The sequence below is a fragment of the Ictidomys tridecemlineatus genome, unplaced genomic scaffold, assembly GCF_052094955.1.
Source record: "Ictidomys tridecemlineatus isolate mIctTri1 unplaced genomic scaffold, mIctTri1.hap1 Scaffold_102, whole genome shotgun sequence".
Classification (NCBI taxonomy): domain Eukaryota; kingdom Metazoa; phylum Chordata; class Mammalia; order Rodentia; family Sciuridae; genus Ictidomys; species Ictidomys tridecemlineatus.
Window position 1 is genome coordinate 335829 of NW_027520983.1, and position 288358 is coordinate 624186.

A 288358-nucleotide genomic window follows, 5' to 3' on the forward strand; every position below is an offset into this window, starting at 1 on the left:
TGCTGAGTTCCTAATTGGGTTTCCCCTGTATGTAATCTGATTCCTTTCTCTTGTGGCTTTTAAAGTTCTCTCTTTATTCTGTATGCTAAGCATTTGCAATATAATATGCCTTGGTATAGATCTGTTGTGATTTTTCACATTTGGCATCCTATAAGCCTCTTGTATTTGATTTTCCAATTCATTCTTCATGTTTAGAAAATTGTTATCATTTCATTAAATAGATTGTTCATTGTTTTGTAACTCTATTAACTCTAGCCCTCCTCTTTCCCAATAATTCTTAAATTTGATCTTTTTTATGTTATCCCATAATTCTTGAATGTTCTGTTTTTGACTACTTATGATTTTCACTGTGTGGTCAACTTTGCTTTCAAGATTATATATTTTGTCTTCCTTGTCTGAGGTTCTGTCTTCCAAGTCATCTAATCTGTGGGTGGTATTTTCTATTGAGTTGTCAATTTGGTTTATTGTTTCTTTCATTTCAAGGATTTCTTTTTTTTTCAGAACCTTTATTTCCTTATTGAAGTAATCTTTTGCATATTTGTAAATTACATACAAACTAAACCATGAAACCAATAACATTCACTTTTAATTTAATTTGATGAGTGTTTTTTTTCCCTGAACCTAAATTGCCTACAATGGACTTAGAAATGGGCTTATGGTTTCCTCTTGTCAGACTGTTATACAACTTTCCTGAGGATGGCCTGTCACCTGAGTAACTGTCACAGTGAAATACCCACTACATGTGGATAAAATTGTTGATGTTAAAGCCTGAGGTGGCCACATGGGCTTACATGGCCCTGTGTGTTACTCTGCTTCTCTGTCTCCCGCTCTCCTAATCTGTAAAATAAGGATAAAATGCTAGCACTTGCCTTTGAGGGTTGGAGTAAGAATTAGAGGATGTGACACATTTACAGAAATTAGTGAGGTGTTTTAGAAGGATGCCCTGCACATAGCATGATGTAGCATAAGTGTCCTTCCAGTTTTAGTTATGAGTTTAAATGTTCCTTTCTAATTATGACTTTATTTGAAATCTGTGATGAATTATTTTGATGAATCAATTAATGCAAAAGTGGTTCCCAAATCTAATGGCAAAGCATAAAAATAGCATCTAATGAAAAATGTCATCATTGAATCTTTTCTGCTGTGCTCACTTCCAATGAACTGCTGCAGGTGTGGACCTGAGCTGCTTACCTTGCAGCCTGAGCCAGGGGCTCTTTCCTGCTGTGCAGGTGTTGAGTAGGCTTGCTCATGCTCCACAGTACTGGGTGATGACTCAGTTCTCCCACCTCATCTCTCTGCTTGGAGGACTATGACATCTCTGTGAGATCTTCTGCAAAGGAATTTGGACTACACCTCTCACAAACACAAAAACAAGGGAAGAGCAAGTGCCTTAATCTGTTGGGGGCTATTATAGCCAAATCACATGGACCCTGTGACTTAGTGGCAACAGAAATGTGTTTCCCATAGTTCTGGGGGGCTGGGAGCCTATAAGATCAAGCTGCTAGCATCTGGTGAATTTAGCATCAGGTCAAGGCTCTCTTCCTGGTCCACACATGGGGCCTCTCCCTGTGTCCTTACATGATGGAGGATGCAAACTGTCTCTCTGGGTCTCCAAGAAAAAAGCATGTTATGGTTTGGACCTGAAGTGTTCCCCCAAATCTCCTATTACTGCAGAAATATTCAGTGGTAAATTGTTCAGATAATGAAAACTGTATCTTAATCAGTCCATTCTACTTTGAGTGGACTGACTTGGTGGTAACTGTAGGCAGGTAGGGCATGACTGGAGTAGGAGGGTCACTGGGGAATGTTCTGGAAGGGTACATCTTCCCCTCTCTCTTTTGCTTTGATTCCTGTCTCTGCCATGATCTGAGCAGCTCTCCTCTGGGACATTCTCCTGTTATGTTCTGCCTCATTTTGGGCCCAGAGCTATGGAGTCAACCATCTATGGATTGAGACCTCTGAAACCATGAACCCAAATAAACTGTCACTCTAAGTATTTTTTTTGGTGGGGTGGTTTGAACTCAGGGGCACATGACCACTGAGCCACATCCCCAGCCTTATTATATATTTTATTAAGAGACAGAGTCTTACTGAGTTTCTTAGTGCTTTGCTTTTGCTGAGGCTGGCTTTGAATTCGCAATCCTCCTGCCTCAGCATCCCGAGCTGTTGGGATTAAAGGAAAGCACCACTGCACCCGGCCTTTAAGTTGTTTTGCTGTTTTTTTTTTTTTTTGTCATAGCAATCCAAAACCTAAGTAAAATAAAGATCCTAATTCTGTCCTGAGAATTTTTCCCTCATGACCTAAGCATCTTTGGAAGGCCCTACCTCCTAATACCACCACCTTGGTGTTAGGATCTCAGCATATGAGTTTTGGGGGAACATAAACTTCTATAGCACATGGCCTAAGAAATCATAGTCCTACATGATTGCCATGATCCAGATGATGACAATATTACATTAAGGAAAATATGAACAGAATTCTTGTTAAGCCTGGGAGCTGTTGAGATATATTATTTCAGGAATTTGGAAAGGTCATTGTTTTAGATAACTCCTTAAGGCCTTTAAAATATTACCTAGGAACCATTCAACATGCCAGGCATCATGACAAGCCCTTTGTAAATGACATCTTGATTAATCCTTAGAACCTTCCTATGGTGGAGACATGTTTATGATAAGAAGTCAGAAGTTTAGGGATTGACTTGCTGAGCGTTTTTGAAGCAAATGAAAAAAGTATGAAGAAGTAAATGAAATGAAGCAGATTCTCTGAGCTATTGGCCTGCAAGACCCTGCTCCCACCCATTATTCTCCTGTTTCCTTGGGAAGGACTAGAGAGAAAAATCACACTCAGTGGAACCTGAAAGGTCCTGGTCTCAGACATTGCAGCAAACCGGTTGCAGCCTGCCATATTCCACATTTACCTAAATAGGTAAGTTATGGAGTGATCGCACAGCGTGGGCAGATAAAAGCCACACTCTCAAATCTGAGCTAAGACAAACTGGGGGTGAGGAGAGGCTGTTTTCTTAATGCAGTTATGAGCACCTCTTCTATCATTCCAGGTTTGAAGAGCCTCACAATTAGAAATACGCACAGAGAAATGATACCCAGCTCCAGTTACATGAGGCTTGGGCCTTATTATCATTTCTTAGAATACTTGAAACAATCCAATGAGGATTTTTAGTGAATATTGACTGGGAATGTCTAGAAAAATGGACACTGCCATAATAACTACTGTTAATAAATGCTGTGCTGAATCAGTTGTAAATCTATGAAAGGCAAGTTTAAAAAAGTTAAAAGTCATTTTCAACAATATTTTTTTTCTGTTATGGAAAAGAAAGTCATTGTTCTGAATGTTCTATAGACTGACCCTGACCCTGATATTATAACTGAAATATTGGATTTCTTTACTCCTTTGCCTAAAACTGTTCTAACCAACAATCTTAGTTGACTTCTTCTGTCCACCTTGTAGCAATAGCCTATGAACATTGAGAAAGAAGTACAAGGATTGTTATGGTGGTCTTTTAAGATTCGGATGCTGAGAAATTCCTTTTGCTTTGTCCTTCTCTCCCCCAGATCTCTCTTTTGGTTTTGCTTTCTTGTTAAGAAGAATATCTTGTCACTGTAATGTTCTGACTGGCTGAAAAGGAACCACCAGACATGTAGAAATTGCCATAGTTTAGACAAGAGATTGGCAATTTTCCCCAATCTGCTATCTTTCATTTGGGTAATAACAAGAGGAAAGACTGAGGGAGATGATTTTATTTTACTTGGAAAAAAAGTTTGAATGTAGGAAAAAAAAAACCCAAACAGTTCCCACAGATAAAACACTCATGGTGAAATATGTCTCCAGTCTCCAAAAGAATAATTTTATCTGCTGCAAGAGAAATATGTAGGACTATGATGCTGTAACTGTGGGGACTGTAAAACTATGCTGTGTTAGGATTTCATTTCTAAAGATCTAAAGAAAATCCTACGATGGAAAAAATTAAGAAAGTAATCAAAAAAGACCCTGTACCTCCATCTGAAAACTGTTGCCTTCCTTAGGGAATTGTCATATCTTCTTGATAAATCCTAGACTCTTCCTTCAAATCAGGAAGAATGAGGCTCTCCTTTTTCTTTCCTGATTTCAGTTAACCCTGTAACCTACAGAGAAGGGCACATGTGAGAAAACTGCCCAATCCCACCCACATTGAACACAGAAGAATGTCATCATTACAACATCAGAGATAAAACACTGGTATTTTAAAAAATAATGTGCAAATGTGAGGCTGCAAGAATGGAAGCGTGGTTTAAAATGAGAAAATATAATAGAGTATACTCTTTTAAAAGATTGAAAGAGGAAAAGTCATTTGATTGTCTTTATATATTAAAATATGAGAATATGTAACATATATACCAGGCCAATCATTTATTTTTAAATTTTTATTTGTTTTAATTAGTTATGCATGACAGTAGAATGCATTTATAATTTCTTACTTTTCTGAGTGTACATGTTGCAGAATCATATTGGTCATGTAGTCACATATATACATACAGTAATGATGTCTGTTTCATTGTATTCTCCTTCTTATCCCCATATTCCCCTATCTTACCCTCCATTCACTTCCCTCTACTTAATCTAAGGTAACGCTATTGTTCTCTAGTGCCTCCCACCTTATTGTGAATTTATTTCCACATATTAGAGAAAATATTTGGCATTTTTGAGGGGATTGGCTTATTTTGCTTAGCATGATATTCTCCAACTTCACCCTTTTACTAGTAAATACCATAATTTCATTTTTATTTAAAGCTGAGTAATATTTCATTGAATATATAAACCACATTTTCCTTATCCATTCATCTATTGAAGGATACCTAGTTTGGTTCCATAGTTTAGCTATTGTGAGTTGAACTGCTATAAACATTGATGTGGCTGCATTAATGTAATATGCTGATTTTAAGTCCTTTGGGTATAAATAAAGGAAAGAAAACTTCATACCAATATCATGATAAACATAGATGCAATAATTCTTCATAAAATTCAGGCAAATCACATAAAAAACATTTAAAAGATAGTGCACCACGATCAAGTGGGATTCATCCCAGGGATGCAGGGTTTGTTCAACATACAGAAATCAATAAATGTAATTCATCATATAAAGAGATTTAAAAACAAGAATCATATGATAATCTCAATAGATGCAGAAAAAGCATTTGACACAATACAGCACACCTTTATGTTCAAAACACTAGAAAAACTAGGGATAGTAGGAACATACCTCAATATTGGAAAAGCTATATATGCTCAACCCAAGGCCAGCATCATTCTAAATGGAAAAAAAAATTGAAAGCATTCTTGCTAACGACTGGAACAAGACAAGGATGTCCTCTTTTACCACTTCTATTCAACATCATCCTTGAAACTCTAGGAATTGGACAAAAAAAAAAGGAAATTAAACACATACAAATAGGTAAAGATGAATTCAAACTAATACTATTTGCTAATGACATGATTATATATCATCACAGCTTTCTGACAGCTGAGAAAGGTCTCCTTCATACTGCTAAATTAGATCCTGTATTAAATGCACAATCTTGACTTGAGACAGTTTTATTACGCTACCCAAAATGCCAGCAGTAAGCTTATAATTAAGCAGTAATATTAAGAGACAGTGAGCTTGGGCATGTATTCCAATAATGTGCAATGATTTGAAAAGAGCCAAATGTTGAGTGACAGGATTTTCCATTTATTAGTGTTTGGAGTGATAGTTCATCCTCGCAAGCTCCTACAGGTGCATTTCTATTCTCCATAACTTTTTCTAGCATCACCAGAATTCAGCCCAAAATAAATATTGGGTTTGTTCAGCTAATTTGTTTTTCAATGTTAGAAATTTTTTAAAGTACCTCTGAAAAATAATAGCCCTGAGAACATTAAAGCTTGCTATTATTGAGCTAGGAAGTCCAGGGAGTAGAGATTAGACCACAGTCAGACACAATTCAACAAGCACTTCTTAAAGAGTTATCCTAGTACTTCTTAGAGAGTTATCCTGAGCTCACACTTCACCTTCTGGCAAACTCCTATTCATCCTCCAAAGAAGTTCAGGGTTCTTTTCCAGGAAGCCCTCCCTTCAGCTCAGAGTGGAACAGGCATGGGCTTGCCTCTGGTGCCAGCCCAAAGCACCCTGAGCACATCTGGATCACTGCATTTAACCCATTTTGTTGTCACATTTTTAAGATTTAGTGTTACTCATTTTACCCGAGGTACCAAGCATTCAGCTTAGAACATGGTGGGTGCTCTCGGAGATTCTGCCACAGTGCAGTGTGTGAATGGTCTTCATGAATTTTAATGTAACTAGAAGAGAAAACAAGCTGGGGTAAATAATGGGAGAAACTCCAGCCACAGAGGAAAGGAGGGGCAGGGAACAGGGGGCCAGGGTGTGAAGAGCTGCTGGGTATCTACAGGGCAGAGGGGATACAAGGAGAGTAGGCGGGGCAGCACAACAGAGAGCAGGGGGCTTTGCCAAAATGAACAGTGCAAGGCCCAGAGAGCAAGATTTTCTTATTTCTAAACTAGGCCCACCTTCCAACTTGGCAGGATTGGGCGGTCCCTAGTTTGAAGCCTCTGAGGAGTTTCAGTACCCAGTCCTGGTTTCCAAGTATAACCTTTTCCCCTCTTACCTGCTGACAACAAAGGAACCGATAACTCATAACCCTGTAAGCCAGAGAGAAGGCCTTCTTCTTTGGAATTAAGAAAAAGAGTAAGGACTTCTAGAAAAATAGTTTAGCAAAGATAAACTAAAGCAGCAAACTTACCATCCAGTTTTAAAAGTCTGGAGAAGTAGGCAGAACATGTGGAATTGTGGTTTATAGAAGTTGAACAGGTAGCCCTGGACTGAGAAGGGAAACAAGGAGAGCCCTCTGGTTGCATCTGCTCACTGCAGGGAGCAGATTCCAGACCCCAGAATAGGGAGAGGGAACCCAAGCAGAGTCTGATGGTCTCACAGAAATGAACAAGGAGAAACTCAAGTGTGTGGAGCCCAAGGCAGCTAGGATGTGGGTATCACCCTCTCAGGATCAAAGGAGCTGCACAGAAAGGCAGCTCCAGAAATCTGCAAGGAGACAGCTTCAGAAATCTGCAGGAGGGTCACCTCCGGTCTCAGGAACTCTGATATGCCTGTATTACTAGACACTATCGGCCACTTCCCAACGATGAAGAAGAGCCACTCAGGCGAAAAAGGGACCATCCCCACAGGTGACACAGGACAAAGCAGAATGTGTGTTCCCAGAAACCAGAGAGAAAAGACTCCATGAACAAGGAGTAGGTGTTGGGAAGAATCTTCAAATGTATATCCCATTAGTAGTGAAACCAAATTAGCACTAGACCAATGGACGCTCTGATCCTGACTTAACAGAGCCTAAAAGCAAGTCTCAGAAGGAGTCAACTGATTACAAGTAACTTAACAGCATTCCATAATAAAATCCAATGCTATTTAAAGGAATATAATCAAATCAATTCCAGCAACATAAAATTCACAATGTCCAGCATCCAAAAAATAATTATAAGGCAAGAAAGAAAGCAAAAAAAAAAAAATAATGCCCCAGAAGATTAAAAATACCAATCAATATAAGTAGAATCAGAAGTGAGAGATAATGAAACAAGTAACAAATGGAGTGAAAGCAGCTATTATAAATATGTTCCATACGTAAAGGAAGGTGTGACCTCAGTGCACGTGCAATGATTTGAAAAGAGCCAAATGTTGAGTGACAGGATTTTCCATTTATTAGTGTTTGGAGTGATAGTTCATCCTCGCAAGCTCCTACAGGTGCATTTCTATTCTCCGTAACTTTTTCTAGCATCACCAGAATTCAGCCCAAAATAAATATTGGGTTTGTTCAGCTAATTTGTTTTTCAATGTCAGGAATTTTTTAAAGTACCTCTGAAAAATAATAGTCCTGAGAACATTAAAGCTTGTTATTATTGTATGTTTTTACAAATACAATACATAATACAAATTATAATATCTGAAACTAAATGTACATTTAGTGGAATTCAGGGTCCAAAGAATGCAGATATGAGCACAGAACAACAGAAACATCTCAAAGTCAGTGGCTGAAACTGGGTAGCTGGAAACAACAAACATCTCAAGTTCTAGAGGTTGAAAGTCTAAGATTACAGTATTAGGAGAGTCTGCTTCTTGGTGAGGAACCTCAACATGAGAATTTGGAAGGGGAAAACAATATTTGATTAATTGCAAAAAGGAATTTCTTCAACTTTATAAAAGACAACTGTGAAACACTTATAAACAGCATCAGAATGTAATGTTGAAAGACTAAATATTTATTCTTAGTAACAGGAAAAAGAAAGGAATTCTCTCAGTATTCCTAGCCAAGGTCACACTAAAGGTTCTTTTCATCTTGATATAATCAAAAAAAAAAAAAAAAAGAAAGAAAGAAAGAAAGAAATGTGTGTGGGTTTTAAAGGAAGAAGTAAAACAGTATTGACTCAGAACACGGTACGAATCCTAAGGAATCTCCAAATAATAGCTGATAGAACTAACATTTGAATTTAGAAACTAAATGGTTTCAGGAGTCAAGGTCATTATACAAAAAACCATTTATATTTAAGTGCATTAGTGCTGAATGATTGAAAATTTAAAATTTTAAAGTTAAAATAGCATTAAAAATATGAAAAATTGGTAATAAATTTAGAAAATATGAATAATATCTATACACTAAAATGTTGTGAGAGAAATTAAAGTGAGCATAAATAAATGAAGAATATACCATGCTCATGGATAGGAAGGCTAGCTATTTTAAGATGTCAATTATTTACATATTCACCTACACATTCAATGCATTCTAATCACATCTATAGCATGGATTTTAATTTAAAAAAGAACAAACTGATTCTAAAATACATCTAGAGACTGGGGATGTAGCTCAGTGGTAGAGTGTTTGCCTTACATAATTAGGCACTGAGTTCAAATGTCAATGCTGAAAAAAGGAGCAACTAGAATTCTCATACAGTTTTAGTGAAACAGCAAAATATTAGTCCCCTTGGTAAACAAGCTTGACAATTTCTCATAAAGATATTTTCCATATGATCCAGTGATCTCTAGGTAATCCTAAGGTAAAGGAAAACATAATCACATAGAGAAGTGCACCCAAATGTTTATGGCAGCTTTATTCATAATAACTACAAATTGAAGCAACTCAAATGTACATCAACCAGTGGAGGGATAAACAAATTGCACACTATCCATTCAACAGAATAATTACTCAGAAATTTGAAGAAATAATGATTCATACACCCACCAATGCACATTGAGTTTCAAAAACATCATGCTAAGATGAAAGCAGCCCTTACAAAGGACTTCACACTGTATGATCTCATTTGTAAGGAATTCTGGAAAAGGCAAACTATAATGATGGAAATCACATCAGAGATTTCCTTGAGTTGCGAATAAAATACTTTCAATGGGGTAAAGGGTGATGTGGGTGACAGAATTGTTACATATGGTGAGGACCTCACAGCTCAGAGCATTTGCAATCTCACTACTCACTATTAACAATTTTAATGTGTCTCCTTTCAATCTTGTTTTTTTCTTAAATTTCCTGGAACTCATCCCAAAGAAATAATCAGAATGTCTCCAAATATTAAGAAGCAAAGGAATTAATTTTAAAAACTGGAAACAATCAAAATATCAATCCAGAGCCAGACAAATGATGGTACATCCCTTTAAGGAAATATTATGGATGTAGCAAATAAAAGTCATATTTTCATGCATGGAATTATTCATGACAACATAAAATTCACGAGCAGCAGAGAATACTTCATATTCATATAATCTTAACTTTGTATAAACAATGTATGTATGAATATATGCATAGAGTTATGTGATTTCCCTGTTCTGTCACAGGGCAATGGTGCCCCACCAATGTAAAAATGCCAAAGAACTTCCCAGAACTGACATTTGAAAGGAAGTCACCATCTGAAACAAGGTCATGCAAGGTTAGCTTGATAACCCAGCTCTTCCAGGAAGTGGGGAGCCTTGCTTCTCAATAGACTGGTTGTCAGAACTTCATGAAGAGCCACACCCACAGTATCCCCTGGCCCCAGACTTTTATGCACTGCACCAAACTTGACAACAAGCAAAGACTATACAAAATGCAAATATTCCACAATAAACTTGAAGGCAGGTTTTAGAAGTTTGAGGTACTTCAAAACACAAGTGATTTTCCTGCTCAGAGGCAGTGCGTTTGCATAAAGGAGCATGATTTATAGCCCTTTGAGCAAGTCACTTCATCTGAATTCAGCCTCCTCTTCTACAAAATAGGGAGCAATGCACTCTCTATCCTCCCTGCCTCACAGGGTTATGGCAAAAATCAAATGAGGCAGCATATGTAAAATGAATTTTCAATTTACAAGTCACAAGTTCAAAGTGAGGTAGCTTCTTCATTCCATGTCTCTGGGATCACAAACAATTAGCAGCAACTTGATGGCTTTCAGGCCCCTGTCTCAAAACATGACCCTTCCCTGGTATGGCACATAGAAAACCACTGTTCTGGAAGCTGTTCAGGTAAGTCTAGTTTCATCAGCTATGAGCACACATGATGCACTAATTTCATGGAGGCCAAGATGTATCCATTGTGGAATAAGGGCTGTTAAGACCTCCACCCAGGGTGGTTGTGGGGAATAAACAAAGCAGAATATGTTGCATCCTTCACAGAGGCCACTGCACACAGTAGGCACCTCATGCAGGCTACTTTCCCTGCCTTGTTTTAGGGTTTCACAAATTTTTCTACTTAATGACACTCAGTGACAGTCCTTGACACATGGAGGAATGAGCGTAAAACTAGGGTGGGTAAAGAGGGTGGCACATACCCCGAAATGTCAAAAAGTAATCTATGAGTTAGGAAAGAGAAGAGCTTCCAAAAAGTAAATGAGACACATCTAATCGTGAAGTGTGTCATGATTCTGTTTATTCCAAACTTCTGTTTTATCAATAGAAATGAAGAAAACAAGATAAGGGAAAAGACCAATAGAAACTTCCTGCGGTTATGGGCTGTCTAAGGCTTACTAGTGTCTTCAGTTCAAAGCATTCTTTTGAAAATTCAAAGCATGTCCCCTGGCAGGGGAGGGTGGTATTCAGAACCAAGGACAGGGGAACCTTTCAGTCCAGTACACCAAGGTCAGTGCCAACAGGACCTTGGAGAGGAGGGAATGATGCTCCACCCGCCTTCCTCATGCCAACACTAGGCACCAAAACACTTCCCAATGCCTTCCCATCATGGAGGTGGGTGAGATAGGTAATGTAGACATCTCACTGAACAAGGGGAGAAAAATAAGTCCTGGGGAAAGACAGAGAGCTAGCAAAATAATGGTACAGTAAACTAAAACCAGGCCCAGACCTTGGTATTTATAGGGTTACAAGGGCAACACTCTGAGCTCAGAGTCTGATAGTACACTTGATTATATATGAAATATATGCATTTTTCCATATATTTTAGAGATTTTATTTTTAAAGATAAATAATGCTGATGAACATTATTTTAGTTCTTTTTAGTTACACAAATTATTAAGACTTATCTTGACATAATTATAAAAGCATGATAATTTCTACTAATTCAGTCCTTCTTACTTCCCTTTTCCTTGAGGTCCTTCCACAGATGAATGGATAAAGAAAATGTGGCATATATACACAATGGAGTATTACTCAGCCATAAAGAAGATTGAAATTATGGTATTTGCCAGTAAATGAATGGAAGTACAGACTATCATGTTCAGTGAAATAAGGCAGACCCAGAAAGTCAAAGGTACAATGTTTTCTCTGATTTGCAGAAGCTAATTCAAAATAAGGAGGAACAAAAGGAGAGACAAGTGTGGGGGGGAGGGGGATTTCATCAAAACATAAGAAAGATCAGCGAAGTAGAGGAAGGGGATTGAGTGGCAGTGGGGAGGGATAGGGTAAGGGAAGAACAGTGGAATTAATCTCACCTGACTTTCCTATGTATATGTACAAATATACCACAGGGAATCTCATCATCAGGTATATCCACAAGGCACTAATTTTAAAAATCTTATAAGTAAACAGAAAAATCAATAGAGTAGAGGGAATGGGCCTGGGGAGGGAGGAGGGGAGATGAGCATTATTTTTAATGATTACTATTTAAAGTGCCTTCCTCCAAATTGGCCAGAATAAATATTGCAAAGAAAACAGCCTAATATCGATATTCTTAAGGTGGTTTGCATGGCAAAACAGAAGAAAATGAAATCCTTCCACAGGAGTGCCAATCCATGAACCCTCTTGCTGGACTTTCCAGAACTTGCATCTAAATGCCTCCTCCCACTTTCCTGCAGAGTTCTCTGAGGGCAGGAGGAGGCACAGGAAGCACTTCTCTGAGGCTCCTACCCAAGCACCCCGAGGCTTCCGTGAACGGGAACCCTGACCTTCTGACACCGAGGAGCAGCGTCAGGTTCCCCTGGTCCTCAGAAAACTAGGGCTAATCCTTCTGTGCAAAAGATTTTGTTCAACAAGGGCACAAATCAAGGTGAAGTTCTCCGCCTTTCCTGGAAGCAGAGATAACTACAAATAGAATGCAGTAATAATAGGCAGGTGGGACCATTGTGTTCTTTTAAAAATTGGGAACAGCAGGAAGTCAATAGCTCCTAGGTAAATGTGACAAGAACAGGCAATAGAATCTAAATCCATCCAACTGCCACACTCAGGAACATCCTGACAAAACTAGTTCTTTTTTTTTTTTTAATAAAGGAATACATTTTTCCACCATCTCGTCTCCGCTCCTGGCTTCCTCCTCTGCACACTTCCAGAAGCTTCCTCATTGATTGCCACTGATTTGGATTTTAGTGATTCCAAAGGCTGCAGCAGGCCCCACCCACGAGGGCCATTCTAAAGCGATGTGTTTCAGCAAGATGTGGTGTTCATGTAGATAGAGAGTTCTTAATAGAATCTGGGAAGATGTTCTTTGGCAGAAAATGATTTCATAGACATTTTTCATTATGATAGATGTGGTATTACAGCCGTTATAAAAAATTTCAAGCTGTGTTGCGGCTTTGTCACCAATACTATAAATCACTCACTTTTATATTAAAGTCTGTGGAAAGCAACTGGAGGGAGGAAAAGACCCTCTTCTCCTATTTACAGGCTAGGTGTAATTCGGTATTATTCTTCAAGGTTCAAGGCAGCTTAGAGAATCTGTATTCAGGACTTCCACCAGGATCAGGAGATCACGTTCCATTACCGCTGAGGCGGGAAGGAAGCCTCCGTGTAGGGTGACCATTTTCTGCCACGCATTCCTACGTGAAGGGACAGAAAGGCTGTGCTTCTGGAAGATGGAGGACAGAGGAGCTGCCGCACATTTGCAAAACCAGCTAGGATGGAAACTAAGAACTAGCAAGTTATGCACACGAGCAATGGTGTACCCAGGCCACTGGGTTTCCTGGTACACAGGGAGTGTGTGTGGACCTTGCTGTTTCTCTCTGCCTCTGCAGCCACCTGAACATGTGGCTTCATCTGGGCTGAGAAGGCCCTGACTCAGGTGCTCCCAATGGAGGGAGGACCGTCTGCCTCTGGACAGACTGGAATTTGAACAATCTAAACACAATGGAAGGGCAGGAGAGGTAAGACCCTTCACAGAACTGCACTCGCCTTTTTCTCTATCAAAAGCTGATCTATTTGACTGTGATGCGTGTGCTTTTAACCCCCCTCACAAAAGGGGGACCATTTAGGGTCAGGACGATCTGCCATCCAGTTTCTCATCAGCAGAGGTGGGCTGGGGGTGAAAACTGAAGGGACGTAGCAGGGTTTTGCCTCCCAGGGAATGCCGGCAATATCTGAAGGCATCTTTTTTGTGATCAGAACTAGAGAAGGTGCCACTGGCATCCAGTGTGCAGGCCACGGAGGCTGGCAAACCTCCCACAGGGCACAGAATGGCCCAGCGACCGAACACCCTCCATGCCAACAGTGCCGAGATTGAAACCCTGGTCTAGTTACCCAGGCAGACCCCAGATAGTCTGATCTATCTATCTATCTCTCTCTCTCTCTCTCTTTCTCTCTCTCTCTCTCTCTCTCTCTCTCTCTCTCTTCCTTTAAAGAGAGTGGTCCTGAGCCAGGGTAAACTGTGATTCCAGCCTCATTTTCATCTCTTGGACATGGTTGCATTATTTACAGAGACATAAGAACTTTATGTTTCTAAACAAAAGGTCCCAGAAGAATGTCGGCATTCCTCCTTTTCCTTGGTGGGACTTTGTACCCTACAGTGCAGTGGTAAGCACTTAAGAACATCCCCATCTATTGGAAGGATGTGCCTTCTGCTCCCTGGGATGCTCCCTGAGAGGGAGAATCATTAGACCATGGTGCCAGGTTCAGGCTGGCCTGTCAATCAACACCCCAGAGAACGCCCCCAACCCTGTCACACACAATGACTGAAGGGACCAGCATGGGAAGGGAGTGCAGGCCAAGGAGAGGTGGTGACCACTGAAACTTTCATCTCAGCTACTTCTCACAACCTTGAAATTGGTGAGTGTTTTGTATAGTTTGTTCCAAGGAAAACATGAGGCCCAACTCTATTAGGTAACTAGGCCCGTCCTACTCCTAGTACATAGAAGAGCTGGAATTTGGACCCAGTAGATCTGACTATATCTTTTTCATCTTTTTAGGGTTCTCAAGACATGGAATCCCACATTAGAGATTCATTCCTGTGCTTAAATCACCCTTGATTGTAGGAGATGGCATGTGACAGTAGTGGCAGACTGGCCTTGCTGCTTTGAAAGGCAAATTTGGTAAGATTCAATCATGGTTATGAAATCCAAAGGGACTTGATTAATGAGCAAATCTTCATTAATTGTAGATTGTACCTGAATGAAAGCACCTGAATGTGCACATGGCAAACACTGGTGATAAGAATGCAAAGTCGAAGAGGGAAACCACTCTGCCAGCCTTCCACAGAGGTTCCATTTGGCACTGGTGTGTGTGTGTGTGTGTGTGTGTGTGTGTGTGTGTGTGTGATTTCATCCCAAACAAGGCTTCTCTGGTTTTTCTGTACTTCCTGTTCCATTTTCTGGCTAGATTTAGAAGACACCGCATGCGCCTCCCCTACGTATTTAAATCACAGTCCTACCAATGGTTTCTCATCCAGTATTTGACCCATTACACCAATCAGTGGTTCTCAACCCTGAGTGTGCATCACCTCTGACAAAATAGGTAATGCTTCTTTTTAAAAAATATACAATAATCTTCAAAGACGCCTCACATGCTCCAAAAGAGCAAAGCCTATTATTCAGACCCATCACTATGCAACCCCGGGCCGCACACGCACCCCCACCGCAGAGCTAATTGCTGCTATGTGCCCCGAGAAGCCCAGAGAAGGTCTCAGAGTCGGTCTCTCCTCTGCTCCATTTTCTGGCTTCTCAAAACAGACCTTTCCCTCTAATAGCAGTTATGTCAGGAACCAAGACAAAGGACAGATGCATTCTGGGGCACCCCGCAAGACCTGGTGCAGAGACGGGAAACTCAGCCTCACTCTACAAAGGGAGGATAACCTGAGTCCTCTGGCTCCCACTTTCCCAGCTTCTCATTTAAGTAGTTACTGATGGCCACAAGATAGTCCCATCCCACCGCAACTGCCTGGCTGGGTTTCAGCCACTCGCACGCTTGAATTTTCTGCTTTAATAACTGAAACACAGAAATCTTAGTTAAGTTCAGACCGGAGCCGTGCATAAAATGAATCATTTAATCATGAAGAAAATTCCCCAGCTGAGGTAAACAGCAGGTTTTAAACAGTTCTATCTATACACCCAAGGTTCCAGTGATATTCTCCAAGGAGACGTGTATAGAAATTATAAATATCTAAAATAATCCTGCGTCTTTGGAGCTTAGAGAGTCTCAACTCCAGTGAATGAAAGTAAAGTGCAAAAGTAAATGAGGCTTAATTGCATTAGAACACCTGCATAATTGATCATTTCAACACCAGCAAGGTCCAGTCTGAGGCTGTTGAACTGCATTGTGGGACATAAAAGGTAAGGCCTTATTAGGGCCTTATTAGGCGCCACCCGGCCCCCAGACGTTTCCTGTTGGTTTCTGGCTGGCCAGTTGCTCTGCCAGTCTGCTGGGTTTCTGTCTTCTTCATTTACCATGAACCTGTGTGTTTAACAGAGCTTCAAGGTGGGTTGAGGGTAGCTGGGAACTTCTGCTTGGTGGTAATAGAAGAGGAGGGGCCCCGAATGAGGCCTCTTGTGATAAGAACAGAGAGTCTTCCCCAAGGCAGATTTTGAATCAGGAGCCGAGAGAGCGACTGTGCTTTCTAATCCGTGCCATCTCTCAGTTAGTTTCACGCTACTTAGGATTCCCTTGGCTTTAAAAGCTGTAAGCCAGAGATCAAAACCCTTTTGTAAACTGCCTCTGAATAATGGAGCAAATGGCATCTTGAAGCTGAGGCTGGATCATTACAGTAAGAAGAAGCAATATTAAAGTTAGAAACTTTTTTTTTCAGAGAAAGGCTCATTTCCCAGAGAATCTTTACAATTTGCATCGGGCTCTTTAATAGCATCTAATTGATGGGTTTCAATTACAAAGGAACAAAACAGTAAGTGTGGCTGCCACTTGCAGGCTGGGATCATTCACATACTCTGGAAATCTTCTTATCATTAGAGGGTCCAACCTTTGGCCCATGTGAGGAATTGTACTTGTCTACCCAGATGATGATTAAAAAGAAACCCGGAATGTAATGAGAGAATTTCTGCCAGAACCAGCACACACAAAGTTGGTTTTAAATAAAGCATGAATTATTCTCAACTACAGAGACCCTATTCGGAGGACATAGAAAGCAGAGCGGATGGTACAGAGGAATTAAAAACCTCCACCTGAAGCTCCCACGTTCTCTTTGAGCCCCAACCCTTGCACTGTAAGAGGTCATCAATATTTAATTTCCTTGTTTCTCTTATTATTTCATCCCCAAATCTTGTACTCTGTTCATCTGAATAAGTGCTGTGTGTCTAGATGTCAATGAGAACTGGGAGGTGCACACTTTTAGTGACCAGTATTACTCTTGTTCAGTGAAATAAGCATTCATTGAGTGCCTGCTGTGTGCTAGGCTCTGAGATCATGAAGATCAGGAGGAACAGCTCGGTGCCATGTCTAGGAATCAACTCCCCAGCCAGATAGATAGTCAAGATCTTGCTTGTAAAATATGCATGGTAACAACACTCCCTGTGAGAGAGTGGGATAACCCAGCCAGTTATCTATGTAGAAGACTTAGAATAGTGGTTGGCAGGTACATCCAGTGCTATAAAATGTTAGCTTTTATAGCTATTATTTTTCTAGGATGCCTCAGATCAGAGGGGGTTAAAAAAAAAAAGCAAGAACAATCATTCCAACCTGGTGTGATGAACACTGTACTGATTAGCCAGAAGCTTTGAAAGTGCAGAGGATGGTCTGAATGGAGGCAAGTTGGGCTGGAATAATAAAAAACAACAACAACAACAACAAATAAAATGTTGTTAAAAGTTGTTTAAAAAGAAAAAAACTAGCCTGTCACCAACCCCGATTCTACAAATTTCCACTTCCGGTTTAAAAGTAGGGTTTTTCTCTACAGCTCCATCCTTTTCCCCAGTCTGAAGCTTAGAATCACATTTACAGTGATACAGATGTCCCTTTGGCTTCATGCACAGCTAGGTAAGAGGAAACTGATCCCCAAGGGCTAGGGTTACAGCCACTGCTGGCTCTGGGACCTTAGACAAGGTTCTTAGTCTTGTGTTGACTCGGTTTCCTCCTAGGTAAAATGGGGACCATGGCAGGGTTTGCCTCTGTGGATGACCATTAAATTTATTAATACATGTGGGACAGAACTGCGGCTGCACAACACAAACTCCAGATGAACAGTGATAAGGATTATGGCTATATATTTTAGTAAACATCTTCCCGGAATTGGAAGTGACTGTGCTGGTCACTGACAATCTGTTAGCCCTGGCAACAATCATAAGTGTGATCATTGACAAGCCAGAAGTTGCAAATATTTAAAGTTATAGAAGTTGACAATTTTGATCTATGCATATCTGTGCAACTATCACCACAGATGAGGTAACATTTCCTTTGTAAAAATCACAGCCACTCTCTTTATCTTCCTCCATCCCCAGGCAAAACACCTATCTGCTCTGTCATGGGAGATTAGTTGGCAGTTTGTTTTAATTTTATATAAATGGCATCATCGAGCACATACCCTTTCTTAATGTGGCTCCTTTTGCTCAGCATAACTATTTTGAAATTCATCTGTGTTCTACCATCTATTCCTGGTTCATTACTTGCCATCGATGAATAGTATTTCATTACGTGGGTAAAACAGACTGTTTATCTGTTTACCTGTAGTTAAAGACATTGGAGTTGTTTCCAGTTCGGAGCTATTATAAATAAAGCCACTTCAGACCCTCATGGGTAAATCTCTGTATGAACACCACCTTTCATTTCTCCTGGGAAAATGGATGAAAAAGGCTGGATCTTATAGAACATATATGTTGCACTTTTAAGAAATCCACAGACTCTTCTGGAAGCTGTCCCATCGAGCAGTCCCTGGGGGAAATGTACGAGAGCTTCAGTTTCTCTGCAGCTTCGCCAGCTTTGCTTGGTCTGTCTTTGTCATTTTATCTCTTCTGGCCAGCGTGCAGAGGTGTCTTGATGAGATCTTAATTTCCATTTCCTTACTGACCATGATGCTGAGTGTCATTTCATGTGGTTATCATTCACACATACATCTTCTTTGGTGAGACATTTTTTTTGAATATTTTGCCCAGTTTGTGGATGGGTGGCTTGATCTCTCAGTAGTGAGTTTTGAGGGTTCTTGATTTAATTGAGACAAAAAGTCTTATCAGGTATATTATTTGCAAATATTTTCTCCCAGTGTGTTGTGGTTTTTTAATCTCTTAACACTGTCTTTTAAAGAAGAGATCTTTTTAAATTTGATGAGTTTCAATTTATCATTTGGTTTTTCTTATGGCTCATGCTTTTGCTCTTGAGTCAATGAAATCTTTGCCCAACCTAAGTCCTATAGGGTTTCTCTCTTTTTTTTCCTAGAATTTTTTGTAAAGTTTTAGGTTTTACACTTAGATCTATGATCCTGTTTGAGTTAATCCTTACACATGGTGAGAGATGTGGACCAAAGTTCACTTACTTGCATTTGGATAACCAATTGCTATAGGACCATTTGTTGAAAAGGTTTTACACCTTCAGCCAAAAATCAGTCATCCATATATATGTGGGCCTTTTCTGAACTGTGCTGTGTTCCATGATGTACTTACCTATTTTGACATCAGCACCACACTGTCTCAATTGCTGTAGGTCTGTAATAAGCCTTAAAGTCAAATGATGTTTGTCTGCCAACATTGTCCTTTCCCAACGTGGTGTTGGCTATTCTGGGTCCTTTGTATTTCTCTGTGAATTTTAGAATCAACTCACTGATTTATATCAAAACACCTGCTGGGATTTGACTGAGATTGGATCAGGTAAATAGATTAATCCTGGAGAATTCACATCTTGACAAAAAAAAAGTTTCAACCCATGAAAATGGTATATTTCTACATCATTTAGACCTTCTTTAATTTCTTTAAGAAATGTGCTCTTTAATTTCTTTCAGAAATGTAGTTTTCATACCTTGGTCTTTTATTCATGTCATTTCAATTCATATGTCAGACACATTTTTGTCAGATTTGTCCCCTAAGTATTTCATATTTTTGATATTATTATAAATTATATTATTTTTAACCAAAATGTCTAATTGTAGTTTTATACAATATATAGTCTACATACACACACACACACACACACACACACACACATATATATATATAGATATATATATATGTATATATATACTTTTATACATAAAAAATATATATATATATATATAGTCAATTTGTATATGGCAAATTGATTTTTGTATATTGATCTTAAAACTGTAAACATGCTAAATTTACTTATTAGGTCTGCTTTACCTAGTTAGAGTCTATGATAAATTATCAGGCCATCTGCAAACAAACACTTGTACTTCTTCTTCTCTGAACTATATAGCTTTTTTCCTTTTTTTCTTGACTTATTCTCCCTGGCTAGAAGTTCTGAAGCAATGTTGAGTAAAAGAGTGATGGAAGCACACATCGTTTTCTTATTTCTAATCTGATACCCTTTCACCAGCAAGCGTATGTATTAGCTGTATGTTTTCTTGTAGATGTCCTTTATTAGGATGAAGCTGTTTTTTTCTATTCTGAGTTTGCTTAGAGTTTGAACCAGGAATGAATACTCAATTTTTTGAAGGTTTTTTTCTGCATCACTTGAGATGATCATATTTTGTTTTCTTTTCTTTAATATGGAAAATTGCATTGATTAGTATTTTTTATTTTGAGTTGTTGGGGATTGAATATAGGGCATCACGCATGCTAGGCAGGCATTCTACCACTGAGCTATATCACCAACCTACATTAAGTGTAAATGTTTGAACTGCTCTGCCTTCCTAAGATAGATCCCAGTCAATCATGTAGTATGAGAATGTGTGTGTGTGTGTGTGTGTGTGTGTGTGTGTGTGTGTGTGTGCGTGTGCGAATGCGCGCTTGTGTGGATATCAGTTGGACTCTACTTAGTACAATTTTATTTAGAATTTTCATATCTATTATTTGGGTCTATAATTTCATATGTTTTAAATATCTTGGCTGGGTTTTGCTTGTTGGGTTTTGCTCAGGTTGTATTCATCAAATGGGTCGGAACACAGTCCTCTCCTCAGTTTTCTAGAAGAGTTTGAACAGAATTGGTATCATTAACTCCTTAAGTGATAGATTTGACCAATAAAGCCATTTGGTCCTGAGGGAAAATTTTTAACCAGAAATTAAATTCTTTTACTAGCTATAGGTTTGCCTAGGCTATAAATATTTCTTCTTAAGTAAGTTTTGATGGTTCATGTTTTCCATGAAATTTGATAATTTTATCTACACTGTTATTTGCACAGTTGCTCATAGTAGCCCCTTATTATCATTTTAAAACCTGCATTATTTGTAATAACTATAACTGATATTGGTAATTTGTACCTTCTATCTTTATTTCCTGGTCAGTATTATGAGATGTGCATCAATTTTTTAATCTTCTCAAAGAAACACCTTTTGTTTCATTGATTTTTCTCTATTTCTTTTCTACTTCTATCTTATTGATTTCTGTTCTAATTTGTATTATTTACTTTTACTTCTCACTTTATGCTTAATTTGTTCTTAGTTTCTTAAGGGTGGAAATTGTGGTTATTAATTTGAGAACTTTCTTCTCTTCTAATATAGTCGGCACTATAAATTTCACCCTAAGTATTGTTTAATGACAATCATAAATTTAATATGTTGTGTTTTCATTTTCATTCTTTTCAAAATACAATCTAGCTTCCATTAATTTTCTTCTTTGACCTTTGGGTTGTTTAAAAGTATATTTTTGGTTTGAGGATTTTCCAGAATACTTCTTGTAATTGATTTCTAATTGCCTTCATGCTTGGGATTACTTAAATCTTTCCAAATTTACTGAGACTTGTTTTGTGGTCCCGCATATGGTCTATCTTTCTAGATGTTCAATGTATATTCTACTGTCAATCAGTGGAACATTCATAAAATTTAATTAGGTCAAGTGGGTTGTTCTAATATTTATATCCTTACTGATTTTTGTCTACTTATTCTAGTAATTATGAGGACCTATTTGATACATGCAATTATAGTATTTGTTTATGTTTTTGCAATTTTATTTGTAATTATTCCATGCACTTGAAGTTCTGTTATAAAGTAAATTATTATGTCCTCTTAGAGAACTAGCCCTTTTATTACCATGGAATTATCTTCTTTCTTTCAGGTATCATTTTTCAGCCTGGGATTTTCTTTCTTGTCATTACTGTAGCTATTCCAGCCTTCTCTTGACCACTGTTAGCATAGTACAGTAGATTCTCATCATTTATGCAGTTATGTCCTTTCAAGTCACTGTGAGCACTAAGTTAACAAATATGGAATCATTGCTCCTAAAGAAAACATAAGTGCACTTAAAATTATCATCTAAAATATTAAAAACTCATCCTGATAAATCATATTTTTTTATTTAGAAAAAAAAAGTCAAGAAGGTTTAAATGTGTTAAGGGACTTTCCTGAGGCTAACCAGCTACCAAATAACAGTGGGAATCAAATCCTACTGGCCCAAGAGCACCTTCTGTCTCTAAATGAGAGACTCTCTATTTGAAATGGATAACTTTCCTCTGTTTGAAAGTAGGTAACAGACCCCAGAACATTGCCTTAGTGGACCCCAGTTGGTAATGTTAACAAGGCAACTTAATGCTTTGCCATTTCTTTGTGTATCTACCCTGCAAAAGCACTGAAAGTACTGAGTCTACAGTTACAAATAAATCTTAGCAGGCAGGCTAATTTGTAAACACAGAACCCACAAAAAATGAATGAGGACTGTGTGTCTGTTTGTGACTTTTTATTGAGAGCACATGTTTGTATTCAGAATATAATTGGGTATTGCTATTTTATACAGTCTGACGGTCGGTGCCTTTTATTTGGGATATTTTAACCATTTCACTCAGAGTGATTATTGATATCATTATAGCTAAAACCTATCACCTTGCTGTTTGCTTTCTAGTTATCCCATCTGTTTTTGATTTCTTTTTTTCTGTTTTTTTCTGCCTTCTTTTGGATTAATTGACTAATTCATATAATTTATTTTATTTCCTTTATTGTTTTATTAGCTATAATTCTTTTGTTGTTGTTGTTATTTTAGTGGTTACTTTAGGACTTATAGTAGGCTTCCCTCTCAGTCTTCCTGAGAAGACCTTCTCATGTATGAACTTCCCAATAGTAAGCTCCATCCCTCCCCAACCAACCTTTGGGTTATTGTCATTATACATTGAGTGATGCAGTGTTGCAAAATCCTATGCTGCATTGTTGCTATTTTTGTTTAGCCAATTATCTTTTAAAATATTTAAATTGTAAAAAAAAATAATCTGATGTGATTGCTCATGAAGTTCAATTTCTGGTGGTCTTTATTCATTTGTGCACATCCACATTTCCACCTTCTACTACAGTCCTTCTGGCCAACAGATCTCCTTTTCCATCTCTGTAGTCTTCTGGGAACAGATTATCCCAGCTTTTGTATGCCTGAAAAACGTCTTCATTTTGCCTTTGCTCTTTTTTGAAAGGTGCCTTCTCTAGGTAGAGCATTCTAGATTGACAGATTCTCTCTTCAGGACTTTGATACTATTTCTGCCCTGTCTTCTCATTTGTGCCGTTCGACAAGAATCTGCTGTCATCCCTATATTTGTGCTGCTAGGCCTTATGTTCCCTTTTCTCTGACTGCTTTGAAGGGGTTTTTAACACTTGTTTTCAGCGACTGGATCATGATGCATCTTGCAGTTTTCTTCATGTCTCCTGTGTTTGGGGTTGTTGGCATTCTTGGATTAGTGGATTAATGGTTTTTGTCAATATCAGCCACCACAACTTCTCATGCTTTTCTTCCACCTTTTGGAACTCCAGTTCCATGCATTTTAGGCCACCTAAAATTGTCCCACAGCTCACTTATGCTCAGTTCAGTTTTACATTCTCTTTAAAGTATTTCATTTTATATAATGTATATGTCTTCAAGGTCACTAATTTCATATAACAGTATAATTATACTTCTGGAAGTTATACTTGAGTCTTTTATATCTTTGATGCCTCTATTTAACTTTTTGAACATATACATTACAGTTATAATAGCTATTTTAATATACTTTTCTGCTAATTCTAATATCTGTCAGTTCTTGGTGAATTTTGATTCATTTGATTTCATTCTGGGTCAGTTTATTGCTTCTTTGCATGCCTAGGAAATTTTTATTGGATGCAAATACTATACATTTTGCATTGTGGAATGATATATAGTAGTTCTTTCAGATACTCTCAGCCTTTGTCTTAGGATGTAATTAGTTACCTGGAAACAGCTTAGTTCTTTTGGGTCTGGCTTCTAAGATCTGTTAGATGAGCAGAGCACTGGGCAGTCTTGGGATGCTCAGACCTCATGACTGGGCAAGACCTACAATGAAATCCACCCGAAGTCCACTGAATCCGAGAGTCTCCAGGGCCACTGTTGAGAACAAGCACTATCCCTGGCTCTATATAAATGCCAGCTGCTGTTTTCTTTCTTTTCTCCTTCCTTCCTTCCTTCCTTTCTTTCATTCCTTACCTGGCCTTGGGTAGTGTTATCACTTCATGTGTCAATCAATCATGCACCAGCTGAATGTTAACAAAGGCCCTCTGCTGTTTTCTCTGTGAAGCTGCTATGATACAGATCTAGAATTTCCCCCAAAGACCTACATGTTAAAAGCTTGGCACTATTGGGAGGTGCTGGAACTTAAAGAGGTGGAGCCTGATAGGAGCTCCTTGCCCACTGGGAGCGAGCCCTGCAAGGGGGTGGGAGGCCTTGGTCCTTCCCTTGCGTTCTTGTTTCCTGGCCAGGAGGGGAACAGCTCTGCTTAGCACATGCTCCCACCATGATATGTTGCTTCACCACTGCCCACAGCAATGGAGCCAGCCAACCATGGGCTGGAACCTCTAAAACTATGAGACAAAAGAACCTCTCTCTCTTTATAATGCAGTTACCTCAGGTGTTTTGTTACAGTGATGGAGAGCTGACTAACACAGCAACTCTACTTCCCACTCACAACTGGCCTCCTACAATTTCTACCCGCCCCCGATTTCCCTGAATATTCTTTTCCATCCCCTCAGCTACAGCAGACCGCAGGTGTCCACCTGGCTCACTCTCTTAGCCACAGTCTGTAGACTCTCTAGATAGTAAACTGAGGCAAATATAGGGTTACCTTTTTCTGTTTCCCATCTGCCAGGGGTCACTGTCCTTCATTGTCTGGTGCTCAAGTTCTTAAAATAAATTGTTATTTATATATTCTGCCTCTTTTTTCATTTGTTTCAGGCAGGGGACAAATTTTTCACCTTGATTAAAAGTGAAGGTCCCCAGCTCAACCCTTACCTGTTCTACTTTTGTTTCTAATTGGGACCCCTTACTGTGTTCCCATCCACGGAACTCTGCTTTGGCCACACTCTTTTTTAGCACCTTCCATATCTCGGGACTGACTGCTTTGTTACTCTGATGGTCTTTGTCCTTCCTTATTCCTGGGGTCAGGAATACCTAGTTCAACTGCTGGCTGCTGCACTCACTGTGTTAGTTCATTTCCCCATTGAAGTAGCAAAGCTTACCGTGTGGAATGGCCACGGAGATCGGATGCCATCAGAGGCTGGTTGGTGGCGAGGCGTCCTTAAGAGGTGGAGTCATCTCTATCCCTGACTTCTTGCTCTGACTTATTCTCTCTCTTCTTCTTTCCTGCCTCCACTTTCCTTACTCCAGATGTATTCAATCCTAATGTTTCTTGACTGTGAGCTGCAGTGACAAATTACTCTTTAAAAATTAAGTCTTGGTCCGCATGATGCTGAGTCATTCCATCAAGGGCCTGTAGAGAGGGAATGAGTCCCAGCCTTGAAATACCAGGGTGTGTGGGTGGTTTCTGCAGGAATCGCTGATGAGCACCTGTTAATATTTTACATTTTCTCAAAGATGCTTCAGCCACTTACTTTTCAGGAGTCTTAAAGTCTTCCTACAATTAAAAAAAAAAAAAAAGACCAAATCAACCTGGCCCCCATGTGAGGCCCCAGCTGAGCAGAGAAAGCAAGTGAGCCTCGGATCCAGATGACTTTGCAGCATGGAGGCTGTTGGTAGGTCCTCAGAGCTATTTGCAAAGCACTTTCACATGAACAGTGTCCCATGACCCACCCCCTATACTTCTGTGAGTCTGATTTCTTGTGTGTGTGGCTCTGTGTTCGCTGATTTATCCAAAGTGTCTTGCTCTGTCACATCATGGTATGATTGCTTTTCTCTTCAGATGAGGTCACTGTGGTAGGCATTAAGATGCCCTTAGTCATCCCCACCTTCTGGTCTCCATGCCCTTGTGTAATTCCCTCTTTTTAGGCACTGGGACACAGCAAAGGCTGCCACTGCAGGATTAGGCTACAAAAGCTTCTTTCTTGCGAGCAGACTTTTGCCTCCATGGAAGGTGCACTCACAAGGCCAGCTGTGTGCTGGCAGGCTGCTGGGGCAAGTGTACAGGCCAGCTTTGTGTTGCCATAATGAAACACCTGGGGCAACTGACTAAAGAGAAAAGGTTTGCTGTGGCTCACAGTTCTGAAGGTTCCAGTCCAAGACCAGACAGCCCCATTGCTTTCGGCCCTGATGAGAGCAGCACATCAAAGCAGGGGCTTGTGGCAGAGCAAACCACTGAGCTCACCAGTCAGGAAGCAGAGAGGGGGCAAGAAGACCTCCCCTTGGAGGTCCCACTCCAGTGACTTAAGGAACTCCACACAGCCCCATCTCTAAGGCCCACTGTGCCAAAGACACCAAGCCTTTAACACGTGAACTTTGGGGACACTACCCACACTACCACAGCAGCAGGGAGCTCAGAGCCGCCTCTGGCGGGAGCCAGGGAGAAGGTGTGAGCCGCCTGTGCATTTGGAAGCTCTCCCTTCCCAGTGGAGCACCAAGTACCGCAGTGACTGCAGCCACACTGCCTGGGCGGCACCTGTTGGAGGTAGGGACTCGCCAAGTCTGGCCTGCACTCATGACCCACAGGAGCCGCCAGAGGACAAGGCTCTGCTGCACTCCTCTCAGGACTGTGGTCACCACTAGGCTCAGGAAGGGCGGGCGTGGGGCTCTCCCTTGACGCCTCGCATCCTGTCCCCACCACCCTCCACCCTGCACTTCCCCTGGGAGGTGAACTCTGTGGGCTGCGTCAACCAGCCCCAGGGCCTCTGGTGGGGCATCAGGTGACAGGCAGAGGGCAAGGGGAAGGAGGGGTCAGCCTCTATTTTCCTGGGCCCCCACAGAGTGCAGTCTGCGGCTGGCTGGGTCCTTCCACCATCGCCACAGCTAGGGAGTGGCCTTTTCCCCATAATTCTGCTTCTCCTTGTTCCTCCCCTATGGGCGTGCCACCTGCCTATGGCCAGTGTACCCATGGTGCCACCCTTCAGCTGGGAAGTGGCAGAGCTGGGACATTAAGTTCCGGAATCTTAAAATCACTTTTGAAGACACAGAAATCACATCTCCCTCAGGGCGCACGAGCACAGGCACAGGAGGCATGCGGGAGCCCAGCTCTGCTGCTCACAGCCACACACAGCCATCGCATCTCGACTTCTTCATCAACAAAATGGGGTCAATACCAGATGCTGCTTAAAATCGCCATGAGAATTAAGCACAGGTACTTATGTCATGAGGGACATGCTGGTCCCTCACCTCTTTCAGCAGAATGCCTCACTTTGCTATACCAACCAGACCACAAATGCTGCTTTACATGGTCAACAGCCCTGTGGTGACCACAGCTGTCGCTTCACCAGGACATCAGAAGAACCCAGAGAGACGTCCCCTCACTCATTTTCCATGCAGAATGGCTGTCCCAAGTGTCACTCACCAGCACTGTGGGTAGCTACGTGGTTCAAAACAACCACAGGCTCTTCGAGTGCCCACTGCCTGGCACCTCAGTGGTATTCCAAGAGCGGAACTGGATGTGGAGTCTCATCACATCAGATTGTCTCCTCCGGAGGTCACAGGTTGCCCAGACAGGTTTTTGAAAGTACAAAGGCAGGGAAAAAAGAAGATGGGAATGTGCACATGGTGACATTCCCAGAAACATGTTTTGACTTCAGATTTTAGTTCTTAGAAAGGGCAGCGCTGTATGCCACGCTTCAGGCTGTTCCAACTATGTTTTAATGAGTCCCTGAACACTGACAGGAGGGCCACTTAGACTTGAATAACTGGGTCACTGTGGTTTCCCAAAGACCCGGGGCAGGCTATGGGGTCTGAATTGTTGGCATGAAGCACCTGGGGGCCTGATTCAAAGTCACTGGAAGGCAATAGAGGACCAGGAGCCAGAACCTGCCCAGATTAGTGGCACAACCCAGACGAGTGTGGCCGGGCCTGGTGGGCCCCACCCTTGTTGGGCTGGAGCCCAACACCACCCCCACTTCTGCCACAAGCATCCTATGGGCTCTACCTTCCTGATTACTACATCAGCCACGATCTGCTCTTCTATCATTTATGGAATTTATTTAAGTCAATTCAATATCTTACTTAAATAAAAGTATACAGATTGAAATGTTGTATCACAACCAGTGGAAACCAGCACTGCTTGCCACCAATAGAAAACAATTAAAATAAACAATGAAAACCAGCACGTCACTGGATCCTGGCCTTTGCCTGTAGAGCCATCTGAGCCCACAACTCGCTGGCTCCTTGATGAATCAGGGCTGGCAAGTGTTCAAGCACCAGAAGAGACTTTTCCTTCTATAATCAGAAACATTAAAAGATAATTGAAAAGAGAATAACTTTCTGATTGTGTTATTCAATCTTGTTTTGTGCTAAAATCACCTGGTAATGCATCTGCGGATGTCTCGTTACGTAACCCTGAGCGAGCCATTGGGATACAGCTCGCTCCTCTATCCTGCTGACACCTGGCCCTGGGCTAGAACAGCCATCAATCATGGTTGAGGAGCAGAAGCACATTAAAAGAAATAACTATTGTAATGAGTCTCTTCCAAGCCCACTCAAACCATCTCATTTGCTCTCCAGGGCACAGATGTGTCCTTTTGGAAATGTTAGTATTCACCAGACAGAGTTGCAAATAGAAACCACTCTCAGGCCAGGCACAGTATCACCTTACCTGAAATCCCAACAACTTGGGAGGCTGGGACAGGAGGACCACAAGTTTGAGGCCAGTCTCAGCAACTTAGCAAGGCCCTAAGCAATTTAGCAAGACCCTGTCTCAAAATAAAAAATAAAAAAGGGCTGGAGATGTGACTAGTGGTTAACTACCCCAGGGTCCAATCCTTGGTACCAAAAAGAAAAAAGAAAGAAAGTAACCACTCTCTGTGTGTCCAGTGACCTGCAGCCAACAGGCCAGCACCATCTCTTCCTCGTGCTCTTTCTCAAACATCAAAGTCCTCCTATGGGGCCTGAGTGTGCCTCAAATGAGCTTCTGCAGATGTGGCTGAAGGATGGATGGTTCTGGTAGAGACCACAGTACTGGACTATAAGGGTGACCATCCTACTGACCTGGCAGAATTTGGCTAAGAATATCTGGAAGTAGAAGCTACAGTAATAATGAAGAGTGTTCCCTTTGGGACTGTGGAAATGATGACATTTAATATTTTTAATTTAGTCATTAAATTCAACTATCAATTACATGATGAATCCTTATTTCTAAATTGTACCACAAATATTAATTAAATAAACAGAACATAATTTCTTTTCACATACCAGCCTGAACAGGTATCTTTGATTATTATTATTATTTTCAACCTACTCCTTTGCAGCTTCCTAATTGATCATAACTCAATTAAGGGGCCAATTTTCCCTCTGGAACCCCAATTCCACTTCCCCCAGCCCAGAATTTCAGAGATCATACACAGAAGGGTCATATTATCCAGGTTCCACCAGTAAGAGGTTCCACATCTCAGACTGTGGCTTTGGACCAGTGGCTAAGCCTGAGTTTTAGTTTCCTCTGCCTGAAATAAGAACAAGAGTGATATTGACCTTACAGGTAATGGACAGCTTGAAGGTCATATCTATCAAGGATTCCAGTGTTTGCAGAGCAGAGACTCAAAACACACAACCACTTTTACCACTGATTTCTGTAATAGTCGTGGCAAGATTCCCATGCTGTATTAGGAATGACCAAGGAAACCCTACCTTCTCCCCAGCAGGTTGGAGTTGGGACAGATGCACCTCCCTGAAGTATGACAGCATAAATAAGGCTCTGATTAACTCTGCCAAAGAGATTTCTAATTGGAGCGGAGTGCTGGTAGACAGCTCAGCTTGTCAAGGGGAAGAGCACTGCTGCCAACCTTTTCAAACAAAGTTAATTGCTTGGGCTTTAAGGTTACACAGCTGAAATCTTTCCATATATTGATCTAGGGGTGCACATTTCCCTCATAATTTCTAATTTCCTCTGGAGGAGAAAGTAGGAATTTGCCTTCATGCTTCCCATCTTCTCTGGGAAGAACTTTAATATGCAAAAGCTTTCCGTTCCCAAGTCAACTTGATGGATCAGGCAGTGTTATTTCTCAAGCTATTACTTAGTCGTTCATCTATTCAATAAATCTCGTAGAGGCTTCCAGTGGGCCCGGCACCTGTGAGACCCAGCAGGTACAATAGTGAGCTGACCCCGCAATTCAGAGAGTGGGAGAAGGATCCATGAATCATATGATTAGATAAATTTACGTAAACTTCCTACGTGAGTGTTGGACATGACCCTGGAGAACAGGGTCAGGCAGGGAGAGCTCTCCACCAGGGACTGGCAGAAGGGAGGTCCTCTGTCAATGGTGGATTTGAATATAGTCACCTTTTGTTGGAAACCCTAAACATTTGTGGTGATAAAGTCTCCTCCTACCTGAGGAGGAACACTTTCTCCAACCCTGTCTAAGACATGCCAGGGAACAGAGTCATTTGAGTGAGGCTTTCCAGAGTACATGGGCTTCAGCCGGGAGGGATAGAGCAGGCAAGGTGAGGCTGGCTGTCCTGCCCAGAGAGCCCTGTGAGCAAGCCCTCTGCACCAGGGGATGGCCTGGAGCACAAAAGCTGAGCTAGCAGGTGACATGCGTGATGAACCTGGCAAGAGAGCACCTGTCCCCCAGAAAGGGAATAACTGCAGCTTATCCACTCTCAGGAGAAGACAAGATCCCAGACTTCCATGTGAAAGACGCCTGATATTTTTAAAATATTGACAACTATTTCAAAGCATAACCAGATGTGGTGGTGCATGCCTATAATTCCAGTGACTGGGGAGGCTGAGGCCCTAAGAAACTTAGAACTTGTCTGAAAATAAAAATTAAAAAGGCTGGTGGTGTGGCTCAGCAGTAAAGCACCCCTGGATTCTCCTCAGTTTCAAATAACAATGATACTATATAATGAAACATAGGACACAACAAAGAGCACAACAAAGCTCAGCTATTGGCCAAATAGAGTGTCTGAATTCTTCATCAGAGGATCAGAAGGCAGGTGGAGGCTGCTGGAGAAGTGAGTCCTGGAAAGAAGGGCCAAGATGAGAAAGAACCATCTCACAGTACCCAATCAACCATGCTGCCCGCCCACCTGCCATGCACATACCCTCCATTTGTTAAAAGCTACCATTTTTTTTGAGAGATCACTAAACACTCTTCTTAGAAGTGGTGCCATCTTGGTTTGGACACACTGCTGGGGTGCAGCCTCTGTTGAGCAGCTCCTTCTCCTGACAGCTAGTGTGCATGCCCTGTCCTTCCTGCTTACCCACAATGATGATGCCAAGAGGAGTGAAACTTGGTTCTTGCCTGTCACCTCTTCAATACCTGAGTCAAACCCAGGGGAAACAACCACAGGATAGAAAAGAAACAGTACCATCCAAACTTGTCCTAGCTCTTGCTCTTGTGAAGTGTTACAGTGAGATATGAGGTATCCCCTAAAACTCATGTGTGAAACAGAGCCAGGATCTTCCAAATCAGGGAGTGTTATGATTTACATAGGAGGTGTCTAAAAGTTCATATAAGAGAGACTAGAAATGAGTGATTGGGTTATGACAGCCTTAACACCCAATCAATATTAATCCCCTAATAAGAATTAACTAGGTACTAACTGTAGGCAGTTGGGGTATATCTATAGGGGGTAGGTCACTGGGGTGTGCCCTGGGGGTTTATATTTTTTCAGAGGGGAGCACTCGCTCTCATGTGCTCTCTTGTGTGTTCTCTCTCTCTCTCTCTCTCTCTCTCCCTCCCTCTCCCTCTCCCTCCCTCCCTCTCTCCCTCTCTCTCTCCTGCTTCCTGGTATGATGCCTAAGCAGCTTCCCTCTACCACACTCTTCCTCCATGGTGTTCAGCCTCACCCCAAGCCTCCAGACTCCTGAAACCATGAGCACCAAGTAAAATTTTCCTCCTTAACATTGTTCTTGTCAGGTCTTTTGGTCACAGTAGCCAAAAACAAAAAACAAAAAAAAAAAAGCTGACTTAAACACGCAATGCTTCCTATATTCTAAAGATTAAGACAATGGCCAAGATTGAGGGTGAAGGGAAAAAAGCAGATTGCAGAAATACATGTGTCACTATCACACGGAAGCACAGTAAAAATAATAATTAATGATATAAACTTTTATTTAAGTAAATATATGTCACTTAAATGCTTTCATGTGCCTGGGGAAGGATCTATGAAACTTTCCAAACAGCTAGCAATCTTGTGTTTTAGATTTTTTATTGTTGCTATTTTTATTCTTTTTAAATTATGCATGTTTATGGGATACAGTGTGATAATTTGACACACATATGCAATGTAAAATAATGAGGATAATTAGCATGTCCATGTTCTTAAACACTTACCATTTATTTCTTTATGTTGGGAACCTTCAAATTCCTCCCTTATCTATCTTTATGAAATACTTTGTACTTGGAACCATGGAGGGCTAGTGCTTTTCAGTTCCATATTATTGAAAATATTACTAAAAGCATATGTTACTTGCATTTAGAGAGAATGTGCTTACAACTTACATCTGGTTGATAACAATAATAGCAGCAACCACCAGTGTTATTTACTGAGCACTTCCTCTGTGATGGACACTCAGCTGAGACCTTTACACACCAACCCACTTAGTTCTCTCAAAGCCCTGTGAGGGAGCTTCCATCATTATCCTCTCCTGTTCAGATAAGGGACTGGGCTCACGTAGATTAAGCCACCTGTGCCACATCACACTGCTAACTGGCACACCCAGGAATCAAGCCAAAGCCAATGCTCGACCATCCAGCAGCTGACACTAGATCTTTAAATATACCAGGAGGAGTGGGTGCTGCTGTGCACCAGCCAGTCACCATCATCATCGTCATAGCTACCAGGTATGATGCTTAATGCTTTACACGAGACTCTGTGTCAACAACTTGGTCACCTTCATCCTTTGATAATATAGGCAGAATTAATCTAGTATTTATGACTAAAAAATCTAGAGAAGGCAAGAACCCAACAGCATGTCAAAAAACCATCCACCAACTTAGCATGGAGTTAGCGTTACCAGAACCCACTTACTGCTTGATTGTTCTTTAAGTGCATCCAAGATGACTCCAGCATACCCTGACTTGCCATTCCCTGTACCATCTTCAAACTTCCATGGCGACCCTGTCTCCCTCCCACTGTGATTAGCATGCATCAGGTTGTGTCGAGAGAGGGCTGCAACATTTGTACGACAGAAAAATGCCCTTGCTTTTCACAAGTGAGGGAAGAAATTCAAAACTTCCCTGAACATCTGCCATCCTGATTATATGAATAAAATGTCAGTGGAAACAACTTACTGTGAGATCTATAAATACAAAAGCAGGTTCTGCAACAGTGTCAGATGGATCAAATGTATCCAATGTCAAAAGCAGAGCTCTTGGGTAGAGCTAATAATTGCACACTGTTCCCTGTTCCCTCAATTAATCCCAAGAAATGATTTTGTCTGTAACTTAAAATTCCTTACATAATATAAAGTCATGATACTTTTAAGTGGGAAAGGACATCCAGTCTAACCCAGGCCCAGGCTGCCAGTGACTTTCTCATCACCCCATGGACTGCCTGGACCACAACATGACAGGAGTCTGAAGAGGTGCTGCAGGGGTACCTTGAAAGGGGAGACCACGTGACTACCCAGGACCCTCAGAGGAGCCCACTGCTCTAGTGGCTGTGCATCTGCACATATTGCTCTGTGACTGGAACTGTAGGTAAATTAGCTGCAGGTCAGGAGAGTGTAATGGGGGTGCTGCAAGATCTGTGTATCACCTGAAGTCACATAGTTGATGATCACATAAAAAGGTTACCTGCCCAAGAATCCCGGTTAATTTTAATGCTTCACACAAAAGAAGCAGAAAACTGTGAAATAAACCAAAAAGAAAGATAAAAGGATGGATGGAGGATAGATGGATGGAATTAACAGACAGATGGATGGTACGAATGGATGGATGGATGAGTGGGTGGATAGGATGGACAGGTGGATAGACAGATGGATGGACAGATGGAATGGATAGATGGACAGAAGGAAGGATGGATGGGTGGTTAGATAGACAAATGGATAAATGAATGATGATCTGGTTATAACCAGAAGCTCAAGTGATCTTGGCTGACAAGCTGTGTCCCTATCTATTAAAATGATAACCATAACAATAATATCTGCAGTACAACAAAACACATAACTGCTAAGAACTTGGTAAAACTCTGGACATGGCTCACATACATCTTAAAGCTCCTGCGTCCAGCACACCCCTCGTCCTCCACGTGGAATCACTCGCTCCTGCAGTCTCTCCCGGGAACGAGTCATTGCTCTTCCGCTTCCTCCCACTACTCTTTGCCCCAGGTTTTAGGTGTTTGTGAGGCCATCCCTGGGCTTCTCTGGCTGCTCCCACTCTGGTTTCCCTTCACCCATTATTCAGATTCTGCTTAATAAAGGAAAGCTGAGTTGATGCTCCAAGCAAGACCCATTTCCCTCCAGAGGACAAGGGCAAGAGGAGATAGAAAACCATCGTATGTTAATCGCTTTTCTCCCATCCACAGACAGATGTATGAGGATTTTCAAATCGTATTTCTGTATGTAGATTGGAAACCTTGGTATTGTTTTTTTTGATCACAGAAGCTTGTGAAAAAGCTGTCTATTTATATCCAACCAAATGCCAAGAGCTAGCATGGAAGTTCACAGCATCTTAGAACTGCATCTTGAAAACTGTGAGGAGGAAGTTACTGCAATCAAATAGGGAACCTCAGATCAGCCTCTCTGAGTCTAAGCAGGAGGAAAAAATTGTAAAGCAGGCCATGTAGTAGACACTCAATAAGTCCTTGCTGGATTCAGTGTGCAGGAGAAACATTGGTAAAAGAACCTCAGAATGCTGCTGGCTATTGGTTTTTGCCTGCTCGTGTGTTTGTATGTTTATATATTTGTTTTCACTTTTTTAAGAAAGAAGCAATTGTTGGGTTGTTTGGTGTTTGAGCTAATGGCAAAGGAGTTTAATTTCACGTTTTTGTTATGAAAGGCAATTTTGACTTCCTTTATTGAATGCGCATAAATATCCTTTCCTCCAGCGCTAACAACCAGCACACCCAGCAGTGGGTTCTCCTCTGCTGGTTTCTACTGACGGAGTTTTACGAATCGGCTCTAAATCCCTCACTCTTGGTCCTGAGCCCATGAGGTGGGAAGGCCTATTTAGAGGCAGTGGAAGAAGAACAGAAGAATAAATTATTCAGGTTGTTCATCTAATATTCAAAGTAACCAAATAGAAAAACAGTAGTCTCCTAAGCCTCGGAAACTCACTCTTCCTTGGACAACCGAGCATGGGACCTGTATTCTGTAGTCCTGGCACCCACAAAGCTCAACCTCACACCAGGCCCAAGCTCCACTATCACAAAATTTAATTTGGGAAAGAGGCAAACCCCCTCTAGATGTTAAAAATGGCATTTCTGTTTAAACTGATATGAAAGAAATCATTTTAAAAGCTCGTGGCTGCACTGCAATGCCTGCTGGGATGCCATGGAGGGTCTCCCCCACTGTTAAAATAGTATAAATAAATAAATAAAAGAGAGCAAAGAGGGAGTCCACTCAGGGCCCACAAAACACAGAGATGGAAATGACATCTATCTTGGTGGAAGATTAGAATCCAGGCATGCAAAGGCTCCACCGCCCGCGTAACTCCTTAGAACTGACTTCAGCAATGGCCCAGGATGGATGGCACCTGCTCTTGTGTTGCCCACAATTGATAAATGGGCACCCATTTTTCATTTTGAAGCATTATTTCCTTTTGCAATTTGCCAAGTGCCTCTTCACGCTCCATTTGAAGACTGTCCTGTGAGCAAAGCTCCTTCAGGGGAGACGAGTTAATGATCTGACTGCCACTCCAACTGTTGGCTGCTGGAAATAAAATTCTTCACTAGCTCCAACGGGGAAGTACCAACACCGCTGCTTGGCAGTGGTGTCAGATTCCCACAGGATGAATTTATGGACAAGCAGAGGACCAATAGCTAAGAACCCACAGGTGGAACGAGGTGGACCTAGGTTCCATCCTCCACTTGCTAGTGCCATAGCTTTGGGCGAGTTATGGAATCTCTGTAACCCTCAGTTTCCCCATCTGTAAAATGGAGATAATTTGAAGTTGTAAGATTACTGTAAAGATCAAGTAGCATGGTATGTACTAAATTTTTAGCACATAGCAGGGGCTGAATAGATGATTTGATTCTGAGAAACCATATCAAATGTACAATTGCCTTCTCCTTCCCTTTCCCAGAAGTTATGAGGGTTCATTCATGAAGCTTCCCTAGACAGTATTTCAGAACTATTTCCACACCAGAAATAATTTCTCACTCGACGTACATTTGGGAACGCAAATGTGTGAGTTCGGAAAGGTGCTGACAGGTGCTTTTCCTGAATCTGTCAAGATTCATGTGGACAACACACCTCTGCTGGTTGTGAGGCCTTTCTAGGGGGAGATTAATATTCCTAAGGGGACTTTCTTATTTCCTTAAGCACACATGTGTTACTTGTCCACACAACCTACAAGTATTTTCTTTTAAGTCATCTAATTATTAAGGTGCTAAATTGAAGGGGTCTGGGACACTGCCATTCCCCTGGTTAAAATAATTAGTTTACTATAAGGCTAGAGAAAGAAGAGGGCAGAAGAAACCCTTTGGTTTAGTATTTAAATATTCGAGCTGTGGGGTATTGTAATCTGAGCTTCAGAAGATGAAAATAAACAGTACAAGAGCCAAATATGTATTAGTTATGGCTTATTTATTTAGTGCCACTGATGTGTATCAAACTATGCAAAGGGTAAATTGAAGGGGGAATTGAAAGGGGAAAGTAAGTACCAGTTCAAGGGCGCTAACAGTCTCAGAATTCATCCACATCTGAATGCTTACGTCAAGATTGGCAACTGATTATATGAAAATGAACTTAACCTTCAGTGGAGACTTGTTAAAGACAAATGATACGGCTATCTAGGGTCCGTCAAGGGACATTTCCATTTCCACTACCTTCCAGCTCCCTGGGGTCCTTCATGAATCAAGTTAGACATGATTCCCGACACAAAGTGGTGTGGATCTCCCTGCTGCCTGGGTTACCACCAACTTCTGTCCATGCACAGAGCAGGCTCAGGATGCTTCTGGCAAGAACACTGCCCACGGGTGAGTTAACACAAAGAGATCAAAATTCTAACAGCAGTGGGTAACTGTGGATTCCAATGAATACAATTGCTAGAGTGTTGCCGCCCAAGAAATGCCTGCCTGCCAGGTAATTCTAGAATCCTGAATTCATAAGCTTGTGTGAATCATTCCATAAGAGCAGGAACCACATTTTTATCCTCTTTACTGAGGTTTAAGTTACAATACAATTAGGTCATTTTAAACGTATAATCGAATGAGTTCAGACAAATGTACATGGTCACAAGACCACCAGGAGAAATCATGATGAAATCCTCATCATCCCCAAAAGATTGCCCATGCTGAAAAAGGCACACTCATACACTGCTGGTGGGACTGCAAATGGGTGCAGCCAATATGGAAAGCAGTATGGAGATTCCTTGGAAAACTGGGAATGGAACTACCATTTGACCCAGCTTCCCACCCCGCTGTCTATACCCAAAGCACTTAAAAACAGCATACTACACGGACACAGCCACATCAATGTTTTTAGCAGAACAATTCACAATAGCTAAACTGTGGAACCAACCTGAGTGCCATTCAGTAGATGAATGGATAAAGAAAATGGGGTATATATACACAATGGAATATTACTCAGCAATAAAAGAGAATAAAATCATGGCATTTGCAGGTAAATGGATGGAGTTGGAGAATATAATTCTAAGTGAAGTTAGCCAATCCCAAAAAACCAAATGCCAGATGTTTTCTCTGATACAAGGAGGCTGATTCACAGTGGGGTTGGTCAGGGGGAGCAAGGGAGGATTAGATGAACTCTAGATAGAGCAAAGGGGAGGAAGGGGAAGGGAGGGAGTATGGGGATAGAAAGACGATGGAATGAGATGGACATCATTACCTTAAGTACATGCATGAAGACACTAATGGTGTGACTCTACTTTGGGTTCAAACAGAGAGATGACAAATTGTGCTCTATATGTATAACATGAATTGTAATGCATTCTGCTGTCATATATAACAAATTAGAATAAAATAATAATAAAAAAAGATTGCCCATGCCTTTTTACAATCCCTAGCCCTATCTTGGGCCCTTGCAGTTGCCAAACGAGTTTCTGTAAATACAATCTTACCTCTTTTAGAATCTCACACAAATGAAATAATGCAATACCGAGACTATTGTGTTTGGCTGACCTCACACAGAATAAAGGCTTTGAAGTCCATCCTGTTTGCAGTGTGCATTCACAGTTAGCCATTTTGATTACTAATAGTATTCCATTGTACAGATACACATCTTGTTTACCCATAAACATCTGGATGTTTCCAGTTTGGTGTTACTATGAACAAAGGGGCTCTGAAGATTCAAGTAAAAGTCTTGGTGTGAACACCTACGTTTCTGCTTCTTCTGAGAAAATTCCTAGAAATGAGATTATTTAGTCATGCGGTGGGTGTTGTTGACACTTCTAAGAAGCCAAAACATCTTCTAAAGAAGCCATCTCACCTTCCATTCCTGTCTTGTCAACTGCTGAGACTACTGGTCTTTTCAGTTCTAGTCATTCTAGTACATGAGGAAAAGAATCTGCATAGTTTTAATTAGCATTTCTCTAGAGACCAATGATGTCAAGGATATTTTCATGTACTTATTTGACATTTGTGTGTATTCTTTGGTGAAATGACTATTCAAGTCTTCTCCAATATTGGATGGAGTTATCCTTTTTTATTGAGTCATACGAATTCTTTATATACAAGTAATTCTATCAACTATTTGTTTTGTGCTTTTTTTCACTTGCCTATACCTTAACTTCTCATGCTCTGATAATTCCATGAGGGGAACAAGTTAATAATTTTGACAGAGTCCAATTTATCACTTATTTATCTTATGGTCCATCATTTTTGTGTGCATTCTAAAATGTCTTGGCCTAACCAAAGATCAAAACATTTTTTTTTCTCTTAATTTTCCTAAAAGTTGATTTTCATCAGATTTGACTCTTGGGTCTCTGATATATTCCACTTTAGTTTTTATGTTTGAAATGAGGCCAGGATTGAGGCTCCTGTTTCTCATGTGAGGAACCAGTTGTCCCAGCCCCATTTGCTGAGAAGATGGTCTCCCACCCTGAATTGTCTCCTTACAAAGCTGGTCAGGTCCTCCATTTAAAGTGACCATACAGCTGCAGCTGAAATGGGAGGTGGAGAGGTGAGGACTTTGAATTAATGATAGAATTGAAATACATAAACTATGGACTATTACCCTGCAGCCATTTTAAATGGTGACAAAGTTCTAAATTTATTGATGACAGAAAGAATGTTAAGTGATAAATACCCTATCACAAGACAGAATATATGAGGGGTTTTATGTTTCTCAATAGAGGAGGAGACAGAATAAGACACATAGATACAGACCAAAGATCTACTCCAAGAAGTTTATCATGATCATCTCTAGGTGATAAATTAAAGGTGATCTCTGTCTTTTGTAAAATTCTGAAGTTTTTCAATATGCATAAGAGAGATTTTCATAATAAAGCTATTTCTGTTTTGAAAAATTGCTGTGGGTGGAAAGAAACGGAAATGAGAGTGAGCAGTGAGTTATTATTCAAGCTTTGCAGAGCTAATTCATTCCATTTACTACTATGAAGTTTTAATAGTAAAACTATTAACACCACATAAATAGCACAAAGAGATCCTAATATAGTTCCAAACAAAGTACCTGTTACCTGTAAAATACATTCCGACATCTGCAATTCTTGTGTCTAAGAATGCTGAGGTTGAATGAATGGCAGCGAGAAGTCCTGGGAAACTTATAATTATATAAATTACTAATCAAGTTATTTCAAATTAATTTTCATTCAGATTCAGTTGTTTATGGCCATAAGGCAATTCCAAGCCACTTTCTAAAGAATCTTGTGTTGACTCCTAATTACCTATAATTTAATTTTCTGCTTTGCATATTATCTGCAATGGCTTGGGAATTATTACCCTCAGTCATCCCAGGCATCTCCAGCTGAGTGGAATCATGTAGCCCAATGCCTATCAAGAATAGAGCTTAAAACTGAGTCAAAGAAAAGAACAAGATAAAGGAATCAAGGATAGATTAACATAGAGAGAAGAAGCCTAAGGGATTTCTAAAATACTGCCTTCCAATTTTGAGTAGTAAAGTTATTAACCAGTTGGACAAGAAACAGAAGGGAGCAAATAAACTAAGTTAGAATTAGAAGGATTTCACTCTGGCCATAGGGTGTGTTTTCTTAATGATGTTCTTTCATTCATTTACCAAACATTCATGGAGCCTGAATGCTGGCTGGAGCACTGTCCGAGGTGCTGAAGTGATACAGTGGTAGCCAGTCAGGGTCTCAAGTCCTTAGGGGTTGCCATGTGACGCAGCTGGATTTCAAGGTTATATAACGCTGGAAAAGGTCACCAAAACCGATTAAGGAGTCTCCTTGCAATATCAGGCTTGATAACATTTGTTGCCCTTGAATTATTAGACATCTCTCTGCTGAAAAGAGGAACCAAACAATGTGTCCCTTCAGGTCACTCCTAGCCTTAGGGAGCCTTTATTTTTCGGGTCTTTATGCGTGTGCTGACGTTTACATTTCTGTATCAAGACTGGCTTTTAAGCTACCATTTTTGAACATTTATTCTGTGCCAGTCCCTGGGATAAACACCTTACAAATATTATCTATTCTACCTAATTCTTACTATTACCGGACCATAGACCTGTAGGTATTCTACAGGTAGGAAAAGTGAGGCAAAAATTGCTGAGGCTGGCTTCAAATCTTCAATCCGCCTCCCTTGGCCTCCTCAATGACTGGGATTATAGGTTATGTGCCACCACACCTGGCTTTCTTAAAGGCTCGTTATACATCTTGCAGAATTAGTCCCTGAAAATTTAAATCAGTTTAAATTCTCTTCAGCAAAGTATAAAAATGTTTGGTAATAATTTCAGCTGAACATATTCAGATTTTTCAAAAGTCATTTTACAAGTAAAAAATTACATTAGTGTTTTGGCTGTATTCTTTTACCCATTAATGTGGCTGATTTTTTTTTCATAATTTGTTTGTTTGGCACTGAGAATTAAACCCAGAAGTGCTTAAGCACTGAGCCACATCCCCAGTCCTTTTTATTTTAAAATCTGAGACAGGGTCTCATTAAGCTGCTCGGGGCCTCACTAAGTCACTGAAGCTGGTCTCAAACTGGTAATCCTGTGTTAGCCTCTCTAGTCATTGGGATTACAGGCGTGCACCACCACTTTTAACTAATGTGCCTTCTTTCCTTTGTTATTTTTTCTATTGGTTATTAATTCTCTTATAAGACTTCTTTATTGGTTAATAGAATAAACAGTTACATAGATATTATTATTAATTTTTCAGATACCTTTCAATGTAAGATGCTTTGATGTCTACATAGGCCAATATATCAGTCTATGTATATGTATATTTCCTCTGCATTATCTCTCACTGACTTATAGTTAGTCTTTTGCCATTCTGCCACAAAAAGGTCATCTGTATTTTCTTTGTTTTCTTATTTTAAATATTTTATATTACCATTTAAATTTATCTCGTGTCAATTTTAAATTATGATATAAGATGAAGGGCTGATGAGAATTTATTTCTCAAACAGTTAATTGGTACACCCATTTGAAGAATAATGGATGAATGATCTTTATTGTTTATTTTACTCTTATGAGGATACATGTGTCTTCTATAGAAATCTCTTCTGTTCTACTGTCCCATCCACTGATTCCTGGGCTACTAAACATTTTTAAATAATGTGGAATTTTTTTTATTAGGCAACATGACAAATCTTTCATTATTATTCTTTTTTTAGTTTTTCTACATTTTCTTTATATCCAAAAAAAAACTTGAGAGAAAAAGCCAAACACCAAAGAAAATGGACAAAAACATGACTAAGGATTTCCCTCCAAATAAGACACAAACATGAAAAATACTTATATTCATTAGGAAAATGAGAAGTAACAATTAAAACAACATGATAGGACATAGTAGCCATCATATAACAAAATTTGGAAACCAAATAATACCAAGTATTGGTCAGGATACGGAGAAACAAAGATCATCTTATGCTGCTGATGTGAGTGTAAATTCACTTGGCTACTTTGGAGAACAATTTGGTGATGTCTGATACAATGGAAGTTAATATATGCCATCAATTCCACTTATGGATATATACCCTAGAAAATTTCTCACAGAACACATGCAAAAGAAATCCATGATGTTTGCTAAAGCAACTTTTTTAATTGGGAGAAACTAGAAACAGCAAAAATATCCATTGACAGGAATGAATAATTGAACAAATAAATGTGATGTAAAGCTACATAGGAGTTAAGAATGAATGAAGGTTTTATTTATCTACATTAATAGAACCAAAACTTAATTACAGAGGGAAAAAAAGTAGAATGGGATATTATAACATTACTTATGTAAATTAAATAGTAAAAAATATATATATCATTCATGGTTACTTATCTCACTTTCTATATAATGCATATATATATAAACTAAGTATATTTGTTAAAATAATTGATGCATATTAACATAGAAAATATAATTTATAATAGGGAAATTTGTAGAATAAAATATATCAATACCAAGATTATGGTTCCATTTGTGATACATTGAAATAGTGACAGATACTTCAACTTCTTTCCAATTTTATATCAATTATACTAATACATGTCAATTCTGGATATATATTATATCCTTTTTTAAAACTTTCCAGTATGTATGAAAGTTCTAAGACAAAGATATTTAAAGTCAATAATTCAGACAGAGTTATTGAAATTTCAAATCCAAAAAAATGTGACTAATGCACCTCTCTGAGTTAATTCAATGTTATACAGCAATTTTCTGATACAATTACTTAAATAATTAATTAATTAGGGAACAGATAGATATCTGAACAGATCAATATTTTTAAAAATTCTGACAGGTTACCTGGTTGTGAATATTCCAGGATACATGCAAAAGTGCTACAAATTAGAGCTGTCCACTGTTTTTGAGTTTCCTCAGTTTTGGCCATTGAAAGTGTCACAATAATTTTAATGTCTTGAAAAGCTGCACTGATGGGTAGAGGAACCTGATTGTCTGCAGACTTTATTGCTTTATCTTTTAATATTCTTGTAATTAAGAACAGAATTGTGGGCAGGATTGTCATACATCCTAAAATAAAAACAAAGCAGATTACCTCATAATTACTCAATGCCACTGTAGAAGTTTCCATTCCTTATTTTTTTACAATTAATTATGTTTGTCTTTTTTCCCTCTTCTTTTAGACAGGGTCTCACTGCATTTCTCTGGCTGTCCCCATATCCCTAGGCTAAAGTTATCCTTCTGCCTCAGGCTTTGGAGTAGCTGGGACTAGAGTGCATGCCACCATGCCTGGCTGACTATGGTTTCATATTATTTATTTTCTTTGTTTTTATATAAAAATTGCTACATTACTTTTACTATAATTCAATGTTTGAAAAAGAACATAAGAAATTACCATGTTATTTTAGAGAAGAGAGAACTGATATTTCTTTTTTCCAACCCAGCCATTTTATTACTGCTAATATTTCACCTATTTAGTAGTCCTGCCCTTCATAATGAAAATGAGAAAGGAAGATAGAAAAACAGAAGGAGAATACTACCATATACTTTGAGAACCATCTAAGTTACCTGGTGAAACTTATTAGTAATTCTAAAACATATAATTAACCTTCAGTGTACCAAAGCCAGCCTAATCAAGCCAGGAAAATGAGAAGACTACTGAGGTAAGCAAAGAAGAAATTATAGGATCCCAGAATTTGTGGGTAAAAATTCAACCATAGTGGTGGGGGTGGGGGGCCTGGGGTTGTGGCTCAGTGGTTGAGCATGTGTGAGGTGCTGGGTTTCATCCTCAGCAGCACATAAAAATAAATGAAATAAAGGTATTGTGTCCAACTACAACCCAAAAAAAATAACAACCATCCACTTAACAAAAGAATCCCTTCACTATTCTTATAGGCAGCTTCCTACAAAACTCCAAGGAGAGAAAGTCATTCTTTTTACACATGTAGGGTAACTGTAAGAATAAAAAAATTGTCCCTTGGTTATACTGAAATTTACCAGTATGTTTACTAATAATTAGTTTTACTTTCTAGCAAAACAAGGAAAGTTTGCTTCCATACAACAGTTTTTCAATATCTATTATATTTACTAGTCATGATTTCTTTAGATACTCCTTAGAGTTGGCTATCACTCTCCTCTGAAATTCTTTAGCTTTTCAATGTTGCTCATGAATGTCAACCAGATTAGAAAATAATGAGCTTTGTAATTCTACCTTACTATCTTCCCCAGTCTGCAGTTCTGTCTTGTTTGAAACATATCTGAAAAGACAGCTTAGGTCTTTCATGTTTTGAATCTTTAATCTTTATAGGATCTTAAAAGTACATAAATCTTTTTAAAAGACTAACTTCTCATTCCACAATTGAGATTTAAGAGAAAAATAAATTATAAGTGTTTAAAATTTAAGGCAAGATCACTTTCACTACTGCATATAATGCATTTTGAAATACTGATCAATACTGTACCAGCAGGTGAACAAAGGGACGGTAAATCATAGAGAATGGTGACTGTGGCTGCCACCAGACAAGCACTTTCTTCTGACAGCTGGGATTTAGTGGCTATGTGACTTGGAGAGTCTGACATCAGATGTGGCATATGCCGAACTAAAATGAACATCAATAGCTCCATAGTTGCAAACACAAGAGATTTTCCAGGAATGAGGCCACCACTGTCACCTCCTTCTCCTAATACTGGACAGGACTTTTTTCCATGTCATCTTCATATTAGATAAAAAATAATTTTAGTAAAATTTTCAGCAGAAAATTGAAAATGGCATATAAAATATCACAATAAATACCTTTAAGAAATTCCTTCAAAAGGATTTACAAGTAAATGCCTAAATAATGCTACATGTCTTTCTTAGTATAATTCTCTGTCTTACTAGAATTTTGTGTATTAACTTCTCTAAACAGATGGATAGTTATTTTTTACTTAGAAAATTTTAGGTAATTATTTCCTAATAAAAATAACACATACGCTAGGTTGAACTATGTGAAGTTGACATTTTTGGAGGGGAAAAATGATCAGCTATCAGCAATTTCATTTGGTCCTTTCTAATGAAAACAAACTCAGTTTCAAATTTTCTAAATGTATGATCATTTTCTAAATTATAAACCTCCTGGCATTACTACTTCAAAAATTAGAGTGTAAATAAGGTTTACTTTAAGTTAGTGTGATTTACAGTGCTTACTTAGAGTATTTCTTTTTTCCTGCAAATAATCCTGAGCAGCTCTTACTATCTGTTTTACAACTCCAGTAACCAACAGCTGGATGGATGGTGGGTTCCAGGTCAAAAGGAGATGATGCAAAACACTCAGCAACTCAACACCAATCAGCTATTATAAATTGAATCAAATAAGTTGAATTAATTTTAATTTTAAAGAATAAATGTATATTATTAAAAACTGAGAAAACATACATATGAAAACTAAGTATTTTACAATTAATATCAACATAGAGGACTGTGAAACAAGTAAGAATATTAACAATCCTGGGAAATGGTCACATTTCATTCTAACAGATTTTTAAGCAACAGATGTCTTGAATATTTAAGTTGAATCATTCTCCCACAGGTTAAAAAAATACTTGAGTTAAACATTACTTTTAGAGTTTAGTGCCCTTAAACCAAATCTAAGCTGAGTACTTGAGAGTTGTGTGCCACAGACAACAGGGATTTTTAGAGAGTCCCTCCTCTATTCACCTCAGCAAGGATTACAAACTTTCAGCTTTCACAGGTAATCTGCCAAATGAGTCTGCCTTAAATTTCAAAGTCAGAGAAAGCTCAATAGCAAATAAAGTACCTTTACCTCTTCCCTTAATGTTTCCACTTTATCTAATGCCCAGCTTCTTTCCCAAGTTGATTCATCTTTCTTCATGTGATCCCACCGTTCCCATCCTAGTTGACTTCCCAGGGATTCTTTAAGGATTTCAATCATATCTCATATGTCTTCAACCTCCCTGTCTAGTTAGACTATTCTCCTCAATATAAAGAAAATGTTCAATTCTTTCTTATCCAAAGCTCCCAAAGTCTCTCAGACCCTTTTATCTACCCACATGCCTCCTCTGTCTTGCTCCTTCCTTTCCCAGCCTAGATGTTTCTACTTCATTTACTTTCTCATTCACCCCCCTGATCTTCTACAATCTAGCTTTTACCAACCCAAGAAAATCCTCTGCAGAAGGTCTCTAATAACCTCCTCTGGACCCTTTTCTTTCCTCATTTATGTACTGTTTCTTTAGATGATATAATCTGCATTCTTTTTTTCTTTTGGTACTGGGGATTGAACCCAGGGGTGCTTAACCACTGAACCACATCCCCAGCCTCCTTTTTTTGTTTTGTTTTGTTTTCACTTTGAGACAGGGTCTTACTAAGATGTGTAGGGCCTCACTTAATTTCTGAGGCTTGGTTTGAACTTGTGATCCTCCTACCTCAGCCTTCAGAGTCACTGGGATTACAGGCATTAGCCACCACTCCTGGCCTTATCTGCCTTTCTTGACATTTCTCCCTTATCTTTGATAAACTGTTTCTGTTTTGGGTTTTCTCTTACCACGCTAGAGATCTCCAATGCTGATTTATTTCCTTCCTCTCAACCCTTAAATGGTATTTATCCTCAAGGCTTCAATCTTGATCCTCTTTTCTTCCTCCTTTAATCAGTTTTCCTAGACTAGTATATTATTTCTCTGAAATTATAAAGAGTCACTTAATTGGTCTCCTGCCTCCGTTCTTGTCTCACAAACAACCTTCTACAAGATTGATAGCATGTTCCTTCTGAAAAAAAATCATTCATGTCATTCCTTTATTTAAATATTGTTAATTACTTCCCATCAATTTCAGGATACAGTCAAAATTCTCTTATATGCTAAAAAGAAATCTTCATGATTTGGTTTTTGCCCTGTTGTCCAGCCTCATCTAATAACCTCTACATTTTGCATTCACAGAAACCACACTAAATGACTACAGTGTCCCTGAACTTCTCCTGTTTTCTCATGCTTCCTTAGTTTTTATATTTGCTACTTTATTCTTAGAGGAAAACCCAATTCTTTACTTTGGCCTCAATAATTCCTCAGTAACTGAACGGATAAAGAAAATTCAATGTGGTATATATACACAATGGAATATTATTCAGCCACAAAGAAGAATGAAATTATTGCATTTGCTGAAAAAATGGATGGAACTGGAGAATATCATGCTAAGTGAAATAAGCCAGTCCCAAAGTCCTAAAGGCCAAATGTTCTCCCTGATATGTGGATGGTAATCCACTACAAGGGAGTGTATGGAGAGGAAGAACAGAAGTTCATTTGATTAGACAAAGGGAAAGGAGTGGGGATGGGAATAGGAAAGACAGTGAAAGTTATAAATTGGACATAACTTTCCTAGGTTCATAAATTAATACATGACCAGTATAATTCTACATCATGTAAAACCAAAAGAATGATATCCTAATTAGAATAATATTCCATGTATGTATAATATGTCATGTATGTCTAAAAATAACAACTAATAAATAAATAAGTATAATTCCTCTGTAAGATATGATTCAACTATTGTCTTTCCTGAGGAGATATCCTTCTCAGGACAGTTCCTATTCTAAGAACACCTTATATGTATGAACAAAGTACATATTACATGATAGTTATCACTTAATTTAGAGGCTGTAACATTATGTTTGATTATCTATAGTTTCAAACTGTGTCTGAGGCAGAACAGAAAAAGAGTGACAGCAGCTAGGTGAATAAATACAACATGAATCAGTGCACTCTGACAATGTTGAAATTATAGGACCCAATTTTTTTTTAAAAAGTCCATTTTTCCCACAGTATAGCAATACTTGAATAAAATATCATTAAATCCAAAAAATAGCTAGCTGTGTAATATACTATATTATAACCCAAATGCTCGAATTTAAATATAGTAGTCACTCTTCTTTCATAGATCAAATCTTATAGGTTTAACTATCTGAAAACGATTCTAATATTAATTGTAGTAACTTGTAGTTCAAATTGAAGCACAAATTGAGGCCACAGGGTTGGGGTTCAAACAAGAGTTAATCAGTTATTGAATCCTATACTCACACAGCATATGTTATGTTTTAGTTTTAGATAGAATAAAATGCAAAACTAATTTTGACATAAAAAATTGGTATCAGGTTGGTATTTTATCTTTTTGTGTTTTATAGGAAACTATCCAAGTGACACCATATTGTAGTGGTGATGTCAAGAGATGAACTTTATTATAAAGATATAGAATTTCTAGTTACAAGGAATAACAAATCCAGTGGCAGCTTGGTTTTGTAATATGAATTAAGTTCCCTAGATGTTACACACTGAAATTAGAAAAGGTGGTTCTTTAAATTGTGAATGAGCTATTGGCCACCTCCCAGATTTCATTAAATGAGAGAGAAAACTTTATCTAACATTCAAAAGTGGCATAATTTGGGGCAGGAGTTGTGTTTCAGTGGTACAATTCTTGCCTGGCATGTGTGAGGCCCTGGGTTCATTCCTCAGCACCACACATAAATAAATAAAATAAAAGATCCACTTACAACTAAAAAAATATATTTTTTAAAGTGGCATAATTTACTTAATGGCCTTGTAAGTTACTTTAGCCTTTTACTACTTCAATTATTTCCTAACTCTCAAGTTATTCCTTAAAGTTTTAGTTTTATTTGATTGATGATAAACAAAACAAAGAAGGTATAATGATATCTATAGTCTACTGCTTCCTGGTCATCCAAGATTAAGTACAGAGAAATCTTGAATACTTATTATATATTGTCTTTCACTAATTTAATATATACTACTGTTATTAATTAATACAATATATATTTACTATCTGATAACATTATACTAATATAAATATAATTAAAACAAAGTATATAAATAGTTATTCATTTTAGAAATACACTGTACTTGATCTTCTGTGATATGGAACCCTTCATTTTAGAAATACACTGTACCTGATCTTCTGCAATATGGATCCGGGCACAAGGAGAATCAGCAAGGTGTGCAAGGCCTGTAGACATGTAGTAACATGCTCCACAGGCTTCTCAGGTCTTGGGGAACAAAGAAACTGTATACTCACATCTGAAATACACAGAATAGAAATTGATAGAAGACACTTTATGTTGTATTGGCATCACGTTTTTCCTCTATTTTTCATATAGATTACTTTAACCTACATTTATTTGTTAAAGTATAGTTCAAAATGGTTTCTAAGCTAAGCATTCAAACTGAACATACAGTTGTAGCATTGCATTGATTAATATTCAAACTAACATTTCTATTTCTGGGACCTTTTAAAATTACAGTATAGTAAAAGTAACTTTATGAACATTATAACATTACACTTTTCATTTAATAGTTGCCAAGAAATTTTATATGCAAACCAAGTTTTCTTTTTTTTTCTTTTTTTTAATTTGTTGTTCAAAACCTTACAAAGCTCTTGACATATCATACTTCGAACAATAGTTTCAAGTGAGTTATGAACTCCCATTTTTACCCCAAATACAGATTGCAGAATCACATAGGTTACACATTCACATTTTTACATAATGCCATACTAGTGACTGATGTATTCTGCTACCTTTCCTATCCTCTACTATCCCCCTCCCCCCATCTTCTCTTTCTATCCCATCTACTGTAATTCATTTCTCTCCTTATTTTTTCTTCCAATTCCCCTCACAATCTCTTTTATGTAGTTTTAGAGGCCCAATAAATGTCATGGGTAAAAAGTGCTATTTATGTGTATGAGGTTAAGGTTTTGGAAATATTTCACATTTTTATTTATTGAATCTACTGATAAATTCTACAATTATACCTTTCAAATTGTGGTCCTTTTCTATCCCCAGAAAATAAGAAATCACTAAAATCTTCATTAGAATGTATAATTTTTTAAAGAGAGAGAGAGAGAGAGAGAGAGAGAGAGAGAGAATTTTTTAATATTTATTTTTTAGTTATTGGTGGACACAACATCGTTGTTTGTATGTGGTGCTGAGGATCCAACCTGGGCCTCACACACGCCAGACGAGCGCGCTACCGCTTGAGCCACATCCCCAGCCCAATAAATTTTTAAACACTAAAACATCATGTAGAAAGTAATTGTAAATTAGAATTCTTTAAATTTTTAAACTTTTTTTCTTTATGGGATGATGATTTGTTAAGTGCCAAGTATAAAGATAATCTGTTGTAGAATTTAAAAAATTAAGTTTTTTTTCTTGCAAATTATTTAGTATTGCTCTGTGAGTGAACATGACATCTACAATTTTTAAAGAGTAGTTTTAAATAATTTTTAGGTAAAAATTCAGCTAATTTATAAGATGAACTAAAAATCTTTTTATGATTCTTTCTTTGAATTGTGCTGTACAAAAGTTTCCCAAAGCATTAAAGTGAAAACTTGAATTTTCAAAAGTGATACATCTTGAAATATATTAATATGACACTCTACCTAAAATCAGATGTATTTGGTCTTTGTTAATTTCTGGCAAAGATTTAGCAGTGGCCATTGCTCCTGATGCCTGGTTTAAACTGATGGGTGCAGAACGTTTTTGTAAACCAGACACTGCTGCTTCTGTGAATTCTGCACACGTAAACCCTTATCTATTTAACCAAAGTGCCACCGCATGAAGAATTGGGGCCCAGGGATTCTGATAATGAAGTCTAGCTGTATCAATAGTCTCAGGAGTATAAAAAGCTCTACCTGTAAAACAATCAAATCAATTAAAAATATCACTTTCTATTACAAGTGTTCACTCATTTATAAATAACTAAACTTAAAAAACTACTTTTTTAAATTTTATTTTTTTAGTTTTAGATGGATAAAATATCTTTTTTAACCCAAAAGAGTCATCTGGCCAAAGAATTTCTCCTCTCCCAACTAACCACTCTCTATAGCAACTTTCCTAAAACATAATTTTAAAGATTCTCTTTTGCCCAGTGCCTGCCTCTCCCTCACTAATACCTGCTTTCCACCTTTTCCTGTCCCGGGCTGGCGCCATTCAGTAGCCATACCTTTTCCTATCCTGTCTTCATAGGATCCACCTCCTCACAGTCACCTCTCTTTCTACCATAACCAGGGAATGTGTTTTTTCTGTTTTTCTACTCTTTTTCTCCACCTTCTCCCACTACCAACACTGGGGATTTTCTCATCTCTCTTTGCCATAACAATGAATTCAGAAACAAAAACCACTGATACTAACTAACACTAACTAACAAAAATGTTTTGTTTCCTAACAGTTGGAAAATGTCACAGTGGCATAAACAGTAGAAATATGAAACTCCCGCTGGTATTGAATGGAAGGAGATGTCCATTATCTAACACAAACATTATCCCTCACTTTTGCAGAGGGATCCTGTGACTTTGGGTGGGATGTCTCCTACACTTTGATCTTTCCTTCATTGAGAAATGGATGCTTCAAATTAGTTTTTCCTTTGGGTAATGATGACACTGATTTGAAAAAAAATACAATAAAACGTCAGATTTCAAATACATGAGAATGAAATCTTTGGTGTTCCTCATCTGTAAGACAAGAGGCTGACACTGTAGATGTCTCCGAAGAACATAATCCAGCCAGGGTTTCTAAGAGCACTTCCTACTCAATTGGGTTCCCATGAGGCTGGACTCCTGCTCATTCAAGGAAGACCAACAAATGCTTACTGAATTAATGGAGCAACCAATCATGTTCTTTCAAATCACCAGGATTTCCTGACACTCTGGATTTTATGAGTACAGAATGAAGTGTGGAATACTTAATAAATAAGGAACAGTAAACTTGAGCCCCAGAGGTAATAAATGGATTTCAAAAGTCTTTAGAAGGACTCTAAAAAATATTATGTGCTGATCTGAGATCTTCAGTGGCTCCTGAAAGTGACTGTATTTGTGCAATTAAAATGATATATCAAGAATAAGGAGTGGATGCAGAACAGCATGAAAAAAAGGACAGGTAAAGAGAACAGCAGAATATGCTGCTGCTATTCTGTCCTTGCTGATGGCAGCAGCAGAAAATAAAGAACTGCAAGATACTTAACTGCAATTGATAGGTCTCACAAGGGTTATTGCACATGCTGAAAACAACCATGTGGCTAAAATTATAAATAGACAAAAAAAATATTTGGGCCATTTATTTCTTTCTGCCTCTTCATCCTTTTCTCTTTTTAATTTCTGTTTTCCTGTAGATAATCTACTTTTTAGAACCACTAACTTGACATTTAATAGAGGTTACTTTTTAGCAACTTTATTTATTTATTTATTTAGGAGTCAATATAGCTAACTGGTTTACCAGAAAGCTTTAAGATCCAAGCTAAACTATGTCCAAATCATGGCTCTTCTACAACTAGCTATGTGATCTCAGGAAAGTTTGTTGACATTACTGGGTCAGAGTTTCCTCAAGATTGTTATGAGTTGAGCAAGTTAACAGATATTGCAGGTAACTCAATGCCTGGCTAATCTTAAGTGCTCAGCAGAGGAGCTCTTGACAGGACTATCACCATTATAATTAAATACTAGAAAGAATCTAGGCTTAGAGTCAGAAACCTCAGAGTGTGTGTGTGTGTGTGTGTGTGTGTGTGTGTGTGTGTGTGTGTGCATCACTTATAACTCTTTTAAGATCCTCAGCAAGCCACCTAATTTCACAGGGCTTCATGAAATACCCAGATGTTAGGGCCTAAAGACACTTATTTTACAATATTGTTTTAGAGAATAAACAAGTTTGTAACCTTTAATATTGTACAGATATGTAATATATTTATATTAAAAATATTTAAAAATTCATATTTTTGTATGTTCATAGGTGTGTATGTATGCCTATGCGTACATACTTAGACAAATAAACAGGCATACACAGAACTTTAAGGCTGTCATACTTTCTACTTTTTACTTGATTTAATGCCTAACAAGATGTCCCAGAACACAGGTATCCCATCATTAATACTCACAATTATCGATAATGGTGAAGCTGATTATGAAAGGCAGACCCAAAAAGAGGTACACACATTTAGTATAGCATGCCACATGCAATCATCTTAATATTCCAAATATTCTACTCATGCATCAGTTCTCTTTAAGCTTCCATTACTTCATTAATTTCTTAAGAAGAAGCAGCCTTTTGAAAAGATGAACTGCACTCCACCTGGAGGTAAGGAAACTGCCTCATATAGGTAGTTCTGCCTGGAGATATTTCGCCAGCTTTCATTACATACAAAGGTGACATGTAACGGTAATGAGTACATCCCAAAGCACAGAAACACAGAAAGGCCTCCCAACATCTATACCTGCCCTGCTAGGGCTTTCCCTGGTTAGAAAAAGGCTTCCCAAGAGGCAATCAGGGCCTCTGAGAACTGCCTCGTTCTCTTCCCACGACTTTCTCTGAAGGTGTCTCCACCTTTCTAGATGGCTCCTTCAGCTCCAGCACAAACTTCCTAATCAGACTTGCAGCAGGACAAGTCCCTGAAAGGGCTCCGTGTTTCTATGCCTTCTTTGTGTCCTTTGTGTACCCACTGTGTAAACCCTGGTCCACCATGACTGCCAAGAGGGCACCCACAGACTATAAATATGTGAGCTGCAGCTGAGCAAAGGAACGTGTTTACTTTCCATCCTAAACTACAACTTGACTTGTAGCAAAAAAAAAAAAAATACTGCAATGTGTATTTTTTCACAGAAATGATAATTATAGTACTCCAAACATTTTTCAAACTTCAACTACCAAAATGGAAAAGTCATTTCAAAAAATAATTTATCAAATAGGCACTTATATTCTTGGTAGCCCTTACATGGAAATCATACTTTTTTTTTTCTCTTTGCAGCCATTAAAAACCTCGCTCCTGGTTCAAAGCTGTCCTCCAGGGTAAGGTGGGAGAAAGGAGTCCACCCTATTCACTATAGTATAGCACTTTTTCCACTCCAAAAATACCCACCATTTAAGAATCACAATTCCCACATGGAGTGTGAAGGAACTTATGCATATCTGGCTGATACAATATTCCTGAACCAGAAGATAAGGCTAGATATGCCCCTGGTATCAAACACAGAAGGAAACATTTCTAGACTCTTCTTAGGAGTACCACAAGAACCCCCACCTATTTAAACTCTTCTCTGAAGAGCATGCTTCCTCATTCATTCCTCACCTGGCCATTTTACCTCTAGCTGAAGTTTTTCTGCAGCCAGGACTTTCATCAAGATATTCTCCTTGTAAGTGCCACTATCAGGCTTTCCAACCCTCCTTGGATAATGGTTCCCAAACCGAGCCTCCTGGAGTGCTTTCTGAAGCAGACTGCTGAATCTCATGCCCAGAGTTACTGATGTGGTTGATCTGTGGTAAGGCCTGAGGAGGAGCATTTCTAACAAATTCACAGGTTCCTATGGTTGCTGTCCAGGTAGCATGTTTTGAAAGCAGCTGCTATAGACCTCAGCGGCTTGAAAACCTCAGTCTCTTATAAGCTGTGCCATTCTCTCTCCTTCTCCCAGGAAAACGTGTTGTCCTCTGTCCTGCCTGCCTATCTTTTCTATAGCTACAGAGCAGAGGTGGCTTTAAGTATAAGTGGATAGACAGCCACATGCTTAATAGACCTGAACAGCAGAGGCCCCACCCAAGCTCATCCTCTTCTGCAGGGAATGGAAGCACACATGGAGGCTGCCATTTTATCCTGAGATAGAATCCAAGGAGGAAGGTGCATAACAAGAGAGAAGGCAAACTATCAAGGGCTTCCAGGAGTGAGGTGAAGTCACAGCTGCTGCCAAAGTGGACACCATGTTCAGCATTGGTACTGCTCCCATGTTCTAGGATGGTCTTCCATTTTCAAAAATGTCAAAGGGCATCAAATTAATTTTAAAATTTGTGTTAAGCTGAAGCAGCAGTGACACGAAATTTAACTTTATGTAAGTTACGGAAACTGGGATCCAGTTAAGGATCTATGTTCTATCCATCCATATATCCATCCATCTACCCACCCACCCTCCTCAACCCTTAGTGTATTGCCTGGTCTGTACAGGATTCCAACCAGTGGGGAAAGTGGAGGGGAGGGCCTGACTCTACATGACAGGATGTGCACTGTTTATGCTGACTTCACAGAATGTTTTAGTCATGTGGTCATACCCACCTGGAAGGGAGTTTAGGAAGTGTGTTCTGGGTGGCCATCTCCATAGCTAAAATTGTATTTCTATGAAACAAGAGAAGAGTGGACACATAGGGGGAAAACTAGAAACCTTGGCAATAAGTTTCCTATGAACATGAACTGTCTGAACAATAGAAGTATTTTGCCCTTTGAAGAGTGAAATTAAATAAAACACTCTGAAGAAACCCTTGAGAAACACTCCTATAACCAATGTACATGTTTCTTTCCAAAGCCCTACATCTATTTGTTAAAAGTACCTGGAAGATTCTTATCTAGTCTTTAACTTCACAAATAGTCAATAATCAACTACTGTGCAAGAAACACCAAAATAAGTTGGATATTTTAAGAAAACCAATGACATACAGAAAACCTTTAGTCATCTCTGAACCTAGATTTTCCATACATTTGAACTTTCAGTGGAAATCTTAGACTTCTTTTGAAATGTTCTATAACTCAGAATTTTCAACAAATCAATCTAATCCTTTCCACAAGGGGGAATAAATATGGTTGTTCTTACATAAAAATGTGGGAATGATTCTGCCTATAGGACTTACTTGTCAACAGACAAGTAAAATATTCTCAGGGATTCTTACATGTGCATGAAGAGTGGCTCAGAAATGCCAGATGAATGACTAATGGGTCACCCAGCTAATGGCCAAAAGCCAGGTCTCCCAGGGAACTCTGCGGTGATTCTATCATGATACACAGTCACCATCTCAGCCTCCTCTTTCAGTCTGCCATCAGCATCTTTTCCTGATAGTTATTCAAACCTGTTTCATAATATTTAAAACTGATTAGAATCTAGCTTAAAAATGACTTGCTCATGAAGCTCCTTCATCGCAAAACCAGCTAAAAATACAAATGAACCCAAACAAAAATAACCTTTATGTAAGTGGAGTAGTGGCTAAAGAGGTCAGAAGAGTAACTTCTGGTCAGGGATGGCTGTGGTGCTGTCCACAAGCCAAGTGCTGACAGGATGCCCACCCACACAGGCAAGAGCCTGGGGCTGAGAGACATGGTGAATAAACATGCTAGGGACAGGATAGATGGCAGGCCCACAGGGATGGAACACAAAGGTAATCTGTTTGCACACCATGGGCTTTGGGACTGGGGCCCCAGAGGAGACAGCTCCTATCAGGAACATCCTGTGTCTCCATACCTCAGGGACATCTCTGTAACAGCCTAATCCTCAGGAAATTAAAATCTCTGGCAGTTTCCTCAGCCTCTTCATAACAAGAAGCCTAGGCAGGCTAAAATGGGAACACTAAGACCAGAGGCTCTGGTAAGACTAGATAGGATGCCTCAGCATTAATGATGGTATAATACCTTATTAAGGGAGGCAGGATCTCTGTCTCCAAAGCCTCAGCTTGGTGTAAATGCCACTCTGAAAGCCTGTCTGCAAAGCCCCATCAGGCTGCCATGGCTTCTCACAGCTTAAATGGTGCTGCTTTGTTCTTGTTCTGCTCCTGAAGTCTGTCAATATCTCCCGATGGCTGAGAGACTCTGTCCTGACACTGAATATGTGCTTTTACCTACTTGGTCTTGTAGAGACAGTGCAGATGTCTGGCCTAACAAATGAGGAAGACAGAGCCAGCCTTCCCTGTCTCCACTCCATTTCCCGCTTTTTCTTTTCTTATTGATTTTCTGTCTTCCAAGGCACAGCTCCTCTCACTCCTAAGAAAGCTACTCTTTAAAATTCAAGGTTGATGTCAAGGCTATCTTCTGTCCCTTTTATAACTAAGAATAGAAAAATTTTCCTTGAAAAGGAAAAGCTCCTAGGGCTTGGGTTGTGGCTCAGAGGTAGAGCATTTGCCTAGCATGCATGGGGAACTGGGTTCGATCCTCAGCACCACATAAAAATAAAACTAAAGATATTGTGTACACCTATAACCATGAAAAATAATATTAAAAAAAGAAAAGGAAAGGAAAAGCAGACATATAAAAAAGGAGCCTCATAAGGGGGCAGACATGCACATGTGGGAAGGAAATCCTACAGGGTTCTTCAGTGATACTCAAAGCTTAGTACACTGTGGATATGTGAATTTCCATTCTAAGTATCCTTCAACAACAGATTAAGAAGCCACCTTTTCTCCTTGACTTAATGCCCAGTGTCAGTTCCAGCATCTACACTGACTACTGACTACTGCTCCAATTCCTATGTAGAGATGGCCATTTTTTATTATCTTTCCTATTCAAGATGTTTCCTCCTAGGTGGCTAATAGAATCCCATCAGCCTGATACTCTTTTTTAAAAACATACACAATGTTTGTTACAAGCAACTACTGATACATACATAGTGGGAATTTTATCCCATCATAAAGCCCTAAACCAGAAATCTGAGACATCTCAACTGACCTTCAAGACAAATGGTTGAATGGTATTCAAATAGACTAATGGTGTAGAGTAATGTCTGTATTCAAAAAGGCTATTCAGTCAACATACCATTACTGAGCCAGGATCCTAGCAAAAAGCTATGATGATACAGCAGCTGGGGGAATCCCTCAAGACAGAAGTCCTGAGGTCTTTGCAAAGGCTCTAGTTGGTGCACCACAAAACAGGCTACCACTGACCCAGAAAGCACAATTTTACCCTGACCAGTGTATTCATTGAAGTATCTCCAGAATTGTTGTTCTTGGTTCCATATATGTATTTCAGTGACTCAACCTACTGCCAAATCCAAGGATGATGGGTTTTTTTTTCAATTTGCACCAGATTTCTGTTTTCTGGTTAAAAAATCACTTTCTAGCCCTTTGTTATTCCTCTTCACTCTCAGCACCAGCCTGAGAAGCTGGTGGTCATTTATGAAGTAATGATTTTTGACTAGTTTGGGATTCTTGCACATATGATAGTGAACTAAAGCATATGGGCAGTTGGCTTGTCATCAGGTAGGTGATTTGCTCCTGGGCAGGCACTTCAAAGCACATGTGATTCCAATTACAAATTACTACATGCCATGGATCTTCTGGGTCACTGTTCAATGAATAATTGCATTCTTGAATGTTGTTATAAATAATAAAAGTCTACTATGTTGGTATCTATAATAAATCATGTATAAGTCATGGTTATGGTTATTCACATTTAGCAGGAACCTAATACCTAACTCTTCTACCCAGTGCACACTTAAGAATGCAATCTGGAAGCTCCACCTTCTCTGAGCCTCTGAGGAGAGAGTAGTGAAAACAGTTTGTTACCAATAACCCTTCTTTTGAGTCAGAGAGGGACTTTCCAATTACCAATTACATGGGCACTGTGGAATCTAATTTCAATCCTTAATTATATCATTGTGGAAAAAGAAAACTATTGGGGAAATGATTTTTTAAAAAAATTTTGAAGTTGTAGATGGATGGAATGTCTTTATTTTGTTTATTTTTATGTGGTGCTGAGGATTGAACCCAATGCCTCACACATGCTAGGCAAACATTCTGCCACTGAGCTACAGCCCCAGCCCAAGGAAATGATCTTTTTACATTGGAAAATAACACATTAAACTTATAATCATGACTTATATAAGAAATCCAAGTTTAATGTACCAGAAATATTATTAAGCTGCTTGAGGTGGTCAAGTGCCTTGTAAGTAATGCATTCAACTTCCACGTTTCCTAGTACTCCTAATGAAAAGGTTTTAATAAGAAAATCCTGCCCAGCAGTTGCTCTTCTTATATTTCTGAGCAAACACATCTAACAGTGTGGTCGTATTCTTTATATGCTTAGACGCTGTTTTCCAAGCTTGGGCACCACATCATCTGTATGTGACTCAAAGCCACAGAGGTCTTCATTCTTTCACTTACAGATTTCCAAGCGGCTCCATGGCCCACAGTGAGCATGATACACAGCTTCCCACTTCCATACACTCACTAGAGTTCAGGAAAGGGAGAGGAACACTAGCTTACAGAAACCCACCAGGCCTGTCACATGATTTTGTACAATACTCATTACCATGGACCTCATCTCCTCCCTTATCAGGGTCAAGGTGAGCATATGAACTCTTAAGGTTCTCTGTACACCAAAAAGCAGAGTATGACATAAGAAAAGTTAAAATAATAACAGTGTGGTAATCAAAGGGGTTACCAGGGCAATATGTCATTAAGTATCAAGAATGGCAGAGAAACAAAGAACTGTGACTAGAGAGAAAGAAGAGATGAGATAAGTATGCATGGCAGTTGCAGACAGGAATTACCTCAGGTATAGTGAGAATGTTGGGAGTGCAGGCGATTTCTAGTAGGGGATTTGGTCTAAGTAAAAGGAGTTATGTGTGATGTAGCCACTGGTCACATTCCCATATGCCCCTGACCAATGCTATACCAAGGAAGAGAACATCACACTCTAATCAGCCTCTGAGCTTTCAATCAAGTACATCTATCCCCTATGATGCTCTTCTTCCATGCTCATCTAGCTGGCCAGAGTGCCACTGTCACCACCACCCCCCACAAAATTAGTGAGGACTTGAGATATTCTGGGTATTTTGCTAGGGATGCAGACTCTTCCAAGAGTTTTCTGGTCATCTTCAAGCAAAAGCCATTTCCTCTGTGCAGTATTCCTTTATCTCTGTCTGCCCAATAAGTCTGATTCCTTCCTTTAATCTTTTCTCACAGACTTTGCACGTATACCTATTTTATGAAATGCATACATTGCATCATTAATTATTTATATGTCTATCATGGCAATCCATGACCAAAGTAATTTCCATGGAGGCCTGGACTTGAATCTTATACATCTTTGTTTCTCTGCTGCCTAACTTAATATCTAGACAACGGATGAGTCTCCATCAGTCTCTTTCTCTGTTCTGTCTAGTTTGTTGCACCACTTACAGTGAGTGATCCTAAGTAACCTTTCCTAGCCTCAGTCTCCTCCCATGTAAGAGAATTAGAGAAACTTCCACTTCATGAGCTCCCTGACAAGTTTCACAGAGTAATACCTGGCATATGAGTGAGCCTCCATTGTTAACTATGATCATTGTTAGTTGCTGACTTGGAAGCAATGACAAAAAATTCTGGGATCATTCTATGTCATGGAACCAAATCAACAATATAAACTCTAAGAATCAAATGATACAAGGGCAAAGGTCTCAAATGATTATGTACAATAATCAGAAAGCACTAACTCAAAGTAGGCAAAAATGTACCAAGTTTACAAAAAGCCTTTGTCTCCTAGCCATACAATGATCACCAAAGGTGTGGGATCTTAACAACCATGCACTTATTTCTACTACCTTACTTCAATGTGTCTGCATGAAATGAACTGCACGTCACTATATACAGTACTTCAACCATGGTGATTTTGTTAACAAAGAAATATTGTAAAATTGACATAGGGCTTAAGCAGCAAAGGAGAAGGTATGTCTTAACGTGTAATTAACTTTATGGACTTTTCAAAGGTCTCCAGGTTCAGCGTGGTAATTATTTTAAATAGTTAAAAGCATGCTCTACGAAAGCCCTAAGTGGTCACGTGGTTCAAGGCGACCTGGCTGGCTCTGGCTTAAGGCCTCCAGTACAGAACTAATTCCCCAGGTGCAAAGAAAATCTTAAAATCAGTTCTGGAAACAAACTGCCTAAATTCATTTGTAACTTTTAAAGCACTATATAAAGCATGGAAATGAATCCTAAAGTACTAAGAATTTCTGATTTAGACATTGAGTAGATCCCACAAAGTTATAAAACACTCCAGAGTGGAAGCAATTTCTTTCTTCTCCAAGAGATCTACATATTGTTTCCATTTTTTTCTATTGCTTATATGCTTAAAAGCTAATTTGAAAGAAGTAAACAGGTCTAGGCTGAATGCAGTATTTACATATCGAGCCTTTGTTCTGACTTATGTAAGGAAACTGAGGAAGCACCAGACAAGACACAATGGACTAGAATAAAGAGGACCAATTTTAATCCAAGAACCAGTTCTGACTCAGCAGTAGCAGACCCCGATGAGAACCATTATTCCAAAGCATGACATTAAGCATTCCAGGATCTGTAGCTGAGCAGCACAGGAGTAAAATGGGCCTTGTTAAATTTCATAAATTCAATATATGATGCTGACCTGCCACATATTTAAAAATTTTTAATCTCAGGAAATCACATCACTGACAAACACTATGGTAACATAAATACCCTCAGGAGGAGTGTTCACTCCTTCAAGCCATGGTAAATCACTACCTAATGTAAAGGACAATCTAAGCAGGGAGAGGTAGCCAAATTAACAGAAAAAAGGTCAGTTACAGAGAGTAAAGCATCTCAGATGGCAGTTACCAACAGTCTTGGATTTAGCATCTCAAATGACCCTTAAAACCATTCAATTTTGCAGTGGAAAGGTTGGTTTATCATGCTTCCTTCCATTGGAACTAACTTTTGCAGATAACCAAATGTAATTAGTAATACACCAACTTTTGTTCAAATTAGAGACCAAGATCTATTAAAGTGTACTGAAGTTCTTTTTTAAATTGAAGACTATTAACAATATTTAGTGTATAAGATATAATAGCAAACTACAGGGACAAAGTCCCAAGAAGCAAAAAGAAAAAAAAAAGATTTTTACACTTAGATCTAAAGGAGTAAGCAGCTGAGGCAATGAAAGACTTTTGACCTGGCCGCGAGCCCCTGCACAAGTTCCTTCACCCCTTTTACTTCACAGGGTTCCTGTATTAAATTAAAATCTGTAGGAAAGTGCTTGATAGTGTCTGATACATGAGAAGCATGCTATAAATGTTAGTTATTGTTATATCATATTCCCAATCTCAGAATTAGGACATTTGTTTTTATTTATTTATGCATTTTTGTTTGTGGTGCTGGGGATCATGTCAGGGGTCTTGCACATATGAGGCAAGCAGTCTTCCACTGAACTACACCCCAGTTAGATATTTGCTTTTAACCATATGACTCGAACAAATATGAAGTTGGATAGTAGGCAAATCCACATATTAAACATGGAAAGAGAAGATGAGGGATGAAAAAAAAGTCAGGAAGTTGGAGAGAGAATAAATATATGTGAGTGAAGGGCCCAAAGAAAGACAGGAAACAATAAGGCTAACAGGAAATAAGAATCAGAAGTGATGAATGGTTAAAATGTACAGAGAAATGAATGGAATTTCCAAGTTGCAGGGTCAGTAGAATAACAACAAAAGCAATCATATTGTGGGGCTTTAATGCAATCAATCTGGTATAAATTAAAATTATTTGCAAATAGTTCTTCTTTCCTTAATCTTACCACTGAATATAAATACTGTATGTACCAACAACCCAGGTATTTTGGTTGTACTGCACAAATCACCCATGCAAAAATACATCCAAAGCCCCTCTTTGATTTATTTACTCATGGATTTCTCATTTTAAAATAATAACTGGCTCCAGATTAAGTAAAATGAAACTTTATGTTCAAACTCTAGCATAAACTTCAGAAATCAGAAAAGTAATATTAGAAGAGCTAGTCCCCCTGCATGATATCTTCTTAAAATCAGTGCAGTCCACTGAACATAATACATAAGGTAGGTATGCAAAAAATTTGGTACTTGAAGAACATGGAATTTGAATAATCTGCGTAAAGCCTTATCAAATTGCCAATATCAAAACAACCTATTCTGTGAAGGCAATGAATCTATTTAAAGGGACAATAAAAGATATCCTTGTCAATAATGCAAATAGGGGGCAATAATATTAATGTAATTACTACAAGGAGCTGCAGTTTATACTGAACCATGAGCTCATCCTGACATCAACTGCAGCTGTCCCAAGAGGTATGAGATACAAACAAAAAGGACAAAGTTATAGATGAAATTGAGTAAAGTATACACACATCTTAGTGGCATACAGAACCAACAGGTCCTCACTCCACAAAAGCACTATGCTGTCCTAAGAATAAAGAGAACTTCAGTTTCAAACTTTAGGATACCTTCACCTTGGACATGAAGCTTCTTTACTGAATCTTTAGAAATGTTCTTTAAACACGCTAGTGTTTAATTAGCAGATCCACTAACATTTATCACAGTGATAGTGTCTGAATAAATCTGGTTGATAATTACAACAGAAGAGAAGAAGGGAAGGGAAGCAGGCAGTGGGGGGAGGAGAAAGGAGGAGAGGGCCAAGAGGGGAAGGAGGAGCCCAAGTTTCAAACAACTTTAAGCAGGAGGGACGCAGTGGCCACGATCACCACCTCACTTTAACCTGTAAGACAAAGCTCCTAGAGGCAAAAGAATATGCCCAGGCTCACCAATTCACAGAGACGTTAGGACTGAGGCCCAATGGAAACAAAACTAAATCTAGACAATCATGCCTCCTTCTCTGAACCCTGCCTACAAAGTTGTAGAGATCTGCAGATATGATCTCCTATGGACCGCAGGCAGCTTGACCTCTCTGGGCTGATTGTTTCGTTTAGCAGTTTTATGCCATCTTTGCACTGCACAGAAAAAGGGGCCTGGAAGGCAGCACAAGAGTTCAATTGCCAAAAGCCTAAAGGAAAGTCTGCAGGGTTGCAGAAGTGGGCCCTCACACCCTGCTCTGTGCCCTGTGTTCCTCCCTCTCTGTGGGTTCTTTCCCCTCTGTCTGTGATCAGGCTCGAATTTCCAATATATAGAAAGTAAAAATACACTATTCCTTGAGTTCTCACTTTGCCTTCAGGCAACAATTCTGACCTGCACCAGATGCTCTCCTAGGACCTTTGTGAAAGCACACTTGGTGCACCCCACCCACTACTTAACTGCTATGGAACTGGGGAGGGTCTGCACTCCTCTGCATGAGTCTCCTCCTCCTCACCACCACCACCACCACCATCCCCTTGGCTCTGCAAGGCCCTCTGTTTTTCTTATCCATCTTTCAAGGTCCAAATAGAATGCCACCTTCTCCAGAAAGGATAAGCACCCCTGATTTCCCCAAAGCATGACTCCTTTCTCAGTGCTTTTTCCTGTGACTCTGAATTAAGAAAGTGCATTTTTCATTCTACTGAATGAGTTTTATGGCTGTCTTTCCCCAAAAACTAGAAATATCTTGGGTTAGACCCCTGTCTTACTTGCTGTTATACACTTTAGTTTTCATTGCATTTAAATCTCTGGTTAGAATTTATCTGTTGCCAATTTATCCTAGATCACTGTCATGGTATCTCAGATGCAGAGGAGATAGTTCTTTAGCTTTAAAGACCTCACGAGGATCTCAAATTCTAACCACCTAGATAAAAGGTCTCTGCAATAAAGCAGATGCATCTAGAATGAGAAAGAAAAGCTACAGGACAAATGTGACAGAAACTTATGATCTGCCATGATGAGATTTCATCATTTCAGCCTACCCTTGCTACCACAAACTCCATCAGCTTTACTACACGGGTAAATGTTAGGTTAGTAAAACGTGTGTTATTATTGCTGGAAACAGGCCAATATGTGAGGGTGTTTGGGTGTAAAGGTGAAAAGGGCAGTAGTGGAGGGGATGAAAGGCAAACAGAAATTAGAGGTATGGTGGAAGAGAGAGGTGAAGAGGGGATGACAGGGGGAAAAATATCACAGAGGAAATTACTCTCTACAGACACAGGAGCTGGATGACAGTCAAGAACAAAAGAAGAAGAACTGGGACATCCAGGCCCTAGAGAGGGGCAAGCTCCTGAGAGGACCCATGCCACTGTGGGCCAAAGGGCTCTGTGTGGAGGGTGCCCTGCGTCTGCTGTCGGTTGAGAGGTCCAAACTGATCTGGATGCTCTCTCCACAATTTGCTCCCATCCACCTCCTCTGAACATGCCAAGGATGGAATCAGAAACAGAGTCCTGGCAGTGGTTTCAGCTGTGAAGCTGGTCATTCTCTGAAGCCAGGACAGACTGGGCTCAGTAAAGAGGCTTTTTGACAACAGAACAGATTCTCCCATTAATCAGGAATGCTCCTGGGAGGAAGGATCGGAGCCAGTCAGCTCCTGGTCTGGATATGGCTAATAATTACTCTCTTAGGTTTCTGGAGGACCTCTGCCAGGGTTTCTTCTAACTGCATACAGCAAATATGATTTTCCCTTTGTATCTAAAAAGATGGCAAGTGATAATACTGAAAAGAAATGTGACCAAGGCCAAAAGGGTGAGCTTAAATAAAATGAGGCATAACTAAAACCAACTCCAGGTAAAAAAAAAATACCAAACCTGTTATGTTGTTTCCTTTTCAGAGGACAGCACGAGCTGATGTCCTGTTTTCTACTGACTGGAAATGTCCAGTCATTGCATACTTTTCTTCTTATTGGGTCAATGAAAATTACCATTCATGATCATAACCCTGAAATACTGTTAAATTCTGAACATGTTTTTATACTTCAGGATACTTTCTGAAAATCAGTCTGTTTATAGCAACTCCTTATTGACTGTTCTCCATTAAGGAAAAATAATATTTTATTCTTAACTCCACAAGCTCCCCCCTCTCCTTATAAGCCTGCAAGAGCACCTCCATTAAAGGCACAAGATAAAGTCTAATAGGTTTTAGCTTTATCTGAGTTATCTGGTATAAATTAGTTTTAATCCATTATTTTTTTAATTCACCATCTATTAATGATCTCCTGGGTGCCGGGCACTGATTCTGCCGGGGACACAGGCAGGCACACAGGAGAAGAGGGTCTGCATGTGCTCTATATCTGTATGAGATAGAGCACATATCCACTTGTGTTTCCTTCAGCTGGCCTGGATTCTCCTGGGATTCTAGTGTCAGAATAACCATGCCTGAAACACTAGATATGCATTGTCAAACTTACAGAAATAATCTGTGAATCATTTAAAAAGAAGCCGAGCAAATTAGGCTATGAGTTTTGCTGACATGGATGGGGTGTGGGGTGGGGAGTGACAAAAACATTCTCCAAAGGTCAGGAGAGAACCAGGGTCCATGAAAGATGCAGGGGTAATACACAAAATAGCAGAAGACAAAGCCAAGGAACCAGAACCAGGAGTTGATGAATTGAAATGTTCACAAGTTTGCTCATGGGCTTCAGGCAGGGAAATATTTAAATGACTTACTGTCAAATCATCATCCCCATATGAAGAAAAGGACTCAAAAATCACTTCTACCATGGTATACTCTGACTCATTTAAAATGGTCAATGTTCTAACTGACCTCCAATTCTACTCTAGCCTCCTTCTAATACCCATTTCCCACAGAACAGCCAGAGTTTATTTTGAAAAGTGCACACTTATCATCTTCATATGAACCTTAAAACTCCTTTGTGGACTCCTAGTCCTTTGGGCATGAAATACAAACTCTTAACCTTACTGTCTGTTTGAACTCTTTCCTGCCCCTTAGAATGTTTTCCAAGAACTCTGTATAGCTAATGCCTTCCTACTTTTCAGTCCAACTTAAATATCATCTCTTCAGAGAAAGGTCCTTTCAAACCATCCTGTCTCAGTCTCAACACCCTGGAAGTCACCAGCAATATTGTAATTTCATTTATGCCCCATAAGACTGAAAGCTTGGGAGGACCAGAACTCATGCATCTTGCTCAGACTGAATGTAGCACAATGGGGCAAAGCAAGTGCCCAATACATATGTGTTGAATGACTGAATAAACAAATCAGGGAAAAGTGTATAGGAAACATTCACTAAGGGCACATGATTATCCTTTTCAATTGAACTATACAGAATAAACACACAAACTTCAGACAAAGCAAGCTTTTAGAAAACAACTTTTGTGCCTACTTTTGAAACTGTTTTTAATTTTAAGTCAGTAAGTTCATTCATAATAGTGTTGTTTCCTAACTTTTTCAGGTTGGAAATTTACAAATGACCCACAAACACTGGTAAGAAGACAGTGATGGATAATTCCAAAGCAAGGGGTTTTGCAGTGATAAGAAAGGTGCATGGTACCAGACTGAACCACACCCACACCCGAAAAGTGCATCCCAGGGACACTGCTTCATATTATTAAAAGAAAAGCTCACAGATAATCTAGTGGATGTAAAAAGCTGGAAAAACATGAAGGTATAAAGATGTTTCCAGTTCACTGTTTTGAGTATTTTAATTAATGGAAAAATCAGATCTCACTATGTTGTTCTCTAGAGTTTAACTGACCCTTTCTAGGGTCAGTTAAAATATATTATAGGATAAATATATTCTAGGATAAATGAAAAATATGGCTGAAATACTAACAGAACTGAAATATAGGATTCCTGTCAATACACACACACACACACACACACACACACACACACACACACACACTTCATGAGTACTTTAATTAAACTAAGTTATTTTTTATTTACAGAAAAAATACTCTTGAAGAATCTTTAAAGAGCTGAAAGTCCAGATGAAGATCCAAAAATTACATGCAGATGAAGGAGCCTGACCACAGGGACAAAGGCTTAAAAACAACACCACATTCATTGCAGGAAGTTTTGAGTACATACAAATATATTTATGTCTGTTGCAGTAGATATCTAATTTTATACAGAATTTGTGTTTGTGTGGGATTCCATTTGTTTGCTTTTGGGACTCCCACTGAAACAACAAGCCATTCAATCAGGCCCTGCCACAGAGTACAAGAGCACAGGGCAGAAACATATCGCTTTTGGCTTCACGAATGTTCTTCCTCACTTGTGTGAAAAGCCTTTGTTGACTGTACTGTGAAAAAAAATTCAAGGAATGAAAAGTCCTACTGTTGTAACTGTGCCAAAAAAGTATAAAGAAACAAACCCAGATGCTAGAATTTGAGGCATTTCCTCTGCTATGTGACCATGTTCTTTAACTAAAGGTCAAAAGAACATTAAAGGGCTTAGATATTTTAAAGTTTTAAGAGCATATATTTGTGGTCCTCTCAGTTTGTGTATGCTAGTGACAAATACTTAATTGACATTTATCACAGAATTTGTTCAGCAGCATTTAAGGAAAATCCTGGTATTACTTTCAAACATGATTTATTTAGATTTCTATGCCTTATATTAATAGAGATTGGCTCACGTTCCTTACAGCCCAAGTCCCTCCAAAATGCCAGTGAGTGAATAAAGTCATTCTTAAGCCCATTTCACATTTACTACCTCCAAACCCCTTCCCATGTCTATGTGTTATAACTTTATAATCTCCCCCCTGGGACATTCATTTATTTTTGATGCTGCAGACAGAAGAAAGTAACATGAAATACAATAATTTTATTTATCTTTATAGGAGTTACTTCACACAAGATTTATAAAGACATGAAATGTTATTTTGGTAATAGAACACAGTACCTCCTCCCATAGGAAATATGACAGTCAATCATTATGTTAAGCAAAGCACTGTCAAATAGACCACCCATTTGGTGATAGGACTCATACTGAAATTTTTAAAACATATTTGAAACAAAAGAAAAGAAAATTTTTAAGAGATGGCAAAAGTCTTAATGGAGAGGTTAATATGATTTAGGAACATACAACAAAAACACATAAAGCATCAAAGTTTATATGTGATTTTGTTGAAAATCCTCTGGACAACAGTGTTACAACTATTAAGGTAGCAAAGACTTCACTTCAATACAAAGAGCTATAAAATACAGTGAAGAATTCCCATTTCAGACTTCTGGATGGCCAAATACAGAGGCCTCCCCAAACAAGATTTCACTTTGAGAGCCAGAATGGCTTCAAGTTGGTAATCTTGGAGACCCAGAGTCCTCTATTGTCTTTACCTCTGTCACCAGTATCTTCCTCCACATATAGAAAACTGAAGCCAACAGCTGATAAGTTAGCAACCATTCCCATCTTGTTTACTAAAACTGTGAGTTATTTGCAGGAATGGTTTAAATAATTGTGTTGGGAGTCATCGCGGTCACTAAAGGACATAGCATCTGATCAGGACCCTGTAGCAGCTCTTATCTATCTGGAGGAGATGAGCTTTCTGACTTGTTGCTCTAGAAATGTCAACAAAAGGAAGACAGTATTCAACTTCTTCTCTCATATTTCCTTTGCTACTCAACAGGGTCAGCTTCCCTGGCATGTGGGAAGCAGATAGACAACACAGTTTAATAGCAAGCTTGGGTGTGGTTGTTACAGTGATAAGAGAAATGAAAGTGGAAAGAGTTTAAATAATATTTATGTGAAGAGTCATAACTTATTCCCCATGAGCTGTTTACAAAGCACATAATATTACATCAATTCTTAAAAAGCACCACTGGAATGTAGGTATAGCCAGTGGCTAATGTCGATGACTAATGTGCACTGTCAAAGAAGAGCAAATATTTCAAGAAATTCTTAACCAAAAACTGTAATATCACTATGATCTCTGCCATATTTAATAGCACAAAGGTAAATGCAGAGATATACATATCGCGTAAGATAAAAATAAACACAACTGCATTTATTTCCAGGTACTACTTATTATGTTACCACATATGTGTGTGCTCACATAATCTAGCTATACATGGGCATATTTGCAATTTCTTTTGGCACAGAAAGTACACAAGTACACATGTGACATGCATCGTTTTTAAACACATTATTTCCTGTGCACATGAAGACTGACTTGTATAAATCCACATGGGATGCACTCTCCTGACTAATGAGATTTGAATAGTCCTTGAGATATTTAAAGGTCCCCCAGGGACAACATAAGAGTATTTTCAGATAGGCAGATATAGAGATACCAAGAGATATAAAAGAACATACAGATAACATTTTGGGGAGTTCCATGACACACTGAGATGTAACACTACAACATAATTTCATTTGAAAAATTCCTGATGGGACAGAAACAAGTTGGCTCTCCATCTGAAAGAATTGATTCAGATGGTTCCACTGTGTTTAGCAATTAGAATGCCAAAGGGCAGTGAGAACATGGAATAATACAATATTTTATAAACATTTCTTTAAATGTTATATCCAAGGTATTAGGCAGTTTAAAAATTCTAATTACCCAGATCTGGGTCAGACACAATAGAGACTTTGTTTCATGCATTAGAAAAGTGAGCAAGGTCCCCTGAGGTCATAGCAGAACCACCTGTGGACAGGATTCCAGTTCTGCTCTGCAGGGTTTCAGAGACACTTGCAGGATGATTTAATTATCCTCTGCCAAGAATATAAACTGCATCACAACACTGAAACAAGCACCCTTTCACATTTGCTGTTGCAAAAAACACATCTCTCATGTTTATAAAAGGTAGACTAGATATTTTTATTTTTTTGCCAAAAGAGGGGAACAATAAATAACAGTCTTTAATATAATATAAAGACATACACAAGATTGGAGTGTGTTTGATGACTTTAAAATATCTTTTTATTAAGGATCAACCAGTGTTCTTACCCATCTTCCAAATTTCCAGGACCTTATAACAGAACATGGAAACACAGTTTGAGGAGAATAACTTGATTTCATTTTCTAAACTGCATACAAGAGAGAGAAATCTGACAAAGTGTACAACACCATAGCAGCTCATTCTACTGACAAATCACTTTACTCTATGTCTACAAAACCTGAATTTTATCTGCAAATATATGGACATACTAAGAAACAGAAGTATCAATTTCTTAAATTCCTGTATTGTTCTTTTATTACTGGAACAGGAAAAGAAAGGCTACTGATAAGGAGAAAGCACTGTGGTTGCTTTTTGGGGAATTTAAAAAATTCCAGTAAAAGAGAAAAGAATAAAAAATTTTCTGACACTTGGGAAACTAGGAAGTTGTCAGCCAGAAACAAAGAATACGTCCTCAATTTGGAGAAACATTCCAGTCCCTTAAAAACTCACACAGACACTAATTCATCTTGTGTTGATCCCTTCCCTCTTCCAATGTTACAGGCACCACTTATTGCTGTCACTTCCTCCTGATGCTAAAAGCAGTTAGCAATAGAGGCCACAAATCAAAAGCAGGAAGGTACCCCATACAAGAGAATGTCCTGAGCTTCAGATGCATACCAATATGAGCCCATTCTTCCTATCTTAGTACCCACCACTCAAATAATAGCCTCAAAATACATTATTCAAATACCCCATAACAGTATGCTTAGAGAAGCTTACTATGCTTTTAGAACAATTCCAAAAATTTTTCAGAAGTCCAAGTATTTAATTTTAATGCCCACAAATACCTTTCTTGAGAAGGGTATACACTTCACAAAGAAGGCAGAGGCAGCAGTTCTAAACATTTTTAAAATCATAAGATTAAATTAGCTTCGATTAGATTTTTTAAAGATTATCTCCCAGGATGTCTACCTCTATACAACAAAATTCAGCCTTCCCATGGCTGTTCCATCCCTCTGGCCACTGTCTGTGTATCTATCTCATGGCCCCTCAAATGTTCTAGAACGAGTTCTTTTTCATATTCATTTCAAATGCTCCTGTGCAGTGGGCCAGCTGCAGGTCTGTCCTCACCAGGTAAGCAGGACACAGAAAGGGGCAGGTCTGAATACAGGGACTCCTTGCTCCATCCTAAAGAGCTCTCTCAATTAGAAAGGATTAAAATGTGAATGTTGGCTAAGGAAACCTTCTAAAATGCAATCAATCAATTAAATCAATCAATTTAATCAGTGACTAAAGACCAGCAATTTAAACCTTTTCTCATATTAAAGGGAAGAGTGATGAAGACAAAGATGAGTCTGGACTTTTGAAGTGGGACAAACAGAATAGGGTAATCATATAAGGAAAAAAAGAAAATGTGGCAATCTTCACAAGTTTTATACAAAGTTAGCTCTATTAACCTTCAACGGGAAGCAGAAGAAACTATAGCTTGGCCTACAGGTGCATTTTTGTGTGACCCCTACTTCCTTTAATAAAGATTTTAGCTTTTGCTTTCATTAAAAAACTTAAAACCCTCTGTATTCAGAAGAGCTTTTTTCCTCAGAGAATGTCTTCCTAAAGGTATTAGTAAATACATAATACTGGCAAGATTGGGAAATGGAACAAAAATATTACTAGAGAATTTTTATCTGTAGTAATAAAATAGGAAGAACACTGAAATACCACTTTGACTAAATGCAAATTCCTGCTGAACTCTTTCAGCCCCTCTCCCCCCGCCACGTTTTTCTCCTTGCAGTACTCGATTGAAATAATTGGCACTCTACCACTGAGATACAACCCCATCCCTTTATTGTGAGACAAGATCTCCCTAAGTTTTCCAGACTGTCCCAGAACCTGCAATCCCCCTGCTCCTCTTGCCTCAACCTCCAGAATCCCTGGGCTAATAGGTGCACTGCCCCACCTTGGCTGGCTCCCAAAGTCTTTCTGGATCTTCCTTCCACAGACTTCTTTTCCCTCAGCAGAACAAATAAAAAACAGTTTGTCTTGGAAGAGTTGTCCACAATCCCAGATAATGGTTTGGGAATACTAATTGCACCAATGAAGAAATTTCCAATGGCCCGAGATACCAACTAAGGACAGCTCAGGAGAGACAGTACACTCTTTAGGAACACAGTCTCTTTAGCCTGGCTGATGGAGACAAGTTGGCCTGGCAGAAGACCTCTGTTCTGCAGAGGTCTGGGGAGAACCCAGATACAGAAGGCAGCTCCAAGCCTCTGGGAGGAAGGCAGTCCCACCCTGGGGAGTGATCTCCACTCAGTTACCTTTTACAGTAGCTCAGAAGGGATAGGATTCCAGATTCTTTGCTAATGTCAGGAAAAACCTTTGCAGGGGCCAGGCCTTAGCTGGACCCAGCTGGTCCAGCAGCAACTCAGCAGCCTTGCATGAGAGCACTTACTGAACCCCAGGAATAACTGAGAGGTCACGTAAAGCCAAGTCAGGAACCACAAACACTGGAGGGGCTCCTCAGGGCTATCCAATGGTGGAAACCTTAAACTGTTCAAGTGGGTCATTAGAACAACATTTTGGTAAGTAACCCCAGAGATGGAAATTGAAAGGTTCCAGAAGAATATTATTTCTCTGAAAGTATCAGGTGGTTTTCTGGCCTTTCAACAATGACAAAAAAAAAAATCTTGTTAAAAATTCATATTAAGTACAGGATATTTAATCTTAAACTAAAGCATAGTTACGTAGCAAACAGTGCCCATCTACAACTGCTGGTACTTCTTTAACTAACCTGGAGTAGGTTTGGAAAGAGATCATACAGGTGTTTGGACTAGGCACAATTTAGGACAGAAAACATAGCTTGAAAAAGCTAGAGTTAAGAGTTAAAACAAAACACAAAGTTTAAAGCAGAGAAAAGGTGGGAAAATTGACACATAGTACAGAACATTATTACTTTATTTACCTGTAGAGTATATAGAAAGCATCTTTCTACATGCAACGTTGGAAATATGGTTTCTACACCCTTCATTTTCTGTAAGCTTGAAGTGGTTGAATAAAATGCTTTCCTGTACCCATCTACCCACACTTCTCTTGGCAAAAGGATATAAAACATTTAATCATCACTTTTCTTTCTTGATGGGCACAAGAATTTGCAACTACCAGAAGGTCATTCTATGATGTCCCACAGCTAAAATGCAGGTACAATTATCCAACTAACTGCTCCTCTCCAACTGGTCTTAGGCCAAGTCCCTTGAGTTTCCTGTTTTTATTTCCCAGATATTTGAAACTGGTTTCTGCCTTTGGGTAGCCCTTTTGATTTTCCTTTTACCAGTTATCAAGACATCAAAACAACAATGATTTAAAACATGTTTTTAACGGCAATTCTCCTAAAGATTTGTACCTTCAATATAAACACTTAAAATATTGATTCAACCAGTCTAAGAGTCTACTATTTATAAAAATAACTTTGTCTATAGTTTTTCCCCATGAAATACTTATATTTATATTTTAAAGTATATATATATATATATATATATATATATATATATATACACACACACACACTTGTGTCTTTGCATGCATATATGTAAGCATATATTCTCTTAAAAAAGACATACCGTATTATCAATTTGTCACTGTCTTTACAAAAAAAGTAGGTTAGCAATACAGACTTAAAATTGCTGCCTTAATTTAGAATATATTCACAAGCATAATTCATTACTGCTTTTAAGATGTAACTAGCCTAAGAGAAACAATTTATGCTAGAAATTTTAATGAAGTCCCTAACATAAAAATGAGCAGTCTAAAACCTAAAACAGAGAAAGCATGGTCACTGCAAAACTGACTGCCTGGCTTCTGAACAAAAAAGAAAGAATTTGAGAAGTTCTCTTTTTTTTTGGGGGGGTAATATGGTAAGTACACATATTCTCTTTTTCAAGGAGTACATTAACAAAAGTTTGGAAAGACCATGAGCTTTCCCTGAACTTCATAAACCTCATAAAATATACAGTAGCCACTCCATTTCCATTCTTGCTCCAACAGAATAATTACAGTCATGATAGGTTGTAAGAAGAGCCTCCTAACTTTAACTCTGGTACACCAGAGTCTCACCCTACTACATTAACTATATTGAAAGGAAATATATATAATTTAACTCTTAGTATTTCTGATCCTATGAATTAATAATTACACTCGATCATTTCTCCTATAGTCCATACTATATTAGAAAAGATTTGGAGATAATAATATTTAATGACAATCAGAAAATCAAGAACAGCACAGGTGTTTCCATAGCCTACAGACCAAAAAATCCCTTAGATATATTCAAAAAGTTTAGAAAACATCAAATGAGCAAACATAAAGGATCAACTCTTTTAAAAACAAATGAGGGGCTGGGATTGTGGCTCAATGGTAGAACGCTTGCACTAGCATGTGTGAGACATTGGATTCAATCCTCAGCACCACATAAAAGTAAATTAAAAAAAAAACAAAGGTATTGTGTCCTATAACTAAAAAAAGTTTTAAAAAAATGATTTTCAGCATCCAAGTTTTAGGATTGTTTATTACCTGGTGCTATGCATACAAGATAAAAGGTCCCCATTGTATTTTAACTTCTTTTAACATTTATTTGGGAAAAAAAATCTAATTTCATAGTGAACCCACTACTAGGTATTAATATTTGAAATAAAGAAATTTTAGCATGGGCTGGGGATGTGGCTCAAGTGGTAGCGCGCTTGCCTGGCATGCTTGCGGCCCGGGTTCGATCCTCAGCACCACATACCAACAAAGATGTTGTGTCCGCCGAGAACAAAAAAATAAATATTAAAAATATTCTCTCTCTCTCTCTCTCTCTCTCTCTCTCTCTCTCTCTCTCTCTCAAAAAAAAAAAAAAAGAGAAATTTTAGCATATGCTTTGTTCTAAAAAATGTTAAGTGGTAGTAGAAATCCACAGGGATTGAAGAGGTGCACAACAAACTGCTTATTTGTACAGGGAAGTGGACTCCCATGAACAACACTTTGCTCTCAATGTGTGGTGAGACTTGGGCAGGTGCACTTTCTCCTGGGGTTTCCTGGAATTGCAGATTTCCCAGCCCTCACCTCTACATGAGAAACCTAGGAGGCACTTTCCATGCATGACACTCAGACCTTCCATGGACCTTTGGCCCAGGTGCAACTGCGTGGGAGCAGGGCTGGGGGCATCTTCCTTCCCTGTACTTATGTTATAGAATGACATCAGGTCCCCTGCCATAGCTGAAAGCATCTATCTCCACCAGGCAGTTTCAGAGGCTAAAAGGGAATTCTGTTGCATTACTTCAAAGGTGGTATGAAAGCTAACAGTATGTCCAGCTCCATTCCATCACATTTTCTGTGAGACTTTCTGCCCTCCTCCCAACACACATTCACCTAAAAAGTGTATGTATGTATATATATATATATATATGAACATGTACACACACACAGTCTCAAACTTTTGACAAGAAAAGTTCTAAGAATAAAAGCATACAGTATATTATTCCTCTCTAAATACAAAATTTTTGTTTACTGACAAATATTATAGATAGTATCAAGAGAATATTTGATGAGGTCACACAGCACAGGTTGTTCCATAGGCTACAGACCAAAAAAAGATAACAACCAAGTATAAAATTCAGCACTTAAACTTCACTTGTGTGAAAAAATGTGAAAGAAAAATAATGAAAACACTAAACAAGGAATAAGAGACTCATTATAGCAACATTTCCTCAGGTAGAACTGAAATAGCAAAAATTAAAGCATGGAATAATTAAAAGTTAATGCTCTGAGGTGTTTATAATCTGGAAGGAAAACATCTATAAAATACAAACCATTTGTCTCTATGTCAAAACTAGTTTAGCTTAGAGAATATAGCCATCCAACATAAAATCCAACTATCTCTTTTATCTTAAGCAGTAGAAAAAAAAATACAGACATCAAACTTCATATGAACCAAGTATTTCTCATCTAACTCCCAATCCTTACTAGCTAGAGGAATATATCCTATGCAATAGACATTTCCAGAATAAGTAAATGATTAAAGTGTTATTTGAGGAATTTACAGCATATTTTTAAAAAATAAAAAATCAAAAGCAAGCTCCCACAGCACAACTAAAATGTGGCATAATTTTTGTACTTGGCACCATTATGGCCAGTAAGGTCCTTCAGTTAAAGGCAAACCAAAGTCAAACTGGCCAACTGGAGGTGTAGTGGCCCACGGCCTGTGCTCAAAACTTTCTTTCTGAATGAAGTCATGTTCTGAATGAATAAACAATGAAAGCAGCTCTGACATCAAGGGACTTATGAAGAATGCCAAGGAAAAGGTTCTGCTAGACTGAAAGAGTCTGTGACAATAATCTTATTTCTTTATCTTCCTATGCTATTTAATCATCTTAGTGCTCTCCTCTGAACTACTCTAATCCCAGGGATGGGTCTGAATTACTCTAACAAACACTTGTAAAGACATTTCTAAACAGGGACATGCAAATGGGTCAACCAAATAATAATCAATTAAATTATTACTTTATATTTCTAGTATCATGAGTGTCAACAACAGTGCTTTGGGTTCCCTTTCAGCTGGCTAACAGTACTAGCCCTTAGCCTCTCTTTGACTGTGTGGCAGACTATCAATGCTTCCTGCACCAGCCTCACTGCATGCACCCTTTTATCTCACTTTTTTTGTGTTAATGTTGCCAGCCACATTTTCCCTCCATTATACACATTACTGTCACATTAATCTTCCAAAAAAATGCTCCTACTCCTCATGTCACTAAGGTACTTGGAAGTCATTAAGGACACACATTCTCCCTGGCCTGAGCATGACTCACAAATCCTTATCTCCAGTTCAGATCTTTCTATGAGTTCCAGACACATAACTCTCATCTTCCCCTTGATTCTCCATAGATACTGCAAACATAACAAAACAAATGCAGTATGTACCTTATTCAAACTCTCATAAAGCTGCTCTCCTTGTATCCCACATTTAGCAAATGACACCAAGTACATCCTGGGCATTAGCTCCCCAAACACTGATCCTGACTATCACCACCCTAAGCACTTATTTTCACAATCATTCTCCTTCACCCCCCAAATATGGGAGTCTTTCCCATCCTTTCCCACAGAAGTCAAATCAGCCACCAAAACTCACTGACTTAATCACGTCCACTTTCTTCTACATGGGCCCTCTGCTCAAGATCTTTTCTATTTAAGGATGTTCTTACACCCTCCTTTCCCTTCTGTTGGACAAATCAACAAATTTCTCAAGAATTGGAATCAATTTCCAGTTTCTCCGCAAAACCTTTCTTGACTTACCATCTTACAAATGCCAAGTTGTTATTTGTCCACTCATGTATATGACAATGATATACAGTATCACAAGTCAATTTTTGACTCTCTATCTTTTCTCAATAACAGCAAAAATTATGCACCATTTAAGGTTATCTCTAGGTGCTTTTAACAAAAAGAAAGAAAGAAACGATTGCAAAAGGCCCAAGTGTCATACTCCTGTTTGCATAATATTCACTGTGCAGGTCCAAAACAGAAATAAATTTTACACAACCTATACCACTGTAGAAACCCACTTGATGTGTGATGCAGCAATGACTAAAATATTTCAGAACACATTTTATGGTTTCCACACAAATATCTTCTATTATTGATAAATCAATCTGGTGATAAATCAGTGTGAACTTGAGTTATTTTTGTTCTCTTCAATCTTCCAACTAGGGTTATTCCTCTTTGTAGACAGGTCTAACTTTCTCAGGGACGTACCCTTATAGTCCTCAGTATACTTAACATGAGAAACTCATTTATGAAGGCTAGTCTGTGAATTACATTAGCAATTACTTAAGTGACAAACAGCTCTATGTAGATGTCAAATTTAATTTGCCCAAAACAAAACTCTTGAGGCCTCCCTCAATCTTCTCCTCTCCCTACTAAAGGGAAAATATACATCCTTGATTTATCATTCCTTTCCCACCCACATCACCAGGTATTGTTACTTCCAAATGCTATCTCTATTACTTGCACAATCATACTACTATTTCAGGTTAGAAATCTTAGGATTATTTTTTGCTTTGCTACCCCTCCCTTATCCACTAACAGATACTGTCAGTTCTTTCATTGAAAGGCTGTTTGTTCATCGATGTTTTGCTGCCATCTCCCCTGCTACCACTCTAGCCCAGCCTCTGAAGGCACCATGTACAGGTAATGGAAACAGCTCTCCAACAGCCTCCTGAAGGTAGCATCTCCTTTTGCCATCCACTCTGCACCTGCCCCTGTCCCCATTCTACCTAACATTGATTTGACCACACTCTGCTTCTCTCTGCTCATAAAGCTGTAATGATTTATGATAGCTAATATTACTAGGCTTCAGGTCCCTGCACGATATTTAAGACATTTCATAATCTGGTTCCATTTGGCCTTCCCATCTTTATTTCCTATTAACCACCTATGGACATAAAACCTGGCTCTTTTAGAACAGTTCTATAAGTAGCTTACACATAAGTCATACATATCCTCTGTTCCACATTTTATTCTTTTATCAATGATGTTCTCATTTCTGAAATCCATCATTAACCAAACTGTTCATGATACCTTATCATATACAATTCTGGGTCATGCTTCTTGACCTTGAATGCCTATGGCATCACAAATGTCAAACTTTTATAATATTAATGATTTAATTATTTATAAGTATGATGTCATCAATAATTTTTTCATATATGATATGTATTTGAATATAAGTTAGAGCTTTTTCCTTCAAAGTTATTTCCCAGTAAAGGAAAACCTCCCTTAATCCCGATTTCTTATAAACTTCACATGCTACAAAGTGTTTTATGTTCAATAGCAAAGCATTTAAATTCAAATGATCTCAAACCAATTCTACTTTTGAAGTATACAGAAGTCATCTGACAATAAATTTAAAACTTTTTAAAAGTAAAGAAATTCAATTAGGTGTAAAGAAATTTACTTAGGTCTTTAAAAAAGCTTTTAAAATTACTTTTAAAAAATCAATGAAGTTAATCACTACCCTGCAAAGATCATAAAAATGCACCTAACTTATTACAAATGTACAGGTATTGTATTTGCAGACATAACTTCCTGTGATAGCATCATACTTAGACTTGCTGCATCTCAATCAACTTAGATGGCTGTGCAGAGGATGTGCAGGTTAATTAATGATCAGCAGGCTATTAAATGACTGGAAAGTGGCCCAAATAAAAACAAGGATAGCCATGTCACCATGAGGCACTGGAAACATTGGAATCAAATAGTTTTGTGAAATATAAAAATAGCAAAAAGCAATGGCTTTAATTGCTTTTATTTCATATAATATGATTTTAAATACGTTTATGTAACAAAATTAACTAGTGAAATAGACATGTAACTACATATAACTATCTGAGTTTCTGTACTGAAGTTGGCAAAACATTCATTTTGGTGGACGGGGCAGAGATGAGCAAAGGGCGATCAGGACAGATAACAGACTATACTGGCTCAGAGTCACGATGGGATCAGAAGGGTACACGGCATGGCTACTACTAGGCCTGCAACTCATCCACTATGTGAAACCTCTGTATAGTTCAGATTCAAAAATTGGATTAAAAGTTACATAAAAGTAACAACTGTTCTAAAATTTTATTTTCATTGTTTTCTGCTAAATTTTAATGATTTGGCAGCACTGGTAAATACAAAGAATAATGTTATTTTACAGGTTACTATAAATTTCTTGTTCTTTATTACCATTTAATAGAACTTGGAAATGTAACACATTTCCAAAACTTCAGTCCTTCCCTACTGTCCTATACGCTTGTCTTTTGGACGTTAAAAATCATTGGTATTCCAAACTGTACTATCAACCATTCCACCTCAGAATGACATAATTTCAGAGATAAAAGATACATTTTTAAATGTCCTATTAGCACTCATTTTCTCTATTTTTTCCCCAAGAGTAAACTAGGGCTAAAGAATAATCCAATGCTGGTCATAGACAGAGATGAGACACAAGCTTAGTTCTTCCCCATCATTATTATGGGTTGTGAGCCACAGTACCAACTTCTGGGTACTCCACTTGGTATTACTGTGGTTTAGGAATCATAATATTTTAAAATTCTCAATATTTTTTTCTAGATTTTATGCATGAATGTACAAATGTCATGGGTCATTTCAGTGTAGTTTTCTTGTTACTTTAATGTAACTTCTGACTTCTCTCGAGAGGTGAAGTGCCTCATGGTCTAGCCATACCTATGTGATTCCTGCTCCCTGGTAAAATCAACATCAGCCTTCAATCCTCAATGCACAATTCTCCCTTCTCTTCTATAGAGTTCCTCATTTTGACAGATGAGCTGCCTTTCTAATTAGCAGGCTCTCCTCATAAAGTACCATCTTACGGTCAATCAAGCAGAATGGACCTGATGACAACAGATGCTGATCTCAAGCACAACACTCACAAGATTATTCATTATGCAGGGGTGACCTAGGTTGGCTGGTACAAGCTACCCTGCTCATGGGACCACAGCATTTCCATTCCACCTCCTAGGGAATACATACACTCAACCTCACACCAGCACCTGGTACACTTAATGCATCTCATTCAGGATTCTAAAAGTGACCGAACTCTGTAAGCTTGTCTTTGCCTTTTCAAACTCAGATACTATCATGGCTCAGAGTTACACAATTCTATACCTTAGAGATGAGTGGTTAACAAAAAAATATGTCTTACCTTCAGTTCTCTTTAAAGCTGAAAGGCACATATCCTTCCTTAAAAACTCAAAGGGATTGTTGCAGGTCCGAATGGTGTCACATTCACATTTCCCATTGATAATATTGCAGCCAGAGATAAGGTTTTCAATGCATGGTTCAAAACTAAGCAGTTAGTCATCATCCCAATTCTCATCTGCAAGACAATTACCCAGATAATATTTTCTTGCTGCTTCATTCAAAGACCTGTTTAAGAGCAAGAATATACAGGGGTGTCAAGATGAACTTCCAATTCTGACACCTCAATTTGTGAAAGCCAATTTTAATTGGCTGAAATTGTACAAAAGAATGAAACTTGACCTCCTACCAATAATGGAGAAGACTAAAATATAGCCATATGGATAGATACATATAAAATGTTTGTGTTCAAATTCTACTACCTCCATGTTATAACAATAATTGAAATCCCTTTAGAATTTTTTATTTAAATAAGATTTCATTAAATAGATTTTCCTGGATTTTTCCATCATCAATAAAATTAAAGAAGTCAACATTTGTCAATTTACAAAATAATAATGATATTATTATTATTATTATTATTATTATTATTATTATTATTATTATACAGGGATTAAATTCAGGGGCACTAGACCACTGAGCCACATCCCCAGGCATATTTTATATTTTATTTAGAGACAGAGGTTCACTGAGTTGCTTAGCACCTCACCATTGTTAAGGCTGGCTTTGAACTCTGGATCCTCCTGCCTCAGCATCCCAAGCCTCTGGGATTACAGGCATGCACTACAAAATTGTTCTTAAAACTACATTTTTTTTCTCCATCAGTAGATGCTAGCCTCAGGTTTGAGACAGTTCTTCAACTTAATACATTAAGGCACTAATGAACATTAAAAAAAATCAGATACCATTAAGAGTCAAGAATGAGACACAATGGAGGAGATCCTCCTCTGCTGCACTTTGGAATTGACTGTTAGTGTCCAATACTGCCCAGAGCTGAAGCCAGCAATGCCCCCAACACTATGAGCTAAGGCCTAGTGAGAGACTGAGAACTTCTCATTCTAAAGCTGAGACCAATCTGAGTGAGGATCACGAAATAGAGTAGATGTTAATAAATACAAAAGATCTTAAAATAAGCTTTGCTGGGCCCAGCTCAGAAGAATCCAACGAACATGACAAAACCATAGTCAGGCTCAAATCCCGGTAGTTAAAGTAACTCTTGCAGGAAACCAGACTGTTTCTCTATGGGTCTCTGGGAAATTACATGGGTTTTTCTCCCTCTTAACATTATCTTTAAAAGATACTTTATCACACCTGAACTAAGGATTGACTGTTGAATAGTAAACATGTTTCTGATAACCATATCTGAAGAGAATTTTAAAAAGTGCTTGAGTTTGAGAAACCTTAAACCTGTTGCACACACTAAGGCAAGAATAAATGCCATCCTAAGAATGTGTGTTGGGCTGGGGGTGTGGCTCAATGGGAAAACACTTGCCTATCATGTGCAAAGCCCTGGGTTCAATCCTCAGCACTAGGGGAAAAAGAAAAAAAAAAAAACAAGGAATGTGTTTTCACAGAAGAGAGCATAAACAAACAGCTATGGATTTTATGGGACTAACATGTGCTTCTGGTGTTATTGCTCTATGCACAAACTAGACAAACATCCCTCAGTGAAATAATTTTATTGCCAAGATGTCTTTAGAAGAACATCATTTATGATACAAAGAGCTTCAGGGTGATTCTCTGAAAGAAAAAAAGGAGAAAATCTGCTGTGTTTTGATTTTAGGAGATCACTTTATGTGACCAGAGCCTCAGCTCTCAGTAAAATGATTATCTTTTGGCTTCAGAGTTTCAACCGAAACACAAATGATCTGTTTTAAAATGTTTTCCTCCTTAATCTGCATCTGATCCTAGAAGCATATAATGCATATAATATTTACAGAAAGGAACTTTTTATCTCCAAGTGGCAGTGCAACTGCTCAAGTACTCCAAAAGGAAAACTAGGAACAAATTCAATGTGGAAATGGTGATTTTTTTTGTCTTCAGTTTCAACAAAATGGTGCGTCTAAATGATATCTCTGTGTCTACCTGTCAACGTGTTATTAGTACCACTATCCTGACACACTTCAGTGAAATGTTCCATGAAGGACTTTCTGTGATTGAATGTGTCCATCTGTAATTAAAAAATCCTTCAAACTCAGAAGTTCAAGTAACATTTGAGCCACTGAAAGACTTCATATTCCTCAGAGGAAAGCCTTATTAGCATTTTGGTAAATATATGCAGTATCAATGAGATATTGCATATCTACCAAGAAATGTTTCCACAGTGAAAACCCCTTCCCTCCACTAAAATTGGAACTTCCTGCAGACATCACCCTCTTGGGCTACCACAAAATTCTCTAACCTGTCTCCCTGCCACTATTTTCCTGTCTCTCCACCTCATTTCTCACAGTTACCAGAATTGTCTTTCTCCATAAACAAAGTATTTCTTTCTTGCCAAGAAGAAAAAGTCCGAAGTTTTTATTGTTGAATACAAACCTTTTCAGGACTGACATGTGCCTGTTTCTACAGACTCCTCTTTGACCCGTCTCTGCCACAGCCTAATGTTCTAAGCACAAAATTCTCTCTACAAACTCATGGAAACAGCCTCCATGCTTTGTTCATGAAGTTAATCTACCCAGAACACCTCCTTCCCTTCTTTCTTTTATGACTTCTATTCAAACTTCAAGACCCAGTTTATCTGCTACCTCTCTGAAAAGTCATCTTCAACTGGCTCAAGAGAATGAGTTATTCCAGCCTCTCACTCCCTCCTGCAGCGGTTTTATTTAAGTCAAATTTCCTCAATATACAGAGTTCTCAGATGCAAGAGCTGGGGTCTTATCCAAACTTTGGGAAAACAGTAAATACGTACATAAACACATACATACATACATATATGTGTGTGTTTACTATTAAAAGAACATGTTTAAAAATACAAATATTATTTTAACTGTTAATCATCAAAGAACTGTATTAGACACACATTTTAAAGAAATGTTTAGACATGCTGGTGCATTTCTCACTAAGCATCATCTGTCATTATCCTCCTTCCCAGCTCAGCTCTAAGATTGCAACCTCTTATCCCAGGACTGGCATCAAGAATCCTTCCAAGAAGCCCCTCTCAGAGCCAAACTGTTTTCCCTTCCATATGCATTTCCTTGCCTTGCTGTAGGAAGACCACTTCCACTGAATGTGGAATCAGAACTAAATGACAACTGCCCTTGATCACTCCCTGGCTCCATACCATTTGCTTCTTTCTCAGCAACAACTGTCTGGTAGCAGCACTGGAAGAAGCATAGGTGAGTCTGACTTAGAAACATCACAGATCTGCCTGGAAAGGAAGCATCACTGATTTGGAAGTCACAAAATCTAAAACACTTTTTTTTGAGAGAAAACATTTCAATCCCCTGCCCCCCCACCTAATCAATACTTTTTTTCTTTTTGACAAATAGCTCCCTTCACAGCAACTGTTTTATGGGATCAAATACAATACACTTCTGAGACAAATGCTTTTATAGTTTTCTATTAAAGAACATTATACTTTAAAATAGTTTAACTGAAAATCAACGGGGATTGGGAGCAAAAGTATAATGAGAAATTTGATTCAATCACAGATTAAATGAAATCTGAGTGAATCTGAGCCCAAGACAAGTTGAGTATCCCTTATCTAAATGCTTGGTATTAAAAAAGTTTCAAATTTAGGAGCTTCTCAGGCTCTGAAATATTTCAGTAGACTTTACATTATATATTTCAGATTTCAGAACACTTCAGACTTCAGATAAGGGATGCTCAACTTGTTGTGTTGGACAGTACTTGGCAAATTCTCTGTTTTGAAATTGCTATACAGCAAAGGATCCTAGCTCTGCTTCTCCAATTTAGTTCCTGATTTCCCCCTGGACTTGTCAGGGAAAAAAGGGTTAAAAAACAGAGGTGTTGCTCTTTATTTAAAACAAATGATTTTTTCCCCTCATGCTCCACACATGACAGAATGTAGCCTCCTAGACTGAAAGGTGAAAATAACAGAGGTACCTCTGTAAATGTATTTTAAAGTTTGTTACAGTAACAAATCAGGACACTAAATAAATTATCTTCTCTAAGTACACAGAAAAGGAAAAATCAAATAATTTCAGGTATGAATTCAAATCCATACATTTAATTTGTCCACATATGTGAGTACTAGAACAAAGACACATATCTAACTGCTAAGCAAAATCTCCACTCAGAAGGCCACTGGCAATACAATGCCCTTCCTTGGCACAACCACTGTGGCTCAGGGTGTGGCAGAATTACTTCATGAATAACCACTTCATCCCACAAAACATCAGTGATGCAATCAAAGGCTGAAATTTAATGAGATTAATAACTTGTACTATATTCAATCAAAGGTATCCTTAAGGGAAACTGGCTTTTAAAAAACTTACTTATTATTATCACAGTGCATGGTGGCAAATATGAGGACACAAAGTACAATTAGGTGCCATGGCTTCAATTTTTCAGACTAAGATGCCAATAGTTTTACATACCACATTTTTACACTGTTGGCATAAAGAGGACAGAATATGGACAGATAAATATTATAATGGACATAGCTTGACCTCATGTACCATCTGAAAATGTGCCGGGGCTACCCAGGGGTTGGGAGCCCACAATTTGAGAATGCCGTTCTAAAGAGTATGATCGTAACCTGCTACTACACATTAGCCACCAGAGCACAGGATCCAGGTCTGAGGAACAGCAAAGGATACCGGGTACCTGTTTTCACTGAACCATAAAAATGCATGTTTCTGTAAGGTGACTTAGCTAATATACAATTGGTTAATAGAAAAATGGTGTCAATACATAAAGCAAAAGTTGCACTAGTTTCTACGTGGCATTTCCCAGGACAATGTTACAAAAAAAATCCAAAGGAGTTTCCCCTCTCCTCCATGATGAAAGAAAAAAATCTTAAAATATATGAAGACCTGAGGCTGCTAATTTTATTCAAATTCCTTTTTTAGTACAAAAATGTTTCATTTAAGCTCTAATAGCTGAAATTTCCACAATTAACTATCTAAGGAGCTTGCACATACAAACAAAAGAGGTACAGACATTTCCCCTTGTATTAAAAAAAAAAAAAGGAGGAGGAAAAAATGACTCCTGGATCTTGTGTTTAATTTTGATGAAATGGGTCTCCATTAAGAGTAACTGACTTCAAGGACCTGTGCTCTGACAGTAAGCAAAATGAGCTCTGAAGTATGTGCAGCTGGAAAAGATGGGTTGGCAGGGACACAGGTGCAAAATCCAGGGTGGCTTGCCTGTGTCAGTATTTTTACTTGGGGTTTTATGATTTACATTTATTCTCCAGGTACATAGTTCTACAGGTTTTAAGTGGCCTCCTGTAACTGTTGTTTCCAACAGCTCTTATTTTTAGTGTAATAAATTATTTTGCAGAATGTGCGTTTTTTCTTTGTTTAAGAGCAAACATTTGATGCCAAAGTAAAACCATTGTCCTTACAACAGCCACATCCAGTCTTGCCCTGGACTAAGTCTTTCTGTCACACAAAGCAGACGCCTTAAGTTTCTTCCTCCAACAATTTATATGGAAGATTTTAATGCAAAGGCTAGTAGGAAAACAAAATTCCAACCTAAGGGCAGGAAAGGGGCGACTAAGAAGGATGTGAAGGAAGGGGCCTCATTTATGTATGGAGCACATCAATTCCAGACCTGTGGAAAGCAGCTCTGGGGTGCATCCTCCACCACACACAACACACCAGGAGCTGTAGGGACCAGCTGTGCACATTCAAGCCTGACTGCTCCTGGAGTCAAACTCTTTGCCCATCAAAATATCTTTCCATCATGTTGCTCAAGTCTGAATTACTACCAACATGAAATAAAATGTTTCAGCTACAACTATACTTACAGGACAGAGGACTATGTGTTAACCTAAAATTTCTGCCTTTCTCAAGGTGGAAGGCATTTGTACACTCATAGCCTTACCTTTTCTACCTTGTACCTGCTTAGGTTAATGGAGTTTACTCCAAACCAAGAGATAGCTGCACCCCATTATGTAGGAATCCACTTACCAGAAATATGCTACAGGAGATATTAAAAACAAAAAACAAATTCACGGTACACACTAAGAAGCTCACAGTAATGGAATTCTGTTGGCAGCAGAGAGGCTTCTGGGAATATATATCAAATTAATTCTTCAGCTGTCCACATATCCCTGTGGCTACAGTAAGATGCAAATATTTAATACTGGTATCTCTTTCCATGCCAGCCTAGAAACTCCAGTGTAATGTAAAATTGCTGCTCTTAACTCCCCCGGATCCCAGCTGGCTGTTATGGGGTGTTCAGTTCAGCCCCAGGAGGACTCTAATGCACTGAGCTTTCATTCTCCCTGCTTTGGGCCTAAGGCTGATGTTCCAAAGCTGGTTCTTTCCTCTTCCTCTCTTTCTTGTATTGTAATCAATGCAAAGCAGGAAGGGCAAATTTATGGTTATCAGTAGAAATTACTTAAGTTCCAAAAAATCTGTTTTACAGGCATTTCTACAAAGTAAAACCATGTTAGGTATATGAAACTGTATTCCAAAGTGGAGAAAGCTAGAATCTCTAAAATAACGAAAATGCTAAAATGCACAAATATTTGTTAAAGACTTAAATAAATGCAAACTTCTAAACATAAAACAAATGACAGGAGTATCTGTCTCTACTATGTCTCAGTGAGGAATTCACTGGAAAACAAGCAGTACTGGCCCAATTTACTAAATCAGTTTACAACATAATGTTTATTAATGGTAAGCACATGTTCCAAAACTGTAGTTTTCATCAGATACCTTAATAATACAAGTAACAGGAGAACCAGAAATGCACTATAGAATGCATATCATTCATTAATTATTTCTTTCAATCATGTGCTCCTTAAACACATATTGTTATCTATTATGCATCAAAACCTTAGCAAGGTGCTAAGCAAAGAGGTTTACAGTATAAAGTTCCAGTATTCTAATCAAAATCACACCAAATATATTAATAAAATGTTCCTAAGACTGCTGAAATAGAGGAAAAGGTTAAGGTAAGGATAATTTCCTTTCTGACAGCAGGAAGCTAGTGGGGAACAAGGAGGAGGCATTTAAAATAAGATAACCTAAGTCTCTAGAAGTAAGAATTTTGTGAAATCAGAAAAGAGAACAGGAGAGACTGGGACTCCAGAACATGCTGTCCTCCTTCTTTATATTCTGCCTACACCAGGAACTCTCTTAAACCACATTACAAACAAATAGACAATCCAGAGATGGGGTGTGTAACAGACAGGGCCTTGGCCTGAAGACCACAATCTGGCCTTGGAAGACCCTGAACAAGATATGTAGCTCTCTATGCTATAATTTTTTAATTAAAAAGGAGAAGGAAAGGATAATTCATGAGGTCACGATAGACTTCATGTTTCTTTGATTCTGCCATCTTTATTGAAATTGAACAATGTTAACAATATATTGAGGGTAGTCACAGAGACTACCCTCAATATATGTCATAAATCATATATTTATGACAGTCATAATTTAAATTTAAAATACTTTCCCATTATTACACTATATCAAAAGTTTTGAAAAATCCAAATTACTACACATAGGTAAGACGAGCCAGGAGTGTTTTTTTGATATAATGGTAACTTTCAATGACCTTCCTAGCACCTCTGGTCTTAGAAAATTCATGAGCTAAGGTCTCAAAAAAATTTTCATTTAATAAAACAGGAATGGTCATGAATTGGCAATGTCGAAACACTCTGTTATTATACAATTATCTCCACTACTGTATATATTTGGACATATCTATGAAAGACTTTTTTTTTTAATGAGGGTAATTTCTAGGCAAATTTACAAATACTTAAAATGAAGAAAAATTGAAGCCCCACATGTCAATGCTGATGGGACTCAACCAAGAAAATGTTTAATGGGCAACTCAGGGAACATAAGAAAGGTGAATAAATGATTCAACGGAAGTAATTAGAGCAACAGAGGAAGTCCAAATAAATAAGAAGGATAGAAATAATGAAGGCCACAAAGGTGGTTAATAAAACAAAACAAAAAAATTAGTTCTTCAAAAAGATTAAGTAGCCTCATGAATGGCTTGTGATTAACAGTTTCAGAGAACACACTAGCTCATCTGGTTTATTTTGATATTTATAAATATGTTTTTCAATTAGTTTCTGGATAATAGTTTTTACCAGAAAGTTACTCAAAGTTAGTCATTAAATGGCTATATTTCTGATTTTTTAAACAATCAAAACAATTGTTTGAATGTCCATTTAAGTTTTGTCCAGCTACAACTAGTTTGATTGTACTCTGTGCCACAGAACTCAACCTTTCTTTCATATCTTTTGCTTTGACATTAGATCCCCATATTTTTAAAGGAAAACCTTGAGTCTCCTCCCCTGACCCACATCCGGGCAGTGCTGGACTGGTCAGACACATCCAGACACATTCATTCCACTGTTAAGCAACGTAGTTGTCTCTGTACTTGTTCCTTAAATCACATAACTCCATGTCAATCCAGCCTTGAAGAGTCTCAGTTACCAAATGATGCTTAAAAATTAACAAATCTTGGTTGAGGTGAAAATGATCTTGGGAGAAGCTTCTAGTTGTGTTCTATTTTTTTGTGTGTTCATCTCTTGTTCAAGATGCTCTAAAAGCCATCTTTAGCTACCCCTTCTATACCTGGTCCCCAGAGTTGGATCTTCCTACAGACCGGTTATAATGTACATAACACCAGCAAAGTGTGTTAAGAAAACAGCCCTATCAAACTTCTGAAGAACATAGTTTCAAAGCAATGTCTACAAAATAAAGCCCAATATCCATGGCACGGAACATGAGGTCTGTTTAGATGATCACAACCCACTTCTTCCACCTCTTGTCTTTCATAGCACATATCCTCCTTTCTCCAACAACACTAGGTGACCTGTGTTTCCTATGCCACCCATGTTGTTGCATGATACTGGTGGCTTTCCATGAACTGTTCTCCTGCCTACAAAGCTTCTTCTTTTCATTTGCTTTGAAAACCCCTCTCAGTCTTTTATACTTCTGTGGATATCATCCACCCTACAGGGTCTGAATTATGTATTATTTCCTCTGTAGGACTTCTATTATATATTCAAAATTTTTTACTTACAGCAGTATAATGAAATTTATCATCAATTTTCCTCTACCAGAAAGTGACTTCTTTGACAATAAGAATATAGTTTTACTCTTCATCATTGAGCCATCGTAAGACTCAATAGGTAATACCTTAACAAAATAAAAATCTACATGAAGAATGAACAGGAACGGGGAGGAAGACAAAAGGGCTTGAATTTAAGCAAAGCAATATGAGTCTTTAAAGGCCAAACCTTTTCTGGAAAGTAAGTTTGGTGATGGGGAAAAAAAGTTGATTATTTAGAAATAACTGAGGATTATCTTTAGATCTCAGTCTTCCTACTTGTAAAATATTAATATGAACGCAAGTTTTCTTTTGACTTCAACATTACATTGTACAAACCCTTGCACTTATCAATACTTATGACATTCTAAGTGAGTGAATGAATATAATACACCTTACCATGTCAGACAAATACTAACTTAAATGACAAACTCTCCTATCTTCCTTTCTGCCACTTCTGTATGTCACAACATGAGATAATATGACACAAGTTAATACTTCTTGTCAGAAAGGTACTTGAGGACATGAATAATTTATAGTACCATTTTATAAATATTAATGTATGTTCTGACCTAAAATCTGTTAGTCAACTAACCAAGAGCAAACCAGCAGAGTAGGTATGGGGATTGCACTCATCCAAAAGTATAAACTACTACAGTGAAAAGAAATGTGATTAGAACTTCAAACAACAACAACAACAACAACAAAAATACAGTCCTCTGAAAATACGCACTTTGAAAGATCTAAATTTTTTCATCATTGCAACTGAGCAGTTAACAAGATTAATGAAGCACACTGCACCCCAGAGACAAAGCTTCTGGTAACAGCTAGCACTCCGTGAGCATGAGCCAGGTGCCAGAGAGTGGAGTCAGTGCTTCCCAGGGGTTAAACAGCTTGCTTAAGGACAGAAGCTGAAGGAGGCAGGGCTGAATTCCACAGCGCTATCATCAGGCAGGCAATTCGAGGAAGTGGGAAGTGAGGCGGCCAAGGGCTGGGCAAAGTTCCAAGTTCCAGTGAATGCACAAGACCTGAGCATCGGGACAAAAAGGGGCAGGGACACCATTGACATTCACTCTAGCCAAGTCCATTTCCAGGGAACATGGCCTCCAGGCCCACATTGGATGGTCCCCAGACTGTGGGGACAGGCAGACAGATCCTGCAGCCAAGAAATGAAGCTGCAGGCTCACCTTTGGAACCATCCAAAGAAGAGAAAACCGAACAACATAAACATGATCTCAACTCTTCTGTCCTCCAGGAAAACAGGATTTTTTTTGTTAAGACAAACAATGCCTTCATATACAGCCAGACTTCTGAGGAGCAAATAATGATTTTTAAATGGGTAATAGTCTGTAAGTAGGATTAAGGAATCTTTTCAGGGTAATAACTTTGTTAAATCAGTTAGCAATTGTTTTGTAAGGAATGTTTTTACAAATAGACTTGAACACTTCTGTGAACTTTACCTTAATAATTTATCTAAATTCTTTAAAATAAACCAAGTGGAAGATAATATAAGTAAAAGAGTAATATTCCAACAATTATCTCTCTAACTGATCCTTACTACTGCTCTACAAAGAAATACCCTCCCAAAATATCTTACCTAAAAACCTAAATCTTTAAAGCTGGGAGCAGAGCTAAGTGGTAAGCACATGTCTGGCATGGAGGCCTTGAGTTCAAATCCAGTATTGCAAAATAATACAACAAAACCCTCACAAGAAACCCCAAACCTCTGATTTAAAAGACTTTTGTGTTTTTGTGTTTTTATATAAAGTAAATTTATCTCTGTTTGATCTCATGTGTGCCTACATACTCAAGGAATCTCTTCCTAACTAGTCCTGCCAACAAAGCACAATTTGCCAAAAATATTCAACAAATACTGTTTTGTGCACAGCATACAATTTCCTGTTATCCATTTTTATAATAATTGAAAGTTTGATGTATATGTCTAGAAATTTATTCTTAAAACGCCATTAAATTTATTCTTAAAACACTCTGCTATAATCTGTTAATGAAGGCTACAGATTTTTAAAATCAAAGGAGAACCAGAGAAACAACTTTAGCCTATTAAGAAAACTCAGCTACACAGAGCCTGCCTGATACCTTAACTTGAAAGGCATCAAGTCCCTAAAATTCATCTGCAATTCTCCAGAAAGCAGCAAATGTAAATTAGAGGACAATGAAAAGCAGGATTCATGCCCAAGGGTATGTCAAGAAAGGAACATTAGTAATTTGGTTGAACCTTGATTCACACAGCATTAATTTAGCCCCAAAATGCATGTGAAATAAACCATACAAATAAATATAACAATACAGAATTTTTTTTGAAAATCTTAAAACATGCTTGAAAATGTATTTGCACATTTCTCACAAAATTGGAGTTTCCTTTGTGTAGTACTATAACCTCTAAACCTAACAGACCCAGCTCCAAGTCAATGGGTACTTAGTTTGGAGATCTCAGTGGTGACAGACAAACCAAACCTAAAACCCTATGCTGGCTCTCTCCTGCCTATGAAGTCCCGTCCAACTCCTCACACTGGTAAAAGTGGCCCAGGCCCAGCCCCAGCTGACCTCCAGTTGTTTTCTACTGTGTAGCCAGCACCACATCTTCCCAGATCACAGCATCCTCAGGGGCTTGGCGCTTATATTTCCTCCCCCAGGTGTGTGGAGGGTTCACACTTTCATTCCTTCACATCTAGGATCAGCTTCAACTTCACAAAGAGACTTCCCTGACCACTATAATCCCTGCCCCTTTCTCGGTTTATTTTCCTTCCTAACACTGATCTCCTTTGGCATGTGGTATGCTTTAATAACTTGGTTTGTTTTCTGTACATAAAACTCTAGGTTGGTGGAGATTCATGGTTCAATCTTCTGCACCTGGAACAGGACTCAGTACACAGTAGGTCCTCCAGAAATCAATTCCCTGAGTACCAGTGAGTTCACTGGTATATACTTGCACACAAAGAAATATTCGTGTTTGCTTTGAAATTAAAATCTAACTTGTGTCCTGTGCTTTATCTGGCAACCCTAGCACTCTAATACCTTAACCCAGCTGAAAATATTTCATCTCCCTTATGAACTTTCACCTCCTTCCTCTCTTAAGGCATTGTGGTCCCATGATTACATAGGGGCAATGGTATCATCCCTCCTCTACTGAAGCACACTGAAATCAAACCTCACTTGATGCTTTATCTCCACAAGCTGCTGAGAACTTGTATCTGGTAGGTGTGCTGGTGTGCCCATATTTGTTTGTTGGATTCACAGGGCCTTTGAGCTGAGAACATTCACTCAATAGGCAGGTTCTACATGGTTACAGCCTTTTGTCTGAGAGTAAAATTATCTGCCACCTAAGGTTTGAGTTTCACAAAATATGAATTAGACTCCTAAGCACTCCAACCATCTTTTCTAACATTTTCTCTTCTTGGATGATGGGCTACGCTTACAAGGTGTTTAGGCTGCTCTTGCTCAAAGTGTACATGAGCACTGTTGTGCACTGACTAATCTACATCTATCTGGAAGATTCCTCCCGGCCCCTACCACTGATGCTTTGCAGTTAGTCTGAATTATTAGGCTGGATCTCTGAAGGTTTTGATCTGGTTGGAATGACAGAGCTCTTTTTGTGCAAGCTTCACCAGATTTTCAAGGTTTCCCTCTCTTCTGTCTCGCCCAACTATTTGTCAGCCAGCAGGGGCTGAACATTTCTAGCAATGTGAACCATTTGACTTTCCCTCTATTCCTTATGGCTTTCAGCTTTTTCCCACACTCCCTCATTTTTGCCTCCCAAAAGTGTCAAGGAAGTTTCGGAGGGAGCTGCTGGGAAGCTGTCAGGTTTCTATCCTAGTCCCTATTGTGCCAGTTCCTGGAGCAGATTCCTCTCTCTGTGGCATCGATCGCAGCTGTATCTGTTCTCTGAATCACAGAGACCTGTTATTATCTATCATCCTCTGATGGCTCCCATCCTCCAGTTTCTTGCTGTAGGTTCATACATTTTTTAGCTTTCAGCATTTTTAAAGGGTTCCCCAGAGGGAGAGGAATAAAGCATGAAGGTAATTTTGCTGTCTTGCAAGAGTCCTCGATGCAATCTAAAGTGTTCTGTGAGACCTCTTTTGCCCTAAAATATTCCTTTTTCTTTCTCTTTTTTCCTCCATGCAGCACTGAAGATTGAACCCAGGTCTCATACGTGGTAGGAAAGCACTCTCCCATGGAGCTACATCCCAGACATTAAAAAAAATATATTTCAAGACAGAGTCTCATTAAGTTACTCAGGCTGACCTTGAAATTGCCATTCTCCTGCCTTAGCTGCCCAAGCAGCTAGAATTACAGGTGTCTCCCACCAGAGTGGCTAAATATTTCTTTCTTTTTTTTAAGTTGAATGTGTGTTTTTTTGTTTGTTTGTTTGTTTTTTGAATGTGTGTTTTTTTAATATTTATTTTTTAGTTGTAGTTGGACACAATACATTGATTGATTGATTGATTGTGCTGAGGATCAAACCCAGGGCCTCCCACCTTCTAGGCAAGGGCACTGACTAATATACATCTCTCTGGAAGATAGTTCTAGGCAAGTGCTGTGCTGCTGAGTCACAACCCCAGCCCATGGCTAAATATCTTAAACCAACTAAATCTAGTCATAAAATTTTCACTCCCAAGGAGTAATGACACTTTCTTTAAGAAACTGTTATAAACCATACAATGTTCAGAATATTTGTATGAATCTGTGAATGCTGGTCCTGTACATCTCTTCCCAACTCTGCAACTCTAGATGGTTGACATTGGCAATGATGGTGGTATTTATACCATGGAAACTGGCCAGTGCTTTAAATTGTGCTCCCTCTCACCAATAGAGCCAGTTTACCTGCAGACCTTTAAATATATTGGGAAGGAGATTAAGGTGGGATTAAGCCCTTTTCTGGTTACAGTTAGGACTCATACCTCAGCAAAATTACATTATCAGCCTGGTTGAGGATCCCCTTGGAAGTCAGGGAGTAGAATCTGAGATAATGTGGTAAGATTCAGGACAGAATGATTTCAGTTGAAGAAAATCAGGTCAGAAAGGCCCAGAGCACAGCAACTTCTAAGGGAGCTGTCTGCAAAGAACAATGATAAGAAAGTATTACTAATGGGAGCAGGAGAAGGGCCAAATCCAACTTCAAAGTTAGCTGAGGAGTTTAGAGGGTAAGCTAGGCTGCTGCTTGATGCAGAGATAGAAAGTTTGCTTTCTCTTCCTGGGAGGAATTGACCTTGCTGGAGTTGGGGAGGACCACTTGTTTCACTCTCTTTCTCCTCCCAACAGGGGCCTGACACATATGCTCAACTACCAGGAACAGCAGCAAGTGCAAACACCTGCTGGCCCTACTAATTACCAAAGGCCCCTTCAGGAAGAGGGCTTTAGTTTAACACCTGGGCAGAGGTAGCTGACACTGTTAGAACTACAGAATTTTGGCTTTGCAGTTATTGCAGATTCCTGGATCATTAATCAGAGAAACAGTGCTTAGTACCTGGGAAGAAGGGCCAGAGAGAGAATATTTTCCTTTTGATTAGTGGGTATTTGTTACAAAAAAGAACATAAATAGATTTTCTTAGCTCTCTTGTAAGCAGAGTACGTTGACACTTTAGAAGAGCCTAATGTGAATTCATTTGTATTTAGTGAAAATTTGTTGCCCGAAGTATTAATGAAAGTGCCCTCTTTATAAATGATGACTACACTTTCATTAATATGAAAGACGACCAACTGACTAGGCTTCAAAGATACACTTTTATAAACTTATCATGATTTTCTCTTCCAAAAGTCATGGCCTATGTTATCATTGTTTTTAAGTTATTTGCTTTATTTATTTCTTCATATGATTGTTTTGCCTAGTGTTTCTCATAAACTTATTTGCTGAAATCTTCCAGGAAACCTTTCCTCTAATAAAAGCTCCTGTAAGTCTAACTGCTATGCCCATTGCTGTATTAGGTATATTATCTATTAATTATAGCCAGGGATCTCTCTCTGCTGTAGCAGTTTTGGTTTTGTGGGGAGGGAGGGTCGGAATGCAAGAGAGTTAGGCAAGGGAGATAAGGTGGTGTCAGTGGTAATATAGTGGTGAGACCCTTCTAATTGTGAAAATTTGGTATTGGTGACTTCCTGGTTGGTAACTTCTTTGTTTATGTCTTCCAGTTGCCATGACCAGAGAGGCACAAGAATCAACAGGCATGAGTAAAGAAAAAAAAAATTGAGCGAAGGGAACATTGCAGATCAGCGAGCCTTTCTGTGTCCAATTTGCTCTTGTACTTGGCTTGAGGAACTTGAGAATACCTGTCGGAGTATACTTTTAAAACTGCTTTGATATTTTTAATTTCAATGGACAATTGCAATTATTAATTGGCTGTCCCCTTTGCAGATGCCTGCTATTGGTTACTAGTGTGGTGAGGCAAGTCTCCCTCTCTGTGGTCAGTGATCAAGACCTCACTTCTGTGTTTTTTGTTTCCATGAAGAATTCTACATAAGCTATGAATGTTCTTACAGATCACCTCTGCAAAAGTGAAATAAACATTTTCTAGCTCAATTATTCTGTGAATTGTTTTGATAAAATTGACTCCTATTTTTTATCTTAAGTGTTTTGCATATCTAGCACATAGATCTAGTCTTTCCCCAATTCTGAAAGGCCTATTTCTACTGTGTCCTGTGTTGTTGCATCTTGTCTCCTTTACCTCAATTAATTGCTGATGTCATCTCTTGGCTATTTTCAAAAGGGTGTCTGAGTTGCTTCACTTACTTTATTACATACTAATCCTTATGAAGTCACTATAGACAGACCTACCATTATCACACTATATATGCTGTATATACTGAGGTCTATCATCTATGTTACCTCATGTGAGTCTTCTCTCAAGGCTTCAAGATAGATATTCATTTTACTCCCCATAAGAGGTTCTGAAGCTCAGAGTTTGGACCTAGTATGTTTAAACTTAAATATCTAGTGAATGATAGATACATATTCAAAACCCCTTCAGGTCAACTTCAAAGTCTACATTCCTTCACTAGGTTTTGGTAACTGAGAATTTGCCTTTGGAGGGCTGGATCACAACACTGCTTTCATGCTATTTGGCTATTTGTTCTACTTTCTATTCTCCCTTTCAATTCTAGCATTGTTCAGCCTCTACAAAAATCAAGATTCCTTTTTCTGTATTTCAAATATATAATATTGAGTCAAACTATTTTTATCACTGTGCAAGGCACTGTATGGGATACAAAAATAAATGCATCTGTGGATAACCTTGGGAACTTCTATTTTAATCGTTACAACATGAGCTGGAATAACCTGCATACAGTTGTCTACAGTAGGAGACAGAATAAAAGTATCATTATTGAGCCCATGATAGAAACTTACAAGAAGAAGAAAGCAACCCCAGAAACCTCTCCTCTTTGGATCTTGGTTGATTTGTTTTGTTTGCCATAGTGTTTACAGGGATGGGGAGCAGAGGAAAGGTGATTTTATTGGTTCACTCTCATTGCTATTTTTTTTTAATAATTAGCCTAAGTTTTGGTGAGAAACAAGATTGCAAAAGAGGATCTAGGCAGGGATGGGGCATGCAGATAGTTATTGTATTTTGCTAATACTTTCTCCTTGTAGTGATAGTGGAGAGGGAGAGGGAGGGAGGGAGGAAAGGAAGGAGGGAGGGAGGGAGGGAGGGAGAGAGAGAGAGAGAGAGATCGATCTTACCCTGGTTAAATTTAATCTGACAACCCAAAATCCATTCACTCAATGTAATGGTGAATACATTAAATTATGGAGTTGGGATATACAATGATGAACTGAGATATATATACACACACACTATGGAGAAATAGGCTATCAACATAAATATTCTATGGCAGGAAGTGATAGAAAGGGATAGAAAGGATTTGATTATACAATATAAGAGAAGAAAGAGGCTATTTCCTCCTAGAAGCATCAGTGAAAAGTATAAGAAGATAGGGAAATTTAGTAGGAATAGCCAATCTCCATTAATTGCTAACCATATTCCAAGCTTGTGTTGTCATAAGCCTAAATTGATTCTTGCAAAACTCTGTGAGATAGCTTCTATCATTCTCTCCCCTTCCCTCCTCCTATTTGACCATTAAGAAAAACCACTGCATAGAGAAGTTAAATAACTTGCCAGTAAACAGTTTGCAGTTCAGCTCTAGAGTCTGGCCATTTAACCACACAGTGATAACCCTCAGTGGCTGTGTCCTGGAGGATGAGGGGTGTGGATTTTGCACATGAGAACTAGCAGAGCAAGTAGAGATATAGGAAAAGATGAAAGGAACATGGGGTGTCAGATCACACAATTTAGAAAGAGAGATATACGAAGAGAAGACATTGTAAATAAGAAAATTTTTAACATAAAACTAGGCTAGAATCAGGTCATAAAGGAAATCAAGTCACTTTCTAAAGGGTGAATCTTGACTTTTTATACTTGGCGGGTTTTGAAAGGTCTCATCTTATGACATACGTGGTTTGTAGAAAGACTAATCTGACAGTCACATGCGAGATGAATATGACACTTGCATAGAGGGTAGCAAGACCAGTTAAGGAGATTATAATCAATAACAGAGAACATAACTTGGAGTGAAAGAAGTGACAATGACAATGAGAAATTGCCAAAGAGGCTGTGAGGAATTACAAATGGAAGTGCAACACTGAGAGTTTAGTGATTGAGAAAGAGGAGTCAGAAGAAAAATGTGAGACTTGAGCTTGGGTAATTGTAAGGGTAGGGGTGTTAGCCACCCAGCTCTGAAACAGGAGACCTCAAGGGCTGTGTAACAAATGAAGAAGTTAATTTTGCACATGGAGCTATGTAGACTGAGCTGTTGGCTGGCTGATCTTCTGATAGTAAATATGATAATTAGTTCTGATAGTGTTTGAATGCATTCTATAGGGTATAGCTTTTTAAAAACTGAATCAAAGTCAGGGCCTGAGAGGAAGAGTATACCCCAGGGTTTATGATGAGAACTTTGAACTGGCAGATTTTCTTGAAACTTCTGGGTCTTCCCCTTTATTGGAAGATAGGATCCCTCAATCCCTTTACTCAAAGATATGTAGAAGCCTCAAATAAAATAAATGTTTTATAAAACTATGCTGTTTTTCTCAGGACTTTTCCCAACTTTTCTCCTGGTTGCTGGAGCAATTACCAGGGATCTATCTCAGCAAGACCCAACTGGGAAATTATTGGGACTGTTAAAGGACCTGGATCATCTGTATCAGTGGAGGGTATGTTCAAGAATGGCTCCTGAGAGTTCTGGGTTGATGGGTCAGAATATAAAGCTGGATAATAAAGAACTGTCATTATGGGGGCATTCTCTCATAATACAGCATTTAATCCCTGGAAAGGGTGCACTCTCTCTTTTTCTTCAACGTTCAGGGACACTTTACTACTGAGCTACATCCTTTTTTCTCTCTATTTTTTTTAATTATTGAGATAGTGTCTCAGTTAGTTGAGGAGGCTGGCCTCAAACTTGCCTTAGCATCCTGAGTAACTGGGATCATTGGTATGTGACACTATGACCAGCCCCAGGGTATGATTTATTTTATGTTGCTGGGGTAGATATCCAGAAGCTTGGAAGAAGTGATGGTCCTCATGAAATGAAGTAGAAATGTCAAAACAGACTGTAGAAGAAGGGTTCAAGCAGACACAGAGAAGTAGTCATGCTAAGGTCTCTTTAAAATGAAAGAACAGTGAACTCACAGGATGACTGTATTCTTTGGGAGGCCCAGGGGATATTCTGTTGAGGTGATAAGAGATGCACTGTGAGGGGGACCTTGGCATTATTAAGAAGCTTAGTAGCCACTTCTTTCTGCAGGCTGAGCTAACAGCAGGAGTTGCTGCTACAGAACTGAACTACCGAGTAGTGTTGGTAAACAAAACATCTGGGATTCTTGTTTAAAAAACAGAAAAAAAAAACATTTTTTTCCTTCCACAATTCTTTGACTTGCTCTTTGTTTTATTTGCTATTTAAATATCTTCCAAGGGTGTGTGCTTCCAGGAGTGCAAGATATTTCCAGGGTAAGAGTATACCCTTGAATTAGGAAGACTTCTCAAGAGAAATAGAATCAATAATATTGATTGATTGATTGGAATTGGCTGAGGTGATTATGGGGGCTAAGTCTCACAGTTTGCACGAAGCTGGAGATTCAGGAGGCCTGTTGTGTAGTTCCAATCTGAGTCCATGTTCAAAGGCATAAGATGACTGGTCTTTTAGCTAGAAGACACCAGATACAGAGAGTGAAGGCTCCATTACTCAGTCTTTCTATTGAATTCACTCCTTTAGTGAAATGAAAGAGGACCACTCACTTTGGGGAGGAAAATCAGTTTACTGATTTAAAAGTTGATCTCATCAGGAAGCACCCTCACAGGCACACCCAGGATAATTTTAAATCAAATATCTGTGCACCCTGTGGCCTGATCAAGTTGACACATTAAAATTAACCATCAAAGAGCTATAGATAGCAAGTACTCTGGAAATTTTAGTAAGATACTTGTGTTGCAGAGAGTGGAAGGCATAACATAATACATTCAGGGCCCACCAAATGAATAAGAAAATAGGATAATACTTAGTAAGCCTCTTCAGGTTTTGGAGTTAGCACATTCTGCACTTTAGATACTGCTGCAACCATATTGCAGGTGATGTGAAAGATAGCTAAATTTGTGTGGGGCTAAGAGCAAAAAAGTATTCCATTGCACATTGAGGCTGTAGCACAGGTGAACCTGCTGTTTGACCAAATGATCAGGCAGACTTCACAGTATTAGAGATGTCTGTGGGTGGGGCTAAAGAAGGCTGCACTGAAGCCTGGGCCAAGCCCCAGATAGGAGAGTTTAGAATAGATCCCTAGGATCCTTGAAAAAACACGTTCCTTCTGCAGCAGATAAATATGTATCACTTGGAAAAAAACCCGATACTGTTTTGCTAACCCCCTAGCAGAGGACATTAAACGATTGGTCAGAACTGGCTATTATAAGGTAAGTGCTATCAGAATCACCAAATTGGGCTTCTCAGTAATCCATGTGAATGGAAGTAGTTCATCTGCTATTAGTCTTGAATAGGTTAGAGGGTGGGTTTCACATATATGTTGGATACAGTCCTTTGCCAGATATGTGTTTTGTAAATGTGTTTTCCCAGTCTGTGGCTAGCCTTTTCCTCTTGACAGTGTGTTTTACAGAGCAACTTTTAACTTTTTAAAATTATAATTTTAACTACGTCAGCTTATTGATTTCTTTGTATCTAAGAAATCATCACAGCACCCAAATTTGTCTAGGGTTTTGTCTATGTCATCTTCTACGAGTTTTGTGTTTTGTACCTAGGTCTATATGATCCATTTTGAGTTACTGTTTTGTAAAGAGCCTGTCCTTTTCAATTTTTATTTTGGCTTATACTTTATTTCTCTTTTATGCTGCTGTAAAGAATTAGGAGACTTATTTTGTTAACATAAATCTATACATATTTGCAACTAGCCTTTGCCTTCCAGTTTTAATCAACCAGGTAATTAGAGGAGCCCCCTAAGTTGCTTAAAGATACCACTTAGAGTGAAAGTTTGCTTACTGAACAATTAACAATTAAACCACAGATGGTTAATATAGTTTCCAATGTGCCAAACACTTATTAATGATAATGATGGATTTATATTTTTAAAGCTTTTCTTTTAAATTTATAATACACTCTACACATCTCAGTTTTTTTTTTTTTTTTTTTTTGCCCCTAATAGACTAAGCCCAAGAATAAAAATTTGTGTGCATTTGGTGGAAGGAATAATGAGATTTTTCTCCCTGTGGTGTGGATGAAATAAATCATGTCTACAATGCTTTGTGGAGTTCATGGTTGATGCTAGATGACTCTTGGTCTGTGTTCAGTATGTGTAGATGCTCAAAAAAAAAAAAGAAAAAAGGCAATAAAATAAAAAATAATCACAATACAGAAACAAGAAAAATTGGCAACACATTTTTAATGGAAAAATAATTTGATACTAAGCTAAGGAACGAAACAATGCTGTGCACAGAGTGATGGTTAATTCAATGCATTAATTTGTTGGGTTACGAGATTGCCAGATTTGTTCAAACATTATTTTGGGGGTTTCTGTGAAAGTATTTTTGGTTAAGATTAGCATTTAAATTTATAGACTGTGTAAAGATTATTGCCCTGCCTAATGTGGGTGGTCTTCATCTAATCAATTGAAGGCCTGATTAGGACAAAAAGGTTCAGCCTTCAACTAGTGGAAAACACTTTTTTTCTGTCTGACTACTTCAAACTGGGATGTTAATTTTTTTTCTACTTTCAGACTCAAACGGAAATATGAATTCTTCTTGGATCTTGAGCCTGCTGTTTTTGGTAACTGTACTATCGCTGGCTTTCCTGGTCGTAGGCTTTCAGGTTCAGGCTATAATCCCACTATCAGCTCTCCTGGGTCTCCAGCTTGCTGACTCACCCTGCAGCTCTTGAACTTTCCAGTCTGCATAATCTCATGAACGCTTCCTTAAAAATCAATTCCTCTGTATATATCCTGTTCTGTTTCTCTAGAGAATCCTGGTGAATACACATGGGTTTGTTTGCTAGTCTTTCAACAAAAATGGCTATATTTACTTTGAAATGTATGAAATTTGCCAATTGATAATTAAAGAAAGCTCATTACCAGGCAAATACAAAAAAATCATTTCCCTTTGAAAGATAATATTTACATTATAGAAACACTGAAAAAGAATCTAGTAAACTAATAAAAACAAAAATGCAAATTACTTGCAGCTAATTGGTTGTGTCTTCAAATACATTCTAAATTATTAATTTACTAAAGAGTAAATATCTCTCTTTAAATATAATGTTACTATGGTTAACATAAAAATTATAATGTTTTATTTTTCTTTAGTGTAATTGTATTAAAAGTTTGTTGAGGGGGAAATAGAAGAAAAGCCAAAGAATTCAAATTTTCTCTGAACTTCTAAACTTTTTTTGAACCATTAACTACTTGTTCAATTCCCAATCTCTGTATGCAGTTAAATAACCAAGTTGAAGGTGTTCATATTAGACTGTAAATTCCAACATATTATCACTTGTGCTTTATTCGCTGTGGCATTTCAAGTACTTTATTTTTTTTTAAAAAAACTTTAAGGCATAATATTATTTAGAGAAGATCTAGATTCACAACAAACCTAAGAGGAAGATATGGAGATTTCTCATAACATCCTTTGCCTTTCTCTGTCTTCCCTGTTAAACAATATCCCCCACCAAAACTGATGAAGCTATTAAAACTGATGAAGCTACATCGCTACATCATTATCACCTGAAGTCCACCATTTATATGAGGGATAACTCTTGGTGCTATATATTTTATGGGTTTGGACAAATTTAAAATAACGTTGTATTATCATAGAGTGGTGATGGGCCCTAAATCCTGGGCTTCACCTGTTGATTTTCCCTCTCTCTAATCCCCAGCAACCAGTGACTATTTTTTTTACTGTCTCCATAGTTTTCCCAATTTTTAAATAAATTTCTGGCACAGGGATATTAAAAAAGTACTTATCAAGGTAACTGACAGTTTCCAGTTTGATAATTAATGATAAGAACCCATTTTACACCATAACTGGCACAGTTGACCAATCTTTTTCCTTTCTGAAATGCTTCTTTTTTGGTTTAACATTATTTTCTTTCTTGTTTACTGGGTGTTTCTTCCCAATGTTCTGGATTCTTGACCTCATTGTAATACTCTGAAGGCCTCCATACTTGGTCCTCCATTTTCCCCTTGGATAATGACTAATCCCATTGTTTGAAATACTATCCAGATGTTGAGACTCCAGATTTTTTTCTCTAGATCTTAACTTTATCCTGAGGCCCAGACTTATATTCTTTTCCAGCTTTACTCAAGTATGATTGACAAATGAAAATCGTATGTATTTGAACATCTCCCATTTCCCCCAGCACCAGCCCCTGTTACCACCATTTTGTTCTCCTTTTGTATGATTTTTTCTCCAGATGGCATATTGTAGTGAGGGCACACAGTATTTGTGTTTCTGTACATAGCTTATTTCACTTAGGATAAACTTCTCCAGGTTCATCTATATTGTCATCAATGGCAGGATATCCTTCTCTTTGAAGGATGAATAATATTTTATATCTACATCATGGTATGGTTTAGATAGTAGGTGTCCCCAAAAGCACAGGTGTGAGACAATGCAAGAATATTCACAGGTGAAATGATTGGTTTAGGAGAGCCTTAACCCAATCAGTGAATTAACTCCTTAACAGGGATTAATGGAGTGTTAACTGTAGGCTGGTAAGGTGTAGCTGGAAGACATGTGTTCCTGGGTTTCAAGTCTTTGGGGTCTATATTTGGTGAGCTGAATTTAGTCTATCAGTGCTTCCTGATCATCATGTGAGATGATTGCCTTCACCACACACTTCTGCCATAATGTTCTGCCTTACCTCAATCCTGGAGGAATGGAGCTGGCTATCTGTGGACTGAGACCTCTGAATGAGCCCCCAAATAAACGTTTTCTCCTCTAAAATTGCTCTTATCAGGTCTTTTAGTCACAGCAGTGAAAAAGCTGACTAAAACACTTCACCATTTATTTATTGATCCACTGATGTTTACTTAGTTTGATTCCATTTCTTGGCTATTCTGAATGATACTGCAGTGAGCAAGAAAGCACAGCTGTCTCCTCAACACACTGACCTCATTTCCTTTGGATATACCCAGAAGCAGGATTTCTGGATCATGTGATGGTTCAATTTTTAACTTTTTGAGGAGCTTCCATACAATTTCCCAATAGCCACACCAATTTACATCCCCACCAAAAAGGCTTTCTCTCTTCCATATCATTCCAATGCTTGTTATCTTATGCAATAAGATGAATGAAAGTATTATGTTAAAGAGGCCAGAAGGTGACACATTGTATACTTACATGAGGCAATTTATTTGGTAGCCTTTTTGATTCCATTTATATGGCAAATTGTAGTGATTTCTAGTGGCTTGTGCAGGGGAAGACACTGACTGCAAAAATGGCATGAGGCAACTTTTTGGAGTGATGGAAATATTTTATATCTTAATTGTGGCAGTGGAGTGGTGTTTACAAGATTATATACATTTGACAAAATTCATCACATCACATCCATACAGTGTGTGATAATTTTTTCATGTGTGCAAATTATTCTTCAATAAACTTGAATTAAAATCCTCCTCAGGGGCTGGGATTGTGGCTCAGTGGCAGAATGCTTGCCTAGCACGTGTAAAGCACTGGGTTCAATCCACTGTGTGTATAATATATATTACACATAAATTTTAAAAATTATATATTTTTATAATTTTTAAAATATATATAATTTTAAAAAATCCTTTCTCAGATGTCTTCTCATTGCAATTAGATAGATTCAAAATACTTTTTCTTCTATTTGCCCTAACTCTTTGGTGTGCCTGAAAAATTCTTTCTCTAGGTATTTGAATGGCTGACTACATTTAGTTCAGAAGTCAATCTGTCAGAATCTTTTCCTCTAAGGAAAGTTTAAAGGTTCTTTCCTCTCCTTCAAGTCGAACTCTATCCCATTCATTGTCTTACACAGTTAGCACTTTTGTGTCTAAAATCGTTCTTCCCTCTCCTTCAAGTCCTACTCTATCCTATTTTCCTGTTTTATGTACTTAACACTACTCAAATGGTCTTACAGGTGCATTTATTTTCGTCTCCCTGCCCCCTGTCCTCATTCATCTGCAAAGGACAGTAGGGGAATGGAAACTGTCAATTGGATTCACTGCTGATTCTCCCAAAGGCATATTGTAGGCGCTGAATGAACAAATGAATAGCAGGTGACTGGATGACTGACTAACTGAAATTTAAACCAGAATTGTAAAACACTGGCACTTCTGTTTAATTGAAGCATTATGGTGCTAAGAATGTGGATCGATGATCATAATGGAGTATCTACTTAAAACATACACATCCATCATAGGCATTTGTTAAGGTCTTTCCATGTGAATGGCACTGAGTTATATGTGGAGGTCAATTATTTTGAAGGAAACAGTCTGTCAATCATTTTCACCCAATTTTTCGAACTTTCTTTGAAGAATTTCAGGGAAAAAGTCTCTTAGTTCTAACATCTGTGAGAAGCTTGTGGAGAGTGTGAGAGTAAGTCATATTTTTCCATTTGTTAGGAGTGTTTATAGATTCTTTGATAGATTTAAGAAATTTTGAAAACATGTATTATTTTCTGTAACAAATCACAATTAACATAGTAAAAACATATGTTGCTTTTGTAGGTGTATTTTAAAAAATAATAATATCCCCAACTCTATTTTTAGAAACATGAAGGGTGGCACTGCATTGGATATCTAAAAGTATGAGTAACTGGGCAGAAAACAATCACTTCACTGATGTTTAACCTGGTGACCATTTTGAGAAATGCTTATTAAAATGTTACAAATGTGTGGTATATAGTGGTTTGATATGAAGTGTCCTCTAAAAGTTTATGTGTGTGACAATGCAAGGATGTTCAGAGGTGAAATGATTAGATCATGAGAACTATAACCTAATCAGTGGATTAATCCACTGATATGGATTGACTGCATGGTAACAGTAAGCACCCTCTTCTTTTAGAATGCACCCCCTTCTTTTTGATTGCTTTCCTCCTCCATGCCCTTCCACCGTGATGTTCTGCCTTACCTTAGGCCCAGCTGTCTACGGACTGAGACCTCTGAAACTATAAGCCAAAATGCACTTTTCATTCTCTCATTATTCTTGCCAGATCTCTGGTCATAAGAATGGAAAAGCTAACTAAAATTATATACACATATATATAGAATGTGGGGTGTGTTTGTGTATTTATATCTGGTTTAGTTTTTTTTTTGAGAGGCTGCGAATCAAACCTAGGTCCTTGCACATGCTAAACATGTGCTTTGCCACTGAGCCACATCTCCATCTCTGAGCTTGTAGATTTTCATATGTAAAGAAATCTGAACCCAGACTACCTATGGGAACATAAGAGCAGTTAATAAGAAACACATACACACACACACAGCAACACAGAACTGTTCTTTATGGTGGCTATGATCTAGAACTTATTCTAGTATTTTATATTATTTTTTTGTCTTTTTATATTTTATTTTTGAAGAGCTTATCAGACCAAAAAAAATCAAGGAGGAAAAACCCTCTTCATGGATTCAGCATTGTGCTTCAGGGGCCCAAATGATTCACTGCAGTGACACCTCTCCCTTCTGGACAGTAATAGTGAGGTGGAAGCAGGGGATGCAGATGTGGATGTGACAGCAGTTTACGATGCTGTTTGTCACCTCTGCTTCAGACCCTCTCATTCCCCTTCTTCTCAGAAGTGAATAACATATTCTTAGTATATACTTAGTGACAGTGAAAATCAAACATTCCTGCGAATTATGTTTTATTTAAGTAGCACCAGATCAAGTGAAGTTACAGTAATTCTGCTGCTTCACTTATTAAATGGCATAAGTTTATTAAAATGTTCAAAGTGTCAAGTCCCAATCTTGGGACTAGGGTGTAGCTCAGTGGAAAAAATGTTAGTATAGCATGCCTGAGACCCAGGTTTGATCCCTAGAAGCTAAAAAATAATCCTAATCTTAAATATTTTGCTATAATTTCTATTTCCCTGTTAGCTAGAATGTCTGGAATTTAGCTGTATTTAGTGTCACTAGGAGACCAGTACATGGTTTCATTTAATAAGTAAAATTATTATTTTGTAACTGGTAGACATAATTTTCATTTCTTTCATTGTGAATGATAAAACAGTATGTACTTACTTTGTACTTCCTTTTTCATTTCCTATTTTATTTGATTTTCAATTCCACATATACTCGATATAATAAATCTAGAGTGCCACTATATACTTTATATTGAACCCTTTCTAAGGGATGTTTTAAACATCCTGTTGTCTAGTATTCTTTGATATAGAAATTATAGTAAAAGTAATACTTTTGTGACCCACTTCAAACAATTATCTCCTTTTTCCTGAACTCTTTTAAGTACTAAACATTTTATTCTTAGCACCCCCCAAAATACCTTGGTTTGTTAGGCCACCTCTCTGGAGTAGGCATTGCTTACTTACTTTTGCTTCTTGACTTTGACCAGAGGAGTTCTTTAAACTCTGCGGTTAGGAAGAAAACATAAAGGTTATTTGAACATGACACAGCAGAATGAAAACCATATACAGTATCTTACTCGTTCATCTCAAAGGAGTAACTAGGGCAACAAGAGAATGAGGAACATAAGAAAAATAGGTCTTACTTGCTGTCCATTTGCAACCTGGTGGGTACCAGAGTAGAGGCTTTCAAATAAAGTAAAGTAAGTCCCACTGTGAGACACACAATAGCTAGTTTCCTGTTCTCAGGTTCAATAGTTAGAAAATGCCAAAGCTGGTATCTGAGCCAACTCTGCTCAGACTAGTGCACTACAATACCTCCACTTCAGGAGATGTCTGTATGATGTACAATCACATCTTTGTACTAATATTTTTGTATATTTTCTGGTTGGGCTAGGATTTGTGTCTTTGTTTAAATGACTCTGGTCTAGGGTTATGTTCAGTGTGTCTTAAACCATTCTTGTCTGGTGCTGTCTAATATGGGGCTGATCTGTTCTCTATATCAGGGTCTTTATAATTAATTGCAAAAAATCATCAGTCTATTTATTGGTCTACAGTAACTAGAAATCCAGGTTATAAATATGCTGCTGACAGTCTTGTTGAAAGGATGCAGCCCTCCTGAACTTTCTTCCTGTAACCTAAAGGCCTCCAGGTATTTAGCACTCTGGGAGTAATGTAACTGAGGGCTTTCAGGTCCTGAATTTCTGTTTCTGGGCTCTTTGCTTGCTGCCTTCGTGGTCAACATTCTCTTGCTTGAGGGGCTGGGGAGATTTTTTGAAGAAACAGGCACTCCTGAACACTGGGTCAGAGCTGAAAACAAATAGTTGTCATACTTCTTAGGAAGTATCACGGGAAGTATGCAGTTAAATCCCTTGTCTGGGTAATAACAGTTCTGGTTTCTATGCTTGAATCATTTTATGTCCAAGAATCATGTCAATGTTGGTTTTAAAATATGCATGACATCCAAACTGGTTGTCTAAAATTTTTCCATTGAAAGTGTTTTTCTTAACTAAATATTTCAGCATTTCCCCTCACATAGACAACAAAAAATGAGAAACTGAAGCTTATTATGAAAATAAACATTTAGACATCATCTGAAAAATCAAGATTAAATTCAAACCGATACAGTGAATAATACTTTGCTTTTTTGACAGACCTCCAAAAATTCATTTTTGACACATTCTGTCCGTATATTCCAATTTACTAATTATAACTCAATTTAAAAATTTTTTAAAGACTGCCTGCTATCTGCTTTGTCCATGAGAGTATTCCCTAACCCTCTAACCCTAACCCCCAACCCTAACCCTGAATCCTAAACCCTAACCCTAACCCCTAAACCCTATCCCCTAAACCCTAACCCCGACCTCTGACCCCTGACCCTAACCCCTAACCCTAAACCTAACAATAACCCTAACCCTAAAACCCTAACCCTAACCATAAAATCCTAACCCAAAAACCCTAACCCTAACCCTAAAACCCTAACCCCAAAACCCTAACCCTAACCCAAAAACCCTAACCCAAAACCCTAACCCTAACCCTAAAACCCTAACCCCAAAACCCTAACCCTAACCCAAAAACCCTAACCCAAAACCCTAACCCTAACCCTAAAACCCTAACCCCAAAACTCTAACCCTAAAACCCTCACCCTCATCCGAACCCTCACCCCTAACCCCTACACCCTCAATCTAAACCTTAAAGCTAAATCTAACCCCAAACCCTCACCCTCACCCTAAACCCTAACCCCAACCCCATCCCTAACCAACCCTAAGCCTTAGCCCTTGTCCCAGCCCCTAACCCCTAGCCCTAGCCCCAACCCCAACCCTAACCCATAACCTTAGCCCTAGCCCCAGCCCCTAACCGATAACCCCTAACCCTAACCCCAATCCCAACCCTACCCCTACCCCTAACCCTAAACCCTAACAACCCTAACCCTAAACCTTAAACCCTAACCCTAAACCCTAACAACCCTAACACTAACACTAACCTGAAACCCTAACCTCTAACCCCAAACCCTAACCCCTAACCCTAAACCCAAACCCTAACCCCAAACCCAAACCCATAACCCCCAACCCAACCCCAACCCCTAAACCCTAACCCTAAAACCTAATCCCACCCCTCATCCTCACCCTCACCCTCAACTTAACCCTAACCAACCCTAACCCTAACACTAAACCCTAAACCTAACTCTAAACCTAACCCTAACCACCAAAACCACCCTAACCCTAAAATCCCTAACCCTAAACCCCTAACCCAACCCCAACCCTAACCCCGAACCCTAACACTAACCCTAAACACGACCCCTGACCCTAACGCCTAACACTAACCCTAACAATAACCCTAACCCTAAAACCCTAACCCTAACCCTAAAACCCTCACCCTCATTTCTCAACCCAAAACCCTAACCCCTACACCTTCACCCTAAACCCTAAACCTAACCCTAACCCCAAACCCTCACCCCACTCCTCACCCTAAACCCTAAACCCAACCCCAACCCTAAGCCCTAGCCCTAGCCACAGCCCCTAACCCCTAGCCCTAACCTCAACCCCAACCCTAACCCCTAACCCTAACCCTAGCCCCAACCCCTAACTCTAACCCTCTAACCCTAATACCCTAACCCTAACCTTAACCCTAAACCTAACCCCAACCCTAAACCTACCCCTACCCCTAAACCCTAACAACCCTAACCCTAAACCCTAACAACCCTAACCCTAACCCTAACAACCCTAAACCCTAACCCCACCCCTCACCCTAATCCTAACCAACCCTAACCCTAAACCCTAACCCCCTAACCCTAACCCCCTAACCCTAACCCCCTAACCCTAACCCTAACCCCCAACCCTAACCCTAACCACCCTAACCCTAACACCCTAACCCCCACCCCCTAACCCTTAACCCTTAACCCTAACAATTTTCTCCATTAAATTTCCTCCTGATCAATAAAGATAATTAGAAATGCAATCTCGCATAGGCTTAAGACAAAAATAAAACCAATACAATTTTATGAAAAGTCTAATTACCTCTACATAACTCTTCACAACAGGGTCCCAAACTCCAGGAGTTTTAATCAATCCACAAATATTTACAGATGTCTTTCAGCTGTCACTGAGCATACTTTGAGTTGCTGAACTGTATGCATAATCATTTTCATCTGCCCGAAGAGAAAATATTTTTTAAAGTCATTTGGTGAAGGCCAAGAGTTCAATACCCAGCATCACAAAAAAACAAAAAAGAGAGAGAAAAGTCGTTTAGTATTGAGAACTTCTGTTAAGACAATAGTAAACTGAGCTATTGTTAAAAGAATAATACATCATGCTCAAGTGGGATCTACTCTAGGAATGCAAGGTTGGCTTAACAACTGAAAATCTATTAATGTAAATAAAGATCTACTGATCTAAACCAAATCAGCAGACCAAAGAACAAAAACTACATGATCATCTTGTGACCATGGACAATCTAGGAACTTTCCACAATCTGATTAAACAGTATCTATGAAAAACCCACAGTAAACATGAAATTTAATAGTGATAGATTGGATGCTTTTTTCCCTAAAATCAAGAACAAGATAAGAATGTCCCCTCTCACTATTTCTATTCATTATACTGGAGGTTTTAGCAAAGGCTTTCAGCAAATTATAGAAAAAAACGTCTAGACTGAAAAGGAAAACTATATTTTCTGTCTAGAAAATTCTAAAATTCCATTAAAATTTATTAGAATTAATAAATGAATTCATCAATGTTGCCAGGTACAAGATAAATACAAAAAAATTAAATTTACAATGAAGAAGCAAACAATGAAATTAGGAAAACAATGCCATTTGTAAAAGCATCAAAAACTAAAAATAAAAGATGTAAGTTTTATGAAAGAGATGAAAAGTTCCATCTGAAAAGTAATATTGTTGAAACAAATTTCAAAAGACCCAAATAAATATAAAGACACCTCAGATACACAGGTTGGAAGACCACTATTGTTAAACTAGTCTACAGAGTCCTATAATTCCTATCAAAACCACAGGTAATCTTTTTGTATAAATGGACAAGCTAACTATAATTTATATGAAAATCCCAGGGACTGAGAATAGAATACAAAAATTTTTAAAAGAACAAAGTTGGAAGATTTATTTATTACAAAGCTACAGTAAGCAAGACAGTATGATATAGGTGTAAGGAGGAAAATACATAGATCAATGACAGAAAATTGAGTGTAGAGAAACAACACCTTCATGTTTATGGTATCTGATTTTCAAGAAGGGTACCAAGACAATTCAGTAAGAAAATACTTGTTTTCAACAACTATGTTGGCACAACTGGACATTCACATGCATAATAATTTAGTTAGATTGTTTCCTAACTCATATCACACACAAGAGTTAACTCAAAATAGATTAAAGACCTAAATGCTAGAGTTAAAATTATAAAACTCTTGTAAGTGAAAATCTTTGTGTCTTTGAAGTGGGCAATGGTTTCTTGGATATGCCATCAAAACCATAAGCAACAAAAGCAAAAGCACATAATTGGACTTCATCAAAATAAAAAAAAATTGTGTGTTTCAAAGGACATCAGCAAGCAAGTAAAAAGGCAAACTACAGAATAGGAGAAAATATCTCCTATTAAGAGACTTCTGTCTAGAACATATAAAGAACTCATGACCCAATAACTAAAAATTAATGGTTTAATCAAAGTGTATGCAAAGATAAAAATTATTCCAAAGGCATACAAATGGCTCACAGGCACATAAAAAGAGCTCAACATAATTAGTCCCTATAGAAATGCAAATTAAAATCACAGATACCATGGACTTTAGTACCCTTCCATTGATAATGGTGGTAATTTAAAATAGTGCAGCTATTTTGGAAAACAATCTAGTGCTCCTTCCAAAGGTTAAACATAGTTATATAATCCAGAAATCTCAGTCTTAGGAACATATTCAAGAAAAATAAAACTGTACATAAATATTCACAGCAATATTATTCAAAAAGTAGAAACCACCCAAATGTCTATCAATTGATAAACGTGGAATGATTAAATGTGGTATCTCTATACAATGGCATGTTATTTAACAACAAAAAGGAATGAAATACAGTTACTTGCAACCTTAAAATCATTATGCTAAGTGAGCACATATTGTACAAATGGTTCCACTTGCATGAGATTCCCAGAATAAATAAATCTCTAAAGATATAAAGTAGATTAGTGGTTGCCTAGAAGCTTACGAAGAAATGGAGAGTTCAGGGTTTCTTTCTGAGGTGATGAAAATGTTCCAAATTTAATTGTGGTAAAGATTACTGGGCAACTCTATAAATATATTAAAAACTATATGCTTTAAGTGGGTATGTTTATGTGGCATATAAACTATATTCTCAATTTTCAATAAAGCTATTATTTTTTTTAAATATGATACCACTATACCCAATAAACTAACAGATATAAAAAAATTCTGAAATTAACAAATGTTAAGGAACATATTGACAAAAGAAAACCCTAATCAGATTACCAGTGGAATATAAATTGGCACTACTTTGGAAAGAGTTTAGCATATTATATATTGCCATGGTTTTTGTTGCCCAAAGACACACTATGATTACTGGCTTGGGCCTCAGTGTGGTACTATGGGAGATGAAAACAGTGGGGGATGGAGCTTTGTGGGAGGTCCTCAGGTCCTCAGGCTAATTCTCATGTAGCCTCCTGTGTTCTAACAAGAGGATTGTTAGAACAGAAACAGCCTGGCTCCACCCTCCTTTTCTGTGGCACTCATATTCAAGATGTGACCACTTGCTTCTACCTACTGTAGAGCCACCCAATCTTGGACACTGAATCTCCAAAACTATGAACTTAAATAAACCTTTTCTCTTTGTAAAGTTAGCTTCCTAAGGTATTTCATACATTGACAAAGATGCATATACTTTATGACAATTCTACTCCTAGCAATGCATGCTTATGAAGGGTTAATTTCAAAGGAGCATTAAACTATAATACACTAAAGGCCATCAATAACAGAAAGAATAATTAGTGCGATAACATACATTTTTTAGCAGTAAAAATAAACTAGAGTTATATTCAACAATACAATTGTCTTAAACCAATGTTGAATAAAATATGCAAGGCCCCAAAAATAAACACAGTAAAAAAATTATATATAGCCAAGAAATTCACATATAAGCAAAACCAATTTTGTTTACCATTTAAAGAAAAGCAAGAGAATGAAAACCCTAAAAGACCTTACAATGATTTTCGTGATACAGAATGGGATGAAGTATGATCAGGAAAGCATACATAGAAAACTTTTACATTAAGGTGACAGCAATGCTGTGTTCCTTAATCTGGATAGTAGTTAGAGGAATGCAACTTTAAATTTATGCATTACAGCACTCATTTATTTCATATGTTTTTCTTGTCTACATTATATTCCATAACATTAAGGTTTAAACAGCAACAACTAGTAGAAGCATAACATAATACCACAATAAAAACAGGTGTTGATATTCTTTTCTAAGTGAACCAATATGGACTCCATATTGCTTTATACAGTATCTCACCTTCATCTCTTATAGCCAGAGAACAAAATGTCAGTTGCATAAAAGTACTGAATCTAGTCATGAGAGTGACAGTCTAAATGTCATATTACAATTGCTTTAGTCAAATATTTGCTCAAGATTTTTCTAACCATGTGTAATAAAAAAAGTAAATAATGATTGTAAAACTCACCTAATAAATTAATATCAACAAGCCTTTTTAAAAGGAAAATTTATACCAGAAATGACAGCAAGGTTAAAATAGAGGAAAAAAGAAAATTATATCAGAAATGATAGCAAAGTTAAAAGAAATAGAAGACAAACACGTGACATCAAAAGATGGCTTAATCTAAATAAGAAGATACAGCATAAAATATACCTGAAAAAACTTAGAACAATTAAAAAGCAAGAGATGAAAAGCCAAATGACATAGGCTGAACAGGCAGCTGATATAGAAGGTTTAAAGTATTATGAATCAGGTGCCAGGGCAGGTTTTGAAGAATCTTAAAGGACAGAGGGTATGATAGATGAAGAAACTGCAAAAATGTCACAAGATTAACATTAGGGCCTTCGAGAAGAATCTTGGGAGACAAGAAGAGGTAACACAAGAAGGAGGATGGGAACCGAGATTGGTGAAATCTACATGCCTAGGGACAAAAGAAATATTACTTACTACATAAGGATAATAAGGAAATAGTGTTTATCACCTATAAGGTGATAAATACCAGGGCTAAAATTGGGATGAAGGATGTGAAAATAGAAAATACTTAATTCTAGAGAAGCTATGGAGGAAAACTACACAAGGGAAAGAAAAGTGCAGAGAATCATGTAGCTTCAAAGAATGTATACCTGGGAGTAGGAGAGGATGATATCACCGAAGAAGGTTAAGAGAAGGGGAACTCAGCCTGAGAACTGAGTGCTCAATTTTTGGTATGGCCAGTAAATCAAAAAAATTGCATTTTAACCTTTGTACAGAAATTACTTTTTATCTTGCCGTATTCTTTAAACGTTATTCTGGGGAACAATAATATGGAACACACTAAACTCTACTCTAAACACACAAGAAGAAGAGTTTATTACATGCAATAATGGCTGCTAAAGAAAATTTATAACCTTTCTCATAAATTCAAAGACTCTCTCCTAGATCAAACTCCAACCAGCTCCTCTAAGCCTAGTCCCTCTTTGGACTATGCCCCAATCCTGGCCTACCTATAAAGACTTTAAGAAACACTATTTCTTCTTTTTTAAAAAATATTTTTTAGTTATAGATGGATGCAATATCTTTATTTCATTTTATTTATTTTTATGTGGTGCTGAGGATTGAACCCAGTGTCTCACATGTGTGAGGCAAGTGCTCTGCCACTGAGCCACAACCCCAGCCCCAAGAAACACTAAGATAATTTCTAATGCGAGGCTATATCCCTAGGATAACCTTAGGGCTCCTTAAATGGTATACTCAAGGCTGCCTAAAGAATTTAGTTTGTTCTAGCCAACACTTCTAAAGATAGGGCTCCTGACTCTCTGTGGGAGAGTATATGCCTCACTTGCATAAACCCAGTTAGTAAATCCAGATGGGTTTCACATGGACTGCCCTTCTTTAGAATTTTTCACTTTTCTTACTCTACTCAAGGCACTGTCATCCCCCCAACTTTTCTATTTAAGACACTGAATCACCTCTATACAAACTGCAATGGAGCTTAGCTCCTAACCTACTGAATGTGTTTTGACCACTGAGGTCCAGCTGTTTACCTGTGACCAAAATTTTAAAAATCATTAAAATGGTCATGAATTTAGCAATAAATCATCTCATTTATGACCTAGAAGTTTTATGATATATCAGAAATATCATAAAGGATGATCAAGAATTTATCTGAATGAAGTCAGTAGATAGATTACTAGATTACTCCTTAAGATCCCTTCTGCTCTTCAGTCTCTTCACCATAAGAAAATAATTTATTCATATTCACTCATCAAGCTTTGACAATTCAGCTTTCTTTTTGGACCATGTATAATACTGCAAAAGCCCTTTGTAGGCCTGAACAAGGTTGATTAATATTTCCTGGGAAGACGATTTTTCACCATATCTCCATGTCTCTGCCTGACTTAGATTTCTGTTTGCATCCTCAAGCATTCCATGATGCATAAGGTACAATGCATGTTGTAAGGAGATCTGCACCAGTAATAAGAAAAAGCACACTGTCACTGAAGTCATTAAGATAACCATTACTCAAAAAACACAGTAAATATATGATGGACTAAGTCCTTGATTGGATATGAAAGATAAGACACTGTCCCTGTCATCAACAATTTCAACCTAACAAAGAAGACAGACAGATGAAATGACACTATGTAAATGAAAGCTATGTAAACTTACAAACAGAAGACAGTACAATAGTGAAAAAACAACAATAAAAAACAGGGGTTTTGAAGACAGTGACCTGGCTCATATGCCAATTAAATGCTAAATAAATCTGAATAACTAATTCGTCCTTTTGTCTGACCTGTTTTATGAGGCAATTCTTAATCCTTCAGAAGGGTGTTGTTAGGATTAAATGAGATTTAATATTAATTTAAAAAATTAAATGAGATTTAACTTTTGCATACTACTAATTCCTAGTTTGGGCTACAGTAGACAACCAATAATATAACTATTTTAAATATATTAAATCAGCTCAAAAGAAAACACCTTAACAGGGAGTGTTGGAGAATGATGTCAATTCCAATGGAAAGGAAAGTGCATGCTTCCACTTATCTAAAACATCTAGAATGGGCATATTCATAAAAACAGAAAAGATATTAGAGACTGTCAGTAGCATGGGGAGGAGGAGAAAATGGGAAACTATTGCTTAATAAATATAAAGATTCTATTTGGAGTGATGGAAATGTTTTAGAAATAGTGGTGATAGTTTACAACATAGTGAATATAGTTAATACCACAGAACTGTATACTTAAAATGGTTAAGATAGCATGGTCCATTATATACAACCACAATTTAAAATTCCAGAAAACAGGAAAAGTAAAAACAAAACAAAATTTAAAACTAGCTACAAAGTAAATATTTTAGGCTTTGCATGGCACATGACTTCTTCATAATTACTCATTTTCATTAAAAAACAGCTATTGACAATATGGAAATGAATGTGTGTGGCTGTATTCCAGTAAAACCTTATGGCCTTGAAAAATAATTAAAAGCAAATTATAAAATTTTATTGAAAAGTGTTCTGTTAGTTAAAGAGAGAGAGAAAGAGAGAGAGAGAGAGATAATCTTGAAAATGTCTCAGCCCTTTTGGTAATACTTTTAATAAAACATTAACTTGGAGACAAGGTTCAATGCAAATAGGAATTAAAATGTTTTTACACATTCAAATTCCCCACTTGTTTCGCTTTTTCCAAAAATACCAACTCAGCACAAATAACTTGGGCAAACAGTAGAAGCACAACTTCAACATCTGATGGACTGGTTTTGGCAACCAGAGATAAACAAAGAGGAGGTATTTCCCATCAGACAACATGGAAGGTGATCAGAAACTAAGGAATGGCTGGCACAACACTGCTTTCTTTCTTATTTATCCCAGTATCTTACCCTTTCTTCATTATTGTTTAATTTACACTGATACAAACAATTCAGAAAACAATATGAACACTGGAAATATAAGTTCACAAAGTCTATATTCTTACCTTTACATAATTCAGGACACCAATATTTTTCATCCGGTCAGCAAAGGTATTGAAAGTCTCCACATTGCTTTTGGGATGATAAAAGAGAATTTCACTTCCAAGTCTCCAAGTAACCTGTCAAAGCAGAAATTATTACCCAATGTAAAGTCCAACCCTGCTTTTATTCTATTTTTCCTGTAAGTTTTGTTTTTCTGGTTACATATAAAAACAACCTAAAATTCCTTTCCCTAGATATCATAATTGTCTATGTTATCGTACTTTACCCAGTAAAAATAAAGTTAGATCTCGCATAACAAAATCTTTTCAATACTAGTTTTTAAATTCTAGGTAAGTATAACAGTGCCATTATTAGATTAGCAGTCTAAAAGAGGAAGAGGCAGTTAAGATATTATTAAGTATAAAAATTAATTAGTATAGGAAGAATAAGTCAGAAACTAGGTTTTGGTAATATTGGCTTCTTAACTGGTCTCAACCTCATCTTTATTCTCAGCAAAATGAGTGCAACAGACTAGTTTCTTAAGATCTTATCAATATTGAGTATATTTATTCCAATATTTACAACACAAATTTAAGAACTGTCATCAAATATAAACAAATTTTAATAAAAAATATTTTCTCTTCAGATCACCAATCCTGGTGAAAGAACTTGGGAGTTCTTTTTTCATGGAAGCAAATGTCCATTTCTCTTACCCCCATTTAAAGTACTTCAACCATACCAACTTTAAAGTGAACTTCAAAGTCAATTAGTTCTAGAAGGCACACATTGGTTGTTTGGTACAATAACTTCATATTTCCAATTAAAAAAAAAACAACACAAGGGCTGGGGATGTGGCTCAAGCGGTAGTGCGCTCGCCTGGCATGCGTGCGGCCCGGGTTCAATCCTCAGCACCACATACCAACAAAGATGTTGTGTCTGCCAAGAACTAAAAAATAAATATTAAAAAAATTCTCCCTCTCTCTCTCTCTCTCTCTCTCTCTCTCTCTCTCTCTCTCTCTCTCTCTCTCCCTCTCCTCTCTTAAAAAAAAATAATAAAAATAAATTTAAAAAAAACAACACAACAGGGCTGGGGCTACAGCTCAGTGGTAGAGCGCTTGCCTTCCATGCATGATGCACAGGGTTCAATCTTCAGCACCACATAAAAAATAAACAAATAAAGGCATTCTGTCCATCTGCAACTACAAAAAAAAAAAAAAGATCACGACTTTATTGTAGAATATCAAAAGTAGCATTGAGGAGCTTAAAGAAACTTATAAAGGGCTGGGGAGTAGCACAGTGGTAAAAGCATGCCTAGCAAGGCAGGTACTAGGTTTCATCCCCAGCACCACCAAAACAAAAACTTAAAGATTATCCATTATCTATAGTTATCTACAGTTGTTCTTAAACCCAGTCATAAGAATTACCTGGGGCACCTATTAAAAATAAATATTCTAAGCCACCATGCCCGTAATCCTAGCAGCTTGGGATGCTGAGGCAGGAGATCATGAGTTCAAAGCCAGCCTCAGCCATTCGGCAAGGTCCTAAGCAACTTAGTGAGACCTTGTCTCAAAATAAAACATAAAAATGGCTAAGCCAGTGGTTAAAAGCCCCAGGAGTACAGTACCAAAAATAAATATACATGCGTACATATGTATGTATATGTGTGTGTGTGTGTGTGTGTGTGTATAGAGAGAGAGAGAGAGAGCACGCGCGCGCGCATGCAATAGATAGACAGGGTTTCACTAAGTTGCTGAGGTTGGTCTTGAACTTGCAATCCTCCTGTCTCAGCCTCGAGCTGCTTGGGATTTCAGCTGTACTCCACAGTGACTGATGGAATCTGTATTTTTCAATACATGCCCTAGGTAGTTCAAAAGGATTCAAACAAGTATCTGGAAGCCACTCATTTAATTTCTTCATTTTATAAAACAAAATCTGGACAAAAGAGAGGTATATAATGTCTCTCTGTAGGGGCTGGGGATTTGGCTCAAGTGGTAGCGAGCTTGCCTGGCATGCGTGTGGCCCAGGTTCGATCCTCAGCACCACATACCAACAAAGATGTTGTGTCCGCCGAGAACTAAAAAATAAATATTAAAAATTCTCTCTCTCTCTCCTCTCTCACTCTCTCTTTAAAAAAAAAAGTCTCTCTGTAATGTAAATCATTACTAATGATTTACAGATATATGTAACTTTAGTCCCTAAATTAAAATTTGTCAATAATTATATTTTCTTTTTACACACACACACACACACACACACACACACACACACACACACCAAGTAGCATGTATGTACTATTTGGTATTTTTGGTTTTGGCTCCATTAGATTGATGCACTGGTTACTATATTAGTAAAAGCACCTGAAATAGTCAAGTAAAGTTATTTGTGGAGAAACTGCTTTTTACTAAACAAATTTAGCAGTATATGCCAGGCAACCTTTCAGGCACTGTTTTACCCCTTCCCTCAGAAATGTACATTTGATATGGAGAGACACACAAGACACAAGAAAAATAATTATATTGACAAATATTACTGGAAAAGCGTGAGAAGGACATGGAGTTCAAGAGTGCCAGTACAAAGTAGGAATAAGAAAGCAAGAAATGCAGTTGTAATTTTAAATAATCAAGGTAGACCTCACAGAAGTCAAAGAAAAGTGGTCATACAGAAGGGCAGACATGATGATAGCTGAAGAAAGATCTTTCCAAGTAAAATAAATAAATAAATAAGGTAAAGATTGAGGCAGAATATGCCTGGCTTATTCTAATAAGAGCAAGGCTAGTAAGACTGGAAAAGAAAATACAGGTGAGCAAGTAACAGGAAATGAGATTAAGAAAACAAAAGGTCAAATGGGAATGGGTGAGCACATCACACAGGAACCCTGATTACAGTGTTTTCAGCAGAGGAGTGAATGAGGTCTTAAAGTTTTAAAAGGTTCACTCTACATCATTAGACATTAGGAAAACAAAAATCATTTTAAAACCATGATAAGATATCACTTTAAAACCACCAGGATGACTAAAATTAAAGAGAAACAACAAGGCACAGGTGTAGAGAAGCTGGAACTTTCAAATATTACTGATGGAAATATAAAATGGTGGAGTCACTTTTGAAAATAGTCTGGTAGTTTCTTGAGAAGTTAAATACAATTACCACATGATCTAAATTTCTACTCTAGGAATATACCCAAGAAAAGTCAAAACAAACATCCACAAACACTTGTGCATGAATATTTATAGAAGCATTATTCACAATAACCAAAAAGTATAATCAACCCAAATGTCTAACAAACTGATGAATGGATATATAAAATGTGGTATGTCCATATAAAATATTTGCCAATAAAAAGGAAAAAGCACGAATATTTTTACTACAACATAAATGAACCTTGAAAACATTTTACAGAGTAAAAGAAATCATTCACAAATGACCATTACATTATAAGATTCCATTTATATAAAATGTCCACCATAGAAAATAGTAGATTAGTAGCTTCCAGGGGCTATGAGTCAGTAGAGAAGCAATGAGGAAAGACTGCAAATAGGTATAGGTTTTCTTTTTGTAGAAAAGGAAACTATCCTAAATTTAAATTGTGGCTAATGTTTGCACAACTCTGTGAAAATATTTAAAATATTAAATTGTACAAGTCAGTGAATTGTATGGTTTGCTAATGTCTCCATAAAGCTATTTTTAAAAAAGACAAAAAGAACACTCTGGTTGGAGAAAAAAACTTTCAAGTTTTGTTGAACGAGAGTACAAAACAGGTGCACAACCTGTGGAGTAAGTGAAAATTAAAATGATTTCTAATAAAAAAAAAAAAGAATTAACACCTTTGTAGATGAAAGGTGTTGAGGGTTCCAGCTTCTCTACACCCTTGCCTTATTGTCTCTTTTTGATTTTAGTCATCCTGGTGGTTTTAAAGTGATATCTTATCGTGGTTTTAAAATTTTTGTTTTCCTAATGTCTAATGATGTAGAGTGAACCTTTTAAAACCTTAAGTCCTCATTCACTCCTCTGCTAAAAAACACTGTAATCAGGGTTCCTGTGTGATGTGCTCACCCATTCCCATTTGATCTTTTCTTAACCTCATCTACAAAGGTGTTAATTTTACCCTATACCGAGGGTAAAATAATACAAGGTAAGAAGGAATTATTATTGGAATGAATGAATACTGGGAAATTTGAGAATGCACAACTCAAGACTATTTTTAGTCTTGATATAATTTCTACATCCAACATTACTTTTAGCAGCTTTTAGTAAATTCAGTTTGAAATCCCCCTAAAGCTTTGTGAATGGAGCTAGAGGCAAAATCTTTCAGAAATCTGCTGTTTCTTTCAGCAGACTCACACTTTGTTTACCTCTGGTGCAGCATGCTTTTTGTAGGTGTCTGAATCTTTCAAGATCTGCAAACAGCTGTTCATATACTCTGCAGCTTGCTGCCACTCGTGCTTCAGAAGGGCTTCTTGGATAAAATTTAAACAAGCACTTGTTGTCTGAGCAAAATCTTTCTTCTTTTTCCCTCCAGTCACTGTAAAGATGAAGGATAAGGGTCACCCAGTGACTCCAATTCAACTATTACAAAAACTTAAGTTCTGATAAATAGAACAGTAGGTATTACTTGACCCAGTCCATCCCCAAGTATCAAAGTCAACTTCATTTGAAACAAACTCTTACACACATACTGTTTTTTAGCAAATTTCTAAAAATCTAAATTACATTCTTGGGCTACTACAATCACCAGATCCTTCAAATCTCATTCAATAATCTTTTTGTCTTGGCATTAAGCAATTTTTTGAACAAAAGAGTAGAAAACAAGTACACAACCCATGGAGGAAATGAGGAGAATCTCTCAATAAGATCCCCCAAAGCACAAGCCCTGGTAATTAGAATAGGTAAAAATCACCAGTCACCCTATGCAAGCACAGTCTTTATTATCCACCAATATTCTGAAAATTCCAAATAAACTTGTTTATTTTTACAGTACTAGGGATTGAACCAGGAGTATTCTACCACTGCTGAGCAGTTATAGTCTTTCCTTCTTTCTTTCTTTTTTTTTTTTGTTAGACAGGTCTTGCTAATTTACTTGCCTAGGCTGAATCTCAAACTTGCCCTCCTCTTGCCTCAGCTCCTAACTATCTGAGAATACAGGCATGTGCCACCTCACCTAGCTAGGCTTTTATATTTTAAGTACCAATTTCCCAGTAACACAATGATATTAAATGCACACGAAATTAAAACAGCTATAGACATTAGCATTTGTATCCCTTAAGTATTAGCAATTCCCTTAAGGATATCTGGACTTAGTTAACAACCTCATTATATAAGTGACTGGTTACTATGCTTTCCTTCCTATACAACTACCAGATCCCTCTAGGCTAGCAGTCTTCTAGCTGGGTACCCTTAGCCCTGCAAATACAATAGACCAATAGGTCCTCTTAAAGCAAAGATCCTCTTAAAGCAATCAATCTGCAGATTCTACCTCCTTGTATATTGTTTCCTGAAATTAATCTCCTAGAGTGCTATGCCCATAATCAAGGTCTCACAATCAAAATCATTACATATTACCTGAAGGTATTTTCAACACATGATGAAAACTGAATGATTCTAATATTTACTTTTGCAAGTCAAGTGATTCCCAATTCTTTTATCAAAACTGTAGAATGTTCTAATAATTTTAAATAGAACATGTAATTTTTTGTGAGTAACTCATGAGTCGAAGATCTGATACTTGCTTAACTAAACTCCATTCTACTTCCCTATGTGACTAAAGTTTCTCAGAGTTTACATTCATTAAAATATAGAATTAATGCCAGATGTTTTCTCATTCTAAAGTTAACATTCTTAATGATACATGAAGTAACTGGGCTAAGATTAAAAAATTAAAATTTACTTGAATACTTAAAACACATATCTCAACCCACAAGAAATTTTAAAACTTAAAAAATTTATAGGACGTTAAAATTAAGTGCAAATACAGACATACTTTTACTGTAAAATGTACTACAAAAACAGGAACAATACAAAATTTCCATTTATAAAAAGTTTTTTCATTGAATGTTTTAAGGTTGGCAATGGAAGGACATTACATCTCTGCTATTTAGATTCTACCAGATCTACTTTTTAAAGTAATTTAATTTAATGTAATTAAAACACCATCATGTGCTGGAAATTTATCTCTTGCAACTGATAAACTTTTTAGAAGACAAATTTTTAAATTTTTTAAATTGTGCAAAGTAGGACACAGATTAAAAAAAAGAAATATTACAGTGGAAAAGGTCAAAGACTATATTGATCTAGGTACATATAAATCACTAATAAGGTACATATAAATCACCTTGGGATCTTGAGCCTGGCTACTGTATGTGGTTCTGAAACTAGCAACATTAGAATCACCTAGAAGCTAATTAGAAATGCAGACTAATATGCCCCATCCAGATCTCCAAATCAGAGACTTCATTTAACAACATCTATACTCAAGCTGTTCAATCAGCAACAATCCCTGGCAACTAGCCCAGAAAACTAACAAAACACACTTTCCTTGAAATATTCTTTGTTCATCTAAAAGAATATTAGACTCAGGTTAAGTTCCCTTCATCTCAGTGGTTAGAAGTGAATGCTCTAAAATCAGATACACATGATTCCTAATAGCAATACTTAAGAGTATAAGTTTGAGAAACTCAGTTTCTTCATACTAAAATGCCTAGCACATAAATTTACTGAGGATTAACTGAGATCATCAAATAAAAAGAGTAAAATTTTTTTTAATGGGAGCTAAACTTTAGGATTCTTCATTGAAATAACTCATACCTATTCTAAACTGAGAATATTAGTTACTTTTTATCTTAATCTAAAAATTTCTGGATTGTACAGAAAAACAGCCACCTTTTCATCTGATTAATATCACTTGACCAGCAAGATTCATTGCAGTGATATGTCGGGTGGCAAACTAAACAAGAAAGACAAATGCCAAAGTGAATTTGGAATTAATCCTAGGATCCAAGGAATCACTGTCAAAGGGGAAAGAAGGCTGGGATAAGAAAGACATTTTGATGCAATAAAGAAAGTGTTGATTCAAACGTATTCCTGGGGCTATACCACCCAACATGGCAATGTACAAATAACTGATTCTTGTATATATCTTTAAGAAATGTATCCTATAGAAAATTTTGCTTGTATTTACATTAGATAAAAATAAGGAAAAATATTATTTTTTTGAAAGCTATGTGCTTCTCAAAAGAAGAGACTATATCTTTTTCATGTATAAGTCCCCAATATTTTAGACTTATATATTAGATATTAGTGCTCAGAAAGCACTGCTGAAAAAAATGTGGCTGCAACATAATATAGACTGTATATTAATTCAAAAGAAAAGGATTCCAGAACAAAAAAGAGTATTTCTTATGATTCCCTTTCTGCTTATAGTCAGAACAAGAAAACAACTTATATATTCTTAAAAACTAAACCAGCATGGTTCATTTTGTATACATATTGAATCTACTACTTCCTTGCACTAAAGTTAAAATGGTTCTGTTATTTTACTTACCTACAGTTTCTAAATGCTTCTGAAGCCAAGGAAAATACATTCCTGTACCAGTGAGCACAGATGTTTCCACCTGGTCATCCTCTGAAATGGTCTTTGTCAATTCTTCACTGAAATCACTCATACTTATTACAAACTGAGAATATCAGTTACTTTTGGTATATCTTAATCCACAAGGTTCTGAATTGTACAGAAAAACAGCCAATAATAAATATGACTTGAGCAGCAAGATCCATTGCATTGTAGGTTTTTTAAAATTATATATATATTTTAGTTGTAGATGGACACAATACCTTTATTAATTTATTTATTTTTATGTGATGCTAAGGATTGAACCCAGTGCCTCACACATGCTAAGCAAGCACTCTACCCATTTAACAACTCCAACCTGCAACTGGCAGTTCTTTTAAAGTAAAGAATAAATTTGCCAAGGCCTGTAATCTGTTCAGCTCAGTAGGCTAAAGCCAGGTGGATCACAGTTCAGAGCTAACCTCAGCAACTTAGCAGGGCCCTACGCAACTCAGTAAGACCCTGTCTCTAAATAAAATACAAAATAAGGCTGGGGGAAGTGGCTCAGTGGTTAAGTGCCCCTGGGTTCAACACCTGGTACCCCCCACACACACCCAAAAAGCATTTAATTATGTCAGAAGCAGCCAAAATAAATAATCCATTACTCAACTTTTACTATGTTTCAAGCACATAAAGATATTTCCCCTTAATTTTAAAAAATTCAAGCCTAGAGAAAGAAACAACAAAATGCAAATAACAAATACAGAACAAATAGTAGTAGCTAATATTTATTGGATCTTTACTACATACCTGGTCTATTATTTAATTTGGGGCTAGGGATGTAACTCAGTGGTAAAGTGCCTGACTAGTATGCATGAGGCCCTGGGTTCTATCCCTCCCACACAGCATCACACACACTCACACTACATACTAATTGATTTCTTCCACATTATTTTGAAAAAAACTAAGGGAGTGAAATTATGAAACTTGTCCAAGGTCACATACACACACACAAAATGAGGACAAGAAAATTCAGAGAACATAAAACTACTAGGCATGACTAGAACTAGGACAAGTGATAGGTAGGAGGCAATGATATTGCAGGTGGCAAACGAAACTAGAAATACAAATGCAAAAGCGAGTTTGGAATTAATCCTCAAGAGGCTTAGTGTCTCTCTCCCTCATTTCCCACATCGACCCAAGCATTAAAGCTTCTGATCCTACCACCTAGAATTTCTACAATATTTCCTCTTCTCTGGAATTCTACAACACCCTGAAATTGTGTTAATCACTGCATTAGCTTTCTAACTAGTTACCCTGCCTAAAATACTGCTTTTCCACATTACTACCAGAATTAAATCCTTTAAAGTCAATTTCCGGGGTTAAACACCTAAGTTTGAAATAATATGTGACTCTGAATGCGACCCAGAATGTACTTTGAGGAGTTATAACACAAATTCTCTTTTCAAATCCTCAAAAACCAGAATCAGTAACACATGGTTGCCACAGTAACCAAAGCTTCTCCAGCTGGCTCTCATTTCCCAGAACCCAAGGTTTTAGAGCATAAGGGGAAAAAACTCGGAAGGAAAACACGGGTAAATCCAAGCACACCCTTTTTGTCTTCTAAACAAGTAAGCTCGCAATTATACTCGCAGCACTCACCCACCTACCGCGGGGCTCTGCAGGAAACCGCCTCCACTCCAGAAGAAAGCTCTCACCGGAAATTGTTAGCGTGCGCTTGCTCTGAGCATGCCCCAAAAACCTGCCTTGGGAGCATGCGCAAAACCTAGCCCCGCCCCAACTCCTCCTTTGAAGGTTGGAACGAAGTTGCCCGCCCCTTGAGCTGGTACTGGCTAATGGAAGTGAACCAAGAACTGACTATAGGCTGCTGCCTTCCCATTTGTTTGGCCAGAGATTTGCATCATTCTGTCTCATCCAGAAGGTGTAAGATTGCCATTGCAAATAGAGATTGTGGAGAGGGGACGGCAGCTGGACTAGGGGAGTAAGATGTCACTTTACCTAGTGGTCCTTTGGATTTTGCTTCGCTTTCCGACGGGAGTGGTGGTGCACACCTGTAATTCCAGTAGCTCAGGAGGCTGAGGTAGGAGGATTTTGTCAGTTCTACCTTTGGTTAAACAATCCCTGCGAAAGGAAACCACATAAGCAGTAATAAATACCTAGAGCAAAGGACTCATCAGGTTATGTAAAGCCAAATCATAGAATAAGGAAAAAATAACAAAGAATTTTTATTTTAAACCATTAAGTTTATTACACAGTTAACTAAAACACACAGTGCATCTGTTTCTACCTGATGGATCATCTCCTTTTATCCTGAAGAGGTTCTTTTAGCATTGTTAATAGTAGAGACTTATTGGTATTGAATTTTCTTACTTTTTATTTATTTTAAAATGTCTATTCTGCTTTCAGTTTTGAAGAGATATATCCTGGATTAGCAGTTTTTGTCTTCTAGCACCTTAAACCTTTCCATTAACTTTAACCTCTCATTTCTGATAAGAAGCCAGCTATCATTTTAGTCATTTTTACCAATGCATAACACACCACTTTTTTCTAATTGCCTTCAAGACCTTTTTCCTTCTAATTGATCATTTACAGTTGACTCTGATGCATCTAGATGTGATTTGCTTTGTAACTAACCTTAGTATTCACTGTTTCCTAAATCTCTTGACATCTTTTTTGTTAATTTGTGATAATTTTAGTCATCATTGTCTTAAATATTTTTTTCTGTACAATTTATGCCTCTATTCTTCTAGAAATGTAATTATATGTATGTTAGGTCACTTTGTACTGATAGTAACCAAGTCTCTATTTTTTTCTTTCTAATTTTTAGACCAGATAATTTTTATTGGTCTATCTCCAAGTTAACTTTTTGCTGTTTTTGCACTATACAATCTGATGATAGATTTGTTTCATGAATTTTTCGTTTCCAATACCGTACTTTTTATTTCTTTTAAAAGAAATTTTTCATTTATATGTTGACACCCATATCTACATATTCATTATGATTAAGCTTTTCTTTAACTCCTTGAAATTAGTTATAAAAACTATTTAAATTTTTTCTGCTAATCCTAACTTCTGGGTCAGCTCACGGAACTTTTTTTATATGTGATATTTTCTCTTGTGGTTCTCATTTTTCTATCTTCTTTGCATTCTGGCAAAATTTAATGATATTCTACATGCCTATAATCCCAGCGACTCAGGAGGCTAAGGCAGGAGGATCAAGAGTTCAAAATTAGCCTCCGCAACTAAGGGATGCACTTAGCAACTCAATGAGACCCTGTATCTAAATAAAATGCAAAAAAGGGCGGAGGTTGTGGCTCAATGGTTAAGCACCCCTGGGTTAAATCCCTGGTACCAAAAAATTTTTTTTAATTATATTATGGTCATTTATACATGATACATCATAGGAAGTCTGGATTATGTTTTCTTCCTATAAAGGATATTCTGTTTTATGTGTCATGCAGGCTAATTACTGGTGAATTGTTTTGATCATATTAGATTTGGTATTATTATTATTATTATTATTATTTGGTTCCAGAGATTGAACTCAGGGTACTCAATTACTGAGCCACATCCCCAGACCTATTTTGCATTTTATTGAGAGACAGGGTATTGCTGAGCTGCTTTAGCACCTCTATTTACTAAGGCTGGCTTTGAGCTCGTGATCCTCTTGCTTCATCCACCTGAGTCACTGGGATTATAAGCATATTCCGTGCCTCACTAGGTTTGGTATTTTTCTTTATTTCCATATTTCATGGTGCATTATACTTGTACATAATGGTGGGATTTGTTGTTATGTTTTCATACATATGTACAATATAGTGATAAAACTTAGCCAATATCATTCTTGAGTATTTCTCTTTTACCTGCTTTCCTTTCTCCCCTGATCCCTTTCCTCTATTCTACTGATCTCCCTTTGATTGCCCTCAGATTCCTTTCACACACACACACCTTTCTTTTCCTTTTTCCTTTCTGGCTGCCTCATACATTTTCAGCATGAATCAATTTTGGTTTCAAATTTAGGTCTACCATTTTCCCTTTACTCTTTTTTGTGTGGTTCTTTTTGCTAAGGCTTATTTATGAACTCTTAATTAAGTACCTGATATATTAGTGAAGCTGCTGCAACCTGACTCTGCTGAAAACCTAATTTCTTCCAACATTGCCATTTAGCATCATCTTCAGTCTCCTTTATAGCAGTCAAACTCTGCTAAGCCTTAAAGAGTCTCATCTGGTACATTCATATCAAAAATAAATTTCCTCCAGGCTTTTAGTATTCTCTCTCTCTAACACACACACATAATCACATTGCACCCACCATAAATAGCTCAGACATTCTTGTCCACAAAATTCCAACCACTATGATAATCTTGCACTTTGATAATTTTCTCCTTAACTCAGTATGACCACCATCTTACTTGAGCTTTATCTCTCTGAAATTAATACCTGAAAATGTTTAGTTTTTCTAGTTTTATACTCTTTTGTGTCAGGAAAACAAATCCCGTACAGTAGAACTATAACAGTTTCAAGTAAAAGTACTAAATTAGTTATATCCTTGCCCATCAATAGTGGTAGAAGCACTTAGGTGAACTTACATAGAAACTGCAACATCTTACATACTCAACAACAATTTCATTGCCCATGGAACCCAAAATTAATTGAAAGAGTAAACCCCAAAATGGATATCTGAAAAATAAACTGGTCAAAATTAGTAAGGCAATCAGAGTTAAATAATCATATATTTTACCAATAGCACTAGCTTAAAAGTATGGGTCTACAATAAGTAGAAAAATACAAGTTAATGGCTAGAGTCATAAAAGTTTCTATTATGATAGGCAGTCTCTTATGATGCTTTAATATTATATGATAGTTGTGAAATGATTACAAACTAATAATGAACATAATCTATTTGCAGATTAAAATGTTCTTCCCTGTATTATCTACAAATTTTAGATACACCTCAAAATGCCCTGGAAAAGAAATTTCTTAAGTCTCATCAAAATGAACTACCAGGTTTTTTCCTACATTTGACATGACACAGTGCCAAGATTTCTAGTCCTGAATACACACTTTCTATAGGGAAGAGACATATATCTTGGCAATTAATAGATCATTTATCTCATTTCCTACAGCCAATTTTAGTCGTAAGAAAAGAAATGTTTATGTATTCATTCTGCTGACTTTAGTCTATAATCTAATCATGGATCAACAAACTTTTTCTGAAAAGAGACTGATAATAAACGTATTAGACTTTGTAGGCAAGTCTTAATTGCCACTCAAATGCCAGTGTAGCACAAAAACAGCCTAGACTATGGGTAAATAATATAAGCTTCTGTGTTCTAATAAAACTTTGTTTACAAAAGCAAGTGTCATTGTTGGACACCGTGGTGTGCTCCAACAGTCACAACTACTCAGAATGCTGAGGCAGGAAGATTACTTGAGCCTAGGAGTTCAGGCCAGCCTGGGAAATAAGAAAGAAAGAAAGAGAGAGAGAGAGAGAGAGAGAGAGAGAGAGAGAGAGAGAGAGGGAGAGGGAGAGGGAGGGAGGGAGGGAAGGAGGGAAGGGAGAGAGAGAGGAATGAATGAAAGAAAGAAAGAAAGAAAGAAAGAAAGAAAGAAAGAAAAAAGGAATAAAGGGAACAATTTAAAAAAACAGTGTCAGGCTTACAGCTATGATTTGCTCAACACTGTTCCAGAGTATTAATGTTATGCTCACAATAGATGTTTGGCTAGGCTGTATACATACATACATGCATACATACATACATATATACATGAAAGCAAGTTTGTTCTTTTGTTTGCTTTCTTTTATTTTTTCCATTTTTTTGTTGATACATTATAGTCGTAAATCATGGCAGTATTTGTCATTACATATTTCCACATGCACAATATAACACTACAGTTTGGCCAATATCATTCCCCAGTATTTTCCCTTCACTCCTCCCTCTCCTGGTCTCTTTCCTACACTCTACTGATCTCCATTTGATTTTCACTTTTTTTTTTCCTTTTTCCTCTCTTGCTTCCACATCCGAGAGAAAACATAGGCTCCCTTGATCTTATGAGTTTATCTTATTTTGTGTAACAGAATGTTCTCAAGTTTCATCCATTTTCCAGCAAATGACATAATTCACCTTTATGGCTGAATAAAGCTCCATTGTGTGTATATGCCACATTTTCTTTATTTATTCATCCTTGATAAGCACCTAGTTTGGTTCCATAGTTTGGCAACTGTGAATTGTGCTGCTATAAACATGGGTATGCATCTACTACTCTAGTATTATGACTTTAATTCATTAGGATATACATTGAGTAGTTGTATAGCTGGGTTATATGGTGGTTTCCTGCCTAGTCTTTTGAGGAACCTCCATACTGATTTCAATAGTGGTTATACTCATTTATAATCCTATCATCAGAGAAAAAAGTGTCCCTTCTTCTCCACATTCTCTCTAGCATTTATTATTGTGCATATTCTTTTTTTTAAGTAGTTGGACACAATACCTTTATTTTTATTTATTTATTTTTAATGTGGTGCTGAGGATCGAACCCAGGGCCTTGCATGTGCTAGACAAGCAATGTGCTGTTGAGCCACAACCCCAGCCCCATATCGTTCATATTCTTGATGGCTGCTATTCTGACTAAAGTGAGATGAAAGCTCACTGTAGTTTTGATTTGCATTTCCCTAATTGCTAATGATGTTGAACATTTTTATAGATTTGTTGTCCATTTTTATTTCTTCTTTTGAGAAGTATCTGTTTAATTCATTTGCCCAATTAAGCTAGGTTATTTGAGGTTTTGGTGTTAAGTTTTTAAAAGTTTCTTATATAGTTTGGATATTAATCCTGGGTCAAAGAGTAGTTAGCAGGGCTGGGGATGTGGCTCAAGCGGTAGCACGCTCGCCTGGCATGCATGCAGTCCAGGTTCAATCCTCAGCATCACATACAAACAAAGATGTTGTGTCCGCCAAAAACTAAAAAATAAATATTAAAAAATTCTCTCTCACTCTCTTAAAAAAAAAAGAGTAGTTAGCAAATATATTTTCTCCAATTCCTTAGGTTCTTTCTTCATGTTACTAATTGTTTCCTTTGCTGTGCAGAAGCTTTTTAATTTGATGCCATTCTGTTTATTAACTTTTGTCATTATTTTCTGAGCTTTAGGAGTTCTAATAAGAAAGTCATTGCCTGTACCTATATGCTGGAGTCTCAAATGTATATTTTCTTCCAAGGATTTGCATAGTTTCTGGTCTAATTCCTGGGCTTTTGATCTCTTTCAAGTTTGTACAGGGTCTAATCTTATTTGTCTACATATGGATAACCAATTTTCCTGGCACCACTTGTTTAAAGCCTGTCTTTCTCCCAATATGTTTTTGGCATCTTTGTCAAGAATCAGATGAGTGTTAACTGTGTTGGATCTTTTTCTGTGTCTTCTCTTCTTTCCCATTGGTCTATGTATCTGGTTTTATGACAGAGCCATGCAGTGGTTATTTCCATAGCTTTGTAGTACAATTGGAAGTCAGGTATTGTGATGATGCCTCCAGCTTGCTTTATTGACTTAGAATTGTTTTGGCTATTCTGAATATTTTATTCTTCCAAATGGATTTCAGGACTGTTTGTTCTAGTTCTGGAAAAATGACATTTATTATTATTATTATTATTTTAAATTTATATATGACAACAGAATGCTTTACAATTTATATTACATATATAAGCACAATTTTTCATATCTCTCATTGTATACTAAGTATATTCACACCAATTCATGGGTATTTTGATGGGAATTGCATCAAATCTGTATGTTGCTCCTAAAACCAATTTCAAACATATACAATCATATTAGTAGTGATTTTAGTGTCCAAAAAGAGATCTACTAAACAATAATTACTGGGCTGGTTTGGTGACTTGTAGTCCTAACTACTCAGAAGGCCAAGCCAGGAGGATTGCTTGAGTCCAGGTGTTGGACAGGTTAGGCAACATAGCAAGACCCCCATCTTAAAAATAATAATAATTACTGATGTCAAAACACATCTCAATCATTATGCTAGTCACCAACTCTTCATTGTTTTCCTCGAAACTCTAATATACAATTATGAATGTCAATTTAGGACTAATTGTGCTGTTTTATAGAGGAGAAAGCTGATTATAATAGTAAGTGAAATCATCTGTCATGAACTGATTTGTGTTTATTTAATCACAATTATCATGCTGATGACTCTACATATTAAGTCTCCACCTATAGTCCCCTAGGTGCTAATTTTAAAAAACGTGAGTTTTCATTAAAAATAAGAAAAGAAACCCCTCCATATGCATTTCAATAATTCAAATTGTATCATAATTTGACTATTAACACAAGGGAAAATCAATGCAACTAATTCAGATTTAAATTCAAGATTACACAGTGCAAAAGAGGGAATAGTCTTGGAAAGGGAAGTAGAAAAATGTAAGATCCCTCTTAGAGGTCAGAAAAAATAAAATAAAATTTCCTTCAGAATAACAACTGGACATAAAGCTTTCAAGAAATGTTAGCTACTAGCTTTCTTCTCTGACAATCGGTTTTGTCAGTTGGTTCCCACTAAGTTGTGGACTTTTTCCGACCAGGACCAGATATCTTGTCTTTTGATTTTCATCCACTCCCACACCATGCTAGGGCTTTGGTAGCACAAAATGAGAATTAAAAATATGCTTTTGAATTAAATAATTTCTTCCCTTACGGATAAAGATAAGAATCTCAAGATCTTAGCCTGAAGACTAATGTCCATCTCTCTGCCCCCACCTGTCCCCGCCTTAAAAAAAAAGCAGGCCACTGTCTCCAGTTTACACCCTCACTCACAGTTCCATTCACCTTCCCCTTTCCTAATCAGAGGGATCTTGGGGTGGGGCTTCAAGGAACCTCAAGGAGATTGAAGGGGAGGGAGCCTGGAACCATAGACTAGCTGTGACAAGTCATGGGTGGGATTTGGTAGTTCAGAAAAGGAGGTACCAGACCAGGAATGGGGGATGGGAGTGATGGTGAAGTGGAGTGGGCTAGTTTAGGATGGACCAGAAATGAGACATTAAGGAAAGCCAGAAAGGACCCGTTGGCGGAGTGGGGGGGGGGATGGGTGGGTGATGACTAGAATCATGTGGAGGGTCGCTTGTGAGGGCACAGAAGCAAAGGCAGGTGATTGGATGAGAAGGAGAGTCCTAGTTGCCAAGGCAGCGACTAGAGGAGAAGGTCTTCAGTCCATGAGAAGGTCTTGACTAGAGAAGGACAGAGCTCCAGCTCCGTGCGTTCTCCAGTAGAGTCTGTGGATCGACCCCTAGATATCCCTGCTGAGGTGTCACCCGGGAAAGGCTTAAGCCTTCCCGGGCGCCACCCCTCTGTGCTTTGCTACCCACCCCACCCGCCCCCCTGAGCCCCGCCTCCACCCCCTGACTCCCGCCACAGCCTACTCCACCCCGTCACCGACTCCCCAAGGTGACCACAACATGGCTGCAGCGCCAGTGCTGCTCTTCTTGCTGTTCGTGCTGTGGCTGACCTGGCGAGTGCCGGGCCAACTGGACCCGAGCACCGGCTGGCCCTTGTGGAAGCACAAACTCTGTGCAGACGAGGAATGCAGCAGTGAGTTCGCAGGTGGGCGGGCAGCCCGGGTCTCCGTGGTGGCTCTTTGGGGCCGCATGGGGCTCCGATCCCCTGCCCCGTGGGCTGGGCTAGGGGGTCGTAGGATGACGGGTGGGGCGCAGGAGTGACAGAGCCTCAGGACCCTGCATGTGTCCCCTCCGGCTCTGCCGGCGCCTCAGCCAGCCCGCTCAGGTTGCTGAGATGCTGAGCCAATGGTGCAGACTTCACCAGCAGTCAAATTCATAGACCAATAGTGAATGGAGGGCCTGGGGTTGTAGCTCAGTGGTAGAGCGCTTGTCTAACATGTGAGGCACTGGGTTTGATTCTCAGCACTGCATACAGATAAATAAAATAAAGGTCCATCAAAAACTAAACTAAAAAAAATTAGGCAAAAGCTTAAAAAAATAGTAGTGAATGGGAATCTCAGGGTTGAGAAAGACCTTAGAAGCAACTGGTCCAACTTCTTAATAACTGCATGTTGGACTCCTGCTGTTTAATCAAACGTACCCCAGGTTGTAACTCATACTGAAATTCCACCCCTACAAGCTCTCAGTTCTTACTGGAATTCTACCTCATTCACAGAGCCTCAATGCAGGTCTGTATCCAATTCCCTTTAGTCTCTCTTGATATTACTGTGTTCTTTTTAAATAGCTGTCATCTGTCCATTCAATAAATAATTGTTGAGTATCTCTGCCAGGTGCCAGATACTGTGTTAAGCCTTGGCTTATTCCACCTGCAAATCTGCAAACCAAGACTCCCTCTCTTTCAGCTTTCCTAAAATTTTAAACACAAGGTTTCACCAGCACTAAATCCATGTTTGTTGAATGTGACCCTGGTCTATATATCTCTGGTTTTAAATTTTCCCTTGAGTAAATATTGTTCTGGTAGCAGTTGTATGGCCATGGAAGTAGTGGAGAGTAGACTGGAGATTGTTCATTTTATAACTGAAGGGTCTAATAGCTCTAATTAGGATTTTGAAGTTTTCTTCTCTGTGTTATTTGTCTTTAGGAGAGCCAAATATTCCAGGCACTGTGACTCATATATTTAGTGAAACACTCGATGAATATTGAAACTGAAGAGAGACAATTGTTATTCTATAGCATAAAATAAAATAGCCATTTCCCCTTTCAATTTTAGAGCTACTTATAACAGAAGGTACTCCTGTTGATGCTGCTGATACAGAAAACCAACTAGAGATAAAGGTGGAAGAGCCAGAAGATGCCACCACCATACTTTTCTTGTTACATTCATTCTTGCTTTATTTGTCTAAGATGGTAAGTTTGACATAGTTTCTTCAATTAGAATGTTGATTATTTATTAGTTTTTAAGTGGCTTCTGGTCATGAAGTGAAGAACTTAAAATGTCTTTATGAAAATTACTCCTGATCCTTTGAGTAGATAGCTCCTGAAACAAAAGCCATAGGGGTGTGGCTTTAATGGCTACTTGGTTTAGCACATGAGGAAGATTTGCTGTCTACCAAGGCTGGACATTTGCACACCTATAAAAACTTGGTTCTTCCCCTCAGAACCTTTCATTCTGGCAGGGAGATAACAGCATTCACTTGAAACACAGTAAGATAATGGCAGAAAGAGAGGTATTTATTCGATGGTAGAACATTATTGTCCATAAATGCATTTATTATGGTTGGAAGGGTGATCAATAAGGTCAGAAAGTGGTTGAGATGTGTTTGAAGCACAGGCAAAGGGCAAACAGGAGTCTGACATGTGGTTTGTTGTTGATTAGACAGGATGGGGTGGTGGGGGAAGCTGGCAGTCAGAAGAAATGTGTTCAGAGAAATGGAAACATGAAGAAAGGATATTTGGGGAGGGCAGGAGAATGTGAATAGTTGGTGTTGTAAAGTGTGAAGTTGGAGGGGGATGGGCCTGTTGGAGAGGCCAGCAAATCTTAACTGAAGTCATGAGCCAAAGTAGCATTAGACCATTAATAGTGGGGATCCTTAGAAAGTTTTAAGAATGCAAAGGAATTAGGTTAGATCTGTTTCTTAGAAAGAGTCACTTAAGGCTGATCTTTCTAAAGAAAATCATGATTCAAACAAGACATTTAATCTGTCTAGAAGCTTATCTAAGCATTTTAGGACTTACCTCCCCCCCATTGGTATTTGTTGATATTGGACTTTTAGAATTTAATTATAGGAATGAGAAAGCTTTTAGAGGTTGGAGGTCCTAGGGCCTTTGTGACAGTAATCCTCCTCAACTGAAGTTGTTTCCTGTAGATTGTGTTATTTCAAGGCTTGTGTAAGAAAGATGATGTTGTTGTTTTCCTTGTAAAATGTATAGATTTTGAAGCCAGGTAGATGTGGTTTCAAATCCCAAGGTTATCATTTAGAAGTTTGGGCAAATAACTAAACTTTTGAAAAAAGTTTTCCTCATCTGAAAAATGTAGATAATGCTTACTCCAATCATAAGAATTAAATGATTTGACAAGGTAAAATGTCTGGTGAGGTGTCTGGCATTTTGAAGGGTTTTACCCCTATGCACCCCCTAATTCTCATGTAGGCAGTCAGAAGGTGGTATAAATCAATGAATACCTGGGGAGGAAAGACAACCAGGGTGGAAAAGATGTGGTGGGGAGAAACAAATCATTTTTCAGTTGGCTCCATGTTTGTTCATGATGGTGGCAGCCACCTGGGTAAGGGGTATGTACAAGCCAGGCAGTTAGAATAATGATATTTCCAGTGATTAAAGCAGTCTTCCACAGTCATAATTTGATTATCAGAATGAATCAGCATCACTTGGAAAGTTAACAGCCTCACGATATGGAAAGGATTTCTTTATTCATATTTTTAGGTATGCACAGAGCCCTCCTCTAGGTCTAGGTCGGGGGACACGAATGTGGTGCAGGTGTGTCAGTGATTGTACGGTGATAGGTAAGACATAGACGTGAGTGGCAAAGAAGAGGCACAATGTTAAAAGACTGATTTGAAAGGAGATTTCAAAAAGGCATTTTGATGGCCCAGTATGTACAGGACATTGTGTGAGGACTAAAAGAGTCTAACAGGTGTAAGGCATGATTGTGATTTTTGAAAGCCTTAAGAAAAGGACTTAACAAATATATGCAAAAATTATGAACAAATCAATGTAAAATCTTAAACAAGTAGTATGATATCTGATAGGACTGGAGAGTAATAGGCTCTGATGTGTTTGGGAGATGTGCACCAATCGGGTTCATTGATCAATGGAATCTTAGTAGAATCTTAGTGTTAGAAGAAACCTTGGAAGGCTGTTAGTCTAGTTTCTCACTCATTGCTGTTATTTTCTTTACTGTGGCCCTGACGAGTAGTTATGAGGCCTGTACACCAGTATTTCCTAGCATGAGTCACTCTCTTACAAGGCTATATGTTCTTCTGTTGTCTAGTTCATCCTTGTATTGACTCCAAATTTTCCTCCACATGATTTCCTCTATAAAACTGAATTCTTTTCTACATAGAAATCCTTTAAATATTTGAAGTTATATCTTAATTTAAAAATTATTTTTAGTATTTTTATCATGGAAACTTTCAAATAAGAGCAGAGAGAATAGTAGGGGACTATAGGTAACCATAACATACTGTACATTTTAGAATACTAGAAGAAAAGGTTGTGAAAGTTTTACCATAGAGAAATGATGTTTGAGGAGGTAGATATATTTAACTGATTTAAACGTTACATAGTGTAATCATGCATCAAAATGTCATGTTACCTACTTCAATAATTATAATGTTTGTTTCTATGTACTAGTTAAAAAATAAATTTAATTAGAAAAGCTTTAAAGAAAAGCACAGAGAATAGTATAATGAACCCACGGGCCATCACCCAACTTAACAGTAATTCCTTGATAGCCAATATCAGTGAGTTTTTTTTAATTTGTTCTAATTGGTTATACATGATAGCAGAATGCATTTCGATTCATTGTATATAAATGGAACAAAACTTTTCCTAGTTGTACACAACACATTTGTATTCCGACATGTACCTCGGGTAATAAGGTTTATCTCATTCCACCATCTTTCCTATCCCTATGCCCCCTCACCTGTCCTACCTCCCCTTTGCCCAGTCAAAGTTCCTCCATTCTTTCCATGCCTCTTACCACCCACCTTACCCCCATTATGGGTCAGCATCCACTTTCAGAGAGAACATACAGCTTTTGGTTTTTGGGATTGGCTTACTTCCCTTAACCTGATATTCCCATTCACCCGCAGATGCCATAATTTTTTTCTCTTTTAATGCTATAAGTAATATTCCATTTCATATATGTACCACAGTTTCTTTATCCATTCATCTGTTGAAGGGTTGGTTCCACAAAACTATGGAATGCTTCACAAATGTGGGTGTCACCTTGTTCAGGGACCATGCTAATTTTTTCTGTATTGTTCCAATTTTAGTATATGTGCTGCCAAAGCAAGCACACTCTGAGTTTTAACAAATGTAGATACCCATGTAAAAACTACCATAATCAAGATATAGAACAGTTTTTTCACTAGAAAAGGGGTTTCCTTGGGATCCTTCCCGGTGAGTTCCTTCACCACCTGTTCCAGGCAACCACTGATAACTTTTTTTTTTTAAACTATAGATTCATTTTTCCTACAGTACTATTTCATATATATGCCACTATAAATGGACTCATATCTAGGAGTGCAATTGCCTCCTACGTTTAATGTATGTTTTTATCTTATGTGATACTGTCAAGCCATGCTAAAAAATGACCACAATCATTTTATACTTCCACCAGCAATTTAGGAGACTTCCACTTGACTTCATCTTCACTAGCACTTGGGCCATTCTAGTGGGTATGTCTTTGTGAGTTTATTTCCTGATAATTAATGATATTGAGTGAACTTTTTTTTTCTTTTGAGATAGGGTCTCACTAACTTGCTTAGGCCCTTGATAAGTTGCCAGCCTCAAACTTGGGATCCTCCTGCCTCAACCTTCTGAGTTGCTGGGATTACAGACATGTGCCATGATGCCTGGATCAAATACTTCTTCATGAGCTTGTTGACCATACTGTTTTTGTATGTCAACTCTCTCTGGCTAGCTGGAATCCAGACTTCTCCCAGCTCAGTGCCAACTGTGGGATTGGTTAGCTTATAGTTGTTCTTGGCCCTCGCAGGTACTGCTTAGAATGTAGCCCCAAACTGAAGACCACCTCCATGCAGATTTCTGGAACTCTCTTTCTTTGTGGCTCCCATCTTTCTGGTAGTTTTCTCTACATATTTTTGGCTGCTTAATCTCCTGGAACTCTGGTCTCTCTCTCCTCAGTGAGACTGTTATGCCCTATTTGGGTTCCCCTTCCTAAACTGAGGTCTAGAGGGTGCCTCCAGGTAGAATGCTCATCTATTTGTTCTCTTGCTCTTAGGGGTGACAGTTGCATGTCCCTTGTGGCTTTCTATCTGAAAAATAGCTCTTTAAAAATATATTTTGACTGGGCATGGTGGCACATGCCTTAATCCTAGTGGCTTGGGAGGCTGAGACAGGAGGATCATGAGTTCAAAGCCAAAAGTGAGGTGCTAAGTAACTCAGTGAGACCCTGTCTCTAAATAAAATACAAAATGGGGCTGAGACTAGGGATGTGGCTCAGTGATCAAGTGCTTCTGAGTTTAATCCCTGGTACCAAAAATATATATATATATATATTCCAACTTTCTGGTTGCTTTCAGTGGGAGAACAAGTCTCATATAAGTTACTCTCTATTGATTTATCCTTTTGTTGTAACTTTTTGCGATAATTGAAAAAAATATGTTTGTGGGACTTCTAGGATATATTGTAGTTTTGGTGAATAAATGACATCCCCCTGGTACAACAATTTAACCTGTTTTCTCTATTGCCTTTTTTTTTGTTTGTTTGTTTGGTGGTGTTGGGGATTGAACCTCGGGCTCCATGCATTCTAGGCAAGTGCTGAGCTAACAACCTCAGCCTTTCTCTGTTGCTTTATATTTCTTGGAAATTGGTAGTCAGGTTTAGGTTCAATTCTGTTTCTTATGAAAACTTAATAAAATATTGCATTGACATCTGCATGTCCTCTCCTTTGATGTTGACTACTAGTCAACAGTGACCTTGGTGAGATTTGTTAATATATTACAGGTTGCAAAATAGCAATGGTCTGAGTTGCTGGGATTTTTCTTTCTTCATTTAAAGGCTGGGATGCCTATACAAATAAAAATTTATGATTGATTATTCTTTCTTTCTTTTTTTTTTTTTGTACTGGGGATTAAACTCAGGGGCACTTGGCTAGTGAGCCATATCCCCAGCCTTATTTTGTATTTTATTTATATACAGGGTCTCACTGAGTTGCTTAGCAATTCGCTTTTGCTGAGGCTGACTTTGAACTTGCTATCTTCCCTCCTCAGCCTCCCGAACTACTGGGATTACAAGTGTGTGCCACGGCGCCTGGCTATGATTGATTATTCTTTACACAGATATTTGGTTTGTATAGTTAAGGCAGGAGATAAACATTTGATTCCTTTTCTTCATTACTTTTCAGAATAGTAAGGTGGTATTCTAGCATTATCAAATGATACCCAAAGGGGCTTTTGAAATCTTTTTAACTTTTATTTAAGATTCAATATGATGTCATGCATTTAAAAATATTTGGTGTGTTTAATCCAGTTAGGAATAGTAATTGTTCTTACCTGATGCTCAATTTCTCCCCCTTTTGCCTTGTAGAAGCCTCTTTATCTTGGCTCCTGGGACCCTTTGCCACCACCTAGTGGTCATTGTTACCTATTTCCCTTGCTTTTGAACTATGAGATATTCCAAGTTCATCTTAAACATTCCCTGTCCAGACCTTGAAGGAACTATTTCTCTAAAAGAACTTTAGTTCCTTTCAATAGGAAATGATATTTAGAGGCTACATTCCAAGTACTAGGATTGCTTATTGCTCAAATTGACTGTCATTTGTAGGCCTTTTTAGTGAACAAAGCTCAGAAATACGTGGGGATTTTTCATCATGTCATTTAGATAATTCCCATGAAAATTCAGGAGAGATTTTACTTCACTTCATCTATCTTAGATTTGTGTTTTCTTTCTCTGATGTTGGAGTTCCAGTTTTCAATGACATCAGTATAATTGTTTACAGTCTTGTGCCACTTAATGACATTTTGGTCATTAGTGCATAATAATGGAGCTAAAAAATTCTTGTCACCTAGTATTTTAATATCTTTTTTGTGTTTTGATATGTTTAGATATATAAACATTTACAACGTTACAATTGTCTACAGAATTCAGTATAATAATATCTTATAGGTTTTTATCCCCAAAGCGATGATATACCATATATGAATACCTACGTGTGGAAATGGCTATATTTTCTAGGTTTGTATAAGTATGCTCAATGATGTTTACATGCTGAAATTGCCTAAGATGTGTTTCTCAGAATTTATTCTCATCATTAAGCAACATAAGACTATATTTATGTTATTTAAAATACTTTCAGGAATGTATTCCTGAAATGAAATTCTCTTGTCTTTAAGCTATATCCCACTAAGGTATGTTTGAACTAATTCATTTCTGTGGTTTGTCACCAACTTGATGTCACAGGTTGTTTCATTTTTGCTTTCAATATTTAGGTATTACTTTTTAAAGATTTTTTTGTTTATTTTACAATTATTTAAATATTTAGAAGAGCCAAAGTTAATTTGTAAAAATAAGTTGTTTCTGTTTTCTAGTACTGGTGATTGAACCCAGGGCTCCTATCCACTGAGCCACATACCTAGCCTCTTTATTTTTTATTTAGAGATAGTTCTCACTAAATTGCATAGGGACTTGCTAAGTTGCTGAGGCTAGCTTTGAACTTGTGATTCTCCTGCCTGATTTTGAAAGAATTCTAGCTTTTGTCCCAGTTCTGTCTACCCTGATGTTACTCTCTTTTATAGTTAACTTTTAAAATTTATTTCATTATGTATTCTGCTATTAAAAAAATAAGCAAAGGAGAAAAGGGATATGTAGCTCAGTGGTAGAGCACTTGCCTACCATACATGAGGCCATGTGTTCAATCCCCAGCACCATAAAAAGAAAAAGAAAAGCAAATGATTTTTACATCTAGCTATGATAGCTTTATATAGGTACTGGCTTCACCTTCCCAACTGAAACAACTAAAATAAATATGAAAAAAAAACCCACAAACAGATAAAATTTGAAGATCCAGCAACATTGAAGATCAAGCAACAAAGAATGATTCTGGAAACATAAGGAACAAATGCTGTGAGCTCTTTAGTTGTCCCAGCTTTTACTATGTTAAGAGATTCCCAAGCCATGACAAAGAAGGGAAAGTCAGGCAGAACCAGAGGATACCATGAATTGAGAGATGGTGCTGAGATTCCAGGAAAACCGAAGTGACTAGAATTCACAGGGTGGAGTACCAAAAGAAGGTTGCTACATTGAGAGACAATTCTGGAAATCTGTGAAAGGCTCTCTGAGTGTTCAGCAGGGTATTGATCTGCACATAAGTGTGATGAAACTGCTTAGCAAGTCAGAGAAACAATCTTAAGTGATTAGAAGGAACAGGTCCTAACACAGGGACCAGAATAGCACCTGGAAAAAACTATCTAAGGAAGTTGGGTAGAATAATCAGAAGGGTGTTACCTCGGACTGACTATTACAATTTATGTCATACCTAGCAAATATTCAGACCCAAGAGAATCAAATTGTTTCCAGTAATTTAATTGTATACAAAATATTAAGAATAGTAATTCGTAATGTATGGCATCGAATCAAAGCTTACCAGGCATGCAAAGAAGCAAGAAAAATACAATCCACAATGATGAGGAGAAGAATCATCCAATCAAAGCCAACCGAGAACTGCCGGAGATGTTAGAATGAGGTAATGGCATTTTTTAAAAAGTTATTACTACTATATTTCGTGTGTTAAAAAGGTAAAAAGAGATATAGAAGATATATTTTAAGAAAATCAGACTTCTAGAGTTGAAAATATATGATAAACACAGTGGATGGGATTAATGTCAGAATAAGCATTGTGATGAAACTGTTAGTGAACTTGAGGACATAACAGGAGAAGTACCCCAAATGAAACACAGGGAAAATTTCTTCTGTTAAAGAAAAGTGAACCAGAGCATCAGTGAGCTGTGGGACAGTTTCAAGTTGAGCGTTGAGAGGTATTCAGAAAAATATTTTAAGAAATGATGGCCAAAAATTTTCAAAAATTTGTGAAAACTGTACATCTGCAGATCCAAGATATTAAAAGGAACTAGAGTACAAAAAGCATGAATAAAGCTATATCAAGGTATATTATATCATAAATAAATTGCTCAAAACCAGTGATAAAGAGCAATCTTAGCAGTTAGAGAAAACATTTATGTAGAGAAGAACTAAGGATGACATCAGATTTCTTGTCAGAAATTAGGCATAAGAGAATATAGTGGAGTGATACCTTTAATATATTTGAAGAGTAATAATGTTGGCCGATAATATCATGCCCAGTGAAATATCTTTCTAAAATGAAGACTTGTACTGACATACAAGCTGAAAGAATTCACCCTACACTTGCACCAAGACAGCAGATGGAAATAATGGAATAAAGGAGTAAAGAACACTGAAAATGGTGACTGTATGCATAAATATTTAAAATAATTTTTCTTATTTGAACATTTTAAAAAGTCATTGACTGTTTAAAGACAAATATCAGTGTAGTATGGGATTTAGAAAACATGTAAAGTAAAATACATGACAACAGTATAAATCTCAGAAGGGTAGTAATTATTGTAACGTTCTTATTGAATATGTGAAGTAATACAGTATCATCTGAAGGTAGATTGTGACAAATTAAAGATGTACATTCTAAACCCTGAAGCACTAAGATTAGAAAACAGAGTTATAGCTTAATAAGCCAATAGAGGAATCACTAAAAATACCGATAGTGGTATTTCTGCAAAAGAAGACAGAAAGAAAAGAAAAAGAACAAAGAACAGAAGGAACAAATAGAAGATTATATTAAGCTTACACCTATGCACAGCAGTAATCCTATTAAGTGGAAAGTATCTAAATACATCAGTTAAAAACAGAGATTGTCATATTGCCTAAAGAAGCAAGACCCAAATAGATGTCTAAGGGAGTAACACTGTAAATAGACACAAAGAAGTCAAAATTAGAATGATTGAAAAAGGTATCTCATGTTAAACACTAGTGAAAGGAAATCTGGAGTAGCTACATTAAACCAAAAGAGGTTGTGGGGCAAAATATATCATCGGGACTCAAGAAAGTTATTTCCTAATGATAAAGGAATCAGTCAAGATTATATAATAAACTTAAATGCTTGTACTTTTAATATTAGACCTTCAAAATACATGAAGTATAAAAATTGATAGAATTATGAGGAAAATGATGAATCCTATAGATTACATTTAGAGATTTCAATATCCTCTCCTCAGCAATTGGCAGAAAATGAAAAATAAAAGTAAGATTGTAGAAAGTGTGAATGACATAATCAATCCATCCATTTGAAATTAATTGACGTTTATAGAAAACTCCCAAGGAGCTTAGTGCACATGGAACATTTATCAAGATAAACTGTATTCTGGATCTTAAAAAAATTATCAGTAAATATAAAAGTATTCAAAGTCAGGCAAAGCTTGTTCTCTGAACACAATAAAATGAGAAATCAATAATGGAAAAATCTGGAAATTTCTCAAATATTTGAAAACTTTAGTGCCAGACTGCTAATATATATATATATATATATATATATATATATATATATATATATATATATATATATATATATATAAATGAACAACACAGTACATTTATTTTTATGTGGTGCTGGGGATCGAACCCAGTGCCTCACACATGTGAGGCAAGCACTTTACCACTCAGCTACAACCTTAGCCCCCACTGCTAAATAATTTTTGAGTCAAATAAATCAGAGAAGAAATTCATATTTTGAGTTCAATAAAACTGAAAACAACATATCCATTTGTGCAATGTCACTAAAGCGTTATTGGAAAATTTATAGCACTACCAGGCCCAAGATAGCTTTATTGAAAAAGAAGTCTCCAGTCATTGACTTTAGTTCCTACTATGAGAAACTAGAAAAGGAAAAATAAGTTAATCTCCAAGTAAGCAAGAAAAAAAGATATAATAAAGACTATAAGTCAGTAAAATTTTAAAAAAGGAAAATAAGAGAAAATCAATGAAACCCAAAGCTAGTTCTTTAAGATGAATAAAATTGATCAACATCTAGTGAGGGAAATAAAAGAGGAGACACAGATTACCAATATCCGCAATCAGAGAAGAGATATAACTACAGATTTCACAGATACTAGACTGATAATGGGGATATTATGAACAGTTTATGTTAATTAACTTGACAATTTAGATGAAATGAAGAAATTCTATTTAAGCCACAAATTGCAAAAGTTCACTCAAGAAAAACAGACAACTTCATAAACCTTGTTGACTATTAAAGAAATTGAAGGTATAGGTAAAAACCTTTCTACAAAGAAAAAAATATAAGACCCAGATAGCTTTATTGGTGATCCAATTCCTGTAAGGGAGAAATGATACTAATTCCTAATAGTATTAGTAATACTAAACCCTTGTAGAATATTAAAGCAAGGAAATATTTCTCCTATGAAGCCAGTGTTATCACTACACCAAACCAAGTCAAAGATATAACAAGAAAAGAAAATCACATACCTCTCAAGAGATCTCCAATGAATCTGTACAGAAATTCTAAACAAAAATTTAAGTCAAATACAACAATATGTAAAAGGAAAATACATCATAGACAAAAACTAGACTGATGATGGGGATTTATGTCAAGAATCCAAAATTTATTTAACATTTGAAAATCAATGAAATTTACCACATTGATGTACCTAAAAGCACAATCTTTGTGTTTAGCTCAAGAGATACAAAACAAGCATTTAAAAAATATAGCAGAGGGGGGAAATGTTGGGGAGTAATATTGGCCAAATTATATTGTTATTTTGTGTGCATGTACAAGTAGGTGACAATAAATCCCATCGACATGTAAAAAAAAAATCAGCCCTGATTATTATTTAAAAAATTTTTTTAGATGTTGATTGACTTTTATTTTATTCACTTATTTATATGCGGTGTGGAGAATCGAACCCATTGCCTCACACATGCTAGGCAAGTGCTCTACCACTGAGTATCAACCCCAGCCCCTCAGCATTGATTATTGATGTAGAAAAACAAACAACAAACTAGGAATAGAAGGGAGCTTAAAATATCCTCTGAAAAAATGCAGCTAACCTCATACTTAATGGTTGATAATTGAATACTTTTCCCCAAGATCAGAAACCAAACAGAGATGTCCACTCTCATTACATCTATTTAGCATTGTACTGGGGTGCAGTAAGGAAATAGCTAGTATACTAAGGCAAGAAAAAGAAATAAAATGCACTCAGATTGGAAAGGAAGAAATAAAATTCTCTTTATTTTCAGATAACATGAATATATATAGATACAATCTGGTATGATCTAGAAAAAAGCTATTGTAAGGTTGACAGATAATATTTACATCTAAAAGCAATTATATTTTCTATATATTAACAATGAATAATTAGAAATTGAAATTTTAAAGATTTCCGTGTACAATAGAATAAAAATATGAAGTATTTAAACATTAACGTGGCAAAAACTAAAATGTATATATTAAAAACTATAAAATATTGCTGATAGAAATTAAAGAGAACCTAAATGGAGAGATATACCTAATTTATGAGTCAGAAGACTAAGGTGTCCATTCATCCCAGTTTAATCACCAGAGTCAACATTATTCCAATCAAAATTCCTGCAGAGTTTTGTAGAAAATGACAAGCTGATTGCAACAGACCTAGAATACGTGGCTTCAAGACTTAATCTAGGGCTGGGGATGTAGCTCAGTGGTAGAGCACTTGCCTAGCATATGCAAGGTCCTGTGTTCAATCCCTAGTACCATACGAAGAGGAAAAAAAGAAAAAAAAATATTCTAAAGCTACAGTAATCAGGATTGCAGACAAAACATTGGAACAGAGCCAAGAATTCAGAGATAGATACACAATATATATGGCAACAGTCATTGACAAAGATGGAAAGACAAGTAGAGAATGGAAAGTTTTTTCAGCAAATGGTACTGAAATTACTGCATATTTATATGCAAAATATTGATCCATGCCTTGCATTAGACACCTGAATTAACTCACAGAGTTAAATATTAAACTCAAAACTACAAAACCTCTAGGAAAAAAATAAGAGAAAAATTTTTGTTGAACTTAGGTTTGGCAAAGATTTCTTAAATTTGACAACAAAAGCATTAAAAAGGATTTGACAATGTGGGATTCATCAAACTAAAACCTCTGTAATTCAAAATACACTTTGAAGTGAATGAAATAGACAAAACACAAGCTGGGAGGAAATTACTGTAAAGCATTTATCAAGACTTGCATCAAGAATATATGAAGAACTCTTAGAACTCATTAGAAAAAATATAGTCCTGTAAAATAACACTTCATCAAAGAAGATAAACAGATAGTAAATAAAGACATTAAAAATGCTTGACATAATTATCAGGGAAATGCAATTTTGAAGCATAAGAGTTACCACTACACACTTATTAAATATCTAATATTAAAGACAATTGTGCTGAGTGGTTGGAGATGGAGGAACTGGATGGGTACACAGCTGGTGGGGATATAAAGTGGTAGAATCACCTTCTTAAAAAGGTAAACATATACCAGTCATATCCAACCATTCTTTTCCAAAGAAAAGATAAGTTATATAGCAATAGGAGGAATTTTATATTTGTAAAAGCCCCAAACTGGAAAAAAATCCAAATGTCTATCAATAGATGATAGACAAATTGTGGTATGTACATATAATGAAATGCTACTCAGCAATAAAAATAGATGATAGATAAACTGATGTAGATGAATCTCAAATTATGCTGAATAAGAGAAGCCATAGAAAATACATTATCCCATACACATAAAACTTGAGGAATACAAAGCAATCTATTAAGATAGACATTTTGCTGGAGGAATGGGAAAGTGGGGGGCAAGAAGGAAGGGTGACAAAGGGCAGAATTACCTAGAGAATGAGAATATTTTTGGAAGTAAAGGATGTGTATATTATCTTGATTATAATGGTAATTTCATAATTTCATGTTAAAATTTATCAAATTGCACACTTTACATACATGTAATTTATTGCATGTCAATTTTACCTCAAAGCTATAAGAAATAATATACTCATCTTTTTTCACTTTCTAAGATACAAATAGTATTCTACAAATATTTTTCTCTACTTCATTTTAAAAATATATATTCTGGAAACCAGCTCTTAGCAGTATTTAAAATTATTTTCTTTCTTCTTTGGTTTATTCAACAACTTTCATTGATGACGGTTGTTTCAGCCTTTTGTGACCATCTTGTATTATTATAATTAATGCTTGAATAACATAGTTTTGTAAATACAAGTTTTAAACATTTGTTGTTGTATTCCCAGTATCTTTAGAAGTTAGGGCTGGGGGACTATAGCTCAGCAGTAGAGCACTTGCCCTAGATACCCTTCCCCAGCACTGAAAAAGTTAAAAAAAAAAAAGTGCGATTGTTGAGTTAATAGGTAAATATATAAGAAGTTTTGGGAGATGTTGCCAAATCTCATTCATAAGGGTTGTATCATTTTGTATACTTATCTGAGAATTTGTATTCCCCCACATTCTCTCACCTACTGAGTATGTTGTCAAACGTTTGGATCTTGCCAAGGCAAGTGAGAAATGGTATCTTGGTGTGGTTTAATTTGTATTTTGTTCATTATGAGCTAAGCAGAGCATGTTTCCATATGTTATAGCTATTTGCATTTCTTTTCCTGAGATCTGTTTATTTCTTCAGCCCATTTTTGTATAGGTTTGCTGGCCATTTTATTTATAATGTTCTTTATATTTCAGGAACATGATTCTTTGGACAATAATAGGTTGCAAATATTTTTTCTCAGGTTGTCATGGTCAAACTGCGCGCGTGTGTGTGTGTGTGTGTGTGTGTGTGTGTGTGTGTGTGTGTAGCAGGTTTAGATACAGCCAGGAAAGATTTTTTCAATGAGGCAGGTTTTGCCCACTCATAATACATAGAAAATTTCACCCAATATTTTCTAGTACTTGTTTATTTTCTATTTTTACATTCATGTTTCTTATCCATTTGTAGTTTATCTTTTGAATAAGTAGAGAAAAATCCAATTTTATAATTTTCCATGTGGTAACGCTACTTATTAGAAAGTCTATTTTCCCCAAACTAACTTTTATTGTACCCCAAATGTCCAGTTGGTTCTGTTTCTGGATTCTCTATTCTGTCCCACAATCTCTATGTATTCTTGGGCTTGGACGAGGGTACATGAATTAATTATATAGTCTGCCCTCCCTGTACCCTTCATTGCTCTTCTTTTTCAGTGCTTTCCTGCTTATTCTTGTTCTTTTGAATTGACTATATTCAACTTGACGACAGATTTTTAAAGATCCACAGATGTTCATTCCCTCCCCAAGTTAAACGTCCCCAGTTTCTTCAATTTTTAGCACGTGCTTTTCGGGGGCTATTCATGATTCTGTTCTTTTCCACAAGTCATGCAACCTTAAAATGTGGCATCCAGAAATGAAGCCACCGGAGTGGGGTGATAATGACATGATTCCTTAGGGTAAGGCTTTTTAAAAAGAGTGTCATCCACAATTGGAGAAAGTAACAGGACTGGATTGAGCAGGGAAGGAAAGCCCAGTCCAAGCAGTAGTCCTTTAGAAGGGAGCAGGAGAAGCTTCTCCTCTTCTGTCTGCACTTTTGGGGCAGGTACCTGGTGTCTCAACACGTTGACAAAAGGGTTTTGCTCTGGGAGGAGCTGGGAGGCCTGACTTTCTCCTTTTTCCTAGTCTCTGCCTATAATCCCCTTTTGCTAGTTCCCTGGCTTCCTCCAGGGCCTTCTAAATTGCTGGTCCTCTCCCAGTTCCGGGGACAGGTGAGCCTCTTTCCTTCTGGAGTCCTTTCATTTGGACTCTTCTGCTGGGCTCTCCTCGCACTGGGCTCCGCAGTTGGTTCTTTCCGCTCCCTGCCCGCCCCTCTGCATCCTCTGTCCTCTCACTGCTGTCGGCCCAGGGGCTTCCTCTGATGACGCGTTTTACTTGCGTTGGGCGGAAAGCGCCTGCGGTGGAGGAAGGCAAAGTTCACTCCCAGTACCCGCCCCCTTCGCTGGGTCCTACCGAAGTAGGAAACGGTGAAAGAGGGTCCTGTGCTGTTCTGCATGGAAGCGTTGCTTCCGCTCAGCTGTCCCTACACCATGGACTCAGTACCTGCCACTGTGCCTTCTGTCACTGCTTTCCCGGGGGACCCAGAGCTCCTGGGACCCCTGTCGGTGCTCTACGCAGCCCTCATTGCCAAGCTACTGGAGGTGACAGTCCCATTCCCAGGGAGGGACCCCAGCTCTAGCAGGCGGGTGGCTGAGTTCTGGCGGAGTTGGTGCACCGACGGAGAAATGGAGTGTGTCGGGCCCAAGGCAGGCAGGACTTGACTGTATTGTTAAGCGAGGCTGGTGAGAGTGTACTTGAGCTTTCCCCACTTGCACTTTTTTTTTTTTTTGATGGAATAGAGGTGACAACCTCATGGTATGTTCCGAAATGCAGCCAACAATCCAAACAGCTAAGGTTACTACAGGTGTTTTCCCTACGGAGACTGCTGGGGAATTGGGCCCAAGTGACAGTTATCTCCTATTACGTGTAGAGGGCGGTGAAAACAGGGAAGAGTAGGCAGGTGTTTACTGCACTGCCTTTGAGCAACCATTTAAAATTAGGCTTTGAATTTTATAGAAGGATGTTAAATTCAGAGAAGTTTAAGCCAGTTTTCAAGAGTTGTCTGAAATTACATGTCACTTATCTGTTTATATAAGAGTGGAATGGAAGTAAGATTTAAAATCTTATATCATCATTGTTTTTATTTGTTGCCATAAAATTAATTAGTTCTTTCATATATTTAAGTTTTTGTCTTAAATGAATTTTTTAAATTATAAAAACCAGGTTATCTAAGAGAAAAGAATGATCCAGAGAGATTCTAGCCAGGTGTTAGACAATGTGATGATATAGGGCCTGTTACAAACTGGAAATGTATGCTCAATTTAAAGTATTTAGATTCGGGCTGGGGTTGTGGTTCAGTGGTAGAGCGCTTGCCTAGCATACATGAGGCACTGGGTTGGATCCTCTGCACCATATAAAAACAAAACAATGTGTCCACCCTAAAACTAAAGATACATAAATAAATATTTTTTAAAAAAGTATTTAGATTCATTATACTTGAAAACACTGCAAGCCAACAAAAAATATGAGACTGCCAGTATCCTCTCTCTTGAAGAAGCTATTGGAAAATATTGAGGAGGTGGATTTCTGATGAGGAGGTTCGTTTAGAATTGCCATGATTCTTTGTGACTGTTTTGTTATAAATTTAAGGTTTCCCATTTCTTCTAATTTGTCTGTTTCAGCTGTTTACTACATTGCCTGATGATACTCAACCTGGGCCTGATTTTTATGGACTACCATGGAAGCCTGTAGTTTTCACTGTTTTCTTTGGGATTGTATCCTTTGTCATTTTCTTTTGGAGAACTGTTCTTGTTGTGAGTAAATTAACTTACTTATACCTCAGCACATAAGCACAAGGATTATTTTATATAGTCACTGCCCCCCCTTTTTTTTCTTTTTCAGTTGCTAAAACACAAATTAGTGGTTTAAGTCAAACTAACCTTATAAAATAATTTAGTGTGGGTGCAGTTGGTAGAACTGGTAATTCTTACAGCCATCCTGACCAGTAGTTTCATATGTATCAGAAGTCTTAAAAGTGGGATAAAAGATGGGATAGGTTAGATAAATATCCTTTTATGTAGCATATATGTCTAGTAATCTATCTTAAAGAAATAACTATGCTTTGAAGATTTTGGTAATGTTTTTCAATGGAACAGTGTATTAGATTGAAGACTTAGCACAACATAATTCATTTAGGGGTTATTGTATGTTCAATTAATGGAATAGTAGGCAGATGTATTTATTTCAAAGCTTTGAGGTACAGAAAATGCTCACAATTAAATGTGAAGTGGGAAAAAAAGCAGAAACTAAGATTTAAATGTTGATGAACTGTATGTTAATATAAACACATATAAACAGGGGGAAATGCTGCAAAGAAATACAGTAAAATGAGAAAAAGGAGATGAGATAATTTTTCCAGTCTTTTATATAAATTTTTCCCAGATTTTATGATTTGATCATATGTTCAGAAAATACCTTTTTATTTGGAAGTATAGATTATGTGTTGTCCAAAAATCCATTAAATGTTTTGTTCATTAAGTCTTTTTTTTTTTCCTGAGCAGAATTAGTCTATCTCTGTGTATATGTGTACATATATGTATAAGTGTGTGTGTGTGTGTGTGTGTGTGTGTGTGTGTGTGTGTGTGTATATATGCGCTTATACATACTTATGTTTGTACTGTAGGTCATTCTGTTTCATAGTTATTTAACATAATTGGAAGAAAATTATTTTAGGTAAATGGACTTTGCATATGAAAAGCCTAACAGTTAAAGAGGCCAAAAGCATTGGATACAAATCTTTTCAAATCTGATTGTTCTTTTTCTGATTTCTTAATTATATCAGACATATCATTGTTAAGATAAGTTTCCTCTCCTTGTACAATTGAGTGTAAAATCTCTTAGAAAGTATTCCCTTCTTAAATAGAAGAATCGTTTGCCTGGATTCCTGTGAGGAATTTTCTAATCTCATTGAACTTTTTCTCAGCTAAAAGGAAAAAGGAAATAGAAGGATAAAGAGAAGGGAAAAACATGAAAACATTTTATATTTCTCTCTCTTGTTTCTTTCATTTCAAGAACCCTGGTACCTGTTTCTCTTTTCACTAGGTTATGTGGGATCTGGTTCCTAGCTTGTTGCTCCTCAGTTTCAGCATTTGACTTTGGAACTTTAGTCCTTACCTTAGATGACTGCTTTTATGCTACTTCCCATTTTCCTCTGTTGTCATTTTGAGTAAAAGGTTAGCAAGGCTATGACATTAAAGAAATGTTCATTTCTTTCTGTGTTGGAGTTTTCTGAATGCAATTTCCTATTACGAAGATCCCATGGATGATCCATGGACACATCTGAGTATCCCATCACCATTTATAACATTTGAAAGGACAAGTAATATGCTAAGTTACAAAGAAATTTAGTGATGTTTTAAAAAAAATTCTGCTTACGTTTTATTATCAGGTAGTTTATTGCTGTCTTTTGGAAATGATTGTTTTTGTCCTTTCCAGAATATGTTAATTGTCATTTCTCTTGTTGCTTGTGCATTTTCTTCTAGCAGTCTTCCCTTTCAGATTTCTTGCTATATATTTAGTGGTTTGCAGAAATAAGATGATGTAGCCTCTTAGTTTCTAAATTCAGCCAATAGCCAAATTTAAATTGGAGTTCTAAGATGTTTTCTGGTGAGTGAAAGTGGCATATCTTAGTACAAAGATTATGCCTTTAATATTGTTTCCTCAGATTCCTTTTGAATAGTCATTGTTTCTAGACTTTATCCTGGTTATTTAGAATTGTCAAGTAAATGATTTTGAGTACACACACACACACACACACACACACACACACACATACACACACACATATTTACTGTGAAATAAGGTGCATATCTTAGTGTTTTTATGTCAGAGGCTATTTATGAAATATCACTACCAATTAAATTTAAAAGGCTTGTTAACCTTTACTTATTTTTAATCCTATAAATTATTATCCTGAACCAGAATGTTATTAAATTCTCACTTGGTTATGATTCTGATTGTTGTTTTAGGAATGCTGTTTCTATTGAGCAGATGTTTGATATCAAATTTAATCTTTTTTCTCTCTTCTAGGTAAAAGATAGAGTATATCAAGGTAAATTTTTAGGTCTCTTAAACTTGTAATAACCCTTTGTATTGGTGTTTGATGTGTGTTTTATGTATGTTAGAAGTAGATACAGTGACTTTTAATGTCTATTATCTTTTTTACCTCCTGAAAATTTTACTGTTCCTAGGTTGCTAGCATGGATAATAGAGTAGATGATGATGGTTCCAACTCTGAGATAGGAGATAAAGAGGAGGAACAAATTGAGGATAGGGAGATGATAAGTTTTAATTTGGGGCAGATTAACTTTGAATATTGATATAATGCAGATGTATAACATTTGAAGAGTATTTCTATGCTAATGATTTAATCATGCATTAAGTAATTGAGTAGATAATTTAAAGAATGGTAATGTGAATCAGTATGTTTTCATTTCTGTTTTTCTTTGCAAAGAATTAAATGATTCCATTTTCTGAAAAGAAAGTGTTTTGAGAAGGGAGGAATATCAAGCTACAACACTTTACTGTATTTCCCATCTGTGAAATAAGCTTAAATTGAAATATCATTTTGGATGGGAGGGGTACCTGGGATTGAACTCTGGGGCACGCTACGGAGCACATCCCCAACCTCCTATATTTAGAGACCAAGTCTCACTTAGTTGCTTAGTGTCTTGCTCTTGCTGAGGCTGGCTTTGAACTTGGGATCCTTCTAGCTCAGCCTCCTGAGCCACTGGGATTACAGGTGTGTACCATTGCGCCCAGCAAAATATCATTGTTCTTATATTTTTCTTAAATTTTAATAATTTTTATACTCTTATTGCTAATAAGCATAGATTGCTTTTTAAAAGCATAATAGCTATGCTAAGAAGTATTTCCTCATAGTACCATATAACATGTCTTTGCTTTTAGTAGATTGAAATAATTGAATTTCATTTAGTGATTGTAATAATCTTGTATATTTCCCCCTTTTAGTCAATGAACAGCAAATTTCCAAAAAGGTGAACAATTTCATAAAAGAAAATGAAGAACTAATGCAGAAATTGTCAAATTATGAACAGAAGGTATAATTATTTTTTTGTTTCTTTCTCCCTTGGTTCTAGCTTGAATCATTTCTACCTGTTTTAATTTAAAAATCGTATTTTAAAATTTTTTTCATTATTTCCTACAAACCATCCAAATTCTAAGCAGTCATGTATTAAGTACTGCTTTCTTCTGGAAAGGGTCACTTGTCTGGAAGTAACTTGTATAGTAGCACTATAATTTGTGTATCTTAATTCTGAATGCTTTATTTGCATAGGTGAAGGAATCAAAGAAACAGGTTCAAGAAACAATGAAACAAAAAATGATTCTTTCTGATGAAACAACTAAATACAAGGTAAAAATCCCTTCTTTGGGGGGAATTACATTCTAAACTCAAAAGTAAATGTAATGAGTGAGTAATCTTGACACCTATTTTTTCCAGGATAAAATGAAGCTTCTTGAAAAAGCTAATGAACTTCTGGATGAGAGAGCTAAAAGTCTTCATGTTATGTTAGAATCTGAGAAAGAACAGAAAGCTAAGAATCAGGACTTGGTAAGAGTTTTGCTGCTAAGTGTTACTGCAATTTGGCTTTTGAAATATTTTGTAAAATTGGTTAAGTTAAACTTAGTCTAGCTGTTAACTAAAGTAAGATTAGGAGCCAAGGAAGTTGAACCCACTTCTGCCCATTTTGTGGAACTTTTAAGTACTGATACAACAAATTATTTTTATGGGCCTAGGAAATATTTTTATTCTCAACCTTGGATAATTTTCATATTGCTTTGCTCTGCCCTTGGAAACATGCAGAACAACTAAAAAACTATTGTCCAGTTGAACAGTATTTGTTTACTTTTTACTTGAAAGAGTAATGAATTAATCAATTTTCTGTACTTAAAAAAAAATTTATTTCATTTTCAATTCATGTTTCATTTTCAATTTCTATAAGTTTCTATAATTACATAAAAGTTGCAAAAGATAGTAGAGAGTGTGTTCTGAAATATCCTACCCCCAAGTAAGCTTGATCACCTAGCTGAGGTAGTATTTATCAGATTTCTCCACTGTAAAAATTCTTTCCAATCCTTTTCATATTGTATTCTTTGGAAGTTACCATGCACAGCCCACAGTTAAAGTATGGAGAGTTACAAGCTCAGGATGCAGCTCATGGTAGAGCACTTGCCTAGCATACATGAGGCCCAGGATTCAATCCCAGGCATTGCAAACAAAGATTGCAGAGTTATATCCACTTCCTTAAGGAGCGGGTATATTTATAAGTTTTTTGGATTTCTTCTGTATGTGAGATTAGTCTATTCTTCCTTAAATTTTATCATTTTTTACTTCAGATAAGAAAATTTTAAAAATGATCTTGGGAAATTTTTTTCTCTATCACTAGAAAAAAATTACTAATTTGAACTGGTTTACTTGAAACAGTAATTAATTAGTTAATTTTCTATGCTTTAAAACATTTTATTTACTTATTGCATTATGATTTTCTATACTTTGACCTTTTTTTCTGGTTATCTCATAAACAGTAAGGTTGTGGATGCCATGAAATATTTATGACTTCATTTTCCCTCATCTCTTTCAGTTCTTGATTTTTTGCTTAGTCCAAAGCTGGATCCCCTGCATTTACCTGAAATGTAATGGGATGGCTTGACAAAAATTTTGTTGTGTTTATCTTTTTAGTATATATATGTGTGTGTACACACACACACACACATATATCAGTATTTCTACTGAAATCCTAATGCATATTTTGTGTTCTGTTTTCACCTGGCAGATAATGGAAAATAAGAAAACTATAAAGAAGCTTAAAGATGTCATTTCAGTGAATACTTCTGAACTTTCAGAGGTAAAGCTGCCAACTCTTGCTAACGGATATTAATACTACCTCTTAGTTTTGTTGCAGACCAAAAATTTGAGGTGTGCTAAAATGTGCAAAAAATGAGAACTGTATGATGTGTGGTTTGGGAAAGTATAACTTTGTTTTTTCTTTGGAATTAATTCACTAACTGTAGTGTTTTGCATTAGCTTCACATTGTCCTTAATGAAGCTAAGCTTCGTGAAAAGAAGGTGAAGTTGAAATGCTGTCAGCTTCAGAAAGAAAATACCATGCTTAAGAAGGAGAAAGAGCAGGTAAAGAAAATTTGATGTCATACATAATGTAAACTAGAGAAGTGAATATCATTATCTTGTATCTTTCTTGGATCTGTTTCTGAGGTAAGGAATTTTCATGTAGGACCTTTTCTAGATATGCAAAGTTTAAACAATGCTCCCCAAATTGAGTGCATATATATGGTCTCCATCTGTTTTGGATTTTTGGATTATTGCTTTTCTTATCAGATGTCAATCAGTTATTAACTTGCATAGCCTCAAAGAAACTTTTTAAACCAGAAAATTAAGTATTTTATGATCCTCTTTTGAGTAGTTACTGATTCACCGGCCAAGGGAAGATTACATGATAAGGAATCTAAATTTAGGAGACAGTCATATGTGCCCAGCCATTCCTGCTGGAGGTAAATTATTTGAATTGGCAGCAATTTTCTGGGGAATGCAATAAACAGGGTCAACTTCCTGATAGCTCTGATGTTCTTACTGCAGCTGTGAGAGTTGAGGCCACTCTGCCCTCTTCCTTAACCAAGGTCTCAACCTCCTCGATTGAGGGAGGCCACCGAGGAGTATGGCTCTGTATTTCTTTGTCTAAGTCTTGTAGTCCTGATGTATCCAGTGCAGAAACCCCTCCCTAACCCATAGGAATTCATGTGTTTTGACTTTTCAGTTGCAGCAGGAAGTAAAAGACTGGAGTACATCACACGCTGAGCTCAGTGAACAAATGAAATCATTTGAGAAGTCACAGAAAGATTTACAAGTAACGCTTAGTCTTAAAGATGATACTATTAATAATGTAAGTTTATACTCCAAATACATGTTTCATCTCATGAATTCTCCTGAAATCTTTGAATTAAAATCGAGAGTCTTCCAACCTTTTGCTTCTTTTCTAGGCTTTAACTAATTACATCACACAGTTGAATCGGTTACAATGTGAATCTGAATCTGAGGATCAAAGTCGAGATGAGTCAGATGAATTAACCAATGGAGAGTTAGCAGGTAAGATCAGTCTCAGGGAGGTTGAATCCTTTTTTGCTTTCCTGTCTTTAATTAAGTATACAGATGCCACTTTTCAGCTGGCTGAATTTCTTCTTAAGCTTCAGGGTTGTAGACACATATCACTGGATCTATAGATATGTCTGTTGCATTGGCAGAGGTGGGTTGCTGGGGTATAATGTAGCAATAGGCATGTGAAGAACACTTGACTTTTTCTATCCCATTGAAAACTAGTAAGTACACTGCAGCTACAATAGTCACATCCTATATCTCTAAGTATTGAACATTGTACAGTAAGAGAAATTTATTTCTTAACTTATGCAGATGATACTTGATTTTGATACTCATCATCTCTATGGCTCTGTGGTTTTAAGTCCACAGTCAGTCTTAAGAGTCCGGAGGTAGTTGGAACCATAAACTAAGGCTGTGAGAACAGAGGCTAGAGACTATCAGAAAGCTAGAGAGGGAGTGTAACAGTGTTTACTGATGAGGAAAATATTTCCAGATGTTTTCTCCCAAGTTGGATATTGCTTACATAGCAAGTATTTCAAACCACACCTGGTAGTAGATTCAGGGAGAAAATAGAGGATTGAATCTTTCTAAACAAGACACTTACTTGCCCAGGTGAAGATAGATCTGAGAGAGAAGAAAAGCTTTTATCTTACAAGAATAACATAGATAACATTTTAGTTGTGCAAACTAGAAATTCACCTTTTTTTAAAAAAAAAAAAACAGACACAGTACTTTTATTTATTTTTATGCTGAGGATCAAACTCAGTGCCTCACACATGGTAGGTGAGCACTCTACCACTGAGCCACAACCCCAGTCTGAAATTCACCTCTTTCTTTTTTTTTTTAAATCTAAGCTTGCAATTCTTTTAAAAGTCATTAGTCTAATCAGTTTAATTATTTAATTGATTTTTTTTTCTTTCGGTGTTTGAACACAATCATTCTTTAGTTTGGGGAAGTTAGGAGAATATAGAGTTAAAAGTAAGGAAAGGAAAAGCTAAAAATCTTTTGTTTTTTAGGTGATCGGAATGAGAAGATCAAAGATCAAATTAAGCAGATGATGGATGTCTCTCGGGTATAGTTCTTTGTAAGAGTCCCATAGTGCCTGTGAATTCTTCCTGTGCCTCACTTTTAAGAATACCTCTCTTTTCTGCAATTTTTAGACACAAACTACAATATCAGTAGTTGAAGAGGATCTAAAACTTTTACAACTTAAGCAAAGCGCCTTGATGTCCACAATATGTAATCTAGAAGGTGGGTTCTTCTTGAGAAGAAATTGCCATGTTGAAAAGACTTAAAATTTTATTGGAAAGATAAAGAATGCCTTCTTGCTTTCATGCTTCTTACTTTTCTTGGCACTACTCCCTCAAACAAGTTCTTAAGTCCTTGTACACATATAGAGATAAGCTGTTTTATCCTTTACAGACCAAATAAAGAAATTAGAAAGTGACTGCAATTCACTACGGTCTTCTAAAGCTGAACTGGAAGAGGAATGCAAAACTCTTAGGCAGAAAGTGGAGATTTTAAATGAACTCTACCAGCAAAATGAGATGGCACTACAAAAGTAAGATTTTCATTGTTTGTTATTGTTATCACTGTGTGAACTAACAGATAATTTTATCTTTTCTTAAGATTATTTACAATTTTTTCTAGTTGTAATAAGTAGAGATTTGTCTTTTTTCTTTTGTGTTTTGTTTCCTATAAGTTGCATTTTTCTTTCCATCGTCAGTCTTAAGAGTCCTGAGGTAGTTGGAACCATAAACTAAGGCTGTGAGGACATCGTAATCAATTGTCAAATTCATATGAAGGCAGGAAGTGGTAAACTGGTATTAACAGTCACTGATGTGGAAATACCTCTCAAAAGATCTAGGCCCTTTCTATGATCCCACTATTTATTTTAATTACCTTTCATTGTGATCAGTTATGTAATTCTAATGTTTTGAACTTTTATCTCTAACTCTGGACCTTTAAAAATACTGAGTGATTTGGAGTGACATGTTTTAGTAGAATAAAAACTTCAAAAAGGAATAATATTTACTTATTGACGGTACAAGTTTTGGACTTGAATATCTCAGATGTTCACACTAAAAATTGAACTGTGGCAAGGACCTTAGGAGTTATGATTACAGAAGTACTTGTTTGTAGTATATATTTATATATTAATCTTCTCAGTGTGGAGCTAGTTATTTTTTGAAAGTTCATTTGAAGTTTTTAATCCACAAAAATACTTGAATTCTCTAAAAATAGGTTTTGTGTGTCAAATTTTGTTTGTTTGCACCTGATTTTACTCTTCGGCATATATATATATCTTGTTAAAGCAAAGACAGACCTTCTTATAGACCTAACTATTTTTAGGTATTTTGACTTCTGTTGCCTAATTAATGCATTAAATATTGAAACCTTTCCATTAACTTTTCTAAAATTCTGTGATCTCCAAGCGACCTTTTTAGAATCTCAAATTTTTGTTCAGGCCAGTTCTAAATGCCTGGCCTGTTTCAAAGAAACATTTCTCATTTTATCACTTTTTATTTAAGAGAACACTTGTTTTCTCTGTCCCTACTAGTAATATGAATGACCTAAATGGCAATTAATTTTCTTTGTAATGCAGTTAAATTATAGCACTATTTTCCTCAACTCGTCCAAAATTCATTCAGTCATCATCTGTGGTTTGTACTCTTTTTACTCATCCCCAGGTACTATGTTAGTTCATGCCTGTGTCATCTTTTCTGTTTCTAACCTAGGTCATCTGTCTTTATTCTCCATTATTTATATTTTTATATAATTTATTTCAAATTCTTAGTAATTTTCTCTATAGCTGCTTGAGTGGACTTTCTAAAATATGTCTGTCCATGTCAATATGTGCCTGTGGTTTATGAAGAATTTGCTTTCTATTTGATGACCTGTTCTTTTTTTCTTCCTTGTATCTTTTTAATAGTTTAAATATTTTTAATTATTTTCCTCATCCCCTGTATAAGCTTGATGTAATCATAAATTATAATGGAATTATAATTATATAATTGTAATTATATAATTATAATTTTATTCATCTTCTCATAATTTAAAGGCCATGGTATATATTCTGGATTTAATAAAAACCTGACATAGATTAATAGGTTTATTATTTTTTTTTTATGGGCTTTAAGTAGCTCCCGAATCAGATAACTGTTGTGGCATTGTATGTTAGTACTTCATATACTGTGAACTCCATAAGACATTCATTCAATTTATACACATATTTAAAGTTTCTGTAGTTCTGCATTCTACACTGTTGGTTTCATATTTGAAATTATTTTCATTCTATTTGAACATTGTCCTTTAATGATTTGATTAGTGTATCAAAGTAGTACAAGGATAAACAGAATAGTATTTTATCCACTAAATATTGCTACCTTTATAATTGTATTAGATTGACATGAACTTCATGATTAGAGTTAAAACCAGTTTCCATTTTTAAAGGATCTCTCTTTTGGCTACTGAATTTTGACTGTTACTTAGTTTTAGCAGTTTAAAAATATCCAATTAATTACCATCTGTTTTAAATTTTTTCTTTAAGGAGTCCATTATCATTGTTGTTTGGTCTTATCCCTCCCCTAGTTCCTGTAGTCATTTCTCTGTTTTTTTAACAGTTTTATTGTGAAGTGCCTAGGTGTAGTTTTCCCCACCCCACCCACTTTTTCCTCTTGCAGTTATGTTGTTTGGGACCATTAAATATTTCTTGAGTCTTTTTTTAAATGTTGATTTTACCTCATTCTCTCTTCTGATTATAATAATGCATATTAGAATTTGATTTCCCCTGCCTCCTACATTCTGGATTTACTTCTTCTGGATATTTTCTTCTGACCTGTCTTAAAAGCACTAGGATTTATTTTACTTCCCAAATCTGCTGCTAAAATCATTCATTGAGTTTAGGATTTTAAAAAGTTCAGGGTTTAAAATATTATTTTAGTTGTAGATGGACATAATATTTTATTTTATTTTTTATAGAATTTTTTAAGAGAGAGAGAAAGAGAGAATTTTAATATTTATTTTTTAGTTTTTAGCGGACACAACATCTTTGTTTGTATGTGGTCCTGAGGATTGAACCCGGGCTGCACACATGCCAGGCGAGCGCACTACCGCTTGAGCCACATCCCCAGCCTGACACAATATTTTATTTATTTTATGTGGTGTTGAGGACTGATCCCAGTGCCCCACACATGTGGGGCACGTGCTTCACCACTGAGCCACAACCCCAGTCCTATTTCAGTACTACAGCTCAAACCCAGGACCTTGAGCCATGTGCTCTACTATTGAGCTACCTCCCCAGACTCCTTGCTCTTTCTCATAAGGGACTAGTGTCTTACTGCTTTCCAAGCTATCTTTAATCTCATCATTCTGCCTCTGCCTCCTGAGTATCTTCGATTGTAGGTAGGTCACCACACTCAACTATTTCTTGGTTTTATAGTTTCTAATCCTTTGACAAAATTCATAATCTTTTTTTTCCCTCTTTTGTGGTGCTGGGGTTTGAACTCAGAGCCTTCTGCATGGAAGGCAGCACTCTAACAACTAAACTATATTCCCAAACCTGAAATTCATAATCTTGACTTTACTTTTTTGAGTATATAAAGCACAGTGATTTTAAAACATGTGCGGATAACCCCATTAGGTGGTTTCCTTTTCTGTGGGATTTTTTTCTCACAGAATTTTGTCTTATGGAGTGCCTGATCAGTTTTGATTGGCTAATATTGTTGTGATAATTATAGATGAAATTTGAGGACTAAGATGAAGTTATCTTTTTATAGAAAAGTGTTGAGGTTACTTGAGTAAGATTGTCTGTCACTTTAAACTTAGTCAGCAATTAAGATAATTCAAAAATGACTTGTCTTTTCAATGTTTCAGTATTGTTCCTTTTGGATTTTTTGCCTGTTCATCACTTAAGTGTGCAGTACTTTCTAATCTAAACTCAAAGGCTAGGGCTTTTATTAAGGGTCCCTTTATTTGTAGCCCCAAACACTTGTTTTTTCCTCTAAGCCCAGGAATTTGATGAAGGCTTAGTTCAGACTCATTATATCTTTGTGTTATCTTCAATATGTGGGTAAACCTAGGAGAAAAGTACCTTAAAGTGCCAGCCTTACTTGTAATTCTGAGATTCCTTTTTCTAATGGATCTTGGCCACATACATATATCTTCACTGCCTTTATAGCTTGGATCCTTTCAAACACAATTTTATATTCTTATAAAGATGTTTTGATTGTTCTTGGTGCTCTCAGACTAACTCTTTGATAATTGGAAACAAAATTCTCTCTGTCCTTCAAGATTCAGTTTTCTCCATATTCCTTCTTAAGCCAGTGGGGAAAATTATTATATTCCTTTAGGTGTCATTTATACCTGAAACAGTGAGCTCTTTTATTCTTTAGCATCTTACAAGGTAACTAGTATATTATAGCCACTCATAAAATACTTGCTGAAGAATTAAATGAGAAGCTATATAAGAATATATAATCTCCTTTTTCTATTTGGTATCAATAATCCTTTTTTACTATAGTTCTTCTGATTTATGGAAAATTAAGTTTCAATTTAATTATCTTTTGAATTGGAACTATGGCTAAAGTAATACAAGGATAGCAGAAAATAGTATTTTTTAAATCATTAAATGTGGCTACCTTTATCTCAGTAGATGAACATCTTGAGTTTCATGATCAGAGTTAAAACTTGTCAGTAGATAATACTCTGATTGTGGGTCAGTTTGGCTTCTTTTCAGACATTATCAAAACTCAGATTTGTTTTTTTGCTTAATTGCAATTCTTTTGAAATAGATATCTAAAGTGTGAAAAATGTTCTGTCGTTAATTGCATAGCTAAAAAGACATATTCTAGAAGATTTTTTCTTTGACTGACTATATCTTTATTATGGTACCAGTCTTGGATTGAGAAAAAGAGTTCCTCCATGACAAAGATATACTTAGTGTCCTACCCATGGCAGAAACGAGAAAAGAATTATCCCCTGCTTTATCCTAATATGTTTAATAATGTTAGGTTGATCAGTCCTGATCTTCCACATTGAAGTAAAGTAAAGTGAGTTTTTATTATCTTACACACAGGATACTTGCCCTTGGGGCACATGTTGTTTTCACATTTATTTTATTTACTGGTAAGTAGAGAATTAAGAGGAGAAGTTAGAAAATGTAAGTGATTTGCCAGAGTTTGATTTACGAAATTGCAGGTTTGAATTTCTATTTTATGTGCCTAAGCATTTTATAGAATTGTGGGAAGTGATATTTACAAAGAGAAACTTTTGATTTGATAACTGGCTTTATTTTAGGAAACTAAGCCACGAAGAATATGAGAGACTAGAAAAAGAGCAGCGGCTGTCAGCTGCAGATGAAATGGTGGTTTCCGCTGTACAGGAAGTTAAAAATTACAAGTGAGTTCAGTTTCTAAAGGAGGGTGTCAATGTCTAATGATCTAGTGTTAGCTTTCTTTTTTAATCTTTTTTTACATTATGTAGATAGAAGAAAATAGCATGGAAGTATAAATAACGAGAGGATATGAATACATTCAATTCACACAGGAGAAAAAATAAATTTCAACTTTACAAATGAAAAATGTTAACAAAAAATTTACTTACACCCAATGGGAAAGACCATAGGGAACTTGGTCAATGCAAACAGTTCTGGGGGTTTTGATTGTTGTAGTAATTCTTTAAGAAATCAGTTTGCTGTGTGATGTATCAAGACCCACAAAAGTGTGGCATTTGATAGACCTTGGAAATCTTCTATGGATATAATTTGAAAAAAATAAAAAAATGTTTTAAGGAGGAAGATATTTCTAGCAGAATTACTTGAGAACACACTGATGAACAGTTACAGAAATTATAATTTATCATTCAGAATCTTTAGCAATTAAATGATAAAGAAGTTATTAGTATTAGGTTTTTATTTTATTTATTTATTTATTTTTGGTGCTTTACTACTAAGCTACATCCTTAGACCTTTTTTTTCCCTTGAGACAGGGTCTCAGTTGCATAGGTTCCCACTTAATTGCTGAGACTGACCTCAAACTTGTGATCCTCCTGCCTCAGCTTCCCAATCATTGGGATTACTGGCATGTGGCATTGCACCTGGTCTGTAGTATTAGTTTTGATCACACTGGATTCATATAACTATAGAAATGTTTTTCTTATGTATGATAAAGTCTTTAAAAGTATAGCTGATGGAATAAAGGGAAAATGGTCAGAATGTTTCAAATGTTATTCAATTGTTGTAATTCTTAGGCGGAGAATTGAAGAACTGGAAGAAGAACTACAGAAAACCGAGCGCTCATTTAAAAACCAGGTAGTAATTAATACTGTCCTGTAGTTGCAGAATTCTTTGTATCTAATACAGACAATTATAGGCTATTATAATGAGTCCCTAAAAACATATTTTTTTAATGTGTTGTCTTTTTCAGATTGCTGTGCAGGAGAAGAAAGCTCATGATAATTGGGTAAGATTTTTTCCCCCTTTTCTTTATTTTGTGCATAGCCTACCGCAACTGAATTTGAATATTTTCTCTTTAATAGCTCAAAGCTCGTTCTGCAGAAAGAGCTATAGCTGAAGAGAAAAGGGAAGCTGCTAATTTGAGACAGAAGTATGTGATTTTGGTATCTTCCTATATGTTTTATAGTGTTTTAAGGTTATGCTAGATATTATCTATGAAGGAATAGATTGCTGTTTCATAATTCAGCCCATTCTTTCTCAATATTCAAGACTATTGGAAATGACCCAAAAGATGGCAATGCAGCAAGATGAACCCATGATTGTAAAACCTATGCCGGGAAGACCAAATTTACAAAATCCTCCTCTGAGAGGTAGGGGACACTTTGTAAAAGGAGCTATTTTATTTCTTGGTGCAGAATGTATGTAAATTACTTTTTATTTCTGTGTGTAATGGTTATGAAATAATCTGAATGATTTGCTAAAGCAGGAGGTGAGGGTTGGTGTCAGGGAGAAGGCTACCTTAAAGTAGTAACACGGCATTGTTGTCTTTAGGTCCACTGAGCCATAATGGCTCTTTTGGTCCATCCCCCGTGAGTGGTGGAGAATGTTCCCTTCCACTGACAGCAGAGCCAGCTGGAAGACCTCCTTCTGCTACTCTTAATCGAAAAGATATGCCCAGAAACGGATTTGGTGAGCATTCACATGTTGCTTTATAGTAAACTGCTTCAAGGTTTTGTTTTTTTTTCCCTTTTGAATATTCTAATAAAAACATAGAATTTGGGCCTGTACAATACATAGAAGATAATTTCTTACTTTATCTTAGTGAATGTTTTCTGTAAAATCTGTTCTAGAATAGAAAACATTTTTTTTTTCCTGGAGGTCCCTGTATTGTTTTTTTCTTTTAAATTTTACACTGTGAAGTGTAAACCTTTATCTTTAAATTAAATCTCTATGGTGTTCCTTTCCAAAATATTATAAAAGTAGCCTTAAACTTTATGTAGCATACATATTTCCAACATGAAATACTGAGTCTTATTTCCAATTCTAAATAGGACTGTAGTCTTGGTAAGATTGGAAGTCAGGTTATACAGACTAAAGAAAAAACAGCCTACACATACTTCAAGTCTATAGCTTAAAGTTTAGGACCAGTACTTATTAATCTGCTGTTCTATCAACCCAAGGCAGTTCTTTATTTTACTTAAGTCTCTTCATAAATTGTGATTTACGTATTGGGCAACCCATTTTTTTTAAAAAAAATATTTTTAATTGTAGATGGACATGATATCTTTATTTATTTTTTAAATGTGTGCTGAGAATCAAACCCAGTGCCTCACACATGCTAGGCAAACACTCTACAACTGAGCTATGACCCCAACCCCTGGGCAACCCATTTTTAATGTTGCTTTCCAGTTATTGTTGAACCCTGACCTGTCCACCAGTGGTTTATTTCTTCTGAAAAATACATACAAGGGCTCTGATCTTTCTTTCCCAAGGGTCAATGGATGGACCTTTACCTCGTACTGGTCTTCTGAGGCATCTGGGAAACCCGTTGCCTCTGGTAAAGGACCAAGTAATTTCAAAGAATCTGTAATTGTGGATGGAGGATTTTTATTCTTTTCATATTAGAATAAGTCTGAATCCATTCTTTGATCTCTAACAGACCAAGGATGTGGTCCAGCTCACATGAACAGCAGCTCCAGAAGTTCTTCTCCAGCTAAGGTGACGAATGAGGGCAAGGTAAGTTCTGTAGTTACTGTGAATCATGTGGTCATGCAGGAACATGTAGCTTTCCTACAGTACTTTCTCTTTGCTTTATCCTTCTTTGTGTTCTATTTGTACTATCCCATTTGTTTTTTTAAAAAGCAAACTGTTCCCCAAGAACCTGAGACCCCCTCAGTCTCCACCATTACTTCTTTGACTGAGCATCCAGTTGGAGTAAGTACTTAGAGGTTGAGAACCGAATTGGGTTTTATTCTGTGCATTTCTGGGAAGGATATTCAGAGCATGACACTGATCTTGTTTGCTTTAAACTGCATGCAGTATTGAGCTTACTTTTCTCCTTAACTTGGGAATGTTGCTTAAGTGTGTACAACTATAATAAACTACAGAATGTAAAAAGTTATCACTCTAACTTTATATGGTGTTTTGTGTTGAATGTTCTAAGGCAAAGTAAATTCATTATAAATTATATAATTCATCATTTTTATTTTTGTTTGGAAGAATGTTATTTAAGAATTCCTCCATTTGTGCAAACCCTATTTTGAGTGATTTGAATTAGATTGGTATCAGATTTTCTGTGAAACAATGATCATCTGAAATGACCTCTTGAGCCAGTCCCAAGAAATGGTCTCATTTGTTCACATAAGTGTATTCTCTTGTAACTGTGTTGCTATTATATCTGGTAGGTCTTCTGCAGCTCTATAATAAAATAAATTTTTAATTGTTTAGTTTCAAACCCACTACTCATAGGAAATGATAAATCAATATCTCAAATGGTGTACAGTAAATGAAAGTAAATATTAAAGGCTTGTCTTCCTAATTTGTGTATATAGCACTGTGGTGGAAAATACTTCTCAAGTTCCAGTGTATATATATTCCAGGAATATACATCTCTGGAGAAATCTAAGGGCAGCTTAGATAAGACCCCAAACCCCTTTGTAGTAGAAGATTTAAAAGAGAGCAAAGACCCATTGTTAGAGAGGAATAGAGGTGGGAAAAGCATGGCTTGGAGGAAAACCTGGGATTGAGTTCTTTAATATGCAGTGTGGCCTTCAACAAATTATGATATCCCATTTGCTTTTGTTCCCTCTTATTTAAAACAAGACAGTCTACATAAAGATCTCAGAGGTTGAATAATATACGAAAGACTTACTGAAGATATAGTAGAATAGTAGCTATTATTACATGAGTAGAGAATGGATTTTTCATTTTATTCTGTTCATTCTTAATATGGAAGTAATGAGCTATTGTGATGAAAGGGAAGTGATGGGGATGGGGGGACTCCCTTTGAAATAGATTGTAGTGAATACAGCATGACATACTGGTCAGAAATCACCTCTGTTAATAACCCCTGCCAGTCCTCTTGCCTTTCCCTTTCCTGTGCAGATATAATCAGTAACAAACTGCTCCCTCTTGTGGCATCCTTCCAACTTCTGTAAGCTGTCAGTGGGAATACACAGGAGGGGTGGGTAGAGTTTTGTTGCACTGATGGTGTTCTCTGGACAGGTTTTGGGTTTTAGCTTTTATAGGTATTGGTACTTTGTCTTAATACATAGGAATTTTAAAACTTTTAACTGCTTTCAAATCTTAAATTGCAGGTTCATATGGCTATGAAAGGGCCCCCTCCTTTCTCAGGGGTACCCTTCATGGGACCCCCGATGGGACGGCCTCCACCACCTCCCATTTGGTATGGACCGCCACTTCAGCTCGGTGGGCCTTTTGGGCCTCGGCCAATTCCTCCACCATTTGGTATGATGATCTGAACAGTAGTGATTGACTTATAAATCACATTCATCTTCCACTTCTATTGCTTGCTAAAACAGTTGGTTGCTATCTCAGGTCTTAACAATGAAAGGATAAAGCTGAGTACATTTTAACTTTTCCTCCAGTTTTCTGGGACATATGGGACATATGGGACACTATTGCCTATCTTATACTGAGATAGGCAATAGCTATCTCTCATAGACAAGGATAAGGGGCTATATACAGAAAAGCCAGAAATATTACTTCTGCAGATGTTTGTTGAAAATCTGTTGATATGCACTGCAATAGATGGAAAGGTGGATGAGACGCATGCCATAACTTAAAATTTTGTCACAGATATGAAAATCCTATAACATAAAGTTTGTAATCACCCATAATGGAAGCATAAGCAGTAGGTTATAGAATATAGAAAAGGAAAAGTCAAACCCTCCTTACCTTGAAAAAAGTCAGAGGGAAGTGTTAAAGAGGATTTAACAGTGACCTAATAAATGTTCCTGGTTTAATTAGGTGGCTGTGGAAGGCCTTTTCCAGGAGGGCATGCGTGCACCTTGATTCTGATGGCATGTGTAAAGTCCATGCTGAAATACTTCATGAATTTTTAATGGATACAGTAATAGATAGTGAGATTTCCTTTTATCAAAATTTCTTTGATGTAGTAAAGTTCTTATTTCATAATCTATCATCTTGTCATGGTAATACTTCCAAATATAAATGGAGCTCTTGTGAGATAGAAATAATTCTGCAATTATATAGTAGGGAAAGAAAAAAGACAAGCCTGGAGCTAGGTAGAGCCATGTTAAATCCTTAATATGTTGCTTCATGGCTGGTTGGTCAAAGGCTATAACCTAAACTTGTTCCATCTCAGTTTGCCTCATCTGGCCAAGTCAGGATGTTCACCAGCTGATGTTCTAGGCTTGGGAGAAATTAAAGACTATATTAACATACTTGAAATCACCCTAGTTCAGAAATTTCTGGTATTTACATAACTTCCTTTTTATTTTCCAGGTCCTGGTATGCGTCCACCAATAGGCTTCAGAGAATATGCACCAGGTGTTACACCTGGAAAATGGGATTTGCCTTTTGACCCTCGTGATTTTTTTCCAGGACCTGCACCAGCACCATTTAGACCTTTAGGCTCATTTGGCCCAAGAGAGTACTTCATTCCTGGTGGCCCATTACCACCTCCAACTCATGGTCCCCAAGACTATGGGCCACCACCTGCTGCAAAAGACTTAATGCCTTCAGGCTTTAAAGATGAAACTCCACCTAATTCTCAAGAGTAGTGAGGGCTGTTCACAGGCCTTAAAAACACGGCCCATAAAATTAACCTCTGACACTTAGTCAGAGTTAAAGGATTATTGGCTTCAAAATATAAAAGTTTATTTTAAATGGTTTATGTTTTCAGAATGAAGCTGCCTTGGCGCAGTATACATTTTGAGCCAAAATATTTTCCCCCTAAATATCCCCCACTTAAGCTAGAGTATCCTTCCAATTTAAAAATGTGCAATAAGGAATACCTTTGTTTAGTTAATGTAGCATATACAATTGCTAAATGATTTAGAATGTCATAATTATGGACATTTCCTGTGGAAATGCTTTAAGAACATGTATTTCCATTATCCTATTATTAGTGTATTACAGTTGATAACAGAGAAATGGTGTTTATAAGCTTGATTTTTTTTCTCTTTCAATATCTGGTCGCAGAGACTGTTGGGCTAAAAATGTTTACTCAAAGATCATAAACATCATTTTCCTTCTTGCTGAAGTTCTTTGTTGTAATAGTTCATAAAAATTGTTTATTAATATTTCCCAAGTGTCTGTTGATTCATTGGATCGTCATGAGATTTTGTGCCATTGGGAAAGCATGTAAACGCACTCTCAGAACTGAAGATAGTGACTTGGCAGCATATTCCCTGTTGCTCACTGTTAAGGAGGCTGGACCTTGGTCAACTGTGGACTTCTACAGAGGATTTCTTTTACTTGTGAGAAGTCTTGTGGCTCTATTTTTGTAGCACATTCATGTACTTTTTTCTACACTGTCCATGTGAGAATGCTTTTCTGAGAATGAGTTTACATTAGTAGCAAGAGCTACAGCTTTTGCCATTATTGCATTGTAACAGTAAAATATAAGGTGGTATGTTGTGTCTATAAAAAATAAGGAAATTTCTTTTTAAAAATGTACACAACACACTCTTCTCTTTCCCATACCTTCCCACTGATTTTCAAGGAATATGATAAAAAAATTAGAAAAGTATAATCCTCTAAGAATGAATGAAACTCTAAGGCTTATAATGTCTTTACTCAGCAACTACGGGCTGAATTAAATTCTTATTTTTTTTTTGATAGATACTCAAACATATTTTATTTAAAAAACAATTAAAGCAAGTCCTGGATCTGTAACTACTGTCTTTAAAACAATGTTTCTAAGAACTAGCTCTCCAGAACTGTAATTTTAATTACGGCAATTTTAACAATACATTTTTAGAGGTTTAAGATTTAAATAAAATTATAAAAGCCTGATACTTTTGTTTACTGCTAGACCATATTCTTCCATTCTTTTAAATTCTAGAAAGTAATAGGATTGTTGAAACCTAGAACATAACATATCATTGTTTTTTTTATGTCCCCTAAGTATTCTCAAAATAGGGGCAAAAGCTTCAGTGTGAAACAAAATCTCTGTGAAACAAAATCTCTAAACTACTGAAGATAACTCAGAATCAAAATGAATTCTTCCTAAAGGACTCAAATTCTATCTACATAACCTCCATTTAGTATTAGAAGCAGCAGCTGTGTGTAAGAGGAAAACCATATAATAGCTTATGCCATTTTTAACCATGTAAAATAAAATTTAAGTCACAAACACATTTTGAATGTATCTTTCAACCTCTACAGGACACAAGGCAATGCTGAAGTTACTATAACTTCTAATTTTAAAATAGCATTTAAATAAAGGTGATGTCAGCTAGGAAGATAGATTTTCAAGAAAAGGCAGATTTATTATTTTATTCAAAGCAACAGTAGTTTTCCCTCTAAAGCCTTTTTTGTATTTATTCTATTAGTAAGTTATAATGCGTTCTACGTAGTTTATCTGAGCAGTTCTGAACCCACCCATAGTTGCCTCTCCTTACATCCATCTAATTGATTGTACCACTTCTGTAGCAAAGCCCAAGGTAGCTGCCCATATACAGGTTGTGTAGAGAATACTGTCCCTTGATTCAATTATACTTTTGTATCTCAAAAGTTTTAGAAGTCCTCTCCAGCAAATTGTGTTTGAATTTAGTTACTAAAATCATTTCATTTGTGAAGCAGTAGTGTTTCAACCTGAAAGTATTATTGCTATAGTTGTAATTATTGTCCAGTAACTCATCCCCTCCCACACTAGAAAGTAAATTTAAACAACTAATTTGTGAGATACAGATTGCTTTGTGTTAACTGCTTCAAGATAAAATCACCTTTTTTGGGGGGGGAGGTTTGGTCATTCAGGTCTGAATTAAAGCTAAGCTGATGACAATGTTCAATTTAAGTTTGTTTAATGCTGATGAAAGACATTCATACAAAGCATCCTCTTTTTTTTCATATAACCCCATTCTTTGGTGGAGGCTGGGGTTGTGGCTCAGTGGTAGAGTACTTGCCTAGCACAGGCAAGGCCCTGGGTTTAATCCTCAGCACCACATAAATAAATAGAGGTTAAAAAAAAGCATTCTTATGTGAAGGATGCTAAATGTTTCTTCATATAAATTATCACTTTGAGGGGCTGGGGTTGCATGTGAGGCACTGGGTTTGATCCTCAGCACCACATATAAATATAAAGGTACTGTGTCCATCTACAACCAAAAAAAAAAAAAAAAAGGTTTGTTTTTTTTTAAATTATCACTTTGATATACATGTTTTATAGTATGAGAGAACAGAAAGAACAATGTATCAGTTTTGCTACATTTTAATAGCAGATTTTAAGGGAGCAATATCAAACATCAGTAACATCAAACAAAAAGGTACTGAGTACTCCACAGGGTACAGAGTGCTGCCAAGCACCTTGGAAAGTTTACATGACATGGAGAAGATGAGGCCCTTCTCTTGAGAAATTTACAGTCTGGAAATTTTGACTACTCAGAGTTTCAGTTGAGTGAACATTTTATTAAGGCAAATTCTTCATTTCCTAGAACTACTGTAGACTGAACTATTTTTGCACTTGTGAAATTAACCCAATCCAGATGAAAGAAAAGACTAAATTTGGTTGATAATTCTTTCAGGCTCATATAGTTTTATGAGTCTAGTAAACAAAACTGACCTAACAGACAACTGAAAAATTAAAGACTAGTTCTCTTGAAGTGCAAGGGCTAAAACAACTGTTATTGGTTTTAAAAAGCAAACGGATGGTATGATTAGGGTTTACACTAGTTTAAAAATAGGCCAAGTATTGCATTCCCTTCATGCATTGTTCATTTAAAATAGTGAATATTAAAATACGTGGGTTCTACATGTAACCCACAAAAAAGCTCCTCACAAATCTTTATGTTCTGTGTATCAAATATACACCTTGTGTACTATGAAAGTTTTATTTATGTCTCATCAAGTTAAAAGTAATGTAAATAGTGAAATTATAATAGGCTAATGACCTGCATATTTTCATATGAATGTCAATATATCTAAATAGGAAATAAATGGCAGTCATATCTACCTATATTAAAAAAAATAAAATATCTTTCCAGATTTTGCATAAAGACAAGGTATGCAGGTTTTAAGGTTTCACAATCAGTTGTCAGAAAAACAGCAGTTGTTCCTAAAGTATCTCATTAGCATCTGACTCAATTATTTTTAGATGACATGATTTAGAAGACGTAAACCCACCCCAAAATTTGTAATTATTCTGAGAGAGATGGTTTTAATGTTAACCCTAGAATCATTAATGTTAACCCTAGAAACAATAGCAATGTGATGTAGAACAACTAATCAACATGACTAAAAATGTGCTCACTTTCAGAAAAACAATCTGGTCATCTGGAAAAAAAATCACAGCTACAATCTGGGGAACACTCCCATATAGGATATTGATCTGATCAAGGCATACTATTTCTAAGTAGAACCAGGGTGAATTTAGGCCAGCTCTAAGGAACAGCCTATAAGACAGACTATAACTGATCCAATTTCCTTTCAAAGCAATCTGGTACTATCCTACCCACTTCAATTCAAAAGTTTGAAGTTAATTCAAATCAAAAGACCATATTGGAGCAAAAGTGAGCAAATGTGTAAACTCTAGCACATTCTTATTGCTGTATTAAGTTTGAAGATGAGCAAACCTACCACAGGAGTATTGTTCCAGGAAGCAGGGTAGGAAGAGTGGTAAATTAGGAAACAGACTATTAATTGCACAATTAATAGGAAAGTAAAAACAAGTTTCAAAATCTACAATAAATCTGTATCCAAAGGAGTCATAACAATGAGGTGCTGGACTTTAGTTCTGTTGTACAGCTTTGCAATGGACTCACTGGCCTATAGGTACGGCTCACTTCCTGCCTCCTGAAGGATGAATATGCTACACAGAGCTATGATGGTTTCTACTGAGTGGTAAAATTCACAGAAATTAGACATTACTCATGTCAGAATCATTCTTTGTGCAAAGTTTGATGTAGATGAAGATAAAGTGGTTTCTTGGTCAATAACTGCAATTTCTTTCTTTTAAAGTCAGTGGGTTTCTTGTATCTGTAACCACAATAGATTTAAAATACTCTGATGATTGATCTACTCCAATGTTACATTCTCGATAAGAGGGACTAAGAAGAAACATGAACTAGTAACCATTAGAACAGTATGAATCCTATATGTATATCACTTACAGTTCTATTACAGTTGGCCCAGGTTTAATCTCATCCATCTCCATGAAAGCAAAACACTTGGTGCTGGTAAACCTTTTTTTTAAGCTTGTAGTGTTTGAATTCAAAGAAGATAGCTGCACCTAAGGAATTAAAACAACATAAGCCAGAGACCACACATTTCTTATGTGTCACCAGAAGCCTATGATTTTACAAAGTAACATGTCAAACAGTCTGATGACACAACTGTTGATAACTCACTGTGGCTGTCACTCCAAGCTCTGGTACTAGCATGTCTGAGTGACATTTCTCCATATCATTTAATTCTATAAAGTACAACAAAACTGTATAGCAAGAATGTAAGTTATGTACACAGGTAGAATCATAAACTACCAAAGAATATAAAATATTAAATACCACAAGAAAAACAGAAGTTACTTAAGTATCAGCAGTACCTATAGAAATGGTTTCAATAAGCACCTATATTAGATAGAATAGAAATTTAAAAGAGTTCCTTTAAAAAAAATTCTACCTTATAATATCATTTCTCTCCCTCCTGAAACAACCACGCCCAGATTGTCCTTTCCATATTCTTACAAACTAACTGCCAGTTATAGTATCTTTTTTACCCAATGCATCTTATTGAAAGAAAAAAAATAATTTAACTGTTAGAAAGTAATCATTAGGTTCCTAAAAGGACTTAAGGTAATTATTAGGGAACCTGCTTCCTTAACTCTGTATTATGAGAAAAACTTCCCTATCAAATAATATTTAACCACATTATTACACAACTAGATAATGCAACTGCTAATTCTCATATTTAAAAAAAATTGATTTGACTTTAAGTCAATATTCATAACTATGTGACATAAGATCTTGTGTTAAGTACACTATGAACACAAACCCAGATAAGTACTGTATCCTTAAGAAGTCAGTAACTGATAATTACAAACCTTTGGTTAATTTTTCAATATGCTTCTGGAGCTCAATGTCCACATTAAAATGAACATATGTATCTTCTTTTCTTGAAGCCACAGGAGTATCTTGCACAGGAGTTAAATCTATGCCATTCAGATCTGGAGAAACAATTAAGTTTCTGCTTATGAGCATTCACATATACAGACGGAAAATATAGAAACTGCAAAGGTTACAGTTCCTAAAGAGGCATGGAAAGAGCTGAGAGGAGATTCTCAGGCTAAGAGATTCCTATTTGGTGTGAGCAAGTATGTGAGAGTTGTTGAAGTTCATGGGGTATGTGGAGAGAAATGAATATAGACTGGATAGGGGACAAGGAAGCCTTTACATGGCCAAGTGAACAAAACTTGATCTTCATAGTGAAGTGGTAAAAAGAACAAACATGTTTTTCTTAGGGAATAGCCCACTATATTTTTCTATGCAAAAAAAAAAAAAATCTGGAGTATTTAATTTGCCACAATGGAGCTCTGCCACCAATTTCTAACTTTGATCAAGTATGACTTATTTAGAAAAGCCTTTAAACCTAACCTTATCATAATTTCCCTGTTAAGAACCAAAAATGGATGAGAACAGCCAACAAAAACCCTTTTGTTAATGAATAATTTTTCATATATATTATCTAAATTCTGGTTATACTGTTTACAACATACCCTGAATTTACAACAACCAGATGGTACGTTATATATAGTTTTAATTTTCTGGGTTTTAAAATCTCAGTTTATAGTCAAATGCAACATGGACTCATTTAATAACTCCTCAGTGTTTATGTGTTATTCATTTATGTGTCTCAAAAAGCTCAAAAACAATTTAGTACATTTAATAATTAAAAAATATTTACATAAAAATATTTCAGTTTAACATATGCAAAGGTAATTTAACATTTACAACATCATTAAATATTTTTGTGTTTTAAGTATACTTTCTGAAAGAGTATGCAGTTTTACAAATGGCCTATCAAACAATGTAAATATTTTCCAGTATACTATATATTTGATAACTGGTAACATCGGAATTTAAAAGTGTACCAGTATTAGTGCTGTGGATTATGTTCTTTAAATAAATGTTTTTCTTTGTGGTCAATTGATAAAAGTTCCTCCATTTAATTTCAGCACCAATCTGTTCCTTTGGTGCAAAACTATAGATTAAAATAAGCCGTTTGTACTAACTATAGTTATTTCTGTAAAATGGTATAATTTATTCCTTAATCACATCATCATCCCACGGGATTGCTTTCAGGGCATGGATGTTATGGACGCACCCTACTTCCCTGTCCCCTGATTTTCATCTGCCTCTGTAGGACTCACCTAAGTAGATACCTCAGTAGCACAGGAAGAAGAAGGGGCTGAAGCAGGAGAGATGGGAAAACAGGACATGGGGCTTTGTGGAGAGAAATGAATATAGACTGGGTAGGAGAAGGTGAGGGGTGCTATTGTTAATCTACATCCTGAAGGCTGTAGCTGCTGTTAAGGACAATGTGTATGTTTAGTCTGCACGTTAGATGGAATCTGAAGAGCAAAAATCTATACAAACTCAAAAGCAAAAGTGAGTGTATAAGTAGGAAATATTTTTTGTAAGTCTTTCGAACTATGCTCTGTTATGATCTCTTCTAGGATTTTGCCTCATTATAGAATGCATTAAAGTAAGTTGTCACATATACAAGATCATCCCCTGTCAAAAACTTTGTCTCATATGAGAAAAAACATAATGCAATTTGCCAGTTATTTACCCTTTACACTAACTGTAATATAGGGATCGATGCACTGTCCAGCGTCTTTCAGACCAATTTTCTCAATCCTGATAGTGAGTAATGTCATTCCCGGTTCTGATGGCAACCTTGGTAATAAAGTACCTGGCAACAGAGAAACCTCAATAAAAGTTAGCTCCACCAATAATGCAGAGTAAATACTTTGACAAACAGAAGCTATAGCCTACCTCTTAGGAACTAGCTAGGCATTATGTATTTTTATTTCCAAAATTCATGAACATCTGATGTTATACTTTTTTAGAAAAATATTTAATTTTACACATAATATATCTGCATTTCCCAACCATACAATCACCTTTAAGCAGAAATAATAATTTCTATAATAATAGTATATAGTATGTATAATAAAAGTATGTTAAAAACATCACTTGAGGAAGCCCAATGATACATAATATTATAATATGCTCACATAATATTTATATTCAATATGTACTTCTATATTATATTCAGCATCTTAATATGAAGTGGTAGAACAAAGACAAGAAAAGCTTTTAAAATACTTGTTATACTGTTCTAAAGTCTGAGACATTTAATATCACAGTTGATCAATACATTCTTCTCTTTAGTTACTCCTAATAAAGAAAATAATTTACAATTTGATATTTGTTTTAACTTAACTATATAGTCTAACTTCTATTCTTCATTCTATTTTGTATGATTTATTCTCTCAGAAATTAGTACTATACAGACTGCCATATAAAATGGCCATTTGTATAACTGAACATTTTCCCCAAAACCAACTAAAATTTTTAAAACTAAAAACCCACCCAGAACAACATGACAACATTCACCCACCAAGAACATATGAAGGAAGAAATCAACTGTTCAGTATGTTCCCTTTTTTGAAACTACCAATAGAGAACAGATGCAAATAAGCTGATTTTAATCAAGTATGTATACAGAACCTCAAAATACACTTAAAAAAGATTTTGGTTGATGTTTTTCAAGTTTCTATTCAACAATGTGTTATGCTACTTTTAATGATGAGTTATTTGAAATACATGAAGTAATCATCACACTACATTTGAAAATACACATTTGATAGATGGCAAATGTGGCTTGAGGAAATTTTGGGAGGTGATGGGAATGTTCTGAACTTGTATAGTGATGGCAGATGCAAAACTCTATAGAGGTGTCAAAAATCGATGAATTTTATACTTACAGAAGGGAAATGTTATGAAATGCAAATTGTACCTCAACAGTGCTGTTAAAAATGTATTACTTTCTAATTTAAACAAATATGAAGACAATACAGACAAATGCAATAATAGGAAGGCCTGGAGGCTGCATTCCACTGTTGCATTAACAAACCTAAATGGGCTCAGGCTGATATCATTAAATATATACATAATACCTTTTATGCATCTTCTTTGATTGACAAATGAGGGTACTTTTAGAAGAGGGGCTTGTACCTGGACATCTGGGATGAACTTCAGAAAGTTAAGAAACACCTCTGAAATTTTATGAAAAATGTGAATATGTATACATTTATATTTATATATATACATAAATATTCATATGTATGTATATCATATATAAATTTTTCTGCAGAAAAGTTCATTCTATTATGTAGTACATGGCTGTATAAATATGCTACAGTTTATGTACACATTCTTGTGTTGATAGACATTTGAATTACTTCAAGTGTTTGGATATAGTTAACAGGCTATTATAAATACTCTTCTGAACATCTTCTAGTGCCCATAAGCACCCATTTCTGAAACAGAGGAATCACTAAGTCACCTGGCATGTTACCTCCATACCTACTATGTAATGACAATCCATTTCCCAAGGTGGTTGTGCCAACTTTTATTCCTAGCCCAAGTACAGTAGTGTTCCCATTGCTCCACATCCTCACTAGGTACTGTTTTCTCAGATTCTTCATGTTAGCCAATTTTGGTATAAAGAGATCAATCATTTTAATTTTAATTTGCATTCCTCTGAAGATTAATAAGGTTGAGCACCTTTTAGAATAAATCAAATATATGATTTCCTCTTTTCTGAAGTGTGTTCAATTATTTTGCTCGATTTTCTATTGAGATGTCTATCTTATTGAGCTGCAGGAGGTCTCTATTATTTTGCTGGACAAATGTTTTACAAATAGCTTCTTAGTAGTTTTCCTTTATAAAGACTTTTTGTTGAAGTAGAGCATATACATTTTAAAATGCACAAATTGTTAGTACAGTTTGCTAAACTTCCACAAAGTGAATACACCTGTATAACTAGTATCAGATCTAGGAAAGATATGATCAGCCTCCTGGGAGTGTCCTTCCCCCCCACCCTATCCAATTCACTCTTCCAAAAGATAGCAACCATTGCTAACTTCTAACGCCAAGTGTTAGTTTTGAATGTTAAGAATGACTTTTCTCTGCCATGGTGTCTTCTGATTATGATAAATACTTACTGCTAGTAATATTCAAATTTCTTAATATCTTCCTTTACAATCAGTGCTTTTTATGTCATATTTAAGAAAACTTACCCCACTCCAAAATCATAAAGGTATTATCTTGAAAGCATTTTATAGTTTTGCCATTCACACTTAATTCTATATGTCACACAGAATTATTGACTACGGTGTATAGTAGGAGCTTTAATTTCATTAAATTTCACATAAATACTCAATTGTCTCAGCACTACTCATTAAAAAGACTGACATTTTCCACCACTGATCTGCAGTCCCACCTCAATCATAAATCATGTGGCAATCACTTTCTGAGTTTTCTATTCTGTCTTACCGGACTGTTTATCCTCTTACCACTAATATAGTATCTTAATTCTGTAGCTGTATAAAAGGTCCAGGAACTGCAATAAAAATTCAGATGAGTTTCAAAAAGAGTCTATCTTTATAAACTGCTTCTTCTAATTTATGAACTAGTATATATCTTTACATTTTAAAAATCATAACAATTATTTAATAGAATTTTATTTGACCTAAAAGCCTTCAGAAATAAAGACCTACAGATCCAGGGAAAACTCCTGTTTTTTTTGTTTATGTTCCATGAAGAATGGATGGCCATGTAGAAATGACTGGAAAATGGGGTGTGAGCTAATGGTAAAAGGCTGCCAGGGTCCCAGCAAGCCCTGTCTGGTCAGATTCTTCTTGGCCTCTCTGTATAGCTTTCTTTCCTTCTGGACCTAAGGCAGGTCCTGTCTGGAATGAGGGTTTTTAAGGGAGGGGTAAGGGAGGGTAGGGGGACAGTAAGGGAATAGCAGGGAGGGAAAGAAAGAGAAAGAGAAAGAGAGAGAGAGAGAGCGCTTTCTAGGTTTTATGACTGGCTTTGGGAGAGAAGGGTGAACGGACAGGAGGGCAGGAGGAGAGCAGAGGCTTTGCTGCTGAGGTTGCTTTTGGGATTCCAATCTCCTTCAGTTAGAAGTTCTCAGCAGGCCAAAACCTCACCCTTTGGGCTATCATATTCTGATCTGACCCTGCCCACCTTTCCCCTCTCCCTCCCTCCTCCTCCCTTTCTCCTTTTAAAAAGGGAATGTGTAGATCTTTCCATCTTCTAAGATCTTCTTTGATTTCTCTCTTTAGAGTTCTGTAGTTTTCATTGTATAGATCTTTGACTTCTTTCATTGATTCTCAAGTATCATTTTTTTTGAGGTTATTGTAAATGAAGTAGTTTTCCTCACTTCCTTCTCAGAGGCTTTGTCACTGATATACAGAAATACCTTTGATTTATGGGTATTGATTTATATCCTGCTCCTTTGCTGAATTCATTTACTATTTCTGGAAAGATCGACCTTGTTGTTGGATAGGCAGAATTAATATTATCAAAATGACCATACTACCAAAAGTGCTATATAGATTTAATGCAATTCCAATCAAAATCTCAATGGCATTCCTCATAGAAATAGAAAAAGCAATCATGAAATTCATCTGGAAAAATAAGAGACCAAGAATAGCTAAAGAAATCCTTAGCAGGAAGAGTGAAGCAGGGAGTATCGCTCTATGAGACCTTAAACTATACTACACGGAAATAGTAACAAAAACAGCATGGTTTCAGCACTAAAACAGACTGGTAGACCAATGGTACAGAATAGAGGACACAGAGACTAACCCACAAAATTACAATCATCTTATTTTAGACAAAGGTGCCAAAAACATGCACTGGAAAAGATAGCATTTTCAACAAATGGTGCTGGGAAAACTGGAAATCCATATGCAACAAAATGAAATTAAACTCATAACTCTCACCATGCACAAAACTTAACTCAAAATGTATCAAGGACCTAGGAATTAAGCCAGAGACTCTTCGTCTAATAGAAGAAAAAAGTAGGCCCTAAACTTCATCATGTGGGTTAGGCCCCAACTTCCTTAATAAGACCCCTATGGCACAAGAATTAAAACCAGGAATCAATAAATGGGATGGATTCAAACTAAAAAGTTTTTTTCTCAGCAAAAGAAAACAATCCGTGAGGTGAACAGAGAGCCTACATCCTGGGAGAAAATTTTTACCCCTCACAATCAGATAGAGCACTAATCTCTAGGGTATATAAAGAACTCAAAAAGCTAAGCACTGAAAAAACAAGTAACCCAATCAAAAAATGGGCCAAGGACTTGAACAAACACTTCTCAGAAGAGGATATACAATCAATCAACAAATATATGAAAAAATTTTCAACATCTCTAGCAATCAGAGAAATGCAAATCAAAACTAAGATACAACTCCAGTCAGAATGGCAGCTATTATGAAGACAAACAACAATAAGTATTGGAGAGGATGTGGGGGAAAAGGCACACTCATACATTGCTGGTGGGACTACAAATTGGTGCAGCTAATCTGGAAAGCAGTATGGAGATTCTTTGAAAATCTGGGAATGGAACCACCATTTGACCAAGCTATTCCTCTCCTTGGACTATACCCAAAGGACTTAAAAACAACATACTACAGGGACACAGCCACATCAATGTTTATAGCAGCACAATTCACAACAGCTAAACTGTGTAGCCAACCTACATGCCCTTCAGTGGATGAATGGATTTTTAAAAATGTGGCATATATACACTATGAACATTTTTAAAAGAGAATAAAATCATGGCATTTGCAGGTAAATGGATGGCATTGGAGAAGATAATGCTAAGTGAAGTTAGTCAATCCCCCCAAAACAAATGCCAAATGTTTTCTCTGATATAAGGAGGCTGACTCATAATAGGGTAGGGAGGAGGAACATGGGATGAATAGATGGATTCTAGATAGGGAAGAGGGGAGTGAGGGAAAGGAAGGAGGCAGGGGATTAGCCTCCTAATGAATGTGATGGACATCATTATCCAAAGAACATGTCTGAAGACACAAATTGGGTGTCAACCTACTTTATATATAGAGATGCGAAAAATTGTGGTATATATGTGTAATAAGAATTGTAATGCAAAAAAAAAACAAGTACATGAATAACGTGAATTGGCGTGAACATACTTTATACAAAGATAAAAAAATTGTGCTCTATATGTGTAATAAGAATTGTCCATTGTCGTGTATTAAAAAAAATAAAATTAATAAAAGAAAAAGAAGGGAATGGGGAGTGGGTAGGGAAAAACTGTGGAATGAACCCAAACTAACTTTCCAATGCACATATGTGAATATACAATAATGAAACTCATCATTTTGAATATCTATAAGATACTAATTTTAAAAAATGTAAATAAATAGATCAGTAAAGTGGATGAAAGGGAACAGTGGGAGGGAGGATGGGGAGGGTGAAGGGACTGAATTGGAGCAAATTATATTCCATGCATTTATAATTAGTCCAAATGAATCTAATGTCAAGAATAACTACTATGAACAAATGAAAAAAAGAATAATGACTTCACTGTTTTTATAAAATGCATTCTCATAAACAATTCAATTGAGAGAAATGAAAAAAGTAAAAGAGAATGTACAATTCAACATCTCACCAACCATAACAATTATTAAGTCACTCTTCCATCTTTTTCTCTAATTTCAAGATGGCTCCAGTTTCATTTTCCTTTTGATATTCTTTTATTTTTTCAACAAAGGTTTATTTTCTACATAAAATTCTTATATTTCTTTTGTTGAATTTATAATAAGGTCCTTGATATTATTTAATACTACTATAAATATTATAATAGTTCATTTTCTAAGCAACTATTACTTGTTTGAGATAGAATTGATTTGTCTGTACAGATTTTATATCCAGGAACCGCATTATCTTATTAATGAGTTATGAATAGGTTTTTGCATATATTCTCTATATGTGCATCTTCAGAGTAAATTCTCAGGAATGGGATTGCTAAGGAAAAAATATATACTTATATGTTGTTAGAGAATGCTCAATTCCCCTCCAAAGGAACTGTACCATTTTTCTATTCCCACCAGTGATTAATAAGTATCTATTTCCCCTAAGACTCTCCAACAGTAGCTTTATGTTTTTATTAAAAATAAAGTTGAGTATCTTTTTATATGTTTAACGGGTATTTTTTAAATGTGTGTGTGTGTGTGTGTGTGTGTGTGTGTGTGTATGTGCACGCTCACGCGCTTGCTCATATTGTCTGTTCCTCTCATGTATTCTGCTTTGGTTATTACAATTAAAATTTTTCTTTATATATTAAGAATGTTGGGTTGGGATGTAGCTCAGTGGCAAAGTGTCTGCCTTGCATTTGCAAAATCCTGGAATCAAACCCCAGTTCTAAAAAAGACAAAAAAAGAACCCACCCCACCCCACCCCCCAAAACCCCCAAGAATGTTACCTCTTTTATGTATTACCTCTTTACTACCTGTTTTGACATTCAAAAGATGATTGCTTTACAACTTTCAAAAAGTCTTTTTGATGTTAAGATTATTTTTTGCCAAGTTGATATTAAACTTGTTGTTACTTTGGGGTGAGTCAATTTTATAAGCTGTCATTATCTAGATCTTTCAGTTGAAATGGTAGGGCTGATGCTACATTCCTTATCAACAATCTTTTTGCCTGAGACTACACAGTAAGGTTTAATGTAATCATTATGCTTCAGATAATTTAATATGGAGGCAGTGATTTCAAGTCTGAATTTCTTGTTTAATTTAAGGTAGAATGTCAAACATTGTGTTCCATGATGAAGGAAGCTGACTGTAATTAAGATCATAGATTGCATAGAAAGGTGCCTATTTAAGGTGTTTCAGAATGCTCTATGATGTGCTCTCTCTGCATGGTCAACTCCTACATACTCAGCGAGTCCTAAATCTGGACAGATTTATTGAACTCCCTCAGCCCTTCTTTTTTGCCAACCTACGACATTGGTGCACATCTCTAATTATAATCATGTGCTTTTGGCTCTGTCTTGCTGACTACACAATAAGCATCCTGAAAGGTGTGGGAACTGTTCCTTTTGTAGTATGCACAAGGAATAAACAGATCTTTGTTGAAGAAATATTTTATTGAATGAATGACTGAATTTCCAGTTCTAGAGGTTATCATGCTCTAGTAAACAAATGGCTAGAGAATCTATATCAATGAGTGAAGAAATAATAAACATAAAAGAAGATCAAATACTAGAATAATACCATACCATCTATAGCTCCCAGGTAGATGAAAAAGGGTGCATGTTTTTGCATCAAAGATAAAACCATGATAGTTGTAAATTGAGCCAATGCATTAAAAGGAAGATTTCTAAGTGAAGAATTAACATATCCAATTACATAGTGTAATATGAGAACAAGTCAACTACATTCATAAAATTCGAAGACTAACAAGGATAAGAAAGAAATCACTACACACAATCCAGTGTAAACTGTGCTATTCCAGCTAGATCATCTGCTCTCAGATCTAGAGCAAAGATCAGAAGAAATGTTCTTCCACATGGAACTGCTATGTAAATAAGAAATAGCTAACACTTGTGAGTATTTGTGTTGTGCCACATACTATCCTACTCCTCTCATCTAATCCTCACAACAATAGTTTAGTTCTATTTTTCAGAGGTGAAAAGTGAGGCATAGAAAAACAAATTATCCATAATCACACAGCAGGTTGGCTACAGAGTCCATGCTTTTAACCATCATGTCTCATTTTAACATTTTTATTTTAATTGTCCCTAAAGCCTTAAAAGGAACTGCAGGAGAACCTCCCCATCTCAAGCTTCTGCAAAGTTCCTTTTGCCATGTAAACATAACAGTCACAAGTTCCCAGGATTAGAATATAGACATTTTTGTGAGGCCACTATTTGTGCCTCATACTTTTAAATATGGAAAACTCTAAATGGCTACAGCTGTCCAAACCAAGTTTTCAATAACATCTCAGGGATGTTATTGAGCTGTCACTAAGAACTCCCAAGTAAGGGATTGATTAAAAAAGAGTAACATTTGAACTTTGTACACTGAGCAATGCACATTCACAGGAATGGACAGAGACTGAGTAGCCCAGATAGCAATATGATAGGTCTTTAACACTCATTTAGCAGTGAGCAGCAGGACTGTGTTCATTTGGTTAATTCCACTTTCAGTTTTTACTGCAAGACAAAGGAAGCCATTGGTAGCTGGTGAGCCCCAAGTTGTACTGAACACAGAAAGCACGTCTTTTTCTGACTTATCTGCCCCTAACCACCTCTTATGCACCAACCAGAGCAAGCATGCTCTCACTGGTGTCAAAAAGAGTTGGAAGGAATTACTGAATTCAGTGTGATTTTCTGTGAGAGGAAGATTCTAAGCCTAAACCTAAAGACAACTCTGATAAAATAATGACAATGAATTGGAAGGTTTGGAACCATTTTACCACACTACTGTAATAGGGGATACCAAAAAGTCCATCTTGTTGTTTATTAACAGGTGGTACTTGGTAAAAACTCAAGTTGCTCTATTTCATTGTGCTTCATCTGTGGAAAACAATTTATGTAGGTAGCTATGGATCCCCCAAATGGCTGTTTGTTAAACATAGACAAGTTTGCTTAAGAATGTTTTAAAAACTGTGTAAAAGCATCTGACCTAGCCAAGAATGTTACAGCCACTGCCACTGTGGAGAGGAAAGGGAATTGTGCAAGTAAGGCCTCTGCCTCTGCTGGGCACCCAACAGCACTGACACAGACCGAGCAATGAAGCACCACTGTACCTGCAACAGGTACAGAAAAACAATGGGAGAACATCTGAAGCCCCTCACCCCCCCCCGCCCATAACTTATTTGTTCCAAGAGGGTGCTGAGAAAAATGAAGGTCTAAGTATCAAGTAGGATGGCCTCACATTCAATAGTCTCTGTGTAGCCATAGAGATCATGGAGAATCAGACAATGAAAGGACCACCAACCTGAGGATGAGTCTGGAGTGACATGGATATGAAGGTCAGTGGGATCCTTAAGGCCCTGTCCTCACATGCAGAAGAGGAAGTCATTCTTTTCTTTCAACTTTTTATTTTTGCTTTTTAAAAATTTCTATTGTTTATATCTCACATCATACCATAAGGACAATTTCTAGTCCAAAATTGGAAATGGCATGACAGTCTTTGTTCCAAAATAGTACATTATTGTCTAGGTTAGAACATTAAAAGAGGAAAATTACCAAAGATTATATTTTTTTAAAACACTGATTTGAATTTGCTTTTTACATGATATTGTACAAATGTTTGTCACAGGCATTTACTTCAATAAGAGGTGAGTCAGTCTTCATTTTGCCTTGGTGCTTGGTGAATTAAATGTCATGAATAAGGAGTACAAAATTTGTTGTCCATACTTTTAGGACAGAGATGGACCTGATATCTAAAATGTAAACTAAGCATTATCATATGTGTGTGATTATATATTTATGTCTTCTTTGTTTTAGATTTATCATACTTGCAATTAAATTCAGATGTTTGATACTACCAATTCAAAGTCTGTCACACACATTTTTTAAGTGCACATTTCTTTGTAATTTTAAAATCCAATAAAAAGGATATATATAAAATAATATTTTCTATTATTTTGGGATAATTTTAACATAATTTAAAATAATGGTATTGTCAAATCATTATTTGGTCATAACATTTTGTAGATGGCACAAAACATGAAATGGGTCTTAAAAATCTAGCAAGAGAAAAATTTTGCAATTTGTACTGCACATCTGCAATTTGTACACACATACAAATTGTGTGAAAATATGAAAACACATGCACAATTTCTTTTGGTTGGTAATTGATTAGTAGTTGAGGAACTGCTCCAACCTTTCAAGATAAAGAGTAAAATCATAAGAAGTTTATTCACTTTGAAATTATATTAAAAGTTTGATAAAAATCTTAGAGGTCATTAGCATTCAAACAATATTTCTAGGTCTGTCAAAAATTATACTTTATTAAAGTTGTTTGTATATAGGTTATATGAGTATATTCTTGTTTTTATTTTCTTTATTGACTGGTACTAGAAATATGTATTTTTCTGTGTTCAGAAATATGTGATTTGGATAATGGCTGAATTCTTAAGTGTCACCATCATATCTGGAAAAAAATAATAAATACTCTCACAAAACCTAAGATGAATCAGTGGGTATATGCTTCATACACAGATGCCATTTACCATGCAAGGAAGAGTTACTACAGGTGTTGGGTTAAAAATTTGAGTGGCCAGGGGACTTTCAAGAAAAAGCAGGCCTGGGGCTGGGGATGTGGCTCAAGCGGTAGCGCGCTCACCTGGCATGCCTGCGGCCTGGGTTCGATCCTCAGCACCACATACAAAGATGTTGTGTCCGCCAATAACTGAAAAATAAATATTAAAATTCTCTCTCTCCTCTCTCTCTCCCTCTCTCACTCTCTCTTTAAAAAAAGAAAAGAAAAAGCAGGCCAGATGTTGCTTAGAGCCTTGATGAAGAGCCTACTCAATAGACATTTCCTATGAACCAATTTCTGCAAAGCTCTGGAGAAAACCTTTTGACTTCAAGTGACAAGATTCATGGATTAAAAAACAAAACAAACTGAGCCAGACATAGTTCTGCATGCCTGTAATCCCAACAACTTGGCAAGTTAAGGCAAGAGAGGCCAGCGTGGGCAACTTAGCAAAACCCTGTTTCAAAATAAAAAAAAATAAATCAAAGAGCTGGGGATGTAGCTAGGTGGTAGAGCACCCCTGACTTCAATCCCCAGTACTACAAACAAACATGTAGAAACAAATTATAAAAAAGAAATCTTAAAATGTTTTCAAAACTGCTTGAGAGTAATAGAATATTAACAAGCCTTAAAACTATTGAAAAACAGCTAGGCTTATGTTTAGGTCACTCAGAAACGTTTTTTTAGATTTTGTCTAAAATTGTGACATGGCTATTTGTGCATGTGGTACTAGGAAATGAATGTAGGGCTTCACACAGGTGAGGCAAGCACCCTACCACTGAGCTACATCCCTAGTTCTTTCTATTTTGAGACAAAGTCTCTCTAAGTTGCCCCCACTGGCCTCAAACTTGCAATCCTCCTGCCTCAATTTCTCAAGTAGCTAGGATTATAAGCATATAATCCTGGCCAGCTATTTTTTTTTAAATTTGTATTACTTTGGTTTATCATTTAGAAGCTTTAATATTCAACATGATAAATAAATTTTCAGGTAATAAATAATAGGTTATAAATTTTTATCCTCTATTTAAATGAGATCTACTGAGATTATCTTAAGAAAATTAAACTACTATTTGGACTTAAGCCAGTTAGTGTTTAAAGCAGTACAAAAAAGTTACTGTCTTATATGAGAATTGAAGGCTTTGAAAATGATAATAATGTCAAAGAAAGGTTTAACAATTTTTTATTCTTTTCAAGAAAGGTTGGATAAAAATCCATTTTTGATTTTAAATGGGAATAAACTACTCTTGATCATACCATATTCATATATTATACTTCATCTCATTAGCTTAAAGGTAGTAGTGTTTACCATGTGTGTTTGTCAAAACTCATAAAGATGTACACTAAAAAAGATGCCTTTTATATATGTAAGGGACACCTTAATAAATATTTTTTAAAAAGATCACAATAAGCTAGATGCTATAGCACAAGCCTGGAATCCAGGTGACTTGGGAGGCTGAGGCAGGAGGATCCCAAGTTTAAGACTAATCTCAGCAACTAAGTGAGGCCCTCAGCAACTAAGTGAAATCCTGTCTCAAAATAAAAAATAAAAAGGGCTGAGGATGTGGCTCACTGGTAAAGTACCCCTGTGTTAAATCCTCAGTACCAAAAAAAAAAAGTACAACAAACTAACAATTATATAAATTACATAAAATAAAGGTAATAAAAATGTTATAATTCTTAGAAACACCCTGCCATGATAATGTAGACACAACAGCCTTATCACGAGTGAAATCTTGGATGTCCACAGTATAACAATTTTTTTTTCCCATTCTACAATTAAGTTAAAGGTCAAATTGTCCTTCAATGATATTTTCAATTTTATAATGACACAGGCCCTGGAAAATATGATCAAAAATCAAATATAGCCAATTGAACTATATGTACTCTTTCTTACTCTTTCTTACTTTGAGGAAAATAATTCAGGGAATAGAAAGGTTTAGTGAGCTTTCTGTATCTCTGAAATAAAATACCAAAATGCTATATCAGAATAAAAAAATCTAATTACTTTGGGCTTAATCTTTCATAGCAAATAGACTTAATTTACAGAGTTTCTTTTCAACTCAGCAACCTGAACCCCATAAAGATCTGTCCATTTCATGACTTACATCATCTGCTTTAAGGATCTTGTTTGCTACAGAAGTATAACTAGTGAACAAATAACCAAACCCAGAAATTTATAGAACTGGAATCTATTTCAATTACAGCATGTGGTTTGAAAAGGAAATAAAAAATGCAGAAAAATTTTAGCAAATTTATTTACCTCATCATCTCAGCAATCTTGAAATTTCCTACAAATATAACAAGTAAAATATAGCTCTTTCTTCATAAGGACAAGCAGATTGGAAATAATTACCTTGTACCAAAGAAACACTAACAATAACATTTTATAGTGATTGTAATTTTTCTAATAATCCTATGGTGTAAGACTGTTAGCATCATTTATAGGTGATAATGAAAATACAGTAGCCACCAGTACCCCAGCAAATGAAAAGTATAATGCCAAATGATTTGTATGTGGTGCCTAATTTTCATTGTAACCCTATGAATTAGACATTGTCAACATCTCCTTTTATAAAGAATTAAGTACAGTCACTTAACTACTGATTGGCAGATGTTAGACTCAAAAGCGCAGGTATGTTATTGGTCTAAGCCTATACTGTTTATATTTCAAACGTCTTCTACCAAAGAGTATTTAAATTACTGGAATATGACTTTAATTATGAAGTTTTATGGATGATATGTATATTATATTTAATTATACCATAAAGCATAGAGTCTTTTAAAAAAATGCATCACAATAGTACAGCGCTATTTCTACACTTCCAAAAATGAACTAATTCATCAGAAGTAAAAACTGTGCACTGTATAAGAACAGAAGAAAGTATAGAAGTAGAAGAGGCAAATAATTTACTCAGGGTGCTTGACTAGGGTATTTTACAACCTTGTCAAGATCTTCCAAAAATAAAAAGGACTTACTATGTATTCTTTATTTCCCTGTTAAGGGCAACTGTTTAGTATCTATTCCTCCAGGTCCAGGTTTCACAATCATATATGATTATTTAAAGAACAGCTAGATATATAAAGAAAAGAATTAACATAGCAAACAGTTACTCTAGAAAGCCTACTTACAATGTTGGTCTATGGCTAGCATCTGGGAACCTGGATTTCAGCAGCATTCCCATCATGCCCTGTTAAGAAGATCACTGTGCCTAAACCGTCCATGCAAACAATATGGTTTGTGCTGAACACTTGCTTTCTTCCTGGAGTCTGTAGTTTTGGTTCACGCTAACCCCAATAAGTGTCTTGTGCACTGAATCTCTACAGTGCTTCCCCAATAGACAATATTTTTTCATTTCACAGGTGTGAAAGAATGTTGAGAGAATCAAGTACATATTTGACTCTGCTGGGAGAGGACTCTTAGAAGTTTGGTTTCCTCTGGAATTTGCCTGTGTGCCTTTACCCTTTGCTAATTTTGTTCTTGTGTTTTCTTGTTGTAATGACTCAGAATACAACTGTGAGTACAGCTATATGCTGAGTCCTGTGGGTCTTCCTAGCCAATCACTAAACATGGGATGTTTTGAGGATCCCTGACACAAATAGTAAGATACTTTCACAATAAACCGATAGTTACCACTAACAGAATGGCCATGATAATTTGCTTAAGATTGGCAAACCTGGAGATGTTTTACCCACCACTAAAAAGTACAAAAGTAAGTTCCAAACACCTGACCTTGAATTATATAATGTACATTTTTTTGTACCCACCAGGCACTCTAGCAGGAAAAGAATTAGGAGACCCTGCTCCAGCACCACCTTCTTCTTCATCTTCTTCAAATTCCAAATGCTCTTCCTCACCAGGGGCTAAAATTCTCCTATATAAAAAAGGACAGAAAAATTAGTGAGCTACTCCACTTAATACACCAGCTAACTAACTAGCCACTAACTTCCCAGATAAGATGCTGATTATTAGGTTGATGTTGATATAAATGTCAATGTCAATCATCTCATTGCTATCAATGGTAACAGTCATATCACCAATACCAAATTTGATAGGGAAAAAAATACAGAAATATTTGAAAAACAGGCATAAAATAGATAATAAAATCAGAAGACAAAATATGGATGCTTATTTATTTACCTTAATGGGCTAGGCTGAACATCAAATGGAAATTCTTTATTATATGTGAGAATATTTTTTAGGACTAGAATAAAGACATAGACAAACATTAGTCTTATATCTTAGTCTTACATGTTATGTAAGTCTTATATATTAGTTAGTCTTATATGTTATATCTTAAATTGATACTTTTAATCATATTTTATAGTGTATTAAGCCACACATTAATATATGTATTTTAAATTCCGAGCTTCACTATCATTTTAAGACTCTGCAATTGACTACTACTGAGTGTCTTAGCAAAATAAAAATGTCCATAGTGGACTGCAGGTACCAGTATTTTCAGAGTACTGTAAGATCTCCAAGGAAAGTCTCAGAGCCCTCATAGAAAATGAACCATAAAATAGTTCTCCAATGTACAAGGTCCTAGGTGATATGAGGTACCAGTGAAAGAGAATACCTCTTCTCCTGAAGTATTTTAATTAAAAGATTGATACTGAAGATGACTAATTAAAGAGAAATAGATAATCACATCTTATTCTTTATCCTAAATAGATTTCCCTCAATACTTATCACACTGGTAAGGTTTGTAGCAGCAAGGTTATAATTCTAATATTCCTTTTATGATGAAATTTATTGTATATGTGTGCACACATATATACATGCATATATATATATGTGTTTGTGTGTATATATATATATATATTTACACGTTTGTACACACACATACACACACACACACACACACACACACACAGCAGACTTTCTCCGCAGGGAAGTCATCAAACAACATAATGCTATCACCTCTTGTGTCCTGATTGATTACTTTCTGGCATGTAAGCCTACAGACAGATGTTCTACAATTCTATCTGTATCTGGAAAAGTATTTTATGAAATTTATTGTTTCATTTCCCAATTTATGGGTTCCTAGTGACTACCTGCAATTATTTCAAGGTAAATATTTAGCATTATTAATTGGGCAACCCATGGTTTTTACTCTAATTACTCAGACTTTAATTTTGGAGTCTTGCAGATTTCAGTTAAAAGGAGTATGGCATATTGGGTTCCTAAATAAGGAAATTCAAAAAGAACAGGTTGTAATTACATAACTTATTCCAATAGGAGTCAATCATCCAGTGAGAAAGAAGTTGGAAACTTGTACCTAGATTCTCATTACTCACTCTTATTCTCTCTCCCTTTAGCTCTTCTTCATCCTTTATCTCTTTCTTCTTCTCAACAAATGCATACCGAGTACTCACAATGTTCCAATCACTGTTTTAGGTGCTAAAGATACACAGTAATCAAGAACTCATATTTGGACCTTAGACCTTACTAAGGAAAAGTAGACAATAAATATGCCAACAAATAAACAAGATAATGTAAGATGTGATTAGTGGTATGAAGGATACAAACAGGATGCTGTGTAAAAGCAGAGAGAACTTGGTAGAGTAGCTAAGGTACACAGGGTGCCTTTCAAAACTAAACTGTAAGAAGACATTTGAGCCAAGACCTGAGATGAGAGGAATCATCCATAAGTGGCTCTAGCATAAGGCTTCCCAGGTATTAAAGAACAGGCTGGAGCAACAACAAAGGTTCCAAGTAGGAAACAGTTTGCCTTATTCAAGGCACAGAAAGGACTGTGGGAACTTAGGGGAAGCAGCAGGAGATCAAAGTAGAAGGTTTAAATCAAAACCTAGCCCTACAATTACAACAATAACTTGAACATTTACATAAATACCCTAATCTCCCCAGTTCTAAAATGAGAATGCTACTTCCTTTACAGGCTATTGAGAGAATTACAGCCTAAATAAATGTATACAAAATGGCAAGGGAAAATCTAAAATGGACATTCACTCTCTCCATGACCTTTTTGATCTAGTTGACTAGAATCCTAATATTTCTTATCTCACTAAGAAGTACTGTTTATTTTTTAATACAAGAACATCTTTTCTATACTTCTGCATGATCATTGTTACTAAACTATTAAATCAACTCAATATTAATAAGTAATATTAATAAATATTGATCACTTACACAACAATGGAATAGATACCAAGAATGGGGAGCAGGTAACAAAAAGATCATGTCTCACTCATATCAGAAACAAACACACAGAAATGATCATATTGTAATAAGAGTTTAATAAAATGAGCAAAAAAATCAACCATTAAAAATGTATATAACAATAATTTTTAAAAGCTGATCCTGTTATGGTGGCATGTGTCTGTAATCCCAGGTACCAAAAGCCTGAGTCAGGAGGACTAGAAGTTCATCTGCCTAAGCAACGTAGGGAGACCCTGTCTCAAAATAAAAATAAAACAATAAAAGGGCTGGGGTTGTAGTTCAGTGGTAGAGTGCTTGCCTTGCACATGTGACAATGGGTTCAATCTTTAGCACTACATGAAATGAATAAATAAAATAAAGGTATTGTGTCCATCTACAACTAAAAATGTTTTAAAAAATAAAAATAAAAAGGACTGGAAATATAGCTCAGTGGTAGAGCACCCCTGGGTTCAATCCCCAGTACGTCAAAAACAAACAAACAAAAAAGTTGAAAAATATCTTGGTTATTAAGAATATCTTGGCTGAGTGTGGTAGTGCACACCTGTAATCCCAGAGGCTTAGGAGGATTAATAATTCAAAGCCAGCCTCAGCAAAAGTGAGGCATAAGCAACTCAGTGAGACCCTGTCTCTAAATAAAATACAAAATAGGGATGGGGATGTGGCTCAGTGGTTATCTTGCATTTGTATTGTAACAGAATAATTAAATAGTATTTTCATTTCTTTGGTATCAAAGCTCTGAAGAGGACGTATTTGCTTTAGAATAATAGCTTTGTTATATTATTTTTACAAGTTAAAGTACTATGAAACATTTAATTTATGTGAATAGCTTTAGAACAAATTTAAATAGCTTTAAAACAAATTCTGTTTTACTTTCTATAACTGTATTATAGGTTTACATTTTCAACAACTATGGAATAACAGATTCTATTGTTCTTTTAAAATAGCTTAAACTTTACATAGAGTTTTCTTTCTACCAATACTAGCAATGATGTCTTAGGAGGATCTCAAGAGGAGCTTGAATTTTACAAAAGACATTATCATAAGTATGAAGCATGTCATGGGTTGGAGATTCATTGGCTGATTTGGTAGGACTTACACACTTTGGATCACTACATGGCAGACATCTGATGCTACTCCACCATGGAAAATTCAGCACTCCTAGCCTTTCTCTTGGAGCACAGACCTACCAACCTCCTGAAGCTAACCCTCAAAAGATGACACACAGGCAAATATCAAAATGCATTTCGCTTTTGGTGACTGACGTGTTTCATTTTTGTTGTAGGAAAATGGGCAGCTGCCTCAATTTTGAAAGGTTATTTTTTAAATTATAGGAAAAGATTCCTTCAAAACATTCAAATCTATTTAACTCAACACAATCTTACCAAGTTCATACTACACTTAAAGCATTCAATAGGCTCTGGGCTGGGGGAAGAGTCCATTCATAATCTCTTTGAGGACTAAAACAAATACAAGTGAAAATAACACATGTGAGAATCTGACAATGGATAGTTAAAATGATTCTATACAGGAGAGGAGGCAGAGTTTAATTATGCCTCTATAGAGACAGCAGAGAAAGCTTTCAGGGAGAGGTGGGATTTCTGTGAAGCCTTGAAGGGTGGCTTAACAGAAGGGAATTTTGCAGGGTGGTGGTGGGGAGATATGCTTGAGTAAGCAGCAGTACATTACTGCAATTAACATAAGAAAAAATGGCTCAGACTTTCACAATCATAGTTTTAGTATTTTCAGACAGAATTTAAAAGATTTCAAAATGTTCAAGTAAAGAATACATCAGCCTAATAAACCAGCCAAGAGCTAGTGATGTAGCTCAGTGGTAGAGCATTTGCCTTATATGGGAAATGCCCTGGGTTCGATCCCCAGCACCACACACACACGCATTAAATTTTAAAAAAACTTTTTTTAAAAGAAAGGAAACCAGTTAAGTTCAACATATTAAAAGTTAGAATTCACTATTTTCCTTAGAAGAGGCTTAACGTTTTAAAAAGAAAGCTTGAATAAGTATACTTAATCTGAAATATTACTAAATACCAATTTGTAGAAAATATTTAATTCCAACTCAATAATTAACTCACAACAAGTGCCCTGCTTGGATAAATTCCAAATTACAGAGTCTACCCTACTGAAATACAGAATACTCACTTATGTTTCTTTGAGAAGCAACAGCAAATTAAAATCATCTAAAAAGATAACTATCAAGAAGGGAAAAGTACAAATGAAAAACATTATATAAAGTATAATAAAGTGAATCTCCAAAATACTCTTTCCATTTCTATTCCAAATCTTTTTTAAAAAGCCAAAAAAGTAATAGATTTTAACCTGATCTTCAACTAATACATGGGTCAATAATTTCTTAGGAATTTGAACTGGAGAGCTGTACTTAGGAATGATGTAGTACAGCACCACTACAGGTATTACTAACAGCATAGTGAAAGAACCAATCCAGGTGACCCTAAAACTCATTGCTGGGATTTACAAGCTAGTGTCGGTGTTGTCCTTAGCAGAATGTTACTGAGAGGATTCGAGTGCTTAGCATATAGATGCTATTCTAAAAAAAAAAAAAAAAAAAAAAAAAAAAAAAAAAGAGCAATTAATGAAAGATCTTGTGAGGCAATAGAAGTACTTGAGCATGCTCAGAGGAAGAGAAGAGATAATAAATATATGAAATAAACATCCACAGTCTTTACGGCCACTCTGTGTATCTATAAGATTCTTAAAATTTGTTTGGAAACAAACAACTAATAGGAAATAGTGACTGAATAAGAAGCCAAAATCCTAATAATTTTTATCATAAAAAACTGAGGGCTGGTGACATAGTTTATGGTAAAGCACTTGTCTAACATGCCCAAAGCCCTTGGTTCAATCCCCTGCATCATATCTCTCTCTCTCTCTCTCTCTCTCTCTCTCTCTCTCTCTCTCTCTCTCTCTCTCTCTCTCTCATCCACACACACACACACACACACTCACACACAAACATAATTTTCAGTAGAACCACCGTATAAACAACTGTTGCAATCTTTTATTTAAAGCCATCAATGTGTTTTTCTCAAAATAATCTTATATGTAGCCAGTCATAAAAGATCATATATCATATGAGTCCATTTAAATAAAATGTCTACAATAGGACAATTTATAGACAGAAATCAAACTAATGGTTTCCTAGGGCTGGGAATTGGAAGGGATTTTAGGGGGATGGCAAGAAGTGAATGACTGCTCATGGGAATAGGGTTTCTTCTTGTGGTGATGAAAATGTCCTAAAATTGATTGTGGTGATGTCTGCATAACTCTTCCAATTTACTAAAAAAATTGAATGATATGTTAAATTGGTGAATTGTGCTTTATATAAATTATATCTCAATCTTATACAAAGTATTTATTAATGCTTTTGAGAAATAAAGTTTTAGGTACAAAAAACTCCCAAAATTTGTGAGAAATATTACATTGATTAGTATCCTTATATACATTGGATATAGGCATAAGAACTATTTCTGAATATAAGTTGTGTCTCTTATAACATCTCCAACTCTTATGATCTAGGGCTGGAGATGTAGCTCAGTGGTAAAACGCTTGCCTAGCATGTGTGAGGTCATGGGTTTGATCCCCAGAACCACAAAGAAAACAAAACTTTATGATCTGGATTACATAAAGAAACCAAAACTATTAAAATGACAGAATTCTTGCCATATTCAGAAGGATGGTGTTCTGAAGAAATGAAATATGATCATCTAAAACTGTGGAAAAGCCACCAGAATCACAACAAATCCACTATGCATTCCTTTGTTGTTGTCTGTTGTTGTTGTTAACTTCTCTTTTCCAACCCAAACAACAGAAAATCATATCCCCTTCAGTATACTCTGAGAATCCTTTTTCTACCCTGGATCTGCAATACAATCACATTTCAGCTATCTCAATAATATATGTCTTTGTTAGAATTGCTATAATGAATTAGATATTGGCAGTTTGTGGAATTTATAGGAACATTCTATTTAGTTCTTTTTTGGCTGGGGGTACTGGGATTAAACTCAGGGGCACTTGACCACTGAGCCACATCCCCAGCCCTATTTGGTATTTTATTTAGAGACAGGGTCTCACTAAGTTGCTTAGTGTCTTGCTTTGCTAGGGTTGGCTTTGAATTTGATATCCTTCTGCCTCAGCCTCCTGAGCGGCTGTGATTACAGGCATGCACCACTGTGCAAGGCTCTCTTTAGTTCTTAAATTAATTTTTTACCTCTTACTCAAAGCATGTTTACATTAAAAGGATTACACTAGTGTGAACTGAGATACACTGACAAACGTTCTGAGATTTAGGCCCTGCTCAGTTACTGGAGATTGAAGTGAAACAGGACAAACAAATCATTTCATTTCTTTCCTCAATAGAGAATGTGATCACAAGTCTGAGACTCCTTTCTGTTTGAAAATGCTTTGATTTTATGATTCCCTACTTAAAAATCTTACTTAGTTGGATAAATAAAATCTACTATTCCCTAGTCACATAAATGCACTGAGATGTGCAATCTTATCTCAATAAAAAAAGAGTACAGGAGCTGGGTTATAGTTCAGTTGGTAGAGCATTTGCCTTGCATGTGTGAGGTACTGGATTCGATCCTCAACACCACATAAAAACAAATAAATAAAATAAAGGTATTGTATCTGTCTACAACTAAAAAAGTTTTTAAAAAAGGCTACATTAACTTACATTCATTCAGTTATTCACACTGTGCCTTTGCCCATACTGCAGACAGTTTTAAGAGAGCAATCATTTGAAACAGCAGAAAGGCTTTATTTGGGAATATCCTAACCAACAAGATAACTGAAGGAATTGTTTACTTTTTAAAATTTTGAAGAAGGGAAAAAAATGGAGACAACAAAAAAAAAACACTTTGTAATGCTTTCCCAACATTCAGACTGTAGTTTTCAATAACATGTAATGTGAATGGGCATTAATGACTGTAACCTTATATTCTCTACTGGACTCTACTGAAAATGTTTATCAAAATAATTATAATCTTATTAAAGCCATTAAGACAAATTAAAGGTTAATTTGGATATTTAGATGAAGTATAACATATATATTCTATAATAAAGATTAAATCCAAATGGTAATTAAAAATATAAATATTGTAGGAATTTTAAAAGCACCAAAAAATAAGAGAAATAAATCCAATCACTTTCTGTGCTAAACAATCTTGATATTCACAACAGATAAAACTCTCTTCCTATAGGAATATCACTAAAAAATATAAAACAAAACTTACTTGGTTCTAGCTTCTTGAGGTCCTCCAGTTTAAATTCTTCCTGGGACTGTGTGGACTAAATTTAAAATATGCATATTATATCTTTTCATTACAAAGATTTCACTGCACCCTATGTCTTTTAAATGGCAAGAATAAAATATTAAAAATAAATATATTTCTTGTTTTAAAGGTAGAAAATGAAAAGTTCCAAACTGATTTTTGGAATATTCAAGCTAATACAAACAGAAAAAATTAGAATCATATCTTTTATTTCTACCGTTTACAAAGTATGAACTAAGTCATTTAAGTGTGAGTTCAGCTGATCAATTCCAATTGTTATAAAACCCTTCTGAGATAATATTACTTTGGGCATGAATGTCTAATACCTTTTCAGAACAATTTAGAATAATTCATTTAAAAAAATCCATTTACCTGTAAAGCTGCGCTTTGCAATTCCAAGCATGTTGCAATTTTGCCTATGGTTTTCTGTAGGGAAAAAAAAATGCTATAAATCCCAAGATAATTTTAACTGTCAGTTACTAAAATCAAGAATTTTTATTTATAAGAGATCTATAGGGACTGGGATTTTAGCTCAGTGGTTGAACACTTGCTTCACATGTGTGAGGCACTGGGCTCCATCCTCAGTACCACATAAAAAAAAATAAATGAAACAAAGATATAGTGTCCATCTACAATTTAAAAATTTACAAAAGAGATCTATACTTCTTTAAATAAATTATTATTCCTTTTCTAGCACCTTGCAGATTTTAGAGAAGAGAATCAGAAGACAAAGGGCTGAGAAGTGGGAGAGAGATGAGTATATATTCTCTTCTAAACTAATATGCCACAACCAATTCTAAATCAAGTTTGGTTTGGTGATAGGTCTAGATATGATTTAAAGGGCAACAAAGATAGCCATTATGAAAAGCAGTGTGGAGGTTCCTCAAAAGATTAAAAATTGAACTGTGATATGATCCAACAATTCCACTCCAGGATATATGGCCAAAGGAAAGGAAATCAGTAAGCTGCAGAGACACCTGCACTCCCATATTCATAGCAGCACTATTCTTATTAGCCAAGAAATGGAAACCTAAGAGTCCATCAACTGATAAGTGGATAAAAAAAGTGTTATATATACACAATGGAATACTATTCAGTCATAAAAATAAAGAAATCCTATCCTTTGCAACAACACGATGGAACAAGATCATTATATTAATGAAGTAAGCCAGGCACAGAGACAAGACCCACAAAATCTTATTCATGTGGAATACAAAAAAGCTGATTTCATAGAAGTTAAAAGTATAATGGTAGTTACTAGTGGTTGGAGACAGTAGGGGTGAGTGGGGGGATAAATAAATGCATCCTACATTTCAAAAGAAAAAAATTTGTAAGTTTTTAAACATAAGAAATGATACGTGAGTAGAAAATGTTAACTGGATTTAAATATAACACAATATATACATGTATCAAAACATGTTACCCCATTTATATGTACTATCTTTGTTATCTGTAAGTTAAAATATTGACTATTTATTTTTAAAAATAGCTTTTTTTTAGCTGTAGATGGACATAATACCTTTATTTTATTAATTTGTTTTTATGTGGTGCTGAGGATTGAACCCAGTGCCTCACACATGCTGGGCAAGCAAGCACTCTACCACTGAGCTACAACTCTAGCCACAAAATGCTAACTTTAAAAAAGAAAGCAGAAAATTAAAAAGGGGGAGGGCAATGAAAAGAGAGTTTTGACATCTTCCCTTCCAACCATCTTCTCCTAAAGCCTGAAATTTACTAAAAGATATCTGAAAGATAGCACAATGGTCTAATTTAATTCTGATTTAAGCTCAATTCTGACTTGTATAAAAACGTAGGCAATATTAACAAAATTAGTATTTGTGATGAATGGTGCAAATTTTACAGTCAATCTGTTTTATAAAATAAGCTATAAAACACATGTGATAGGGCACAGTCCTTGCTTTTAATATGCTCATGTTCTATTATGTGTGATAAAACATATATCAAATCACTATATTAAAAAGAGAGACATTCAATCTATAAGCTTCAGCAAAATAAGTTCCTTTTATGTCCTAAAGGAAAAGAACATGATCTATATTAGGAATCCAGTCCCAAAGACTAGGGAGGATTTCCAAATCAAAGAGTTTGGAAAATTGTCAAGGTTCAATTACTTAAAATCCCGAACTGAAAGCAGAGGGATGGGTGTGAAAAGTAAAGTGAAGTAGGGCATAGTCATTCTGAAATGGACCTTTCACAAACTCCTTGCTGAGGAATCTAGGATTTCTTTAACAATAAGTTACATAGAAGTGTGTTTTTATTGTTCTTTTTTTTTTAACTGACATGCCCTTAAGAACACTGTTGTGAGCTGGGCATAGTTACGTGTACCACCTACTGGGAAGGCTAAGGCAGGAGCCTAAGAGTTTAAGGCCGGTGTGGGCAACACAGTGATACTTTCTAAAAAACAAACAAAAAACCCCTTGACTGTTGTGATACAGGTATGCAATGCATACATAATTTAAAGGAAAGGGGAAAACTGAAGGAAAAATCATTTAAGTTATTTCAAACTGTCTAAACAATATTCAGAATAAGAATATGAATAGCTAAGGTGGACATGAAAAGAGGAGATTCATGAGAATCATAAAAGAAATTATCAGGGCAGGCAGCTGAACAATGCCACTGAGACTTCTAGGTCCTTCCAAAAAAGATATTTCTGAAATGTGTTTAGAAATAAGTCTAGATGATAAAAGCAAAGAACTGTGTAACATTTACAATGTAAACATTTACAATGCTTACAAAATGACATATTTTGGAAAAAAACTGACATGTTTTTCTGAATGTATTTTCTGTATGACTTACAAAAAGTTTAGTAAATTGGGGATTTGGTGATTTTGTGTTTGGTTAATGTTCTTTGAAAGGTAAAAGAGGAGTAAAGGGAAGTAACAGTAATTTCCTGGCCTCTGGTGCTTAGGCTAGTGGACATTCTTCAATTACTGAATCTTCAACAAACAGCTAGGATAGCAACTCACAGAAAAACCTATTATTGAGCAAGATATGCCTCTCAGACACACAAGTAATAATATTTAATTATCTCCATAATCTTTTTAAAATTTCAATATAAAATCTTAGAAAATATGCAATTTTAATCTGAAAAGAGATTACATTTGAAAATTATGTTTATACATAGTTTGCAAAATACTCAAGTTTATTCATCCTCTTAAATAGCTATGTATAGAAACCAGCAGTAAGCAATCTTTTCTAAAGTCTAATATCCCCAATCATTATTGTTCAAATATACCATTCAACTCCAGCAAAACTAGTAAATAATTAAGTATAAATATAATAATCAAATAATTTATTAATAACAAATACTATTAATTATTAACCACTTATTAATAACTAATGAGCACTTACTTATAGGCTCTCCTAAATGATTGATAAACATTAATTTAATTAATCCTCCCCAACTCTGAATTAGCTGTGATCATTTTACAGGTGTGAAAACTGAAGTACAGGCAGGTTAAGTAATTTGTCCCAGTCATCAATGCCTTCTATACAACACACAAGATACTCAATAAAACCACACACTTCCATCAATTCCATTTAGCTATGACTTACTATATTCTTTCAAAACTGATTTATAAAAGAATTTTGCTTGTATTGAGATGTATCAATGAGCTAATCTTCAAAATAGTAGTTAGCTTTTTTTCCTTCTTGACTTTAAAATCCATTTTATTTCACACTTCAAACATTTAAGATAAAAATGTTGTAGCTGAACAATAAGAGACCACTAACAAACTATTATCACTTAAACATTTCTTTAAGTTAAGCAAAGGCAATAGCTTTTTATATATAAATGTACTGAACTATGGCAAAATACCAACCGGCCTTATTCATAACTATTTTAAGGGACCACACCCAGCTTCAGTATTAAAAAAGAAGTGAAACACTATTATTTCAGCTGTGGCAATAACTTTTAAAACATGTAGAATTTATTGATGTCAAAAATCAAGTGCTTGCTACTGAAACAGTGTCACCTTCCTTAAAATGAACAGTTCAGAAAAGTAATAAAGAAGCACAAGTTCACATATGCCAGAGTATAAGTATTGACTACTTTAATTAATGTACATTAAACCAAGCACTGAAGTGATGTTTGATTTTTAGAAAGACTTAAATCACTAGCATTTTATTCAAATTAATTGCTCATACCTAATATGATAAGAAACAGAAAACAGTATCATTTTTAGAGTATTAGCTACTTTAGTTTGTCATTGCTAAGAAAATTGAGAGCTCTAAAGATCAGTTAAAGGTAAACATGGAATAAAAATGGACAATTAATGAGCTAAATTAATTTTGCTAAAATGTATTCAATTTATGTAATGAATAAAATGAGTTTAAAAATAAACATAATTCAGTACAGTCTTACTTAATCCAGACTTATCTTTTAAATATTTAAAAGCAGCCACTCATCTTCCATCTAGCTGTTGGGGGAGAGAAAACACTGGGGTAGAGAGAAAGTGGAAGTAGAAAGGTGGAATCGATAAAACATAAAACAAGTATATATTTCTGGGATTCTCATTACCACCAAGTTTGATTCAAAATAGGAAAAAACTTTCTAAGTGTCATGAGATAGGATGTTCTATTTTGTCCAGAAACTTACATGAGAAAATCTACAACACCAAAGTAGGGAATTCCATGGAATGAAAGCTTTTGGCAGCTTTTTGTTGGCCACTAAACCCACTTGTTATAACGACAAAACTATTGAAAACTGAAATGAAACTAAGTGAACTAATCGTGAGAGAGGATCAAGTAAGAATCATAAACTCTTGTTTTAACTAGAAATCTTTGAGAATATTAAAAATAGGAAATAAATGTGAAGTTTTTATTCTATCACCAATTAATATGGCTTAGACAGATTAGTAGTTCTGCTTTAGAATTCTTTAGATATAAAATAAATATTGGAAAAATATGTTATTCTCTTAAAAATTAGGATTTATTTTAATAAATATAAAGTAAATATCAATAATAAACCCAATAAAACATTTATTCATCAAATATATTTGAGAGCTCACTGTGAATTAGACAGCAAAAAGTTTCATAAAGAAAGCACTTTAGTAATAAGATTGGTTTTTAAAAACCAAAAACATTTTTCAAAGTTCACTAACTACTGAATGGTTGGCATAATTATATAACTTGTCACTGCTATCAATACATGAAATAGTATAAGCATAAGAAATATAACTCAAAATACAACAACATTTTTGCAAAGAATAAGGTTAAAAGCATTTTCTATTTTCCTTTTTGGAGAAAAATATTATTCAGTTTTCTCTCCAGCTTATGTATAGGCATAGTATTTAATGCAGATCTAACAGTATGTGTCAAAATTTCCTGTATTATGTTCTTTAGAACACTAGATCCAATGATTTTGAAAAATATTAAATGAGATTTGAGTTCTAAGCCATGTGACTTTGAAGAAATCCTACACCTATAATCCAGAAAAACCATGCCATATTTTCTGGGCTTCTAAGGAGAAGACCAGCAATACTTGAGTTCTTGGTAACTGTCTTCCAAAGCTGTAAGATACTTCTCCCATGAGAGGTCAAAAGTAAAGAAAGGGTTTCCACTAATCCATACAGCATCTATAAGTGAATTAGAAAAAATGTACCTCTTCCTCTGAGTAAATGAAGCTCCATTCCAAGGCACATAGCATGATGAGTGGAGCACAGCTGGATTTCAAGACTACACAGCCCTAAGCCTGGAACCTTCATAGCAACTTCACAACTGCCAGAGGGCAGAGTCATTGGTGCCAACAAGACACAAAGTAATCGTGGCAGTGCTGCCAGGAAGATCTGAAAGTCTTTTTTGTATATTCCTCTGATATCCCCTGCATGCTGTGAATCAGAACTGACTTGAGAGAAGCAAGATAAAACTGTTCTAGATGAAAATATAACCTCAGGATGAGTCATAGGAGGACCCTAGTTGGGTTGCTTGGCAAGCTCTATTGGAAAGGCTGAGAGTTGCCTAGGGAAAAGCAATCAGGTGTCCAACAGTCACTAAACATAATAAAGAGAATCAGATGCTATTTTAAAAGAACAACTGCCCAGAAAACTCTAAGGATCTATGCATATGTATCTATAAGTCATTTTATGTAACTTAAATTTTGACTAAACTAACTTCATCTACAAAATGTACGTCAAACATAATCATTTCTTACCATCTTTACTAACATTTCTCTATTCTAGGCCATCATCACCTTTTGGCAGAACTATTATAATAGCTTCCTGATTGGTCTTCCTCCTTCCTTCTTGCCACCTTAGAATCAAGTCCCCATTTATCTAGATTAATAAAAAACCCATCATTCCCTGCTATAAAACCCCCTTGTGAAGGATTTTTCAATAGGCTTTTCAATAGCAGAAGGAATCACAGTTGCATTTCAAGTGTTTATGCCAACACTTGTCCAAGTTGGGTTAATGCCCCAAGGGGTAAACTCTGACCAACAAGAAACAAGCAATGGGACTCTTCTAAGAGGTGGTAGTTTCACATAGTAGAAGATGTACCATGTGACAAGACAACCAGCTCAGTTTTCTTGCAAGGTTAGGGCCTACTTGGTAGCATCTTTCCTCCTTTCTTGCCTTATTTATTGTTTTCTTTCATTCTTGCTGCTCTGGGTTTGTACCACTCAATAAAATCTTACCTCCAGTTGCTTTCTGAGGACACAGGGCCCAAGCCCTACAAATCAGCTAAAATGACCTTTTCTGCAATCCTATCACACACAAAACTGCTTTACCACACTTCAGATTCTGAAGTCAGACAGATAACAGTTGCACATTCTTAGACAAAGGTATTTCAGGTCTCTTAGCCTTATTTTATTTATATATAAAATATGAAATATAATAAAGTTTACTGAAATTAATCAATGTAATATAAATGATGCCAGGTACATTATTTATATTAGTATTTCCAGTGCTTAATATGTCATCTACTACACTGTAGGTATGCCTAATGCCTACAATGTTTACAATAGTACATTTTCTCTGTATTTAAAAAATTCCAACCAAGTAGCAAAGATTGAAAGACCTGTAAGGTCTCAATACAAATAGCCAGTAATCTGTAAAAACACATTAAATCTATACATGAATGCTCTCTGAAAAATGGCCCTTTACTACAAATAATTCACTTTACCTGGGTTTTTGCCTCTCCAACTTATCAGGAAAAACAATTAAGTCAAAAGTACAGATGTCGCCAGCTTTAGGCACAATATATTCCTGAGAGGATGCACACAAATCAAATTTCTGTAAATCAAACCATATTTCACAAGCACTAGGGGAAAAACACCCTTTAAAATGACTTCAACAAATAATGCTATAGTAAACTGTTACTGTAAAATGAAGGTTTCTTCATAGCCGGTGATTATGTTGACTTATAATTTCATTAGGTTTTCATAAGAAAGGAAATACAGCAATCAGCATATGGCAACATGAGCTCCCTCCCACCCCACATGAAGTCCCATGCTTGCTCAGGACTCCACAAGCAAGAAGATCATCACCAGAACTGAACACAGCCAATGCTATGCCTGGAGTCTGTGAAACTGTTGTTATAAAGTTAAAAAAAAATTTATGGCAACAGTATAGATTGTCACAGGTATGATGTTACTTTGTCTGACAAAGCAAGAACAGCAAATAGAAACAAAATATTCCTATACAACCAGTGTTCAAAAGGAAGATTCCAGTTAATAAAATTATCATAAGCATTTATATTATTACAAGCTTTTGTGGATATATATATGGATATTGATAGTATTCATGCATAAAACTCACAGGATAAAAAATATGCATCAGAATCATGATAACTCTGTGGTGGCTTAACAGGTAACTCATTTTAAAGGTTTCTCTTATGTTTTCCTTTATTTTAAAAAAATTTTCAGGCATATGCATTACTGTTTTGGGTCTCACAAATGGACTTCCACAAAGGAATCATTTGTTTCTGACACTTTTGGCTTTGGCAAAAAGTTGGGAAAATCACCACATTTCACACTGCTAAAGCCCTTTCACAGAAAATATTTCTTGTATTATCTGGATTAGACTTGAAGAAAACAATATTAATATTGTTGGCAATCAGTTTTACCATCTCTAATTTTCCTGATGATCAAGCCACATTCCTACATCTCTGATTACACTGATGGTATACGGGTATTGTTCTATTTCCTATAAATGTAAAAGGTAAACGCTGTGCCTTCAAGGGCAGTTATGCAATGCTCCTAGACAGAATTCCAAAAGTCTGCATCTCTTACAAGAAGATGCCCAATTGTCTAGGCAAATGTTGGCAACCTTGAGGAGTGTTCCTCACACTGGGAGTCTGTGCCTTTGCAGCCACTGCAACAGACTGAATCTCAATTAGAGGCTTATCATATTGGTACGAAATGGTTTGTACTAATTGGAAAGCCTGCCTGTCTAGTAAATACTCCACTCTGTGGATTTTGTTTTGTTTGTGGGAATTGTGGGTGGGGAGTTACAAAGGATTGAACTCAGGGGGACTTAACCACTTGAGCCACATCCCCAGCCCTACTTTGCATTTTATTTAGAGACAGGGTCTCACTGAGATGCTTATGCCTCACTGTTGCTGAGGCTGGCTTTGAACTCATAATCCTCCTGCCTCAGATCTCCGAAGCTGCTGGGATCACAGGCATGCGCCACCACACCCCACCACTCTGTGGGTTTAAGACCTAGGTTCTTTGCTCCTCCCCTCCCCTTTGCCAAGCATTTTTGTAAAGCCACATGTCAAGCGCCTATGAATCATAGGTTATTGTCCTTTACTCTTGAAGACACAATGACATAGGAGAAAAAAAAAATAAGGGTTTCTCCAAGGAATCATGAAAAAAGACACATGAAATTTTCCTTTCTTAAATCTAAGAAGTACACTAGGTACTGCTCACAGTCTTTACAGAGTTCTAAGTCAAATGGTTTCTGGACAGTGTTATATTGAAAAAAAAAGTGATTCAATATTTAGACTTCTATTTAATGTTTTGTGCTTGATTTTTCAACTTTTGATAGAATATATTGGTACCACTCACTCAACATATGATATACAGAATCTACAACATCCAAAAAGAGATACATTAAGATACTAAGAAAGAGTTGGTCTGCTTCTAGATCAATATTACTAATCAGTAGGGAAATGCAAAGCAAAATCATAAAGGGATACCACTTCAAACCCATCAGGAAGAACTATCATTTTAAAAAATGAAAATCCTAAGTGAAGACTTAAACAAATTGGAACTCTTGTGCATTGCTGATATGAACATAAAATGATACTGTCTCTATGGAAGAGTTTGATGGTTCCTCAAAAAGTTAAACATAGAATTACCCTATAATACACCCAAATTAACTGAAATCAGGGACTCAGATAACTTGTATGCTAATGCTCACTGCTGAATTACCATAATAAGTAAAATGTGGAAACAATCTATCAACAGATGAGTGGATAAAGAAAATAAAGTACACACATACAATGAAATGTTATGCAGACTTAAAAAGGAATAAAATTCTGACACGTTACAACTTGGTTGAAACTTAAAGACATTATATTAAACGAAATAAGCCAAATATAAATTAATAAATATTGTTATGATTCCACTTATAAGAGATATTAGGTCAGGTAAATTCATAGAATCCAAAGGTATTACAGAGGTTACCGGGGATAAGAAAATACAGGAAGTCAAAACTTAATGAGTATAGATCTTTTGTTGGGGATGACAAAAAGGTTCTGAAAATGTGTAATGTGATGAATATTGTATACACTTATGCCAAGTTAAATGGTTAAAATGGCAAATTTAAAAAAAAAGATAACTGACTTTAAACAAAAGTAATAACAACCTAGGGTAGGCTTACAACACACAAAAAAGTAAAATGTATAACAATAGCAGCATCAAGATAGGAAGAAGAAAAGGGAAACAAAATATTAAGTTCTTATACTTTAAGTGGCACAGCAAAATATCACTCAAGGGTAGACTGTGATAAGTTAAAGTTATAGCTTACTGCACTAAAATAAAAGACTTAAGTCTAATAAACCAACAAAAGAGATAAAATGAAGCCATAAAACATCAAGAATCAAAATATAGTCTGATCCAAGAATTTATTCCCTAGAGAAATTCCTTGATAAAATGCAATATATATTTTTTTATCATCCAGTGAAAGGTTTATTAAAACTTAATCAGAGGTACAATTAAATCAATGAAAGTAAATGGCAAAAGCACTCACTGCCCAGACTGGTGAGGTAAAACCCAGAATTGCAGCCTTAGCTCCATCGGCAACATACGGAATGATATTTTCTCCTAGAGGTGTATCTCTAAACAAGGCTCTGAGGATATTCAAAGCATGAACCTAGGACAAAAAGTTCAAAATTAGCTGTGGGTTAATAACTATGGTGATTCTAAATCTGTATATAAAATTACAAGAAGAAAGTAATAATATGCAAGTGAAAGAGTAGATTTAATAAAATAATAATTGATAAAAATAATTTTTAGACATTAGTAAGAACAATGTAATAAAAAAATTTGATCCAACGAACCTATAAGGAATCCTGAATCTAACAAACACATTCTTTTCAAGGAACATTTATTCTTTAAAATGGCCTCAAACAAGGAACATTTATTTTTTAAAATGGCCTCAAATATAGGATTTCATTTTTATAACATTAAAGTAAAAGGTAAAACTAAAGTGTTAGAAATTAGGATTTTGGTTACTGTCAGGGAAACAGTGCTGATTAAAAGAGAACATGAAGGGCCCTTGGTGTCCTAGAAAAGTTCTGCTTCTTTCTTGTTACACAAATGTGATCACTTTGTGAAGCTGTAATGACTTGCACACTGTATATTATAATTAAATCTAAAAATGCATATAAAATATGACAGGGACAGCATGAGAAAGGAAGAACATAAGCCAATCTCAATTATGAACCCAGTGAGAAGCATAAATGTATATCCTTTCTAAAGAAAATTTAATAATGTATAAAAACATGTCAAAGTTGAGTTCATTCTCAGTATGCAAATATATTATATTTAAAAATCAGCATAAGTGCTGGGAATGTAGTTCAGTGGTAGAGCAATTGCCTAGCGTGTACAAGGCCCTTCAATCCCCAGCATTGAAAACTACAACAAAAAGAATAACATGTAATTCATAATATTTGAAAATCCTAGGGAAAAACAAAACGTATTTATCTCAAATGATGCAGGAAAGCACTCAACAATTGGTTTTTTTTAATCAGATAAAGGACAGATTAAAAATTTCAACAAATAACAACAACATAAAGATGCCTGCTATCTCTATTTCTAGCAAAATTGTGCTACAGGTTCCAGGAGCAAAATAAGATAAATAAAAATTTTTAAAAGACTAAGCATTAGAAAGCTAACAAACTTAGGATTACCTACTAGGGATACAATTATCTATAAAGAAAATCCTAAGAATTTATAGACAAGTCATTAGTTGTATTTTAGCAGTGCAGGTAAGTTGCTAAACATAAGTACAACAATTACCAAAAAATCAATTTCATTCTCACAGAGAACAACACATAATATAAAATTTAGAAATATCATTTATAAGAAAAATATATAGAAATAAATCTCATAAAAGATTCATAAGACTTTTATGAGGAAAATATATGCATTCCTACCCACAAGGTATGAGAATTTCTGTTGCTTACCAGCACCTTGGTATTATGAGACCTTTACAGTTTTTACTTTTCTGTATGAAATGGCTCGGACTCGGGGGCCAGAGGCGGCACGACGCTGCAGGGGAGTGGGCAGCGCGGGTGGGCCAGGGGTCGGCGGGACCCGGGGACCAGGGAACCGGAGACCCGGCGCGGGAGCGCGGCTCGGGCGGGCAGGGGGCTCTGGCGCCGGGGGAGGATGCGCGGGCGGCGGGGCGCTGCCGCCGGCGCCAGGTCGGTTCGCCGAATGCCGGGAGCCGCGCCGGGGCGGGGGGAAGGGGTCCGCGGGGCGGCGGGCGGTGGGGGGGAAGGGGTCCGCGGGGCGGGGGGGGGGGGGGGGGAAGGGGTCCGCGGCGCGGGGGGGAAGGGGTCCGCGGGGCGGGGGGGGAAGGGGTCCGCGGGGGGGGGGGGGAAGGGGTCCGCGGGGGGGGGGGGTCGCGGGGGGGGGGGGGAAGGGGTCCGCGGGGCGGCGGGCGGCGCCCCGGGGCCGGGCACAACGGGCGGGAAGGTGCAGCGGCCTCAGGCGCGCCGGCCCGGGTCGGGGTCGGGTCCGGGAGGCCCCTTCCTACCTATGCCGGGGGCCACACAGACGGAGTAGAGCAGCGAGGACAAGAGCGAGAAGAAGAAGAGCGCGGCGAGCAGCGAGCGGCGCGGCAGCCACAGCAGCCCCCGGCGGGCTCACATGCTGCAGCCTGGCGGCCGCTCGAGGGCCGAGCCTGCTCCTGCCGCTCCCGTGCGCCGCTGCCTGGGCCTCGGCCGCCGTCTCCGGAGCCTCGCGGGCCGCCGCCGCCGCCGCCTCGCGGATCCCAGCCAACGGCCGCCGCCGGACGGGCCACATGAAGCGGGCGGGGCCGCGAGGCCCAGAGCAAGCGCAGCAACGGGGGCGAGGCGGGCGGTCGCACAGGGGCGGAGGGGCGGGACCAGCGCCGCCGGGCACCGTCGCAAAAGACCAGCACGCTCGCCACCCGACCCCAGTAGCCCCCGCGGCCGCGCAGCGGCTTTAGGGAGCGTCACTAAATGACGACAGCCCCTCTCCCCGCGGGGCCACCGCCCAGGCTTGCAGGGAGCGTGTCTCAAGAGCCAGCCGGCTTGCGCTCAGGCTCCTCAAGAAGGGGGCCAAGGGGCCATCTGCAAAGTCTGACAGTCTGACTGTCAATCCCAGTTACAATCCCAGTTCTTCTGCAGCAGAAGAACTGGGATTGTAATGCTTGGGGGGCTCGGCTTTCATTCATTCGTTTATTTATTCATTCAATCAATTCATTATTTATTTATTGGATGCCAGATGCAGTTGTTGGTGCTGAGAACAAAACAGATTAAATCTCTTGTCTTATTTGAACTTATATTCATGTGGAGGAGAATAAACGCAAGTCAATCAATAATTATCTGGTACTAATAACAGATATGAGCAAAATAAAACAGGAGGATGTGTTGGCAGCAGGCTACAGTAGACAAGGAAGGTCTCCCTAAGCAGCTGACATCAGCTGAGACCAAGGGTGAGAAAGAGCCAGCCACAAGTGAGGACAGAACAGTGCCACCAGGGGGAACAGCAGGGCAAAGGCCCTGAGGTGGAGAAAGGCCACTCTGGCCCCAGGTTGAACCCAAGGCCAGCAAGTGAAGTAGGAGACCTGTAGACAGGTGCACATCCCACGGAACAGGGAACCAAAGAGGAAACTGACATTGCTATAAGGAGAAGCAAGTCACGCCCTTCCACGCAAAACTGGCCTGACTCTGAAGGCAGGCCCTTGACTACTGAGCCGTAAACTGCTTCAGTGGTCTCTCTGGACCCTGCAGCTCATTCTGTAGGCAAATTGGTGTCCTATCCCATCACTTTAGCACAGGACCATATCTAAAGACCAGCCTTGATCCAGAGCACCTCAGAAGGCAGTGAGCAATAGCTAGAGACCCATGGGGAGTGACAGTAGCACCCCACCATCTTCAAGAAGCTCCCAGATGAATCCAAGAGGCAAGTGTCCCCCATGTGGGAACATCTGAAACCAGAGCCCTGTCTTGGAATATGTCAGAAGCCAGGAGTGGGGAACTTTTCAGGGATTCTGTGAGAACCAAAATTAATCCTACTCTATATTCCTAAAGCAATTTGAACTTTTTCCACTGTTAACTTGACCCTTTTAAGGGGAGGCTATAGAGACAGACTGCCGGGGTTCTTTAACTCCCAGCTCTTCCATTCTTAGCTTGTGACCTTAAGCAAGTTAGTTAAACTCTCTGTACCTTAATACAATGGGAATGTCATTAGTAATGACCATATGAGATTGTTGTGAGTATTTGACTGATACATGCAATGCCTGACACATGGTAAATGCACATGGGTCTCGCCTTATCCAACAGCCCTGGGAAATGGGATGGGAGAGAAGAGGCTTTAAAAAGAGAAGCAGAGAATTTTGATTTGGATAGATGTGGGTTCAACTCTCGGCTTGGCCTAAACTTTACTGTGTGACCTTGAGAAAACCTCTTATCTCTCTGAGTTTCTGTTCATTTGTGAAATGCACCCCACCCCGTGCCACCTACCCCACAGGGATGTGATGTAGATTATGTGAGGTTACTGTGGAAAGGCCCTGAACCAAACTCTCTAAACTAATCTGATTTTGAATACTTTTTCTTTAGCCAATATAATAACCCTTTTAAACACCCATGTCTAAGAAATATTTTTAGATGCACAGAAAAGTTTTAACTTTTAAGAAGAATACAAGGGCTGGGGATGTGGCTCAAGTGGTAGCGCGCTCGCCTGGCATGCGTTTGGCCCGGGTTCAATCCTCAGCACCACATACAAACAAAGATGTTGTGTCTGCCGAAAACTAAAAAATAAATATTAAAATTCTCTCTCTCTCTCTGTTTGTGTCTCTCTCTTTAAAAAAAAAAAAAAGAAAAAAAAAAGAACAATACAACACATTTGTACACTCTCCACCTGAATTCAACAATTGTTATCCTTGCTGGCTGCGATGGCACATGCCTATAATCCCAGCAAGTCTGGAGGCTGAGACAGGAGGATCACAAATTTGAGGCCAACCTAGGCAATTTAGCAAGACCCTGTCTCAAAATTTAAAAATAAATAAATAAAAAGGATAAAGCTTGGTGGTACAGTGCCTGCCCCTGGGTTCAATTTTCAGTGGGGGAAGGGGGGCAGCAAGAACAAGTAAATTAGCAATCGTATCATATCCTTATAATTTCTGGTCTATTCTGTAGGCCTTGACAAGGAGGCCTTGCTACATCCAGACTAAATACTGATGACCAACCTCTGTTACATCTCTCCCTCTTTTTCTTCCTGTTTGGCAGTACTGGGGACTGATCCAGGAGCTGAACTGTATCCCTAGCTCTTTTTATCTTATTTTATTTTATTTTGAGCCAGGGTCTGACTGGCCTCAAACTTGCAATCCTCCTGCCTCTGTCTCCTGAGTAGCTAGGATTACAGGTTACTTTTTTTTTTAATGGAAGAAGGGAGAAAAAAGATATCGGGGTCCCTGTCTCAATTCCCCCCATCATGCTCCTTTTTCATCTCCAAGTTAAGTTTCCAGCTCACCTGGGTATTCGTTTTTCATTCATTCCTTCCCTGGACTGCTCAATCCCTCCGTCAAACAGACTTGAATTCTGCTTCCTGCTCGAGTGTTACCTCTCCCAAGACTTTCCTCCAAGGGAGCTTCCCTGTCCCCAGCCTCTCTGTCCATCCCTGGCCCGTCTGTGGCATTTTTCATCCCCTGGCATCTTATGGTCCATGCATGTATTCACTTGTTCGTTTTTCTGTCTCCCAGATCAGAAACTACATTCCCCAAGGGCAGGGATTTTGTTTCATTTTCTGCCATATTCTTGCATGTTACACAGTGTCCAGGGCCAGTAGGTGCTCAATAATTGTTGAACAAATGCTGGAAAGACACCAGATGTGTTTTGAGCGCATGCTGGGCCTGACAGGGGCAGAGATGACTAAGTGAAGGTTCCTGTAGTCCTGCTGTGGGATGACAGGGAGGTGAGCAAGCTGGGACAAGGAGGTGAAGGCAGGACTCATTGTAGCTGGCCTTAGGGAAGGCAACCTGAGAAATTCTAGACTGACTTTGAAGGGACATGAGACAGATTTGCTCAAGGGGCAGTGATGGAGGCACCTGGCTGGCTGCAGCAGCTGGTTCCTGCAAGAAACAGGAAAAGGTGAGGACTGAGACTGGAAGACCTTGACCTTGGAGCTCAGCAGGCCCCTGGAGCCAGCCATATCTGGTGATCAACCGGTCCTACCTCCTCCTGGCCTTCCTCTTTCATTCACACCAGTTGCTTCATCTCCTGGACCTTCATTTGCACAACTGTAAAATGGAGGTCCTATAGTTCCTTGCCTTAGAGTTGCCAAGAGGATTCGGGAAAGAGTCCCTCCAGTTCCTGGCATGTAACAGTGCTCAATCCACGAGAGCCTTGCTGTTCTTACACTGTTTCCTGTGAGCTGTACAGAGCCCTTGGAGGTTCTGGAGCAGGGGAATGGCCTAAAGAAAGGGAGGCCCCTGAGTAGATCTCAGGAGAGCATAGTTGAGCCTCCTGTGCTTCTAACAGCCCAGCTGCAGGTTAGCCCAAGCCAAACACAAAAAGAAGGATCCAGCCTAAAGGTAAAAATCATAAGTATCACCTTGCCCTGCTCACCCCTTCTGACTCTCCTACAGCAGGTCCCAGGCCCACGCCCTGAGGAAGCCATTGCATAATCCATAAACATGCAGGAGTAAGATAACATCACAGAGCAGAGACTATCAGTTCAAACTCCAGGAGCAGCAGCAGATAAAGAGCACAAGCATGCATATAACTGCAGCCATCAAGGGCTCCCAGTGCCAAGAACTCCTGAAGGCTGAGCAGTGGTTGACCCTGAGATTCACCCTGGTAGCCTAAAGCTGAGCTATGGCTAATCAGTCACTCTCAGGAGAAATGAGACTCAGAGCAGAAGGGACACTTATCACTTCCTGTCAGCAGCTATAAAAGTCAGTGTGTCCTATGCCATTCTTTTCTCTCTACCAAATAACCATCATGTTCTACAGAGCAGCTGAGTTCTAGAATGAAAAGGAATCCTCCAACTGCCTTGGACTAGTGATGAACTCATAGCATGAACAAGAAAGAAAACATTGTTTTAAGCTTTAGATATCAGGGCTGTTTGTTACTGCAGCATAACCTGGCCTATCCTAACTGAATATAAATATACTCTTCTGCAACTTGCTTTCTCTTGACATCATTTCTGTAACATGTATCTATAATGATACATGAAAATTGAGTTTATTTATTTCTACTGCTATATAATATTTTATCATATAACTAGGTCACACTTTTTAAAAATCATTTTTCTGATGAGGTCTATTTAAGTCATTTACAATTTTTTGCTTAGTTTTCTTTTTTTTTAAAGAGAGAGAGAATTTTTTTAATATTTATTTTTTAGTTTTCGGCGGACACAACATCTTTGTTTGTATATGGTGCTGAGGATCGAACCCGGGCCGCACGCATACCAGGCAAGCGCACTACCGCTTGATCCACATTCCCAGCCCTGTTCTTAGTTTTCTATAGCTCTGTAGCCAAGTTCTTTTGTAAAAGGCAGATAGTAAATGTTGTTGGTTTTAACAAGCTGTACAATCCCTGGCACAACTACTTAAATCTGCTATTGTAGCATAAAAGCCACCATAGACAGTAAATGAACAAATGTGCATGGCTGTTCTGATAAAATTTTATTTACAAAGACAAGTGGTGGGCCAGATTTGCCCAGAGGTGATTGTTTGCTGAGCCTCGCTTTAGAGGATGATCCTTTATTTCATGAAAGTATTTACAATAGGTTATTGTACTTAGTAAATATCGATTTTCTGTTTTGTCTTTAAAATTATTTTTATAAACTACCACCCTTCAGTTTATTTGATCTATTTCTCTTACCAGATTAAGCTTCTTCAAATATAATTTGTTTGTTTTGTTTTTGTTTTGGATCGAACCCAAGGCCTTGTGCATGCAAGGCTAGCACTCTACCAACGGAGCTAGCCAGCCCCAAGCTTCTTCAAATATAATTTGCATCACATCATTCTTCTACCTCAAAACATTGGTGGCTCTTTATAGTCTGTAGAACTATTCCTAACCTTCATTTGGTCTTTAAGACCCTCCATGATCTGGCCACGCACTTTGTATCCTCTGCTTCTCTCCAACATGTAATCGAGCACAGCCATGGCCCATGTCTGCTCTCTTCCTCCAGCCCTCCTGAGGACTTCAAGATTTTATACTGAAGAATGTCCTTAAGTAACAGCCTGTGATTCTACACCACCAGGAGACCAGTCAGCATTTCGGGAGTCTCTCCATGGTTGGGGGCTCAGTCAGCATTTCAGGAGTTCCTACAGGGTTGGGGGCTCAGTCAGGGTTCCCGGAGCACATATGTGGGAGAGAGCTCAATCAGCCTCCCATAATTCCACACAGAAGGGGTTTCTGCTAACATTCCAAGTCCACACAGATGAGGAAGCTCTGCAGATGTTCCATCATGATAAGGTAAGCGGTTCTGTGGACGTTCCATGATTTCCTACCCAGGCAGGCGGTCTGCAAACAGAACAAAACTCAAGGCACAAGAAGGGGCTCTGCAAACATCGATGATTAACTGTTCTTCAAAATTCTATATACAAGAAGAAGAAGTTGTTTTACGACCCCCAAATTCTATCCTCAGGAAGTACTCAGGAATGTTTCGTGATTTCATAATGAGGAGGCTTTATTGTATTTCATAGTTCTACAGACAGAGACCGGCTGTGGAGACCTTTTGTCAAAGCAGATTCCACACCGCGATCCTAAGACAGGAGAGAACTCCTCACAATGAACAACTCTGCCAAGAGGAAGGTGTTCATTTGCTCGACTCTTTTAGATCTGGGATCCCATGGTATGAACCTGGGGGACTCTGTGTGCGTTCAGGATGCGAGAGATAGGAGGCCATTCTCTAAATATGCCCCTCACCAGAGGAGGAGGCTAGCCAACAGGCCAGGGCTGTACTCAAAATCCGAAAGTCTGCAAATATCCTGTGGTTTTATCCGTACGTAGAAGGGGGTTCAGACCCCATTCCAAGATCTTACACAGATGAAGTGGTCCAGCAAGATTCCTTGATTCTGCCAAGGGGAGAAAGAATCTCTGCAATATCCACTTACTCTGTATAAAGGGTTTTGGAAGCAGCCCATGATTTTAAACCCAGGAAGGTGCTTGGGGAATCCTTGGCGTTTCTGTGGCTATCAGGATCTTGGTCAGTCTGGTCTGATGAACGTTGGTGGCTGGACCGTTTCACCATCAGACTCCATAAATCAGAGCCTGACTGTGTGAACATTTCAAGGACACATAAAGACATGGGAGACCTGGAGACCAAGACTGACTCAAAAAAAAAAAAAAAAAAAAAAACACTGTAAAATTGAAACTAACCAATGTTTAATTAAAATGTCTACAAAATGTAGTATCAATCAACTGCCTCTGGATTCAGATGATTGTATCTAATTGCACCTATTGACAACGTGAAGAGGCAATTTTCTTAGGCTTAATAGGATGTGGTAGGGACTTAAAAGTAATGCGAGGGGCCCAGGAAGATCCTGAAATGGCCCTAGAGGAGGAAGCTGCGGGCAAGTTTCCATGGGAAGTTCCCATTTTGAAGCCACCCATGGCCCCTTCTCCAACCCAGTCCCTGAGAGCTGACAACCCAAAGCCAAGCCCAGTTCATTCACCACCGAGTGACTCTCGGGAGATGGACCGAGCTCCAGATAGCACCCAGCTTCGAGGAAAGGCCATCCCTGTGGCCACAGTGGAAGCCGATTGGCCAAGGACAGTATGCTGTGGCAGGTGTCTGAAGGAATCAGATATTGTCACGGTCTCAGGAAGGAGCAACAGCTGTTTCAGCTTCTCTTTCCCTTTCCCCACAAGTTTCCCACGAGTCCCCGGGGGAGGGCTCTGAGCCAGCCAGAGCATTGAAATGGGGCCAGAGCGGGGAGTTATAGCCCAACTAAGCCCCAGGGTCACAAGCGGGAATGAAGGCTGTTGATCAAAGGCAGGGAAAGAGAATCGAGTCCAGGGTCTTAACATCCCAGAGCCCAGCCACCATCCATCAAACCCACATGACAGCGAATACAATTCTGGCCTTAGCTCGAGGTCTGTAGAGAAGAAAGCTTTTCCTCTACCCATCTGAGGCTCCTCACTGGACGTTTTAAACTAGACCAGTCAAGATGAACTAACAAGAAGCAGGAACACAAGCTCATTAACGTGTACGCAGGAGCTCCCAGTGCTGTTGACCTCAGGGGTGAGTGGAACTTGGGCTTCAGTGACAACATGTGCTAAACATAGAACAAAGGGCTTGGGGGCTACTGGGGGGGTGAGGGGAGGCAATTTACAGGAAAGTGACTAAATTTCCTCTATCCATGTAAATTTCCTCTACAAAAGGAAAATGTGGTTCCTATTTTTAAGCTTTTCTGATGGTTCTCAGTGACCTTTAACTCAGAATATCCATATGCCAAAGAAGCACATTTCAAGTGGCATATTCTGGTACCCCCCAGGCCCGAGGATGGGAAGAGGTGATCGCTGTTGCTTCTCAAGTTTTTAAACCATGCGCCCTTTTATGGAATATAAGAGCATCTTACAGATTCCTCTGGCATCATTAATGCAATTTTATTGTCTAGCCAGGGTTATGCTAAATTGCCCAGGAGGGTCTTGAACTTACCTCCTGCCTGGGCCTCCCAAGTAGCTGGGATTATAGGCACACACACCACCAAGCCCACCACATTATACTTTTAAAAATTTTGTCTTCAAAAGCTCTGAGATGATTTAAGGAAGGCAAATCCAGAATATCTTTAAATTAACTGAGACAGAAAGAAATTTGTTTGTTTTTGTTTGTTCATGGTGCTGGAGCTAAGCAAGTGCTATACCCCTGAGCTGTACCCCACTCCAAGAAAGGAATTTCTTAAACCAGGCACAAAGAACATAAACTATGAGGGGAAGAATAGTACACTTGTCTACATCAGAGTTCAATATTCCAGCCAGGTGAGGTGGCACAAGTCTGTAACAGCTACTCAGGAGGCTGAGGCAGGAGAATCGCAAGTTCAAGGGCAGCCTGGGTAATTTAGGGAGACTCTGTCCCAAAATAAAAAATATAAAAAGAGCTGGGATGTAGTTCGGTGGTAAAGCACTTATAGATTCAATCTCCAGTACCTACCCCTTCCAAAGAGAGAGAGAGAGAGAGAGAGAGAGAGAGAGAGATGAAGAGAAAGCATCAGTCCAATCACAAATAATAAAGGATTTCAAAAGGAATTTTGTTGAGACTAGGAAACCCAAAGGGCTCATCATCGTATAAAAAGTTGCTACCACTCAGAAGTATTCAGAGAAATGTGCTTAAAAACATAATAAGATACCAGCTCACATCTAGAGATTGACAGAAACTCTGCCTCTAGAAATGTGCTCCAAAGAAACTCTGGCCAAGTGAGCAGAGAAGAGCCTGCTGAAATCCCATCCCTGGGGAATGGTGAATGAAATATGGGTTGGTCACTTGGTGGCACACCACACAGCAGTTACAATGAATGAATTAGAACTTCCTGTGTGTCGGTAATTGATATTTATAATATTATGAGAAAAGAGGGGGCTCAAAACGAGACATGAGATGCACAGCAGGGTGACATTGGCTGGCCTGGCACACACCAACAATGGAACCATCAATATTAGAGGAAAAAATGGAAGAAGGCCCAGCCCTAGCCTTGCCTGGCTTGCCTGCCTGCACCTCTTCCACACCTTGTTCACACAGAGATGCTGTGCACAAAGGAAAGCAGGGCCCGGGTTGGGAGGCAGTTCAGGGGTAGAGCTCATGCTTACCATGCCAGGGCTGCCGCAACCCCAGCAGGACACCAGAAACTAAAGTAAAAAGTATCAAAAAATTAGAACCTTCCTGCCCTGCTGGGGGGAAATGTTACAACATCATGGAGCTACTTTGGAAAATAAACTAGTGCTTGTCAAACAGTTAAAATCAGCTACCCTGACTGCCATTCTGCTCCTAGGTGTAGACCCAAGAGAAATGGAAACTCACGTCCACAGAAAAACCATACACGAGAGTTGAGAGTAGCATTGGATATCACAGCCAAAAAGTGGAAGGAAGTCAAATATCTATTGACTTCAGGCACCATGGCCGAGGCCTGTGATCCCAGCGACTCAGGAGGCTGAGGCAGGAGGATTGAAAGTTCAAAGCCAGCCTCAGCAAAAAGCAAGGTGCTAAGTAACTCAGTGAGACCCTGTCTCTAAATAAAATACAAAATAGGGCTGGGGGTGTGGCTCAGTGGTCGGGGTGCCCCTGAGTTCAATCCCTAGTACCAAAAAACAAAACAAAAACATAAAACCAAATATCCACTGACTGATGAACAGATAAATGTGTTATGTCAGTGTAAAGGAATAATATTCAGCCAAAAAGAAAAAGAAAGAAAGAAAAAAAGAAGAAACAGAAAGAAAGAAAAGAAAGAAAGAAAGAAAGAAAGAAAGAAAGAAAGAAAGAAAGAAAGAAGAAAGAAAGAAAGAACTGACACATGCTACTATGGGAATGATCTTGGAAGCTTTATGCTGGGTGAAAGAAGACACAGATTGTGTGAGTCCATTTAAGGCAATGTACAGAATCTGCAAATCTATAGATAGTAGTCGTCTAGGGATGGGGGATGCAGGGAGGTGGGGGGGGCTGCTAACGGGTGTGGGGTTTCTTGGGGGGGGTGATGCAAATGTTCTAAACTTGATTGTTCTAAACTTGATGGTGGTTGCACAACTCTGTGAATTCACTAAAAAGCATTGAATCCTATGTTTACTTATTTTTTAATTGTATATTTTAAATGGATTCATTGTATGCTATGGGTAATGTTTCTCAATAACATTTATATATATATATATGTGTGTGTGTGTGTGTGTGTGTGTGTATAGATAGAGAGAGAAAGAGAGAGAGAGAGATTGTGTGTGTTAAATCCAGTTTAAATAAATCAATTTCCACACTTATTTTTTAGTTGTTGACGGATCTTTATTTTATTTGCTTATTTATGTGTGGTGCTATGAACCGAACCCAGTGCCTCACACGTATAAGGCAAGTGCTCTATTGCTGAGCTTCAACTCCTGCCCCATCCCACACTTATTTTTTATTGAACTGATTCCCATCTCTACAAGTCTCTCATGACACACACACACACACACACACACACACACACACACACACACACAGCTAACCACTATTGTTCATTTCTCTTTTTTTAATTTCTTTTTAGTTGTTGGTGGACACAATATCTTTATTTCATTTTTTTTAATGTGGTGCTAAGTTTCGAACCCAATGCCTCACATGTGCTAAGTGAGCACTCTACCACTGAGCCACAGCCCCACCCCACTATTGTTCATTTCTTGTCGATTTTTCCAGAGTTTTCATGCATATAAAAGTAAATATAAGAGCTGGGGCTGGGGCTCAGCAGTAGAGCTCTCACCTAGCACGTGTGAGGCCCTGGGCTCCATCCTCAGCACCACATAAAAATAAATAAATAAAATAAAGGTATTGTGTCCAACTACAACTAAAAAATGAATATTTTTTTAAAAAGTAAATATAAATATAGATTCTCCTCTCTCACCCTTGTACACAAGAAGCATCATCTTGCTTTGCCCTTCCTATAATGTGCCAGTGCATTAACACTTTCCTGATTCCTCTTATAGCCATGTAGCATTCAATTTTATGGATAAACCGTAATTCGTTTAACTAGTCTTGGGATAGACATTTGGGTTGTTCCTAACTCTGTTCTGGTGCTGGGGATAGAACTGGTGGCCTAGTGCTCTACAGCAGAGCTATACCCCCAGCCTCTACTCCACCCCCAGCCTCTAACCCACCCCCAGCCTCTAACCCACCCCCAGCCTCTACCCCACCTCTTTTTACCTTAACAATGTTACAAAGCATAGCTGTTCTATGCATTGTAGCATATCCTGCAGGATAAATGACAAGAAATGGACTTTCTGAATCAACAGGTGCATCTCCGTAGTGGTGATTGACACTTCCAGATGGTGCCACACTGGCCCTACCATGCACGTCCCCAGCAGCAAAGTGCGTGGTGCCTGATTTCACCAGCCTCGCTGAGGGAGGCAGCGTCTCTGTAGTTTAGTTTGCATTTCGTTTTCTGTGAGCATTCTTTCGACATGTTCAGGAGCCATGTGTATTTTTCTGCTCATTCTCTCTGTCGCTTCCCCACTGGATGCACACTTTTCTTTCTATTTCTGAAAAGAAGATGCTCTCTACTAGGAGAACTCAGCCTTTTGTAGTGAGCGGATGGTGCTTCTCCATCCCTGTACTTGGGTTTCTTGGCCTGCTTAGCTCCTCTTTTCTGTTCCCTAGACCTCCACCCGCCCGCCCGCCCGCCCGCTGTCTTCATCCAGGCGGTGCTATAACCAATTACCATAAACTGGACGGCTTATAAACCACAGAGGTGTATTTTTCACAGTTCTGGAGACAGAAGTTCAAGATCAAGACACTGGCGGATTCAGTGTGTAGCCAGGCCTTGCCTTCTGGTTAGCTGGGGTCTTCTCACAGTGCTCTCAAGGTTGGAAGAGCGGGGAGGCAGCTGCCTGTCCTTATAAGGACACTGATCACAAATTCCATCCAGGTGGGCTCCATCCTCATGACCTACCACTTTGCAAGGTCCGGTCTCCTAATACCTGATATGATTGCCCTGCCTATGAAGAATTCGGTCCTATACGATTACCTGAAGGGCTGCTGTATCGGCGTCTGATTCCTGGGAGTGATGTCATTCCCACTCCTTCTCGGCCATGAAAAGTTGGACTAAGTTGTTGGCTGTAACTTAAATCACTATAGTAATAAAAAACCTGAGGAAACACTTTTAAAAGTTCTGTGTGTAGATGCCGTACAGAGATCACGACACACCGGATCCAAAGTGCCCTGACTTGGAACCCAGGAGAGCAGGTCACCCTGGGAAGTCCCTCACATGTCCCTGACCCGCCACTGTCTTGTCTCTGGGTTTTCTCTGTTTCGCAAAGTGCTGGGAGGGGCTTCCTCTGAGGTCCCTTTCCCAGAAGGACTGCAACAATTATGAAATTTCATTAATCAGGTAAGATTAACCAGAGAGAAAAGACTAAAGATCTCCACACCAAGACACCTGCCTATCTGGACAGACGTCTCATCTATTCTTCTGAGAGACTTTACCTATAATGAAACAAACTTTGTTACCAGGTATCTCTCCCCTCTCCTCTGCCATCCCTGGTCACATGCACCTCCAGATCCCCCAAAAACCTCCCTATTCAAAACTATTCATTAAGGTAGCTCAGAAAGTTACTTAAGCTGGCTGCTGGAGAGTCTCATGTTTTGTGTGAGTCCTGTCTCTGATTTTTTCCACATTCATGTTAATAAATGTGTGTATCTTTTCTCCTATTTAATCTGCCTAATGTCAATTCACTCCAGTAAAATTTCAGAGGGTGGACGGGAAATCTCCCTCCAGCCTCCAGTGTCTACCTATGGACTCTGGAGAATTCGGCTTTCAGGCAAGATCACCCCCTCCCAGAGGCCACTGCTAGCCCTCTGATTCCTATTTGTCTCTCATGCAAAATACATTTGTTCTGTCCCAACAGCCTCAACGTCTGAACTCACTCCTTGAACTTTAAAGTCTAAGTCCAAAGTCTCATCTAAAGATTATCTAAATTAGATTTGGGCAGGACTGGATGACTCACAGGAGGCTGATTGCTCAGCGGAGACATTCCTGAGGAACTGGGAGGAAGAAGGGGTAACAGGTCCGAGAGCAGCTCCAACCCCCGAGGACTGAGAATGGTCTTGGACTCAAGTCTCTGCCCCCAGGCTCTCTGGGTTGGCTGTGGCCTTCCAGACCCCCTAGGGTGGAGGTCCTGCCCCCACGGTCCTGCCCCCACAGCCCGACTCCCAGGACAGACTCCCAGAACAGCCCGACTCCAAGGCTTTGCTGCTGCAGCTTCTGCGCACTCTGGTGGTTAGAGTCGGAGCCTGGGGCTCTCCGGGGCTGGACTTGTGCTTTGGGGGCTCCAAAGCAGCCCTGCCCCAGAGCCCTGCTGGACGTTTCCCTCGGGGGATTCTCTGCTGTCCCTGCAGCTACTCTCTGCCTGAGCCCCAGAGATTGTGGCCATTTTTGGAAACCTAGGTGTGAAGCCAGATTTAAAGTTAGGCAGTCAGTGTGGTCAGGTAAACCGGGTCTAATATCCAGTGAGATCCAAAAGGGAGGCCAGGTTGAGAACGAATTCCCGGAACAGTGGAACAACTGGAATGTTAACGTCCCCAAGGCCCAGAGCCCATCCCAAAGAAATGTTAATGAAGATTTCTTCTTTGGCCCACCTGTGCCCCACCCCTCGGGCCTTCCCACCTACATTCCATCACCAAAAGAACTATAAAAAGGGGAGACAACTGCAGATCCACGGATTCCACCTCTTGGGTCTCCTTCTTGAGAAGTCTTTCCTGCTGTCCTTTAATAAACTTCTAATTTCTACTCTGACCTCGCCTCGGCATGCTTCTCTGTGTTATTCTTCAACATTGGGTTCAACAGCGGTAACAGGTGGACGCAGCCGTACCCCCCTCCCCAGATTTGGGGGCACAGCGTGTGCCATACCGGGACTCCCTGGGGCTGTAACTGGGTGGCTGAGGATTCAGAATGGAGGTGGGGAGCCTTGGGGCGACACTGGCAGCCAAGGCCCCACAGCACCCACACCTCCTTTGAAATTGCCGGGGTCTGGCAATCCGGGCTTGTGATGGGAGGGGCAGGCCAGTGACCCCCTGCAATGCCTTCAGTCATTCTCCAGTTCTCTAGGACAACAGACCCACACTAACCTTATCAGAATGTCCTCTGGTGACACCTTTATTCTCTCCTGAGCAGCATTTCATTTTTCCCCAGTATTCCAGGGCTCAGACCTTTTGATTAACACTTCTGTCTTCTCCCATTTACTGTAAGCACTTAGGAAAGAGCTATCTACACCTACAACACTGCTTAAAAACATACTTCTTTCTTTCTTTCTTTCTTTTTCTTTTTCTTTTTTTGTGTGTGTGTGTGTATGTGAGAGATACCAGAGATTGGACCCAGGGGTGCTCTACCACTGAGCTATATCCCTAGCCCTTTCTTTTTTTTTTAAAGACAGAGTGAGAGAGAGAGAGAGAGAGAGAGAGAGAGAGAGAGAGAGAGAGAGAATTTTTTAATATTTATTTTTTAGTTCTCGGCAGACACAACATCATTGTTTGTATGTGGTGCAGACGATCGAACCCGGGCCGCAAGCATGCCAGGTGAGCTCGCTACCGCTTGAGCCACATCCCCAGCCCAAGCCCTTTCTACTTTTTATTTCAAGACAGGTTCTCAATAAGTTGCTGAGACTAGCCTCTGACTTGCAATCCTACTGCCTCAGCCTCCCAAATCACTGGGGTTACAGGTGTGCACCACCATGCCCTGCAATATTCAATTTTACTGCTCACAAGGTTCCATCTTCATGAAGCACCATGACATACAACTGAGTCAAATTTGGTGCCACTTTATAACAAGGGTTGCCTCTCCCCCAGTTCCCAATAACATTCCTCATCAGAATAGCTTACTCTTCATAACCCCTCAGCATTCTGTTCCTGGCCTCAAAAGTGTTCTCTTTGATGGTCAGAAGGGCAAGCTCTCTCTGCAGCTTCCTCTTTCCTTTCTGGGCTTTTACAAGAACCACCCTTAATATATATTTTTTTCACCCTTAATATTAATAGTCTGTTCATGGCAACGTAGGTTTCTCTTGGCGTGCACCTCAAAACTCCTCTAGTTCCAAAGTTTCTTCCACACTATGAATATTTGCAACAGCAGCTTCTCCCCCACTTGTGGGTGCCTACTTTCAGGCTTTGTCTTTTGGGGTGGCTCAGGTGGCTTATAAGCAACAGAAACTTATCTAGGTTTGTGCCAGGGACCAGGATCTCTGTGGAACTCCCAAGCTTGTAATTTAACATCTCCGTTATGCTTGAAAGGGTGGAAAAGTTTTTTTTTGCTAGTGAAGATTGGGCTTCCTGGACTTATTTAAGAAACAAGGCTGGAGTACAGCTCAGTGGTAGAGCATGAGCTTAGTATGCACAAGGCCCTGGTTTTGATTCCCAGCACTGCAAAATCAGAAGAAAAAGAAAGAGAGAAGGATCAAAGAGCTAGGCATGGTGGCTCACACCTGCAATCCCAGCATCTCAGGAGGCTGAGGCAGGAGGATCACAAGTTCCAGGCAGACTCAGCAACTCAGTGAGGCCCTAAGCAAATTAGCGAGACCCTGTCTCCAGGACCAGCTGGAAGAAAGAAAGAAAACAGCAGCAGCAATTATCAAAACAGCTGGTATTTATTAAGTTCTTATTCTGTGTCAGACACAACACCAAGTATGTCACTCATATTAACTTAGCTAATCCACTCAACAACCCTATTAATTAGTAACCTTTCCAGCCCCATTTGCAGAAATAGGGACTGAAGCCAGGTATGGTGGTACACACCAATAATCCTGGCAATTCTGGAGGCTGAGACAGAAGGATTGCAGGTTTGAGGCCAGCATCAGAAACTTAGTGAGGCCCTGTTTCAAAAAATAAGAACTGGGGATGTAGCTCAGCTATAAAGTGTCCTTGGTTTCAATCCCCAGTACAAGAAGATGAAAAGGAGGAGGAGGAGGAGGAAGAGGAGGGAAAGGGAAGGAGGGGAAGAGTAGGAGGAGGAAGAGGAATAGATTAAGGCACAGATTTACCCAATTCCCATAGCTGGTAAATGGCAAAATGGGTACTGCAACCAAGTAGCCGTAGCTACAAGAGGAAGGCTGAGTTGCAGCTCCGGTGAGAATGGCTGAGTCAGGTGGAGATCCCAGTGAAATGTACAGGGGAGTCCAGAGAGCAGGCTGAGAACGAGCTTGAAGATATTCTCCCAGGACTCTGCACTGGGGAGTCAGGTGGGGCCCAGGAGGGGGACCCCAGTCTCCCCACCAAGCCTCCCTTGGGCAGAACCAGGACTGCCCAGCCAATCCTGCTCTCTAAGTCCTTCCCATCTTTATTCAGAATAAAAGCTGAAGGCCTCCCGTGGCCCACAAGCCCTTGCTTCTGCAGCTGGCACTGGCTTTGGGTCCCTTGGGTATCCAGAGAATATCTTGGCAAAGGAGAAGCAGGGAGACTCCAGAAACCTCCCTCAGAGCTCCTCCCCACTTGGTCTGTACCCCCCAAACACAAGCAGACACTGCTTTCAACAAGCAAAGCCTCGATTTCTTCTGTTTTCTGTCCTAGTTGGCTGTATGCAGCACTGTATGCTGAGGCACAGTGGTTAAGACTCAGGGCTTTGGAGGCTGCCCTCTGAGTTGAAGTCCAGCCCCCCCACTTAATAATCCGGTGTTAGGTTGGTGCAGTGGCACACGCCTGTAATCCCAGCAGCTCAGGATGCTGAGACAGGAGGATGGGGAGTCCAGAGGCAGCCTGAATAACTCAGGGAGACCCTGTCTCTAAATAAAATACAAAAAGTGGCTGAGACTGTAGCTCAGTGGTTAAGTGCCCTTGGGTTCAATCCCTGGTACCCCCCCCCCAAATAATAATCAGGTGTTAGGTAGTAGTTGAGATCTCAGTTTCCCCATCTGTAAATTGGAGGTGATATATTGTGCTGACCTGGCAGAGTTGTCCTCAAGATTAAATAAATTAGTCTGGGTAAAGGTGCCCAGGGGAAGGTAGGCGCTGCTAAATGTCATTAGGAAGGGCCTGCAGGGCCGTCTTCGCTGCTGGAGCTGCTGTCTCAGGAGCTTGGATCACTTTAACCCAGGTGCCCAGAGGCACTTTGCAGGATTTTCAAGCCTCTGGGGTTGCAGAGGCCTCCTGTGCTGCCTTCTCCGTGTGTGTGTGTGTGTGTGTGTGTGTGTGTGTGTGTGTGTGTGTGTGTGTTTGCAATTCTCGCAATAGGTTCCCATAGAAGCTTGCCATGTTAACACCTCCCAAGGCTCCACGGGTCTCCTGGGCAGGTAGAGAGGATAACAGATGCAGCCAACCCCAGGAGGGCAGGCGGGTGGCCCAGAGCTCCTGCTCAATGCACAAGGGAGGTAAATAAAAGTCCCAGAAGGGTTAGGCCACAAGGTGCACATTAGGGTAAGAATCAGATGAGAATCCAGTCTTCCTCTCTCAGCAACTGGGGGCTTTCATTTCTTTTTTCTTTTTTCTTTCTTTCTTTCTTTCTTTTTTTTTAAATATTTTTTAGTTGTCAATGGACCTTTTTATCTTATTTACTTATTTATATGCAGTGCTGAGAATCAAACCCACTGTCTCACATACACTAGGCAAGTGCTCTACCCCTGAGCCACAACCCCAGCCCCTTGTTTCCTTTACAAAGTGTAAATTATACAAGTAAGGAGTCTCCTCATCTGAAAAACATGCAGGTAAGTGAAAACAATGTGTCATGGCCACCCTGTGTCACTGGCCCGCACTCTGTACCCAGGCCCTGGCCCTGCTTTTCCACTTGACAAACCACCCTCCGGCATAGTGGCTCCCCGGACAGCCATGGGTCTGTTTATGCATCCGGGTAGCCCCAGTGCTGAGGACAGCGGCCACAGTGAAGGCAATAAATATGCATTCGATCCCTGTCCCCACCATGCCAAGGTAACTGCCATTATCAGTTGGCCTTTCTTTCCTTCCAGATCAGCATCATCCAATAGAAAGTTCTGCAACAACAGAAATGTCATCATTAGCCACTGCTGCACTTCAAGTTCGGCTGATGGCTTTGAGGAACTCTAAATTTAATCCTATTTAATTTGTATCTAAATGTAAATAGCCAGCCACCAGTGGCTAGAGACAACTGCCCCAACCCTGACACCACACCTTCAGAATCAGTCAAAAAGCTCACTCTTGAGGAGTGGACCTGTGATTATGGGTCACAGGCCCTCCCTGCTGAAACTGGAAAACAACCAGTCTTTGGATTATCCAGCAGGAAAAGCAGCAGCAGGAATCCTGATATATAGACCCAGAGAGAAATTGTAGCCAGGGTTATTCCTATTGTCATGTTTTGCCACAGCCACTCAGTATAAAGGAAACAAAGGGATTTGCTTTGAGTTCAGGGACTGCTCAGGGCAAGGCTACAATCTGTCAAAACCAGCCTTTAATGGGAACAGGCAAATCCTTCCCCTGGCCTCTTGCTGCTACTGTCCACCATAAAGGCTTTGCTTATTCCTCTGCTGTGCCATAGGGCAGTGGGCATCAGGCACTGTTCCCTGTGTGACTTTCACACTCATCTGCACTTTTGTGAACAGATTTCATGCCTGTGGAAATCAGATTTGTTTCTCAGATCTATTGAGAGCAGTGCCAAGGAAGTCCTAAAACCTGCAGAAAAGGACACTTCAGAAATCCGGCCCCAGGGAACCACTGGGGTGGAGGGGGGGGTGTACTCACCATCCTCTTCCTTTTAGCCCCCTGCACATTCCATACTGATGTGGTGTCTGATACCACACATCACACAGCACCTTGCAGTGTGTCTGTGTCAAAGGCAGCCTGAAACAAACAGAATCTACCCACCATCGCCTCTGAGGCTTAGAGAAACCATTATTAGCTTTCCAAGTCTTCTACCCCCAGTCGAGGCATTTGCCCTGACTCCAAAACCAGAAACAACAAGTGGCAGACTATTATCTAAAGTTTCAAAAAAAAAAAAAACCTAACACTTGCCCCAAGTAAGTCACAATTTATTTCCTGGGATTAAAAATAAGGAAAATGGATTATCAGAAGTCTTCCTCTAACACCATTAGAATGCTTTTCAAAGAAAGTTATAAGAATCACTTAAGGCTCACAGAAAAAGTCAGATCTGTTTTTTGTTGTTTTTTTTTTCCAGAACATTCCTTACCCTAGATATAAAGCACCCATATCACATCCCAGAAAAGAGAGAGACTTGAAGAAACAGTCATGCCAGGATCTCTGGCTCCAAGTATCCCAGGAAAACATCAAAAAACTCTTTTACATAAATTCAACATATATCTTGGGAATAAATGCAAATATTCTCCCTCTGAACTACAGTACAAAAATTCACTCACCAGCCATAAAAATAACATTGTCTTCTATACACAAATATAATAATATGTAAAACAAATTTGGAACACATGGATGGGGAGAGCTACAGAATCTCTTGGGATCTGAGCTATTTAAAGTCATTTTTGTTTGGGTTATCCCTCTGCTGGGTATAGGAAGCTGGCTAAAATACATTCAACTCACAGCGCTCACCATTTCAACAGCTCCTGTGTCATGGAATGTGGTACTTTTTAAAAATAGGCGACCCTTGGTGTCATGGGAAAAAAAAGAGGGAAAATGGGGAGTTAGAGGGTAGGAGGAAGAGAAAAACAGGCTTCAGTAACAAGGTGGACTTGGAATACTCTGTGGTATAAAGTAAATCTCCAGCTTCAGAGGCCACCCCTGTTCCCCAATCTGCTGCCTCCCTTTACAAGTCAGTTTCCCAGCTGCTGTCCAGACAGAGGGCATACAGAGATCTCCGCAAGTCAACATTGCTCTTGGCCTTGAGATTACACTTCTCCAGGGGGCAGCTGCCCCTTCGGTTACTGTCGGAATTCTCCAGGGACCCCCCAGCCTTGCAGAGGGAAGCCTTACTCCAGCTGGACTTCCTTTGTCCTCCGGAGTCTAGTCCAGACCCCCGTCTCTGGTTGCCTTGCTCTTCCTTCAGGGCTCCCTGCTCTTCATGGTCTGTCTCCTGGTGACAGAAGTAGTTAAAGTTGGATACAATGACGGGCACAGGCAGGGCAATGGTGAGGACCCCAGCAATGGCACACAGAGAGCCCACAATCTTACGACCCACGGTGATGGGCCTCATGTCCCATAGCCCATGGTGGTCATAGTGACTACTGCCCACCAGAAGGCATCAGGGATGCTGGAGAAGTGGGACCCCTGGTTGTCTGCTTCTGCAAAGTAGACGGCACTGGAAAAGAGGATGACTCCAAGGAAAAGGAAGAAGATGAGCAGCCCCAGCTCCCTCATGGAGGCCTGCAAGGTCTTCCCCAGAATCTGCAGCCCTTGGAGGGTCTCGAGAGCTTGAAGATGCGGAACACCCGGACCAGGCGGATCACCCTGAGGATGGCCAAGGACATGGCCTGCTGCCCGTTCTGGCCACCCCCTCCTCCACCTCCTGGCTGTTGTTCTGCCAGTTCAGTGCCCAGGGTGATGAAGTAGGGAAAGATGGCCACAATATCAATGATGTTCATGGTGTTCCTGGAGAACTCTGCCTTGCTGGGACAGGCAAAGAAGCACACAAGCAGCTCAAAAGTGAACCAGATGACACACGTGGTCTCTACAATGAAGAAAGGGTCTGCCAATGTCATAGGCAGGGGTGGAGCCACTGTCGGCCAGAGGGAGGTGCCATGGCCCCACTGCCATTTGTCCCTGAGGCGGGGGCAGAAGGCTGGTAAGGCACCGGGGGATGTCGAAGACACTCATGTTCATCCCTGAACTCAGGCAGGGTCTCCAAGCAGAAGGTGATGATAGAAATGAGAATGACTAAGACGGAGATGATGGCGATGGCCCGTGCAGACCCAGAGCTTTCCGAGTATTCAAAGATCAGCCACACCTGACCTTGGAACTAGTTACGGGGCAGGGGTTTCTCCTCTTCTTTAATGAAGCCCTCGTCCTCCCGGAAGCACTCCATGGCCTCGTCCCCCAGCTGGTAAAAGCAGATCTCATCTGCGAACACTTCCAGGGAGACATTGACCAGCCTCCACAGGCGCCCTCCAGACTGGTAGTGGTAGAGGATACCATCGAAGCTGGGCCGATTGCGGTCGAAGAAGTACTCATTTCTCAGAAGGTCAAAGTAGGGCAGACGCTTGGCTGGGTCCCCCAGGAGGGTATTGGGGAACTGAGCCAAGGTGCCCAGCTGCGTCTCGAAGTGCAGCCCAAAGATGTTTATGAGAACTCGCTGGTGGTGAAGGGACCCCGATCCCAGTACTGGTACCTGGTCCTCCACCATGCCCAAGCTGGGGTTGCCTTCTCCCTCCTCATCCTCTGGAGTGGGCCGTCTAGGCTGAGGCAGTTCCTGAGGCAGCGGAGTCAAAGGTCCCCCTCCTGGGTCCGTGCCCCTCTGTGTGCTGCACCCCCTTGGAGCCTGCTCCTTTTGCCCATCGCTAAGCCCAGCTGTCGGAGGATACTGAAGCTCTTCTCCCATGGTCTGACCACAGCCTGGTCTTGCCTCACCTTCTCCTCTGATGGTCATGGCACCTCCATTCTCCAGGGGCACCAGGGTGATCTCCATGGCCCTGGAGCAGGGGGCATGCTGCGCCCTAGCCAAGGGCTCTTGTGCCCCCCACTCAGGTTCTGCCTACACCTCTTGTCGGGCTCCTCTCCCGCAGTCCGCTGGTCTGGCTTTGGGGCGGGCTGGGGTTGCTGGCACGATCCTCTCCCTTGGTCCTGACATCAAGAGCTTCTGCCCTGCTCTATGCTCCTCTCCCTCTCTCTCCCTTACTCTCTGTTCTGGCAGCCGGTTACCAGGCAGCCAAAAAGCCTCCTTCCAGCAGATGCAACCTTCAGCTGCCCCTCTGGCTGCGCTGCTGCTGCAAGGCCTCCACCCTTTGTGCCTCCCCCGCCTTCTTCTCCAGCTTCCCTTCCCGAGTATGTGGCAGCGGGTTTCTCCCAAGAGGACTCAGCTGGGGCCCTGGGCTAGAGAAAGGAGGGGGGCAAGAAGGTCCCCACACCTCGGAGGGTGGAAAAGAGGGAGGGAGCTGCGCGAGAGAGAAACAGGTTGTACTGAGACCATAGAAACTCCAGGAGCAACCAGATGAGAACAGCTCTGCTTTTCAGTTCACCTGGGAACCCGCTGAAAGCCGAATGGACCCGAGGGGAAATCAACTATCATGCTATGAAAGCACTAAGCTTTGCGCTGAGTCGAAGCAGGAGAAAGGAGACAACAGTTGCGTGTGTATGTGTGTGTGTGTGTGTGTGTGTGTGTGTGTGTGTATACATATTTCCCTTTGGAGGAATAATGATTTTTTTTGGGGGAAGAATTACAGACAGGAGGGGGCATGGCAGAGCTATGGACCTTGAAATATATATATGGAGACGCATCTGTCTTCCCATTTCTCTATAAACCCACAAAAAGATACTAGGCTGAACCTTGTAGCACCCCCTGCCCTTGACCTGGGAAAAGTCCTATCCCCAGCTCAGACAGCAGTGGTGAACCAGTGTGGTGAGCCATTCCTGCGGACTGTGGTCGCCATTACATGATGGCGCTGGCTCCGCTGTGGTCTGTGAAGGACAACTCCTTATCAGAGAGAGTTGGCGTATTGTCAACTCCTTATCAGAGAAAGTTGGCGTGTCGTTTTCTAGCACCCTGTGAGAAGGGTCCACGTGGCAGCTTCGCATTGGGGTTCGCGGTGCTTTATTAAGGCTGGGAGGGACATCCAATGATTATTCTGGGGATTAGAAGAATTATTAGAAGAATGTCAAGGGCCTGAATAAACTGCTGAAAGAAGATTCCTGAGTCGCGTCTTCCTTGTGGGCAAGGGGGTTGTGACAAGTGGTGCTGAAACCCGGGATAAAAGAAACAAAGAAAAACTCAGGAACCAGAACTTTCAGCGGTCAGGGAGGTGCACCGGTAAGTCCCAGGTAACGTGGGACCCGCTGTTAAAAAGCGGGAAGCTCCTCTGTAAAGAGAGGGCGCTACATCTTATAGCAATTGCACTCTGAATTTTCGTTTTGTTTTTGTGTACTTTCACTTTCGATTTCTGTGTTTTCTTGTGTTGCATCATGGGTGCTGTGACTTCAAGTCCACTTCTTCTGGCCCTCGATGGCCTCTTACGTTCCAAGGGACTGGAGGTGAAACATCGCACCTTAAAAAAATTTTTACAGAGGGTAGATGTCGCTGCACCGTGGTTCGCATTTTCCGGCAGCCTCACTACACCCAGCTGGGATAAATTAGGCAAAGACCTTGACTTTGCTCGTGAGCAGGGCATGTTAGAGGGCGGGGTGATACCCCTCTGGAAGATGGTCCGTAGTTGCCTTACGGATGGCAGATGCCAAGAAGCGCTTGTTAAAGGGCAGGAGGTTTTAGAACAATTGCATGAAGAAAAATCAGAAACAACAGAGAGCGAAGTGTCTCAGGAAGAGGGGAGTGTGCGGGGCGTGGAGAACGGGAGGAGACTGTATCCAGATCTCAGTGTGCTGCGCACGCCCCCATGCGAAAGTGGGTCAGAGGCAGAAGACGCTGAGGAGGAGGAGTTAAGAACGCTGTCCAGGCAGCTAGGGAGTTTAGGTACAGGGAACAGAGATAAGCAAGGGCTCAAGAACGGGCGGCCTCCCGATCCGCCTCCGTATGGCGAGGGTGTTTCCGGGACGAAGTTTCCACGCCCAAACATGGAGGGCTGTTAACGCTGAGATGGGTCTTGCTTATCCAGTTTTTCAGGATGATAATAGGGGAAGATTTCATGAGCCTTTGGATTTCAAAATTGTAAAGACCCTGGCAGAGTCTGTGCGCACTTATAGGGTTGATGCCGCTTTTACACTAACTCAGGTAGAGAACCTGTCTAGATATTGCATGACTCCCTCTGATTGGGCTAGCCTCGTTCGGGCTTGCGTCTCCCCAGGCAAATATTTGGACTGGAAAGCATTTGTGCTAGAGGGCGCAGCAGAGCAGGCCGCCCAAAATCATGCAGCAGGACACCCCCATTGGGACAGAGACATGCTTTTGTGACAAGGGAGATTTGCTAATCAACAGACAGGATTTCCTCCTGAAGTATATGACCAGATTAATAATATTTACATTCGGGCATGAAAATCACTTCCTAATAGAGGAGAGGTGTCTGGTAACCTGACTAAAATTATACAGGGCCCTACAGAACCCTTTTCAGATTTTGTAGCAAGGATGGTGGATGCCGCTGCTTTCCTCTGTTCCTCAGGGCTGGCATATCATTGCTATTGATATTAAAGAGTGTTTCTTTTCTATTCCTTTGCATCCTAAAGACTCACAGCGTTTTGCCTTCACCCTTCCCTCGTGTAATCACGAGGAACCAGATCAAAGGTTTGAGTGGGTTGTTTTACCACAGGGAATGTCTAACAGTCCTACGATTTGTCAGATGTATGTAGGGAAGGCACTCGCACCTCTCAGACAAAAATATCCTTCCATCAAGATTATTCATTATATGGATGATGTATTATTGACAGCCAAATTACAACAGTCAGTTAATGAGGCCTATAAAGACCTGGTGAAGTTGTTAGCTCAATATGGATTACATATTGCACCTGAAAAGGTTCAAACAGGGGATTCTATTAAGTATTTGGGAGCGACGATTGGATATGACATGTTAAAACCACAAAAGGTTACTATAAGAACTCAAGATCTCCAGACTCTAAATGATTTTCAAAAACTGTTGGGAGATATTAATTGGATAAGAGGTTATTTACATATTCCTAATATCGTGCTCCAGCCTTTGTATGCTATTCTTAAGGGTGATCCAGATCTTACTTCCCCTCGTACCCTCACTAAAGAGGCCAGAGCGGCCCTTATAAAAGTAGAAGAAGCTATACAACATGCTACTCTATGCAGGCTCCAGAGTGATAAACCTTTCCAGTTATGTGTGCTTGCCACTATGCGGCAGCCTACTGGAGTACTGTGGCAAGATGGGCCTTTACTATGGATCCACCCACATGTATCCCCAGGAAAATCTTTAGAATACTATCCTGATGCTGTTGCAGCGTTAGCACTTAGAGGGATTCAACAGAGCATTCAATTTTTTGGACAAGCACCTTCTTCTCTTATCATACCCTATTCAAAAGTTCAAATTAATGTTTTGTGTGCTACTCTGGACAACTGGGCCATTCTATGTTGCTCGTTTCAAGGGGATATTGATAATCATTACCCTTCTCATCCATTACTCCATTTTGTTAAAGAACATCCTATCATTTTCCCTAGAGTAACTTCGCCCACTCCAATTCCGGGGACTGTTAACATCTTTACTGATGGCTCTAAGTCTGGAATGGGAGCTTATGTGATTAATGACTCTCCCCCTGTTCAGCATCAATTTGCTCCTGGAAATCCACAATGGGTAGAACTACAAATTCTCATTGAAGTTTTTAAACAGTGTTCTTTTCCTTTCAATCTCATTTCGGACTCCATCTATGTAGTGCAGGCGCTCAAAATTCTGGAGGCTGTAGGAGCTATTAGTGACACCCATAATGTATCTGCTTACTTTAATCAGCTTCAGCAGCTTATCCGTGGCCGTATTGCCCCTTTCTATCCAATGCACATTCGGGCTCACACCTCTCTTCCTGGCCCATTATCACAGGGTAATGCCTGTGCTGACTCGGCAACTAGAAGCCAGTTGGTATGCTTGGCCTCTTCCTTAGAAGAAGCTAAATTGTTTCATCACAACTTTCATGTCAATGCTATGACACTGCGCAGACGTTTTTCCATCTCAAGAGCGGATGCTCGTCAGATAGTATTACAATGTCCCTATTGTGTCACATTTCTTCATCCTCCTACTTATGGTGTAAACCCACGAGGATTGAAGCCATTGGTTGTCTGGCAAATGGACGTAACTCACGTGCCTGACTTTGGTAACCTCAAATTTGTACATGTTTCTATTGACACATACTCTGGAATTATTCATGCTTCTGCTTTATCGGGAAAAAAGACACGTAATGTCATTACTCATTGCTTAGAGGCATGGACAGCATGGGGTGCACCTACATCCCTTAAGACTGATAATGGATCTGCTTATTCGGGCAGACAGTTTACATCTTTTTGTTCTACTATGGGAGTACACCTTGCTCATGGGTTGCCTTACAATCCTCAAGGGCAAGGCATTGTTGAACGTGCCCACCGCACCTTAAAAGAAACCTTAGAAAAACAAAAAGGGGGAATAGGAGTTGACCACACTCCTAAAGAACGCCTGTCCTTAGCTCTTTTTACCATTAATTTTTTGAATTTGGATATTCATGGCCGCTCTGCGGCCAATAGACATGTGTCCCCTCAGCCCTCTGTGACTGGCTATGTTAAGTGGAAGGATGTTCTTACGGGCCAATGGAACGGCCCTGACCCCGTGCTGACATGGGCACGAGGATCTGTATGTGTTTTCCCCCAGGATCGCACGGAGCCGCTGTGGATCCCTGAACGCCTGACAAGAAGAGTCTCGAGATCTACTAACCAGCAGCAGGAGGTGCCACAACAGTCCCATGATGAGAAGCTTCATTCTGATGAATGCTCTGGCTCTGATGCTGGTACCAACGGTACAGATGACACCAATGCAGTGGTGGGCAGTGGCACGGGCATGGCCAATGCCACTGCCAGTTCATAGTAATTCTAGTGTCCTCCCCACTCTTTTTTCTACCTCATGTGAGATGTCTGCTCTTTGTGCCTCTCCTAGAGGGGACATGGAAAATATTTTTAATCAGTCTCAAGTTAATCTCACAGGAGTTTTTTGTTTCAGCCTTGGGAACACTAATTGTATTAGCCTTAAGACCAAAAATTTGACTAACTGGGAGGACCCATTGCGGTCCAGTCGAGTCTCAGGGAGCATTCTCAGTGCTGTATTGAGCCAAGTAGTTTCAGGGAAGCAATCAGGCTCAGGGACCCCCGCAACTAGCTCTGTTTTAAACATAACTACTTTAGCTATTATCTCCGAGGTATTAATCCCAATGCCTCCTTCTTCTAATAGTACTTGCTATGCCACTCATTTCAAGGCCTCTCCTTACTGTACCCCTAATTTTGGTTTTCCCCCAACATTTACGCCTTGTCAGGATCATTCTTGGGAGAAACATCAAGTTGCTAAAGGTTTCTCCTTTTCCCCCCCTCTTAAGAGATATGTTTATAACTTTAACAACAATGCCAACTCCTCTACAGGAACAGGTTGGTCCTGGTTTCAATGGCTCATTTCCAATGAGAAGGGGGCTTCAGCCGATATTTCTGCATTGGCTCAATTACTAGGAGCCAAAAGTTGGCTGGCTAATGTTTCTGGCACTACTAAGGAGAGTGACCGAGGTAATAGGCTTACATCTGTTTCGTTCAACTCTCTGTTACATAGTGCCACATTGCCTCCTGCAATGGTCTGTATCCAATCTCCGTTCCTGTTCCTTTTAGCTAATGACACCTCATCGGGGATGCTGGATTGTTCTAATATTACCTGTTTCTTATCTGAGTGTTGGAATGGTCCTTGGACTGTAGCAGTGATTATGAAAATTCCAACTTTTGTCCCAATCCCAGTCACTGTGGATCCAGATAAATTTCCTATTGTAGAGCTACTTAGAGTCCGCAGAGATTTTGGAATCACAGCAGCTATAGTGACAGCCGTGGCAGCATCTGCTGCTGCAGCAGTCACGGCCAGTGTAGCCATGGCCAGTCAAGTACAAACTGCTGCCACCATTAATCAAGTTGTTCAACAAACGTCCACTATACTTGAATCGCAAAATGCGATTAATCAACATATTTTGTCAGGAATTTTAGCTACCAACCAAAGAATAGATTTTCTTCAAGCTCAGGTAGAGGAATTGGCTGACCTAGTACTTTTAGGCTGCATTGACCAACATGCACATTTATGTATAACCTCTGTCAGATTTAATGATTCCAGGAATGCTTCCCACATCATTGGTGGATATCTGGCCGGGAATTGGTCCATGGAAGCGGAAGACATGATCCAGTCTCAACTAACCCAGATAGCTGTCTTGAATAGTACCCGTGTCGATCCCGTGACTCTGGGTCAATTCACCAATTGGATATCTTCTGCTTTTTCCTTTTTTAAGGAGTGGGTGGGAGTAGACATTTTTGGTGCACTGTGTTGTTTTGGTATGTTCCTCTGTTTGTGGTTTCTCTGTCGCCTTAAAGCTCGTAGTGCTCAAGATAAGGCTATGATCATACAAGCTCTTGCTGCTTTAGAAACTGGCAACTCGCCACAGGTCTGGCTTGCGCATCTTAAGCAATAAACTTTTGACATGGTCATTGCACCCCAAGTTATTATAACATTGCACTGGGATTGACATGTCTTTCCTCGTTATTCTCTTAGTGTCAGAAAGCCCTTGCACTCTGCCGGTCTTGCTACCATTGCACGCAGATGGGTTTCTACACTAGTGCCTTTGACATGGTTGTTGCACCCCAAGTTATTCTAACATTGCACTGGGTTCGACATGTCCTTCTTTTGTCTTTCTTTTAGTGCTGGAAAGCCCTTGCACTCTGCAGGTCTTGTTACCATTGCACGCAGAAGGGTTTCCACACTGGTCTTTATCTATCACTTTAAACTCCGTGCCTTTCTTTCAGGGTGCTGCCAACTTGTTTGTAGTTGTACTTCTAGACAGCCACAGTTCAACCTCAGCTATTCCCTCTTACTCACCATCGTCACGATACAGGATGCGAGGCAAGGCACTGCACTTGAGTGATCCATTGAGAAGAGGGACCTCAAGGGGAGCATGTCCTATTGCATGCGGGTTTGACGTGTCTCCGCCCCGCCCCACGAAAAAAGGCGTCGGCTGATATGGTGTCAGATCTGGGGAAGGCGCCCCCTGGGGCTGGACCATACTATGCAGCCACTTCTGCACAGTGGGATAGGACCTCTACTCTCGCCTGTATTGTCTTAGTGAAACAAAAAGGGGGAGCTGTGGTGAGCCGTTCCTGCGGACTGTGGTCACCATTACATGATGGCGCTGGCTCCGCTGTGTGGTCTGTGAAGGACAACTCCTTATCAGAGAGAGTTGGCGTATTGTCAACTCCTTATCAGAGAAAGTTGGCGTGTCATTTTCTAGCACCCTGTGAGAAGGGTCCACGTGGCAGCTTCGCATTGGGGTTCGCGGTGCTTTATTAAGGCTGGGAGGGGCATCCAATGATTATTCCGGGGATTAGAAGAATTATTAGAAGAATGTCAAGGGCCTGAATAAACCGCTGAAAGAAGATTCCTGAGTCGCGTCTTCCTTGCGGGCAAGGGGGTCGTGACAAACCAGGACAGATCCAAAGGCAGCCCCAGGCTGGCAGCCTCATCATGAGATTGGCTGTCTGGTCCCATAACCCTGCCACAACCCATCAGCCCTCTCAACCAAAGCTTATTTACAAAAATCATAACAGGAGGGGAAGGAAGGACTTAAAAATCTTGGTGAGGACTGATTCTGCCTGGTGAACCTTATAGTTAGCAACTGCATGGGGCATGGTGTAGGGAGATGGGGTGAAGGGTGGATGATTAGAGGGAATTACTTTGCTCTTACTATGTATCAGCCAACTCTTGGTGCTTTACAAATATTAACTCACGTATTCTTACAGCAATCTATTTTGCGAGTATTATTTTTGTTCCCATCTTATAAATGAAGAAACAGAAGTACAGAGAGATTGGCTAATTTGCCCAGCATCTCAAAAGTAGAAAGTGGCAAAGCTGGGGATTCAAACCAAGGGAAATCTTTCCAGGAATGTCTGGCTGTTCCAGACACAGCCTACAGATTCTTGACTTTAAATGACCATAGTCACTAAATTCTTGAATATCTCATTAGATTGTCTATTTTTGTTCCTGTAATTGTTTGGGGATTTATAGCTGTGGATGTTACAGCCTCTGGTCTATGAATTTATCTACACAGGGGGATGATCAGAAACTTGGTTCTGGGTGTACAAATTTTTGTTGAAATAGCAGAGTGTAGATATACAAGCTTGTGCCAGAGTTGCTGTGAATCTGGTTCATGTAAATGTTTTTTGTTGTGTATGACTCTGCTGTCTTTGCAGATGTGCATAAATGAAGAAGGGGAATGAATGTGAAAATCAGTATGTGGAGACATCACTGGCTAACCACAGGGACTTGTATTCTCCTCTCCCAAACTGTTTCATCTCCACTGGGCTTTTATTCTTTGGGCGGGTGGGGGGGGGAGTGCTGAGGATTGAACTCAGGTCCTTAAGCATTGGCCTTGTGCATGTTAGGCAATTGCTCTACCTCTGAGCAAGCCCTGAGCCCCTTTTGTTTTCTGTGGCTCTTTAAAGTTGCCAGTCAGCATCAGGTCTGCCCCTGCTGAGCTTGTGGAGGATGAGGTCAGACACTCATGACCATGGTGTCCTGTTTACTAACTCAAGCATCTTGTAAATGCCATATTAATCCCCTTTGGATTCCCCAAGGGAAAGAGTCTCTGGAGTCCCTTGTCTTCTAGGCACCTTGGGAAAGACTGTTCTCTGAAGAATCAGAATACAACATAAAAAGTCCTGCACTTAAGTCAGGCCTCTTTTAATGTGGTATTTTCTTAAATTGGCTTCCTGTGCTTTTACTATCTCTCCCAAGTTTCTTGCAAAATTACCTTCAGATGTCATAATTGGCAGCCATGGAAATCTCCCTTAAAAAAGAACTTGGTTATCAGCTGCAGGAGTGCAGTTAGTTGTCAACTCCCATCTGTTAGCACCTTCTCACTCTGTCTCAGCTTTCCAGCAGAGGTCTTGCTCCCCCCCCCAACTCCCCTCCCACCAACCCCCAGGCAGCCCTCTGCCAATGACTGTGCACAGAAGAGTTGCAAGGACCTGGCCACTTCTGCCCAATGCAAAATTCCCCTAACAGTAACCTTTGCTCTGGAGGTCCCCATTGAGTCGGCCAAGACTGAGATCTGTGTTGTATTCTGAGATTCACCCTTTCCAACCTGTCTTTGTCTTCTCTTTCCTTTCCCAAGTTTTGGATCAGCATCATTGTTTGAATGCTTTACCTAAGGAATTCTGCTTCCTATCACTTTTGTCTTTTATCATCTTCCAATAAACCTCTTGCATTCCATCTCTTATCTTCTCCCCAGAAGACACATCACATAACTGAAACCTGCCTTCTTTTCTACACATCTAGTCCTAGAAAAATATGTTCTTTTATAGTAGTGTTAAAAGGTGGACCATCACCTCAGGATCTTGTTAAAATGCAGAGTCTGCTCTGGTGTGCATTTTAGACTAATTTCAAACACACTTCCAGGTGATACTGTTGTTCCTATCTACAGATCTGACCATCAGCCTCTTCTCAGACAAGATCCAAACAAAGTTTCTAGCATTTTTTCCATTTCTAGATATGTTCCTAGAATGACATGCACCGAGGAGAAAAAATGGGAGTTCTTCTGTTAATTCATTGGGCTGGTCCTATCATATAATAGGAGGACTTGGAAGGAATACAGAACCAAAGAGAAAAAGAGTGATTTTAAGACAGGTATTGAAGGGAGAGAGTGCTGGGCTGGAGGAGAAGGAAAGGAAGAAGAGGAAGAGGATAAGGAATCCTAAATGTCAAGTTTATTATCCATTCCAAATGTATTTACAGAGTACCTGATATGTACAAGCCTTTGATGACCAAGATATATGTGATTCATTTCCCTAGATGGTACATCCGAGGGAAAGCAAAAGACACAGAGCATCTAATCTTAAATTAATTGTTTGATTACAATTTTGATGATTGGTACCAACTAGAATATGGAGTACTATGAGAATAGTGGGGATCCTGACTCTACCTAGGGCTCAGGGAAGATTTCCTGAGGTTGTGATGGAAAAGACAAGCTATTTCAGGTGGAAGGAAGAGTGTGTCCTGAGACACCAGTAAAGGAAGGGACAGGGTTGTCTTGAGGAACAAAAGAAAGCTAATGTCGTTGACACAGAGGGCCAAGGAAGAGTTTTGTGAGATTGAGTCGAAGAGAAAGATGAATATAAAGTCGTGAAAAGCCTGCTCCATCACATTTCACCATGTCCCCAGCAAGATGGCATAATAGTTTCTTTCTTATATTCAGATTCTTTGCTTGTTTCTCTGTTAAATAAAACCATATGGTTTTATTTTAGCTTCCAGTTGCTCATTTTGTACCCTATTTCTTTCATTCCTATTAGAATATATCTTTGGTTTAATCTTTGTGGATATGTATGTATCTATCTTATCTATAACTGGTACCTTCCACACCATTAATCCATCTGTCTACCTGCTGACCTATTTATCTATCATCTATTTGTGTATCAATAGATAAATGAACAGTAGGCGACAGATACACAAAGACAGAGATCATAAAATCAGGAACTACTCTTTACTTATCTGATTTTCCTTCCAACACCAAACATGGTGCTGAATGCAATTTCAATAAATATGTGCTGAATGCAATTGAACTAAGAGAAAGAAATTCACCTGTTGCAGCAAGGAGGAAGGGGAAACTGAGGGACAGGAATGAAGGGTAATTTCTGAAATCACTTAAATAATGAAGACTCATTTGAATGGCCAAATAGGCTAAGTGGTAAATTAAATTTTCTCTGGCCCTTTGTTCATATATATATATATATATATCACTGTATTATCTACTGTTGCATAAGCCACCTCAATTGTGTAAATAAAAACAGCTGTGTGGGTAAAACAATAATTTAGTATATTGGGTTGTGCAATTTAATTCCTAGTGTTTATAAGGCCTAAAGTTACTTTAGCTCTGTTTGTTATATCAGAATCAAACAAAAACATGAAGACCTGTTGGATTTTCACCCAGTTCAACCGGAAACCTTTCATTTCTAGACAGAATTTAAAGAGTCAAGGAGGAGGCAAAAATAATATTTGTTTTTAATTATGCCATTCATCTCTTACCTGTCAAACATGAATTTTGCCCCTCCTCCTTGAAGTGATTGACAGTCATGGGAGCAACATTGGTGCTGCCCTGGGATTCTGGAGAGAGTCCTGGTAATAACCTGCACTGAAATGCTACAAGCCAACTAACACCACGAACTACACAGTCTAAGTCTCAGGACTCAGCCTACTTCTCCTTTCACTTAAGAAGATGGACAAATGGGTGCTGTTGCAAGAACCACACCTGTAATATATATCCAGCCATCTCTGGGGGCTACCCCAACCAAACCCCAGGTACCATGGAGGGAGGTCAGATTTCATAAAGTAAGAGAAGCACACTCTACAATGAGCCCTCACTTTTCTAAGATCCTGGTAAACTAATTATTCCAAATAACCTGATCACACATCTACTCTGGGTCCCAGGATCCCCTTTCCATTAAAAAGGAAAACTAGTCAGACCACCATTGTATCTCCTTCCTCAAGGACCTGTCAACCCCAGACTGGGAAGATTTGTTTTCTCTAACCTCCCCAACAGCATCTTTCTAAGGGAAAATAGAGGTGTCATTAGCTGGGGGAGCAGGTTCAGGACTTCTCAGGCTGGACTAGGGAGAGCCAAAGAGAAGGCAGTGTCAAAATTAAAAAATTGAACCTCTTCTCAACTTAAAAAAAAGGAAAACTTGATTAATAGATCCTTGGTAGGCTGGGTCTCACTGCTGTTATGAAGCATGCAATTCTATGGTATATTACTATTAAATAGCACACTGCAAGGATATCTGATCAGCAATAATTGGTAACAGAGTATCAATCAGCAAAATAGTAAAGTTCTTTCATTGAATCCTCTATCCCAGATGCATTTACTTCTAAGATCTGTAGCAAAAAAAAAAAGCAAACATTTTAACAAGGGGAGCAGATGTTCTTCCTTTCCCTCCACTTCCCTTCTCACTTGCCCCTCAGTCTAACACCTTGGGAAGGAAGCCCTGGAAATGACTTTCCTTTGCTGTTTGGTGGAAACCTAAAGGTGGAGTGGAGCAGAACAAGTGTATAAAAGATATACATGTGCTAGGGACTGGAGATCGTTTAATTACTGCAAGAAGTAGGAGCAGGTAGGCGGGAAGAGCCATCCAAGAGGGAGAGGGAAGAGGAGCAGAGAGATTATACTTCCATGGACCCAGATCCTGAGAGAGACCTCCCAGTCACCCCAGTTACAGAAACAGAGCCCTGTTACCCTAGGTACAGAAACAATATCCCATTAGGTAGTTCTGTGTTCTTAAAGGTTTCTATAGCAAAAGGAAAAGAACATCTTGCTCCAGTCATGACTCTTCTTGGCATGGTTGTTTTACAAAATGAAATCACAAAACAAAATGGAGTCACTTTTGCTTTTACTATCACAGTTCATGCAGGCCATATCTTTGCATCTATTTTTTCTCAATGACCCTCTGAAAATAAATCCTCTGTATTCTGATTTGGCAAAACGTTGGTTTAGTCATGGAACACAATTAAGGCTCACCTATGGCATCAATGTGGCTGGCTGGTTCTAGAGATGAAGGCTGAGATAGGATGGCTTTTAGGGCCTGGTTACTCTAAGTGTGGTCCATGGACTTGCCGTGTTGAGATCACCTAGAAACTTACTAGGAAAATAATTTCCCAAGCCCCTCCCCACGCACACTGAATTAGAGTATCTATGTGGCCCAGGAATCCATTTTAACAAGCTCTTGACATGATTCTGATACCCACCAAAGTTGGGAAACACTGTCCCATGTGAGATTCTGGTCCTTTTACTGGATACTATGGTGCATAAGGAATCTGGAAGCTGGGAAATGAACTCTGGAAAATGGCTTGGGGCCTGGATTGACATAGGCCTGTACAGAGTCCCCACAGCTCATGATGACACTCAGCTTTGCTAGGCCCATTTCTTCATCTGTAATGAAGTATTTCATGTCTAGCAAATCATAAGCACTCAATAAATAGAAGTTCATTTGTTAATGTTAGGTGGTCTATGTACTTAATAGCTGGAAAATGCATATATGGGCCCTAAATTATACACATTAGTTGTCTAGAGTGACCACAAAGGTAATTAATGGCCTTTCTTTTTGTTGATCTTCCAGGTTAGTGAAAATGAGACAAATGGATCCCTGGGTATTAGCCTCAGCAGATGCCTTGATGCTGGTATCAGGGCAAGAGATACCAGGGCCTGAACCTTCCTGGTGGTAGTAGTTTCCTATTGTTGCTATAACAAACTTCCAAACAAACCACATAAAATTACTATCTTGCAATTCTGGAGGTTAGCAGTCCAAAATGGTTGTGTGCTAGAATCAAACTGTTGGCAGGGATGGTTAGAAGGAAAAATGGAGGAAAATTCATTTTCTTTTTCCAGCTTCTAGAGGATTCAACACTCCTTGGCTCATCAAAGTGAACAATCATTTTCCTTCATCCAACCTCTGCTCCTTTGTCATGTCTCCTCCTCTGGCGCTTCTATTTCACTCTTCTATCTTTTAAGGACCCTTGTGGTGACATTGGCCCCATGCAGTATAGGTTCCAGGGACCGGACAAGGACATTTGGGGGAGATCATTATTGTGCTTACTGTATTGTTCTTAACCCTATGAAGCATTCAAGGAGATTCCCAGGATGGATTTTGGAGTACTGCAAAGGATCCAGGAGTTTAACTAATCAAATCATCTTCTTTTGCCGTTAACAAACATTTGGAGATTTGCTCTGGAGATTCATCAGAAGCTAAGCAACCCGAGACCTTGGTTTTAAACCTAGATTTATGGAATCTAGCTCCATGGTGCCACCCAGATTTCCTCGAAAATAAAAGGTGACCCCAAAGGCTGAATCATCCCAAGGATTCTTCTCTAAAACTGTCTCTCTACTCCTTAAAGTCCCTGTGCATGGATGGAATATTTGCAAATCAAAAGCCTGGTCTCTCATTAGTCACTGCCACTTCTCATGAAGCAGGAGACAGCGAGATTTCTCACACACAGCAATCATTTCTTTCTCTGGTAAAGACAGTGATCTTGGGAAGAGCAATTATCTCAGCAGAATTACCAACCTTGCAGTGTGACCTTATCGACTGTTTGAAATTACATGGTGTTCATTTGCTGCTATTTTAACGTCTGCCTTCTTCTGTTTCCCCCTGCCCTAGCCCAGTGCTGAATCCCCCACACTCCCACCCTCTTTCTTTTTTTTTAATCTTGGGAAATAACTTTCTTATTTTTAGTGGTTTGATGCCACTTGTGAGAATATGATAATGAGGATCAGAGTAAGGATTGTCACACTGAGCTGGGGCTCAGCCATCACCCACTGGATTTTTCAACTGAGTGTTAGAGCTTTTGTCTCTGCAACAAAGACATGGATGATGAAAGCCCCCAAGGCTGCTGGCTTCATGAACTGCCTGGCTATTCTCAGCTCCCCAATATTGTTCAACTAGACTGAGTGATCTTGAAAGTCAATTATCAAATGGTATGGGCTGATATTCTAGAGCTCAAGAGTAAGACAAAATTGGAATGAGAGAGAGAGAGAGAGAGAGAGAGAGAGAGAGAGAGAGAGAGAGAGAGAGATGAGAGCTTCTGAATGGATGAACCCATGAAATTTAGAGTCTGCCCCCAGGAGAGTCTGGAAGCTCCGTGTCCCCTCCCCCAATCATCACGCTGTTCATTACTTCATCTGTATCCTTTGTAATATCTTTTATAATAAGCCAGTGAATGTGACTAAGTATTTCCCCAAGCTCTGGGAACTCTGAGTCAGAAACACAGGTGAAAAAAACTGGGGCTGGTGATTGGCATCTGGAGTAGGGGTGGAGTGACAAGTTTGGGGAACTGAGCCATCCACCTGTGGGATCTAATGTTGTCTCCCAGTAGACGGTGTCAGAATTAAATTCCGGTATTGCAGCCTTGATTGCTAGCTGGATGAGCAAAACCCCACCACACTCAGTGTCATATGCATGTTGTGAAAGATGAGACTGAGTTTGGTTCTTTTCCTTATATTTTCAGAATTATGTTATCATAGTAGTTAATGATAGATCGCAGACAGACATGAGCAATGGGAACATCAGGTTAATGGATGATTTTACAGATTGGGCTATTGGGAGCTGCCACATAGGGGTGAGCGCGGACCCTTACCTTTGAGCAATGGAGGTGTGAGACTGGTTTCCTGCATGCAGAAACAGGTGAATCTCACCTCACTCTGAAGGGGAATAAAGCTCTGGGAGTAGGCGTCACACAATGAGACTGGGCTATACCCCCCACAAACCCAATCTCTTGCTTCATTTGGGTGGAACTTTCTTGAGTGTCTTTCCCCTCAATAAATAGGGCTTCAGGTGTGCTCGCTCTCTCTTTTGCCAGCTTCCCTTGACTCCCTTGTGGGAGCTGGGGCAGAGGAGCCATGGCTAAACCCCAAGAAAAAGGTACTTTCTGTCCCTGAGTGATTATTTTGTGCCAGCCCAATTCACCTGGAGTGACCCTGACTAATTTAGTCACATGTCACGGCACTGGGCCTACTGTGCTGACCCCCCCACCCCACCCCCACACACACATGCTTTTTTTTGTAAAAAGCACTTTACCGGACACCACTCTGGACCCTAGCTGACTTAAGTCAATAGGATATGTTGCCTTCCTCAGCAAACAACCTGTTATCTGCAGGAGAAATGCAGACCAAACACTCTTCCAAGACAGTAAGAAGAACAGAGAGTACTCTAAAGGGAGACTTTTGTGACCTTTACACAGACCAGATTCCAGGACTCAAGGAGATGGGATAATTAGAAGCAAAGTCTCCAACCATAAAAATCTGTAAGGACAAGTTCCAATTAGAACAAGTCATCATGGGCCCAGCTGACTCAGAGTTGCCTTGAGTTTTCAGCAGATCTTATAATATCAAAATCTCCCCTTCATGGGATGAGACCCTATGCAATGGGAACTTGAAGTTCTGACTCGATCCTGCTGTCAGTCAAAAATTACATGGTACTCCTGGGAGGGAGTCTCTGGAAACTTCCCTGAGACCCCCAATAAAACTGACCTATCAGAGAGACACACTCTCCCTCTCTTTGAGAGGAAATGCTCTCTCCCTTTCACCCTTGAGTGTCCCTTTATCCCTTTTCCTTTCCCTTCAAATAAACTCCTGCCTACTATTATGTACAACTTGCTCAAAATTCCTCAGACAAGATTAAGAACTGATGGTTGGTGGTTGCAGACCCCAATGGTCAATTCAGCTTTGCAGGCACAGGCAGATCTTGCTGTATATTGGTTAACATTTCTTGAGCTGTTATCGTATGCCCGAACTTTTACATACACGGTGACATTTAATCCCCCCAAACAATACTGGATGATAGTTGCCATTATCAATCCTCATCTTTAGATATAGAAACTGACAGCTCATTAAGTTAAGGAGATTGTTGAAGATCTATTGAGCAGTAATGGCAGAGCTCTTCTAACTGCAGATTACTGTGCATTATTGGGACATCCCTTTGAAGAGCTGTAGGGGAGAGGACCTTTTCCACTGGGTTTCCCTTCCTGTCCCTCCGTGGTCTTCCAATATGCCCTTGGTTTCCTCAAGTCCCTGACACAGTTGGAGAAAAACCAGGGCAAGGTGTGAAGGACAGCTCCAGGTCTCTGCTTTTTATCACACAACAACCTCTAAAAGGAGGGAGGTCCAGCATCTTGTCAAAACGAAGTGACTCAAAGAGGTGGAGATCTTTTATCTGGTTTTCTGTGACTTCTGATGTTGGGGCAGCCACATTGCTTCTCCAGGACAGAATTCTTCCCACCTGATGGCTTCTCTCTCGCACAGTCAGATCCATGCACATGGCTGAGATCAGAGGAAGTGAGGTGAGAAGGAAGCTATCAGGAATCATGGTGGGCATGGTGGCACGTGCCTGTAACCCCAGTGACTCTAGAGGTTGAGCAGGATTGCAAGTTGAAGGCCAACCTCAGCAATTTAATGAGACCCTCTTTCAAAGTAAAAAACAAAAGGGGTGAGTGGGGCCATCACTCTGTGGTGAGTTGCACCTGAGTTCAATCCTAATACAAGAAAAAAAAAGACTCTCATGAATTTGGTTTTCAATCTCAAAAGAAGGATCCTCCTAGAGGCTGTGATCATTGTTTTAGAGAAAAAACTCAGTGGCCAGGAGCTATAGATGGACCATGTTAGCTTTCCCCTCATGATGAACTTTAAAAAGACTTATTGTTTTTCAGGACCTTCCTTTGGGGAAACTCTGGATCCTTGACCCCATCACCCTCTCATCATTGAACAGGAAGTAGGAGATGGGCTAGGATGGGAAGTTCAAATCTTTGAAGGAAAGAGACCTGTGTGCATGGCTATAAGTGTGAAACCTGACTTTGCAGAATGTAATGGTTGTGTGATCTTGGGTGAGTCACTTAACTTCTCTGTGCTTTAATTTTCTGTATCTGTAAAATGAGAGGAATTATGATGGCTTCTTAACCTGTGGGGTTTTGGGAAATATTAAATAAGTTAATATTTGTAAATTTCTTAGACCAGTGTCTGACACACAGCAGGCACTATGTATAAGTTTATTAATAATGACACTTTAGGGTGGAGGTACCTTCCATACCAGGAGAAGAACCCAACACATTCCTCCTTAGGAAGGCTATAATTAGAGCCAACCAAAGACACAAAAATTTCCTGTGAATTAGGGAACCATGGTAGCTAAGCAGTAAGTCAGAATGTAAATATATATACTCTAGGATAAGATAAGTCTGAGTTTAAATCACACTTCACCACTTACTGTCTGTGTTACTTTGAGCAAGTTACTTTTACCTCTCTGAGTGTCACTTCTCTCATTTGTAAGAGGAGATGAGGATAACAGGGTTATCCCCCAGATGGTGATATATGTATGAAAGTAACTATGAACCAGCCAGCCCTCAATCAGGGGGTGCTGTTGTCACCACTGTCCTCATCTTTTCTGCCTAGAAATAAGAAGAAAAACACAGTAAGAATTAAGAGTGTGAGTGTAAGCAAAGACTCCAGGTAGCACATCAACATGAAAGGGCTGGGGGTGAACTTGAAGGTTGAAAACTGCATTCAATATCATAATATAGATTAATAGTTAGAAAGAGAAAAAAATCACTATTATTTTTAAAAAATAGACCAAATAAAGTGATGTTCAACTTATCTCTCTGCAGAAAATGACTCCTTGGAAAATTGCCAGATAGGAAAGTCAAGGTGAGGGGACGGGCTGGGAAGAGTTTAATTTTCAAAAGGTGTCATATCTCTCTGAAGCAGGCACTTAAAAAGATCAAAAACTAAGGCATATGGTGGCTATGATTTTGTTTTAAATCTCAATAAATTTTTTAAGGCCAAAGTATTTAATGGATTAAAGAGGGACATTTTCTGATTCAATGTAGAATACATGAAAAAAAATGAATAGGATCAGTTTTATTTATTTATTTATTTATTCATTCATTCATTCATTCTAATTTGTTATACATGACAGAAGAATGCATTTAAGTTCATATTACACATATAGAGGACAATTTTTCACATCTCTGGTTGTACACTAATGAGAGTCACAGCCATACATGTACTTAAGGTAATGATGTCCATCTCACTCCACCATCTTTCCTACCCCTGTACCCCCTCCTTCCCTTCCCTTCCACTCCCTCCCTTTTGCCCAATCCAAAGTTCCTCCATTCCTCCCATGCTCCGCACCCCACCCCCCATCATGGATCAGCATTATGCATCAGAGAAAACATTCAGCCTTTGGTTTCTGGGGATTGGCTTGCTTCACTTAGCATAATATTCACTTAGCATAATATTAGCATAATATACCTGAAAATGCAATAATTTTATTCTCTTTTAATGCTGAGTAATATTCTATTGTGTATATATACCAGTTTCTTTATCTATTCATCTGTTGAAGGACATCTAGGTTGGCTCCTCAATTTAGCTATTGTGAATTGTGCTGCTATAAAAATTGATGTGGCTGTGTTACTGTAGTATGCTGTTTTTAAGTCCTTTGGGTATAAACTGAGGAATGAGATAGTTGGGTGAAATGGTGGTTTCATTCCAAGTTTTCCAAGGAATCTCCATACTGCTTTCCAAATTGAAATCCTCAATAAATTTATATGTAAAAATATTAATTTCTGATCATTATATATATTTAAATATTGAGTGTTCATTTACAGAGGCAGAAAATGAACCCAGTCATTGGTAGGTAAAACTAGTCAAATTCAGCAGTGTTGACATGATCCCCCTAGAAGTTTTAAAATTTCATTACAGGTTGACTGCTCAGTGGTTTTCAGTACATTTCTCCCATTCGCTTTCCTTCCTTCTGAAGTTGATGCCAATCTTGAACAGGGTGGCAAACGGTGCTAATGCTAAGGTAGATGTAGCATTCATGAGGAACAGGCATGTAGACCCACATAAGCTTGGGCCTTAGACTGCTGTCTAAAGAGATCGTCATTTCTCCAGTGGTTCTTTGACAGGTTCCTTCTACCCTGGCAATCTGTTGATACATCTATGTCCTCAACCAATCCCTGGGAGGGCTATCCATGTCACCTCTGATATGGTGTCCCTTCCTCTCTCTGAATCCCCTGGTAGTCCCCCTACATTCCTTCTCCCCCTCTTCACTATTTGTTTCCAGTATGGGAATGGGACACGAGAACTTTTAATTGCCCTCTTTGTAGGATGACCAGCCTTTACCAATAAAAATAAAGAGGCTTAGCTACAATCCAATTCCACAGAAATAATAAGTACTTTTTTTGGCATTAGTATGTCCCAAATACTGCCTGTGACATGTTCATGCTTGAAATTATTCATTGTTTACCTCAAATTCAAACAAAAGAGTCATCCTGCATTGTCATCTTGCATCTCCACCTCCTGGAACTATGACAAAGCCATGGGACACCAGGGAACTATTTCCAGCACTCCTCAGCGTAGGCACACCCTCCCAACACCTAATCTTAAGGCTGCTACATGGTGCCAGAGGCCTCCCTTATATAGACCTCAGTGGAGACCAGCCACATGGGAACAGGAAAGGCTGCGTATTTAGAGCTCACCAAAGCAAGGGAGCCAGTCAGTGTCATTTGTGTTTTTGCAGAAACTCAAAAGCAGAAACAAGAGTGGGAAAAGCCTTATTGGAAAAAAAAGGAAGACTGCAGGTGTACCCTGGGAGGCTATTCGCATGGGAAGCTGTAGGTGGTGTAACTAGAAGTAGGCATCCTATGCCATCCGTGAAGGGTTCATATTTGACTCATTTGGTTGGTCCAAAAATAGAAGCAGAGACAAAAATTAGGAAAGAGGTCAATTAATAATTAAGTCCTGGCCACTTGAGGTCAGTTGTTACATGATACTGTAGTTTGGATCTTCAATATAACCCAAAGGCCCCATATATTAAAGGCTTAGTCCCCGAGAAGGTGCTTTTTAGAAAGTAGTGGAAGCTTTACGAGGTGGGACCTAATGGGAGGTCTTTAGGTTATTGAGGATGTGTCCTTGAAGAGGATGGTGAGACTCTGGTCCCCCAGCACTCTCCTTTGCTTCCTGAACATGAAATAAGCAGTTATTTTCTGCCATGTGCTACCTGCTACCTCATCATAGGCCCAAAACTAATGGGGTCAATAGATAGATCATGAACTGGGACCTCCAAACCTGAAAGCCAAAATAATCCTTTCTCTATAGGACAATTATCTCAGGTATTTTGTTATAGTAACAGAAAGTTGGCTATCTTAGAGGAGTTATTATTTTTGTTTCTGGTCCCAATTGCTAGAAATAGTAGTCTGATCTCCTGCGAGACTGCAGATAGCAGGCTGATTTCCTGGGATGGCTCCTATAGATAATGGGTTTGTTTTCTGGATGGGTTGCTGCCAATTGTGGGCCAGAGTTGTATTTTCACTCATGATCTGGCTATTATTGATTTGTATATTCAGTCCCTCAGCTACAAAGATTTGTTACCTCCCTAGCCTTCCCTAAATTCTCTCCCCACTTAGATTCCAAACAAAATGAAGCATAGTTGCCTAATCTCCAGCTCTTCTGTCTTCCTACAGCTTTATAGGGTGGAGGTAGGAAGGGATAGGAAGAAAATGGAAAGCCCTGATCCCCTACACATTCTAATCTCTCCTTACAAAACAACTTCTCTTCCTTTTTTTCTCCAGAGATTTTGGGGGAGTTTGTGGCACTGGGATGTGCCACAAGGACATTGTATCAGCAGGGTTCAATCAGAGAAGCAGAACCAGTGGGAAGTGCGGAATTAGTTTCAGAGACTTGACTCTGCCATCGTGGGGGCTGGTCGAATGGTCTCTGTGAGGCTATCTTGGCCTCTGGTGCTAGAGCTCAAGGTCTCCTGGGAAGGCAGCAGAGAGGGGAGGATGGATGTCAAGTGGGAGGAGGCAAGGACAAGCGGAACCCTTGGGACCCTCTGGAAGAATGGAGCCCAGCTCTGTTCTCTCTGTCCTGCAGGAGGAGCTGGTGTCCTGTCTCAGAACTAAGCACAGGCCTGGCCTGGGACACACAGGCTGAAGAAGTTTTCAGGGGAAAGAGGTTAGCGACAATGGGCTGAGCTGCAAAAGCACCTGCTGCAACCCTTTAAGAGTGAAGAATAACAGGGCTGAGGCTTCACCTGTGCCCTTAGGTCTCAAGCAAAATGACTCCCCTCCCCCACTCTAACTGGAAACACTCAGGCAAAGGAACTCTGGGAAATTTATGTGACCCTGGATGACTCAATGCCTGACAAAGATGCCACAGCAACTGTTTGAAACCATAGATGAGCCCTGTACAGTGAGCCACAAGGTTTGCAATTAAAATATACAGAGCAATTTTTTTTTCTAACTAAAGGTTTCTCCTTATTTATGCTGCATTGGAGCCCCACAAATTCTTCTGGAAGGCAACATCTATATAGTGTATATGGAGGGACCTCTCATACACTTGTGGGTGTTTAATTAGAATGCAACAGTGAGATGATTAATTAATTTTAGGGAACTTGGAGGAAATGTGTTTTTCCACTAGGCTGAGCATAAAGGGCATAGGAATTCACAAGTGACTGGAGGAGGTTTCTACAGGACATCTATGGCCTTGAGACCAGTTGCAGAAACCAGCTTTCAGGAGAGAAGAAGTGCTAGGAGGCATGTGCAATATGGAATTCGTTACAGGGATGTGGCTGTGCCACTGCGGGGGCTGGCTGAACCTGTCTCTGTAAGGCTGTTGTTCTCAGATCTGATGCGGCAGGTCTGGGAGACACCCTGTGTTTCTTTTGTTACTCCCTGAGAAGGTGGACACTGATACAGACTGTTTCCCCTCTCTTCCTTTTAAAAATAGACTATTTAAATTTCTTTCCTTTGTGTCTTTCTCTTTTCTACTTTTCCCCATCCTGATCCTATCTTGATATTTCACAACAGAGTTAAATGGTAAATTTAATCAGCATAGAAGGTGCCCCCCGCCTCTCTCTCTCTCTTTTCATGTATATATTTGAAAGGAAAGAGATACATGAGGGTGGGAGGTAATAGAAAATAGATGTCTATTATCAAGTTTTCCAGATGGATGAGCTATATCAGAAGCTGAGATTCAGATCCAGGATATCTAAATGACCCTGTGTGTAGATATTCTTTTCACCTTGACCCAGTTCTAGAGGACACAGAGCACTGGTAAGAGAGTTATGTGTTGAGGCCCCAGTTCTAGTCTGTCACGCCATGGATTCTGGCCAAGTCTCTTCTCATCTATGAAAAACATTTTCTTCATTTCTCAGAAAAGTTTGTAGATACAAAGGTCATTTTTAACTTGAAAAAGCTAGTTCAAAGATTGCCACCCTTCACTACTGTTGAGGATCTGTTGTAATATATATGAATATAGTTGTCAAGGCTTCCCCTGGTAAAAGTTCTTTGCTTGGCCAAACTTTGGTTAAGCTCCTGACCCTTCTCCTAGGTCCATCTGTGCACGTCCTCATATAAAATACAGTTTTAGCAAACAAAAATATAAAATAAAATGCCAGTCCTCACTATCTCACCCTCCTCCCTATCTGATCAGGTTTTTAGTCCTCTACCATCTCCCAAGTGATCACCCTGGCCCATCTACAAGAATCCTCCTATTAGGTCAGTTTAGCCAGAATTCCCCTTACCCCAGATGTTTCCTCCTAGTCATTTTCCATCCACTGACACACCAGCTCCTTGGCTATAAACTCCCATGTGGTATTTGGAGTTAAAGTTTCCCCCATTGCAGGACCCCACTGCAGGGGTCCCTACACTTACCTTGATGTCCTGAGTAATCTTCCTCGCCAGGTTTCAATAAGTATCATTGAATATTTTTTCTCTAATATCCCTTGGATTCTTACTCCAAGAAATCCTTCCTATGAAGCCAAAATGGGCCCATGATCTGTGCAAGTTAGTTTTTACATGTGGATAATTTTAAAATTGCCTAACATTTCAGTGGCCTTTAAGAGGGAGTTTTAGACTTGTACTTGGCTGTGTGCTAATGTTCTGGTGTCCTGGGAGCTCCCAGAATGGAGTCACCATTCCATTCTGAATCAGGTCCACTGGACCAGTGGTAAGCAGCCCCATAATCACATTTGGTATTTTGTTTAAATCTTTGTTCAAAGATTTCACTCCCACACTGGGACAAGACTGGCCTTCTTCCTAACTTTCCCCAGAGCAGTAGATATTGTTAAATATCTGACTTTCTAAGCATTTAGGGACCTTACAAAGGAAGCCAGGTTGGGCCTGTATCTAGGTCTCTAACACCAGACTCAGAGTAAGTCCTTAATATTTCTATGCTGAATGAACGAAAGGTTAACAGTAGGGTCAAGTATGTTCTCTATGTCAAAGATGAAGACCTAATGAGCAGATCAAATAAATCCTTCAGTAATTCTCAGGAGGAAAAAAAGCTGCCTAGGTATTCTGAATTCATCAAATTTTAATATTAAAATTTTATGACTAAAAAAAGAATAGGCATTATAGAAAAAAAGGAAAACTACAAAGAAAATTTCAAAATATCCATAATTTCACCAGCTACCATATCCGTGTTTACAGTTTTATTTATAATTATTTTCAAAATGGGCATTTTCTACCTTTTTGTTTAATATTATATTTGCTAAATTGTGTTTTTTTAAAGAAAGGATTTGTACTGACCATGTGTCAATGTTCCAACTCTGTCAGAATTTGTTAGAGCTGAAAGCACCTCTTGTTTCTGAATTCTGCCAGTGAAAAAGTCTCCAGCAGATGATGTTAGCAGCACCCCACTCCTTTATCCAGGAAGAGGAAGGATTCTGAACTCAGGGGTTCTGAGACTCCAGGGATCTCTGATTTGAAGATGGGTTGGTGTGGTATGCTTTAAATAAATATTCCCTGATTTTATTCATGAGCCCTTGATCTCTCTACAGCTACTAAAATGTATCCCTTTGGTCCCCTATTCCTCCTCTTCCCACCATACATCCATGATGCATCTGGCTGACCACCTGAAGCTCTCACACCCACAAGACACCAGATCCTGATAGTGAGGGTTTAAATTTCTAAAACAATAATTATACCCTCCATTTCTTTTGTAATTTATATTTTACCCAATGACTACTGTTCTGTTTTGGATCTGGAATGTCCTCCAAAATTTCATGTGCCCAGAGGTGGTGCTTTGGGGAAACGTTTAGATCATGAGGGCTCTGATGTCATTAGTGGATTTGTCCATCCATCTCTTAATGGCTGAATGGACTATGGGGACGTGAGACCTAGTCAGAGAAAGCAGGTCACTAGGGGCATGCCCTAAAAGTGTTTATCTTCTCCTCAGACCCTTTCTCCCCCCACCTCTCTGCTTCCTGGCTGCCGAAAGCTAAGCAGATGTCCTCTACCATGCCCTCCCACCATGAAGGTCTGCCTAATTCAAGCCCAGAGCAATGGAAACAGCCAACCACGAACTGAACCTCTGAATTCATGAGGCCAAATGAACTTTTCTTCCTCCAATTACTGTCATCAAGTACATTGGTCATAGAAAACCAAAGCTAACTAACACAACTATTCAAGGACGGAGGACAAAAGACAGAAGTTACCTTTGTTATAAGTGGGTGTTTCCACTTATAAGGAAACTGCAAGAAAGAGAGAAAGCAGGGTGGGGAGGGAAGGCAGGGAGGGAATATCCTTACAGAATACTGAGCTGGAAGGGCCCCGTGAAACTGTTCCATTTAAGGTGAACTGAAAAGTCCATCAATTAGATGCACCCTGATCTATGAGGCGATAGCTAGGACATCAGCTATTGGATCCTTCTGGGAGATGGAGGTAAAGGGGCAAGTCCTCTTCCATCAGAGGGACCTCTCCTGTCCCACCTGTTACTCTGGGCCCCCCTGCCTTGACAAATGGGCACTGTCAGGCAATTTAGCTGAGCCCTGTTATAGTGTATCTTTAAAACTCCAGCCAGCACCTTTCCTTATCATTATCTACAGTAGTCCATAGAGATGAACTTCTACTTTGGGGAGGAATTTGACTGTTTTGCCAAATGCAATTAGCTTTCTGATTTATAATGTGCACACTATTATCCTGATAACCTGAGGTATAGTCTTTACAACCCAAATCCATCTACCACACTGTCCCCCCAGAGTCATATTTCAGTGTCACCCAGCAGAGGTCACTTCCGTTTGTGCTGCCCCATGAGGCAGAGGTAGCCACAAGCACTGAACAATATTAGCTCTGAACTCTGGAATGACTAATTTCCCCCTTATCCTGGCTGCCATGCCAATGAACAGAACTTGTTCCTATAAATTGACAAAAATAAAGTTTTCCTTGAAACAGGCAGCCACCTTTGGAGGCACTCAACCTGGGCTGGAAAAGTGTGTGGGCTGTGCTCACATCCTGTGTAACTTATGGGGAATTTTCTGTTAGTATTCTGTCTACAGGATGTAGCCCTGGGTGGCCTTGAGCTGATTACCTGGAATGCCTGATGAATAAATAGTCCCCAAATAGCACTGTGTGGCCTTTGACAGGTTTTAAAACTTTCTTAATTGTTGAGGCATCAAAAAATAAGAACTTACCTAAAAAGAGCCAAGGGAACTGATTATAAAGAAAAATAACAATACTGGAGGTACAGAGACCATTCTCAGGCCAACTGCTTTCCAGGTCCCATCCAGCTCTAGGTTTAAAGAGCTCAGTAAATGTTCACTTCTGTCATACCATGTGATCTTGGTCCTATATTCCACTTTGTAAGAGTATGGTTATGCCCATTTTGATCTCATTTCTTCTTCATCCCTGTCTCCCTTTGAAGGTTCTTAGCATGTGTTCAAAGATTTCTTAATGGAATTCCAAGTCCCCCAGTGAGACAGGAGAATCACAGTGGCTTTTATCTGCCAGCATGGCACTTCCAGAGACTTACAGAAGAGACAAATAACACCAATGAAGAGAAACACAAATGGCATCATGTTTATTTCAAGATGTGTGTTCAGATATATGCACATGGCCCTTTCCCTGACACAATTTACATACATACACACAGAATCATACAATTACGTAAATTCACAAGTAAGCAGGGCAGTGGACGGAGGGAGGATTCAGCACCTTCTCATCACCACCACCCCACATCATGATCTTGACCCACTAGGTGCTGCAAACCCTCTGGATTTGCTATTGGGGGAAAATGACTACTTTTATGCAGGTGAATAGATGAACAATGGGGACTCGGTGGAAGCCTGTAGCAGTGAGATGCTACATCAGTCCCTGAGCATCCTTCCTCAGTCAGATCCTAGAACCAAGGCTTTACATCCAACAGGGATGCTGGAGGAAAGCATTCACACTGGGCAGGTAAAACACCGCCTGAGACCTGGCTGATAGAACTGTAAAGGAGCCAGTGCTTGGGGAGTCTCACCTTGCCTAGAGACTCAGCAGCCTTTGAGTAGCACCACCAGCACACGCTCGCCATCTGCTGGGCATGAAGGGGAAGTTCCATCAGACTCTGGTCCTGCTGGTGGCACAGCTTGCCCAGCAGGGCAGGATTCAGCCCTCTCTGTTCCTGCACACTTTGTGTTCCCAAAGTGCCTGCCTACCTGTCTGCTTGTTAGCCCAGGAATAAGGTGGCACAGCTTTCGAGTGGTCAAAGGAGGACTTTCCAAACATGCTCAGCTCAATCCTAAGCACATGCAGATCTTGTTTATTGAAAAGCAGATTCTTAATCCATGTGCTTGCTGTGTGAGGTGGGGCACAGATTTTGCTTGTTGAACAAGCTCCCAGCAATGCTGATGCTGCTGGTCTGTGGACCATATTTTGAGTCGCAAGACTTTTAGCTCCTTGTTGGAACCCCAGTGACTCAACATGCCTATCACTACTCGGTGACCTGTCAAAGCTTAGCTTTCTTGCTGCTGGGAAGCCTTTTGTTCTACTTCCAGTTGAAACTGAGAACAGCTGGCAATAATGAAATAACTACCACTTAGATACCAGTAATATGCACCTGTCTCAGAGCTAAACACTCAGACATTGTCTAATTCAATCTTTCCCCAAAGTTTCCTTTTATAAAGTAAGTGTTCCTATCCCCATTACATAGATAAGAAAATTGAGATCCAAAAAAGGTATGTCACATGGCCAGTAACTGGCAGATCTCATGTCCAAACTGAGGTCTGAGCTCCTCTGATTCCAAAGCCTGTGCCTAACCAGCCAGTCCCCAGCCTCCCATCAGAGAGCTTGGTGACTTTGTCTTGATCCAGTTCTGCTTGTTATATGAGGGTCTTTCCACCAACCCTCCCTCTTCAGCCTTAATTGTCCCACTTCCTGCTGTACCCTCACCCTGAGCTTGCTCGGTTGTAGTCCACTGGCTGGCAGAAGTAGTTACAGTCATCCAGAAGCAAGGTGGCCATGAACTGGAAGGGAAAGGGAAAAAGCAAATTATCGAGTCATAAGGCCACTCCACCATGAGATCAGACACCAGGGCCCATGAGGCTGATTCTGGATTTGGTCATGTTCCCCACAGCACTGTCCCCCTCCAACCCCTAGTGATACTGGGTTAGATTTTGCTAACCCATACTATTCCCTGAAGTGGATAGATCAGAGACAGCATTTGCACACATCTCATTAGTCTCTATTTTTTTTTATGTGAGTAAACCATAGACCACAGATATGACTCCCCACATGTGAGATACTAAGTTAGGCAGTGAAGGGCCAGGGTGAACCCAAGGCCATCCACACATGTGCCCTGCCTCCAAGGAGCTCAGAGCCCCACAAAGAATGGAGGAAATAATCCTAATCTTTAAGGTTGTTACTACAGAAAGGCAGAGGGTGTTCTGGAAGTCAGCAGAGATGCAAGAGTGAAGAGGCCTTTGGCAAATGGAGGGGAAGGAGAGATGGTTTTATGGTGGTGCTTGGCCTTGGGTCCTAACCCTGTGTGCTGGTGAGAGGATCAGTGGGAGGATTCCTACCCAGAGGAAGCAACTACAGCGACTGAGGGAGAGTCGTGTGGTCTAGTGAAGGGCCTGAGAGTTGTGTTAAGGAGCTTAGATTTGATTACTTATTGACTCATTTGGTAGTGTTGTACTAATCACTTCTCCACACCATTCACAGGGACAAAACAAGGCAGATAAAAAATCCCCTGCCTCCAGGCTTTAAATTCTGGTCTTACAGGCAAAGGCAGCTCCTAAGTGCTTTAAGAAGGAAGTTGATAAGGGTGTGACAGTGTTTGAAGTATGGGGGTGGGGGGCAGCAGAATATACTGTCATCACAATTGACAAGTTTCCCAGGACAAGTCTCCTGTCTGGCAAGTTATTTCTCACTTAATACCAGACATTCGGCTGGGCCTGCCTTTACAAACAGGAGTAGGACCCAGCCCTTTCCTTTGATGGACTTGCCATTGGGGAGGAGACAAACATGCCAGCCAGGCTCTCAGGGTGGGAGAAGAAGCACTGATCTGTGGTGTTGTGAATTTGTGTGGTGTAAATACTGCCGGGGATGACTTCAAGCTATTTAGCAAGACATCCCTGAACATGGACTTGGGAAGAGACCCACCAACCAGCGCTCCGCAGCTGGTGGAGTGGGCTCCAGCGGCCTGCTGCTGAGGTTAGAGGCCTGTAGCAAGAGTGTGGAAACCCAGCAGGAAGCTAATAGCCAGGCCTGGGAGAGAGAGGAAAGGCTTGCAGAGAGGAGACCACTGACCTGAGTTTAAAGGCTGTGTGGGCATTTGTCAGGAGGCCAGGGGAGAAGGGCAGCCGGGGTTGAAAGACTGGTAGAAAGACAGTGATGAGCCCAGCTCTGGGGGCCTGACCACACCCCTGTATGAGGAGGGAGGCCGGTGAGGACCTCTGCTCCTCTATTTAAGAAAATGGAGGACAGAAGTTGGTAACAGGGATGGAGAAGTCAAAGACCAACAGAATCCCAGCCCCTGCCTATGTCCCCGCCTAGGCTTTGGAACTTTTTGTGTCAGAAGCTCATGGCTTTATTTATCCTTTGGGCTCCCCAAGGAGTAACAGATGCTGGAACTCTGCAGAAAGCGCTGATCAGGCTTACCTCATAAAACATATACCTTGAAAGAAGCACCAGGCCCAAGTTGTAGGCAGTAAAGGGTTCTGTCAGCTCCAGAGAGTCCCATCAGGATGTGGAGCAGGAGCCCACCATCACCTGAAGGAGGCAGAGAACAACAAAGAGGGTGACAGGGAGCAGCCTGGGCACCAGGAACCAGGAATTTGTTTGTGAATCTCAAGAAGCAAAGGGGAGAGGTCACAGGCAGACTGGCCACCCACCTGCCCCGAGCCCTCCCATCAGCCAGCTCCAAGGCCCATTCATCCCCACCTCTTGTTTCCCAAGCATCTGACATTAAGGCTGTGGCAGGTGAGAAAAATGAAACCTTTCATTACACGATACCATCTCCTACCTCCACGACCTAAAGCCCAGGTATTTTTATTCCAGAGCTTTCCAGGGTACTGTCATTGTGAACACCTGTAAGTAGAAGCAAAATCTGGGTCTTGTCCAAAACCACCACCCCTTCTACTTACTATTACCCACTGAGGGCCTGTAGAACCTGGTTCCTCAGTCTCCCCAGCCTGACCACCAGCCTCAGGGTCACCCCTCCATTCTTGCCTTCAAATGTTGACTATGACCACCCACCATTCACCACTGGGGAGACCCCATGGGCCACACTGGTATCACACCTCACACCCTTCCCTCCTTTACTTGGAATTTCTGGCCCCCGGCTGTGACCTCTGAATTGCAGGGCCCAAGGGACAGAGATGAAGATACTGTGCATCAAGCCACAGACCGAGGGCACGAAGGTCTCCTAGTTTCCCTTTTCCTCTTCTCTCTTGCTCTGTGGGTCCAGATCTTTCTGAGCATCCCTGGCTTCTCCCACCTCTCACTGAGCCCAGCCACACCCAGCCCTTCAGAGCCTAACTTACTCCTGAGGCTCCTCCCGGGCTCCTCGGGGTCTCCTCTGGTCAGTGACTGAAGCTGCTCTGGCTTCTCGGGGTCTTGCAGGCTGTTGCCGTCTGAGTGAAGAGTCCTCTGGGCTCCAGGGTACAGAGCTGACCTAAGGGCAGCCTCACTTGCCAGAAGCTCTCTACTCCTGTGCTCTGACCTGCTGTCAGCCCCAGCCCCTACACACACACACACAAACACACACACACACACACACACACACACACACACACACACACACATGCACAACCACACACATCCATGTCCATTCCCTGGCTGGGCACTCTGCCCTTCTCACAGCCCAAGGGAGAAAGAGAATAAAAGGCACTCAGGAGTGGGAGGTAGCCACTAATAGGGCAAGGGATGATGGCGGCAGCTCTCAAGAGGGGACAGGAGGAACTCAGGTGGTCAGTACTATGGGGAGGTGACCTCAGAACACATGGCCTCACACTCCTCCCTCTTACCAAAGACACTTCTATCCGAGGAACACTATGCACTGGGACATCACCTGCATCCCCAGGTTTGGCCACCCCCTATCACCTAAAGTTTAAGTCTTCCTCCTTTTTCTGTCACCCTTTTCCATATGGTGAAGTGTTATCACCTTTCTGAGCCTTCTGAGTCCTCTACAAGCCCCCTCCCCACCGCACTCTCCACTCGTTGATGGTCTAAAGGAGTACTGGGGTGACTGGAAACCCCAGGAGCAACCCTCTCCCTCCCCGCTCCCTCCACCAAATTGCACCACTGAGAAATGATTAAAATGATTTGTCCAAATAGCCTCTCTCAGGTAACACCCTTCCCTGGCTTTATAAGAGATGAGGGAAAGAAACCATTTTAGAAGCCAGACTGCTGAATAAAGGAGTCCCAGCAGCCCCCACGTGAAATCGGACTCCACAATAATTCAAGGGCAGCTCCTAGAACCAGCTTCTTTAGAATACAGTGCCTTGTTTTCACCTTCTTTTAAATTTTTTTCTCAGTTGTAGATGGACACGATACCTTTGTTTTGTTTATTTATTTTTAGTAGATGGACACAATACCTTTATTTTAGTTATTTATTTTTTATTTGGTGCTGAGGATGGACCCCAGAGCCTCACACATGTTAGGCAAGTGCTGTACCACTGAGCTACAACCCCAGCCCCTTGGTTTCCCCTTCTGACATGATGGCACCCTGTGGTCCTGCTAAGACTTATAAAGTCATTTGTATGTAAGCCCCAGATCACAAGCTCAGAGTCAGAAGGATTAAGAGACTGGAAAACTCAGCAGAGATAATGGTTGTGTGCAAGCACACCTGGTCACACCTGTAAGCTATATGTGTGTGCCTATACACGTGCTGAGACAGACCTCACTCCAACTGCCCTTGACAGTGTCAGGGAAGATTCCCAGCCAGGATCAGGCAGAAGACAAGGCCTTCCTTGTGAACTCCTCTCCCAATATGTCTGTCCTGTTTCCTAGAGTATCAAGCCAAATCTATTCCAATGGGGCTTCCGGGTTATCCATGCTCCAGGCAGACCCTCCTCATCCAAGATCCACACGCCATTTACTACTCCCATCATCCTGGTCTCCTCTCTCCCGGCCCAGCACACCCTCATATACCCATTCCTGCATCCCTGATATTCCTAGCTTCTTCCTTCACTTCCTGCTCAAACAGAAGTCCCACTTCTGACACCAAGTCTCCCTCTCCTCCTTTCCTCTTCGCCCTCCATGGTGTGCACTGTCCGTTACCACCGACTTCAGCCTGAGAGTTTGGTCTTGCAAAGCAAATTGCAAGTCCTTTCAGGTAATGATAGCTTGCCACCTGGACAGACAGGTGGAACCACAGGAACCTTCTAGCATGACTAGAAGGAGGTTGGGGAGGTGTGAACTGTCCAGCTCCAGGTTCTGGCTGTGGCCCCTGCCAGCTCTCAGGGGCCACTAACAACAACCTTGACATGCATGTGGCCCCTTAGGATTCTTATAAGAGACCCTGGGAAGTCCCTGCAATGCCATTTTGTCCGTAAGAAGCAGGTCAGAGAACAGGACCGGGAACTTTAGGTGAAACCCACAGCAGTTCAGGGTTCTCTGCTCCAGCCCAGCCTGGGAAACTCTTAGGAAGAAAGCATTCGCTGACCACCCTCTCATCCAGCAGACACCCTCTGGACTTACAGATCATATAGACTAGGAAGGAGTTTGCTATAAACATCCCACAACCATAAATTAAGATTGGACCTGGATGCCTCCAGAGTTCGTCTTCCCCAGCAAAACAGCAAAAGGCACAGAAGCCGCCCCACCCCGTCCTTGCCCAACCAACCACATTCACAGAACTCACTGCAGCACAAATCCCTGGCCATCTGCTGAGTGAACAAGCCCCCTGTAGGGTCCTGAAGTTAAATAGGATACCTACCGGAGGGCCAGGAATTATATGTGCAAAAACTGGTACTGCAAGGAATCACACACTTCCACACCCATAACAACAGCCAGTGTTGATTACATCATCACCCTGTGTCATACATGATTCTAAACCCACATACACACTAGTGTATTTTATGCTCACAACAACCCTGCAAGGTAGGTACTATTGACACTCCCTTCTACTAATGAAGAAACCGAGGTACAGAAAGGGTAAGTAGCTTGTTCAGTATCACGCAGCTAATAAGTAAGGGCCAGGGTTCAAACTGAGGCAGTCTGGTTCCAGAGCCCATATGCTTAACAAGGATAGTACCCACTGAACTCTCTCTTCAATCTCTTGACATCATAATTTGTTTTATTTGGATTTAAAGAATCAAAGGGCAGTTCGATGCACATGAAAAGGAAGTCCCAATTTACCAGATCAAAGTAAAAATATTCTTGCTGTTTCTTACTACAATGTTATAAAGTAGCAATAAAAATCCTTCCTTCCTTCTGCCCACCCCCCCAGCTCCTCCCTCTCTCCCTCTTTCTTTCCTGACGTCCATCCATTCACCTAGAACAGAGAGGGGTTTTCAGACCCTTGGGATCGAGCAGTTCTTATGTAGGGAATGAGAGGCCTAGAAAATTGGCCAGTACCCAGCCCCATAGGAACTTTAAACAAAGTCCCTACTCTCCATTGGATTTTAGAAGAGCATCGCTACTCTGTAAACAATGTTGAAAACAGCCACTCTTGATAATGAAAATGAGCTGGGCGGTATCTGGCTCGCATTGATAAGTGCCAACAAGGAGGAAAGTAGTCCTCACCAGGCCCTTCTCTTTCTCCACCCAGGAGTGCCACCAGGGCACCACCCTCTGCCCCCACAGATCCTCTTGATCAGAACCCAGGGAAGTGTCTATCAAAATCAGGAAGGGCTGTGCCTCTCAGGGTTAAAGGTGCAGCCTCTATGGTCTCATAATTTTCAGGTATTGATCTCATCTTTAACTTCACTATATTCTTCACTCAATGTATTCCTCTCACATAATTTAGTTCTTCCTTTGTTTCATTATTATTGTTGTAAGCTGCATCAAAATATTTAGAAAGGGACATGTGGGTAGCTGTCAAAATAAATAAACACGTAGCTCTACAAGTATATTTTGAGCACCTACTAAATTTTGCTGTGGATCAAGTGGCTTATCCAGAGCCAAACCAGTAAGAGGGGTGAGGTCAGGTCATGTACAGACACCAGCTCCTCCAACAGCCCCCAGTACCCAGCTCTCTTGTGAATAGTCTGCTGAACGGTTCTGCTCATTTCATAAAAGTCCCTTAAGCAAATTTCCAATCACAACTCTGGACAGCTATTTCCCAGACTGAGGAAGTTACCCCTGAGTAGAATCTTCCAGAAGACCAGAGGAGGAGAACTGTGTGTGTGTGTATGTGTGTGCACGCATGCGCGCGCGTGTGTGTGCGCATTTATGTTTGCAACAAAATTTTCTTCAAATAACTATGCTTATTTCTCTCTATGTACCTTGATCAGTTCCAATCCCCCAGCTGTACCCTCTTCTCTCCATTTCTTGATGGTGATGTCTTTCTTTAGAAATCAGTGAAAATGGGCAATAGAGCTAGAACCTGAGGGTCCTGGAGGGTCCTGCTGGGAAGCAGGGGAGTGGAGGTCTGGCGCTGTGGGAAAAGGAAAGGGTGCTCCTTGGGTGCCAGGGTGGGAGCCACCCACTGTGGGGTCCCGGGAAGGGTGTTTCAGGATGCAAGAAGCAAGCCTGATCTCCTCTCTGCCCCGATGCAGCCCCAGTCTGCCAGTCAGCCGCTTTCTCCCTGGACCGCAGTAAACCTGGCAGATTGCACATCATCACAGGCCTCCTTCACCAGGTCCGGGGAGGAAGCAGCCTCAGACTTTAGTGGGTCACAATCCGCGAGCAGAAAGCTCATCTTGGGTCTGTTCCTGTTTTGCCCCTAGATGCTCCCAGCTCTTGATGCAGCGTGGGGAAGGTGCAGGGACCAGGCTGCGGGCACCCTCCCCCCCCACCCAGTTAGCCAAGATGAGAGAGTGACTGTAAGGACTGCAGATAAGTGCCTCCCCCAGCATCCCAGCCAGCCTCACAGATGCCACAGTGGTCTTTGTGTGAGGTGGGCTATTACTAACCAGGATAACTAAATCATTCATTTCATTAGCAACAGAGTTTTGCAGATAATTGTGCAAGAGGCAATTATCAGTCATGCACATTCCAGGAAGGAGTGTGATTGGCTGATTTTCAACAGAGCTGCCAGGGGAAATATGAGACATGGCTGAAACCACCGTGGGGCTCTCACCCCAAGATGAGCTGCTCTTCAAAGCTTGTGGCTTTATGGCTTTGAGCTGAGAGAGGAAGAGTGACAGACAGGAAAGCTGAGAGATGCAGAGAGAGAGAGAGAGAGAGAGGGAGAGAGAGGAGATCAGGCTTGCTTCTGGCACAAACGTTCCCAGGTGACCTTGATATTTCTTTCCTGTCTAGAAGAATAACCAACAACCAAAACCCATCATCCTTCATCTCTGCCCCTGTGGCTTTCACAGGCCTGCCTTAGCCATCTTCCTAAAACACTGATTTGATGAGGGAATGGAAAAACATGTTAATTGTCTGTAGGCTTCAAGTGCAGCACAGAACAGTGCCCAAATTCTCCTTGATTACATCAACATATAATGGGATAAATAAAATGCAGTATATTCGTACACTGGAAGACTACTCAGTCATTAAAAAGGAATGAAGAGCTGATACATGCTACCATGTGGATGAACTTGGAAAATACTCTGCTAAATGAAAGAAGTCAACCACAAAAATCACATATTATATGATTCCATTTATACAAAGTGTCCAGAATGAACAGATCTAAAGAGACAGAAAGTAGATTAGTGGTTGCCAGGAACTGGAGGGAAGAAGAAGGGAGGAAATTGGGTGTGACTGCTAGTGGGCATGAGGTTTGTTTTTGAAGTGATGAAGATGTTCTAGTATTGGTTAGTGATGATGGTCACATCAATCCGAATATACAAAAAGCCACTGAATTACATACTATAAAAGATGATCTTTATGGTTTATGAATTAAAAATGTCTTCTCTGAACCCAAGGCACAGGGCACGGTGAGGGCTGCACTTAGCAGAGCAGGGAGAGCTCTCTGTTCCTGGGCACAGGCTCGCAGCACTGTCCCCAAAATAGGACTCAACAGACCCCAATGAAGCTCAAGTCTCGGGGTCCCTTCCAGAGGATTGTGGAGCCAGTCAGCACACAAAACTAGCACTTATTGCAAGTTGGAAGGAGAGAGAAAGCACTCATTCTCTCTAACACTCCTCCCATGCGTTGGATAATCAGATTAGCTCAGAATCCTGAATGGCCCTTCTCCCCAGGCCTGTCCTCAATCACTCATGAGTGAAGGTCCTGGGGCTCTCAGTGTATTGCCACACAGACTGGCAAGTTTCCCCTAAGGGCTGGGCCAAGAAAATGCCCAATGAGATGTTTCTTTATTATTTGAACTCACTCCCACATCTCCAAATCCTGTCACTGTCTGATAAATCACTTGTCCAAAACGAATATTTTCTTAAGCATAGATTCCATGCTTACCTGTAAATTTCACAGTATTATATAAATGCTATTGGAGCATCTCTGAAACCACAACTATGATTATCCTCAAGGCACGTTGGATGCAATTCCAGGAACTGTTGGTCTGTGCTGCAGGGAACAGACATTTACAGAGGGATGAAGCATACATTGGTGGCTCTGGTGAATAGGATAATGTGGACTGGTGTGTGTGGTTTTAGATAAATGTGCTAAATGATTGGTTCTCGTTCCTCACAGCCACCCCTCGAGTGCCTCTCTGGCTCCGTTGCTCCATCTGAAGAGTGAGGGAAAATACTCTCTGGCAGAATTCTCTAGAACATGACTCACTTCTTCCATCACTGAAACTTTACCGTTGAGAAATGTTCTGATTATTATGATTTTCTTCTGCCTATTTATTTTATTTATTCTTATTTTATTTGGCTGTTTATTGAACTGAATTGGGAACAGAAGGAAAACTACCAATAAAGTCACTTTATCAATTTTGAGTATTTCTAAAGACCAATCTGGGGAAGAAAGGAGTTCAGCATCAAGAACAAAGTTTGGGGTCGTCTGTGGACTTGGGTCCCTACAACCCTGGCTGGTGGGACAGGAGCAGGCCCATGGTGTGAAGGGAGCATGGGTCAGAAGGACTTGGCCCCAGGTTTGTCACTCATGTACCCAGCAGTCCTGGGGAGATCCTGTTCAGGGCCTCCGTTCTCTACCGATGAAAGGAAGTATCTAGAACAGGTGACCTGCTCTAGGCTCCAGGCTGTCTTGCATCAGGGAAGCATTTGTTGACTCCACACCTACCAACCAAGAGGACAAAGTTTCAGAGCACTGAGTGGCTGTCCTCTCGTGTGTCACCTGTATGTAGAGGCAGCAGCAGGCTTACTGCTGAGATCTGTTGGGTACGTACAGAAGAGGTGTGAGGATCTCATCTTCACCGAGGTCCCAGTTGCTTTGGTGGATAACACTATCTACACATGTCTGAGGAGGGCAAGCTGGGTGGGGACATGGGTGCATGTGGCCCAGGGATGCTGGGGGCTTAGTCAGGTTGCCTAGGACAACCCAGAAAACCCAGGTTCACAGAGGACCTCTGCCAGGGCTATAGGGCGAGTAGCATCACAGGGTCCTTCTGAGCTGTATGGCCATCTTCTTCCAATGGTCAAGCCAGGGCTGCTTAGCACCAGAACTTTCTCTCCCTCCCTAAAAGTACCCATTAAAATGCAATCCTCTGTGTCCTCCTCCCCCAGCCTCCCACCATTCTGCTTTCTGCTCTATGAGCTTGATGACTCCAGGTACTTCACCTAGCTGGAACCACATGGTGCTTACCCTTTAATACCTGGCTTATTTAACTTAGCAAATATCCTCAAAGTCCATCCATGTTGTATAGAGTGTCAGTATGTCCCTTCTTTTTAAGACTGAAAAATATTCCATTGTATGTACACACACACACACACACACACACACACACACACACACACACACACACCATGTACACAACACTTTCTTAATCCTTTCATCTATTGATGGATATTCGGTTGATTCCATATCTTCACTAATATGAATAAAGCTGCAAAGGACATAGGAGTGGACATCTCTCTTTGTCATCATTTCCTTTGGCTATTACCCAAAATTGGATTGTTGGATCATATGATAGTTCTGGCTTTAATCTTTTGAAGAGACTCCATAGTGTTCTCCATGATAGTTGTACCAATTTGCATTCCCACCAACAGAACCCAAGGGTTACCTTCTCTCTGTGTCCACTCCAATTTTTGTTAGTTTCTGTCTTTGATGATGGTCATTCTCGTAGATGGAAGGTGACAACTCATGTGGTTTTGATTTGCAGATCTCTGATGATTAGTGATGTTGACTGTTTTGTTGTTGTAGTTCATTGATCTCTTGGCTACTGTAAGTCTTCTTTTGAGAAATATCTAATAAGGTTCTGTGCTCATTTTTTAATCAGATTATGTTTTCTTACTATTGAGTTGTTCAATTCCTTTTATATTTTAGATACTAATCCATTATTAAACGTCCGCTTTAGAAATATTTTCCTTTATTTTTCAGGTTGTCTCTTTCACTCTGTTGGTTGCTTTTTTTAAATTTTGTTTTATTGTTTATTTATTTATTTTTTTCTGTGCAGAATTTTTTTTAGTTTGATGCAATCCCATTGGATCTGTAGATCACTTTGGGTGATGGAGACATTTTTCACAGTATTATTACTTCCAATGACACAGGACACTTTCCCATTTGTGTTTTATAATAATTTTCAGTATACAGATCCTTCACTTCCTTGGTTAAATTTATTCCTAAGTATTTTATTTACTCAGGTCTTCTCCCTTTTATTCTTGGGCTAGGTAAAGGTTCATCTACTTCCTTTATCTTTTCAAACAACCAAATCTTAGCTTCATTGTTCTTTCCCATTGTTTTCTACTTTTTTCAATGATCTCTTTTCTGATATTTATTATTTCCTTCCCTTGGCTAACTTAGGGCTGGGTTTTTCTCTTTTTCCTTGTTTCTGTAGGTGTATGATTAAGTTGCTTGTTAGTGATGCTTTTGTTGCATCTCATAAGTTTTGGTGTGTTCTGTTTTTATTTTCTTTGTCTTAAAATGTCATTTTTTATTCCCCTTTTGATTTCCCTTTTTAAATTATTTACTTATTTTTTTTTTGGATGTGCAGTGCTTAGAATCAAACCTGGTCCTCACTAGGCAAGCACCACCCCTGATCCACACCCCCAGACCTCCTTTTGATTTCTTCTTTGCCCCACTGGTAGTCCAGAAGGACATCTTTTGATTTCCACGTTTGTGGACTTTAACTTTTCTGCCATTATTGACTTCTAGTTTCATTCCAATGTGGTTGGGAAAAATACTTGATAGGATTTCAATCTTCCTAAATGGGTTAAGAATTGTTTTGTGGTCTCATATATGATCTATCCTGGAGAATGTTCTGTGTGCACTAGAAAAGAATATGTGTTCTGCTGTGGTTGAATAGAACGCTCTGAGTTTGCTAGGTCCATTTGATCTATAATGTTAACTCCATGCTTTCTTTATTGATTTTCTGTCTGGATATTCTATCCATTATTGAAACTGGAGAGTTGAAGTCTCCTATTATTATTGCATTGCTATCTATCTCTTTCTTCTCTTCTGCTAATATATTCTTTATATATTTAGTGACTCCAATGTTGGGCACATATATTTATGACTTTATCATTCTATAATGACTTTTTTTTTCTCTTGCAACAGTTTTTGTCTTAAAATCTGTTTTCTCTGATGTAAGTGCACTCACTTCTGTTCTCTTTTGGTTACTATTTCGTGGAATATCCTTTTCCATTTCTTCACTTTCAGCCAGTTGTGTATCCTCAAGACTGAAGTGAGTCTCTTGTAGGAATCATACTGTTGGATCCTGTTTTTTAAATATCCACTCAGCCCTTCTGTCAAACTTCTGAGGCTAGATCAGTAGGAACTGTCCAGCACTGAGACTGACTGGGGCTCTCCTTCACCCCCATGCAGGGCACCTCTCTCCATAGTGAATGGCACAAGCTATGGAGAGGTTACAAGGATAATGTGAATCCACCTTCCCTTCCTCTCTAATGTGTCTCTTCCTATCCAGGCCTTGTAATCCCTCACCTGGATTCTTAGCTCTTGTGAAGGAATTTCTGTGTCTGGATGGTTGTTCAAATTCAAGTTTCAGTGATGGAAAGAGTGCTGCAAAGTCATCATCACCATCTTGCTGAGACCATTCCTTGTTGCCTGGCATGATCACCCACATGATCCCACTACCTAGAACCACACATACTTGGTAGACACTCCAGTAAAGCTTGCTGATTGAATGAATCCAGGTGATGACTCTATTTATTGTCTTACCTTGGATTTGTACTGGGTCATGCTGCTGGGCGTTCAGCAAGCTTAGCTGGGAGCAGCCAATGCCTTTCCCTCTATGGCCACTAGGGGGTCAGATGTGTCATGTGTTCAGACAACACCAGTTGGTTTGGCGCCGCCTATAAAGTCACCTTGGGTGTCTGGGCAGAACAGAATACTAAATGGCTCTGTCAGGATCCGTCTACCTCACAGGTCACCATAGAGGTACGAGGTGCAGAAAGGGCATAAAATGCAAGTCCTGTATGCTCATGCTGAGTGCGAAGGGTGAAACTAGAGTGGGCTCCCTTTCTCTGTTGCCCCTATAGTGGGGATCCCAAGTCATGTCACCTTTGGGGAAGATAGTCTTGGGATCTGCTTCCTCCATTTCACTCCCCAAAGTGAAAGAGGCAAGGATTCCTTACTAGAAAATTGCCAAAAAGTAGCAACAGGCCTGAGCAGTGGAACAGAAGGAAAAGGACCCCTTTGGGGGCCCATGAGTGGGTAGGGGTCAGGATAGGCAGGGCCAGGGCCAAGCTGAGCTTGTGTGTGAATCCTTGTCCCATCTCAGCTGATCCTCCAGGCACCTCTGGGAGGTGAGAATCATTAGTCCAAATTTTCACATCAGGAAACTGAGGGTCAGACTGGTTAGGAAACTAGTCCAGAGTCTCACAGCTGACATGGGACCAAGCCAGGCCTCCAGCACAGGGTAGGCTGGTTTCACAGTTTCTGCCCTGCTCCCCGTAGGTCTGCCAATCAAGAGGAGACCAAGGCTTTGGAAATGAGCAAACTCTGGTGGTCTGGGGGAAGGTAGTGGAACCCCCAGGGGAGATCCTGGTTCACTGCTAAACATCCCTCAAATCTCATGTAATTCTCATAGACAGTCAGCAGAGGTGGGCAACTTAATCAAGGAAATAAGGAAAGTCAAGGAAACAGGAGTGGTCAGGTAAAGTGCACTGCCCAGGGCTGACCACTCATAAGCAATAAAATCTAGTGACTTTTTTTACTGGGGGTCAAGCAATGGAGGAGAACACATGCCATCCATCTCCTGAGTCCCAGGGGCACTAGACATGCTCAGGACTTCTCTGTTTCTTACTCTGGTTCCTCCTGTGTATGGTGGGAGGCAGTCACCTCCACTACCCTTCACCCGGTCTTCAAGATGCCAATTAGCCTGCTCCACTCAGGCCTCGAATGAAAAGGTTAGAGACATAAAGAAAACCAAACTGTGGGCCTAAAAAAAAGAAGGGTGTAAATTCTGAGTTTTTTTTTTTCAAGGATTTTGATAGAACATAAGGGCTTTTTGGTGGTGGGGTTTTTTTTGTTTGTTTGTTTTGTTTTGTTTTTTGCAGTGGGGAGGCGCAGGGTACCAGGGATTGAACTCAGGGGCACTTGACCACTAAACCACATCCCCAGCCCTATTTTGTATTTTTAAAAATTTTTTTAAATTTTTTTAATATTTATTTTTTAGTTGTAGTTGGGCATAATATCTTTATTTTATTTATTTATTTTTATGTGGTGCTGAGCACTGAACCCAGGGCCTCACACATTCTAGGTGAGTGCTCTATCACTGAGCCACAACCCCAGCCCCCCTATTTTGTATTTTATTTAAAGACAGGGTCTCACTGTGTTGCTTAGCACCTCACTTTTGCTGAGTCTGGCTTTGAACTCATGATCCTCAGCCTCCTGAGCTTCTGGGATTACAGGAGTGCAGCACTGCACCCGGTGAACAATGAGTTTTCATAGAACAAATGCTAAGTATTTTCCTTTTTTCTTCTTTCCTCCTCAACCCCTACTCATTTTGATTCCAGGAAACAAACAGAATCAGCCGAGCGCTGGCCCCATGCTAGGCAGGGGTGAGGCCAGGGGTGGGGAAGCTGGGCCCCTGGATGGGAAGAGCAGCAGCACACAGGTTAGGTGAGAGTGAGGGTCATGCTGGGACACGTTCTTTCCACTTGGTAGCTATGAGTGACCTCAATATTGGGACGAGGCTGTCTGAGGAAAAGTCTCCCATGTCCACCATGGGCTCCTGGTCGGAGAAAGTGACAGGGCACCTGGAGCCACAGAGTCCTCACTTTCTTAGGGCCAGGTTTATGTTTCCAGGTGATGAGATGGCGATGGGGCTCCATCTCCCTGTGCCAGTTCCCTTCCTGTGGGCTCACATGGGGAAGGGACAGGTGGCAAGGGACCGTGTCCTCCTGCCCCATTAACTGACAAGCATCTCTCCTGGATAAGAAAACATGGATTTCTTTATCTGAAGCACATGCTCGGACCCCTGCCTGCTCAAGCCAGCACCATTGCTTCTCCTACTGCACCTGCAAGAAAGCTTTCTTCAGCTGATTCTCCTTCTCTAAGGCTCTCAGAGGTCTCCAAGAGTCCTCCTGATCACAGAGGTCAGCAGCCCCCAGCCCTATTCTCCCTAATTAACTGGAAAAGGGAAGATCAGGTCATTACGGATCAGATGGTCAGGAGCACACAGGTATCCCACTTCTCGGATCCGGGTCTTGCTCCTGAGACAGAGGTTACTGCATTTTAAGGATGGGTTTTCATTTTAAACTTTAACACAAAATTTTCCTTTGTGTAATGGCTCGGATGGGAGGTGTCTCCCAAAAGTTGCTGACACGTAGTGGGTGCCCCCGACACAGCAGCGCTCAGGAACCTCCACAGGTGCAGGCTGTTGTTGCTCCCAAGTGTGATGATCTGTGATCCTCCTTCTCTTGCCAGAGGATTCTCTGACCCTGACAGAGGCAGCGCCAGCCCCTGATGTGGGGAAGAGGGGAAAAGAATGCAGATGGGAACAGGGTAGAGCCATCAGGGTGACCCCTTGAAGGCCCTTCAGCATATGAAATCAGTAGCCAATTAGAAAACTAAGCTTCAGGTGGCTTCTGATGGGGCTGGACACAGATGATAGGTACTCTGCTTCCTGTGTGTTATGGCTTGGGTGTGAGGGGTCCCCCAAAGGCTCCCAGGCGAGGCAGTGTGAGAGGGTTCAGAGGGAAATTACGGGGTTGTGAGAGCCTTAACCCAGTCAGTGTGTTAATCCCCTGGTGGGATTCACCGAGTGGGAACTAGAGGCAGGCGGGGGTGTCTAGAGGAGGTGGAAATTGGAGGGCGTGGCTTTGGTATATATTTGTATCTGGAGAGTGGAGACCTTGCTCTCTCTGCTTCCTGGTCATCATGGGAGCTGCCTTCCTCTGCCCTACTCTTGTGCCTTGGTGGTCAACCTCGCCTGGAGCCCCGAATGGAATGGAACCTGGTGTCTATGGACTGAGACCTCTATAACGGTGAGCCTCCAAGTAAACTTTTCCTCCTCTACAATTGTTCTGGTCAGGATCTTTTAGTCACAGCAGGAAAAAAAAAACTGACTAAAACACTTTGTGACCCGAAGCTCCAGACCACTACCACCAGAACTCTGTCTACCCCAGAGGTCATGGAGGGCAAGAGCACCAGGCCTGATACCATGAGAGGGGTTCCAGACAGGGGAAGGGAGCTCACAGCAGAACCTGGGCATCTTCCCAGGGGCTCTGTGGATGGTGCCCCTGGTGCTGGGCATCAGCTGCCTCAGCAGGCGGCCCTGGGGCTGTGCTGTGGAGAGCCAGGGCTGAGAGGTGGATGTTGTTCCTCCAAGGGCTCCTGTGTTGAAAACTCAGACCCCAGGTGACAGTATTGAGAGGGGTCTGGTGGGAGGTCCAGGGTCAAAAGTGATTAAGGGATCTCCCATGGAATTCTGATTACTTTGTTTTTCCCCCATTGATTCTTTTTAATTATACATGACAATAGAATCCACTTTGACATGATTATAAAAGCATGGGATATATCTTGTTCTAATTCCAAACCCAGTACCTCTTCTTTTCCTTCCCTCTCTCCACCCCTGGCTCCCTTCCCTATATTGATCTTTCTGCCATTTACCCATAGTTTGTTTTTAATTAATTTCTTATGGATGTACTCACTGTCTGATTAGAACTTGTGAGAGGATTGTTATAAAATCTGAGCATGACCCCCATCCTACCTCTGTCTGGCTCGTTTTGAGATGTGATCCTCCCCTGCTCCCACCCCACATATGCTCCCATGGCCTGCCAAGGGGACTTCACCAGAGTCTGCTTTGTGCTGCTTGGACTTTCAACTCTAAAACTGTGGACTTAGTAAACCTCTCTTCTTTATAAAATTATCCTTCCTCAGGTATTTTATTCTGGCAATGAAAAGCTGACCAATACAACCAAATTCTAGAGGTGAAACTTATTTGCCTGGCCCAGAGTGTACCTGGGATGCATGGAGTTTTGATGAAGCATACAAGCTCTACACTTCTTCACCCCAAAGTCAGAGAGAAAGAGGTCCAACCAATCTCCAGACCTAAGCAAACCATTTCTCCTAAGGAGCCTCATCTATAGCAATAGGAAATGCCCATGGGTGACCTGCTCAAGTGATTCTATGACATTTAGCACTGGTATGTAAGTTGTCCACAAAATGACCCCAACTATGATAGGCTACTTTGGAAGTCTGAAACTCATCAACACTTGACAAGCACACTTTGAATGTATCCAAGGAGAGAATGGCAGGTTCCTTGAGTCATGAAAACTTAAGTGAGTCTCATCCTCAGGGATTTCTTAGAGTGGCCATTGTGTGAGCTCACCCAACGTCTTGTTCTCTCTCCTCCCTGCCTCAGGTGCATAACCCTCCTCACCCTAGAATGTTCAGGTGGGAGGAGGCCTTGTTTAATTCCCTCATATCCCATGCACACCCAGACAGGGCAGGGGCCACGCTCAAGTTCACACAGGACTCAGAGGCGGAGAAGAGACGGGAGCATAATCCTGCTCTCCCCAGACACACTCTTCTGACCTGTCAATTCCCATCTTTCCTTTTCTGTCTCCCTTTACTGCCACCTCTACCTCCTGACCTCCACTGAAGTGGTCTTTCCTCTTCCTTCCAAAAAGCATGAGAACGGAAGGACATAAAGAAGCAGACAAATAAAAAGATGGGGAGAGGAATCAAATTAACATTTTATATGATAAAATGTGCCATTCCACATCAGAGCAAATCCCTAAAAGATGGAAAATGTATTGCCTTTGTGTTCTGCATGAAATGATTGAGGGCGCTGTGGAAGGAAGAGTGAAGACGTTCCAGACCCTCCGCCACTGTTTGTCTCCTGCATCACATGTGTGTGCAGATATATACTCATGAAGCACGAGGCTGGGGGAAGTCAATTGACCTATGTCTTCCCCAGAGAGAGACCTTCAGAGTATCACTCATGGAAGCAAAGGACTTATAACTGTTGCAGGAAGGTATAAGCCCAGCCTCCAGGGTCACATAATAAAACTCCATTATAAACAGATTTTAGGAAGACAAAGCCCAGAGAAGTGAAGACACTTGCCTAAAGCCATCAGAGGAAGTTAGTTCCAAATCCTAGGATAGAAATCTGCTCTCCATGTACTGTCCAATGGAGTGATTAGTACAGTTTAGGTATGATTTTTCCCGTGTTTTCCACTGGTGGGCACCAAAATCTTTAAAATAAAATGAAAACAGAATGGAAAAGACAGAGTAGAATAGAATAGAATAGAATAGAATGAGGTAGATGAAATTAGAAGGCAGGATAAGTGTTATTTCCCAAAGCATGTGTTTCACATGTATGCCCATGTGGGCACATGGACACACATGTATATTCACTCACATGTACACAGGTGTGTGCCCTCTGCGTCAATGGATCTGCATCACAAAACATTTGAAGGCTACTAGTTTAGCCTGGAGGTAAAGTATATAGTCCTGGTTCTCAGTAAACTTTTGGACAATTGATTTTACCTTTCTGAAATTTGGCTTTCTATAAATTGAGGATAGTGATAGAGTCTATCTAACAAGATGCAGGAAGTGGACAGACACAATCCATGTAAGGTGTGAATCCAGTTCAGGACACCATGACATTGTGACACTGTAAATGCCAACTATTAAATACACACAGGCTGGTGTAGATGTGCATGTGGGCATAGACATGGGATGTCCAGGTAGGTGTGAACATAGGGGTAGGTGTAGGGAATGTATCTACACATGCATATAAAGGATCCAAAATCCAAGGGAAATAAAAGACCCCAGCAGTCGGCCCCCATAAAGACGCCAGCTATGTGGGAGGAATCAGTGATACTAAAAGAGACACCTGTCCACGAGTAGGGTACACACCTGAAACCCATCATTCCACCATCCGTGTTCAAGTGCTGCCTGGTGCCTGCTTATATAAGCGTGTTTAAAGGGTTGGTTCCCTCCACAGGAGAATGGGCAGTTTGGGGGTCACCTGATCAAGAAGGGGAGAAGGGGAGATCCTGAAGATGAATCTCGCCTCCTTACTTACTCTGCAGGGCTTAGGGGTCACTGTCTTCCTCCATTAGCTGCTTTCTCCCAGGACAGCTGGAGAAACGAGGGACTGGGGAATTTGCTGCCTCGGGAGACCCGCAAGGGGGAGAGCTGAAGGGCAAGGATGCTGCTGCTGTCGCTGCTCCGTGGTATTTATCTATTTTCTGTTCGCGAGTAAATTCTCAGCCCCCTGAGGAAGGATGGAGTTGGGGGAAGGATGCAGAGCTTGGAATCTTTTGCATCCAGGGACGTGAGTGGGATTTTATATTTAGCGGATGACTCACCTCCAAGCTCATTAGTCACTGCCTCCCAGCTCCATTCTGGCAGGCGGGATGCTGGGGAGCTTAGTGGGGTGAGATCAGACAGGATGTTGGGAGAAAGAGTGAGAGAGCTCCGGGGGGAAGAGACTGGGAGACCCAAAGGAGAGGAAGGGAGATTAGGGCCCCAGAGCTGAAAGCACAGAGAAAGTCAGACTCAGCAGAGAAGTTCCAGGGCAGCAGGGGACACAGGCTCAGCATGGCCTCATGCACCCCGCCCCAGGGGAGGGAGAGAAGATGAGGGCAAGGCCCAGGACACCTGGATCGTTTCCAGCCCTCCAAGTGGTCATCTCTCGCTCTGCAGGATGTTCATGTGCTCAGGCCTCCTCTATGGGCTGCCCACGGCAGTGACTGTCTAGTGGACAGTCTAGCACAGTCTAGTGGCCAGAGCAGAGTGTCCCTAGGATGCATCTGGGTCAGAGGCTTAAACAGGGCAGATAAAGACAGCATTGTGAAGGATGCTCTGTGTCATGAGAGGGAAAGGAACCTGTGGGGTTTAGGGCCAAGGATCTCAGCATGGACTCGGGCCACTTGTGTCAGAAGACCTGGAGAATTCCAGCACCTTGAAGTGCTAGCCCCCATCCAGGCCCTGTTCCACCTGACTTCCTCTGGGCGGGTCCAGAGACGCTGCCCTCATGGAGTGCAGGTGCTTCTCAGGCATATTCAGGGGCAAACCCCAGGTCTACTGCTGCATTGCAGCCTCCAGAGGCTCAACTTCTAGTGGACATGGGATGGGAGCAAGCTGATGGGCTTCTCTGAGCCTCAGTTTACCATGAGAAATGTGAGGTGCCCACTTGAAAAGGATTGTTTAGATTTTTTCAATAAAGGAAAGGAATATAAAGTTAGCTTATTGTGTTTTTTTTTTCTCCAGAAGAAATCTACATACTTCTTCATAGAACGGGGTCAGGCCACGGGAGAGAAAAAACAAACCCGATCAGATCCCCAGCTTCAGCAATGGCAGGTGTTGTCCTGAAGCAGACTCCCTTTCTCACTACGGCCCTCATGGTAGGTATCTCACTGCCAAGGACAGGAGACAGAGGCTGAGCTGTATCCATGGCTGGGCAGCCATCACTAACTGTCAGGACTCGAATTCAGGCCCAGAGCCCACATGTGACAGCCCTTCCAACCATCACTTCCCTCTGTACTAGATTCCTCCAGGTCACTTAACAGACCTACCAGGCCCTTGCAAATATACTCAGGTATCAGCTTTGCCCTCAGGCCAGCCCCCTCTTCGTTCTCCCTTCTATCCATCATGCCCCTAATTTTGAAAAGGCTCCTTTAGGTTCTCCCTGGACTTTTGGCCCATTTCCTTTAATTCCTGGAGCTTTGTAAAGCTTTATAAAGTTTCTTCCTGACATTCATGGCTTTCCTGGACTCTGGGCTCCTGAGAGCCAGGGTTGTGACTTTTCACTTTTCTGCATTTGTCATAACTTAAAGATCTGTACCCAGAGAAATAGCCCTCATTGACAGGTAGACCAGCCAAGCATCGAGCGTTCTGGAAGGGCCCCAGCTAGAGCTACACAGCCCACCTCAAGTCTTTGCTGCCTTCTGCTGTCTGTAGAGGTGATTGGTGCTCCTCGTCTGCCAGGGGCAGCTGCTGGCAGGAAACGAGGGCTCACCCCTCAACACAAAGCAACAACATCCTTACTTACCCCAAACCTAGCAATGCAAGGAAACATGATTAACCCGGTTACCAGACAGGTGCTGGCCGTCCAAGTGGCTGAGGCACGACAGTGGCCTGGCATGCGGCCATCCTCCTACCTGCAAATGATAACCTTGCCCCTCGTGTTTTTAATGGTGTCCGCACCCATTGTGTCCTCACAATGGTACCCCAAGAAGCGGAGCAATCTGCCCCCCTTGGTAGGGAAGGTGCACAAACAGGGAGGGTGGCTGACCCAAGGTCACACAGCAAGTTGGTAGTTCAACAGGATTCAAACTTGGGCCCAGGACCTGTCCTCAGCTCCACCACTGGGAGTAAAGATGACCCGCAGCTCTCAGGCCCCCGCTGGGAATGGGCAGAGGGGAAGCTAGGCTGGTCTCCTTCCCCGGAGCCTGCCTGTCTGGCTCACGTCTCAAACATCCAGGCGATGGGTGCCTGTCCTGGCACTGTGCCCTGGCAACCTCACACACCTCTCTGTGCCTGATGTTGGGTGGTCTGAGCACAGCCAGAGGCAGGGGGTACAAAAAGCCACCTCATCCCCAGCCTGCACGGAGGTGGGGTGGGTCCACTGAGGTTTTTTTTCCTTTTTAATAATGTTATTATATTTTTATGCCTTTATTTTATTTATTTTTAGGTGGTGCTGAGGCTGGAACCTGGGGAGCGCTCCCCCAGGAGCCCCAGCCCAGCCCCTCCACTGATTTTTAAGATCAGTGCTGACTCCCTGCCACGGGGGAGAGACCTGGTGGGGAGCGGAGCTTGGGGGAGTCGGGCAGCAGAGCAGGAAGCAGCCCACACGGTCTGCCAAGGAGCCCCATCAGGACCCAGGGGAACCTTGGCCACGCTGGAGGGGAAGGGCACTAGACTTCAGTGTCCACAGAGCAGGAGATCAGGGGCAAACGCTGTGGCAGTCCTGAATCACCCCCACCTCAGGAATGACGGCCCAGGGACCCCTGTTTGGGGGAGAGCTAAATGACAGGGGCCAAGGAAGCCTGTCACAGGTGGTGTGTCAAGACCCACCCTGGGGCCTCCACTCAGCCTGCTGCAGCCTGCTCTCTGCCCCTGCCCCCTCTACCTGTTCCCCCCTCTCTTCCCAGCTCCCTCACACACTTGCCAGGCCAGCTCCATCCTGGGCTTTCAGAGTTCCATGTCACTCAGCTCCTATGTCACCCAGGTCCCCGAACTGGGATGAATTTTCCAATTCACATGCCACCTGCTCAGTGATGCCTTCTCTCATCTCTCCAGCCAGAAGTCAGCCCTCTCCTGGTGTGATACTGCCACCTCTCCTAAGGACATGCCACATAGCCTGAGGACCAGGTAGACATTGAAGGACTGCTCTCCTAACATGGTATTTCAGTTTTTTCTTCCCCTGCACAAGGTTTGGTATATAATAAGTGTTCAATAAATATCTGTTGAATGACACACAAAATATTATCTACATATCATTGTCCTCTTCTCCTCATATCATGATAAACATTAATCCTTCTTCCAGACTTTCAAACAAGTCAGACATTAGGTAGAACTTCCCAACCTGAGCTCAAGGTTGTAAAAGTAAGGAAACTAAGCTATATCCAAGCAAAACATTCTCACTTGGGTTATCTCAACCAATTTCCAAGTCATCCCTAGAAGATAAGACTTATCATCTCCTGTCATTGATGAGCCAAGTTGTAACCCAGGGAAAATGGTGCAACTTGACCAAAGTCCCTGTGGGGAAGTAGAGGAGCTGGAACTCGAACCCAGAACTGTTTGATGCCAGAATCTGGAATCTTCCTGATGGGCTGGGAGGCTTCTCAGATGTGAGGTTCTGGAAAGTGTCACCAAGGCAAGGTGGGGACCTCTCCCTCTTCCTCTTTATGATGGTTTTTAAGGAGGAAAAAAGACTTCCTTCCATGTAACTTAGGTCAGAGTGGGCTTGAAGGCACAATGGGTGACATGATCTCACAGACTTACCCTCTTTTATGACTCATATTTTAAGACTTTGAATCAAGTGATGGTCCCCGGGTAATGCACCCTAACAGTGAAACTGACCAAGCAGAGCATTCCTGTGGGATTCTTAAATCAGAGGTACGTGGAGTCCAAGACCGTGTGTGGGTGCTCTGGCAGGTAGAATAAAGCCACAGTTCTCTAAAGAGGTAGGTGGTGGTACACAGGAGGAAGACTCTAGTTGGTGCATAAGGAAGAAAATTCTAGAAGTGACTGACAGGGAAAGGGAGTTTGCAAGGAGTCTCTTGGAGCTGAGCAGAGCAGGGAGTGGTCCTGGGTAGTCACTGGGGGCTCTTCAGCTGTTCCCAATGTGCCCCTCAGTCTTGGCAGCAGCATCACAAGAGAAATAGAAGAGCTGCATCCCAGGGACTGGCATCCACCATCACTGGCACGTGCTCTCCTGGGGCCTGACCTGATGCCTTGTGCCTACTGCAGAGGGCACAGAACCTGACTGGTAGGTGACAGAATCAGAGGTACTTGTCCCTTGGAAAAGGGCCAAAGAGAAGCAGGTGGCCTCTTCCTGGTGATGGAGAGGAAATCTCCAGGCCCTGGAGAGGTGACCAGAGGCCTTGGCTCTGGGCGGAGCCAACTCCCTCCAGACAAGGACCATGTTGGATCAGCCTGGACCAAAAGGATTTCCCTGAGGGCTTCAGAGACCCCCATGAAACTTCCTCCCCTTGGTCCCACTTTTCTCTGGTGCCTCTGCCCATCCCTGCCAGCACCTGGCCCCTCCTCTGAAGACTTGCTGGGAGACGCTGGGGAGACCAGACCTCTGGTCGTGGAGCCTCCAAGTGCCCCTGGTCTCTGACAGCCTCCAACCTGGCCTGGCCCCAATCACCAACCCTTATGCCACAGCGGGATCAGCAGTCTCGGAGTGTCCCAGTCTAGCCCTGCGAATGCTCACGGTGCAGCCACACACCACTTCCCAATGGAGCCCCAGAACGCCCCCAGCTTTCCGGACACTCAGGTCCAGGTGGATTCAGAGCCTCGGAATCACCACCACCCTCAAACCTGACCCAGCCCGCTGCCAAGGGTCTGCACGCCAAGCAGGGTGAAAGGACTTCCGGATGCCCCAAATCAGACCGCACCAACGGTCCCCAAGCCGAACCGGCCACCGCTCCTCCCCACCCAGCCCGGGCCAGCTGCCCAGAACCAAGCTCCGCGCGACAGGCCTCAGGCCATGAATCCAGCGCGGGGGCGTGGGGACCGGGGCAAGCCGAGCCCTGCCCGGGAGCCCCTCTGCTCCACGCTCCCAAGGGCCGAGCGGGGGTTGCACTGCAGCGGGCGCCCAGCCCCCGCGAGTAGGGCGGGCCCAGGTGCCATCCGCGGCGGACGGCGGAGACCCTCGAGGCTGGACCAGAACAGTGCGCAGGCTGGAACCGCACTCACCATAGCCCGCGGGCTCGGCTCCGGCCCGGCTTGGGCTCGCGGCTCGCGGCTTCCAGCTGGCGGCTCCGGCTGGTGGCTCCGGCTCCGACTCCGGCTCTGGCTCCCAGCGCGCTGCGCAGCTCGGACGGCACGGCTAGTTGGTCCCAGCCACGCGCCTAGCTCCTTGAGGGCGAGTGCGCGGCTCTGGCACCCACTCCCAGGAAGGCGGGGCCCGCCGCGGGCCAATGGCGGGGCGCGGGAGCCCGGCCCGGGCGGCGCAGCCAATCACACGCGGAGGCCGGACTGCCCCTCCCGCCCCCCGCGAGCCCCTTAAACCTTGGCACGCCGGGAGCTCGAGGCCAGGGCTGCCTGGGGACCTAGGAGGGGCCGGCGCGGGCTCCAGCCTTGGGCTTCGGGGTGCAGAGTCCAGACCCGCCGAGACTGGCTTTGAGGGCAGGAGGAGTCGGGGAGAGGCTGTGTGGTGTCCGGTGCCGGGCGCAGGAGTCTTGGCGACCTTTGTCTCCTGCCTGGCGCCTGCACTGGAGTATGACCCAGGGCTCTGCAGCTGCGTGTGTGTGTGTGTGTGTGTGTGTGTGTGTGTGTGTGTGTGTGTGTGTGTGAGAGAGAGAGAGAGAGAGAGAGAGAGAGAGAGAGAGAGAGAAGGGGGGGAAGGGATGGATTCTGCATGCCTGTGTAGACAGACTCTTGCTAAATTATTAAAGCTGGCCATGAACTTGTGATGCTTCTGCCTCAGCCTCTTCAGGTGTGTACCATCAGGCCTTGTTGAAAAACTGCTAGCTTTTTTTTTTTTTTTTTTTTTTTTTTTAGTACTGAGGATTAAACTCGGGGGCACTCAACCGCCGGGCCCCATCCCCAGCCGTATTTTATATTTTATTTAGAGACAGGGTCTCACTGAGTGGCTTAGTGCCTTGCTTTTGCTGAGGTTGGCTTTGAACTCAATCCTCCTGCCTCAGCCTCCCATGATACTGGGATTATTGGCGTGTACCCCTGTGCCTGGCCAAACTTATATCTCACTTTTTCTATATAGCAGGAAGAGAATGTAGAATGTTGGCAATTTTGAGGGCATATAAGTGATTATTTGGGTAATGAATAGTTACAGAATTGTGTGTGTGTGTGTGTGTGTGTGTGTGTGTGTGTGTATGTACATGTGCTGGGGATGGAACCCAGTAGGTCTGACCACTGGGCTA

The 288358-nt window shown here is 39.3% G+C and overlaps 2 protein-coding genes, 2 long non-coding RNA genes, 1 other non-coding gene and 2 pseudogenes across 9 annotated transcripts; 1 reads left to right on the forward strand and 6 right to left on the reverse strand.

Moving 5' to 3' along the window:
- Positions 1 to 42245: 42245 nt before the first annotated feature.
- LOC144372412 (uncharacterized) lies at positions 42246 to 108554 on the reverse strand. Of its 2 annotated transcripts, none has more exons than XR_013432434.1 (4): positions 108514 to 108554; positions 81251 to 81424; positions 49249 to 49375; positions 42246 to 45630 (listed from the first exon to the last, which is right to left on the reverse strand). It is a non-coding gene; the product is annotated as an uncharacterized LOC144372412 (long non-coding RNA). The 2 variants fall into 2 exon arrangements; XR_013432433.1 differs by having other exon boundaries at positions 42246 to 43369; positions 45486 to 49375.
- An 8463-nt stretch (positions 108555 to 117017) lies between these two features.
- Positions 117018 to 126407, reverse strand: LOC144372417 (TATA box-binding protein-associated factor RNA polymerase I subunit A-like). The gene is made up of 4 exons (XM_078035801.1): positions 126248 to 126407; positions 123063 to 123232; positions 118734 to 118847; positions 117018 to 117224 (listed from the first exon to the last, which is right to left on the reverse strand). The coding sequence occupies exons 1-4, from the start codon at positions 126366 to 126368 to the stop codon at positions 117018 to 117020; spliced, it is 612 nt and encodes a 203-aa protein (XP_077891927.1). The 5' UTR covers positions 126369 to 126407.
- A 7212-nt stretch (positions 126408 to 133619) lies between these two features.
- Positions 133620 to 213792, reverse strand: LOC144372418 (axin interactor, dorsalization-associated protein-like). Its single transcript, XM_078035802.1, has 11 exons — positions 213637 to 213792; positions 211511 to 211633; positions 201672 to 201725; positions 201261 to 201315; positions 193948 to 194011; positions 193575 to 193681; positions 189897 to 189962; positions 179278 to 179400; positions 177530 to 177652; positions 176601 to 176719; positions 133620 to 133885 (listed from the first exon to the last, which is right to left on the reverse strand). The coding sequence occupies exons 1-10, from the start codon at positions 213790 to 213792 to the stop codon at positions 176631 to 176633; spliced, it is 960 nt and encodes a 319-aa protein (XP_077891928.1). The 3' UTR covers positions 133620 to 133885; positions 176601 to 176630.
- LOC144372423 (U6 spliceosomal RNA) lies at positions 140162 to 140267 on the reverse strand. The gene has a single exon (XR_013432442.1). It is a non-coding gene; the product is annotated as a U6 spliceosomal RNA (small nuclear RNA).
- On the forward strand, positions 151970 to 172574 carry LOC144372413 (transport and Golgi organization protein 1 homolog; annotated as a pseudogene).
- Positions 213793 to 233268: 19476 nt separating the features above from the next.
- On the reverse strand, positions 233269 to 235165 carry LOC144372422 (potassium voltage-gated channel subfamily A member 5-like; annotated as a pseudogene).
- Positions 235166 to 261705: 26540 nt separating this feature from the next.
- LOC144372414 (uncharacterized) lies at positions 261706 to 287349 on the reverse strand. 4 transcript variants are annotated; one of them, XR_013432436.1, is made up of 6 exons: positions 272316 to 274779; positions 271662 to 271769; positions 265679 to 265789; positions 265159 to 265223; positions 264795 to 264905; positions 262175 to 263158 (listed from the first exon to the last, which is right to left on the reverse strand). It is a non-coding gene; the product is annotated as an uncharacterized LOC144372414 (long non-coding RNA). The 4 variants fall into 4 exon arrangements; XR_013432437.1 differs by lacking the exons at positions 271662 to 271769; positions 272316 to 274779 and adding an exon at positions 287172 to 287349 and having other exon boundaries at positions 265679 to 265809; XR_013432438.1 differs by lacking the exons at positions 265159 to 265223; positions 265679 to 265789; positions 271662 to 271769; positions 272316 to 274779 and having other exon boundaries at positions 261706 to 262227; positions 263085 to 263158; positions 264795 to 265152.
- Positions 287350 to 288358: the final 1009 nt, after the last annotated feature.

Coding starts and splice junctions, on each gene's coding strand:
- LOC144372417 (XM_078035801.1), bottom strand. CDS start 126,368: ATGAGTGATTTCAGTGAAGAATTGACAAAGACCATTTCAGAGGATGAC. Junction 123,233..126,247: donor GAAGCATTTAGAAACTGTAG/GTAAGTAAAATA, acceptor TCATCTTTACAG/TGACTGGAGGGAAAAAGAAG. Junction 118,848..123,062: donor AAAAGCATGCTGCACCAGAG/GTAAACAAAGTG, acceptor CTGCTTTGACAG/GTTACTTGGAGACTTGGAAG.
- LOC144372418 (XM_078035802.1), bottom strand. CDS start 213,792: ATGTGGCCCGTCCGGCGGCGGCCGTTGGCTGGGATCCGCGAGGCGGCG. Junction 193,682..193,947: donor GTTCAGCCTAGCCCATTAAG/GTAAATAAATAA, acceptor TTTTTTATATAG/GAGAATTTTAGCCCCTGGTG. Junction 179,401..189,896: donor CCAGGCCGCAGGCATGCCAG/GTGAGCGCGCTA, acceptor CTCTGTTGCCAG/GTACTTTATTACCAAGGTTG.